The 229,319-nt window shown below is 34.6% G+C and overlaps 14 protein-coding genes and 1 long non-coding RNA gene across 38 annotated transcripts; 1 reads left to right on the top strand and 14 right to left on the bottom strand.

Moving 5' to 3' along the window:
- Window positions 1-4,865: 4,865 nt before the first annotated feature.
- LOC145306971 (uncharacterized) lies at window positions 4,866-56,852 on the bottom strand. Its single transcript, XM_080149312.1, has 20 exons — window positions 56,840-56,852; window positions 48,874-48,948; window positions 48,670-48,785; window positions 48,022-48,084; window positions 33,263-33,525; window positions 31,293-31,625; window positions 27,874-28,064; window positions 27,494-27,536; window positions 26,424-26,458; window positions 25,984-26,125; window positions 23,091-23,141; window positions 21,041-21,123; window positions 18,840-18,932; window positions 17,548-17,640; window positions 17,400-17,426; window positions 17,012-17,104; window positions 9,642-9,740; window positions 9,383-9,481; window positions 8,782-8,880; window positions 4,866-4,960 (listed from the first exon to the last, which is right to left on the bottom strand). The coding sequence occupies exons 1-20, from the start codon at window positions 56,850-56,852 to the stop codon at window positions 4,866-4,868; spliced, it is 2,106 nt and encodes a 701-aa protein (XP_080005438.1).
- LOC145307512 (uncharacterized) lies at window positions 9,765-14,431 on the bottom strand. Its single transcript, XM_080149968.1, has 3 exons — window positions 14,379-14,431; window positions 12,970-14,340; window positions 9,765-9,773 (listed from the first exon to the last, which is right to left on the bottom strand). The coding sequence occupies exons 2-3, from the start codon at window positions 13,834-13,836 to the stop codon at window positions 9,765-9,767; spliced, it is 876 nt and encodes a 291-aa protein (XP_080006094.1). The 5' UTR covers window positions 13,837-14,340; window positions 14,379-14,431.
- Window positions 56,853-56,986: 134 nt separating the features above from the next.
- Window positions 56,987-63,882, bottom strand: LOC145306970 (uncharacterized). The gene is made up of 8 exons (XM_080149311.1): window positions 63,799-63,882; window positions 63,055-63,144; window positions 61,785-61,862; window positions 59,622-59,696; window positions 58,916-58,975; window positions 58,619-58,653; window positions 57,592-57,727; window positions 56,987-57,058 (listed from the first exon to the last, which is right to left on the bottom strand). The coding sequence occupies exons 1-8, from the start codon at window positions 63,880-63,882 to the stop codon at window positions 56,987-56,989; spliced, it is 630 nt and encodes a 209-aa protein (XP_080005437.1).
- A 6,684-nt stretch (window positions 63,883-70,566) lies between these two features.
- Window positions 70,567-82,171, bottom strand: LOC145307415 (uncharacterized). Of its 5 annotated transcripts, none has more exons than XR_013875452.1 (11): window positions 82,081-82,171; window positions 80,668-80,752; window positions 80,038-80,227; window positions 79,698-79,801; window positions 78,461-78,509; window positions 77,589-77,669; window positions 76,549-76,610; window positions 76,061-76,105; window positions 74,363-74,458; window positions 71,171-73,556; window positions 70,567-70,682 (listed from the first exon to the last, which is right to left on the bottom strand). XR_013875452.1 is itself a non-coding variant. In XM_080149846.1 (10 exons), exons 3-10 carry the CDS (start codon window positions 80,178-80,180, stop codon window positions 73,480-73,482), a joined length of 657 nt encoding a protein of 218 aa, XP_080005972.1. In that variant the 5' UTR covers window positions 80,181-80,227; window positions 80,668-80,752; window positions 82,081-82,171; the 3' UTR covers window positions 70,567-73,479. The 5 variants fall into 5 exon arrangements, 3 of the variants coding, with proteins under 3 accessions (XP_080005972.1, XP_080005974.1, XP_080005973.1); XR_013875451.1 differs by having other exon boundaries at window positions 70,567-71,308; window positions 71,563-73,556; XM_080149846.1 differs by having other exon boundaries at window positions 70,567-73,556.
- Window positions 82,163-94,918, bottom strand: LOC145307414 (uncharacterized). 2 transcript variants are annotated; one of them, XM_080149845.1, is made up of 17 exons: window positions 94,890-94,918; window positions 94,032-94,468; window positions 93,602-93,703; window positions 92,931-93,007; window positions 92,435-92,514; window positions 92,039-92,162; window positions 91,116-91,205; window positions 90,110-90,179; window positions 89,647-89,772; window positions 89,350-89,416; window positions 88,332-88,444; window positions 87,573-87,663; window positions 86,673-87,243; window positions 85,631-85,696; window positions 85,284-85,382; window positions 84,469-84,555; window positions 82,163-83,187 (listed from the first exon to the last, which is right to left on the bottom strand). In XM_080149845.1, the coding sequence occupies exons 2-17, from the start codon at window positions 94,405-94,407 to the stop codon at window positions 83,119-83,121; spliced, it is 2,208 nt and encodes a 735-aa protein (XP_080005971.1). In that variant the 5' UTR covers window positions 94,408-94,468; window positions 94,890-94,918; the 3' UTR covers window positions 82,163-83,118. The 2 variants fall into 2 exon arrangements, with proteins under 2 accessions (XP_080005971.1, XP_080005970.1); XM_080149844.1 differs by lacking the exon at window positions 94,890-94,918 and having other exon boundaries at window positions 94,032-94,473.
- Window positions 94,919-94,931: 13 nt separating this feature from the next.
- Window positions 94,932-97,774, bottom strand: LOC145307417 (uncharacterized). The gene is made up of 2 exons (XM_080149849.1): window positions 97,645-97,774; window positions 94,932-96,050 (listed from the first exon to the last, which is right to left on the bottom strand). Exons 1-2 carry the CDS (start codon window positions 97,673-97,675, stop codon window positions 95,635-95,637), a joined length of 447 nt encoding a protein of 148 aa, XP_080005975.1. The 5' UTR covers window positions 97,676-97,774; the 3' UTR covers window positions 94,932-95,634.
- A 1,396-nt stretch (window positions 97,775-99,170) lies between these two features.
- On the bottom strand, window positions 99,171-104,965 carry LOC145307412 (uncharacterized). Its single transcript, XM_080149842.1, has 7 exons — window positions 104,864-104,965; window positions 103,559-103,644; window positions 102,826-102,870; window positions 101,987-102,064; window positions 100,438-100,506; window positions 99,643-99,781; window positions 99,171-99,299 (listed from the first exon to the last, which is right to left on the bottom strand). Exons 1-7 carry the CDS (start codon window positions 104,963-104,965, stop codon window positions 99,186-99,188), a joined length of 633 nt encoding a protein of 210 aa, XP_080005968.1. The 3' UTR covers window positions 99,171-99,185.
- Window positions 104,935-122,909, bottom strand: LOC145307411 (glyoxylate reductase/hydroxypyruvate reductase-like). Of its 5 annotated transcripts, none has more exons than XR_013875448.1 (15): window positions 122,772-122,909; window positions 117,763-117,819; window positions 117,208-117,288; window positions 116,184-116,228; window positions 114,416-114,467; window positions 113,884-113,898; window positions 113,427-113,455; window positions 109,965-109,996; window positions 109,509-109,600; window positions 108,557-108,629; window positions 107,901-108,029; window positions 107,385-107,472; window positions 106,795-106,913; window positions 105,627-106,137; window positions 104,935-105,396 (listed from the first exon to the last, which is right to left on the bottom strand). XR_013875448.1 is itself a non-coding variant. In XM_080149839.1 (14 exons), the coding sequence occupies exons 1-14, from the start codon at window positions 122,856-122,858 to the stop codon at window positions 106,056-106,058; spliced, it is 981 nt and encodes a 326-aa protein (XP_080005965.1). In that variant the 5' UTR covers window positions 122,859-122,909; the 3' UTR covers window positions 104,935-106,055. The 5 variants fall into 5 exon arrangements, 2 of the variants coding, with proteins under 2 accessions (XP_080005965.1, XP_080005967.1); XR_013875449.1 differs by having other exon boundaries at window positions 105,919-106,137; XR_013875450.1 differs by having other exon boundaries at window positions 104,935-105,358; window positions 105,919-106,137.
- Window positions 122,910-123,551: 642 nt separating this feature from the next.
- Window positions 123,552-127,289, bottom strand: LOC145307413 (uncharacterized). Its single transcript, XM_080149843.1, has 4 exons — window positions 127,147-127,289; window positions 126,613-126,729; window positions 124,923-125,022; window positions 123,552-124,340 (listed from the first exon to the last, which is right to left on the bottom strand). Exons 1-4 carry the CDS (start codon window positions 127,258-127,260, stop codon window positions 124,321-124,323), a joined length of 351 nt encoding a protein of 116 aa, XP_080005969.1. The 5' UTR covers window positions 127,261-127,289; the 3' UTR covers window positions 123,552-124,320.
- Window positions 127,290-128,290: 1,001 nt separating this feature from the next.
- LOC145306968 (uncharacterized) lies at window positions 128,291-141,023 on the bottom strand. Its single transcript, XM_080149310.1, has 15 exons — window positions 140,958-141,023; window positions 140,445-140,501; window positions 139,499-139,566; window positions 138,776-138,964; window positions 136,989-137,123; window positions 136,225-136,318; window positions 134,171-134,275; window positions 133,269-133,419; window positions 132,144-132,303; window positions 131,486-131,567; window positions 130,938-130,978; window positions 130,409-130,471; window positions 129,949-130,054; window positions 129,285-129,376; window positions 128,291-128,396 (listed from the first exon to the last, which is right to left on the bottom strand). Exons 2-15 carry the CDS (start codon window positions 140,490-140,492, stop codon window positions 128,291-128,293), a joined length of 1,440 nt encoding a protein of 479 aa, XP_080005436.1. The 5' UTR covers window positions 140,493-140,501; window positions 140,958-141,023.
- Window positions 141,024-142,599: 1,576 nt separating this feature from the next.
- On the bottom strand, window positions 142,600-156,464 carry LOC145307409 (uncharacterized). Of its 3 annotated transcripts, XM_080149836.1 has the most exons (16): window positions 156,391-156,464; window positions 155,530-155,664; window positions 154,827-155,012; window positions 154,173-154,264; window positions 152,752-152,797; window positions 152,114-152,232; window positions 151,157-151,241; window positions 150,592-150,689; window positions 150,033-150,111; window positions 148,948-149,005; window positions 148,568-148,652; window positions 146,511-146,590; window positions 145,430-145,500; window positions 144,916-144,952; window positions 143,389-143,480; window positions 142,600-142,817 (listed from the first exon to the last, which is right to left on the bottom strand). In XM_080149836.1, exons 2-16 carry the CDS (start codon window positions 155,538-155,540, stop codon window positions 142,727-142,729), a joined length of 1,230 nt encoding a protein of 409 aa, XP_080005962.1. In that variant the 5' UTR covers window positions 155,541-155,664; window positions 156,391-156,464; the 3' UTR covers window positions 142,600-142,726. The 3 variants fall into 3 exon arrangements, with proteins under 3 accessions (XP_080005962.1, XP_080005964.1, XP_080005963.1); XM_080149838.1 differs by lacking the exons at window positions 142,600-142,817; window positions 143,389-143,480 and adding an exon at window positions 143,641-143,736; XM_080149837.1 differs by lacking the exons at window positions 142,600-142,817; window positions 143,389-143,480 and adding an exon at window positions 143,824-143,919.
- Window positions 156,465-157,812: 1,348 nt separating this feature from the next.
- LOC145307270 (uncharacterized) lies at window positions 157,813-161,060 on the bottom strand. The gene is made up of 3 exons (XR_013875375.1): window positions 160,935-161,060; window positions 160,279-160,333; window positions 157,813-158,036 (listed from the first exon to the last, which is right to left on the bottom strand). It is a non-coding gene; the product is annotated as an uncharacterized LOC145307270 (long non-coding RNA).
- Window positions 161,061-161,698: 638 nt separating this feature from the next.
- Window positions 161,699-166,330, bottom strand: LOC145306967 (uncharacterized). Its single transcript, XM_080149309.1, has 6 exons — window positions 166,319-166,330; window positions 165,799-165,855; window positions 165,061-165,143; window positions 163,153-163,407; window positions 162,641-162,717; window positions 161,699-162,193 (listed from the first exon to the last, which is right to left on the bottom strand). Exons 1-6 carry the CDS (start codon window positions 166,328-166,330, stop codon window positions 162,093-162,095), a joined length of 585 nt encoding a protein of 194 aa, XP_080005435.1. The 3' UTR covers window positions 161,699-162,092.
- LOC145307274 (uncharacterized) lies at window positions 166,270-206,651 on the bottom strand. Its single transcript, XM_080149639.1, has 14 exons — window positions 206,562-206,651; window positions 206,011-206,092; window positions 200,419-200,523; window positions 199,437-199,497; window positions 175,216-175,266; window positions 174,244-174,296; window positions 173,541-173,619; window positions 172,849-172,905; window positions 171,001-171,029; window positions 169,710-169,765; window positions 168,516-168,562; window positions 168,134-168,171; window positions 167,439-167,511; window positions 166,270-166,402 (listed from the first exon to the last, which is right to left on the bottom strand). Exons 1-14 carry the CDS (start codon window positions 206,636-206,638, stop codon window positions 166,335-166,337), a joined length of 876 nt encoding a protein of 291 aa, XP_080005765.1. The 5' UTR covers window positions 206,639-206,651; the 3' UTR covers window positions 166,270-166,334.
- A 3,461-nt stretch (window positions 206,652-210,112) lies between these two features.
- LOC145307698 (cyclic AMP-responsive element-binding protein 1-like) lies at window positions 210,113-225,438 on the top strand. Of its 13 annotated transcripts, none has more exons than XM_080150202.1 (14): window positions 210,113-210,158; window positions 213,076-213,222; window positions 214,124-214,222; window positions 215,229-215,312; window positions 216,317-216,415; window positions 217,584-217,625; window positions 219,033-219,091; window positions 219,371-219,435; window positions 219,780-219,853; window positions 220,224-220,343; window positions 221,017-221,139; window positions 221,910-222,954; window positions 223,417-223,509; window positions 223,876-225,438. In XM_080150202.1, exons 2-11 carry the CDS (start codon window positions 213,181-213,183, stop codon window positions 221,110-221,112), a joined length of 780 nt encoding a protein of 259 aa, XP_080006328.1. In that variant the 5' UTR covers window positions 210,113-210,158; window positions 213,076-213,180; the 3' UTR covers window positions 221,113-221,139; window positions 221,910-222,954; window positions 223,417-223,509; window positions 223,876-225,438. The 13 variants fall into 13 exon arrangements, with proteins under 13 accessions (XP_080006328.1, XP_080006329.1, XP_080006335.1 ...); XM_080150203.1 differs by having other exon boundaries at window positions 223,417-223,525; window positions 225,040-225,438; XM_080150209.1 differs by having other exon boundaries at window positions 221,017-221,125; window positions 223,417-225,438.
- The last annotated feature ends 3,881 nt before the right edge of the window (window positions 225,439-229,319 follow it).

The raw sequence follows: 229,319 nt of genomic DNA, 5'->3' as shown, positions 1-229,319 counted from the left end.
GATAGATAGATAGATAGATAGATAGATAGATATATATATAGATAGATAGATAGATAGATATATAGATAGATAGATAGATAGATAGATAGATAGATAGATAGATAGATAGATAGATAGATAGATAGATAGATAGATAGATAGATAGATAGATAGATAGATAGATAGATAGATAGATAAATAGATAGATAGATAGATAGATAGATAGATAGATAGATAGATAGATAAATAGATAGATAGATAGATAGATAAATAGATAGATAGATAGATAGATAGATAGATAGATAGATAGATAGATAGATAGATAGATAGATAGATAGATAGATAGATAGATAGATAAATAGATAGATAGATAGATAGATAGATAGATAGATAGATAGATAGATAAATAGATAGATAGATAGATAGATAGATAGATAGATAGATAGATAAATAGATAGATAGATAGATAGATAAATAGATAGATAGATAAATAGATAGATAGATAGATAGATAGATAGATAGATAGATAAATAGATAGATAGATAGATAGATAGATAGATAGATAGATAGATAGATAGATAGATAGATAGATAGATATATAGATAGATAGATAGATAGATAGATAGATAGATAGATAGATAGATAGATAGATAGATAGATAGATAGATAGATAGATAGATAGATAGATAGATAGATAGATAGATATATAGATAGATAGATAGATAGATAGATAGATAGATAGATAGATAGATAGATAGATAGATAGATAGATAGATAGATAGATAGATAGATAGATAGATAGATAGATAGATAGATAGATAGATAGATAGATAGATAGATAGATAGATATATAGATAGATAGATAGATAGATAGATAGATAGATAGATAGATATATAGATAGATAGATAGATAGATATATATATAGATAGATAGATAGATAGATAGATAGATAGATAGATAGATAGATAGATAGATAGATAGATAGATAGATAGATAGATAGATAGATAGATAGATAGATAGATAGATAGATAAATAGATAGATAGATAGATAGATAGATAGATAGATAGATAGATAGATAAATAGATAGATAGATAGATAGATAAATAGATAGATAGATAGATAGATAGATAGATAGATAGATAGATAGATAGATAGATAGATAGATAGATAGATAGATAGATAGATAGATAAATAGATAGATAGATAGATAGATAGATAGATAGATAGATAGATAGATAGATAAATAGATAGATAGATAGATAGATAGATAGATAGATAGATAGATAGATAAATAGATAGATAGATAGATAGATAAATAGATAGATAGATAAATAGATAGATAGATAGATAGATAGATAGATAGATAGATAAATAGATAGATAGATAGATAGATAGATAGATAGATAGATAGATAGATAGATAGATAGATAGATAGATATATAGATAGATAGATAGATAGATAGATAGATAGATAGATAGATAGATAGATAGATAGATAGATAGATAGATAGATAGATAGATAGATAGATAGATAGATAGATAGATAGATATATAGATAGATAGATAGATAGATAGATAGATAGATAGATAGATAGATAGATAGATAGATAGATAGATAGATAGATAGATAGATAGATAGATAGATAGATAGATATATGTATAATATGTACTCACAAAACTAAATGTTATCATGATCACGTATGAGAAAGAACTGAACTACTAGTGGTGGTGGTGCTGCTAGTCACCTTCAGATTTCTCTTTTTTTTAGGCCAACAAGTTTTCTTTTTAAATTGTAATTCACAAGTCAACTTTTCAGTGTATGTGTGTGTGTAGTGATCTACAGGGATAAATCAATGGCCGATAAATTGATGTACATCCCCAATGATGATACACAAGATTACCCTGTCTGTAGATTAAAATTAGTGGTGTAAATGTTTGAACACTAAACTTTATGAATAAACCAATCAAAAAAAGTCCCCAAAGTTATTAAGCCAAGGAATAAGAAAACATTTTTACAGTGTACTATCCCCTCCCTTCCTGCACATACCAACACACACAAACCAAAACGTCCCCACACACAAAGAGAAAGGGGACAATGGACGGGGTTTATTGTAGCGTTTTCTTATTTTGTAGCTTAACAAGTTTGGAGACTTTTAATTAATTTTAATTGGTTTTTGGTTGGTCCATTAAGTTGAGTGTACAAATGATTCAACTAGGGGGGATAATTTTGTTTATCAACATTGTCCTTCCCTAACAGTTAGTTTTTTAGTTAATTTAGGCATGTAAAAATTATCCTATCCATTTCAAACTTTGAATGATGATAGCTATAACAGTTATGTATGATTTAGAAAGTGTAGTAACTCCATTATTAGTAATAGACTGTCCTTACGTCCATTTAACTTGTAAGTTAATATTTGCCTATTTATCTGATTTTTAGAATACTGATTCCTTTGGAATGGTACAATGTTATAAGCGAAGCATCTTTGTAATCAAGTCCTAAATAGAATATATATTTAAGTGGTTTTTCAACAAAATTAGTTACAATTTTGTTGAGACTTATGGATTGTATTCTGCTAATTCAGTTCTCTCTACACTCTACAAATGTTAATGTTCGTTAGTCCTTCCATCGATTCGTCGTATTTTCGAAATGGCTTTTGATTTAGGTTGATTTTGGTATATATTAGGTTAGTTGATTGCCATGCAGGGTTAAGTAATTTGCCCCGCAGGGTTAGAGCCCCCTTAGATGTAGTGGAAAAACTATTGTGAAAATACGAATAAATGCCATTAAGGGGCGTTGCCACGAAAGGGACTATACCCAAAGATTTGAATGTTATACCTATTCGTAAATGAAAGAAAGAAAGAAATCGCTTTTCCTATATTTTATTAAAATCTTTATTAAAAAGTAAAACTCGAAAAAAATTGTTGAGCATGATCATTATTACATTTTCTAACTATAACCTTTATGGCATGCTGTATATAAATCAATATTTCATAGGTTTATACAAGCTTAAAAATCACTTTGCCCCAAAGCTGTAATTTTTTAAGTTTAATTTTGACAAACTTCCTAAGATCCTAATAACGCGGCCACATGCCTTACCCTACACAATTCTAGCGGATACCTTAATCTTAATTAAAAACAATTTGGGGGGGGGGGCTTTTTTAATAAGAATTACAGTAGTTACAAAGGTTACATTGTAAAGGAGAACCATATTGGTTCTGGGGTTAGCAAGATCCTTCCATACAGACAGTAATCCTGTTACTAAAAAAGATATAATTTAGGGTTGAGGAAGAAGAAGTTGAGGACAACCATGTATTATATCCGCTGGAATGGAACCGGTTCTCAGCCATACTATCCGCATAGTGTCCGCGGAAAGCTGTCTTTATTACGATGATACAAATTATTTTATAAAACTCAGGGATCTAAAAGGATAAGACAATGACCCCTATAAATTAATGTACACCCCAAATATTAAGAAACAAAATTACCCCTTGTGTAGATTAAGATTGTAAAGTTCGAACTCTCTACCTAATGAACCAACCTAGCAAAAAAAATAACAGTCCCCAAAAATGTTAAGCCAACGAATAGGAGCACATTATTATAAAACTTTATGGACTAGTGTAATAAATAGCCCATTGTCCCTTTTCTCTCTTTATGGGTAAATTCACATACAGTTGGGGAGGGGACATTGGATTATAAATGAAATCCATACCCAAAGTTTTTTTAACTACATTATCTTATTTGATGGCTAAAACTTTTCAGTAATTTTATTTTCATTAAAACTAGATTAATGTTACATCTATAGACTCCAATAGGAAGATGGGGTGAACCGATCGGGTTCTCCTTAACAGGGTAGATTCTCATATATCCTGGGAAGGTTTTTAACTATTTTGAGGGAGGGTACTACCACCCTCCCAAGAAATCACAAAAATCGAAATTTTTCTTACGTTCTCGATTTTAGAAAGAGAGTTCAACTTAAACATAATCGTCAAACGCAACATAGACATATTTTAAATATAAAAAAAATTAAAGTGCCACTAGAGGCCTTTAGGGGCATAGCCGCTATTTATGTTAATACAATGAGTAGTTTTACCAAAAGATTTAGTTGACGGTTAGACTGGCCCAAAAATCTAAATTCTGACCAAAAAGTTTCCCGGATTGTTCTTATAAATTCGGATATTGTTCGGATATAAATGGATAGGACAATGGCAGGATGTACATCCTCAATGATGATACAAATATTTCCTTTACTGTAGATTAAAATTATTGATTAAAACGTTTTGACACTCATTTAAATGAATAGACCAACCAAAATTCATTAAAAGTCCCAAAAGTTGTTAAGCAACTGAATAAGAAAACTTATAAGAAACATTATTGAAAACTTTGTGGACTATTGTAATAAACATCCAATTGTCCCCTTCCTTCCTAGTTCCTCAACTGTTTTTCTATTGGCTGATATTTAGTTATTATGTACCTAGAATATATCTATTAGGATAAAAATCACGAAACCTTTACATTATTTTTAGCAAAGCTTAGTAGTAATGATTTCTTATAGTTCTGCACCCCACCCCTCCCAAATATTAATTTAGATTTATTTAGCTTTATTAGTCGGAGTGTCCAATACTAGTCCCCAAAGTTTTAAATTAAACTCTTATTATTCATTAGCTTTACAACTTTGGGGACTTTTATTGAATTTTGATTGGTTGTTTCATTAAGTATAATGTCCAAACGTTTCAACCACTAATTGTGTAATTGTAAAGAAGGGGTGATTTTGTGCATCATCATTGGGAATGTATATAGATTTATCTGGCATTGTCTTATCCCTTTAGATTCCTGTTCCATTGTACCGCCCTCCCCCCTTCCCTTGCTGTTACCGTCATTCTTATTATTTCTGACGCACCCGACAGTCCAACAGTTCGCGGCTGAACCCTAATCTGGCCACCAGCGGCGGCAGCAGCAGCGCGGCTAAACTATTATTTACTATTAGAACATTGAAATTATTAAATTTATTTTCAAAATAAGAGGAGAGTGGTTCTGTCAAGGTTCTAAAGGTATAAGCCAATGTCCAATAAATTGATGTAGATTACAATTAGTGGTTGAAACGTTTTGACACTCAACTGAATGAACAAACGTCATTAAAAGTCCTCAAGATTGTTAAGCCAACGAATGAGAATAATAATAAACAGCCCAATGGCCCCACACACACAAACACACACACATACACACACATGCACCTACTTGTATAACAGTTCAAACCATAGTTTTAAAACAAACAAGGATGGCAACATCCATAAACGATTGGACAAACGAACATTAACTAAATAACTAGATAATCAGAATATAAATGCATTAAAGTCGAAACAAAATTTCAAGTACATTTGTTGAAAAACTGTATAAATACATGATAATATTAAAAGACATACTTACAATTTTAGGACTTGATTATATAGAGCCTTTGCTAATCACATTGTATTTCGTTGTCTAGGAATCAGTATTCCAAAAATCAGATCAATCGGATAATTATATCACATTAAAATTTGTAGATAAAAAATTAAAAATCAAAATCTTTAAAATGGACATACGGACACAGAGTTGCTACGCTTTCTGAATCGTACTAACTACTACAAAAATCACCATGCAAAGTTTAAATATCAATAACAATTCTAATATTCTGATTATTCAGTTCTGACACTCTACAAGTGTTAATGTTCATTTGTCCTACCATTTCAGAGCTTCGCTTTTATGATTGTTGTCATCCTTGTTTTACCTCAACATTAAATTTGATGAAGATATTTCAAGTATTAAACATGTAAAAAAAAATCCGTCAAATGAAAATTGAAAAATCCGTGAACTTTAAAAATTAAATTTTAGTTTTTATTGGCATATGAAGAATGAAAATGTAATAAGCATCAACTAAGGTAAAATATTTAATAAACAAGGATGACAACATCCATAAATGGAAAAGCTCAACAAATTGTCGGGCAAATGAACTGCAAGCAATTGTAAAGTGACAGCCAGGGAGGGAGGGGACATTGGACTGTAAATTACACTGGTCCCAAAATTTTTTGACATTTTTGTTTGATTAAACAACTTTTTGGGACTCAATTTGTTTTTCAAAAACTAGCAAAAACTTTTCAACCATTAATTTAAACCCACAGAATTGATATTTTGTTAATTTGCAATTATATTATATCTTATTTATCACCAATTTTCTTATAATATCCAAATGGACAGCGCTTACAATTAAAACCAACCAAACAGGGATGTAAAGGGATAAGACAATGGCCGATAAATTATTGTACAACGCCATTGATTATATACAAATTACTCCTTCTTTAGATTACAATTTGTGGTTAAAATGTTTGGATACTCAACTTTATGAACAAACCAATCAAAATATAATAAAAGTCCCCAAAGTTGTTGAGCCAATGAATAAGAAATTGTTATGTAAAGCTTTGGGGACTATCATGATAAACATCCCATTGTCCCCACCCTCCCCACCAATCAACAGTGTCTAAACTTCTCTACAAATAGTTTTAATCTAGAAATGTGTAATTTTGTTTTAAGTAACATCCTATTTGCCTTAAATCTTGCTTCTACAATTCGTTATCATCTCAAAAGTCTTTTAAAAATCTTAATGAAATAGTTGTGTTATTTTTTAAATTTTTGTAATGGCTAATTTAAGGGTTATTCTAGTGTGAGAGACGGACGTTACTTAGTTTAGATTGTAGAGAAGCTTCTGGTCATGTAAAGGAAATAAAGTTGCAGGTTTTGTCGTATTTTCACAGTAGCTTTTGAAAGGTTATTTTAGGTTAAGTTAGGTTAGGTGACTGTCCCGCCGGGTTAGGCAATTAGCCCCGCAGTGTTAGAGCCCCCCCTTAGGGGCTAGAAATAGGAGAAAAGCTACTTTAAAAATAAATATCCCCCTTAAGTTGCGTTGCCAGAAGAGGAAGAGGAAGGTGGCAGAAAATAGCCTAAAACCATTTTGATGTTTAAATATCAAAATATCCTTAAGGTATATTATCCAGAACTCATATTAAGTTTCTATAAAATGGAGTAATCCACACATGAGTTCAGTTGTTGAGATCCTAATAGATACACAAAAAACTTTTTTAAAGGTTAAGTTTTTTCTAAAATTAGGGTTAATCTATAACCGTTTAATCACAACAAACAGTTAGTCCTTTTCAACTTAAAACTTAACAGGATATAACAGTATCAGTTAGGTAAGATTTGTAAAGGATAGCAACTCTATAATCATTACCAGAAAGTCCAATGAAACCATGCAGATTTTTAAACCTTTTTGACAACTTTTTTTGTATGATATCTTTATCCTATTCATCCTTTAACAACAAGATATAATATTTAAAGCAAGGCATCTCCATAATCAAGTCCTAAAAATGTCGCTAAACAGTATATGAATCTGTATTTAATATTTTTTATCTCATTTAATACAATTTTTTAGGCATAAAAATTGATATTCTGCTAGCTTCTTAAGTACTGACCCTCTAGAAAAGTTTATGTCCATGTACATGAAATAACCTCTGTCTTTAAAGCTTTGCTTTTATGGGTATTGACATCCTAGTTATAATAGGATAGAAATGGCAATTCAGCATTAGAGTACCAACACTTAAATATAATAACCAATATCTTTCAAAACATATTAAGAGTCAAGGATTGATTATATCCATAAAACCTTTTAGAACATATAAAGCATCTTTCTAAGACTTAATTTAAAACCTCTTTAAGACTTTAACTGACAGACAAAGTAACTTAAAAGTAGCTAAGCTAGTAAACAAAATTAAAATTATAAATAAAAAAACTTTAAAATCTAAAAATTCTTATTTTGAAAATCATGAATCATACAATAATCAATTTTTATAAAAAAGGCACAATATTTTGAAAAAATAAAGCATTGTAGGTAATCATTCTGTTCACCCAAAGCTGTTCAGTTCTGTAATAATTGTTATATTAACTAATCAAAATTATATTGGAATTAATAACAGATATAAGATTTAAACAGATAAACTGGAAATATTAATAGATGGACGAATGAAGCTAAAAATTAAACGAAAGTTTTTTTTGTCTGTTTATAGAGATTTTTAGATTAGATATTTTAGATAGGCAGATAAGCAAATATATATATATATAAAGATATGTTTAGATAAATAAAATTATATATGTAGATAGAAAGATAAACATCTCCTGCCATATTTAAATAGATATAGATTTAGAATTAAGAATTATAATAGGGATACATTTATGATATAATTAGATAATAAGCAAAGTAAACAAATAGCAGTTACTAGATGTATATACAGAGAAGTAAATTAATAAATACTCCTTATCTTTTATTACCCTTTTAGGAGGGGTCTGTGCTCCCTAGGCACTTTGAGGGAATGCACGGATAAATATAACTTTTTTGTTCTTCATTCTTATTATCACAATGATTTATTTAATTGTTTTACCTTGTTATAAGTTAATTAGACTAACACATACGGTTACACTTTCCTTCTGAAAAAATTAATTTTAAAACCATTTCAATTTTTCATTGGATTGCCAGTACTATGCATAAAATGTAATTGTTATTTAATGGGAGGAAACATAAAAATAGCCTGAAACAATCCAAGAATCAAAAAATTTTAAGTTTTCCTAAATTTTAAACTCAGGTTGATCAGTGGGGAAAGGGATCTTAATTTTTTAAGTTATATATACTTAGTTATTTATCTGACCTAATGAAAAAATACATTAAAAACCGAATGAAAGGTTAGCATGAACATACTTATATTATTAACCAAGCTTACCATGTTCTCTAAGTATTTCTACTATTTCTCTCTTTCCTTTTATTATTTCTTCAGTGTCCCAAGGATATTCATTAAGAGCCTCATCCAGAGCTGTGTTCCCTATGATATTTATTGGTTATTTAATAATATACATATATTAACCCTGTCAAAATTTTGCCATGTTAAATGATAATAGTCAGGTAGTCATAATATGATTACAATATTATTAATATTGTTAATATGTCAGCAATATGACTTTTATTTAGTTTATAAAGTTGGCATAAACTATATTTGAATTGTACACATAAACATAATGTTTACAAGGTAAATGGACAAGCAACATAGCAAAGTATTACTGAGTAGAGAGATAGATAGATATAGAAATAGAGAAAGAGAGGGATAGAGAGAGAGAGAGAGAAAGAAAAATTTACGTATTCGTGCATAAGATTGATAAATAGATAGATAGTTAGATAGAGAGATATATAGATAGATAAATAGATATATATTTATATATATATATATGTATATAGATACATATATATAGATAGATAGAACAAACTGTAACTAAAGATATACAAGAGATACACTATATAGTATAGTATAATAATAATATGTAACTAACCATCATTATCTGTATGGTTGACATCAGCTCCATTATCAAGGAGTAGTCTGACTGTTTCTGTCTTTCCATACTCTGCTGCAACCATAAGACTTGTGTCACCTAGATATAAATATATTAGTTATATTATATATTCTTTAGTTCAGAGTAGAGTTATAGATATACAGAGAATGGTGTACAGAGATCAATATTCAGACTATAGATAGATAGATAGAATATACTAAATATACACTATATAGTAAAATAATATTATGTAACTAACCATATATATCTTTATGGTTGACATCAGCTCCATATTTTAAAAGCAGTCTGACTGTTTCTGTCTTTCCATGCCATGCTGCCCACATAAGACTTGTCATTTCTAGATATAAATATATTAGTTACATTATATATTCTTTAGTTCAGAGTACAGTTATATATATACACTAAGATATATGTGGAGAGATAGTTATAGATAGATCGAAAGTTAAATAAAAAGATAGTAAGATAGATAGAGAGATAGTGTGGTATCCGCCTAGGGTAAATGGCAGACACCAGAGTTCGAATAAAGACTACGGCAGTGTGAACAGACGTGGACACCTTACTATAGAGAAGCTACGCTTCTCTAGCATTCACTAGACAAGAATCAACATCTATTTCAGTTGTCACTTTATTGGAGGTTTAAAGGATACTAAAGCTATATACAACAAACATTAACTACAATGGATAGGAATAAATAATCATAACATAAAAGCATTGTAATACATATACAATAGTCAGTTTGGGCAATCATGGTCCCCCATCCCTGGAAAGGGTGGGGGGAATTAAGAATACAGTTAACCATAATATGAATACATATGGATTAGGAATAAAGATAGTTAAAGATAAATCATACAGTAAAACATAGATAATTGCAATGGTTAGGTAGATGGCTATCCCTGTCTGGGGCAGGCAGGATAGCCCATGGAGCAGCACAATAGGTAGATAAGCATAGAGGGGTTGAGTGGTAGGTCTGGGTACTAAAGAGGGAAGGTTTGATGATTACTTGTGACAACAACAGTCTGTGTGGGGGTGATTATATTAGGTGAGGGCAGGTTTAGATCCTTTATCCTCAGGGTTGAGGTGGTGCTGATAACTTGGTGGTTGAAGGGGAAGGTTCCGGTGCTTAAGATGGGAGAGGGAGGGGTAACACCCCTCCCTCCATTTGCAGGACAACTGAGAGATAAAATCAGTACCGTTATCTGACATCTTTTCAGGTGGCTTCATAACTGTAGAATAACAGGATTTAACTAGGTGCGTAGCATCACTATAATGTCTTGGTTTCTGCATGGTCCAGAGCTGCCGCATACCACAACTCTCCCCTCGGAAGGCTGGAGGGGTTGTCTGCACCGCCAGACTTCCGACAGTGGTTGCGGCCTTCAGTTTGTTGTCCTTGTGGAATGGGTCCGCCAGGATACCAGTTGCTGGACGGTGGTGGACTCCAGCCCTCCCCAGGTCTAACGGAATCGGCTATATCTGCTGGAGTAGCTGGTCCTGTTGGATCTTCTGGCCGTTGGATGTGTACCTCTGAGGCCACCCTGGCAACCTCCAGGGGTGGCACAGCACATGAGGGGGCTTGGACCAACAGCCGCCTGGTATACACCTCTGCAGGTTTCTCCACTGGGCTGGTGGTCTCCATCGTGTTGGTCACCTTGCTGCTGGCAGGCTGGCTACTGGATGCAGGCGCAGTTTCTTCGCCCTCGGGGCTGGTCAGGTTCATTCGGCTTCCAGGGTCTCTGTCAACGCGGGCAGGTGGTGGTTGCCATACTGTAGGAGCGTTGCCTCCTTCAGGCTCATTCTGGACATTGGCAGGGTGGTGCATGGCAGTCCGACCTGCGGGGTAGGGAAAGGTAACAGTCCACCCTTTATGCCGGAGGCTGTCTTGGATCTGCAAGGGTGGCTCCGCTCTAGTTGGCTGGGAGACAGGCCCATCCACGGACACTGCTGCTAGTGGACTGGAGGCACAAGGCTCCGGATTTCCTCCCCTAGCCTGAAGGGGTCCAGGCACATTGTCTCCATCTTGGGTAGACATAATTGTTGGGGATCCTCTACTTCTATGGTTAGGCTCGGCACTTGGCGCATCTAGTTGTGTTACTCCCCAGGCAGCGGTCAAAGCTTCTTCAGTTTGGCTGGTAATGGCTGATATCCTGGCTCCTGGGGCAGATGCAGGGGGCGCAGGCAAGTTTGGCCCAGCCCAAACTTCCTGGTACACCAGTGCAATGCAATTACCCTGGCTTGGTTGAGGGAGGTAGACAGCTGGATGCAGTTGAGGGTGAGGGACAGCTGGACTCTCCCTGCTGGCTGGGGGCTCTGGCTGGCTGGGGGTGACGGGTGTCACCCCTTCCTCTGGGGCTGCGGGCTCATTCCGGGGTCCAGGTATCTCGGTGGCGGCGACGGTTGTCGCCCCAGGCACCAGTGTGGGGGCGCTGGATAGCACCCCCCAGTCTTCACAGGGGTCCAGGTCTCTCGGTGGCGGCGACGGTTGTCGCCCCAGGCACCAGCGTGGGGCGCTGGATAGCACCCCCCAGTCTTCACAGGTGGCGGCGACGGTTGTCGCCCCAGACATCAGCTTGGTGGTGCAGGGAAGCACCTCTCGTTCCTTCCAGGTGGCGACGCCGGTTGGCGTCCCATACATCGACTCAGACTCGCTGGGTAGCGCCCCTCGGCTCTTGCTGGGGGTGACAGGGGTTACGGACACCGGTCCCCTGTGATTGAGGCTGAGGTCCAGGCCAACCCGGTTGGGTTCAGCCGCTCCTCCCAGCACGTTGATCCTGGCCACTATGGTCCCAATCTGAGACACAGACTCCTGGGTAGCCGCGGCCCCAGCGGCGGCAGCTAGTTGGGGTGACGGCTGGGCATCTCCCTCCAGGTGGACCTGGGTGGCAGACTGGTTGCATGCAGGTTGTTGGGCGGCCTGGTGTTTCTTCATTGCTTGGTCCCAACCGGTTCTACACTTGGCGGCTGTGTGGCCGTTGAAGCGGCAGCGCCCCTTCGTCCAGCTGGGTCCCATCAGGCCGGCTTCCCCAGGGTGTATCAACCTGCCAGGTCTCTCCTCCTCCAGTTGGGGCACCAGCTGACAAACAGGGTCTCCCCTACTAGGGGTCAGGCGGTGCTGGGCTGCTTGTGGTGGCTCCTTGGTTACATTCAGCCTCCTCCCCATACACACAGGTTCCTTCCATCCAACAGCGGCTCTCCTCCCCTGGGTGGCGAGGCCAGCCTCGGCCTTAGCTTCTGCAGGTGCTTCTCCACATGAGGGATCCTGCCTCTGGGTATGCCAGGTAGTTGGTAGCAAAGGCCGTTGATGGTGCCAGTCGGAAAGGGGGCTATGATCTCTGGGGGGTACCTGTGGCCAGTGTGTGGACAGGTACCCACAGGTGGACCAGCAAGGCCCAGAAGATGCCATACTGATGGTAGCCTGAACTGTATTCCGGACTGTCAGCAGATTGTTGGTAGCCACCTGAGTTGGGCCAGAGTTGCCAGCTGGTATTGCGTCCCTGCCAGGCTCCGTCAGCTGCTGGTGGGGAGCCCCTGCGGTGGTTCTGGTTTTGGCAGGGGGTGGCCTTCTTATTGACTTCCCTAGTTTGAGCTCTGCATCCTGGTGGGCCTCCATCTTCAGCAGCATGGGGGAACTTGGCTGGGACAACAAAGTAGCGGCATCTGGTCTTGGAGTGTGGGGGGACAGCCTCACTGCTGCTGGTCAACCCTGCTCCCTCCGTGCTGGGTAAAGTCTTCCACTGCAGCAGGTCACCAGTCCCCATCCTTAGGCCGGTCCCCAGTCGTTCCATGCCTGGGGGCTCCCAGGGAGGCTTGGATGGCGGCTCCCCCACCGCCAGGTATGCGTCGGGCATCTGGGTGAAGGGCCTATTCCCCTGGGACAGCTCCCCATCCTCCAGATTGGTGAGGCCAGTGCCAGGGAGGACCTTTCCACCCCAGAAACAGGTGGTACTGGCCCTAGGGCTGGGCCCCTTTGGAGTCTCAGTTCTGGTAGTAGTGTCCATCTTGGGGCTGGCCACTAAGTCTCTGAAGCTTGTCACCTTCTCATTAGGCTCAGTTGCATCGTTCAACACCCCCAGGAGGACACCTACAGGTTCAGCAATCTCCAGTCCAGTATTGCTATTTCTCGTACGTTGAGCACCAACTGAACAGGAGCTGTGCAGCGGACATTCAGTCACCCTTCCAGACAAGGGCATCTCAGGGACCAGGGGTCTGTGACCTGGCATGTGTTTGATGTTCACTGTACTCAACACAGTAGGCCAAAGTAATAACAGAAGCAGTATCTTGTAGATATAGGAGCAGAGTAGAGTAGCCGCACCGCAAGGAGGTTCGAGCCGGCTCACCCCTAGTATAAATACTATAGCTGTGTAATTAGGGTGGTAGTCCACGTAGCCGTAGGCTCGGTCCTCCTGGCTCAAGAGTTTCTGTGGCTGGCGCGCCCCCATGATAAGTAGCAGGGGGTTGGTCTGTGGGTGCCAGCGTCTTGTTTAACTGTTGAGCCTGAGTTGTTCTCCTTTCCAGTATAGCTCTTGATTTCTGTGGTAACCAGCGGATCTTAGCTTAAAGGTAACAGGGAATATGTTAGGAATCCACAGATGTCTCTAGGAGCGTATCCGCTAGTAGATATATGGATAGGTAGGCTATCTATATATATACATGGCTACACGCCCATATATATATATATACGTGTATAGGAATATCCCCAGAGCTAGCTAGCTTTTCCTCCTTGCTCCAAAAAAAATCACGCTTCCTCTGTATATAGTTCACAACTATGAAGGTCGATGGTCCAGGTACACACCACCACTGCCCAGTGTGGGGCAGCAAGTCAGGCTATGTCCACAGGGTGGGCGTACTTTCGTTCAGTTACCATATCAGTTTCCAGTGTTGTTTGGTGAGGTTAGTATTCACTTACTTGTACCCATGATACAAAAAAACAACCTTATTTATCACTTGGGTATTTATATATACATATATTTGTTTCACTAACCATTCAGCTTTGAAGTAGGGTTGGCAGGCTAGGAAGATGTTGAGGGTCTGAGTGGGTTTAAGGAACTGGTTTAGTTTTCCTTATCACACTGTAGACAGGGAGGGAGGAGCTGGCAAGTTTTTCTCCAAAAAAAATATCTCTGTTGTATGCTATAGAGTGGCCCCTCTCCTGTGTGGGTGTGTGTGTGGGTGTGTGAAATCTCCTGTCCTTGCAACGCGCGTCCGCACCGTCAAATCCGCGCACATGGGGAAAACGCGCTCTCACCCCTCAACTCGCTCTCTCATTGGTCCGCTTCGTCCGTTGGATTTATGATATTTTCCGCACTCTGTTGCGCTACCCGTGAATGGCGCTCTGTGTGTCCGATCGCTAGCCCCACACTACAGACGGACTTAGTCTAGTGTGGGTAGGAAGGGGGAAGCGCGTGAGGGGACGGGGGTAACTCCGTCCGTTTCCCCTGTGAGGGAGGGAGGTAACTGTGTGCTGGTGTAATAGTGCCTTTTCTTCTTAATCCTAGGCTTATCTATTATATCACCCTGATTGTATTTGCCTTCAATGGAGAGGGGCTCCTCCCTTTCCCTTGGAATAAGGGGTGTATTGTTGTTGTGCTATAGGCTTGAGGTGATTTGATTGTATATCAGGGTCTTTATTATATTACATCTAGCTTCTATTTTTGTCCTTATCACAATTGCATAACAGATTTGTTTACCAACTCTGTTCTATTTTTAGCTGTTATCACAATACACAATAAATCCAAGCCTGTTCTATTCTTAGATTTATCACAACACAACAATTTGTTTGCCAAGCTTTGCTCATAAATCTATTGTTTAGCCATCACATCAGGGTGGTAATCCCTGCAATGTAACATAATATCTGTTTTTCTAGATGGGTGGCTGCGTTGTAGCCTCTCAGGATACTTGGAGTTGACGTAGTTTTTCTCTGTTCTGGTGCACTACACTCGTATGTTGGCTCGCAGCTTGCAGCTATGTGGCGTGTTTCAGCCTATCGGCGGCAGGGAATGTCCCGTCCTGCTAGCGCCGCTTGCAGCTATGTGGCGTGTTTCAGCCTATCGGCGGCAGGGAATGTCCCGTCCTGCTAGCGCCGCTTATCCAAATTCAGCTGATGGCGGCAGGGAATGTCCCGTCCTGCTAGCGCCACTGGTTCGGATCCTGCTATCTCTTGCAGTAAAATTGGCCTATTTTCAGCCGTTTACACTTATTTGGCTTGTTTCAGCCGGTCCGCAGGCCTGTTTCAGCCTTTTGAGCGCTCAATTCTCCGTTAGATGTCGGCGCTTCTCGCGGTTCTTCGTCCAGTTTCACTTCCACAACTGCCGGATGCAGAGTTAGACTTGCTGTCCAGGGTGGGTAATTCAGGTTGCTTGTGTCAGTTTTGCCAGTTTCACTGCTGGGAGTACCTTAGCCTCAGCTGCGCGTCTGCTCTACACTTGTGGTTCGCCGTAATCTCACACAGCTGTCACCAAAAGTTGTGGTATCCGCCTAGGGTAAATGGCAGACACCAGAGTTCGAATAAAGACTACGGCAGTGTGAACAGACGTGGACACCTTACTATAGAGAAGCTACGCTTCTCTAGCATTCACTAGACAAGAATCAACATCTATTTCAGTTGTCACTTTATTGGAGGTTTAAAGGATACTAAAGCTATATACAACAAACATTAACTACAATGGATAGGAATAAATAATCATAACATAAAAGCATTGTAATACATATACAATAGTCAGTTTGGGCAATCATGGTCCCCCATCCCTGGAAAGGGTGGGGGGAATTAAGAATACAGTTAACCATAATATAAATACATATGGATTAGGAATAAAGATAGTTAAAGATAAATCATACAGTAAAACATAGATAATTGCAATGGTTAGGTAGATGGCTATCCCTGTCTGGGGCAGGCAGGATAGCCCATGGAGCAGCACAATAGGTAGATAAGCATAGAGGGGTTGAGTGGTAGGTCTGGGTACTAAAGAGGGAAGGTTTGATGATTACTTGTGACAACAACAGTCTGTGTGGGGGTGATTATATTAGGTGAGGGCAGGTTTAGATCCTTTATCCTCAGGGTTGAGGTGGTGCTGATAACTTGGTGGTTGAAGGGGAAGGTTCCGGTGCTTAAGATGGGAGAGGGAGGGGTAACACCCCTCCCTCCATTTGCAGGACAACTGAGAGATAAAATCAGTACCGTTATCTGACATCTTTTCAGGTGGCTTCATAACTGTAGAATAACAGGATTTAACTAGGTGTGTAGCATCACTATAATGTCTTGGTTTCTGCATGGTCCAGAGCTGCCGCATACCACAATAGTAAGATAGATAGAGAGATAGTTAAATAGATAGATAGATAGATAGATAGGTAATAAATAGATAAGTAATTTTGAGAAAATGATATTTTTTAAATTATAGGATATTTTTTGATTCAATGTTTTGAGTACAGATACAATTATTTCTACCCAAAGCAAATCAAATATTTCTCATTTTACAATTATTAACTCTTTGAAAAATTTTAGTAAATTTTTAAAATTGTCACATTATCTAATAAATAATGTATATGATTTTAACTAATCTTAATGTAACAGCTTCTGTGACTGAAATTTCTTTAATCTTTCTATATAATAAATATTACCTTCATCGTCAGTTTGATTAACAGAGAAATTACCAGTTTTCAATATATTCTTTACTTCAATAATATATCCAAGTTTTGATGCTGTAATCAAAGCTGTAAGAGAATTAATTGTATTAATAGCCAATCTAAAATATGGAATGCTTTATTTAAAGTTACATCAGTCTTTAGTACATTACAATCTTTATGAAATGAAGGAGGAAAACATGAATTGGAACAGATTTCTAAATATTGTTGAATGTTAATTTATACATTATTACTTTAAATATGTCAATGTTCATTTGTTGCATCCTGGTTTATTTTTATTTTCCGTCCATATTTATTAAGAAAAATTTATCAAATTTATCAAGAAAAAGGTTTATTTATCAAAGTTTTATTATTGAATGTTTACCTCCTGTCTTGTAGTTTACTTCAGATGCTAAGAAATAAATAATTAATTATTTCATTTTGCTTCAAAATCTAATAAGACTGCTTTTTCTTATATGTGTGTGCTTTAAAATTAATTCAAATAAAATATTTTTTTATAAAAATAGTCATACCTCCACATTGACTTTGTCCAAAATCACCACCATCCTGTTTAATTTTCAACACAAAATGAGAATCACCACCAGCCTTTACAAGAGGTGTTCTTCCTGATTATAAACATTTTATTTTAATAATGAATCTTGTGATTTTTACCAAATTTAAAATGTATATAAAATCATTTCTCGTATTCATTCGAATCCAGTGGATAGAAACCGGTTCTCATCAATACGAAAAAACTATGTCTAGCATTGTATCATATCCAGTTTTCTACGAATATAGAAATGTACAATCATAAGATTAAAACCAGTTTTTTTAGCCAGGTTAAATTAAGCAATACTTTTAGCTCATTAAAAAAAAACACCCTGTAGTTTTAATCTTATGATTGTACATTTCTATATTCGTAGAAAACTGGATATAATACGATGCTAGACATAGTTTTTTCGTATTCTTGAGAACCGGTTCCTGTCCACCGGATTTGAATGAATACGAGAATAGTTATTTCTCGTATCGTATTATAAACGGATTTCCGCGGATATAGAATGTACAATTATAAGATAAAAACTACAGGGTGTTTTTTTTTAATGAGCTAAAAGTATTGCTTAATTTAACCCACTTGCCATTGACAGAAATTAATAATCTATATCTTAATTTCTTCATTGATGTGGGACATTTTGTATGAGAAAAAAATATTTAGTGATTTTCAACAAATTCTGCCTTAAAAACCGGTTTTTCTGAAGTACCTATATTTGGATCATGACAAATTTTAAGAGTATGCAAAAATCTTCCAAATATAGGTACTTTAGAAAAACCGGTTTTTAAGGCAGAATTTGTTGAAAATCGCTAAATATTTTTTTCTCATACAAATTGTCCCACATCTATGAAGAAATTAAGATATAGATTATTAATTTCTGTCAATGGCAAGTGGGTTAAATTAAGCATAACTTTTAGCTCATTAAAAAAAAACACCCTGTAGTTTTAATCTTATAATTGTACATTCTATATCCGCGGAAAGCCGTTTATAATACGATACGAGAAATAACTATTCTCGTATTCATTCAAATCCGGTGGACAGGAACCGGTTCTCATGAATACGAAAAAACTATGTCTAGCATCGTATTATATCCAGTTTTCTACGAATATAGAAATGTACAATCATAAGATTAAAACCAGTTTTTTTAGCCAGTGCCTCCGGCACCTTGGAACTAAAAAACTAGTTTTAATCTTATAATTGTACATTCTATATCCGTGGAAATTCTGTTTATAATACGATACGAGAAATAACTATTATTGTATTAATAAATTTCACCTTCTTCATCTTGTATGTTTATATCTTCTTTGTAAACCATTACCACAGTATCAAATAAGTTGATACATTGGGAAAGATACTTTCTACAATCATCTGAAATATATTATAGAAAATTTTATAGTTTTTTCATTTTAACCCTTACAGATCGGGGAGGGGGGGGGGTTAATATTGACCCCCCTCCCCCTCTAGTTTTTTCAATGTCATTTTTTTTTGTAGTTAAGATAGAGAGTTGTGACTTCATGACTTTTTAAGTTTAGTAATTATACGTTGGCAAGAGTTGATTTTATTAAGATATCTGGTCTCTGTTGGTCGTGGTGTCCAGTCAAAGTCAGTTGGGTAGCACCAAAATTTAAAAAAAATTCTAAATAAATCTTAATTTATACATTATGACTTTTGTGAATAAGGTAGAAACCTAAATTTTTTTTTGGTGAATACTGAGATATCAATGATCTAATGAGAAAAGTGGTGTTATGACCGTTTGACCGCACCCTGACCAACTTTATGACTGATTTTTGTCCGGCTTTTCCTACAGACATATAGCATGAATATCGTGGCTTCTATTACAGCTAGAGACCTATAATTTTTTTTGGTAAATCCTTGAGCAACAATAAACAGATAAAATATTAATTGGCGCCGCCAACCGACGTTTTACTGCCGTAACCGCCGAAAATAGCGGTTTCTATTATTTGCCGTTTTTTGGCGATGATCAGAAAAAGTAATTTTTTTGTTATGAAAAATTAAACTTTGTCCTAAAATTTGGTCATCCTAGCTACAAAATTGGCCGCTTTACAGCTGTTCTAAAATTTAGCGGCTGGCAGCTAAAAAGCGGCTAAGGAGCGACCTGACTGTTATGACTAGAAAAAGTAATTTTCTCTAAAAATACACATGAACCACCAGAAAAAAACAGAAGCCGAGATAGAGGGGGGGTCAAAATGCCCCCCCCCCCCCCCCCCGATCTATTAAGGTGGAAATTGGGGCCCGATCTGTAAGGGTTAAGCATGCTTAAATGTTGTAATCTGCATCATTTGGTTGGACAACCAACCTATATTTATTAGTGCATATTTCCAGGTAGTAAGGGAGGCTACAATGGATCAAATAAAAGGGGCCAGTTGAAAATAATCATGAAAGATTTAGCAAGATTTTGGAGACTTTGGCTACTTTTGCATTTAATACTGAAATTGTTATGATCCTAGCAGACAAAAATCTATAAAAATAATAAACACAATTTCTAGCAGACAAAATTATTTATGTCTAATAGAATTATTATGGCTGGTTCAAAAAATATTTTTTCCAAGAAAATATCATCTCATGTATTGAAACTCTACTGTGATATTTATGTAATAAACAATCTAAGGACCCTAATGTGTTAACTTGAATCTAGGTGGCAGATAATACTATAGGGGAAGGGATGACAAAGTTCTAAGGGCGATTTTTCTATTCATTAATTAAAGAAAGTTTTCTCCATTGTGATGCACTGGTAACCTAATTTTATCCTGGATGAGTAAAAGGGGTTATAAAGATACATGAAAATGGTAAATACCGCTGATTTGTCAACTGAATGACATGAATAATTAGTTGAGGGTTTATTGTCTAATGAATGTTACTTAAAGTGAGCCTGCAAGAAATACACCGCTCTTACTTCTGTTAGAATTCAGTTAACCAAAAGGCTATATCTGCTCAAAAACCAATCACAGTTGTGATGGTTTTAGAGTTAATTCATGGGAAAGTTTTAAGCTATTTCCTTCATAGAATCTAAAAGAGCATCTAATATTCTATAATACATAATAAAACAATATCTGTTCATCAGAAGCTTGGTATCTTGGTAACCACTGAGCTGAGTGGGTTCTACTCTACAGGGAATATACTTACTGGTCCTGTAGTGATTTTAAGCTATTTTCTTGTATACAAGAACAATTAATTACATCACTATGGGGCGAATTTGAGAAATTTTTAGATAAATTTTTAGATAAAATCTCAAATACCTATTTCACAAAAGACTTTGGTGATTTTTAGAAGCTTGAGGTCAACCAATTTTATAAATGTACTTGTTATTGTACATGTTTAGGTTGACATGTGGAAAAAAAGGTAGAACTGGGCTTTAAGATCGATTCTATATTTATAGGAGTTGGACTTCCCATTAACTATGAGGAAAGCATCTAGGTAACAAATCCACAATGTAGCAAATTTAATTTGACTATTACCTTGTTCAAATTCATTACAACCTCTAATTGATCTGCATACATCAATTGTTGTATGAAAAGCTGTCAAAATTTTCATATCATTCCTAAATAATTTTATAATGGTTCAACGTTTTTTATTGGCATTTTTCTAATTTAAAATTTATTTTCTATGCAATAACTGCTTGCCTTATTTTATTATGTATAATTAGCTGTGTAAATCATATTTTCCCTGTAAAATGACTGTCATAGCTTAACTGACAAACAAATGGACTAAATAATGTTTAAATTAGATGTTTATTTTCAAAGTGATAGATTGGGTAGTTTTGCTAATAAAAAATATAAACTTGCCCTGTTTTTGTCCACATTTTGTGTTTTGGTCTGCATCTTGAAATAATTTTCTCTGCCCATTCAAGTTTGTTATCTGGTTTCCCAAAATCAGGGCTGGCACTGTTGATAATTTCATGGAGAGTAGATACAACTAATAATATGAGTATTTTTGTAGACATTAAATGGAAAAGCTTTTTTGTAATGAAATTTTACATTTCCAAGCTTTATATTTGGCTAATGTTAGTTTACAAAGTCAAGATAGATTTATATTTTAGGATATCATACAGAGCAGCTAGTCAAATATATAACAGTTAGGGAGTTGAATCCATTTTTATAGAAGCAGAAATATAATCTATGATTATGGTTTGGACCCTCTAAAACTGTAATCTACCTTTCCACTTTCCCTTCTCTTGGTGAAGATATCTTCAACGCCGATACGATTTTTGAAATGTAAGATTCTACTTTCCCCTCTCTTGGGGAAGATATCTTCGACGCCGATACGATTTTTGAAATTTAAGATTCCACTTTTGCCTCTCTTGGTGAAGATATCTTCAACAAGAGAGACAAAAGTGGAATCTTATATTTCAAAAATCGTATCGGCGTTGAAGATATCTTCACCAAGAGAGGGGAAAGTGGAAGGGTAGATTACAGTTTTAGAGGGTCCAAACCATAATCATAGATTATACTTCTGCTTCTATAAAAATGGATTCAACTCCCTAACTGTATAAATCTTGGAATTCCCCTGTTTGCACACATAAATTTTAAATCGATACAAGGTGTTTTCCCTCAAATCTACAAGGTGTTTCAATAAACTGCGTTTTCCAGATTTTGAAATGAACCAGAAGGAGCATGAAAAAAATAATTATAGCTCCATATTCTCTGTAAAAATGTACATACCATTTACCTGAGTTTTTTTTTAGATATCTCTAAAAATGCGGCCGTAGTGAAAGGTAAATGTATGGTTAAAATGATGATCTTAAATCTGTGGCTTGGTTGTAGTACTCCGGCAAAGTAAAGCGTGACAGATTTAGAGATGTCAAAAACGTCAAAAATCATAAAAAATCATGAAAATTTCTTGTTTCTCGACGTTAGAGACCCATATGGAACTTAAAAACTCATTTTAGACTATAGACTATGGACTAAAAATCCAGGCTGAATCTTCATGCCATTTCTAAAAAGGTATAAAACATCGTTTTAGCCCAACTGTAGTCCAAATAAAGGCCTCCGTGTCAAAGGGTAGCTTGAAAGTTGTGTGAATTTTGATCCTGCGGTTACTCATGTTTCTAAGGAAATGGGGCCTCCCGGCAGCCGATCTTCATTCAATGGACTTTTGGGCCTGGGGCTACTTTGAAGCGGTGATTGATGCTGGCAACGATTTTATTCAATGATCTAATAGTCATATACATAATTTGCTTCCCAGTTTTTAAAATTTAATAAAATCTTTAAAATTGACGATTTTATGTTCATTTGTTTGCAATTTAGAAAAAGTCTCTTACTGGTTGTTTCCCAAAACCGGAAAGTGCAGGGTTTTTTTTAAAACACCTTGTAGTTTTCACCATAAATATAATATAAATTACAATAAACTATAAATGATATGGCAAAAAATCCATTTAATAATTTTTAATTTGCCTCATAAAATCTTTTAAAGGATGCAAACATTTTGTGTGGTATATTTCTATTTTAATTTACATCATGGAATAATTTCCAAATGAAACATTCTAATGAAACATGTAAATAAGAATACTTTCCTAGAGACTCTGGTTTGTTTTCCAAAAGATTACATACACTGTCATTTCTAAATAATAAATTTTTTAATGTAGTAAGTTATATGTTATATAAGTTTTACTGACGTTAACCTAAACTTTTAAAAGTTAAAGGAAGCCTACAAGAAATACACCAATTTAAATAATAATTGACTGCCACATGTAGACCCAATACCCCAAATTTGAAGCCTTTAGCTTCAAAATTAAAAAAAAAGTTTTAGACATTTATAAATGACATTTTTAGCTACATGAAAATTTAGTAAGATTTCCATTAATTATGATGTAAATTTCAAAATTTAATTTCATTGCCTAGAAATATAATTATAATCTTATTTTTGTCAGAAAGTTAGGTTACCTGTAACTGCTTAAATTTTTGCAATAAAAATTATTTTTTTAAATCACTTTAACTTGCATTGTACAGAAAGTAATGTAGTATTTCCAGCCAATCAGAAGGCTGAATTAGCCTAACAACTAATCACAGTTTAGCTTAAATTAGTTTAATTTGTTTTTGCTATGATTTTAACACTTACAAACCAAATTTTTTTATAGAGATTTTTACTATAAAATGTGATGAGTTCTATTAAAATTTCTGTTATTAGCAATGGAAATCTTTCATAATTTTCATGTAAATAAAAATATCATTTTGAAATGCTCATATTTTTTTTATTGAAGCTGAAGGCTTCAAAGTTTGTGAATTGGTTCTACTTGTGGGAGTCTTTCAGCAGTTAAGGCGTGGTATTTCTTGCAGGCTTCCTTTAAGATATGTTCAAAGAAAAACATCTGAAACCCAAAACTTGGTTATTTTCTGTGAAAAAAATGGGGGATTGTAGATCTCTCAATAGCTCTTGGTGTGGGGCGCATATGTGTTTATGATGGTTAAATTTAATAATAGATTATATAAGATAAAAGATGTTTAACTATAGTTTATCTTGGGAATATAAATGAGGGACAAATATATTTTTTTATAATCAAAAATTGAGCAGTGGCGTGCGAACCGAAGGGGGCATCTAAGGCAATCGCCCCCCCCCCCTAGTGACCAAAACGCCACCCCCCCCTGCCCCCCCCTAGCAACCGCCCCCCCTGCCCTCCCCCTAAATGTTAAAAAATGCCCCATTTTGCCCCCCCCTGGTCAACAAAAATGCCCCTTTTTGCCCCCTTCCCTACAAAAAGCAAAACTATCCCAGTTTCCAAAAAAAGATCAAGAAATACTCCAAAAAATAAATTTTGGCGCTTCGCGCCAAACAGACAGATACTATTCATTTAACCTTAAGTTTTTAAATTAGTGTAGAAATTAGGTTATAATCTTTTTTCACTGAACATAACAAACCAGGTTATAGGAAGAATTTTATTTTGTATACCAAAGAAATTTTGTACATCCCCAATGATGATACACAAAATTACCCCTTATATAGATTACAATTAGTGGATGAAATGTATGGAAACTCGACTTAATTAACCAACCAATCAAAATTCCATTAAAGTCCCCAAAGTTGTTGAGCCAACCATAGACGTCCAAGGGGGGGGGGGGTAATGGGGCAATTACCCCCCCATTTAAAATTTACTTCTACCCTGGGGGTGCTGTAGGCACCCCAAACCATTTAGAAGGGGGTACTTACACCCCCCCCCCCAAAATAAAAAAATCTCTAATAAAAAAATTTTTTGCGGGCTTCGCCCCAGGGTAAATTTTTTTTGGGGGGGGGGGCAATAAACTTAATTTACCCCTGCCAACAGATTTCAGGGGGGGTAATTACCCCTCCCCCCAAGCAAATTTTACCCCCAGGGTAAAAATTTTGGGGAGAGTAAAAAAAATTTTACCCCCCCCCCAAAAAAACGAATTACCCCCCCTTAAAAATTTTATACCCCCCCCCAAAAAAAAGCTTGGACGCCCCTGGAGCCAACGAACAAGAAAATTTTATATGAAATATTGGGGACTAGTGTAATAAATAGGTTAATTTATCTTCTGTACTATTTTTTCGACGATGCTTTCTAGCTCCCTTCCATTCGGTCATTGCAGGGTGGGGCACTTTGATTTAGGGGGGGGCAAAATTTTACAAAATCTTCAAAATGCCCCCCCCTAGACAAAGTGCTTCGAACGCCACTGAAATTGATTTAATTCAAGCAATTTAAAGTATGACAAATATGCAAAATAAAACATTTTTTTGATATATTGCACTATATACACCTTAATTTTACATTAAAAATGGAGCCTTCTTAATATTATAAAAATAAGATTTGCCTATATTTTTATACTTTACTATACACACCCCACCCAAAGGCTTGTTAGATTAGAAAAAAAATGTGGAAATGGTTTACACATGCAGGATGTACTGGGACCTTATGGTGAGTTCAGAACATGCTTTCCCTAAATTGAATTAGTACCTTCCCATAGTAGAAAATTTTTAAATTACTATTGGTGATCAAATTTTACTTTTATTTCTAGAGTACTTTCACCTAACCACCTTTATTGTGTTATTTTGTCTTTCATGTTCTTCATGCAAATTCGTTCACATTACAGTTGAATTGACATATATTGGAGCTTTCTAACAAGGTCTCTAACATTTTTCTCGCTCTAATACTTTTTGAGATCTCTTATTTCAAAGTATTGCTGTAAAATCATCTTTTACACAGCAAAAAGGTGAAACATAAAATTAAATATTTTAGAGAAAGCTATGATTATAAGAATTTTAAAATCAGACATCAAATATAAATGAAATGGACAAATAATAAACACAAAATATATTTTAAACAGAAATTATACAGAAAATTTTTTGGCAGCCCTAGTAATATAAGTTTTTTGTTGACAATTTCTCAAATATTGTGAATAATGCAGAAAATAATATAATAGTAATATAAGTTTTATGTTGAAATAATTACCTGGCAATTGATGCTTCAATGTTTTGAATTAATTTGGTAATTTCTGTTGTATTCATGTTTCCTTGGACAAATCCAGTTTCTTTGTTCACTGCTATTAGAGACAGGATAAACACAGTCATGATGAAACCAAGAAGAAGAAGACCTAAAGATAAATTTTGTTGAATACCAAAAAAAGTAAAACGGCAATATTCCAGAAATGTGCTATTCTTAAGCATGCTAAAATTATAGGCTGGAAAGCTAGTACAATATCTAGTGCCATATTACATCCAGTTTCCTCTCATAAACATAACTAGAGTTGAATATCAACTTAACTCTTTATCAAAAGCTGCCACTATAATCAATAATATTACTATTGATTGCCGGCACAAATTTATAATGAAATACTATTTCCATTATCCCCAGGGCATTTTTCTCTATGTTGTTAACAATTTCAATATTACCTGCAACAATGTCTTTTCTTCTTTTCACAAGAATTCTAAAATTAAGAATTTTATAAAGTTTAGACATAATATTTAAAGGAACCCTGCAAGAAATACCGAGCTTTAACTGCTTAAAGCCTGCCACGAGTAGACCCAATACCCAAAATTTGAAGCCTCCAGCTACAATAACAAAAAAGTTACAGATATTTCAAAATGATTCTTTCAGTACAATGGAAATTTTGAAAGATTTTCAATGTACTAAAAGAAAATTTCAATATTAAATTACGCCGTCTGGAAGCAAAATTAAAAGCTTATCTTTGCCAGAATTTTAGACTGGCAGTAACTGATAACATTATTGCAATAAAACGCCCCTTTTTATAGTCAAAATGCCTTTTAAAAATTCGGTTTAAATTGCGTTTGAAAGCGTAAAATCATAGCGGGAAAAAATTAAACTAATGTAAGTAATACAGATGCTCAGCAGTGATTGGTTGTTCAGCAGACTTAGCGTATACTCAGGCTTCTGATTGGCTGGAAATCCTAGAGGCTGGCATACTCTCAATACAATGCAATATAAACTGAATTTTTTTGAATGATTTTGACTATAAAGAAGAGTGTTTTTATTGGATAAACGTTATCAGTTACTGGTATCCTAAGTTTCTGCCAAAAATAATCTTATAATTTGCTTTCTAGGCGACGTATTTTAATAATGAAAATTCTATTATTAGCAATCAAAAACTTTCAAAATTACCATAGTACTAAAAATGTGATTAGAAATGTCTATAACTTTTTTGTTTTTGAAGCTGGAGGCTTCAAATTTTGGATATTGGGTCTACTCTTGGCAGTCTTTCAGCAGTTGAAGCGGTATATTTCTTGCATGGTTTCTTTAGTAATAAAAACATATGTCAGCAAATATCTTCAACTTAGTTAAAATCGTATCATAATCTGTGTCAAACTGCTTGAATTGTTACATTTTCTTAAATAAAACTTCTAAAAACAGAATGCTTTTTTGTATGCTCTGGATGTAGTTGTGAAACAAAATAATCACTTGCTGTGATTAAAAGTGTTAATGTGTATTGAAAAAAAATATTTACACTTTCAGATTTTCTGATCTTGTAGTGTCACCAACATTTTCATCTAAACAAAGCAATGAATATTATATGAATGTTTAAATTTGAACATCTATGTAAACAGAAATTAGTAAAATAAGATAAGTTTTTGGAAGTCCCCATTTTTTCTTGGTTTACTTTCAAAAAAGAAAAAAGTAAAAAGGGGTAAAAAGTATAAACAGCCTTTATGTAAGTATGGCTATATACTATAGTAGCAATGAAATGTTAGGACCATGTTTTCCCAGACCTTTAACCCATCATCCCCACCAATGAATAAATTGTCTTCAGAAAAAAATCTGGAATTTGTTTCTGTGGCCAACTATGCAGATGATTTTAATTAAAAGCAGCTTATTATCCTGACTTACCTGAAGTGTTTTCAACTGGTTCTTGTGGAGTGTTCTCATTTCTTTCAAGAAACAAGAAATCAATCCAACAGGTCTTGAACATCAAGTATTGAATAAATTCAATACTTGATATCACAAGACATGTGGCAACTGTCATCAATACAATCTTCTGAAGGCACAGTAACTTTCTGGCTCTCTCTGCACAGTTCCACCTAACAACAAAAACAATTAATGCTAAATTGAGAACAACACACTTAATAAAAGGGTCTAAAAACAAAAGTATATTTTAATATTTGTAGCAGTTATACTTTTAATAAAGGATAAAGTATAAATAAAGTAAAAGTATGTTTGTTTATTTGTCTGTTTGTTTGTCTATTTGTCACAGTGGTCCTCAAGGCAAAAAAAGTTTGACAAAACCCACCAGAAAAACAGACTATATGGCCATCATATATACCCATTGGGGGGCCAGGAACTGATTTTCTTAAAATCATAGCTGTTCCTTCTTGGGATTTATTCCATTTTAAAGATAATAGACCGAATTCCTTAAAAAAATAAGGTTGTTTGTCACTATTTTTGTTGCTATGGTTTCATAATAGAAAAAATCCTTATAAACCCTGAAAATCTGGCTCGGGTAGATCACAAAAAGTCATGACCTACCATTTTCCCCCCATTGGCGGAAAAGTTAGAGCACCTCAAAGTTTTTTTAACCATGCCCTGGTGTATTGGCCCCAGAGGGCCTCCCAGAGGAGCTAGCAGAAATCTAAAGGTACCAATAGAACCACAATGGCTGGCTCTAACTATGATTTAAAGTTGCCGGAGACGCTGGCCGGCCTCCTTCCTGCCTTTAAGTGGCGGCAAAATTAGCGCATCCCAAAAATGACCATTTTTTTGCATGTTTTTTGAGCATAGCGCGGCGTGTGTGCAGGGCGCAGCCACGTGTATTCCAACTTTTTTGTAGGCCATCCCAAGCCGGTTCAGCAGATGTGCGGCCGGAGGCGGTCGGCCCAGCCGTTTGGCCGACAGCGGCCGTAAAAGGTTGCAAAAATTGTTAAAAATCAACGTTTTTGCGGATTTTTGGTGGGCCAGTGCGGCCAAAACTATCTAACCGTCTAAACACACTGTTTTTGGCGGATATGTGTCCTGAACTGGTCGGCCAAATGGCCTGGCTGCACCGGCCCACCAAAGATCTGCAAAAACGTCAATTTTTGACAATTTTTGCAACCTTTGACGGCCGCTGTCGGCCAAACGGCTGGGCCGACCGCCTCCGGCCGCACATCTGCTGAACCGGCTTGGGAAGGCCTACAAAAAAGTTGGAATACACGTGGCTGCGCCCTGCACACACGCTGCCCTACACCCAAAAAACACATCAAAAAATGGTCATTTTTGGGATGCGCTAATTTTGCCGCCACTTAAAGGCAGGAAGGAGGCCGGCCAGCGTCTCCGGCAACTTTAAATCATAGTTAGAGCCAGCCATTGTGGTTCTATAGGTACCTTTAGATTTCTGCTAGCTCCTCTGGGAGGCCCTCTGGGGCCAATACACCAGGGCATGGTTAAAAAAACTTTGAGGTGCTCTAACTTTTCCGCCAATGGGGGGAAAATGGTAGGTCATGACTTTTTGTGATCTACCCGAGCCAGATTTTTAGGGATTATAAGGATTTTTTCTATTATGAAACCATAGCAACAAAAATAGTGACAAACAACCTTATTTTTTAAAGGAATTTGGTCTATTATCTTTAAAATGGAATAAATTTCAAAAAGGAACAGCTATGATTTTAAGAAAATCAGTTCCTGGCCCCCCAATGGGTATATATGATGGCCATATAGTCCGTTTTTCTGGTAGGTTTTGTCAAACTTTTTTTGCCTTGAGGACCACTGTGTTGTTTGTCTGTTTGTACCAAAGGATCCCACTAACTGCTGAAACGATCAAGTTCTCCTTAACAGGGTAGCTTTTCATAGGTTCCATGAAGGTTTATAACTATTCTAGGGGAGGGTACCAAGTACAACTTCCCTAGAGAAAAAAATTACCCCCCTATATATAGGAGCTACGTGGTTAAATGTTACAACTTACTAAAAACTTTTTCTCACATTTTTCAACGTGGCTCTTAAACTACAAATGGTACAAAAATGATGTTTATATTTCCAAAAATTAGATTGCATGTATTCTGAAAATGTGCAATTTTTTTGCACAAACTTTAAATTCATAAATCTTCCAAAATATGGATGTTGAAAGAAACTGTTTTTCATTTGTTTAATTTGTTAAAATAATCAGTTTTAATTATTCAAAACATAAATGCCCTAGAACAGGTTTTCCAAATATATAAAGTATTTTGTACAATTTTTCTTTTCTCTGCATAATAAATTTTTTTTTACAAAGACATTTCTCTTGAAACACCCTGTTTTAGCCACTCAAACTTTGAAAATTGGACTAAAAGACACCAAAGACATAAGGAAATATTTTCAAAATTGAAAAAAAAATATTTCTAAGAGGATAATGCCAAATTTTGAAAATAGGACCAAAAAAAGCAAAAATATGTGAAAAATATTAAAATAGCCGGCATTGTCCTCTTTGAAATATTTTTTTTAATTTTAAAATTTTTATACCCCCCCCCCCTGATAACAACATTATTTTTTACAATTAGATTAGGTTAGGTTTTAGGCTAGGGGGCTAGGAAATACATCTTTCCTCCACTTTGTGTCTACAGAAGAAAGCTGTAAGAAATGTCTTAAATGCTAAGTACAATGTGCATGCCGAGCCCTTGATGGGAAAACAAGATATTCTTAACATTTTTGACATGCAAATGTAGTTGAATTTGTCTCTAAATATTTAGAAAACAAACTTTCCAAATGTATTCCTAATTTTCTGACACCATTGCAAAATACTAGATCAAAATGAGTAGAGAAGCCAAATTATAAAATCTATGAAACTTCCCCTTCAGTAAAAAACCCGAAAATTTGGAATAGTTGCCAGGTGAGCTGAGATCATTAAATTCATCCAAAGCTGTTAAAAAATATGTAAAAAATAAGTGTATATCAAAGTACAAAACATTTCAATACAGGGAGAGAAAGTGTTATCCCTGTGGAAAACATAAATATAATTCAAATATCGAAACCAACAAGCTACTTTAATGCCATACCCTGTAAATAACTAGTATTATTTTATATCATTTGTAAAACTTGTAAATATATAAAAAAAATTTGCTAAATATTGGGCTGAAGGACAGTCAAGATTGACTTTAAAGGCCCTGTAGTACAGTTACCCTAATTATGTCAATGTAAATAAATATATCTATAGAAATTGACATAATTTAAAATGTATTAAATTATCTGTAAAATTAATCTGTAATTTACTGCTAATATATCATATCAGACAGACATTTGGAATTTTAAAGCAGCTTTTACACTAATAATGAGACCATTCAGTAAAAAAGTTACAATCTTACCACATGTCTGGTGGAATAAATTGAATGACTTCTTTTGTAATCAAAAATTGCAGTGACAACATCAATACAATCAGAATGGACACAATTCCTTTGTTTTTCATTCTGGACTTCTGGATTTTCTCATCAGCATCGTTTGGTTGAAATGATGGTACAGGTATGAACAGAATTGAATGGTCATCAAGAGAAGTTTTGTGACTACAGAATTCTATACCATTGTACATTGTGGCCAGTGTAGGAATGATGAACACAATCAAGCACATTGAAGAAGTTACAATTAAAACACCATATTTCCAGCTAAGGCTGAAAACTATGATGCTTATCATTGTAAATATCCTAAATTAACAAAAAATATAAATAATCTTCAAATTGCCAGTGTTTTCAACTTTACACCTAGAATTTGTTATTTCTTAAACAATTATTTATCATTAATATCAAACATAACACAGTGGTCCTCAAGGCAAAAGAAGTTTGACAAAACCTACCATAAAAACGGACTATATGGCCATCAAATATACACATTGGAGGGCCAGGAACTGATTTTCTTAAAATCATAGCTGTTCCTTCTTGGGGTTTATTCCATTTTAAAGTTAACAGACCAAATTCCCTAAAAATCAAGGTTGTTTGTCGCGATTTTGTTGCTTTGGATTCAAACCTTTATAACTTTGGCAGTATGAAAGACTCATGAAAGCCAAACCTACCATTGGAAAGCCTATTGAATGACAATTTCAGACATAGCTTTAAATTTTTTGTAGCTTTCTTACTTTTTGCCCTACAAGGAAAATTGTAACCAAAGGGAGAAAATTTATTGATAAATCTATTCTCAGAAAGGCTTTCACTAAGGTATTTTGATGTAAATTTTTCAGGATTTTTCTTATGTTCAGTGATTCTTTTGATGACAAATGCAAAAAATACACTTTCATACATTTAATTTGGTATATTTGCATTTTTTCTACCTTGTGCCAAAATTTTTTTATAAAAATTTTAAGTTGGTGTATATTTTTTTGTCCAAAATTGTACATAAATTTCAGGAATAAATATTAAGAACCATCAATTGCTACATTTTACATGTGTAGTTTTAAATTTCCTATATTTATGGTTGTGTAGGAGTCTCAAAAATGCTAAACCTACCATTGTAAAGCTTGTTGAACACTAGATCCAAATAAATCTATGACTTTAAAAAAAAAATTGACTTAAAAGGCTTGCACAGGATTTATGTTAGGTGTAATAAATTTCACCAAAAATGTTTTCTTTCCTACAAAATTTGGAGTAGAAGGGAGGTTACAAAGCAGTAATAGTTATCACATGTCCTGTTTCAACACCAATCTATGGAGGGGGTGTGCCCCCCCCCCCCAATAAATTTTCTCCCTTTGGTTACAATTTTCCTTGTAGGGCAAAAAGTAAGAAAGCTACAAAAAATTTAAAGCTATGTCTGAAATTGTCATTCAATAGGCTTTCCAATGGTAGGTTTGGCTTTCATGAGTCTTTCATACTGCCAAAGTTATAAAGGTTTGAATCCAAAGCAACAAAATCGCGACAAACAACCTTGATTTTTTAGGGAATTTGGTCTGTTAACTTTAAAATGGAATAAACCCCAAGAAGGAACAGCTATGATTTTAAGAAAATCAGTTCCTGGCCCTCCAATGTGTATATTTGATGGCCATATAGTCCGTTTTTATGGTAGGTTTTGTCAAACTTCTTTTGCCTTGAGGACCACTGTGATAAAGAATTGTAATCATAGTTGATTTTATTGAAATTTCTTCTCTTTATCAATTGTCAAAATAAATTTTTCTTATTTTACCCATTTATTTGAAGGCCTTTAAAAAGAAGGACTAAAGGTTTAAGATGTTTGTCATCTCTGCAAGTGTCATTTTATCTCACTTTCTGACTGATATATATATGAATTAAACACACTTTTATGGGATAGATGTAAATAAGTTATAAATAAGGAGTTTATGATAAAATGATCATACCTTCCAATGATATCCACTGAGCTCCTAACCATTAGTACAAACTTGTCATAATTACTTTGCTCTTTCTGAGTCACATTTATCTTGAAGCTGCTGAGGCCCCAGAGTAGTGATGATATGGATGTGGTGATGCTGATGATATCGAGGATATAACTGCTGTCATCCTGGAATTCATAAGTGCCAGGAGTTGTTAGGAAAACATTGAACAATACTATTCCAGTTTGAAGAAAGAGTTGCATTGTTGATTCAATGCATACTTCATACATCTAAAATAAAAAGATTTAATTGATAACAGTTCAATAGCAAATTTAAATAAAAAGACAATTTATTTTGTTAACCCTAATGATTGAGATATGTTTGCCTCTATCAGAATTTTATTTTGGTAAAAGAGGAGGTTAAAATTGTATCTCCTATTTTAGCTCAAATTAGAGCTAAAAGTATAATATTTTCTGTTTATGACAGTGATAAAAAAACAACCTCTAACTCTCTTATCATTAGGTCTATAATTAAAGGGCGAATATAGTTTCAATATGATATGAGCTTATATGAAAGGTGCCATTACATACTTTTAAAATATCTATGTTAAATTTAAAAAATCCTTAAGTAGATTTTGCAATTTTTGCTTTTACTTCAACATATGATAAATGAGAAAGTCAACAAAATCGTTTATTTTAGCCCTTTACAAGACTTGCCACGCATCTTAATTGATAATTAAAGTGTTTATTTTTTTTATATTATATACTATTTTATTGATTTTTTAAAAAGCGTAAAAATAATTTGCGTCAGTTTGCATCCGGAGTAATTACTAGGGTAAATAATACGTTTTAAAGTTTTTTTTTCTGTATAAAGATCAATGATTAATTCTTGATGATGTAATTACCCTAGTACGCATTTTTCAACACACACACACAAACGCAACGATCGCCAGATTTTCTCCAGAAAAAAATATAAGAAAAAAAAACATTATTCACCTATTATTTTTGTCCTCTTTAAATTAATTATAACAATTACCATATAATTTTCATACTTATGTGATGTATAGTCCCTTTCTTCCTGACTTAAGAGCAATGCATGTATTTTGTATTTTAGCTTTTAGTTCTTGTGTCAACCGTTTCGGAGCAAGACATTGCTCTGCAACACGACACGAACATAAAAGTGAATAGTTGCCATAATATTTAATATTATTATTGTATGTTTATCTTGTCTTGAATTAATACACTTTATAAGAATATTTAGCTGTTTGTTCTTGCTATTACTACACGTCATTTTGGCGCAGTAGTGTAGTACGAATCTATAGCTCAGATTTTCTTTTGATTGTATTTTTTCTTCACTTTGTTTTTATTCAGGGATTTCTGTGAGCGATGAAGTTGGACATTGCTCATTTCAGGAAGCTGTCTCCGGAGGAGAGGCTGGAGTACATCTTCGAGTCGTTAGCCTCGTTGCAGGGTGATATCCAATCCAATGGGGATAAGCTGGATAATTTGACTGGGCGGATGACGCCGCTGGAGACGAAGGTTCAGGAGTTGACGGATAATGTTGATACTAATAGTGCTGCGGTTACTGGACTGGCTACTCGGATGGACGATTTGGAAGATCGTCTTAATAAGGTGGTGGAGCCTAGTGTTGATAATGATATCAAGACTGAGAATGTGACTGTTGTGGATGAGTTTATGACTGGCCAGCAGCGAATTCTTGAAAAGATTGCCCAGCAGAATAGTTTGAATGACCAGCAGAATGGTTCGAATACCCAGCAGAATGGGTCGAATAACCAGCAGAATGGTTTAAATAACTCTATGCCGTGGCAGAGGACGGCTGGTGGATCTGGAGGGTTTGGAGGATCAGAGGAGAAGCCTAAATTGTTTGCTAGTGGTTCTCGGCCTATTTTTGGTGGTATGCAGGGAAATGAAGATAAGATCATAAAACTTTGGGAATTGTCTAAGGTTGATGCTGTGGATAATATCTACAATGGAGTTCTCATGTGGTGGCCAGCCCTTTCTGAGGTTAATGCGGAGGATTTTAATACGCTCAATTTTTTTGAAGCTGGACTGAGTGAATCGCAGGTTAGTTGGTGTAAATCTCTTGTTTATGTACCAGATAGATCTCTGTATGTTTCGCAGGGGGAGGAGAATGTTCATAGGTACAATGAAACGTGTGCTAAACTTGATGATCAGTTCAGAAAAAATGCGCCTGAATTTGCGGTTGACGATGATGTGATTTTCTTTGATGATTATTTGGAGAGATTTTGGATGACTACTAGACGTTATCATATGACTAATCATCAAGTGTGTAAGGAAATTTTGTTTGATAAATGTGTGGGTGTAAGAACCGCTTGTGGTTATACACTAAAACCTGCTGATATGGAGAATAGACAATTAACATTAAAGGGATACTTGTGTAAGATGCGAGAGACATTTTTACCACCCGACATGAAAAATGTATGTAAAGATGCGTATTTGAGTGTTAAGCAACATGAGAATGATAAGATTGATGCATTTTTTGATAAGATACTATCTTTCTGGAAACGTGCGTATCCGAAACCAACTGATGATATGTTTATGGATTTCTATTCTCAAGTGTGTAATGTGGTCTTATCTCCACTTTTGGCTAATCAGATGCGTCAATTTGCGTTGGATTTGGAGCGTGACGGACAAGTGCGAATGATAACGAAGTTTCGGACAGAGTTAATAGTTAAAGCACAATTGATTGTTAAAGGGCTACAATTTAACCAAATTTCAGGGTCAATGGCTAGAGGATGTACAACAAACCAGATGGCTTTGGCTAAAACGATGGTTGGTGGCGTTGGTTCCAAGTCAAATCCTGTAACTATTGATCAGGTTAGTGATGAAGATAATTTGTCATATGAAATAAATCAATGTGAAATTGATTTAGCTGATGAATTTGGTGGACCAGCTGAACTTATTCCTTTAATTGGCGCAATTCAAGGTGGTTTTATTTGTTATTATTGCAACAGAAAAGGTCACATGATGAGGGATTGTTTTGATATTAGAGATAAAAAGTTGCCTAATCCTAAAGGAAAATACTTTTTGCGGTGGGGAAACAAGCCTTTTGTTCCTTATAAGACGGGGCAAAAGAGTTTTAAAAAGAATGAAAATAGTATTGATAAAAAGAAATTGGTTGGTGAAATTGAAGGAGAGGTGAAAGAAGGGGAGGATACGAAGGAAGTGGCGCATGTCGATGGTTTAGGGGCAAGTGATTATGAAGACGATCTTGTAGCGGAAGTCGAGGCATGGAATAATGCTATTATAGATGACATTTTATGGTATTAATGTTTTGTATGTATTATAATCATTAAAACCTTATTCCATTTTCTACTTGTTACGCGGCATTGTTTTGATTTATGCGCATTGTAAATAAACAACAACAAAACAAAATTAATGATAAAGAGTGAACGAAGCAACTCTAATTTTGTGATAATTTATTTTGATGGTTTATTTTGAATTATGAAAAGATAACATATTGTTTATAAGCGTATATGAAATTATGAGATTATGTTATAATGGAAATCAAAATAATTAATTTAGTTTTTGATTATGTTTTGTTGAAATTAGGAAAATTCATTTTGTTTCAGACTGTTGTGGAGTCTAACAGAGATAAGAATAATAAAAAGTGAAAATGAAAAACGAATTAGGAATACAATTTTGTAAAATTGCTATTGAAAAATATTAAATTGAATTTTAAATTGAATCAAATTTGATAAAAATGTGAAATTAGATATTTGAAAAGTATTAAATTTTGATGAAATGTGGAAAATTGTTTTAAAAGTTGAGTCAGTTATTGTGATTTAAAGTATTCGATTTTAAAACAATTATATTGCGATTTAGTAATGTTGATTCAGCAAAATTTTTTATGAAGTTTAGAATTTCATGAAGCAAAATTGTTATAATGCATTAGATATAATTGTGGAGTAGTCTCTCTCTATGAAGGAAGGGAGGGGTTGTCTCTCGGAGTTGGTATGCGCAAATATGGTGGAGCTGTCTCTTTTGTTGGAGGAGAAAGGGGGAGTGAACATATTTGCAAAGAAGTTTGCACTATCTCTCAGAGTTGGTATGCGCAGATATGGTGGAGCTGTCTCTTTTGTTTGAGAAAAAGGGGGAGTGAACATATTTGCAAAGAAATTTGCACTATCTCTCAGAGCTGGTATGCGCAAAATGGGGTGGTGTAGAGAGGTAGCTGCAATGATTATCAGGCGTGGGGCGCGCCATGCGCAGAAAGTTGTGCTGCGCAGAGAAGCAGAGCTGCGCAAGAAGGTGCTCTCAGGTATTGAGATATATAGTTAGTTGAATTTCGACTTTTAAACCTTTTATACATCTCAGTTTTAATCTGACAATAATAGTTTTGTTAGGTAATATTTTATTGAATCACAAAAGAATTGAACTTATGGTATTTGGAAAGATTAATTTGATTGGTGATTGATAATATTTGATCATGTCATATTTCTTAATACAATTTCTTTTATTGTGTTGCAAGTTTATTTGTTCAGTGAAAACATTTAAATATGGCATCTAAAATAATTGTATTTTATTTTAGATTGGCTGAGAAGAGTATTTGTGGTGATTGAGAGATACTGTCATCATTATTTATTTGATGGTGAGTTGTTAAGATTTTGTTTTATGTTGTTAATATTTGATTACCATTATATATATATATTGCTGTTCGAAAAGTAGTCTTGCAAAAATTTGTTATATATATATTAATATCGATATTAATTCTTATTTACAGTGATTTATCCATCAATTGGCATCTAAAAGTTTGTAATATTTTAGATTGGCCGGAGAGAAGTTTTACTGATTGTGGATTAAGAGATATTTTGGGATGTTTCTGTTGGCCGGAGAGAAGTTTTGTTGATTGTGGATTAAGAGATATTTTGGACGTTTCTGTTGGTGGATGAAATATTGTCGGTGAGTGATTTGTTTTATTCCGTTATTTTGTTATTTGTTGTAGACAGATAGATAGTTATTTGATAGACAATTGGATAGTTACAACCTCATAACTGCTGGTGTTGGTTAGATAGCTGTTTATAAGTTTCATGAAGATTCTGAGATGGCGGCTGGAGCGGCTGAAGTCTACGTTCCAACGAAGATTGGTGGCATGGAAATCCTGACCTTAATTGATAGCGGCAATGCACGAGGCTGCCTGATATCTCAAGTGTTGGCTAGAAAGCTTGATTGTATGATTGAAGAAACGGATTCGAAAGTAACAGGCGTGCAGGGTTCCAGCATCAAGATTGATGGTGTTGTTCGGAATGTTGAATTTCAGATTGGAGGTCACAGTTTTCAAGAAGATTGCTTTGTTATTTCTGGCATGACTGTACCTATGAATCTAGGCAGTCATTGGCTGAACAAAAATAACGTGAAGACGATATTTGCCAAAGACGGCAACAGGATTGAGATGCATGGAATCAGTGTGAATTTAGTAGCTAAACGAAAAATTGTAGTGAAGAATTTGGTTCATACGGTTTTGGAGAAAATGGAGAAAGCAAGAACTAAGAAACCTGAGATTAATGTAGCTGAGTTACAAGACCAAAAATGGATTTGTTCATTGAAAAATCGAATAGAAATTCCAGCATTAAGTACAGTGGTGGTAGAAGTTTCAACTAAGGGAAATATGCCTGAAGGACAGTTGTGTTATATAGCTCCTAGACAAGGTTACTGTAGCCGAAACAACTTGTTGATAAATGAAGGAATTACTGAGGTGGGAAAGAACGGTAAAATTATGACTAAAATCACGAATTTTAAAACTGTTAAGAAATCTGTTCCTGCTGGTACTTTGGTTGGAAATTTGTTTTTGGCGGAGAAGATAGCGATGTTGCAAGAGAACAGAGTTAAAGAAGATGTGTCAACAACATTAAAGATAAATTGAAGTTGGATAAAGTTCCGTTTTTAAAAGATAATGTTTCTTTGAAAGGAAGAATAGTTGGTTTGTTTTTAAAGAATTTCAAGGCGTTATCGATTGACCCTACGGATATTGGATCTTGTACTTTGGAGGAGTATGATATTCAGTTGGTTCCTGGAGCTCAACCTTTCAAAAATAGGATGATTAGACTCAATCCTCATCATGCAGAGAAACTAAAAGAACAGATTGATTTATGGTTGGAAACAGATGTGATAGAAGAATGTAATTCACCGTTTAATTCTGGAATTTTTGCTGTTAAGAAGAAGGTTGGAAATACTAACGAGGTGAAAGTCAGGTTTGTCCTGGACTACCGCTCGTTAAATGAGATAACTGAGAAGATCTGTTACCCTTTGCCTAATATTGGTGAGCTATTTGACAAACTTGGAGGAAAGAAGATTTTTACGTCTATTGACCTTACTTCAGCGTATAATTCAATGCACTTGAAGGAATCTGTCAGGAAATATACAGCATTTTGTTCTAATGGACGGCAATATTGCTTCAAGAGGCTTCCGTTCGGATTGACCAATGCTCCAAGTGCATTTGTAAAGTTGATGGATAGAGTAATGGATTTGAGTCCTGAATTAAGGGCATTTTGCCTAGTTTATTTGGACGATGTTCTTGTATATAGTATGAATGTGGAGGAACATCTGGAGCATTTGAATACTCTACTACGAACATTCTGTGAAGCAGGCCTCAAGATTAATCTTGGAAAATGTACATTGTTTGCAGAGGAAGTGAAATTTCTGGGCCATATTATAAATGCAGAAGGCATATTTATGGACCAAGCATATATTGAAAAGATTAAGAATTGGCCAGTACCTGAAACAGGTAAAGATATTCAAAGATTTACTGGTTTCATAAATTATTATGGTTCATATTTCAAGAATTTTTCTGATATTACGGCACCATTGAACAAATTCAGAAACAGTAGTAAAATAGAATGGGATGAAAAAAGTATGGAAGCCTTTACAAAGACTAGAGAATTGTTCTGTGAAGAAATAAGTAAATCGTTCCCGGATTGGAGGATGGAGGCTGAACCATTTGTGTTGGATACAGATTGGTCATCTACAGCTATGTCTGCGGTGTTAAGTCAAAAACAAAATGGTCAAGAAAAGATGATATCGTGTTGGTCACGTGTTTGTTCAACTCATGAAGCCAATTATGCAGCGCATAAAGGAGAATTATGTGCATTAGTAAATGCTGTTGAAAGATTTGAATGTTATTTGAGACACAAGAAGTTTATTGTGAGAACTGATTCAGCTGCACTGAAACATCTATCTACTTGGAGGCAGAACGGATATTTTGTTGGTCTCACCATAAGGTGGATAAACTTTTTATCCACCTTCAGTTATGAGGTTGTACATAGGCAGGGCAAGATGCATACTAATGTTGATATATTGTCACGTACTGCATTAAAGGATAGTAAAGATAGGATATCTAAATTATCGACGGACGAACAAGGAGAGTTAATATTGGATACTGTATATCAATTGGAAGATCCTAAATTGTGTCTTATTGCAGGAATTGGAGCAGAGACGGCCAGTCAAATAGCATCCAGATTGAAGGCGAGAGAATTCAGTCGTAGCCTGGAGAAGGATCCTGTTTTAGTTGAGGTGAGGAAATTTATTGTAAATAATGTCAAACCTACGTCCAGAGAATTGTCTCAAATGCCTTATCGTGGTAAACAAATATTAAGATTTTTTGAACATTTGAGTTATAAAGATGGTTTAATTATCTTGACTTCACCTATGCGGCTCCAGAAAGAATTTCAATTTATTGAACGGGTAGTGGTACCTATTGGAATGTACAATAAAGTTTTCTTGTTAGCTCATGCAGATGTTACAGCGGGGCATAGGGGTTATTTGGAAACTTTGAGCAGGATTAATTGTCACTTCATTTTTCCCTATGTGTCTAAATATGTAGCGGCGGCAGTTGCAAATTGTGTCATTTGTTTGAATAGACGTAAAAAACCAAAACATAATCATAATATAGAATTTTCTCCTTTGGCTGGGGAAGCTATGGCAGAGTTGGCCATAGATGCTTTAGGTCCTTTGAATGAGTGTGAATATAATGGAGTCATTTGTAAGCATATTTTAATAGTAGTTGACAGTTGTACTAGATATGTGTGGTTGTTTGCTATTGAGGATGTTAAAGCTGAAACAATTATTGAATGTTTGAAGTTTAATTTATTTTCTGTTTGGGGATTATGCGAGAGAATCAGGACTGACAATGCACAAAGTTTCAAATCAAAAAATTTTAGGGAAGTTTGTTTAAGGTTGGGAATTGAACAAAATTTTATCCCTCCAAGATCAGCAAATTCGAATTATAGTGAAAGATACAACCAATCGGTGTATTCGTTTCTTAAGACTGATTTACGTTTTCAAGATGGAGATTGGGCTCATAAACTTAAAGCTACACAATTTTGTATGAACACTTCTTTCAATCGGAGGTTAGGATGTTCCCTGTATTTCAAGATGTTTCTACGAAACCCTAAGCTTCCGCTTGACTCATTTGATCCTTTAACTCGCTCGAAAATTAAACATATGAATTTTTCAGAGTTATTGGAGTGCCTTGACAGAAATTGGAGAACTGGACAAGAGAGAACTGAGAAGTATTTACAGGTAGAAAATACAGAAAGGATAGGTCGGCCGATAGCTATAAATTCCTATTGTTATATTTATTATGACGTCACAACGATTGGTGTAGCTCGTAAACTCTGCTCGCTATGGGTGGGTCCGTGTCTAGTGACAAAAGTAATTTCTGACAGTTTGTTCGAGGTTCAACCCCTAGAAAAGTGTAGATTGAAAGACAAAGGGGTAAGAATTGTACCAAGGGATAAAATATATGTTATTGAGAGTACTTTAGACTTGACTCCAGATGAAAAGATTGACTTAGTGATTACAGATGAGTTTTTCTCTGTGGATAATACCTTGAAAGTAAACTATGACTTTCCCAATACTTTAAGAAATTTAACTTGTTCAGGCGTTTCTGAAGAGGAGAATAGTTGTGGCGCTAGTCCAGAGGTGGTTGGAAGGCGGAAGGATGGACAGGTAACACCAGATTTTTTGGAGAAATCTTTTTTGGGTGTTGGGTTGTCACAGCAAAGGTCAAATGTATCTCAGGATAATGAAAATTTAGATGATTTAGTGGAGGATCTTAGTGATACTTTGGAAAGTACTCATATTTCTGACAGTGTAGATACGAATGATACGACTGACAAAACTTAGTTAGACTCTACATATTCTACTATTAGTAAGGATAGTGTTTTTCATGGAGATTATGCCTCTGATAATAGTTTAGTAGACAACAGTTTGGGTGTAGAGGATGTTAACATGGAATCTGCTAGAGAGTTAGAGTCTCGGATGAGTATTTTAGAGGACACTTTTCCAAAACTGCAAAGTAAAATTGTAAACTTGGAACAACGAAGGGGAAGTGTTAAACGAGGTAGGGATGTTGAGGAGGATGAATTAGATAGATCGTTAGATAATGCAAAACTGCAAAAAATGTCTGAGACTATTCCTGTTAAAGGTCGTCCTAAAGGTTCTACAAATGAAGTACAATTACAAAAATTGGAAGAGGATAGACAAAACAGAGATAAAGACAGATTAGAACTTTATTCAGTAGCAGATGTAGTAACTAGGAACCTCGCAAAATTGATTAAAAAATAATATTTGTAATAATTTGTATAATATTTGCAGGAGAAGAGATTACCACGAAAACCGTCGGGAGCGTGATGACAAGAGGGGAAGCGGCGGTGGTGATAGACATGACCGGAATAGACGAGATGGAGATCGTGGTATGCGAAAGAGGTCGCCTGACGCTTGTAGTTCAAAGAGTGGACGTGCTGGACCAGTACCTGTGAAGAAATCCAAGGATGATAGAGGAGTCAGGTACTTGGATATTTTGTTATTTGTTGTTGTGATGCAGACTTATTGTTTGATTATTGTTGGTGGTATGTATACGTCACAGGATCCACGGTTAGCAGCTTATGATTGTTCTCAAATAAGTGATGTTGCACTTAGATCAGCTGCCTGTTTGCATGATAGGATGGAACCGGTCAGATCTGTGGAATTATTGGGGTTAGCAGAAACCGATTTTATACTGTCGGAAGCCATTAGTTGTGAGGTTAGACTAAAATTGGAGCGCTGGTTTTGCAGCACCGCGAGTCATGTGCACGTATTAGACGTGCCACATGAAAAACAGGTAGAGTTGAGTATGGATGAATGTAGAAGGATTTTTCATTCTGGCAAGTATCAGCATGATGGTATTAGTTTTAAAGTAAACATAGACTTGCCAACTGTTCACAGTTTCACGGTTAATGGAACATTGTCACCTTTCTGGGATGTTGGTGGTGAAAATATTCAATGCAAGACACTGGGAATATACGCGCACAATATGTGGTTCAATTTAGGTTTTGCTATTGGGACTTTGCATATTTTAGTAAAAAATACACCCGTTTTGATCAAGGGAAATGTTGTTATGGATTATGATAAAAAGACGATTGTGGCGAATTTTGAAGAAAATCATTTGTGGGCAACATCAACTTCTCCATATTTTCCGTATGTAGTACGAAAACCGGCCAGTAATTTTAAGGTAGTTTTTCAAGATACATTTAATTTAACTACGTGGAATGAACAACTTTTTGTTTCTAACTTGGAAAGGAATATTTTAGTTAAAATTATGGGAACAGAGAAACTTACTTTGCAGCATCTGGATTTCAACATTTTTGTAACAGAATTGGAGGGTATCAAGTTTTTAGAGGAACCGAAGGCGGCTGTTAGAAGTTATTTTGGGGATTTGTTAAAACAGGAAGCTAGATTTGATTTGAATGCTATGTTTTTGGCTAGTAGAGAAAGGAATGAGAGGATGATGGAACTTTTTAGTATTTCTAGATGTGCTCAAACAGAAGTTAGATCAAATGTACAGATGCATCATGGGTTCAGAATTATATACCTGGGAGAAATTGCTAAGTATGAAAAGTGTACAGCGGTTGAAATTTCAGTAAAGTTAGGTGTAGATTATGGATGTGCAGTAGGACATTTGCTGGTGGAATATAAAGGTGAGACAGTTGGAATACAAGAATATAGTAGAATGATTGTTGCAGTAGAGGACATAAAATTGTTAAATTGCTCGCAAAGTCCGGTATTTTTGAAGTTGACAGCCAATTTGTTCCTTGGGAATCAGGGGCAGGGACTCGAACTTCTGCACATTGCCAATGAAAAATCTGAACATGTGGGACAAAAGATTTTTCTGAACGATGAAAAGGTGTTTATTGCTGATTTTAATAAGACTATTAAATATCAGGGGTTAGAGGATTTTGAGGATTTTAATGGACAAGCTTCTAAGTTGGATTTTGTTGATCATAAGTTGTCATTTTTCGAACAGGTTACAGGTCCTTGGTTTGGTTTAGAACATTTGTTCAAAGATATACTACCATTGTTTGCTAAGTTTGTTTTGATTGTGTTAATGTTGTTGTTAGGTATAATTCCTATGTTGGCATTGTTGTATTGTTGTTGTTCATGGTGTTATAAAAAAAGATTTACTGAGGAAGAATTTAATGCTAGATTTTAAATTCTGATGCTGAAATTTAATTATATTGTATTTTTGCAGGTTGGTTACGGCGGCAACAATGAATCAAAAGTTATTGAGCAACGATGAAGATGGCCGCCACAAACAATCTGTCAATGAAGGAAATCAAGTCAAACCTGGTCTACCGGTGTCTGCATTGGTCAGCAACTCTGCATCTCGGCTGGTGTTGGTAATGTCGCGCGTTGAGCTGCCCACGTTGAGTGTGGGCAGGGCGACGAGGAACATATTTTTGAGCAGTGAGGACATGCCACTGGCAGATTTAGCTCGTCTTATTGATAATGAACCAAGGTTTAAGTTGAATTTAGTAAACATGTTTTCGGTGCAGTTAGAGATGGGGAGATGCATCAACTCCATAGACTGGCCTGTGGACAGGATTCCTATCTTTACCAGCCAGAATTCAAGACACCTCAACCTGATGGCGGCTGGTGAGCATTCTAAAGCTATAAACAGAAAGTTGTCATGGAATGAGACAACTAGTTTGAATAAGTTGAGTGCAACCATATTTCTCTCTAAGCTTGTTTGCGAAATTTTACCAAGTTTGGTGTTGCTTGCTAAGATTGAATACCTGGATGGAGATGAGAGAAAAAGCTGTCAAACGTTGGGCGAATTGTTACCCATAATCAAACATATGGGGGAACTTGAGGATTGGCATCAACTTTCAAAAATTGACGTCATACCTGCAGATGGTAAAATGAGCCTTCAGACGGTGTTGAGAACGGTGGGTAATAGCGTTGATCTGAGGTTGAAGACGCAGGTTGTGTCAGCTATCCGGCTCCTGGCACATTGGAAAGACGTCGTGAATAAAGTATCCTTTATTCTGAAGCAGATGCCATCTACAACTTTGTTCGAGTTACAGAAAGATTGGCTTGATGGAAAGTCTGAACAGGATTTGAGTGCTAAAGTGTTTATTGACTCTATTCAGGTGAATGAATACATGAACTTATCGGTCTACATTCCACGCATTGTAAATGTGAATTCGGTGAGTTTAATCACCAGTGGAGAGATGCCAGCTGAGATACGTTATGTTAGATTGGATGGACAAAGAGAAATAATTGATAACCTGGTGAGTGCCACATACGCAGGTAGTCTGGTGAATGATAAAGTAGACGCAAGAGTTTTGACCTGGGAAATGCAGATGCGCTGCAAGCGTCTCCGTCCGACTCTAGCCAAGCAGATATTGTTATGTGATCCAGATACTACTTTAGAGAACTTAGATTGGAGTTGGATGGAAAAGTTTATACAAGTTTGTTGACAACCAATATTGAGTGGAAGTTTAATCCTGAACACAAAGTAAATGAGTGGTTCGAGGGTGATTTCAAATTGGTTACTCGGTTTGGGGATCCTGTTTGTGTTCAGATGGATCAGCCCTTAAATCCGAACATTCCTGTTTGTCTGGACCTTGAATTGTCAGGTCAGCAATGGCGTGTTGATGAACAAGCGAGGGAGGAAATGAGGATGGAACACACGCCTGGAATATTGATGATGCTTGATAAATTTGGGGAGGAGGTTAGTCGTAAGCATCAAAAGATTTTGGATAATCAGGAGGAGGTTGATAACGTTGCAACCTCGATTTCGGTTGCGGTTACTAGTGGATTTGAAAGATGTTTTCATATGCTTGGTGATACTGAGGCAAGGATGTCTCAAGACGGCTTGTGTGATGAGACCGCAAAACTTGGAGTGAATGATGATGAAGCTATCATGCCTATGGATATTGAAGAATCTGGCAAGAAGAGCAGAACATCTGGAAAAAGAAAGTAATAATTATAGTTTATGTGTATTAATTCATATTTTATTTTATTTTATGTATTTAATATTTGTTGAGGCAGTAGTAGTCTCGAAAAGGTTTAAAATTAATGTTTCATATTAATGCTCTATAATACCATGCTTAAATCTGATGGTTATATGTTAACCAGTGTTATTTTTATATCATGCATTTATGATAACTATGTAATTAATGCATTATGTGTTAATCAATGCATTATGTGTTAATCAATGCATTTTTCAATGATTATATGTTAATCAATGTTTTTTCTTAAAAAAAATATATTAAAAAGAAAAAAAAAAAAAAACACATAAAGAGAAAAGGAATATATAAAAAAAAAAACACAAAAGAGTTCTAAGGAACCAAAATAATAAAAAAATGTATACGAAGTGTTTAAAGATCTGAAAATAAAATATATAAAAAAAAAAAAAAAATATGGCAGGTGTCATACCAGATCAATTATTATCTATTTAATAAGCGTTCAACGCTACTCATAATATATATATATGATAATTAACATGTAAAAACCTATTGTTATATTTAATCTGAAATATTACAGTTTGAAATCCAGGTTCATGTTAAAGCCAGGGAGAAATGTGATGTATAGTCCCTTTCTTCCTGACTTAAGAGCAATGCATGTATTTTGTATTTTAGCTTTTAGTTCTTGTGTCAACCGTTTCGGAGCAAGACATTGCTCTGCAACACGACACGAACATAAAAGTGAATAGTTGCCATAATATTTAATATTATTATTGTATGTTTATCTTGTCTTGAATTAATACACTTTATAAGAATATTTAGCTGTTTGTTCTTGCTATTACTACACGTCACTTACATGAAATAAAATTTCTCCTGTAAAGGTTTTTTTTTTTTAAATAAAATTCATATACTTTACAGTTTGTTGGGGAATATTGTCAAGGAAGAAACAATCCACAATACAAAAAAATAGATTGATAACTGGTTTCCACTTTTATTACGACTATCATTTAACGAAAGCTTTTTAATTCAACCTTAAACCGAAGCCTTGTGTGATGCTAGGATGTTTGGAGTTCTTAGGGAACCACACTTATTACATAAATTTATCCTGAGAATGTTCAGGTTTTAAGCTATAACAGACTTATACAATTGGATATGTCAATATCTTAAAGTTACTTATAATCTATGGAATTGCACGGTTTTTTTGAGCCCATATTATATTCAACCTATATTCGCCCTTTAATACTTTTCAATACATAATATTTTAACAGTAGTTATGTTTTTTATAAGACTAATTTTTGTATTTGAAGATTCAGAGCATGACAACTAAGAATCAAGATATTTGTATGCATTCTTCATTATCATTATTTTATCTGTTTGGCCTTTCTTCATTTTTTATCTAAAAGCTTCATTGCATACATAAATATTAAAAATCTAAGCATTTTTTAAATTTATCATTTATTAAGATATTCATTTTACTGATCAGTTATCATATATAAATAAATATCATTTTTAGAGTTACCTTTTCTGATAGATATTTTTTCTTTTGTTCAACATCTTGTGGATTCAAAAAACACAGAAATCCCTAGATAATTTTTTAAAAATATTACACCAATTGTTAGACCTTACTATTGTTTACCATAAAAATACAGAATATGGAGTAATATCTAGATGTATATTTTTTGCATCCTGCATTTTTTATTTGCCTCACTGTATAATGCAAAAAAAGGAAAAGAACATATTTCTAGTTTTAATAAGATAATCCTTCAATTTTATGCATAATATACAAAACCTTTTGTCATTATGTTTTTTCCAATATAATATTGAAAGACATTTATTTTTTAAAAACTTCAAACATACAATTTTTTCACTATAATTTAGTGTTAACAGCTAACTATTCTTAGCAATAAAATTTGGAATAAAAAAATTTATTTGTATTTATAAAGGAAAAAGGAAAAGCTTTTTTTCACTAATACTATTAGTCATGTAAGAAAAACAAAAAATAATTCTCAAAGCAATAAACTTGCAAATTTGGATTTAAAAGTAAATGTTACACATAGTATTCTTAAAAATGCATTAAGTTTAGTTATGCAAAATAGTAATTTAATAACCTTTAATTTGCAAGTTTAATATTGACATAATAAATTTTAAGTTTCTCATCCATATATACCTTGTACAACATCACAAGCTGATAACCAAATGCCAATAAAAAGCCTTTGAAACTCCAATTTTTCTTCAACACAAGATCAAACATTAGTACAATGCTGGGCAGGACAAGTATGAAAACTAAAAAAAGAATTCATAATGATAATTTCAAAATTTAATATAATCAAATTAACTCTGTAGAAAGCAATGACAAAAAAATAATAAGAACCTGATATAATGAACCCAACTGAATTCATCTGCTCTTTTCCAAACTTTGTATATTTGTATGTGTAGTTGGCAACTTCTGTTTGTCAAGTAAACAATTTATATAGTTTTTTTTTATTCCCTCTGGCAATATCAGATATCAGGAAAATTTATTATATTGAGTCTTATTCTGACAGTCTCTCAGCAGTTAGAGTAGTGTATTTCCTGCAGCCTTCCTTTAAGAATTGGTCTTAAAGTGATCCCGAAGCAAGTTTTAAAAATTTGATAATTATTTGGAATTACTTAGTTATTTAGAATTATGATAAAAATTTTGCTAAATTTGATATATAATGTAACCTAAAACTTAAATTTTTAAATTTGCTACAGTACCCAAAAAATTCATTTACACAAAGATGACAACATCAATAAAAGCGAAGCACTGAAACGGTAGGACATAAGGACATTAACACTTGAATAGCGTCAGGACTGAATAATCAGAATATAAATTTATTTGTTGAAATTTGATAAAAAACAGGATAATGTTAATGGACAGACATACTTACATTTTTAGGACTTGATTATAGAGTTGCTTTGCTTGTGATATTGTACTTTGTTGTCCCAGGAATCAGTACACCAAAAATCAGATCAATCGGATAATTAGATCACATAAAATTTTGTTGTTAAAAAAGTTAAAAAATCAACTTGTTTAAAATGGACGTACAGATATTCTGGTAATGATTATAGAGTTGCTATGCTTTCTAAATCGGACTGACCCTAATTATAGAAAAGCTTCATTTTTAATAATTATGTGCTAAACAAACTTTTCTATTTGTTGGTATTTCTCATAACACAGATGAAGTTAATAAAATGGAACTTGTAAAATAAGAAATAAATTTCTGCCTTTTATACTGTTGTTATCAATTTTGCTTAATGACAACTGAAAAAGTTGCAAGCAAGATTAAAAAATGTTGTCACTAACATAACAGGCAATCAGAACAGGGGTAAAATAATGTATTGTGGAAAACCAACTAAAATGGCCCTCAAATGGTTTTAGAGAGATGTAGTTTTAGTAATGCACAGTTAAACTCAGTATAATTTTTGTTATCAATGTTGAGTCAAAGTGTATTAATAAAATGATCCTTTGAACAGGAAGAAAATGATAATAGATAAAAATATAGATATCCAATTTAAAATCTTTGATTGTAGAATTGTAAAACAAACAAAATATCTATAGTTTAAATATTTTTAAAAGTTCTTAAAGGGACTGTGAATGAAAAAATTTCTCATCTGATTATCAAACCTTGACATCATCTCATTCATATAATCTGAAATGGGCTCTTGTTTTCTTAAAAAACAGCTTTTTTTGGAGAATTTTACTATGCAAGATTTGGAAAAAAAATTCAGCAGTATATAAATGTGCAGTTAATTGTCTTTTTTTCCTTGGGCGTTATCCTCTTAGGATTTTTTTTCTTCAATTTTTTTCAATTTTATACCCTCCCCCCTCCCCCCCCCCCAAACTAAATGACTGGGTTAGGTAAGGCTAGGTTAGGTTATATAACTAGGGGGCCAAGCGCCCGCGGCTAGGCAGGCTAGGGGGCCGAGCGCCCGCGGCTAGTCAGGCAAGGGGGCGGTTTTTCTGTGGGGGGGGGGGTATAAAAATTGTCAAATTTGGAGAAAAATTTCCTAAGAGGATAATACCTTTCCTTCTATAGCTAAAACTAAACGTTTTTACATAGTTCTCTATTTTTATTAAAATTAAAGCTGACTTTTAACATAATCCTTGTGTTAAACCAATGTACTTATAAAGTGATAAAATAAGCAATTTTTATTAATATCATATGCAAAAACAAAACAAAAAAAAGGTTTTCTTATAAGTATCCAAGTAACTTCAGTTGGCTCATCTCTTGTCCACTTTTAATTACAAATTTGAAAATAATAAAGGTTCAACGTTTTACACCGGATGTACTGGGACCTTATAGTGAGTTCAGAACATGCTTTCCCTAAATTGAGTTAGTACCTTCCCATAGTACTTCTGCTGGTTTTTTTCTTCTAACCTAACACACCTTCGGGTGGGGTGTGAATAAAAAAGGATATTATCCCTTCAAATAACCTCTGAGATTCATCCCTTTGTAGACGGTTAGACCTAATTACTACATTATTGAAACATGAATTGGCTATTTTATGTCATAAACTAAATCCTTAACCCATTAGTGCCGAGCGCCACTTTTATGGACCGATCGAGCTGAAAATCTCAGGGAAGCTTTATAATGGTAAAAACAGAATTCCAATTTTTTTGTTTTGCTCTGGTGGCGTGCACAGGAAAGTTGCAGGAAAACCCGGTTCGGCGCGAGTAAAGAAACCCGTTTGGCTTTAATAACCGTTTTTGGCGTTTTTTGGTGCTTTCCCCCGGCATTCAAGCCCGGTTTTGTCCTAAATACCCGGTTATTTGGCCCAAAAAATTTAAAATGTAATTTTTGAACGTCCAAAGTGAGATGAACACTTTTTAAAACTACGATACGATCCATAATTGAAAACTACATAACCTCATGTAATTGATAGAGCTACAACTAACATACAAAACAATTTATATCACATATATTTTGGCTATAGGTACCGCCCTTTTTGGTTAAAAAAGCCCGTTTCCTAAAAGTTTCAAAAATTTTGATATTATATGAGGACGGGTATCTTTACTCGTGCCAAGCAGGGCAATAAAACTAGCAGGTATCTTTACTCGTGCCGAACCGGAGTTATATAGAACATAATTAAATGATAAAAAAATCATATAAAAAATAATAATTTGAATAAAATGATTTCACAAATGAATGTAGTTGCCAATAAACTTTAAATTTCACGAAAAAAATCACTAACTTTACTTCATAAACAAAAAAGTTAGGAGGGGTATTTTAAAATCACCTCGTTTTTCTTGGTTTTCAAATTTTGTTGAGCTATACCTGCAAACAGAAGTAAGCAAAACTGCCTGCTCCAGGGGGAAATGAAAACCAGGGTAGTAGAGGGGGGATTCATACTAAGAATGATGCAATCCTGAAACTGAGAACCAGTTTTTTTTGGCATTTTCTGGAACCGGGCGTTAAAAGCCAGTTCATCATTAATGGGTTAAGATGGCTCTTTTTGGTTAAACAAGCCCGTTTCCTAGAAGTTTCAAAAATTTTGATATTATATGAGGACGGGTATCTTTACTCGTGCCAAGCAGGGCAATAAAACTAGCAGGTATCTTTACTCGTCTTCAAATTTGGTTTTCAAATTTTGTTGAGCTATACCTGCAAACGGAAGTATCCAAAACTGCCTGCTCCAGGGGGAAATGAAAACCAGGGTAGTAGAGGGGGGATTCATACTAAGAATGATGCAATCCTGAAACTGTGAACTAGTTTTTTTTGGCATTTTCTGGAACCGAGTGTTAAAAGCCGGTTCGTCACTAATGGGTTAACAGTAAATAAATTGTTTAAACTATGACAAGTTAAATATCCAAAGAAACAATTTGAAAAAATTAAAAACGTTCAGATTTTCATTGTCTTTCCAGTTTTCCCTCCCAAAATACCATAAAATCAAGTCATAAATCTTCATATTTTTGTTAATAGGACGTTTTTGGTTGATCAGTATAGTAAAAGGTGCCTAGAAAATGTTAAGATTTAATACTATGATGAGAAATTTTTACATTCACAGTCCCTTTAAATTTCCCAAGGATTGATCATGCTTCTATATATTTACCACTAAAAGGGAGTTCAATATTTACATTACAAAATTTGATGAGGTATATTTTGTACAGCCTTCCCTTATTCAAAGGCGCCTTCAAATCATCATAGACTAGAAAAATAGGGCCCAGTATGTAATGAAATAACCATTGAAAAAATAATGAATTTGTAAAATAGGACATTTTTACAGAAAATAATTATAGTTAGAAAATATACTTATTACAATGCCACATAAATGCACCCTCTGTAAATCTAATGCCTTTCCTGTATCAATGTTCTATTTAACATAATTATTATTATGACAATAAAAATTTGTTGAGTTCTACAAAATTTACTCTCTGATGAGGTAAATTTTGTACTGCCTTCCCTTATTTTAAGGCACCACCAAATCTTCATACATATATCCCTAGTAGTTTTTACCCCTTTTCGGTCAGATTAGAAATCCACAGTCACTAGATTTCAGATTTAAATCTGTCTCAATATGACTCTTTGTTACCAAAGTTCAGATATGACAAAATTTGACCAAAGTTCAGATTTCAATCTGAAATTTAGTGACATTATTTTAGGTTATTTTCTCATTTTTGGCAATGGAAACAAATCTGACACAATATTACCAAAAGTCATATATGACATTTAGTGATATAGAGTCAGAGTTGGGGAAATTACCTAATCTGACCCATTGTTGCCAAAAGTCATATATGACATTTAGTGAAATAGAATCAGAGTTGAGAAAATTACCTAATCTGACACAATATCACCAAAAGTCATGTATGATATTTAGTGACATAGAGTCAGAGTTGAGGAAATTACCTAATCTGACACATTGTTGCCAAAAGTCAGATAAGACATTTAGTGACAGAGAGTCAGAGTTGAGGAAATCGCCTAATCTGACACATTGTTACCAGAATTCATATATGACATTTCATAGAGTCAGAGTTGGGGAAATTACCCAATCTGACACAATATCACTAAAAGTCATATATGACATTTAGTGACATAGAGTCAGAGTTGGGGAAATCGCCTAATCTGCCATATTGTTACCAGAATTCATATATGACATTTAGTGACATAGAGTCAGAGTTGGGGCAATTACCATATTTGACACATTGTTACCAAAAGTCATATATGACATTTAGTGAAATAGAGTCAGAGTTGAGGAAATTACCTAATCTGACACATTGTTGCCAAAAGTCAGATATGACATTTAGTGACAGAGAGTCAGAGTTGAGGAAATCGCCTAATCTGACACATTGTTACCAGAATTCATATATGACATTTCATAGAGTCAGAGTTGGGGAAATTACCTAATCTGACACAATATCACTAAAAGTCATATATGACATTTAGTGACATAGAGTCAGAGTTGGGGAAATTACCTAATCTGACACATTGTTACCAGAATTCATATATCATTTAGTGACATAGAGTCAGAGTTGGGGTAATTACCTATTCTGACACAATGTTACCAGAATTCATACTAAAGTTGTAAAATTAGCACCTACTGCTGCTCTTTCAGGCGTTAGAGATTGGAGTAAGAGTAGGGGGGAAGCCTTAGTCCTAAATCACGTAAGCATGGGTGGTCCTTGTTATGATGCACAAGGTCATAGGTTGATTGAAAAGTCATTCTGGACTAGCATTGTGTAGTAGCTCAATAGTGTATTAGTGGCGTTTGTTAGTTCAATGACTAGGAGTCATGTTAAATCCTAGGTTGCATTGAAAAGTCCCTAGGATTTGATGTGGCTTCAGTCATTGCTGATACAGCATCATGTTCATGCTTTGGTTGCATTAAATGTTGCAATAACACCATGACCAAAAAATCACGAAACCTTAACTCTCCACCTTTAAGTTTGACGTGTAAATGACCCACAGGTTCTAATTAAAGTGTCAAGGAAATTGTTGGGAAGGATGCAACTCGAATCCACGTCATACCAAAGACATTAATAATGGTACCTACCTGCATTGTTTGTCACAGGACATAAAAAAATGCAGAGTAGGGGGAATGCCTTGGCCCAAAACAGACACAAGTCATTGCCATGCACAGTTAGGATCTCCAGACAAAGATCGTGCAATCAAAGGGTTGGTTGTCTGTAATGTACTGTACTACGGGTATGAGGTGAAGGACCAAGAGTCTGGCCTTGAGTTGACAAGTTGACTGTTCAGTCCAGGTGCAACTCACCCACACAACATTAACCCTTACAGATTGGGGGGGGGGTCATATTGACCCCCACCTCTAGTTTTTTCAATGTCAGTTTTTTGTAGGTAAGATAGAGATTTTGTTGGTTGTGACTTTATGACTTTTTAAGTTTAGTAATTATACGTCGGCAAGAGTTGATCTTATAAGGATATCTGGTCTGTGTCAGTCGTGGCGTCCTGTCAAAGTCGGTTAGATGGCACCAAATTTAGAAAAAAATCTAAATAAATCTTTATTTCTACATTATGACTTTTGTGTATAAGGTAGAAACCTAAAATTTTTTTGGTGAATACTTAGATATCAATGATCTTCTGAGAAAAGTGGTGTTATGACCATTTGACTGCTCCCTGACCGACTTTATGACCGATTTTTGTCTGGCTTTTACTACAGACATATATCATGATTATCGTGGCTTCTATTACAGCTAGAGACCTATTAATTTTTTTTGGTACATCCTTGAGCAACAATAAACAGATAAAAATAATAATTGGCGCTGCCAACCGCCGTTTTACTGCAGTAACCGCCGAAAATGGTGGTTTCCGTTATTTGCCGTTTTTCGGGGATGATCAGGAAAAGTAATTTTTTTTTATGAAAAATAAATGTTCGTCCTAAAATTTCAATGTCAGATTAGAGTATCACTGTTTGTCATCAAATGTCAGATTATAGTATGACTGTTTGTCATCAAATGTCAGATTAGAGTATGACTGTTTGTCTTCAAATGTCAGATTAGAGTATGACTGTTTGTCATCAAATTTCAGATTAGAGTATGATTGTTTGTCATCAAATGTCAGATTAGAGTTTGACTGCTTGTCTTCAAATGTCAAATTAGAGTATGACTGTTTGTCATCAAATGTCAGATTAGAGTATGACTGTTTGTCATCAAATGTCAGATTAGAGTATGACTGTTTGTCACTAAAAGTCAGTTAGCAGTATGACTATTTGTCATCAAATGTCAGATCAGAGTAAGACTGTTTGTCATCAAACGTCAGATTAGAGCATGACTGTTTGTCATCAAATTTCAGATTAGAGTATGACTGTTTGTCATCAAATGTCAGGTTAGAGTATGACTGTTTGTCATTAAATGTCAGATAAAGGATTAACTGGGCAAATTTTGAGAGTCCAATTAATCACAGATTATGATCTTAATCACCTGAACTTTGCTCACATTGAGTCAGATTCGTCAGATTATAATCTGAAATCCCCACTGACAGATTAAAAATTTGGGGGCAAATCCTGAGTAATCTGAGTTTTACTGAGGTTTTGTGCAAAAACACAGGTTTCGTCAGATTACAATCTGACGAAATGTAATCAAATGTCAGAGTTTGTTGATGAGGGGCGGGCAGATTAAAACCTGAGGAAAACCTGACAAAACTCAGAATAGACAAGGTTTTGTCAGTACTTGTCAGATTTAATAACCACTAGGGTATAAATAATATGGGGAAATATTTCATTCACCCTGCCCTTTTGTATACACTAATACTTCTTGACACTGACCAAATACCAAATAGTGTTTAGATTTCCAATACACCATAAAATGATAATTAAATGGAATCTAACAAGAAGGCAATTTTGCCTCTAAAAGCAATAGATGGCATGGAGATTAAAATAGGGCACTTCATTCACATATTTTGTTTCCTCTGATTTTAGGGTACCTCATGCTATTTTTCCAAACTAAAGACTTTAAACAACAGTAAAAAAAGCAGAAATTTATCTCTTATTTTACAAATTCCATTTTATTAACTACATCTGTGTTATGAGAAATGCCAACAAATCTAAAAGTTTGTTTAGCACATAATTGTGTAGATAGATTTTTTGGGTACTGTAGCAAATTTAAAAATAGAAGTTTTAAGTCACAATATATAACAAATTTAGCAAAATTTTTATCATAATTCTAAATAACTAAGTAATTCCAAATATATATCAAATTTTTAAAACTTTAATCCTTAATGGTTGGTTTTCTATCTCATTTTCTGTGTGCAAAAATTAGAGTGCTTTAACTGAGTGACTTTTTAAACATGGGTATGACACATAACTGAGAGTTAGAATTTTTTGATTATCTCCATCCTTGCGGGCACAGAATGCCAGCAAACCTGACAGGGTCATTCAGGTAAAGAGCAAAAATATTTTTTTGTTTTAAACAAAGCATTTTATCTTACCAAAATACTAAAATATCTACAAAAAACTGATTTTAGTGAGGCAAATTTTTTTTAAGAATTAACCTCTGAACTTGACTCCTATTAAAGGCTGAAATATGAAGAAAATATAATTTGATTGTTTCCTTTCTGCTGAGTATAATCCACAAATTCATTCTAAAACAATCAAAAAAAGGTATTGAATATTGCAATTTGATATAAATATATACTAATAGAGGCCTCTAGGGGCACTTTAGAAGTGGTTTAACTAAATTAACCCCTCCCCAAAAAAAATTGTTATAAACCTTCCTGGGACCTACCTAAAGCTACCCTGTTAAGGAGAAATATATTGGTCCAGCAGATAGCAAGATCCTTTGGTACACACAAAAATCCTATTACTTTATCATATGGACTAGCCATTATGCCCCAAGAGGCCTCTAGGGGAACTTGAGGAGGCGTGATTTCTCTTTGGAGGGTGGTGGTACCCTCCCCCAAAATAGTTATAAACCTTCCAATGACCCTTGAGAAGCACCTTGTGAAGGAGAATCATATTGGTTCAGCAGTTAGTGAGATCCTTTGGAACAAACAAATAGACAGACATCCTCTTAATTTATTATAAGGATATAAGTACATTTAGATTTAGCAGGGATACATCTTTAAAGTTATTTTATTAAATCATGTTATAATTTTATTTATCAAAAGATTTTTACCCAATCAAAACTAGCATTCATCCAGTACTTGGTGGTAACTATGATGTCACTTGTGAAATCCCAGGCAGGCAAACATACATCAAGAACCAAGAACACCAAATTTGCCCCAGTCAACAAATGCCATGGCTTCAGAAAACTAAAATTATTTACAAAGATTTCTTTTCCTGTAGTATAATAAGTTAAGCCCACTAACAAATTAATAAAACTTCTTGACAATAATAAATTAAATTGTTGTTAACCTATCTTTCATATTTAACCCTTTACCGCCAATTTTTATTTGTTTTAAATGGTTAATAAACCATATACATGTTTATGTTAATTCATTGATATATTGTTAAGAATTAATTTTTTTATGAATTTTGATAAATGAAATCAAAAGACTTAATTTTACTCTATACTAGAATATAATATTTATGAGTCAAAGAATTCTACCCCAAAATACATAAAAACTTCTGGTCTGTAAAAACTTTCTCAGTCCATAGTAAAAAATAAACTTTAAAATTCCCCAAAATTGTGATTTTGGTTCCTATTTGTATTTTTAGCTCTTCAGTATGATTATACTGGTGTCATAGTATATTTTTGATATACCCTTAAAAGAAGGCTAAAAACAGTTTCAGTAACAATAGAATAAAATAATTTCTTAGCAGCTGTTTAAAATTACAAGCTAAACATTCAGAGAAAATTTTATAAAGATTTTAATAAGAAGGAGATATAAATATTTAAAAAGAAAAAGAAAGCAAAATTAAAGATTAGGTTTGACAACAATGTTTTAATGAAAGAACTCATTTTGTGAAATACTTATCATAATATCATTGAATAAATTTGAATGTTTTTTCTGCATAGCATTGAAAAACTTAAGAAAAATTAAATAACCATAAAAAATATTCATGTTTATAACAAAGTTGGGAAAATAAAATTAAATTTAGTCCCTCTATCTAAACCCATAAATAGTAAATACATTAATGAAGTACAGACAGAAAAAAAAAACCAAATTCATGAATTCTTTTTTGTTTTTAAAGATACTTACCATGGACATCTTTTTGTGAGGAATCCTTCCTTAGCCTAAAATGAATATAAACAATCAAGGAAATTAATTGTTATTAAGATTTATAGTTTTTTTTTGATTGCATGCATGCAATCCTTCTCTTTTGGAATAGATTGCAGTCATTTTGAGAAATTTTAAAGAAAAAATGTGATTTTTTTGTATCAAGCAAATCAAATTATATTAGATTTAAGGTTGCTAAATAATCTAAAAGCATTTTTACATGGAGTATAAAAAGTATTAATTTTTAAGATATGTTAGGGAACAAAAAAATATATTTACCATATCAACATCAATACCATCTTCACTTTCACAATCAGAGCTGCTAGATTTTTCATCTTTCTAAAACATTATAACTATTATAAGCTAAAAATCAAGTTTTCTCAAGATTTACACTTTACACTTTACACAGATCTAACTGCTTAAAGACTGCCACAAGTAGACACAGTGCCATAAATTTGAAGTCTTTAGCTTAAATAACAAAAAAAGTTATAGGCATTTCAAGATGAAATTTTAAGTGTACGTAAATCTTGAAAGTTTTCCATTGCTCTTTGTCGAAATTTCAATGTTAAATTACGCTGCCTCGAATCAAAATAAAAAGCTTGTTTTCAACAGAAAGTTAGGTTGCCTGTAACTGAATACATATTTCAATGAAATACCCATTTTCATAGTAAATTTGAAATTTCTATCATGAGCAATGGGAAACTTTAAAACTTTTCACATAACTAAAATAGTCATTTTGATCATGCCTCTAACTTTTTAGTTATTGAATCTGAAGGCTTGACATTTTGGATATTGGGTCTACTTGTGACAATCTTTCAGCAGTTAGAGAGGTGTATTTCTTACAGGCTTCCTTTAAGCATATTTTTGTATGAAACACAAATCAGTTTTTCATTAAAAAACATGGTTGATGTACAAATGTTAAATAAAAATATTTTTAAGTTTCAATAAATGAAATTAGATCTTTATCTATTATAGATAATAATACCTTCAAAAATGTAACTTGCTCCTCTGCAGTACTGAATGCTGCAGAAACATTGTTTATTTCACCATGGTTTTCCAACTAATAACAGATCAAGTTAAATTAAATATGAAATATAGAAGCACCAACTCACCATGTAAGGGCGGGATTCTCATTATATTTCTAAGTGAAAATCTAGAGAATCTAGATCATCAACCTCATATAATGGGATGTGTTACTAGATATTAGGTTAAGGAACTTCCAATAGGCAATAACCCTTTGATTGCACTACCTTTGTCTGAGAATTTTCTAACTGTGCAAGTTAATGAGCTTCGAATGTTTATGGCCAAAGGCATTTCCCCTACTCAAAATATTTACTAGCGTCTTTCCAATTGTTTTTATGCATGTTATAATCAGCGTAGTATATAATAACTATTTTACAACAACTGTAAATTTTACTTAATACCTGTATGTGCCACAACTTTTACCACAAATACCAATTTTTAAAATTACAAAATGCCTCAATAATTTTAGGGTTAATTTTTTTTGCCTAATGATGTGATGAAAGTGTCTCTTTTCTTTTACAAAACAAAATAATTTTGATTGAAGATTTTTTTGTTTGGGGGGGGGGAAGGGGGTTGAGGATGTCCCACCACCTAAGAAATTAGATTAAAACCATCACAAGACCAATAACTATATTATCAGAAAAGTAAAGTCAAATTGGTTATGCAATTACTATTGGCTTACAAAAAAATGGAGAAAAAAAATTTTTTTGGGGGGTGTATTTTTTCTTTTAAGTGGGTTTGGGGTTTTCCACCTTCCAAGAAACACATCAAACTCTTAAATAAAGTAAAAGGATTTTTTTTCTGTTTTCTCTTTAAATCTAAAATAAAAAAAATTAGTTATCAAATTTTACTCCCCCCTCCGCAAGTGCCCCTAGAGGCCTCTAGTGTATATTTACAAAGAAAAAACGTGAACTGGCTGATGGCAGAAGCCCAAAGGGGATCAATGGTATACAGAACCAAAGTCCATAGACCCTTTTCCAATCCAAACTGTAGATCCATAGTTATTGTTCGAATTAGAACATGCCATTTTTTTAGATTCTGTAAACTTTTACTTCAAGATTTTTTGATTTACCAACTAAACTCTAAAGCACACAAAAAGGCTTTTTAAACCTAACCTAACTATAAAGGGAAGTAAATAAAAATGTTTTTTTTTACAAAGTTGAACCTTTACCCTCCTTTCTTTATATGTTAGTAACATAAATATATTATTTTTGTCATTTTTTTAAACTTAACCCTTAACGGTCGGGGGGGGGCGTTGAACGCCCCCCCATCCGGTTTTTTCTATCTCATTTTCTGTGTGTGAAAGATAAAGAGCCCAAACTGCTTGACTTTTTAAGTATGGGTATGACACATAACTGAGAGTTGGAATTTTTTGAATATCTCCATCCTGGCGGGCACAGGATGCCAGCAAACCTGGCAGGGTCATCCAGGTAAAGAGCAAAAATATTTTTTTGACTAAAACAAAGCATTTTATCATACCAAAATACTAAAAAATCCTCTAGTAGTACATCCTTATATGAAATACAGGTGTTCAAGTCACTTTCAGGTTCCAGGTATGATCCTGCAGGTCCTGATCCTCCAGGTCTCCAGAAATCTTAGAAAGGCTCCTGTGGCCGCAATTTTTGACTTAGAGACTTCAAATTTTAAACTTAAGCTTTTCTGACATGTCTACATAACGTATTAAAATTTCATGAAGATCCGCCGCCGTTTTCCCGCCGACCGCCGACTGCGGCGGCTGGCAGCTGCAAAGTACAGCTGCGGCCGCTGAAATTAATATTTTGATATTTCTAATGTAACATTTACATAAAGATAAACATTTTCTGGAAAAAAAATTTTCTTCTAGCTTCAAAAATAAGAAAATTACAGCCCTTTGAAATTTTTAAGTAAAAAAAGACCTAAAAACAAAGGTTGTTAAATAAAAGGGTGAAGGAAACGAAAATTGACTTAGACTTATAAAAGGTCGGAAACTCATTATCAAGCAGGGGACTTGCACAAAAAAATTTAGCCCTCTAGCTCTAATAGGAACTGAGATAATAAGGGGGGGCGTTGAACGCCCCCCCCCCCCCCGACCGATTAAGGTGCGGCTAGGGGCCCGACTGTAAAGGGTTAAAAAAGCAGAACTTACATCTTCCACATAAACAGAGTTTCTTTCAACAGTTTCAATTTCACGTCCAATATCTTCTGTGTTTGATTCTTTTCTTTCCTATAAAATGAAAAATATAAAAAATTCTATAAAATGATTTAGAAATGTTTTAGACACCTGTAAAAAGTATGTAAAAAAATATGTACATTCTTAAAATTCAAATTGCGCAGCTTGTTATAATAGTAGAACAACGTTATGCATACCATTAGAACCGCTATGAAGTCTATTTTGTGGAAATATAAGAACCATTACTGTGCTACTTATAGTTTAGGAGCTACGTAGAAGAATGTCCCAACTGACTTAAAACTTGACTTGAGAGTAAATCATCAAAGATAAAAAAAGTGTGTGAAAAAATTTTTAAAATTCATCGGCTTGTGTGAATAGTAGAAAAATGCTATGTATATTGTTAGAACCGTCATAAGCTCTATTTTTTGGAAATATATTACGATGTTTGTGCTATTTTTTAGTTTAGGAGCTGTATTGATAAATGTGAGAAAAGTGGAAAAATTTAATCTTTAATGATTTACTCGCAAGTCAAGTTTTAATTCAGTGGGGACATTCTACCACATGGCTCATAAATTATACGTAGCACAGGAATCGTTTTTATATTTCCAAAAAATAGACTTCATAGCGGTTCTAATGGTATGCCTAAAGTTTTTCTACTATTAACACTAGCTGAGGAATTAGAATTTTAAAAATGTACGTATTTTCATTTGCATACCCATTAATTTAATCTTTAATGATTTACTCGCAAGTCACGTTTTAAGCCAGTTGGGACATTTTACCACATAGCTCATAAACTATACGTAGCATACGAATCGTTTTTATATTTCCAAAAAATAGACTTCATAACGGTTCTAATGGTATGCATAACGTTTTTCTACTATTAACACAAGCCGCGCAATCTAAATTTGAAAAATGTCTGCATATTTTTTGCACACCCTTTAAGAGGCTAAATTGTAACGAGGGTATTAACATTAGACCTTTTGTAGGGTTATGCCTTTTGTAGGGTTAGATCTAATGTAGGGTTATGCCTTTTGCAGGGTTAGATCATTTTATAAATTAAATCTTTTGTAGGGTTAGATCTTTAGGTTAGGGTTAGGAGCAAAAAGAAAAGAGTCATTTTAGGGATTTGGTTTTCAATCTTACCAAGTGTTGCCCCCAACGACAGCTAAAAATCAATTATAGATTTTGGGAATTTTTTAAAATTAATTTCATTGTTTGCATAAGCTGATAAAAATGTATTGTATACCTGTACACAATCAACTTGCTCATCTGCTGGTTTTAATACCAACTCATTAGATGATTCATCTATCACATCTGCCTCCTTTGACAACAATTTCTGAAGAAAAAAAACATTTATGTTGATATACAACCTACAAGAAAAATTTTAATTTTGGTCAAGAATAAGGAGACATAGCCCACATTGTGTTAAAATTGTGTCAAAAATGATCCCTGTGACGCAATAAAAATGAGGGATTATCCATAATTTTTTTAGGGGTTTTCTTTCCCACTTCTCCTCTCATCTCCCCCATTTTATTATGTCACATGGATCATTTTTGACACAATTTTAACACAATTTGGGCTTTGTCAAATAAGGATATTTCTAAACTTTTCCATCATGGCTATAAAACCGATCCAGTGGATTAGAACTGGTTCTCAGCCATACTGAAAAATTATGTATAGCATCGATCTGGGGGACAAAATCTCTTGGGGGACATCTCTTTAGCAAAACTCTCTAGGGTTTTTATCTTTCTATTAGTACAGTTGTCGGTGTACCTTTTGAAATAGCAAGAATGGGGTGGAATTTATCTGATTTTTGGAATAATGATTCCTATAACAACAAGGTACACTATAATAAGCAAGGTATCTCAATAATTAAGTCCTATAAATTTATATTCTGCTTACTAAGTTCAGACACTGTTTCTGTTTGTCCTACAGTCTGATTTCAGAGCTTAGCTTCTATGACTATTGTCATCCTTGTTTGATAGTTTACCTGTCCAGATTTCCCATCTAATCTTTCTTTTAGCTCCAGTACCACTGGCATCATCTGAGTGGATCCACCAGGATCCTTCTCCATCTGCAAATATTAATATTCATCATACAAAATAGTAGGATGTCCGTCCTATTCAGGCTGTTTAATCCCAATTTTTAACATTGAGGCCTTTAACCCCTTACAGTCGGGCCCCTTGCCGCACCTTAATCAGTCGGGGGGGTGGGGGGGGGGGGGGGGGGGGTTCAACGCCCCATCCTATTATCTCAGTTCCTATTAGAGCTAGAGGGCTTAAATTTTTTGTGCAAGTCCCCTGTGTTATGATGAATTTCCGACCTTAAGTAAGTCAAGGTCATTTTTCGCTTCCTTCACCCTTTTATTTAACAACCTTTGTTTTTAGGTCCTTTTTTACTTATAAATTTCAAACGGCTGTAATTTTTTTATTTTTGAAGCTAGAATAAAATTTTTTTTGCAGAAAATGTTTATCTTTACCCTTGCCAATGTCTACTAATGTGAAATTCCAAAATCGACCCACCCAAGTCTGCAAATGTATAAATATTTATGTTAACTATCAAACAGATAATTTTTAAAAGCGAAGCTTTTCTATAATTAGGGTCGGTCCGTACGTCATTCCGTCTGTCTGTATGTCCGTCCATCCAAGACAGATAGCTTTTTTGTTAATTTAGGCAAGGTATAATTGGTCTATCGATTTCAAACTTTGCTTGGTGATTCCTTTAGTAGTTTAAAAAGCGTAGCAACTCTATAATCATTACCAGAATGGACGTACGTTCATTTTAAACATGTTGATTTTTCTACTTTTTTAACAACAAATTTTTATATGATCTAATTATCCGATTAATCTGATTTTTGGAATACTGATTCTTATTATAAGCAAAGCATCTCATAAATCAGGCCCTAAAATTTTAGTTTGTCCTTAAACAGTATTCTGTATTTAAGAAGTTTTACAACAAATTTACGCATAATTTTGTCAGTTTTGACACTCTACAAGTGTTAATGTCCGTTTGTCCTACCGTTTCAGTGCTTCGATTTTGTTGATGTTGTCTACAAGAGTTAATGTTCGTATGTCATACCGTTTCCGAGCTTCGCTTTTATGGATGTTGTCATCCTTGTTATTTTGTATATTCAGTTTTGACACTCTACAAGAGTTAATGTTCGTATGTCATACCGTTTCCAAGCTTCACTTTATTGATGTTGTCATCCTTGTTATTTTGTATATTCAGTTTTGTCACTCTACAGGATTAATGTTCGTATGTCATACCGTTTCTGAGCTTCGCTTTTATGGATGTTGTCATCCTTGTTATATTGTATATTCAGTTTTGACACTCTACAAGAGTTAATGTCCGTTTGTCCTACCGTTTCAGTGCTTCGCTTTTGTGGATGTTGTCATCCTTGTTATTTTGTATATTCAGTTTTGACACTCTACAAGAGTTAATGTTCGTATGTCATACCGTTTCCGAGCTTCGCTTTTATTGATGTTGTCATCCTTGTTATTTTGTATATTCAGTTTTGACACTCTACAGGATTAATATTCGTCAGTAATACTCTTTCTATGCTTTGCTTTTTTGAATGTTGTCATCCTTGTTAAATAGAACTTATATTTATGCTTATTAATTATAATTATATTCACTGTTTTATGATAATAAAATATACTTTTCACAACAACAAAAAACTTAAACTGCTACAGTGATAAGAATTAAACTATTTATTTTTGTAAAAATTTCTTATCTTTTTCCTTAAAATAAGCGTTGATATACACACATAACAAGGAAGAAAACATTCATAAAACATTCACAAAATTCCATCTCTTTTTTAGGGGTTTCCTTTCCCACCTCCCCTCTCATATCCTTCGATTTTTGTTATGTCACAAAGATAAAAAGTTAGACACTATTACTATATTACCCCCAACCATTTAGGAGGGGGTATTTAACCCCCCTCCCCAAACAATTTTGGGGGGTAAATACCCCCAAAAAATAAAAAATCTCTAATAAAAAAAAATTTTTGCGCATTTTTAATTTTATTTTATATTTAATAAAATTTAAATTACCCCCCCAAAAAAATTTACCCCGGGGGTAAATATGGGGGGGGGGGGTAAACTAAATTTACTCCTGCCAACAGATTTCAGGGGGGGGTAATTACCCCCCCCCCCCCAAGCAAAAATCAGATTAATTTGGATGATTTTATCACATAAAAATTGTTGTTAAAAAAGTTATAAAAAAAACATATTTAAAATAGACGTACGGACATTCTGGTTACGATTATAGAGTTGCTACGCTTTCTAAATCGTACCTAACTACTATAGAAATCGTTATGCAAAGTTTGAAATCAAGGGGACAATTCAAACATGCCTAAATTAACAAAAAAAAGCTGTCCGCATTTTATTATCCATTGTCTTATCCCTAAAGATCCCTGAGTGTCTGAGAAGTGGTTTATCTAAAGTTTAACACTATAGTTTCACAACAAGATAAGAACTAGTATTGTTAGTGTATACACTGTGATGCGACACTTGTCTTAGAAACAGCTTTATTCAATTTGTTTATTTTAAAAGATAAAGAAACTTAATAGTTATTTCTCGTATTCATTTGAATCCGGTGGATAGGAACCGGTTCTCATCCATATGAAAAAACTATGTCTAGCATCGTATTATATTCAGCTTTCTACGAATATAAAAATGTACTATCATTATTATTCTATAACCGCGGAAAGCTGTTTATAATACGATGCGAGTAATAACTATTATCGCATCGTAACATAGACAGCTTTCCGCGGATATTAGAATGAAAAATTATTAGATTAAAACTTATTTTGCTAGCCCATGGGTACTTAAGCCCCGGTCTAACAAAACTGGTATAAATTTTATGATTTTTATTCTATTGTTCATGGAAAATTGTCTGTAATACGATATTGTACATTATTTTTAAGAATGGCTGAGAACTGGTTCTAATCCAGCTGATATTAATCGGTTTTGAAGCCATAATGGAAATTCAATGAAATTGCAGTGGCCAACACACAAAGATTGTTCTATAAATCTTAGGATCCCTTACAGTATGTCTGTTATGCATTACATGTAACTCTTATAACATACGTAAATGGTTTATTGATGGTATATTTTTTTCACAGTTTAGTCGCAGAGGTCTTGCTTTTATAGCGGCTGAGTAAATCTCATTTACTCCATAGTGTTACGGATAGACTGACGGACATACATTGTAAATTATAGAGTAGCTTCGCTGCCAAAAAAAGCAATCGGTCCAGTTGATTGCGAGATCTTGGGCTTCAGACAGACAGACAGACAAACAGACATCGTTCTACTTTGTATTAAAACACACCTCTGCTTCTTATTTTATATTTTTCTCACAATAACGTTTTCACAATAATATTAATTAATATATTCCAGTATAGCTTTGAAACCGATTAATATCCGGTGGATAGGAACCGGTTCTCAGCCATACTGATAAATTATGCATAGCATCGTATTATATCCAGCTTTCTGCGGATGTAAAAATTTATAATCATAAAATTAAAACCATTTTTTAGCTTGGCATCTCGGGGCTGACTGGTTTTAATAATTGTGATTTCTTAATATCCGCGGAAAGCTGTCTACAATACGATGCGATAATTAACTATTAAAAGTTGATAACAAAATGTATTAAACTAATTTATACAAATTTTTTATAAATCCTTATCAAGCTGTTAAAAAGTATCCTTAAAAGCGAAGCTTTTCTATAATTAACGTCGGTCCGTCCGTAACGGTTAGCTCTTTTTGTTAATTTTAAAAGGTTAGAATAGTCCGATAGATTTCAAACGTTGCATGATGATTCATATTACAGTTAGGTAAGACTTAGAAAAAATTTTATATCTTTATTTAATACTATTTATCTTATTTTTAAAAAAAACTGATTCCCATTACAACAAGATACAATGTTATTATAGAAGCAATACTTATATTTTTAGGACATTGTACCTTGTTGTAATACGAATCAGAATTCAAAAAAAGATTTAAAATCAACATATTTGAAATGGACGTAAGGACATTCTGGTAACGATTTTAGAGTAGCTACGCTTTATAAATCGTATCTAACCACCAAAGGAATCACCATGCAAAATTTGAAATCGATAGGACAATTCTAACAGACCTAAATTAACGAAAAAAGCTATCCGTGACAGACGGACTGACGTACGGACCTACCCTAATTATAGAAAAGCTTCGCTTTTAAAAAGTTACTATGGAAACAGGAATAAGGTATAACCAACAAGCGAAATAAATCTAAAATAATATTTGGGGGCAAATGGTGTTATTGGTGTAAGCTGCTATGGAGATACTTTACATATCAGATTGTAATAAAAATTTTACCCCAGGGGTAAAAATTTTGTGGGAGGGTAACAAAAATTTGCGGCATGCTTCGCGCGCCATTTTACCCCACCCAAATTAAAAAAAGCTTGGCCCCCCTGCTACGGGCGCAGCCGGTATTAAAGAAAATGAAACGAAAAATTCAGTGAAGGTTGTTCATTTTTGTCGCGTCCTTTACAAGTTTGGAATTTAATGGTTTTCTTTCTGGTGCTAACCATAGTGTATTTTTTTAGGGTTATTTCTATTGGAAGTGTGGTGGTACCAACCCCCCCAAAAAAAAGTTTTGCACATTTTCAGGACCTATCAGAATATCCCCCGTCAGTCACACTGACGGAGAATAATTATGTAAAGCATCGTATTTCAGACAAATTTCCATGAATATTAAAAAGGAAATAATAAAATTAATACCAGATCCTTTGGTACAGACAGGCAGACAGACAGGCATCCTATTACATTAATAATTAATAATAAACCATCCAATTACTTAAAATTCGAAATTCATGAGGGGACGAAAATGAAGCTTACCTAAGATAGAAAATCCAATCAGTTTAGTAGTTGTAGAGATCTTAAGCGTCAGACAAAAAAAACTATATATAATAGTTTATCATTACCTCTACGCCAGTCCGTCCATTTTAATTATTCTTTTCATTTAGTGCTGTCACCCTTTTATGAAAGTTGTCATCCTTGTTTTTTAAAAGTTTGAAAAATTATTTTTGCAAACAATTTTCTTTTTATTTTGCATCGTGACTTGACCACACCAACTCATACTCGAGATGTTAAAATATAATCTTTGTCTGTCATGTGAGATTAATTGGGAAAGCGTTGGCCCATAAAAAGGCATAAGTCATTACAAAGAACACTAATGACAGATTAGAGTAAAACACTAGAGGGAGATAAATAACTGTATCTCCCCAACGCAACCGCCTTGTGCAACCTTTCTATTGGGTCATTGAAAATTAACCAATGGTGTCGCTTATATTAACACAGCTAAGTAGCAGAAAATAATTTAGAAGCAGACGAAGAAGGTCTTTGAAAAAATAAGGGAGGTAGTTGTCTGTATATACATCTATACTATAGATCTGTTAATGACAGTTAGGGTTCATTGTCTGTTGGATGTTACAAAACCTAATTATATCCAAAGTGGACGTTTGGGTATTGCAACCTATAACAAGCAGATTGGGTTCTATAGATGATCACTTGAAATTAAAGGAGAAAATTTGTCCAATCAAGATATATAAAAGCAACAGAAAGTCTATGTGTCTGTCTGTTTGTACCAAAGGTTATTGCAAAACCGATATGGTTCTCCTTTAAAGCTTATGATATGTCCTGGGAAGGTTTTAGGCTATTTCAAGGGAGTTTATTGCCACCCTCTCAACAGAAATCGTATATATAAAAGCAACAGAAAGTCTATGTGTCTGTCTGTTTGTACCAAAGGTTATTGCAAAACCGATATGGTTCTCCTTTAAAGCTTCTGATATGTCCTGGGAAGGTTTTAGGCTATTTCAAGGGAGTGTATTGCAACCCTCTCAAAAGAAATTGTTCTCAGAAAAAATTCCCCCTCCCTGTTTAAAAAAAATTTTCTTTAAATAATACCCCCTTTTTTTATGAGCATTTGTAATAATGCAGTTTTTATATTTATCAAAAGTTTGAATGTTTCAAGTTCAATTTCAATTCTTATCAACAAAATCAAATATTTCCGGTAATTTCACACAAATTTCTGGTTGAGCACTGATAACCCCCTCAACATATAAGGAGGGAGGGGAGATTTAAGATTCGCTACAGACAAAAAAGCTTACTACTTTATACAACAGGAATTAAAACTTCACGTAATTAATGAGTCTTTAATAAATATACGATCACCCCTTACTTAAATAAAACTAAACAAAGCAAGGATGACAACATCCATAAAAGCGAAGCTCTGAAACAGTAGGACAAACGAACAATAACAATTAACAAAATATAAATGTATAAAAGTGGAAACAGATTTAATTTTAAGTAAACTTGTTATGGTTGTAAATGGTTATATACAGGATAATGGTTAAGGGCATACTTACATTTTTTGGACCTCGTTATAAAGATGCTTCGCTTATAACATTGTGCCTTATTGTCCTCTGAATCAAGTTTTAAAAATTAGATATTTCGGATTATTCTACCACAGAAAAATTTGTTGTTTAAAAAGTTAAAAAATCAATATGTTTAATATGGACGTACGGACTTTCTGATAACGATTAGAATGTTGCTACGCTTTCGAAATCGTACCTAACTAATATAGGTATCACAATGCAAAGTTTGAAATCTATAGAACAATTCTAACATGTCTAAATTAACGTAAAGAGCTAACCGTTACGTACGGACCAATTCTAATTATAGAAAAGCTTCGCTTTAAATTCACATATAATCTATAATTAAGTATTAATGATATATTATATACATATTTTATATACATAATTTAAATAAATTGAGCATTTTAAAACAATGACAATCAAGTCTATAAGTAGCACAACAAAAATAACTTTTTATACTATTTTAAACGTTAATGTATTATATAATAACTAGCGGTTTCGCCCCTAGCCTCTAGAGGCTTTGCCTTAAGAGGTTTGATCAACCAGATTTTTCGTATTTTAGATTTAAAAAGAAAAAGTGGGTTGGAATTTTTTTTTTTTTTTTGGGGGGGGGGGGTAGTAGACCCCCCTTTTTTAATTTTAGTTTTATTTTATTGGGAGGACTTTTCATCCAAGAAAATAGCTTAAAACCATCCACAGGTATATACCCTGAAGAGTAGAATCTTAAGGGACGGACGGACAAACAGACATCGTTCTACTTTGTATTATAGATAGAATGATCAATATTACGATTAAATATAATGAATAACTATTAATAAATAAATTCAATTATAGTAAAAGATATTTTTCATTTAATCTCTGTAATAAACCAAACTTAAGAAGAAGATACGAACGTTCTTCTTTTAGTTGTAGAGCAGCTATGCTACAAATATATTATAATACAAACATTCTAACTAGTTCTAAATACATTTTTATACATATAATCTGGAATAGCCTAGTCTAAGGTAATAGCGCAGCTTAGGTAAATGCGCGAAAAAAAATAATTAAAGCTTAAAAGTGTTATGTAATTATTGTTAGATCTTGGCTATATCAGAGATAGATTCTTAAAAAAACTTTTTGGCTCACTGCCTCACTAAAATTTTTTGTGGAAAATCCTCCAAAATCGCATAAAAAATCTACAAAAATTAAATAAAATCATAAAAGGGTTATTAACATAAGATTTTGTTTAATTTTTGTAGATTTTTAATGCGATTTTGTTGGATTTTTCACAATTTTTTTTTTAGCAAGCCACACTAATTTTAGTGTGGCAGTGAGCCATAATGTTTTTTAAGAATCCACCTCAGATTATTTCTTAACATTTATTAAATATGTTCAAAATGGTTTTATAGACAGTTGTCCTCAGATACGTAGATATTAATCAGGGTTCTAAAGGGATAAGATAATGGCCGTTATATTGATGCACACCCCCAATTATGATATGACATAGGTACCGCTTTTCTGTAGATTTATATTATTGAAAGAAAAGTTTTAATACTGCTAGTTTATACAAATAAAATTAGATTTAGTTTATATAAGTCCCCAAAGTTATTAGGCCAACAAATGATATAATGTCAGGAATCTAAAGGGATAAGACAATGGCCGATAATTTAATGTACATCCCCAATGATAATACATAACATTACCCTTATTAAAAATTAAAATTAATGGTTGCAACGGTCGGACACTCAACTTACTAAACCAACCAATGTACATTTAAGAAAAGTACGAAAGTTGTTAAGCCAACGAATAATAAAAGGTTCTTATAAAACTTTGGGGACTAATTTTTGAATTTAAAATCTACTAAGAATGGGTTGAAATAAAACTTTATTAAATAATTTATTTTTGAAAAAAAATGTTCTAAATTTTTATTAAAAAAATCTTCAAATTGCATCGTATGTATAAAATCAAAGCTTTTCTATCAGTACGTAATTTGTTAGAATTGTCCTATGAATTTCCTCCTTGGGGACGTCATTTAATTTATCGGTCATTGTCTTATCCCTTTAGATCCCTATTAATATCTATTTTATTTTAAATATTTACATATATGTATTAGACAATGCATAATTATTATTTACAAAATATAAATATAATTCCAGTATGGCTTCGAAACTGATTAATATCCGGTGGATTAGAACTGGTTCTCAGCCATACTAAATTATCATGTATAGCAATGTATTTTAGACAATTTTCCACGAATGTTAATAATAAAATAAATAGGTACCAGTTTTGTTGAACTGGGCTTATAACCCATTGGGGAGATTTTAATAAATATTTTTTATTTTAATATCCGGGGAAAGCTGTCTATAATACAATGAGATAAATAACTATCCTTGGGCAAAGTCAGTTTTAACAATGGTTACTACTTAAATTATATAGTTTTTTTTATACACTTGTAACTCAAAAACCGTCTGAGATGCATTTAACAAGTTTGATTACAAGCATAACTTACAAGAATACCATCAAACATACATAATTTTGTATTACAATAAATAGCTTTCAAATAGGTGCCACTGAAATAGTCATCATGCTGTTTTTGTGAAAACAGGACAGCTATTTATGTTGCATATCTTGATATCTTTAAAACTACCTGATAAGATTTAAATTCTTTGAAATATAAACTATTGAACAGAAAAAAAATCTACAGTTCATTAAACTCATGTTTAAATGCACTTCGTGCAACTATCTCTTAAATATTGCTAACCCATTATTATCATATTCTTTAAAAATTGAAAGTTTACCAAGTACCTTAACTCGTTACTTAATTCGTTACAAGCAAATACATCCCTGTGTTTCATTCACAATCAAACAATAATTACAAAAATATAAATTTTTTTCCTTAAAGTGCACATAGGGGCAATGTCAGTATTAAACAATGGTTTTGTAAGTTGAGTCACAATTTTGTTTTAACTTCTGAACATGTAAAAAAAGGTGTTTCTTGGCCCAAAAATTGTTCTTATGTATGTATTTGCCCCACAGTGTATCTATGTATCTATCTGTGCTGCATATGTATTGGTTGTAGATGATGAAGTTGAGTCCCTGTGCTATGCTGAACAGTATCCCTTGTAATATTATGTATTTGCCCCATAGTGCAGTGTATATGTATGTATTTGCCTCACAGTGCAGTGTTTATGTATTATGTGTATGTATTTGCCCCACAGTGCAGTGTATAATGTATATGTATTATGTATGTATTTGCCCCACAGTGTATCTATGTATCTATCTGTGCTGCATATGTATTGGTTGTAGATGATGTAGTTGAGTTCCTGTGCTGTGCTGAACAGTAACTCCTTGTCCTTGGTAAAATAAAAATATTATTAATTAGAATATTAGGGTAGGTATAGTCCCTTTTGTGGCAACGCCTCTTAAGGGGTATTTTCACTGTAGCTTTTCCCCTATTTCTAGCCCATGCAGGGAGCTCTAACCCTGTGGAGCAATCACTTAACCCAACTTAACCTAACCTAACCTATCAAAACCTAATGTTAAAATAAGACGTTGCCACGAAAGGGACTATACCCGAATGTTATTTCCGGTTTGGCTTCAAAACTGATCCAATATCCCCTGGATTAGAACCGGTTCTCAGCCATACTTAAAATCATGTATAGCATCGTATTACAGACAATTGTATACGAATATTAAAAAAAAAAATGAAATCCAGTTTTATCAGCACAGGCCTTCGGCCCCACGGATCTATCATAACTGGTTTTAATCATATAATTTTTAATTCTAATAGCTGCGATAAATAATTAAATGACTCAGCCACTCTAGTTTGTGTATATCCTTCCATATGTCCGTTGTTTACTATAAAATCATCCAAATTTATGCATTATTTTCTCAAGGAGAGAGGGGACATCATCGTCTATCAATTAGACGAAGCCCAATCTGTATTTTTTTTGAGTCACTTTTGTTCCTGTGACGTCTTATAGATTTCGGGAAAGAAAAAAGGAAGGGGGGAAGAAAATCTCTTCAAAGGATATGGGAAGATATGACGTCACAGGAACAAATGACTCAAAAGTAATACAGATTGGGCTTCGTCAACAATTATATTAGTACTCAAAGTAGAGAACTTCTACTTTGGGTACTTTTATTTTATTTTTATTACCTGGATTTTGTTGCTGTTGTGAAGTTATAGGATTATTACTGCTGGGAGGAGGCAAAGATTTCACTGCAGGTATTATCTTATATCCAATACAGGGTCCTAAATATACCATTTACTATTATTAAGTTGTAAAGGGTGAGCAAAAAAAAATGCGTACCTTTTTAAATTTCAAATTGCGCGGCTTGTGTTAATATAAGAAAAATGTTACGCATACCGTTAGAACCGCTAAGATGTCTATTTTTTGTAAATATAAAAACGATTCCTGTGCTACGCATAGTTTAGGAGCTACATGTTAAAATGTCCCAACTGATGTAAAACTTGACTTGCGAGTAAATTTTAAAATATAACTAAAAATTAGAGAAGATATTTTGCAAAAAGAGATGCCTACATTTTTTAATTTCAAATTGCGCGGCTTGTGGTAATAGTAGAAAAATGTTATGCATACCGCTAAAACCGCTATGAACTGTATTTTTTAGAAATATAAGAACGGTTCCTGTGCTACAAATAATCTAGGAGCCAGATGGTAAAATGTCCCAAAATTTACTCGCAAGTAAAGTTTTAAGTCAGTTGGAACATTTTAACACGTAGCTCCTAAACTATGCGTAGCACAGGAATCGTTTTTATATTTCCTAAAAATAGACTTCTTAGCGGTTCTAACGATATGCGTAGTATTTTTCTACTATTAACACAAGCCGCGCAATTTCAATTTTAAAAAGGTACGCATTTTTTTTGCTCACCCTTTACCTGTCCTCTAGAGGTTATCCAGGTTTAGGTACACTAAAATAAGATCTTGTGGTGTACCTGTACTCTAGAGGTTATCCAGGTTTAGGTATACTAAAATAAGATCTTGTGGTGTACCTGTACTCTAGAGGTTATCTCCAGGGTTAGGTATACTAAAATAAGATCTTGTGGTGTACCTGTCCTCTAGAGGTTATCCAGGTTCAGGTACACTAAAATAGGACCTTGTGGTGTACCTGTCCTCTAGAGGTTATCCAGGTTCAGGTACACAAAAATTAGACCTTGTGGTGTACCTGTCCTCTAGAGGTTATCTCCAGGTTCAGGTACACTAAAATAAGAACTTGTGGTTTTTCCTGTCCTCTAGAGGTTATAAAACCTTGTGGTGTACCTGTCCTCTAGAGGTTATCAAGGTTCAGGTACACCAAACTAAAACCTTGTGGTGTACCTGTCCTCTAGAGGTTATCAAGGTTTAGGTACACTAAAATAAGACCTTGTGGTATACCTGTCCTCTAGAGGTCATCCAGGTTCAGGTACACCAAACTAAAACCTTGTGGTGTAATTGTCCTCATAAATATTTTTGTTTAATAAAAGATCTTTTCTGTACCTGTCCTCTAGAGGTACACCAAAATTAAACCTGGTGGTGTACCTCTAAAAATAGGGGGGGGGGGGAGTTTTGCCACTTTTGCGTAATCCGTGATTATTGGGCTAGGTATCAATGTGAGACTATAGGCTATTTGGGATTAAAGTTTAGTAATTCGCGTATATTTAATCATTTTTGTAATAGGTCTCCAAGTTTAGGTGCTGCAGGCTGGAAGGTTGTTTCTGGACAGGTAAAAAGTTTTGTTTGAAGAGTTAGAGATCAACATATATAACAGAATATGAATATGTTTGGATTACACCGATTACGCGAAAGTAGCAAAACTTCCCCCCCCCCCGCAGCTACTCTATTCTTACTAAAGTTACCTTTATTTGTGATTGGTTGAATTGTGTGGATACCATCCTTAGTCTACAGAATATACAACATTATTATTTTAAAATTAAGTCAGGCACATGACAGTGATGACATATCTTTTTCAGGAACCTTTTCCTATTCATTTTTTTGGGGTAATTATACCTTCTCCAAAATCTTTGGGGGCGGGGGGTGTAAGATATAATTTTCAAAGTTAAAAGGCCCAAATTTTGTTGAGTGTTAATTCATCAAAACCCATCCAGGGTTTATATTTATTATATTTTGTTAGGGAAGAAACTACATCCCTCCCCCCCTCCTTCCCTTTGAGTTGTCTATAATTTTTATAAAATGTTTGTAAATCCTCTAGGCAGGTTTAAAGCTATTTTAAAAAGAGTACATAAATCCATTCCCGCCCCTTTTGGTCTTTTTTTGTCTTTATCAATTAATAAATTATATTTAGGCACAGGTTTTAAGCTACTATAATAACAATAACATTGTTCCTTGATAGTTTGAATTTGTTGCTCTTTAGCATGGGTCTTCAGGTGTCTTGTTAGACTGTCAGATCTATACAATAATTTAGTTTAATATTTTCTCACAAGGTGTCTCTAGTCTCTATTTTAAAAAGAACCATTCCTGTACTACATATAGTATAGGAGCTATGTGGTAGAATGTTCCAACTTAAAACTTTTCAACATATTTCTTATATTTTTCAACGTATCTCCTAACCTGCAAATAGCACAAAAAAATGTACTTCTCTTTCCAAAAACTAGAGTTTATGATGATTCTAACGGAATGCATAACACTTTTCTACTATTAACACAAGCCTCACAGTTTTGATTTTGAAAATGTACGCATTTTTGCACAACATTTAAATTGGTCATAATCCATTAATTTTTAAAAATAAAGCCTTTGGTAAAACTGGTTTTTAAGGCATAATTTGTTGAAAAAATATTTTCAAAATTTTTGAAACTTAAATTTACCATAACAGGTTTTCTAATTATTTAAATAATTTTATATTACTGTTTTTTCTACCTATGCATTATTAAGTTGTAAAAAAATATTTCTCTTAAAACACCCTGTAGGGTATTACTGACTAACTAAGTACCTAACCTGGTAAAAGAGAATACTAGGGTATTACTGACTAACTAAGTACCTAACCTGGTAAAAGAGAATACTAGAGTATTACTGACTAACTAAGTACCTAACCTGGTAAAAGAGAATACTAGAGTATTACTGACTAACTAAGTACCTAACCTGGTAAAAGATAATACTATAGTATTACTGACTAACTAAGTACCTAACCTGGTAAAAGAGAATACTAGAGTATTACTGACTAACTAAGTACCTAACCTGGTAAAAGAGAATACTAGAGTATTACTGACTAACTAAGTACCTAACCTGGTAAAAGATAATACTATAGTATTACTGACTAACTAAGTACCTAACCTGGTAAAAGAGAATACTACAGTATTACTGACTAACTAAGTACCTAACCTGGTAAAAGAGAATACTAGAGTATTACTGACTAACTAAGTACCTAACCTGGTAAAAGATTTGTCACATACTCCACAATGAAATGGTTTCTCTCCTGTGTGAATACGAGCATGAGATTTTAAATGTCCTTGACAATTATTTCATCAAGTTATACCAACCAATCCTCAATCCTTTCCCCCCCTCCTAATATTGAGGTAAAGAATAATATATCAATTGACAACAGAATAATAGATAGAAAGACGAATAGACAGACAGTTGGAAAGAAAAAAAGACAGACATCAAAGAGACACAGATAGGCAGATATGACAGACACATATATAGAATAGACAGACAAACAGAAAGACAAACGGTGAGACATATAGACTGATATACAGATGTACAAACAGACTATTATTCAAACAGACTGACAAGGCATAAATTTGGCCAGATAGAATAACAGACATAAAGACAGTCAGAAAGACAAAGGACGGACAAATAGACAAACAGACAAATAGACATACTATAAATATACAAACACAGAAAAATACAGACAAACGGACAATCAGACAGATGAACAGACAAGGCAGACAGATAGACAAGGCAGACGTTCAGACAGACAAACGTTCGGACAGACAATTAATTTCGACATACAAAATGACAGGCAGCCAAAAAGACAGACAAACAGAAAGACTGTCGTGCAAGCAAACAGACAGACTGATAAACAGACAGACTGATAAACAGACAGACACACATATAAAGACAGACAAAGATAGACAAAAGGACAGACGAACAGACAAACAAGACAGACAACTAATTTCGAAAAAAAAACAAGACGACAGGCAGCCAACAAGACAGAAAAACAGAAAGACTGACGTACTAACGAACAGACAAACAAACCATTAATGTATAAAAATTAGTTAAAAGTTGATGAAAAGTTTCCTGCTTCTATAAATCCTTTGTTACAGTAATTACATATAAATGGTTTCTCTCCTAGGAAAAATCAATCATTTTCTTCAAGTAATGTGTGTGTGTATTTTTTTTATGTGTGTGTGTGTTTGTATACAGGGAGGGAGAGAACATTGAACTGTTTATTACACATAGGAAAAAAGGAATGTGATTCTGACAAACAATTATAAGTAAAAAGTTTCCCATGACCCCCTTCTTACCCACTTCCCTTCAGTTACCAACTCTACGCCAACAAAATATTAATTTTCAGCAATTTAAAATGGAGTTAATTGGCTAAATAGCAGCCCCTGATTACACTAGTCCCCAAAGTTTTATAATAACGTTTTCTCATTGGTTGGCACAACAACTTTGGAGACTTTTTTTTTGAATTTTGATTGGTTGGTTTAGTAACTTGAGTGTCCAAAAGTTTTAACCACTACAGAAGGGGTAATTTTGAATGTCATAATTGGGGATTTATATCGATTAATCGGTCATTGTCTTATCCCTTTTAGATAAAAAGCTTATATTTTCCCCCCTAAAAATGGAAAAATGTACCAACATTTGGCAGATTGATGTCATATTCCATTCTAATATGACGTCAATCGGGATACTTCGGCCAAGCTATGGTAGCCAAACAACAAGAATTATTTTTGTAAAAAAAATCTTCCAAAATAATTTTAAAAAAATCTTTCAAAATATTGGATACAACTCTATGTTAATAACCATTCTATGATTTTAGAACGATTCCTTACAGTGCAGTGTTGCGGAGCTGGAGCCGGGAGCCGTGATGCCAGAGCCGTAAGTTTTGTTAAAAAACATCTCCGGCTCCGGACTAGATAAATAGAGAGATTTTTTTTATAAATTATAATTTGGTAACTCTGTTTTGTCATGTGCAAATGCCCTTTTTAAGTTCCTTAAATAGAGAGGATTAGGTTGCGCTAAAATTCCGTAAAGGTGTGAGTTTTAAGGCTTAAAAACAGTAGTAGAACGATAATATTAACTATGTATGTGTAATGTGTATTCCTTATTGAAAAGTACTATAGACAAAAATTTATTTTATAAGTTTACATAAATTTTATCGTTCTACTACTGTTTTTAAGCCTTAAAACTCACACCTCTACGGAATTTTAGCACAACCTACCTCCCCCTTTGTATAAAATAAAAAGGGATAGTTGCATGAAGTGCATTTAACGAGTTTGGGGGGTACTTGGAGTAAGGAATATGATTGTTTGCCTGTGTGGATCTTTCTGTGTCTGGCCAGGACCCATTTAGAGTTGAATAGTTTGAGGCAGACTTCACAAGAGTATTGACATTTTCCACTTGAACTGCTACTACTGCTAAAAATAACAAATATTTTCATTGGTCTATCACAAAATTTTTCTGTCTATCTGTCTGTCTATCTGTCTGTTTATCTGTCTGTATATCTGTCTATATCTATCTGTCTGTCTATCTGTCTGTCTATCTGTCTGTCAATCTGACTGTCTGTCTATCTTTATGTCCGTTTATCTAACCTTTACTCGTGCTACTCTGGTCGTAATTAGTAGAATATTATCTATCTATCAATCTAACTAACCTTTTACTCGTGCTACTTTGGTCTAAATTAGCCGAATATTCAGTTTTCAGAGCTAATGGTTGTTGTTGTTGTTGATGGTGTTGCTGAAGGTGGTGCTGTTGGTGTTGAGATACTATAATAGTTGGAGCATGACCCGACATCATGTGACCACCGACCTTCTTCACCTCAGCCGGCGGCAGCGGCTGTAAACCTGAACATAATTATTGGTTGAAACGTTTGGACGCTCTAATTAATTTTAGTTCTTAATGTTATCACTATGTGTACTCGTGGAGCTAGTAGTAGTAAACCTGAAACTAATTCACCTTTTCTGACCGTCTGTCCGTCCGTAAAATTATGGAGGAAGTTTTTGATGATAGATTCATGGATAAGACAATGGCCTATACAGTATTCATGGATGTACATCACTAAATATGATTTACAAAATTGCCTATACTGTAGATTACAATTAGTAGTCGAAACGTTTGAGCGCTCTGATTAATGAACCAACCAATCAAAATGTAGCGCATGTTTTACAACAAGACATTCCCCCTTACTATGAAGGGGTAATTTTGTGTAACATCATTGGGGACGTCATATCATAACATCAATTTACCGGCCATTGTCTTATCCCTTTAGATCCCTGATATTTACCTAAGAAGAGCGCCAGCTTAACTCCTTATGTGTCACAGTGTGGCATACAAATAGTTAGTTCTCAAACTTGTCGACCACTCAACCCCTATAATTAAATAGATAGATAGATAGATAGATAGATATAGATAGATAGACAGACAGACAGACAGACAGCCTAACTAATTTTGTGTGACAGTGTGGCATACAAATATTTAGTTCTCAAACTTGTCAACCACTCAACCCTTGAAATTAAATAGATAGATAGATAGATAGACAGATAGATAGACAGACAGACAGACAGATAGATAGAGAGATAGATATATAGATAGATAGATAGAGATAGATAGGTGGATAGACAGACAGACAGTTCGACATACAGACAGATCGACAGACAGACAAACAGACAAATAATTAGTTCTGAAAATTGCCAACACTGAAATTAAACCCACAAATACTAGTTTTTAGTTTTTATCAACAAGGATGACAACATCCTTATGTAGCGAAGCTAATCTTTATATAAAAGTAACAGGATCTCTGTCTATGTGTGTCTACGAAGGATCTTGCTAACCACTGAACAGCTATGGGTTCTCAATTTAGAGTAAGCTTCACATAGGTTCTTAATGATTTAACGTTCTTTCATTAGATATTTAAATCTTGGGATGGTTTTAATTTATTTTCTTACCCCTTTAAATACAGAGCCACTAAATGCTATGGGCGTAGCCGCTAGTATATATCAAATTAGCAAAAGCCAAGCAAATAGAAAGAAAAGGGACCTTAACAAACAATAATGTAATAAGTTTTTATATGAAATTTCAACCTAATTTGTCAGAAGTCCATCATTTTTAATTGATAATTATTTGATTTCTTTAATGTGCAGTACCGATTGACCTACAGACAAAGTGATTTATAGAATAGATGTGCAATGGTCAACATGTCCTCTAGAGCATTGCCGACAAACTGACGGACAACAGAGTAAATTATATACTGAGGTGGATTCTTAAAAATCTTTTTGGCTAACTAAAATTTTTTGTGAAAAATCCTCCAACATCGGCATAAAAAATCTACAAAAATTAAACACAATCTTTTGTTAATAACCATTTTATGATTTTATTTCATTTTTGTAGGTTTTTTATGCAATTATAGAGGAATTTTCACAAAAAAATTTTGTGAGCCAGTGAACCAAAAAGTTTTTTAAGAATCCACCTTCGTATTAGAGGGAATAAAAGCTATCAATGTTAAATAGAAGCTGAGAACATCCACATTTGGAAATAATTTGAAAAACAGCTTTCCACGATTAAAAAAAAGTCATAAAATTAATGACAGTTTTGTTAGACTAGGCCATCGGCTCATTGGGGGCTAACAAAACTGGTTTTAATCTCATATTTTTCATTTTACTATCCGCGGACACCTGTCTTTTATAAATAAAAATCTTACCCAGATAGTTGAAATAATCTTTGTTCAAATTTTATGTTCAATTTTCTTTCATTTATTATTTGGATTTTATAATATTTTATAATTTTTATCTGAAATTTGTAACATGAATTATTTTTATATACCTAATAGAGGGAAGGAGGGAGGGGACAATATTGGACCCTTTTTTAACTTTCAATTTATAGTTACAGAAGAATTTATATGTTTTTTTTTTTGGGGGGGGGGTTCTAATTAAAATAAGTATAAAATAACTTCTGATTTTGTATCACATCATTAAATCAGCAGGGGGGGGGGGGGGCGCAATTGGATGTGAACTTAAATAGTGAGCAAAATGGTCGAAATATTGAGCTAGATTCTTAAAACTTGGTACATATATAAGCCTAGTCCTATAGGTACTACATCTAAATGAAAAAAAATCGAAATTTTTTCAAGTTTTAGGATAGGTAAGAAAACCCAGCGCAACTGGGATTTTAGGCAGGTATATTTTGGTCTATCGTTTTTATTAAGGTGTTTTTAAGGCCTAAACCTCCCATTTACGCAGGGTTTATTATTACCTAACCTAAATATAATTTTTTTTTGTCATTTTGCCATGTAGTTCCCACAGGTCTAGGCTTATGTACCAAGTTTCAAGAATCTAGCTCAATATTTAGACAATTTTGCTCACTATTTTAGTTCATATGTCATTGCACCCTCAACCCCCCCCCCCTTATTAAATCATTTGCTTCTAACTAGAAGCTAGCAGTAAGGGGTTATTAAAACAAATTATAAACATTATATAAAAACTAGCAGCTACTTCCCTGGAGGCCTCTAAGGGCATGTTGTAAAATCCCTAGATCAGCTGTTTACCCAAAAATATTTTTTCGCCGCCATATGAGGTTGTTTGTTTTTGTGGTACTCTCCCCAAAATAGTTACAAACTTCCCCAGGACCTATGATTAGCTACCCTGTAAAGGAGAACTCTATCGATTCAGCAGTTAGTGAGATCCATCGGAACAGACAAATAGACATCCTGTTACTTTATTATAAGCATTGGTAGGTTAAATTAATGAACAGCCATATTGAGTTTAATCTCGTCCATAATAAGTACAGCTATCTCAGGGTCATGAACAACCTAAATAATATATAACTATACAGTAACTATGCTCTCTGTCTGTTTGTCTGTCTGTCTATCTGTCTGTGTGTGTGTCTATCTGCCTGTCTGTCCATAATAAGTACAGCTATCTCTGGGTCATGAACAACCTAAATATGAATTAATTCTAGAGTTACTATGCTCTCTGTCTGTCTGTCTGTGTGTCTATCTGTCTGTCTTTCTGTCCATAATAAGTACAGCTATCTCTGGGTCAACCTAAATAATTAATAATTATACAGTAAATATGATCTGTGTGTCTCTGTCTGTCTGTCAGTGTGTCTGTCTGTCTGTCTATCTGTCAGTGTGTGTGTGTGTGTGTGTGTGTGTATATCTATCTATCTATCTATCTATCTATCTATCTATCTATCTATCTATCTATCTATCTATCTATCTATCTATCTATCTATCTATCTATCTATCTATCTATCTATCTATCTATCTATCTATCTATCTATCTATCTATCTATCTATCTATCTATCTATCTATCTATCTATCTATCTATCTATCTATCTATCTATCTATCTATCTATCTATCTATCTATCTATCTATCTATCTATCTATCTATCTATCTATCTATCTATCTATCTATCTATCTATCTATCTATCTATCTATCTATCTATCTATCTATCTATCTATCTATCTATCTATCTATCTATCTATCTATCTATCTATCTATCTATCTATCTATCTATCTATCTATCTATCTATCTATCTATCTATCTATCTATCTATCTATCTATCTATCTATCTATCTATCTATCTATCTATCTATCTATCTATCTATCTATCTATCTATCTATCTATCTATCTATCTATCTATCTATCTATCTATCTATCTATCTATCTATCTATCTATCTATCTATCTATCTATCTATCTATCTATCTATCTATCTATCTATCTATCTATCTATCTATCTATCTATCTATCTATCTATCTATCTATCTATCTATCTATCTATCTATCTATCTATCTATCTATCTATCTATCTATCTATCTATCTATCTATCTATCTATCTATCTATCTATCTATCTATCTATCTATCTATCTATCTATCTATCTATCTATCTATCTATCTATCTATCTATCTATCTATCTATCTATCTATCTATCTATCTATCTATCTATCTATCTATCTATCTATCTATCTATCTATCTATCTATCTATCTATCTATCTATCTATCTATCTATCTATCTATCTATCTATCTATCTATCTATCTATCTATCTATCTATCTATCTATCTATCTATTTTATAACCTTAACATGATTAAGTAGCTCTGCCTCGAAGCTTGTAGCAAATGGACAGCGCAAGCATCTGAACTTATGTCCCTCTGAACCGTGGACCTGAAATATAAATAATAAATTGTAGAACATACATCTGCATCAATGGATATTTTGACAGTAGAAAAAATGTCGGCAATTTAGGTTGCAATTTCCCCTCGCATATATTGGTCGGGCCATATATCCAGAAAAAGGGAGAGGATGGGGTAGGGAGATCGTTATTTAAGTCTATTTTTTACATTTGAAGGTTTTAAAAGTTAAATTATTGCGAAAACTTTAAACACTTGACTTGGACTTGAAAATTATAAAATGTAAACATTAGAAAGACAAGCAGCTAATGTTCGGGGCTTGAGACTGGAGCTGGATTTAATGACAGGGTACCCGGACTTGAGGAAGGTGAAAAAAAAATTGAAAAGGTGTCCGAAACCTGGTCAAAAAGTTGCTAATCAAGGTATTTTTAAAATTTAGCTACCCCCGGAGCCAGAGACGCTCTGAAAATAACGGCTCCGGCAAAATATGGCGGCACCTGCTCAATAACGCTGCATATAGGCATAACATACAAATATGTTATAAACACACACCCAGACACACTCACACACAATATTATAATTGTTACCTTCTTCATGTGCTTATTAAGATCCCCCTTCCTACCCATACATTAACACACACACTCACACACACACGCACCCATACACACACACACACAGACACACAACACCCCACACATACTCACACACACACAAACATAAATACCCACACACACACACACCCACACCTATTTTAACTCTCACCTTCTTCATGTGCTTATTAAGATCTCCCTTCCTGCCGGAGGTAAACTCACACTCTGAACACTTGTGGCGGATTCCTTTGTGCACTGCATCAATATGAACCTAAATATATTTACAATAGGCATTCCTAGGACGATAAAACATGATCTTATAAGCCAAGCTTCACTATAATTAAGTCTTAAAGATGTAAATAATTTTGTTTAAACTTCTGATTAATAAAATTCAAAATTAAAAACTCTTCTTTTGTTAAGTACAACTTTGCTTTTATGGATATTATCATCATTTGGTTTATTCAATACAGGGGGTCTTTCCGTCTGTCTGTCAGTCTGTCCGTCCTAAACAAAAATTACCTTTAGATCACTCATATAAGGACCCACAAAGCTACAGCCTTCAAATTCACATTTAAATGCTTTTCCCTAGTCAGTCAATCAATCAATACAAAGAGTATAAATATTATTATAAATCATACAAAGAGTACCTATAGGGTTTTTTCTTAAAAAGGGGGGTACCTCAGAAAATGTCAATTTCTGAGAAAACCAAACAATCTTTTTGTATGATTTCAACGGGAATGGAAAGTCCATTGAAGTCCCCTGAAGACGTCTAGACTCTAACTCTTACCAGTTTTTGTACAACCCAATCTTTTCCCGACCTTCCAAAAAATCAAAAAAGTTTTTTTTTGTCCGACTTTGAGTATCCAATAAGTATCCTAAAAATAAATCTAAAAACATTTTGCTTTTACACTTTTTTGTAGACAATTTAATAATTTAACAACTTTGGTTTTATGTTTTTTTTTCCTGTCAGTTGATTAGAACATGGAGATAAATGTCATTTAATGAATAAAAACGACTTCACCCCGCCTTACTCTAAACATTATTATACTATTATATATAGTAAGCGTTTTTTTCGCTAACCACTGAACCGATATTGTTCTCCTTTACAGTAAAGCTTAACCCCCCCCAAAAAAATATTTTTTTACTTTTTTGGAACTCAAATTTAAAATGGGATGAGGTCGAATTTTCCCCCTCCTGCCTTAAGTGCCCTTAGAGTTCTATAGGGGCATAGCCGCTAGTAAAATATAGAATACTAGCGGCTACGCCCCTAGAGGCCTCTATGGGCACTTGAAGAGGAGAGAGTCGAATTTAATAACCCAATTTCTTATTTTAGATTTTAAAAGAAAAAGTAAAAAAAAAAATTTTTTTGGGGGGGGGGATTTTTCATTTTTGGGGGGTTGGGGGTGTCCCACTCCCAAGAAAAACCTTCCTGGGACCTAAGAGAAGCCTAGGAGAACCCGATCGGTTCAGCGATTAGCGAGATCCTTCGGTACAGACACACAAACAAACATCCTGTTACTTTAGTATAAGAATGAATATGCTTTACAAATTGATTGATTGCCTCGTGTTTTCTGGCGTGTTTCTTCAGGTACTCAGGCCTAATGGCGGTGAACTCACATTTATCACATTTAAAGACGGTGCCCTCATGCTTAGATTGATAGTGTCTCCTGAACTGAAATCCAAGACTGGAAGTAAAATCACATTGATCACACCTGTATTTATGCTCCTCATGTCTGGCTTTAATGTGTGTATTCAGGGCTGACTTACTCCACGTAGTGTAGGTGCAGTAATCACATTGTAATAATTCCCCGGTATGTTTCTTCATGTGAACATGTTTCAGATTATTGAGATGGTTGGTAACATAGTCACAGTGGTCACATTTATACATTCTAACACCGTTCTCATCTGTGGTGTGGATAATACCGCTCATTACGGCATCCTTAATTTTGCCCGCCTCCCCGGGTGGGTGAGCTTTCCCCTTGTGGGTGTTGAGTGACACAAGAGTGGGTGCTGCATAGGTACATTCGTCACAGAAATATGAATCCACCAGGTGTTTCAGCTTCATGTGTTTCTTCAGCAATTCCGGATGGCGTGTTTTGAATGGACATTCTTTACATGTATGCTCTATCCGTCTATACACACACACAAAATAAAATTAAACTATATGTAGAACAAGAAAGGTTAAAACCATTTTGAAAACTAGAACAAGTAAGCTTTAAAAAGTTTGTCCACTATTTTCAAATATACAAACATAGGCTTAATAATTGTAGTTTTGAAAATAATGAAGATTACTTTGTTGTGTTATTCAAAAGATAAAGGCAAGATTTCATTAACTCACCCCCTCCCTCTTTATCATTATTTTAGCCCGCTACAGCATTCACTTCATTAGAGAACATAAAAATCTGGACTAAGATCCAAGTAATAATAATAAATCCATTTGTAATATTATTATTATGTTTGCCTGTGAATGACATCAACATGTTTCTTGAGATTTCTTTTCTGTGAGGACACATGTGGACATCCCTCCCAGTAACAAGGGAAGGTCACTCCTTGCATAATAAATTCATTTCAGATCTTCTTATTGACCAGAGGTGGATTCTTAAAAAAAAATTACCCCAATCCTCCAAAATCACATAAAAAATCTGCAAAAAATTAATACTCTTCTATGATTTTGTTAAATTTTTGTAGATTTTTTAATGTGATTTTGGTGGATTATTCACAAAAACAATTTTGCCCCACTAAGCGATTAGTGGGGCAATTTTTTTTAAGAATCCACCTCAGATGTTCTATAATTCACTTTGTCTGTCTGTCTGTTTGTCATGTAATTTTCTCAACTGTTGTTCAAGATAAACAGGTAAAGTTTTTGTGAAGATTCCTAATATAGATGATGATGTAGATAGATAGAGAATAGATAGATAGAGAGTAGATAGATAGAAAATAGATAGATATAAGAGTAGATATATAGAGTTGTTAGATAAAGACATAGAATAGATATATAGAGAGTTGATAGATAGTGACATATATAGATAGAGAGTAGATAGATAGAAAATATATAGATATGAGAGTAGATAGAGAGTTATTAGATATAGATAGATAAAGAGCAGATAGATAGATATAGAATAGATAGATATAGAGTTGATAGATAGAGAGTAGATAGATTGAGTCATAGATAGATAATGGCGTAGATAGATTTAATAGATAAATAATGAATATATTCCTTCATGTTTAGCTAGAATGTGTTCTTTAAGATGAGAATAATCTCTGGCCACATAATCACATTTCTCACATTTATGTACAACATTAGAGAGATGGTGCTTCTTCACATGTTTTCTAAATATCAATAGGATTATATTTTTATATTATATTCATTTATGCAACTTCCCCTTGGTTGTTTAAGAAGGATGATAATTGGGTAGTTTGGATACTCAATAGTCAAATACATAATATAAGTACAACCCTTACCCAAGCTCCTTTGTGGAGAGTGTCATTCATTATGGTGACCTAATTTAGGACACCTGCAATACTCAGCAAGGGTGAGGTAATAAAGAGTAAGTCCCTTTCAACAACAGTTCATGTACTTGTACTTGAGCGTAGACCTTGAGCTGGCCCTGGTGCTAGCATACAAAACTGTCTCGTCCTACTCGATAACTACTTAGGTCCAAACACTAAGAAACTATGGCTACACACACACAAACATTATATAGGTATTATCTTTGTATTAAGAGTTATACTACTATATGCCTCTAGGGAGGGATGTTTTCTAAATATTAAAATTCGTATTTAGAGCTATACCCTAGATATCTCTAGGGAGGGGGGGGGGGGGGGTTGTTAATCATCCCCAAATTTTAATTCCCTAATGTGCTTCTAGGGGCTTCTCGGGGCACAGGGAATTGAAAAGAATCTGGGAAATTCATATTTTTTGGCGGGCTGGGGTTAAATTTTTCTAAGAGCTTATTCTTTCTCCCATAATAGTTAAAAACCTTCCCTGAACCTCAAAATGGCTTTTTGTTGAGGAAACCCATATCTGTTTAGCTAGAAACAAAGACAGGGAAAGTTCCTTACACATAAAAGGATTAACAAGTAAGATTTCATCTATGGATTATAAAATTTTATAAGCTTAACATAAGGGTATGATAGCAGATGATCAAAACACAATATGGATGTACAGATATATCCTAATTACCAAATAGCTTTGCTTCTACTAAAAAACAAATATGAAACTAAAATATAATTTCCTGGTAGCGTGGCTGTCTTTGTGTTTATAATCACACAATTCACATTGATACATTCCATCCAACAATTCCTGAGATATTAAGGAATAAAAAGTGAAACAAGTTTTTTCAATATTTTTCAATATTTTTCAACATTTTTCAAGATTATTCAAGATTTTTCAAGATTTTCAAGATTTTTCAAGATTTTTCAAGATTTTTCAAGATTTTTCAAGATTTTTCAAGATTTTCAAGATTTTTCAAGATATCTCAAGATTTTTCATATAAACTATAATAAAATATTGTTTCACTAGATAATTATTTCCTTGATATATTTGAAGTAAAGACCAGAGGTAGCCCTAGATGATGGCTGTCCAGAGTTAGCTCTAGAGGATGGTTGACAAACTTTACAGGAATGCACCTCTCCTCCACCCTCACTAGCATGTACTTCCTACACACACATTCACAATTGTCCATAGATATTAAGGGATAATACAATGGCTGAATTTGATGAAAAGTTTGGACCCTTTTGCTACTTTCCACTTCAGTTAAACCACATTTGAGTTGGAGGGGGGGAATTATGTTTACATTAAATATCTAATGTCCAAGCGTACAACCTTGGGGGAAACCACAAAATGTTTATTACAATTCTCTCCTATGCCAGTTATAAATGGTGTTGTCATTAGTAATAATAATCTAAAAGCTTATTACTACTCTATAATTACTGCATGTCCTTCTGTCTGTCTGTCTGTTTGTAAGTCCTGAGTGAATTAAGATTGTGAAGCTTCCTTGATGTGATGTTGTAGATTATCTTTATTTGCAAATATTTTCTCACACTGACAACACCGTATCAATTTGACCTAAACCATTTTTAAAAAGTTATTTTTAAGGGTTATTTCCTGTGATAATAGTAACAGAATGTTTGTCTATGTATCTGTGAGTCTGTAGCTTAAGATCTTGGTAACCGCTAAACTGATTGGACTCTGCTCAGAGAATAAATTACAGGTTATATGTTAATTTGTTGAATCTTCTCTCATGGAGAAACTAGTAGCAAATACACTAGTCATATACATAATGTAGTTATATTTGTTTTGTCTGAAGCTTAAGGTCTCGGAAAATACTGGTCCTAATACTGGAAGCTTTAAAATGTCTGTACCTAAGTGTTTAAGAATAATTTAAGGGTTTTTTTTTTTAATGCAACCATCTCGTAATCAGTGAGCAAATGGAACTTAGAATTCGAATTTCCATCTGAAATTGTGCATGAGTAATCTTGGTAGGTCTATTTTCCCTAAATCGAACAAAAAGTTGGAAAAGTAACGGCTTACGGCTGGCGGCTCAGCAGTTTTGCCATTTTTTGGATATCTATAGTACAAATTATTCACGAAACCTATCTCCACCTTATTCTCGTTGCCACTCCAAAACGCTATCAAACGGTTCTAGATGGTAGTTGTTGGTACTAGAAGTTTCAAAAATGGTTATTGCTATTATTTAACATGAATTAAACCAAAAATATGTTTTAAATAGTTGATTCCTACGTAGTTGATGATGAATTTACCCTGAAAATAGGCAAAAAACGGCTGAACGGCTGAGCCGCCAGCCGTTACTTTTCCAACTTTTTGTTCGATTAGACCTACCAAGAATTACTCATGCAAAAGTTTAGATTGAAATTCGAATTCTAAGTGCCATTTGCTCACTGATTACAAGATGGTTGCATTAACCCCCCCCCCCCCCTTATTTTTTGTCTGATTTTGAAGCTTCGCTGTCAACCTTGTTATTTAGCCTTAAAAATAATGCACCTTGTGTTTAAGAAGCGCATGTTTCTTATATGTTCTCTCTGTGTCACAGGTAAAGGTACAATTCTCACATTGGTAGTTAGACTCAGTATTCTTAGTTTTATGTTTAAACCCGCAGATATGGCTCAGTGGTTTAACGTCCGCCTATCTGTTGGGGAGGTGTCGGGTTCGAGTCCCCAGACCGCATCAATACTAAAGATGTAAAATTAGTACCTACTGCTGCTCTTTCAGGCGTTAGAGATTGGAGTAAGAGTAGGGGGGAAGCCTTAGCCCTAAATCAGGTATGCATGGGTGGTCCTTGGCATGGTGCACTAGTGATCGAAAAACGTTGTAAGGTCATAGGTTGATTGAAAAGTCCTTGTGGACTAGCATTGTGTAGTAGCTCACTAGTGTATTAGTGGCGTTTGTTAGTTCAACGACTAGGAGTCATGTTAGATCCTAGGTTGCATTGAAAAGTCCCTAGGATTTGATGTGGCTTCAGTCATTGCTGATACAGCGTCATGTTCATGCTTTGGTTGCATTAATTGTCGCAATAACACCGTGACCAAAAAATCACGAAACCTTAACTCTCCACCCTTAAGTTTGACGTGTAAATGACCCACAGGTTCTAATTAAAGTGTCAAGGAAACTGGTGGGAAGGATGCAACTCGAATCCGCGTCATACCAAAGACGTTAATAATGGTACCTACCTGCATTGTTCGGCACAGGACATAAAAAAATGCAGAGTAGGGGGAATGCCTTGGCCCCAAACAGGCGCAACTCATTACCATGCACAGTTAGGATCTCCAGACAAAGATCGTGCAATCAAAGGGTTGGTTGTCTGTAATGTACTGTACTTCGGGTATGAGGTGAAGGACCAAGAGTCTGGCCTTGAGTTGACAAGTTGACTGTTCAGTCCAGGTGCAACTCACCCACACGACATTAACATTAGTTTTATGTTTGGTGTTGATATGCTTGGTTAAAATTATTTTCTTTGCTGCAACAAAGTCACAATTCTCACATCTATAAATCTTGCCAGGAGTTTTCCTTACAGGTTCTACCAATTCATCTAAGTTGGAATAATCATTATTTAAACAAAATGTAGAACTCATTGAAACAAGGATGACAATATCATCAGTAGAATATAAACAAATCAGACAATCTAGCAAAGAACAAAAAAAATGGATTGGACAAACAGACAAAATGAGTCATAGAGCAGATGTTTAGTTGTCATAACAAAGAAAATTAAGATAGAGAATTTGCTGAAAAAGTCTTCTTTAAATTAATCCTCCTGTATGTCTGTCCTACATGTACAGGCTGTTCTACAATTTGTTTAATTTCCTGAGTAATCCTCATCCATATAATTATCTTCTTTATTTTCATCAAAATAGTTCTCTTCCTCTGATTTTACTTTTACTTGCTGCCACAAAAAAAATATTCAACACAATTATTTTTAACTGTGGGGCTGTCTTTTTTCCTCTCTTTTTTCTATCTTTCCTTATCTATTTTTTATCGCGCCTTTTCTCTTTTTATAGTGTTCAACTTAAGAAAAGTACAAAAAAGTAAACTTTTTTTTGTCACCATCAATAGGTATTACTGAATTGAACAACTAAAACAATATTAGGAATGTTATCTAACATACACTCTATTATACTTTTATAGCTTTGACTCTTTGGTAACTCTTTTAGCATATGTTCTAACAGAGGTATACAACAATCCTGTTGAAAGGAGTAAGTCAGTCACTGATGGAAGCTTTAAGAAACAAAACAGCAAGACTACTCTATAGACCCAAGTCTGTAAGTATGTAGTAATAAAGTATGTGTCCATATTATTTTCCTGATGTTTTTGTTGATAATTTTGTTCACTGCTGGTTGAAATATCTTGTCTGTGTAGTTCCTGCCAAACTGAACATGCTCCTAGTCACAATGCAGGGTAAGTAATAAGTAATTATACAAAGTTATTCCTAAATATGATTATATAATCATGCAAAGAGTATTCCTATATATGATTTTATAATCATACAAAGAGTATTCCTATATCTGATTTTATAATCAAACAAAAAGTATGCCTGAATGTAATTAGGGTATGTCTGTACGTCCAAACTCTGCCCATCTTTACCCTCCCCAAAAATAGTTTTAAATCTTCCCAATTCAAGCTAAAAGAAACATATCAGTTCAGCAGTTCACAAGTTACAGACAGACATATACATCCTGTTATGAAAATAAAAGGATTATCAGTATCACCTATGACCTAGTACAATACTATACTAATGATAAGGGTTGGGCCAGATACCCAGCTTTGCCAGATATTAAAACTATCCGGATATCGGATATGCAGCTGATGCCGAATATCCGGTAATTTGCCGGATATTGAACATTGGCCAGATATCCGGCCGGAACTGGATATCCGGCATTAGAAATCAGCCGGATATCCGGTATCCAGCAAAAAAAAGTATCTGGCCCAACCCTACTAATGATGCATCTCATCACTATAAACTTATCCCCTCCTGCCTTGAACAGCATTGGCAGCATCTTTACAGCATTGCTGTGCTATCACAAGTGGATCAGCTATCCCCTCAATCATTATAAAATCATTCACAAGATTCTTTATCTGTACAACAAGAAAATCCCTTAATTGTATTCTTTAATTTATAAAGGCAGCTATGACCCTTGAGCCGCTTGGGGCACTTTAGGGTAGGGGGTTGATATGGTCAAACCTCCATTTTACATTTTACTTTTAAAAAGCAAAAGTAAAGTTATTAGAGGGGGATTTCTTTGGAGAAAGAGCTATGAACCTTCCCTTAATCTGAAAAGGAAAACCATAATGGTTCAGCAATTAGCAAGATCTTTTCCTACAAACAAGCATCCAGTTACTTTTATATGGGATCTTTATAACTTTGTTTTGTTCCAAAATTAACAAAAAATCTAAGGTATTTTTCCTTAATGACTGCTTCTTGAGCTTGCTCTAGTGCTTGTGTAGCAGAGTCAATAGCATAAGTTGCCTCATCAAACAGATGAATATTTTCAGTCTTGATATCATGGGACTCATCAATACTCTCATCACCAAAATTGTCCTTACTTTCCTCAACTTCTAGAAATTCTTGGACAACAACTATATTCACCTTTTCATAGCCTATTTTTTCTTCATCTATTATCATCCCCTCATCAATTCTGATTGGTGGATTTTCCAGATGATTCACATTTCTCATTGGTGGATTTTCTTCCATTGTAATTGGAGAGTTTTCTTGAATTGTGATTTGAGGATTTTCACCAATTATGATTGGAGGATCCAGCATTATTTGTGGATTTTCTTCCATTTCCAATTGTTAATTAAAAAGAAAAGGTATTTGTTATCTACACATGGATTGGTCTCATCTTCTGAAATTTAATCATTTCTTATAACTGTTAAGAATGGAAAATAATACTTTAGACATTATTACAACTCAATTACTGATATCCAAATGTTTTTGGGTAATAACTATTTGTTTAACAATTGGACAAGCAGTTTTAAAATCTTACAGGCATACTAAAACGTTTAAGATATAAAATAATTAGTTGTTTAAAACACAAAAGCAGAGGGAATCTAAGCTATGATTTAAAGATGATACACAAAATTATCCCTTCTGTGGCATAAAATTAGTAGTTGAAACGTTTTAACACTTAACTTCTTGAAACAACCAATCAAAATTCACTTTTTCCCCAAAGTTGTTAAGCAGACGAATAAGAAAACGTTATCATAAAACTTTGGGTAGTCCCCTCTCCCTCTGATATAAACATAAACTCAGATAATATTACCCACCTAAAATTAAACTTGAATAAAAACCAGCCTTCTACATTTTTTTTCTGAAAAAAACACATTTTAGTTGGAGTTTTAAAAACTGAACAAAACATGATCATAAAAAAATTATTTTTTAAAAATCCAACATTTCAACATCAACATTTAAAATTATTTTTTTTTGTTTTATATTTTTTGTATGAAAACTCTTTGTTAATTTTAATTTTAATCTGAATTAGAAATAATTGGGAAGAATTATAAGGAAGAAAGATGTAGAGATAGGTCATTAGGAAATATAATCATTACTTTTATTCAAGATTAGTGGCTAATATGCCCCTGAAAAGAGAAGGTTTATATTGAGAGAAGATAAATTAATATTCCATTGATCTATCTCTAAGTGGAAGATGAATAAAGAGAAAGAAGATAATAAATATTAACAAGGAAGATTATGCCTAATTATCAGCGGAATCACACAGCAATCTGAATTAATCTATTAATTTTCATTTGTATATTTTCTGTAACTGAAATTGTCCGAATAATCTAAAAACCTAGATAAAAGAAGCATCAAGATTAAATTTTTAAAAATCAAGGAAGGGAGGGGACATTGGACTGTAAGTTATACTGGTACCCAAAGATTTATCACCGAAGTTGGCTCATAGCCAATGGGTTCTTTTATTGAATTGTGAATGGTTAATTCCAAATTAATAAGTAGTATCTAAACTTTTTTAAAAATAATTATGTTTAACATCATTGGGGGTTGTGCATCAATTTATAGTCCAATGTTCCTTATCCCTAAAGATTCTTGAAAAAAAAAATATGGTTTGTCCCCCAAAAAAATAACATACCACACTCCAAGACCATTAAGTATAATTTTCTCCAAATCTCGATTAAATTCTCCAAATATTATCTCCTTTTTCTCCCCGCTATCTCCAATTACTCGCCGCGCTCTCGAATTGCTCCCCATGTTCTCTCGCAAAACTCGCCCGCACTCTCGATATTCTCGCCGCTTCACTCCCGAAATGCACCATGCAAACTGGAAAGTGTCGCCGCGCTCAACATATGCACAGCGCTCTCCATGTGTGCACCCTCCCGCGCTAAAGATATGCACAGCGCTCTCCATGAGTGCACCCCAAGTTCTCGAAAATCTCGAGGACTGCTTTTTCCCGCCAGTTCTCGTAAGTGAGACTAAAATTAAATTTACATAATTTTTTGGTTAAATATTATCTTTTTTTAAACTTAAGGTATTTAAAAAAAAACATTTTTATGACAACTTTAAATAATAGAAAAGTAAATAAAGGAAGATTTCATTATTCAAGATTACGTGATTTTTATTATGAAAAAATGTGATACAACAAACTTAATGGCAACCACTGTTTTAGGGGTCCCAAAGGGCCATACAAATGACGGGAAAGCATTATCAATTTTAGGATTGGTAAAAGTAAAAACTACAAAAAAAGTCATTTTAAATTTGATAGTAAAGAAAAGAAGAACATAAAATTGGACCCACAAAATTATTGAGATATAAATCATTATTATAGTTAGGTTTATTATGATTAGGTTAAGTTAGGCCAATGGATAGGCTCCGCAGGGTGAAGAATCCCTTGTGGGTGTAATTACAATGAAACACAAAAAGTAAAGAATAGATAAAAATCCTATAATTCAAAAATCTTGGCCTTTTTAGCATTGGTTGTGTTAGGCTGAAAGCTGCGGCTGGCAGCTGCCAAGTACTGCTGCCGCCGCAGAAATTTTAAATATCAGAAAAATAATAAAAAAATTACAGCCGTTTAAAAACGTTTATGCAAAAAAAACAAATGTTGTTAAATGATGATGGAAAAGAAATTTGACATTGAACAGTTTGTAGTCGAAAATTCATTATCAAACAGGGGACTTGCCCTCTATCTATAATAGGAGCTGAGATAAAGGGGGACGGTGAAATAGGGCCAAGAAAATATTCTAAAACCAGCCCAAGACATTTATAAAGCTTTCCTAAATAGTACAAGCAATTAAGACCAGTATTTTCCGAGATCTTAAACTCCAGGTGAAAAATATGCTAGTAATATGCTTGGACTACAAGATCTCTAGAATTGCCATTTGGATAACTTATAAATGAAGAAATTAATACACAAACATTTAGAGATAAACTAATCTTTCACCCAATCATAATTAACAAAATAAGTTTCTCTTAGGATAGATATAATTTGGGGGTAAGTTATTTCCCCCAAACAAGCTATCAATGGCAGAAACTTGTCTTGGGGGGAAGATTCAATTATAGTCAAATTTCTAATATAAAATTAACAAGAGAATAATGCCATGGAAAAAAATTACAAGAATTGACAAAAATAAAATTATTTTTAGATTTTATAAATCAGAAAAATTAATAGGTATAATATGACAATGGTAAAATATGGTAAATTGGGAATAAAAGTGGCAACACTCCTTAAGGGGCGATTCATCGTATTTTTAAAATGGCTTTTAATAGGTATTTTAGGTTAGGTTAGGTTATATCGGGTTAGGTGATTACCCCTTTAGGGTTAGGCAATAGGCCCAGCAGGGTTAGAGCCCCCCGCAGAGGCTAGAAATAGGAGAAAGGCTGCTCTGAAAAATACGAAGAATCGCCCCATAAGGAGCGTTGCCCTGAAAGGGACTATACCCGGTAAATTTAATGGAAATTAGACAAAATATTATCAAAAATCATATTGTATGTAAATGGATTATTTGGACAAAATTAATAAGAAATGATTATTTTTTTGGTGAATATACATTTATTATAATATCATACCGAGATTCAAAGTGTACAGGGTGTACGCCATTGTGTACAGTACACTTGAAAAAATCAGCTGTTTAGAAAATCCGCCATTTTGTATTAATCTTCGGAATTTTCACTTCTGCTTCTAAAAGGATTAATTTGGTTTAAAACTTTAGTAAAATGCAGGGATATAATTTACAAAGGGATAAGACAATGGCCCATAAATTAATGTACATCCTGAAATATAATACACAAAAAAACCCTTTCTGTAGATTACAAGTAGTGGTTGAAAAGATCAAACACTTAACTTAATTAACCAACCAATTAAAATTTACTAAAGTCTCCAAGTTGTTAAGCCAGCGAATTAGAAAACGCTATTAATAAGCTTTTGGGACTAGTGTAATAAACAGACCATTGTCATCCCCAAAGATGATACACAAAATTACCTCTTCTTTAGATTAAAATCAGTGGTTGAAAAGTTTGAACACTTAACTTAATTAACCAACCAATCAAAATTTACTAAAGTCTCCAAGTTGTTAAGCCTAAGAATAAGAAAACATTATTATGAAATTTTAGATACTAGTGTAATAACAGCCCATTGTCCCCTCTCTCTCTCTGGCTAAAATTAATGAAGTAATTCAACACAAGGATGACAACATCCATAAGTAGCAAAGCACAGAAAATAGGCCCACAAAGGATGCAAATACCAACAAACAGATTTAAAGAGCAGATGTTAAGTTGTTATAATTCAATAATGAATCTATTACAAAATTCTCAAAATCTTTCATATATGTTTTCTTTTTTTATTTTTTTATGACTGACAGACAGACGGATTAAGTACATTTTAACTGGATGGACAGAAAACAGACAGACATAGGATCATATAGTAGCTGTTTATCAGAGCTGGATCTTTAAATCATTTCAATGGTGCGCCAAATCGGGGTGCGCCGAATTTCAGCCAATCACAGCGCGGCATTTCGTAAAATGCTGTGCTCTCATTGGTGGAAAGTTGGCTCAGCCCGATTTGGCGCACCATTGAAATGATTTAAAGATCCAGCTCAGAACAAAATATTTTAAAGTTGTTAACTTTTTAAATAGTACCTAACTGTTACAGGAATCATCATACCAAGTTTAAAATGAATAACATAATTATAACATTGGTGTATAAAACAACCTTAAGGACGGACCGACTCTAATTGTAGAAAAGGTTTGCTTCGAAAAATGACAAACATATTATTTATAGAGAAGCTTTGCTAGTAAAAACATGTACAGTTGTATAATGAGTAGCTGTGAACAGGGAGGGAGGGGACAATGGGCCGTTTATTACACTAGTCCCCAAAGTTTTATAGTAAAGTTTTCTTATTGGTTGGCCTAACAACTTTGGGGACTTTTATTGATTTTGATTAGTTGGCTTATTAAGTTGAGTACACAAACGTTTCAACCACTAAATGTAATGTAAAGAAGAGGTAATATTATCAATGTAGATGTAAATCAATTTATCGGCCATTGTCTTATCCCTTTAGATCACTGAGCTGGGATTCTTTAGTAGCTGCGCAAAATACTGCAAAAATAAATCAAATAATCCGCTTCCTGGAGCGTTTGTCTTTACTGGCGGACCGTTTGGCGCTGCGGTCAGAGTCTGCGGATTTCTTGCGGCTGCGGCGACGATCATCCGCGGATTGAGATCTATGCGGTTTAGTTGTTAATTATAGAGAATTTTAAGAATATAAATATATATTTATATAGAATTAGCGGCTTTGCCCCCTGGGGAAGGAGAACCATAGCAGTTCAGTGGTTAGCGAGATGGACAGTCAGACACCCTGTTACTTGTATATAAAGATTACTTTTGACCTTCCTATTCTATTGACGTCATTGTAGAGGAAAAGAGAAAGAGGGAAAGAAACCCACTAGAAATGAAATGGGGTATTTCCTCACGTCAATATAATAGGTAGGCCAAAAGCAGTGACATCAATCCCCATTTTGCAAGGGCACATTTTCAAATTTTTCCAAATTAACAACGGATAAATTCCTGGATCTGGACTTCTGGTCACGTCTGCTGCTGCGGTCATCTCTGGACTTTGACCGGGACCGGCGTGAGCGGCGCGGGCTGCGGGAGGACCGCCTTCTCCCACCAGAACGGGAGCGGGAACGTCTTCTGCGGTCACGTGATCTAGATATAGCAGGGTTATAGATAGACAGACAGACAGAGAGACATGATAGACAGACAGATATATTGATAGATAGATAGATAGATAGATAGATAGATAGATAGATAGATAGATAGATAGATAGATAGATAGATAGATAGATAGATAGATAGATAGATAGATAGATAGATAGATAGATAGATAGATAGATAGATAGATAGACAGACAGATATATTGATAGATAGATAGATAGATAGATAGATAGATAGATAGATAGATAGATAGATAGATAGATAGATAGAAGATGGAAAGATTATAGAATTAATATGTTTAAACATTTTGGTTTGTCTGTCTGATACCAGGGAGGAAGGGGACCTTGGGCTGTTTATTACACTAGTCTCCAAAGTTACATAATAAGGTTTTCTTATTTTTTAGTGTAATAACGTTGGGGACTGTTAATGAATTTTGATTGGTTGGTCATTATGTTGAGAGTCATAAAGTTTTGAACATTAATTGTAATCTACACAAGGAATATTGTAGAACATTAATTGGGATGTACATCAATTTATCGGCCATTGTCTTATCCATTTATCATATGTTTATGTTTCCATCAGTATTTGTCAATCTAATTGTTTGTCTGTCTGTATACAAGGACCAGAGGACTACTATTACTAAATACCTGGATCTCCTATCAGACCTGCCACCTCTATGATAATCCCTGTCAGGACGGTCATACCTCGCATACTGACATCACAGCTATTCTTAATCAAGGATTTAAAGGGATAAGACTATCGCCAAAAAATTGATGTACATCTCCAATGATGATGCATAGAATTACCCCTTCTGTTGATTACAATTAATAGTTGAAACGTTTGGACACTCAAGTTAATGAACCTATCAATAAAAATTTATTTAGGTCCAGAAAGTTGTTAAGCCAACAAATAAGAATTCGTTACTGTAAAACTTTGGGGACTAGTGTAGTTTTGTAGTTGTCTCAATTGGGTCATTGAATATCAACCACTGGTGTCGGTTATATTAACACAGTCAAGTAGCAGAAAACAATTTGCTAGCAGACAAAAAAGGTTATTGAAAAAGGAAGGGATGGAGGAATACACTGAATATACGTCTATACTATAGATCTGTTGTCTGGCCTTAAAGGTGGAGGTAGGTTGTGTAAAAATTCCGTAAAAGTATGAGTTTTAAGGCTTAAAAAGAGTAGAACGATAAAATTTATGTTAACTTTAGTAAAAAAAAATTTGTCCATAGTTCTATTCAATAAGGGATACACATATTTAGTGAATATTATCCTTCTACTACCTACTGTTATTAAATCTTAAAACTCACACCTTTGCGGAATTTTAGCTCAACCCCCTTTGTCCTTGTCTACTGAGCTTGATCTTTAAATGCAGCGCTGAAATTGGCTTAAATTTTGAAATGCAGCGCTGTGATTGGCTTAAATTTTGGCGCGCCCCGATCTAAACCACCACTAAAATGATTTAAAGATCAAGCTCTTGTAATTAGAAAACCAGAGAGGGAAATTGCATTCTCACATAAACGACCCCTTAAATAGTGGATGTAAATATTCTTTTTTTTCTCCCTGAGGAAGTCATTTTTTCCCCGGTATCATTCTTATGCTTAAATAACCCATTTCTCTAAAATATGTTTTAGTATAAAGAAATGTTCTATCGGTTTCAAACCTTTTCCATTCGATAGATCTTCCCGACTTTGGAAAAACTGTCAGACCGATTTTTGAAATTCAATCTGTGGAAAAAGATATTTAAGTTTTAATTTTTTGTTTTGAAAATATTATTTTACATGTATTGACGCCATCTTGGATTATGATAATTTTTTGTTGTTAGAAGATTTTTTTCTAATTTTTTTTTTAAATTAAATTTTTACAATGAAAAAAAAATCTTTGAACTTAAATTGACCTATAATTCAAAGATTTTTCTATTTAATTTGGAAGATTTTTAAAAATTTTTAATATCAAAATTAAACAAAAACACAACAATGAAATAACTGAAATTAAATCAAAAAACGTTTCACTATTTTATCAAACAAATTATTTGCTAACATCACCTTTTTGTTGCAATTGTTTAAATGAAAATGATATTCCTATACAGTTTTTTGTTTAGGAATTAATATTTTTAATATTCATTCCTAAACAAAAGATGGATAGGAATACCCCATTAAAAAAGAATAAAATGATGATTAAGAATAATTCCTGAACACTGAGTTCTTTTCCATCAAATCTTCTTCCGTCCAGAGCATCTATAGCGTCTTCAGCATCATGCTTATTAAAATACCTACACATAATTAGGGTTAGGCCGAATATCCGGATACTTTTTTGGCCGGATACCGGATATCCGGCTGATTTCTAATGCCGAATATCCGGTCGGATATCCGGCCGGATACCGGACATTGAAACTATCCGAACACCGGATATCCGGCTGATTTATTATGTCAGATATCCGGTTATCCGGCAAGATATCCGCCCCAATATGCTTTTTAAAATACCTACATATAGTAAGTATTTCCCGTATCGCTTCGAATCCAATTAATATCCAATGGATTAAAACCGGTTCTCAGCTATACTGAAAAACCATGTCTATCATCGTATTATATCCAGTTTTCTGCGAATAAAATAACAATTATAGAACTAATATCTACAAAGATTAAAATTATTGAGAGAAAAGTCGAAAAGTTTTGGGCCAACGAATAAGATATTATAGTTATAAAACTTTGGGTACCAGTGTAATTTACTATCCGATATCCCCTCCCTCCCTGATAAATATATCCTTATACTAAAGTAACAGGATGTGTGTCTGTGAGTTTGTACCGAAGGATCTCGCTAACCGCTGGACCGATCGGATTCTCCTTAACAGGGTAGCTTCTCATAGGTCCCGGGAAGGTTTATAACTATTTTATGGGAGGGTACCACCACCCTCCCAAGAGAAATCACAATATATCGAATTTTTTTTCTCTCGAATAGAGACTCCTAAGTAACATTTTTTTAAAAAACCAAACATTTAAAGTGCCTGTAGCCGCTAGTATATAAATACCAAACCTGACAAATCCAAAACCACGATTCTCTCTAGTCTTGTGGTCCTTTACAATTTCAGAATTTTTAACCGGTTCTCAGCCCTACTAACCGCATAATAACCGCGAAAAGCTGTCTAAATACGTTGTGATAAATTACTATTCTAGTATGGCTTTTAAACTGATTAATATCCGCTGGATTAGAACAGGTTCTCAGTCCTACTATCCGCATAATGTCCGCGGAAAGCTGTCTATAATACGATGCTATAATAATTATTTCTCTTATCGTATTATAGACTGCTTTCCGCGGATATAAGATGTACAATTATAAAGCGAAAAAAAGAATTTTTGGATCTTGGAAAGAAAACAAATTTGAGGGTTTCGTCGTATTTTCACAGTAGCTTTTATCCTATTTCTAGCATCTTAAAGTTAGTATGTTTTCAACCTATTTTTGAAAAAAATACACTATTCTAAGAAAAGAAGATATATTTCGTTTTTAGCAATCATTTTCAAGTAAATCAAGCAATATTAGCATGGTCAATCTAGCTCCTGCAGGGCCTATTTCCTAACCCTGCAGGACAATCATTAACATTAACCTAACCTAAAATAACCTATCAAAAGCTACTGTGAAAATACGACGAAACCCATTACTAAACTGCTGAATAACTGCTTTTTAGCCTTTTCAATATATTTTTTACTTCTCTCCTACTCTGTTTTAATAAAATGTTTAATAATAATAATGAAAATTCTGTAATTCCTTTGGAACATAAAGATCTCCGACACGGCCATACTTGCCAAACAGATGTTCCAGATCTTCAAGGGATGTACGGTGGGACAGACCATCAATCTAAACAATGAAGAAAACATCCATAAGAAGCGAAGTTCAAAAATTAGGGTTGGCAATCCGAATCCGTATCCGGGATCCGCCCAATTTTCAGCTAATTTTAGAATCCGAATCCGGAATCCGTTTTTTAATTGCAGATTCGGATTCTTAATTGGTAGGCTAAAATTAGCGTCTTGAGTTTTTCTTTCAACTCCCCCTTTTTGAAGGCAAAGATTATCATCATTATATTTACCTAATATCTTTTAAAATCGGGTTCGATTCTCGGTAGTGAATTATAGAGAACACCAAAAACATTAATTTTTAGGACATATGTAGCACTTAAATTTTTTAATTTTTAGGAAAAGCCTTTTAGAATCCGCCAAAAATAAGAATCCGGAATCCGCGGGAATCTGTTTTTTTTTTGGACGGATTCTTGTAAGAATCCGAATCCAAATCCGGTCCAAAAATTTGACGGATTGCAATCCCTATCAAAAATGATGAATGGATATTGGGAAAAATATTACTATAGAGCAGTGTCATACAATAAACATGTAACATGATAAATAGGTAAAACAGGAAACCTTCAAAATCACGAAAACTTAAAAATCTAGAAATGGATCTATCACACAGATAAATAGACAAATCCTAATTAAACTTGTTGGAAATATGTAGAATATGAGCATATTCTATAGCTGATAATTTCAGCTGTCAATCCTGAACGGGAATAGAGAAAATCAAGAAAACCTATAAATATAGAAATCGATCTAGCACCCCAATCAATCTACAAATCGTATCAAAACTCTGTGAAAATAAGTAGAATCTAAAATTGATTAATCCCAGAAAATTTCAGCCCTCTATCTTGAAAAGGTATTGAGAAAATCACGAAGACTTGAAAATCTAGGAATCGATCTAGCATCCCAAATAACAGACAAAACAATGCAATGTATAGATGTGATGTGCTCGCTAGGCATCAATATTTCACAGGGATCTAAAGGGATAAGACAATGGCTTATAAATTGATTCTCATCCCTAATGATGACGTACAAAATTGCCTTTTCTTGAGATCAAAATCAATGGTTGAAACGTTTGAACACTCAACATCATGAACCAACATAATAAAAAATCACTGAAGTCCCCAAAGTTATTAAGCCACAAATAATAAAACTAGTTATTATACATCTTTGGGGACTGGTGTACTAAACCGCCCATTGTCCCCCCCCCCCTCTCGCTCTGAATATATTACCTTGAGACTGACCATCCTAGAAATATTTGGAGGGGGGCCACGTCGCGCCATTTTCAAATATTCTGAAAACAAATAGAGTTTTTTTTTATAAAACATCAACATTGTTACATTAATCAAAGCAAAGGCTCCTAAATTTCAGGGATCTAAAGGGATAAGACAATGACCGATAAAGTGATGACCCACAAAATTACCCTATCTGTAGAATAAAATTAGTGGTTGGAACGTTTGGACAATCAACCTTATAAACCAACCAAAGTCCTCAAAGTTGTTAAACCAGCGAATAAGAAAACATTATTATAAAACTTTGGGTACTAGTGTAATAAAGAGCCCATTGTCCCCTCTCTCTCAGCTAAAATTTACAAGTAGGTTTTAAATAGGTCTGGGCAGGTTTTAAGCTATTTTGAAGGAATGGTTACAAAAATGGTTTCCAGACTAGAAAAAGCTGTCCTGAAAAGCTAGGATGAAAATATCACATTTAAGACTAGAAAATGACAACTAACATGAAATCACAAGTAAAGCTACTACTCAGGGATCTAAAGGGATAAGACAATGGCCGATAAATTGATCCCCAATGATGATAATCAAATTTCCCCCTTTTGTATATTACAATTTGTGGTTGAAACGTTGGAAACTCCACTAAATGAGCCATCTTATCAAAGTTCAATAAAAGTCCCCAAGGTTGTAATGCCAACGAATAAGAAAAAGTTATTATAAAACTTTGGGGACTAGTGTAATTAACAGGCCATTGGCCCATCTCTTGTACTGGAAGCTGCTCCATAAATAAAACAGAGTAACAATTTAGTAGAAATAAATCAAGGATCTTAAGGATAAGACAATGGGCGATTGATCTTTACACATCCCCAATTATTATAAACAAAATTAATTCCTCTATAGATTAGGTTTAAAGTTTGGAAAATACTAGTTTTGAATCCACCAATCAAAATTTTATACCAAAATATTTTAGGCCAATAACCAAAATAATGTGTTTGTATAAGTTTGGGTATTGGTAATTTACAGTCCAATGTCCCCTCCTATACAAGAGTAGCTCCACTAACACAAACATTTAAATAAGCACAATAATCAGATCATAAGCTGTCCCGCCATTGTAAATCTGTCCCTAACTGGCGGAAAATGAATGGCTGAAACTTTTCTTCTTATAGCGGGAAAATATCGGCCGCCATGTTGGATATGATTACTTGAGTTCTGCCGGCATTGGCTTGTCGCCTGACAGGGCAGCAAGAATATTTTCCACAGTCATGTTGGCCATCAAACCTCTGAAAAATTAAATTATTGAGGATCAGCTACTCAACAACTGTGAAAATAAAGACTCCTGCAGCAGAAATAAAGACCAAACTTGTAATAAATATAAAAATGATTATTTGTATGTTTACTCTTTGTAATAATAATTGTCTGTATGTGTACTCTTTTTAATAACATTTGTCTGAATGTGTACTCTTTGTAACAATATATGTCTGTATGCATACTCTTTGTAATAATAATTGTCTGTATGCATACTCTTTGTTACAATAATTGTCTGTATGTATACTCTTTGTAATAATAATTGTCTGTATGTGTACTCTTTGTAATAATAATTGTCTGTATGTGTACTCTTTGTAACAATAATTGTCTGTATGTGTAATCCTTGTAATAATAATTGTCTGTATGTGTACTCCTTGTAATAATAATTGTCTGTATGTATACTCTTTGTAACAATAATTGTCTGTATGTGTAATCCTTGTAATAATAATTGTCTGTATGTGTACTCCTTGTAATAATAATTGTCTGTATGTGTACTCTTTGTAACAATAATTGTCTGTATATGTACTCTTTGTTATAATAATTGTTTGTATGTTTACTCTTTGTAATAATAATTGTCTGTAAGTGTACTCTTTGTAACAAAACAAAATTGTATTAACAAGAACAAAACCAACCTTGTTTGTAATTCAGCAGAGCCAAGGTGAGGAATAAGAAGACAATTATCCAGCTTGGTGAGAGGATGATCTACAGGCAGAGGTTCTGGCTCCATCACATCCAGTCCTGCTCCAAATATCTAGATACACAGATTTATAATTATTTGGAAAATAAAATCATTACAAGTCAAAGACTATATTATACTTGAAAGTCATCCATCACTATATATTAGATCTTAACAACTAATAGACAGACCAACGTATGACAGACTAACAGACAGACCAACACACAGACCAACAAACCGAAACATAGAACACAGATTTATAATCATTTGGAAAATAGGATCATTATAACTTACAGACTATATTATACTTGTATGTCATCCATCACAATATATTAGATCTTAACAATTAACAGACCAACTAGCAGACCAACAGAGCAAATGACAGACTAACATACATTTGAACAGACAGATACACAGACAGACCAACAGACAGACTTACTGACAGACAGACCAACTGACAGACTAACTAACAGCCCAACAGACATACTAACAAACAAGGAGACACACTTTCACTCAACAGACAGATAAACAACATATTCTACTTACTTGATTGTCCTTAAGAGCATTGTATAGATCCTCTTGGTTAATAATTCCACCTCTGCTAATATTTATTAACACAGCACTTGTCTTCATTCTAAATATTTATAAAAGGATAGTTGCATGAAGTGCATTTCAGAAAACTGATTTCTAGCTTAAATAACAAACAATTAGACATCACTAAATTAGTCGTCATGCTGTTTTTGTGAAAATAAGCCAGCTATATATTTTGCATATATCACAAGAAAATGGTTTTCAAGTCTAGATATTTTAAAAACTACCTACATGGGAAAAAGTTGAAAATCTTTCGAATATTTGCCCTATAAATGTAGTTTAAACCATTGAACAGGAAAAAATATACAGTTCCCTAAATTCAAGTTTAAATGCATTTTGTGCAACTACCCCTTTTGATAATTTTTTTTTATCATTGGAAATTTGCATCAATTTAAGATCAACATAAACACAGGGAAAGAAAAATACTCAAAGTATTATTACTACTATTTAAACAAATCAATCAATCACCACCTGTCAAAAACAGATTTATTGAAGAGACCTCTCATTTGTTCTGTGTATGCCGTGCTGATGACCAGAAAATCAGCTGATTCCACAAGTGAGTCAAAACTCACAAATTTGGCGCCATTTTCCACGTGGTCTGATCAGGGATAAATATTCAATAAAGTTTCATGATAAATTTCAGCTGTCTATCTTTAATGGCAATGGATTAAAACAAATATTTAATTAAAGACAGGCTGACAAATTAAATAAGATATAGAATAGATTCTCATTTGTCAGCGGAATTCTCACAAAAAAAATCAGCATTCTAACTTTGATACCAGCTGAGCAAAACACATTTTTACTATAGGACAGACAAACAAAGTTGGTTGGAGTGGCTTTTAAAATAACATTTTCTTAATTGTTGGCTTAAAAACTTTTGGGACCTGTACTTAATTTTGATTGGTTGGTTTATTCCGTTGAGTATTCAATTGTTTCTACCACTTACTGTTATCCACAGAAGGAGTAATTTTGTGTATCACCATTGAAGATGTACAAGGTACATCAATTTATTATGTATTGTCTTATCTCTTTAGATCCCTAGGCTTTAGTACTAAAATATATAGCAATACAACCAGGGAAAATTAGAGATGTTAAAAATGAGAAATTTAATTTGAATATTTATTCCTTGTTTTTTACTCCTGCCAGAGTATATAAACTGGGCCACTCCAAAAGGCTTGAGCCTATTCATAATTGCCATACCTAAATATATAATAATTATGGTCTTGACTAGAGCAGTAATATGTTCAAACTAAAATATTCTAATGATTAATTTTTCCATTAGAACCAAATTTCCACATTTTCCCATATACCTCTACAAATATTTTCCCATGTATGGAAATATTTTCCCATGTATGCAAATATTTTCCAATATATGCAAATATTTTCCTATGTATACAAATATTTTCCCATACATACAAATATTTTCCCATGTATGCAAATATTTTCCAATATATGCAAATATTTTCCTATGTATACAAATATTTTCCCATACATACAAATATTTTCCCATGTATGCAAATATTTTCCAATGTATGCAAATATTTTCCCATATATGCAAATATTTTCCTATGTATACAAATATTTTCCCATATATACAAATATTTTCCCATGTATGCAAATATTTTCCAATGTATGCAAATATTTTCCCATATATGCAAATATTTTCCCATATATGCAAATATTTTCCAATATATGCAAATATTTTTTCCATATATGCAAATATTTTCCCATGTATGCAAATATTTTCACATATATGCAAATATTTTCCCATATACTTAAATATTTTTACACAAAATGAAAGTATTTCCCATATATACAAATATTTTCCGATGTATGCAAATATTTTCACATATGCAAATATTTTCCCATGTATGCAAATATTTTCCCATGTTTGGAAATATTTTCCAATGTATGCAAATATTTTTCCACATATTAAAATTTTTTCACATTTATGCAAATATTTCCACATGTATGAAATATTTTCCCATGTATGCAAATATAGATAGATGGATAGAAAGATGGATAGATAGATAGATGGATAGATAGATAGATGGATAGATAGATAAATAGGAACTATACCTATTCTCCCAAGGCCCAGGATACCAACAGTAGCTCCATTTAGACCTGGACCACACATCCAGAGAGGATTCCAGCTGCTCCAGCCACCTGTCCTGAAGTTGAAAGTTAGTGGTTAAAACTTTAAAACACTCAACTAAAGGAACGAACCAATCAAAATTAATTGATGTCCCCAAACGTGATTATAAATCTTTGGGGACCAGTGTAATAAACATCCACCTGTCCTGACACAAGCAACAAAATAACAGGGAAATAAAGGGATAAGACAATGGCCGATAAAATTCATGTACATCCCCTTAAGAAGCGATTTCACGAAACCAAAAATACCCAAAAATTCTAGTTAGATGTAGAGCAATAGTCCATATAATGTGAATCTTTAACAGCAGCCGAGAAAATCACGTTTAACATATTTACGGACAGAAGGATAGATTGTAGAGTAGCTTGGCCAAAAGAATTTACCTCAAAGCTTGGTTTCCCTCCATAAGTCGTCTGAATATAAATATTTAAATTATAATATTTTGGGTACCAAACTATAATATTTTGGGTAATCGTAAAGAATCGTAATCAGGGATCTAAAGGGATAAGACAATGGCCGATAAATTGATGTACATCTCCAATGATGACACAAAAAATTTACCCTTCAATTCTAGTGATTAAAGTTACCTAGTGGTTGAAACGTTTGAACACTCAACTTAATGAAACAACCTATCAAAATTTACTTAAGTCCCAAAAGTTGTTATGTCAACGAATAAGAAAACGTTATTATAAAACCAGTGTAATAAACAGCCAATTGTCCCTTCTATCTCTATGGTAAAAAATAGTATCTACTGCTGCTATGTCGGGCTCAAGAGTTGGCACTACGGTCTATTTAAGGGGTTTAGTGGAAATTTGGTATAGCTTTAATCAAATTTAAATATTTACACTTCTACCAGTCCGAATTCATTAAAATAAAAAGATATGAGTAATATATTACATTAGGCAACTTTTTAAAGTTGTTCATGTATAGGTGCGTGCACAGGAATGTGATTGGGGGGTAAACAAAAAGGGGTGATTTTTAAAATATAATTTTTGTTACTACTCTGTTATTTTTAAAGATAATTGAACCAAGTTTCTTCCCTGATTCAATTACTACCCTAGGTAAACGATTATTTATAAATAATAGGGATTTCCCGCCGAAACCGCCGTCTACCGCCGAATTCCGCCGTGTTATTTTTTACCTCATTTGGCTGTTTGGAGTCAATAGAAAAGAGTGATCTATTTGAATAAAAGTATTATAATACACCTTTTTCTATCCACTTACAACTGCTTTTTAATATTTATAATTTATTTAAGAGGGGTTAGGTCTTTTTAAACTTAAAGAAAATGAATATTGAGACTGGATAATCGAGCTTCCTATTAAAGATATTGATTACCTAATTTTTTTTTGTAAAGTATCTTATGTGTTTTTTTCTACCTGTATACTGTATAGTCTACCATTATAAGTACCTATTTAAATTTAGTACTGTCCTTCAATGGCCTACAGGGGCCAACACCGCCACCCCCCCCCCCTCTTTCTACTACCAAACCAGAAGTTAAAATTTTACTTTTGTTTTTAAAAGTATCAGACTGAGTTTTAAAGGAAAAAAGAATTCTCATAACTGAACTAAATATTTTTTTGTATCTATGCCCCCTCCCCCCCTATTTAACCAAAAATAATATAACCATCATAAAATTGATATCAAACAAACTTTAATTCATTTTAGAACAGTAAAGAAAAACCGGTAGACCAAGTAATAGGCTAAAACAGTATTTGTTAGCTAAATCATAACATAAAAATGCTTTGTATCTTACAAAAAAAGACAGAAGAAACGAACACATTTACTCTTTGAAATCTTAATGTTCTTAGAGTTTTACAGACAGAGTGAGGGAACCAAGTGAACTAAAGAGTAGATGCTTGTTGGTGAGCTTAATCATCACAAAAAAAATCAGCTTTCTTACAAAATAAAACTGTGTAGTAGATCAAATTTTCCCTATAGATATCTAATGTCTGTAAGAGAATTAACAACAGACCGACGAACCAAATAAATTTTACACTAGATGGTTGTTTGTACAGATAATGTTCATAAAAAAATTTTCTTTCAACCATCTTGAGTCGTAGCAAAGAAATTCACGATGTTTACATATCGATTCATACAGACTGACGGACTTAGCGAATTTGAAAATAGCTACGCTACTACAAAATTTATTTTTGCACTTTCCTTCTAAGGACTAGAGTTGCAAACACCTTCCCTAAACACTAAAATCAAAAAATTAGTTTTTTAAAATTTACGAGCGGCGGCTTTTTTTGCGGGAACTGCGGGTAAGTCGCGGTTTTCCTTTAAAATTATTGTTCCTCAAGTAATTACTGATTAATTTTAAAAAGTTTTACTCAATTATCTTTAATAGTAATGGAATAACAGAGAAATTAAGATTGCTGTTATGATTTGTAATTCCCCCCCCCCCCCTCATATTTAGGTTTTACAGGCAATTTTGAGATTAAAATTTTTTAAAGTTTCGCTACCGACCCCACTCTGGAAACTAAACTAAAAGTTGTATTATATTCTCAAAATTTAGAATCATATATGGTTTGGTATGGGGTCGGTAGCGCAACTAGGAGTAAAATGACGAAAACTATTTTTTTTTGCTAAATTTTTCAGTAAAAAAATGACGAAAATTATTTCATAAATTTACTTTCAAAGTATAAAATTAACACTTATTCGGTAAAATATAAAATAAAAATGTTTTTATTTGTTGATTTGGTGTATATATTTGTAAAGAATATGAACGAAATTAGTTTTTAATAGATATTTATGCAAAAAAAATTATTTTTCATATCTAGGTAGAAAATAAAAAGTAGATTTTTGACCTTCAAAAAATATTGATTTGACCCAACTTTGAAGTAAAAATAAACTTAGTTCCAAACGTTATTTTTTCTTTTCCTTGTCCATTATGCATGCGCTGGGGTATGTAAATCAATAATATCAAGTTAAAATAAGAAAACTTGACCATGACTTTTTTGCCAAATTTCCACCCTTAGACCGTAGTGGTTGGGGGAATGTCTTGGCCTATAAACAGCCACAATTCAATATAATGGACAGACATAACTTTAAGATAAAGGTCGTTCATTCAAAGAATTGGTTGTCAATTGGGTGTTACATTACTCTACGCTAAGGGTGTATTAAACATTTTTAGAAAGAAAAATTCCTTATCAATCTATTCCAAATATATCCAAAAATGGACATACTTACATATTAAGACTTAATTATAAAGAGGCTTTGCTTATAACTTTATGCCAAATGATCCTAAGAATCAATAAACCTAAAATCAAGTTAATAAGATGATGTACTTTCTGGTAATGATTATAGAATTGCTACACTTTTTAAATCTAGCCCAACTGCTATATGCCAAGTTTGAAACGAATAAGCCAATTCTACCACTAACTAAGATAGCCCCCAAAATATAATAATTAAAATTCCTTGATGTGGCGAGGAGTAATGCAACTGCTATATGCCAAGTTTGAAACGAATAGGACAATTCTACCACTAACTAAGATATCCCCCACAATATAATAATTAAAATTCCTTGATGTGGCGAGGAGTAATGCAACTGCTATATGCCAAGTTTGAAACGAATAGGACAATTCTACCACTAACTAAGATAGCCCCCACAATATAATAATTAAAATTCCTTGATGTAGCTAGGAGTAATGCAACTGCTATATGCCAAGTTTGAAAACAATAGGACAATTCTAACACTAACTAAGATAGCCCCCACAATATAATAATTAAAATTCCTTGATGTAGCTAGGAGTAATGCAACTGCTATATGCCAAGTTTGAAACGAATAGGACAATTCTAACGCTAAGAAAGATAGCCCCCAGAATATAATATAATTAAAATTCCTTGATGTGGCGAGGAGTAATGCAACTGCTATATGCCAAGTTTGAAACAAATAGGACAATTCTAACACTAACAAAGTTATCCCCCACAATATAATAATTAAAATTCCTTGATATAGCGAGGAGAAATGCAACTGCTATATGCCAAGTTTGACACGAATAGGACAATTCTAACACTAACTAAGATAGCCCCCACAATATAATATAATTAAAATACCTTGATGTAGCTAGGAGTAATGCAACTGTTATATTTGCCAAGTTTGAAACGAATAGGACAATTTTAACACAAAGAAAGATTTACCCAATAATATAATAATTAAAATTCCTTGGTGTGGCGAGGAGTATTGCAACTGCTATATGCCAAGTTTGAAACAAATAGGACAATTCTAACACTAACAAACATAGCGCCAACAATATAATAATTAAAATTCCTTGATGTAGCTAGGAGTATTGCAACTGCTAGATCTGCTGTAGCATCTGGAACAATTATAAACATTCAATAATCCTTATTATAAAGTAACAGGGTGTGTGTTTGTCTGTCTGTCTGTACCGAACGATCTCGCTAACCGCTGAACCGATCGAGTTCTCCTTAACTGGGTAGCTTCTCATAGGTCCCGGGAAGGTTTATAACTAGTTTGGGGGAGGGTACCACCACCCTCGATCATAAGAGAAATCACAAAAAATCTAAATTTTTTTTACGTTTCTCGATTTTACGTAACAACGCAACATAAATAAATATAAAAAATAAACATTTAGGTGCCACTAGAGGCCTCTAGGGGCGTAGCCGCTGGTAATGGATATATATTATTAATTGGATCTTACACCAGATTTTTATGTTCTATAATAAAGTGAACTCTGTAGCGGGCTAAAATAAAGATCTTTCCCAATAACCCTCCTTTACCCCCATCCCCTCCCCTCCTAATGGATAATAAATAAAACTTAGGAAACTTCAAAGTGAAATTGAAGTGCCCAAAGATTTTAGTGAATGTGTTGCCTGTCAAAACATCTGGAGTATATCCTATTCTTATACTTCGTGATTTTAGTTCCTAGGAATAATAAGTCTTATATCTATCCTTATACTAAAGTAACAGGATGTTTGTCTGTCTGTTTGTCTGTACCGAAGGATCTCGCTAACCGCTTAACCGATCGGGTTCTCCTTAACAGGGTAGCTTCTCATAAGTCCCGGGAAGGTTTATAACTATTTTGGGGGAGGGTACCACCACCCTCCCAAGAGAAATGACAAAAAAATCAAAAAAATTTAAAATTTAGGGGAGACTTCAACGTCAAATAAGGTGGTATCGTACATAAAAAATTAACTTTAACAAACAACAACATTAAAATGCCACTAGAGGCCTCTAGGGGCGTAGCCGCTAGTCTTATAATAAAGTAACAGGATGTCTGTTTGTTTTGTTGTCTTTCTGTTTGTCTGTACCGAATAATCTCGCTAAATGATGAACCGTTATGGTTCTCCTTTACAAGGTAGCTTCTTATAGGTCCCGGGAAGGTGTATTACTATTATGGAGGGAGGGTACTACCACCCTCCCGAGTGAGAAAAAATAACCCCCCATAAAAAATTTATTTCTTAAAACTAATGTTGAAAATAGGTGGGTACTTTACTTTTTTTTGTAAAAGGGGGGGGGCGAAAGTGACACTTTTTGAAACCAAAACTAAAAGTCAAAGGAACTCAACTAAAAAAAGAGTTACAGGTCTGACATTTTGCATGGCAGTTGCTTTATAGGTGTACAATATGGAACTGTGAAGAAACGGCGTCGCAACCGCCGAAAACCGCCGAGAAAAGGCAAAAACAATTTCGGCGGGAAACAGCGGTTGCGCCGCCGTTTCTTAACAGTTCCATATTTTACCCCTATTAAGCAACTGCCATGCAAAATATCAGACCTGTAACTCTTTTTTTAGTTGAGTTCCTTTGTTGACTTTTAGTTTTGGTTTCAAAAAGTGTCACTTTCGCCCCCCCCCCCCCCCTTTTAAAGTTGGTTAGGTATCTAATTTAACTCCCTCTTCCTCAAGTGCCCCCAAGAGGCCTCTAGTTGCGTAGCCGATAATGTGTTATAGTGACTTATTCATGCCTCAATGTTTAAATGTTTAGTTTATAAGGATTTTATTGTTTGCAACGGGGGAGGGCGGGTGTGAAACTTTTTGTAACCATAACTAAAATTCAAAGGAACTCAACTAAAAAAAAAGAGTTACAGCACTGAAACTTGGCATGGCGATAAATATAAAAAGGTACAATGTGGAACTGTATGGAAAAAGCAACTGCCATGCCAATTTTCAGTGCTGTAAATCTTTTTGTAGTTGAGTTCTTTTGACTTTTAGTTTTGGTTTCAATAAGTGTCACATCCGCCCTCCCCCTTTTAAACAAGTTATAGGAGGGGGGTGGGGGGGGGGGGGGGGGCATAAAGACATCTAAACTTAAACAGTGAGCAAAATGATCTAAATATTGAGCTAGATTCTTTAAACTTGGTACATAAGCCTAGTCCTATAGGTACTACATATAAATGAAAAAAAATTCCAAATTCCAAAAAGAAAACCCTGCGGAAACGGGATTTTTAGGCCTTTTTTGGTCTAACCTTTAAAAAAAAATTTGAATAATTATTCATTTAGATGTAGTACCTATAGGACTATGCTTATGTACCAAGTTTCAAGAATCTAGCTCAATATTTAGACTATTTTGCTGACTGTTTAATTTTAGATGTCATTACACCCCCTCCCCCTTATGTACTTATAAGTTAAAGACTTATTTGTGCCTGAATATCTAAATGATCTGTTCCAACCGACATTGTTCCAACAACCTTAAAAAAAGAAACAAGAATGACAACATCAATTAAAACAAAGCCTAACAAATCATTAATAACAAAAGGTGGCAATCAAAATATAAGTATATTTTAAAAGAGCCTAGAAAATACTAAATCACATTCTTTATACCTTTTTTGCTTCAAACACAAAGTAACATTGATCATATGCTTACTAAAGCCTTTTTTGACCTTATTATTGTCTTAGGAATCTTCATAATACAAATTAATAAAGTAAAAAGGTTAAATTTTATTATTTTTAAAACATGTCTGAAATTCACGTACAGAATGTATGATAATAGAGCTGATTTTAACTTTTCTTAATTGTTATAGGAATCATAATGGAAAGTTTGAAATATATAAGACAATTCTAACATGTCTAACTTAACGATTTGAGTTAAGGGGACTGATAAAACTAAACTACAACATATTTTAATTTAACTAAAATTATAACAGGATTTATTATTACTTGAAAGTTGCATCAGAATTTCATGTATTCGCAGCTGGCTAAAATAACCACCTTTATCCAACTAGCGGCTACGCCCCCCGAGGCTTCTAGATTCAAAAAGGAAAAGTAAAAACAAATTAGGTGGATGGGAATTTTTTCTTGATAGGGTGTGGTGGTATCCTCCTCCAAAATAGTTATAAACCTTCCCGGGACCTGTGAAATGCTACCCTGTAAAGGAGAACCCGATCGGTTCAGTGGTTACCAAGATCCTTCGGTACAAACAAATAGACAAACACACATCCTGTTACTTTATTATAGAGACTAGAGGCACTTGAGGAGGGGAATGTCGAATTTGATAACCCGACTTATTATTTTAGATTTTGAAAAAAGTTTTAAAAAATTGGGGGGAGGCGCTGTAGCGAGATCCTTCGGTACAAACATACACACAGACAAACAGACATCCTGTTACTTTATTATAAGCATATCCATTAAAATTACATTTAAAGAGTATATCATAAATTACTTGCTTACCTTTAAAGTTTGACTAGCAGCCTCTAGGACCTGTGAATCTATTTTATCCGTTAACAAACAAAGAAGACCATCTTTCTCCTTTCAAGTTTCAACATTTCTCGTATTTATTTTTCAAAACCGATTAATATCCGGTGGAAACCGGTTCTCAGCCATACTGAAAAACTATGTAAAGCATAGTATTATATCCAGTTTTCTACGAATATAAAATGTACAGTACTATCATAAGATTAAAACCAGTTTTTAGCATATCCGCGAAAAGCTGTTTATAATACGATGCGAGAAATAACTTTTACATACTTACATTTATATGACTATTATAGAGACGTTTTGCTTAAAATATTGCCCTAGGAATCATAATAATTGTTGTCAAAAAAAGTTAAAACTCAGAACGTATTAAATGGATGCACGGACTTTCTGGCTAGAATTATAGAGTTGCTATGTGTTCTGTTTGATATCGTTATGTACGGATGTACAGACGTATGGACGGACAGACGTAACCGAGGGACCGACCCTAACTTAAGAAAAGCATGGCATTCAAAAATGTTAAAATTCCTTAATTTGTTGAAGAAGAGTTTCTTTAGGGACAGGTTTGTCTTCAGTATGATAGGTAACCTTAAATACGACAATAAAGTAACAGGATGTTTGTCTGTTTGTTTATTAGTTTACACCGAAGAATCTCACTAAATATTGAACCAATGGTGTTCTCCTTTACAGGGTAGCTTTTCATGGGTCCTAACTTTTTTTTACTTTTTTAAACAATCTAAAATAAAAAATTGGGTTATCGAATTCAACTCCCCCATCAAGTGCCCCTAGAGGCTACTAGGGGCGTAGCCACTATTTGTAGATAAATTAACCTTTCCCCAAATTTTTATAAAGATATTTGTTTGGGGGAAGGTTTATATTTTCTAATTATATACTTATCTAATTGAAAAAATTAGTAGGTTTTTTTTGTCTATCCGTTAAGATTTAAAAAATTTTTTTCGCCGTTTTCCTCCAAAATATAAAAGAAATTGAAAATATGGAAGGTGGGGTAGTTTTTCGGTTTATTTTCTTTAGATCACGTTAGGTTATTGTAACAGACGGATTCTGTTGTCACTTTACGAGATTTTAATATGCACCAATAAACTGATACTTTTAAAGATGCGAGTATTTTCAGTAAGAACTACAGTGAAGTATTTTTTAGATAATTTATTAATAACTAAACACTGGTTCACAAATACATTTCATCTTAAGCTGTTCAAAATTTATTGCATTTCTTATCTAAAATTAAAAGAAATACTTGAAGTAATTAATAAAGAGAATTATGAACAACCTATAACAATACTTTAATAAACTATTATCACAAAAAAAATACATCCATTCACTTCAAGAATCAAGTACCAAATGACGTGTACGTGGATTTATATGTACAATGTACATACAAGTTTGATCTAGATAAACTAGTTTGGTGTACTATGAAAAAGGTACATTATTAGAAATGGTAACAGAATAAAGGGGGAAAGGGGATATATCATTTTGAAGATTAGTCTTTACAAATGGACAACATATAACATAAAATCACCCCGCAACACTGGCCCAGGGCAAGAAAGTCCATTTGTAACACTAAATCCCTTAGATATTTAGATTAACATATCATCTGCTATTGTTAGCTCTGTGGTGAAGTGCTCTACAATGAACAGGATATATTTTGATCAGTAGGAAAACGTCTGTAATTAGACATCAAACACAAAGTTGACTCTAATAGATTTGTATTATTATTATTGCCAGAAGAAAAGTCTTCCTAAATGAGGCAACATGATTATAACTACACTTTAACTATAGAAATAGACAATTGCCAGGAAACAAGTTTCCTTAATAGGCAATCATTAAAATGAGTTTTATTTTGATTAATGCTCAATTATAGGTATTAAAGTAATCACTTAAGAACATTATTGATCAATGTAACTCTTCAAAGCATCATAAATCACAGAGTCTGATGGCTTGTGGTGAGATTTAGTTACACAAAACAGAACAGAGTAACAGGGTCTGGAATTATCAGAAGCATGCAGGGCTTCACAATCTCTACATCTAAGGACTGAAGGTACTAATCTAAAGTTTGAGCACTTTGCACCTCTACAAAGACTTGAAGACTTCAAACAAACAGCACAGTGGGTAAAGCTTGAGACCTTTCTTGCTTTAACTCTATTGTGGGTAGATGTCTTGAAGAATTCTTTACATCCAATAATACTGTGATTATGGCCAGGCAGCACACATGGGTACTCAATGTCACTGACACCTTTGAACTTCTTATTATCGGATCCTTCATTGGATAAGTTGCTCACATTGATGGAAGGATTGTTCTTGCTAAAGGAGCTCACTGACTTAGTCTTCTGATCAGGTAGAGTTTTGTAAGATCTTTGACATAACTGTAAGCAAGACAATATCTCAAAATGCTTATGGATTGTCTTCAATAATAATTCATAGGACATTTTCCCTTTGATGTTCAATGTATCTATTCCATCTTGAATGATCTTGTCAAAGAAGTCAAACTTTGTTTCTTTCGGCACAAGGTTTAGTAGATTATGCAGAAAGTCCTTGGAGAAGAGGAATAACTCAAAATCCTTTGAATAAGGGAATTGGGGTCTCAGAAAAGAATTAATTTTGTCCATGCTGGAACTGAGCTTTCTGAGATAGAAATGGGAGTGTTCAATGTTTGATTGATCTAATGGAAGAGGTATGGTTGACAAAGGCTTGAGTAAAGCTAGAACAATATCTTTAGGATCGCCATATTTGTGAATTAGAAACTGCTTAGTAGCTTCATAATCTCCCTTGTGGGTTTCAACTTCTTCTTGGAGAACTGTTGATAAGTACTTTCCATATAGCAACTCAGCTTTCTCCTCAACATAATCAAAATCAAAGGTGAGACCTTCAAATCTTCTGAAGAACTCATAGACATCCATTGTAGAATTAGGAGAAAACTTTTCTAAATCAGAATACAAAGTGTATCCTTGAGATTTTTTGAAAATTCCTCTAGATAAAAATAACCCTCTTAACTTGGAGGTCCAACTGGTAGCATCTTCAACAAGTTTTGTAGCAGAAAGAGCCTTTTCAATGTCATAACATGTAATACTAATATACTCTCTGATAGATTCTTGTAGAAATTGAACTTTTTGGTCTACTGGATTCAGATAATTGTTGAACAAGAACAGCAAGGTTGGTCTATCTAAATCTTTGTCAGAAAAAGGAATGAGAAGGTTCCTCAAATCATTAATTTGATTTGTTAACAACTTGCCATATATCTTTAGGGCATTATTCACTGGATCATTTACAGATGCTTCATGATAAATAGGAACATTTTTCCCTGTTTCATCTTTAGAAGCTGTTGTAGATTTAGGGGATTCTGGATTCATTTTATAATCAATACACTCAGAATTGGGCTTGGAGCCTTTTGGCATAAAAGTGGATGAAAAGAAGTTCACTGAGTTCAGCTTATCTATCTTGGAATGAAGTAATTTAATTTCTGCTGACATAGTTGAAATTGAAAGAGCATCAGAATTATTTTCAAAATTTTGAGCATCATTGGAGGTATTCAAGCTATTCCTTGACTCAGAATATTGTTCACTGACATGAGCAGAAGTAGTCAGAAAAGAGTCTGGCTTGTTGTTACAATCTAAACATTCAAGATTTTTTGACACAGACTCTAACTGAAACTCTGTTGTAGTAATAGATGGATTACTCTCAACTCTTCTAGGCTCAGAAGCAAATGGAAAGAAATTTTCTGATTTTAGTTGATCAAGCTTAGAATGCAGTATTTTAATTTCTGATGCCAGTGTTGAAATAGCCGAGTCTTCAGAGAAGACTTCAGGATCTTGGATGCAGTTAGAAACACTCAACCTTTCACTTCTATTGATTGACTCATTGACTGAAGAAGAACTGCCATATCCAGATTCCATTCGCAATTTAGAACTAGAGACTTGAGTGATTTGTTCAGCTTGAAAAGACTTCATAATAAATTCTTTTAAAACCTTAGTAAACCAATTTAAACTATATAGTTGTTACCTTGCTTAGTTCTCGAAAGAACCCTAGCTAAAGCAACTTTAATACTTAAGTTTAAAGGTGAATTGAAATTGTTGAAGGTGGACCAGAATTGTTAAAGGCAGACCAGAATTGTTGAAGGCAGACCAGAATTGTTGAAGGCGGACAGGAATTGTTGAAGGCAGACCAGAATTGTTGAAGGCGGACCAGAATTATTGAAGGCAGACCAGAATTATTGAAGGCAGATCAGAATTATTGAAGGCGGACCAGAATCATTGAAGGTGGACCAGAATTATTAAAGGCAGACCAGAATCATTGAAGGCAGACCAGAATTATTGAAGGCGGACCAGAATTATTGAAGGCAGACCAGAATTGTTAAAGGCGGACCAGAATTGTTGAAGGCGGACCGGAATTGTTGAAGGCGGACCAGAATTGTTGAAGGCGGACCAGAATTGTTGAAGGCGGACCAGAATTATTGAAGGCGGACCAGAATTTTAGAAGGTGGACCAGAATTGTTGAAAGCGGACCGGAATTGTTGAAGGCGGATCGGAATTGTTAAAGGCGGACCAGAATTGTTGAAGGCAGACCGGAATTGTTGAAGGCGGACCAGAATTGTTGAAGGCGGACCAGAATTGTTGAAGGCGGACCAAAACTGTTGATGGCAGACCGGAATTGTTAAAGGCAGACCAGAATTATTTAAACAGAATTGTTGAAGGTAGACCAGAATTGGTAAGGCGATCCACAAGTTTTTTTTTTGTTTTTTTTTACAATGGTCCGAATTTTGGCAAGTAGGCCAAGTGGAAAATGTCAAAGTTCTAATATAGCAAAAGCTGAGCAATAAACAATTTTAGTGCTTTTAATGAAATTTAAATTTTGAACTGTAACAGACGGATTCTGTTGTCACTTTACGAGATTTTAATATGCACCAATAAACTGATACTTTTAAAGATGCGAGTATTTTCAGTAAGAACTACAGTGAAGTATTTTTTAGATAATTTATTAATAACTAAACACTGGTTCACAAATACATTTCATCTTAAGCTGTTCAAAATTTATTGCATTTCTTATCTAAAATTAAAAGAAATACTTGAAGTAATTAATAAAGAGAATTATGAACAACCTATAACAATACTTTAATAAACTATTATCACAAAAAAAATACATCCATTCACTTCAAGAATCAAGTACCAAATGACGTGTACGTGGATTTATATGTACAATGTACATACAAGTTTGATCTAGATAAACTAGTTTGGTGTACTATGAAAAAGGTACATTATTAGAAATGGTAACAGAATAAAGGGGGAAAGGGGATATATCATTTTGAAGATTAGTCTTTACAAATGGACAACATATAACATAAAATCACCCCGCAACAGTTATATTGGATATTAGGTAGCCCTGCAGGGTTTGCCATAACGAATAAAAAAATAACCCCCCCCCCTTTACCTTTTTTTTAAATTAATTTCATAAATAAAGGGTGAGGGGTTATGAAGCTTCAAAGGCTTTTTTATAGAAATGCACAAACTTTTCAACCAATGAGAATTTACCTGACAGAATTGTTCTAGCTTATCCATAGCCTCCGTAGGAAATGCTTGTCTGCATCGCGTCACAAAAATTTTCCACCCTCCCGACATTTTTTTTTTAATTTCGTGGATTTTTATAAAATAAGGTTTGGCGATTTTTTTCTGTGTTCTGAAAAATAGAAATTTTGTATTTCTGTTTTGATTTTAAAGTATATATATAATAATGTATAGGCCATTTTTAATTAGGTTGAATACAGGTACTTCATTTAGTTTAGGTTAAAATCAATTAATGAGATAAAGGCGAGGGAGGGAAGGGGACTTTAGACTGTAAATTACACTAGTACCCAAAGTTTTGATAATAATTTGTTAGCTCTATAACTCTCATTATTGAATTTTGATTGGTTAGTTCCAAACATTCCAACAAATAATTTTAATCTAAAGAAGGGAAAATTTTATATCATCATTGGGGATGCACATCAATTGTTTGTATACCGTCTTATCCCTTAAGATCCCACAAAACAGAGATCTAAAGGAATAAGACAGTGGCCGATAAATTTATGTACATTCCCAATGATGAAACAAAAAATAACCCCTTCTGTAGATTACAATTGGAGGTTAAAGCGTTTGAATACTCAACTTTATAAACCAGCCAATAAAAATTCAATACAAAGACCCCAAAGTTATTAAGCTAACAAATAAGAAAACGGTCTTTAAAAAACTTTGGGGACTAGTGTAACAAACAGCCCAATGTCCCCTTCCTCCCTGTACAAAAATACTTCATGATGCAATGAAATAGCTAACATCTCCCAAAGCTATTTATGTAAATTTTGAAATAAATAAATCACATAATACACAGACTATTTTATCCATAAGTACTAAGTAGTAGGGTTGGCAATCCGTATCCGAATCGGGGATCCGGAATCCGCCCATTTTTGGAATCCGAATCCGGAATACGTTTTTTAATAGTGGATTCGGATTCTTAATTGGTAGGCTAAAATTAGCGTCCTGAGATTTTTCTTTTAACTCCCCCTTTTGAAGGCAAAGATTATCATCATTATATAAAATATCTTTTAAAATCTGGTTCGATTCTCGGAAGTGAATTATAGAGAACACCAAGAACATTAATTTTTAGGACATATGTAGCACTTAAATTTTTAAATTCTTTTAAAAGCCTTTCAAAATATGGCTAGAATCCGGAATCCGAATCCGCCAAAAATAAGAATCCGAATCCGGAATCCGCAAGAATCTGCCATTTTTTTGACGGATTCTTGTATGAATCTTAATCCGGTCAAAAAATTTGACGGATTGCAATCCCTACTAAGTAGGGCAACAATGTAGGGAGGAGGGGACATTGGGCTGTTTATTACACTATATTCTTATTCGTTGGCATAACAACCTTGGGGACTTTTATTGAATTTTGATTGGTTGGGTCATTTAGTTCAGTGTCCAAACGTTTCAACCACTTTTCTTAATCTACAGAAGAGATAATTATTGGGGATGTGCATTAATTTATCGGCCATTGTCTTATCCCTTTAGATCCCTGGCATGAATGTAATTGTGACTGTAGTGTTGTTCAACTTGGCGTAGATTCTGCAAAATAAAAAACAGAAAATAAATTTTAAATAAATGCAACATAATACCTAATTATTTCTCGCATCGTATTATAAACAGCTTTCCGCGGATATAAAATGTACAATAATAAGATAAAAACCATTTTTTAACCCCGAAATGCCGAAGGCACCGGCTAAAAAAACTGGTTTTAATCTTATGATTGTACATTTTTATATTCATAGAAAACTGGATATAATACGATGCGAGACATAATTTTTTTCGTATGGATGAGAACCAGTTATAATCCACCGGATATTAATCTGTTTCGAATGAATATGACAAAAAAATACTGAACATCCAAAAAAATTTAGTAAAAATTAAATTTTTTACTTTACTTATCCAGGAGAGAATTTTTGGAGATCTCCCCTTCCCTCCTAAAAACTGAAAAAATGTGATTTTCTCAGCCACTATTCAAGATAGATGACTGAAATTAATGGATAACTTTTACATAACAAAAATCTATCTACTTTGTCCATCTGTTTGGCTGTTCCTGATATTTTAAAATTAAAAGCTTTGTTCTATTCTTTGTTCTATCCTTGTTTTAATTTTCTGTTTTTGTTCCTGAAGTTTGTGGGTGGACTTTCTTGATGTGCCTCCGGAGGTAAACTTGTGCTGTAGCAACAAAACTGCAGGACGGACAACCAACACTTGACTTCTCATGCACCTTAACATTACACAGACAATTAGGTAGAATTATAACAGAGACTTAGGTTCTTACCTAACTGTGTATTTACAGACAGAAGGACAGACAGACAGACAGACATAAGGACAGACAGACAGTCAGAAGGACAGACAGACAGAGAGACTGTGCAGACAGAAGGACAGACAGACAGACAACAACTATACAGACAGAAGGACAGACAAACAGACAGAGAACAACTATACAGACAGAAGGACAGACATACAGACAGAGAACAACTATACAGACAGAGAACAACTATACAGACAGAAGGACAGACAGACAGAGAACAACTATACAGACAGACAGATAACAACTATACAGACAGAAGGACAGACAGACAGAGAACAACTATACAGACAGACAGATAACAACTATACAGACAGAAGGACAGACAGACAGAGAACAACTATACAGACAGATGGACAGAGAGACAGAGAACAACTATACAGACAGAAGGACAGACAAAGAACTACTATACAGACAGAAGGACAAACAGACAGAGAACAATTATACAGACAGAAGGACAGATAGACAGAGAACAACTATACAGACAGAAGGACAGACAGACAGAGAACAACTATACAGACAAACAGACAGAGAACAACTATACAGAAAGGACAGACAGACAGAGAACAACTATACAGACAGAAGGACAGACAGACAGACAGACAGAGAACAACTATACAGACAGAAGGACAGACAGACAGAGAAGAACTATACAGACAGAAGGACAGACAGACAGAGAACAACTATACAGACAGAAGGACAGACTGATGGACAGACAGAAGGACAGACAGAAGGACAGACAGAGAACAAATATACAGACCGAAGGACGGACAGAGAGAGAACAACTAAAGAGACAGAAAGACAGACAAAGAACATCTATACAGACAGAAGAACAGAAAGACAGACAGAGCACAAACATACAGACAGAAGGACAGACAGACAGAGAACAACTATAATACAGACACAAGGACAGACAGAGAACAACTATACAGACAGAAAGACAGAGAACAGCTATACAGACAGAAGGACAGACAGACAGAGAACAATTATACAGACAAAAGGACAGACAGAGAACAACTATACAGACAGATGGACAGACAGACAGAGAACAACTATACAGACAGACAGAGAATAACTATACAGAAAGAAAGACAGACAGACAGAGAACAACTATACTGACAGATAAACAGACAGACAGACAGACAGACAGAAGGACAGACAGACAGAGAACAACTATACAGACAGAGAACAACTATAGAGACATACAGACAGAAGGCAAATATACAGACAGACAGACAGAGAACAACTATACAGACATAAGGACAGACAGACAATCAGAAGGACAGACAGACAATCAGAAGGACAGACAGACAGACAATGCAGACAGAAAGACAGACAGAAGGAAAGACAGAAGGATAGATAACAACTATACAGACAGAAAGACAGAGAACGACTATACAGACAGAAGGACAAACAGACAGAGAACAACTATACAGACAAATGGACTTACAGACAGACAGAGAACAACTGTACAGACAGAAAGGCAGACAGAGAACAACTATTTACCTTTTTAACATGTTGACCCAGGTTAAATTTACTATGAGACTCAAACTGACAACTTGTGCACTTGAATGTGACTCCTGTGTGCTTGTTCTGGTGAACTTTAAACAGCTCTTTCACCTGGCAATAAGAATTACAAGGACAATGTGGTATAATCAGATTACAGGGACAATGAGGTAAACTTCCAGAGAGAGAGAGTAGACAAAAGGCTGTTTATTACACTAGTCCTCAAAGTTCTATAATAACCTTTTCTTTTTCATTGATTTAACAACTTAACCCCTTTTGAAATTTACATTTTATTAGTGGGTGTAACTTTGGACTCTCAACTTAATGAACCAACACATCAAAAATTCAATATAAAAATCCCTAAAGTTGTTAAGCTTAAGTTTGGAACTTTTGTTAAATTTTGATTGTTTTACAACCAATAATTTCATTCTAAAGAAATCTATATATTGATTTATCATCCATTGTCTTATCCCTAAAGATCCCTGGAATGATTCCCAAAATAAAAAAAAAGAATTATGTATGTCCTGGTTCCTGTGTTGAATAATCACATTGATCACAGTACAATACTTGGGCTCTGTGCTTCTTTATATGTCTGTGCAGGTAAAACTCAGATTTGGTTGAATATTTACATTCTGTACAGTTGAACATGGCGGTGCCGTGCTTTACCTAGACATCACCATCTCTTAGTTTAAAATCTTTATAGAAAAGTAACAGGATGTCTGCCTGTGTGTTTATCTGTTTAGAAAATTCTTAATAACCAGTATACTGATATATGGTTATTCTTTACAGCAAAGCTTTTAAATTTTTGGGAGAGGGTACATCAACCCTCCAAAGAGAAATCAGAATATAAATGAATAAGTCGAAGCAAAACTGTATATAAATTTGTTGCAGAAATGCCTAAATACAGGATAATATTTAAGAACATACTTACCTTTTATAGATATGCTTTGCTAATAAAATTGTGCTTTATTGACCTAAAAATCAGTATTCCATACCTCAGATTATAATTATATTGCATAAAAATTGTTCGATAAAAACAATTTAAAAATCTACATGTTTAAAAGGGACGTACGAACATTCTGGTAACGATTTTAGAGTTGCTACGCTTTCTAAATCGTACCCAACTACTACAGGAATCACCATGTCAAGTTTAAAATTGAAGGGGCAATTCTAACATGTCTAAATTAACGAAAAGAGCTAACTGTTACGGATGAACGGACTGACTGATCCTAATTATAGAATAGCTTGGCATTTAAAACTAAGAGAAGCCCTGTCTGACAAAATATAATTTTCTTTCTCGTATTCATTCGAATCCGGTGGATAGGAACCGGTTCTCATCCATACGAAAAAACTATGTCTAGCACCGTATTATATCCAGCTTTCTACAAATATAAAAATGTACAATCATAAGATTAAAACCAGTTTTTTTAGCCGGTGCCTTCGGCTAAAAAAACTAGTTTTAATCTCGTAATTGTACATTCTATATCCGCGGAAAGCCGTTTATAATACGATGCGAGAAATAACTATTCTAATATTTTTATCCTTTTTTCTTATTGGTCGTCATTTCATGTCCAATGAGAGACTAGTGTTTAAATATTGTAAGGCTTATTCCTGCATCCATTTTGAATGAGATAATAGCAACATTCTCTCATTAAATACAATAAAAAAGCTTTGCATTTTAAAAACTAAGAGAAGTCCTGACACTTGCCTCTATATGAATATCAAGAAGTTTCTGAGAACTAAAGCTGGCTGAACACTGGTCACAGAAGAATGTCACTTTCTTCCTGATATTGGATTTATAAATATGTGGATATTGTTACTAGGATTCAGCCGGATAATGTTTTGGCCGGAAACCGAATATCCGGCTATTTCTAATTCCGGATATCCGGCTAGATATCTGGCCAACGCCGGATGTCCGGCTAATTACCGAATATCCGACATAAGGAATAAGCCGGATATCCGGTATCCGGATAGTTTCAATATCCAGTATCCGGCCAAACCGGATATCCGGCCAAATCCTTATTGTTACGGATAATAGCATACCCTCATTAAATGATTCTCCCAGCAGCTGGCTATTATGATTTTACCCCCATCCTCTACCCATAAAAGTAGAACACTAGAGGGAGAAAGGGTTAAATAACTGTATCTCCCCATCGCAACCGCCTTGTGCAACCTTTCTATTGGGTCATTGAAAATCAACCAATGGTGTCGCTTATATTAACACAGCCGAGTAGCAGAAAATACTTTAGAAGCAGACAAAAGAGGTCTTTGAAAAAGGAAGGGAGGAAGTTTTCTGTATATACATCTATACTATAGATCTGTTCTCTAACCCGACCATGGAGAAACGTATTGACCAAAATATTTAAGGACTATATTAGCAACCTAAATCCTAAAAGATTCACAATATCCCATAGAGAGAGGGGACAATGGGCTGTTTATTACACTAGTCCCCAAAGTTTTATAATAACGTTTTCTTATTCGTTGGCTCACCAACTTTGGGGACTTTGGTAAATATTGATACATTAGTTGAGTGTTCAAACATATCAACCACTAATATTAATCTACAGAAGTGGTAATTTTGTGTATCATTATTGTGGAAATATAACACTTTATCGGCCATTGTCTTATCCCTTTAGATCCCTGCAATATTTACATATTTTATATCCATTTACCTAACAAATACTTTCCCCTTGTGCACAGTATTGACATGATATTGTAACCTTGTCTTGCTCTGAGCAATGTACTCGCAAGACTCGCAGCTAAACTCTCCTGAAGGATCAAACAAGTTGGATTTAATTATTATTATTAAGTAACAGGATGTCTGTGTGTGTGTGTGTATAGCTAAGGACCAATATCATATGGTTCTCCTTCACAGTTCAGGGAATGTTTTATAATTATTTAGAGGGAGGGTAATTCATCACTCCCGAGAAAAATCAGCCCTAAAACAACACTCCCCCCCCCCCCCCCCCAACATTTTAAATAATTCTCCCCACTTTACCCGTTTTGGTTGAGAGTGCCTGCACCCTCCCAAGAGAAATCACCCCTACAACCCCCCTCCTCCCACCAAAGGCAAACACTCTTCAAACTTAGGGGAAGGTACCTCCACCCTCCTAAGAGAAATCACCACTATAAAACTCCCCCCAACCCAGGCCAACACTCTTCTAACCGTTTTGGGGGAGGGTGCCTCCACCCTTCTAAGAGAAATCACCCCCCACCCCCTCCAGGCCAACAATCTTCCAACCGTTTTGGGTATAGGGTTCCTCCACCCTCCTAAGAGAAATCACCCATATAACCCCCCCTTTAAGGGGGCCAACACTGTTCCATAATTGTTTAAACCTTTCCTGTTTCATGTGAAGCAGATATGTGCACCTTCAGATTCTTGTCGGAGCCAGTTTGATACGAGCATAATTCACATTTAAACACAATTCCTTTGTGGACCCTGCAGTCATAGAGACAAGTGGGGTGCTTATTCACCTCCGTATTATATAGACAGACAGACATACAGACAGAAGAAAGAAAGACAGACAGACAGACAGACATAAAGACAGAAGAAAGAAAGACAGACATACAGACAGAAGAAAGAAAGACAGACAGACAGACATATATATAGATAGATAGACAGACAGACAGACAGGTGGACAGACAAACAGACAGGCAGATAGACTGATAGATAGATAAACAGATATATAGATAGACAGACAAACATAGAATAGACAGACAGACAACACTAGACTGACAGAAAGACAGACAGATAGATAGATAAATATTGGTGGAATAGAATGAGCACACTCCCCTGTTGACATGTTCCTTGAGGTTAGAATGATATTTACAGGTATAATCACATTGAGAACAGGTCAGCCTACCAACATACAAGATAAAGTATAGAATAGAATCCAGGTACAAGATTCTGCCTGGCTAGCATCAAATAAAATTGGAACTTTTCAAAGACCCTAAAGTTAAATTCTGGCTTGTAGTAAAATCACATGATTACAGAAATTATCCAGATTTATTAAAATAAACGCCTTTAATATTTTACTAAAAGCCAGAACGACTGGCATTCAGCCAATTCACAATGGATTAAAACTTAGTAAATGCATATAGTATATGCAAAGCCATGTACAAAATTGAATTTAAACATGGATATAGTAATAAAATGACTAAAAGATATTTGTTCAAAAATAATGATAATGGCTTTTTTGATATATTTTCTTTAAAGAAGTATTATTTCAGTTTTGTTAAAATTGGACAATTGTACAATTCAAGTTGATAAGTTTTTCAAGAAAGAAATATTTGAGATTTTGAATTCTATAATTTATCTTGTTTACCTAGCACCCTCGTGGATAACAGATATGTGATGCAACAACCTACACATACCATCATCAATTGTATTACATGTGAACCACCTTTACGGGGCTTTCCCCTCAAAGTAACTTCGAGCATTAAACCCAAGGGTTGGCAAAAATCCAGGTTTTTCTAGAAAAGTCAGGTTAAATCGTGGAAAAAACAAAAATTTCATAAGGACATAGAACACACAGTATAAAAACATTAGAATTTACAAACAAAAAAAGACTTATTTTTAGAATGCAACCATTCTTATTTGAAAAAAAAGAAAGAAATTAAAATGTACATAAAAAACAGTAGAATTTACAACAACAAAAAACTTATTTTTATAGCTATTCTGTTTTTTCCATGATTTAACCAGTTTAAACCAGACTTTAAATTGTCCGCGGACTTTTCTAGAAAAAACCGGATTTTGCCAACCCTGGCTGAGTAGGTGGAGGTGGTATCTCCGTTCCTGGCCCAATTATTAGGTTAAAGAGAAGGGGGGGGGGGGGGGCATTGGTCCACATGTGTATTCAAGGGATGTTTCCCTCGAGTTTCTGTTGAATGAAAGGTTGCACTGATCACAGAAATGTCTTTTCTCTGCCATTACTGTATGCTTGTGTTTGTGGACCCTTATACAAGTAGACCATTTCAACAAACTATTTTTTTACAGGCAGAAAGGGACATTGAGTTCCCAAAGATTTATAATTACGTTTTGTTCTCAAAAACTTTTGGGACTTTTTAATTTTAATTGGTGGTTTCATTGAGTGTTTAAACCTTTCAACCTCTAAATTGTTTTCTACAGAAGGGATAATTTTGTGTATCATAATTGGTTATGAACTCCATTTTATCAGCCATTGTCTTATCCCTTTAGATCCCTGACTTTTACTAAATTTTAGATGGTTGATTAATGTTAAAAAGAGATGATTTTATTTATCATCATAGAAGATGTACATTATTTTATCATCCATTGTCTTATCCCTTGATATATCCTAGTTTATATGGAACTAGCAGCTTCGCCCCTAGCATCTAGGAGCTTTGTATTCATAGATTTAGAAAAAGGGTTGAAAAATAGCCTAAAACCATTCCAAGACCCATTTGAAGACACCCTAAAATGGAAAGCCTAATCGGTTGAGTAATTATCGAAATCCTAAGCTAAAGACAAAAAAAAACCTTACTACTTTATTTATATGTAATGGTCTCTCTACCTAAGATAAGCCAGAGTGGTAGTTGTAAACTCACAGTCCACACAACTGTACATATTATGCATATGCTTCGCCTCAATATGAGTTTTTAAATTTGAACATTTCTTAGCTGTGTATGGACATTCAGAACATTTGAGCTTAGCTGATCTCGTCTTCTTGAGTCCTAGAATAGATGGATAGATAAATAGACTTAGATAGATAGATAGTTATATAGATAGATAGATAGACTTAGATAGATAGATAGTTATATAGATAGATAGATAGATAGATAGTTAGATAGATAGAGAGATAGATATAATTATTAGCTGTGTATGGGCATTCAGAACATTTGTATTTAGCTGATCTCTTCTTCTTTAGACCTAGATAGATAGATAGATAGATAGATAGATAGATAGATAGATAGTTAGTTAGATAGATAGATATAATTATTAGCTGTGTATGTCATTCATTGAGTCCTAGAATAGATAGATAGTCAACCAAGTGCAAAGTCTATGTGGGGACTTGAACTCGGTTTCTCACAACCACAGCTCAGTGAGCTAACCAATACACTAGACGCCTTAGATAGATAGATAGATAGTTAGATGTTTAAATAGATATATAGATAAATAGACAGATAGATAGATAGATATATATAGACAGATAGATCGATCTGATATAGACAGATAGATAGATCTGATATAGACAGATAGATAGATAGAAGATTTAGATAGGTAGATCTGATATAGACAGATAGATAGATAGATTTGTTAGCTGTGTATGGACATTCAGAATATTTGTGCTTGGCTGTTCTCTTTAGATAGATATATTGATACTTAGATAGATAGATATAGATAGATATATAGATAGATAGACAGATAGACAGATAGATAGATAGATAGATAGATAGATTATAGATATAATTATTAGCTGTGTATGGACATTTAGAACATTTGTGTTTAGCTATAATCTTCTTCTTTATACCTAGATAACCATAACATTACAAAAATAGCCAAAAATCTGGTAAACAACCATCCATCCGTCATAGATGTTTTACAGTTGATTGTGCTACTGAATGATGAGAACATGTTAGACAGACGGACGGACATTCGAAGTAATAGAGTAGCTTCGCTACTAAAAATGGATAAAAACCTTCAGTTTTTTCTTCATGATCAATTTTTAATTCTTGTTTATGATTCCAAATTTGTGGGTTGTCATCTAGGTTATCTTCTAGGGTATCCTGGGGGTCATCTAGGGCATCTTGATGGTTAGGATCATCAAGATCATCTTCTACTGTCTCTACCTAAAATAAATAACAAGGGTGTATATCTATATTGTATATTATCAGAGATCTAAAGGGATAAGACAATCCTTATAATAAAGTAACAGGATGTGTGTTTGTCTGTCTGTCTGTACCTAAGGATCTCGCTAACCGCTGAACCGATCGGGTTCTACTTAACAGGGTAGCTTCTCATAGGTTCTGGGAAGGTTTATAACTATTTTGGGGAGGGTACAACCACCCTCACAAGAGAAATCAGCTAGAGTATCTTGATGATGATCAAGATTATCACCATCATCAAGATCACCTTCTACTGTCTCTACCTAAAATTAATAACAGGGATGATGTATCTGTATATCAAAGGGATAAGACAATGGCTGATAAATTGATGTACAACATTCCCAACGATCATACCACCACAAAATACATTTTTACTCTTGATTATAGAGATGCTTTGCTTATAATATTGTACTTTGTTGTCATAGGAATCAGTATCTAAAAAATCAGATCAATTGAATAATTTTATCACATAAAAATTTGTTGTCAAAAATTTTAAAATTAAAATGTTTAAAATGGACGTACGGACATTCTGGTTAACGATAATAAAGTTGCTACGCTTTCTAAATTGTACCTAATTACTACAGGAATCACATTGCAAAGTTTAAAATCAATAGGACAATTCTAACATGCCTAAATTAACTAAAGAAGCTATCCGTTCCGGACGGACATACGGACACACCCTAATTATAGAAAAGCATCGCTTTTAAAAACAAACCTTCATATCATATTTCTTAAAGTCCGTCTGGAATGGAGTGACATTGTTGTCGATAAGTATTGATGATGCAGTATTGGAAGTCAACCTCTCATTTCCATGTGCTACCTGCGGCAACAGCATTAATTTAGAATTCAATTATAATAAAGTACTAACCAAAGTTTTTATATTGGTTTCATAAAAGAACCCAAAGTTTTTTAATTGGTCTGATAAAAGAACCCAAAGTTTTTTAATTGGCTTGATAAAAGTACCCAAAGTTTTAAATTGGTTTGATAAAAGTACCCAAAGTTTTTAAATTGGTTTGAGTACATACTATCAGACACAAAACTTTTACATCAATCAATATTAATGTAACAAGATGTTTGTTTGTTTGTCTATCTGTCTGTACCGAAGGATCTCGCTTACCGCTGACCCGATATGGTTCTCCTTCACCTTTTTTAGCTCTTCAAAGGTCCTGTGAAGGTTTATAGCTATTTTGGGAGAGGGTACCACAACCTTCCCAAAAAAAATCGCAAACATAAAACATAACTAACCCCATCTAGCGGCGAAAAAATATGGTTCTTTTTTACAGAATAGCTTGTCTTAGGTCCAGGGAAGGTTTGTAACTATTTTTGGGATAGGGTACCTCCACACTCCCTAGTGAAATCGCCCCTTGAAAAAGAAACTAAAGGCATTTGAACGTAATTTAGTGAACCGCATATTTTTAGTAGCGAAGCTACTCTATAATTCACTTTGTCCGTCCGTCCGTCCGTCCGTCAGTCAATCAGTCAGTCAGTCCGTCCGTAACGCTATGGGGGAAATGGGATTTACTCAGCTCCTATAAAAGATAGAATGCTGAAATTTTTTGGCAACATTCCCATTATTAAGGAGCACAATTGACTATAAAACATCATTTGCGGTCGGACCGATTTTTAGCAGGTTTTAGGCTATTTTTATATTTTTCACATTTTTCTCCACATCTTCAGTGTTTATGGTCCGATTTTCAAAATTTTTTCAGTTACAGATATCAAAATTAAATTTCCTGTCGTTTAAAGAAACAATCATGAAGGCCAGACTGCCTTTTTAGCAGGTTTTAAGCTATTTTTATATTTTTCACATTTTTCTCCATATCTTCAGTGTATGGTCCGATTTTCAAAATTTTTTCAGTTATAGATATCAAAATTAAATTTCCCGTCTTTTAAAAAAGACAACCATGACGGCCAGACTGCCTTTTCAGCAGGTTTTAGGCTGTTTTTTTTATATTTTTAACATTTTTCTCCATATCTTCAGTGTTTATAGTCCGATTTTCAAAATTTTTTCAGTTGTAGATATCAAAATTAAATTTCCCGTCTTTAAAGGAAATAACCATGACGGCCAGACTGCCTTTTATCAGGTTTTTGGCTATTTTTATACGTTTTACATATTTCCCAAGATCTTTGTTTATTTTGATCCAATTTTCAAACTTTTATGGGATATCAGTATCAAAATAATTTTTCCCATTGTTATGAGCATCTTTAATATAATTTACTTTGACCATCGTCATCATACAAAATAAAACAAGGTTTCATATTTATTTTATCCAATAAATCTATTCTTGATTTTAGTAAAAACCTTTTAAATCTACCTGTACGTATTCCCATCTACGATTTTTTGTGCTTCGCTACTTATGGATGTTGTCATCCTTGTTTGCTAGTTAATGGGTTTAACTATATTTATATGGCATATATTTGAAAGAATTTCAATTTTTTATCACTACTTTTGAAAATACCAAGACTTGAAAATCGTCTTTTTGTGATCTTATCTTTTTGTTATCTTTCAAATATATGCCATATAAATGTAGTTTAACCAATTAACCAGGAAAAAATATGCGGTTCACTAAATTAAGTTCAAATGCCTTTCGTGAAACCTACCTCTTTTAAGATAGTGGGCCTACTTCACCCCCCCCCCTTCCCCCACTTCCCTCAACTGAACCCATTTGGTTCTCCATTTCAGGAAAGCTTTATAAAGGATCTATGCAGGTTTTTATCTATTTTATAATCTTGGGATGGTTTTAAGCTATTTTTAAAATTAATCTTTACCTCCAATAGTAAGATTTTGTTCTCCTCTTCTGCTTTCATAAAGTTGTTAATGTCAAATTTAACTTCTTCTATTTCACCATACTCAGTGGAGTTACTAAATACATACATAGATAGATAGATTGATGGATAGATGGATAGATAGATAGATATATAGATTGATGGATAGATGGATAGATGGATAGATAGATTGATAGATAATTAGACATATGTCAAATTGAACTACCTCTATTTCACCATACTAAAGTAAAGTTACTAAATACATAGATAGATAGATGGATGGAATGATTTATGGATAGATAGATAGATGAATTAGTCAGATGTATAGATAGATAAATACACAGATGGATAGACAGATGGATTGATTGATTGGCGGAAAAAAAGATGAATGATAACTGGATGGATAGATGGATAGTCAGATGTATAGATAGATAAATACACAGAATAGTCAGATGGATAAATAGATGAATATATAGATAGATAAATAGACAGATGGATAAATAGATGAAAAGATAGATAGATAGATAGATTAATAGACAGATAAATATACAGATGGACAGATAGATGGATAAACAATAGATAAATTAACAGATAGGTAGATAGTTGGCTTACCATGGATAGATAGATAGTTGTGTATACCTGTTGATATAGTTCTCTAAGAGTGTGGATGCCTCTGCTAAGTTGTGAGCAGCTGTCCGTAGGGCCGTACACAGCTTACCATAGATAGATAGATATATAGCGAGCTAGCTAGATAGATAATTGTATACCTGTTGATATAGTTCTCTAGGAGTGTGGATGCCTCTGTTAAGTTGTGAGCAGCTGTCCGTAGGGCCGTACACAGCTTACCATAGAGTAGCTCCACTTCAGATTTTAACATCAGATCTTCGCACGTCCTTACCACTCTGAAACATGGACCACGTCATAATTAAAGACATTGCACCTCAGGGATCTAAAGGGATAAGACAATGGCCGATAAATTAAAGTACATCCACAATGATGAGACACAAAATTTGCACTTTTGTAAATTAAAATTAGTGGTTGAAACGTTTGAACACTCCACTTAATTAACCAACCAATCAAAATTGACTAGAGTCTCCAAAGTTTTTAAACCAACGAATAAGAATACGATATTATAAAACTTTGGGGACTAGTGTAATAAATAGCCCATTGTCCCCTCACCACCCTAAAACATGGACCACGTCATAATTGAAGACATTCTACTTCAGGGATCTAAAGGGATAAGATAAATGGCCGATAAATTTAAGTACATCCCCAATGATGATACACAAAATTTCCCCTTTTTAGATTAAAATTAGTGGTTAAAATGTTTGAACACTTTACTTAATTAACCAATCAAAATTCACTTAAGTTCCTAAAGTTTTAAAAACAACTAATAAGAATATGTTAATATAAAACTTTAGGGACTAGTGTAATAAATAGCCCATTGTCCCCTCACCACCATGAAACATGGACCACGTCATAATTGAAGACATTCTACTTAAGGGATCTAAAGGGATAAGACAATGACCGATTAATTTAAGTACATCCCCAATGATGATACACAAAATTACCCCTTTTGTAGATTAAAATTAGTGGTTGAAACGTTTGAACATTCAACTTAATTAACCAACCAATCAAAATTGACTAGAGTCCCCAAAGTTATTAAACCAACCAACGAATAAGAATACGTTATAATAAAACTTTGGGAACTAGTGTCCTCTCACCACCCTGAAACATGGACCACGTCATAATTAAAGACTTTACACCTCAGGGATCTAAAGGGATAAGACAATGGCCGATAAATTAAAGTACATCCACAGTGATGAGACACAAAATTATCCCTGTAGTAGATTTAAATTACTACGTTTGAACACTCCACTTTATTAACCAATTGACCAACGAAAAAAAAACTTTACTATAAAACTATGCGGACTAGTGTAATAAACAGCCCATTGTCCCCTCTCCGCTGCTATGGCTATAAGAAGCTTCACTGGAAAGGAGAGCTCATATAAGTACAGTACAGCAGTTAGTGAAATCTTTGGATAGAGACATGCAGACAGACAAGCTTAAGATTAATTGTATAATAGGATCTCGAAAACGATTTAACCAATGTGTTTGCATTTTTTAGCATCGAAGCTACTCTATAATTCACTTTGTCTGTCCGTCTCAGTCAGTCAGTCCGTCAGTCACTAAGTCCGTAACGCTAAGAGGTAAACGTCATTTTCTCCGCTCCTATTAAAGATAGACAGCTGAAATTTTTAGTAAAGATATCTATGACATAGGCTCATCTATTCTATACATTGTTTTGTCCATCTGTCTGTTCTGTTAATTGGGGTGCTAGATCAATTCCTAGATTTTTGAGTTTTCGTGATTAAAAGGTTGCGTGATTTTAAAGGCTTTGTGATTTCCCTATTTTACCAAGTTTGGTGATTATGGTATTATGATACTGATCTAACGTAAATTTTTTTCCGATATCCATTAATAATTTTGAGCTTCGCTACTTATGGATGTTGTCATCCTTGTTTTTAACATCTTTAGTATGTTGCATATCTACCTGAGCGCAAAGGAGAGAGAAACCGCGGCCTCCTCAAAATTGGTGATGTTACACTCACAACTGGCGCCATTTTCAAATCTCATTCTCTCGCCAAGAATTTTGCTTCCATTTTGTTTGTCAATTTTCCCGCCTTTTTTGTCGCCATCTTGAAGACTTGAGTCCGGACTTTCTTCGGATTTTATTAAATCTAATGTTCGAAGAGGAACATTCTTTATCTGCAGAGAGAGGGGGGGAAGCCGGGGGGACAATGGCCTGAACACTAGAACTCCAAAAGTTTTTATTATAACATTTTCATATTCTTTGGCGTAGAATTTTGAGGACATTAGTGAATTTTGATGGGTTGAATCATTTATTTAGTTGAGTGTTCAAACGTTGCAACCATTAATTCTAATCATTATTGGGGTGGAGATATACATTAATTTATCAGCCATTGTCTTATCCCTTCTTTCCTTCACATGACCCGACCATTTTTTTAGAGTCTAATCAGGGTTCTAAAGGGATAAGACAATGGTCAAGAAATTGATGTACATCCCCAAAAATGATAGATAAAATTACCCCTTCAGCAAATCAAAATTAGTTGCTTAAACACTACTCAATGATCCAGTCAATCAAAATTTTATCAAGTTCCCAAAGTTTGAAGCTAATGAATAAGAAAATAATAAAACTTTGGGGACTAGTTTCCTTGTCCCCTCTCTCTCTATCTCTGAAAAAGAATGCTTCCCTGAAATTTGTGCGACATCTTGATGTTTATTCATATCATCACCATTCATTGCAGAACAGTTTTCAACATACTATAAATAAACAATCCATGTATAAAAGTAACAGGATGTCTTTCTGTAGCCTAGAATCTCGCTAACCGCTAAACCGATATGGTTCTCCTTTACAGGGTAGCTTCTCATAGGCCCTGGGCAGGTTTATTACTATTTTGGGGGAGGGTATCACAGCCCCTACCAAGAGAGTTAGCCCTTTAAAATCTAAAATAAAAATTGGGTTATCGAACTCAACCCTCCCGCCTCCTCAAGTGCACCTAGAGGCCTATAGGTTGTTCTGGTTCGAATCCAGCGAATATTAATCAGTTTCGAAGCAATACTAAAATACTTAGTTATTTCTCGCATCGTATTATAAACAGCTTTCCCCGGATATGAAATGTACAATTAAAAGATTAAAACCAGTTTTTATATTCGTAGAAAACATTATATAATATGATGCTTAACATATTTTTTTCGTATGGCTTAGACCAGGTTCGAATCCAGCGGATATTAATCAGATATTATATCAGCTTTCCGCGGATATGAAATGTACAATTATAAGATTAAAATCAGTTTTTTATATTCGTAGAAAACTTTATATAATATTATGCTAAACATAATTTTTTCGTATGGCTTAGAACAGTTCAAATCCATCGGGTTTTAAACGGTATTTCTTTCATCGTATTATAGACGGCTTTCAACGGATATAGAAAGTACAATTATAAGATTAAAACCAGTTTTTTTTAACCCCGAGATGCCGAAGGCACGGGCTAAAAAAATGGTTTTAATCTTATGATTGTCATTTCTATATTCGTAGAAAGCTGGATATAATACGATGCTAGACATAGTTTTTTCGTATGGATGAGAACCGGTTCCTATCCGCCGGATTCGAATGAATACGAGAAAGTATATTATATTACCTCGTTGGTAGAACTATTTGTGGTGATTAGAACAGATCCTTCAGACATCTTTGTAACCTTAAAACATTCATACAATTCAGGGATCTTAAGGGATAAGACAATGGGCGATAAATTGATTAACATTTCCAATGATAATACAAAAAATGACCCCTTCTGTAGGTTACAATTAGTGGTTGAAAAGTTTGGACATTCACCTTAATGAACGAATCAAATTCAATAAAAGTCCCCAGAGTACTTTAGCCAAAAATAAAAAAAAATCAGAACCAACAGAAAGATTCTCTGAAAATTAAACACATTATGGTATTAGACGTATTATAGACAGCTTTCCGCGGTATTAAAATGAAGAATCAAGATAAAACAAGTTGTATGAATTCTAAGATTTTAATTTCAATATTCATGGAAAATTAGTTTACAGTACGATCCTTTTGTTGATTTTTCAGTATGGATGAGAACCGGTTCTAATCCAGTGGATTTTAATCAGTTTGAAAGCCATAATGAAAAAATAATACATACCTTTATAAAAACAAATATTCTTTCATTAATTAATCAATAACATTTTTAATCATTTTAAGCATTTCTGAAACAATAGAAAGTCGGACAAATGATTAAAATAACTGGTTGAAAAGTTTGGACACTACTAGTTGGGAAGCAACCAATTAAAATTCAATAAAAGTACCCAGAGCTTTACAAGCCAATGTATAAGGTTATGTGTTTTTAAAGGGAGAGGTAGGTTGTGCTAAAATTCCGTAAGGGTGTACGTTTCAAGGCTAGAAAACAGTAGTTGAACGATAATATTTACTAAATAAAATATGTGTATTCCTTATTGAATAGAACAATAGACAAAATTTGTATATTTTTTAGTAAATAATATCGTTCTACTACTAATTTTAAGCCTTAAAACTTAAACCTAAACGGAATTTTAGCACAACCTACCTCCCCCTTCAGGCACTTTACAGTCCAATGTCCTATCCCTCTCTGACAACATTTGATTTGCAACATTTGATTTGCATGTGATTGTGGCAAATCATCTATAGAATCAAAAATAATGTAATGGGATCTTGGAGAGGAGTTTACCTCGCCCCCAAGAGGTATTTTACAGGTATCTTGGAGAGGAGACGAAGTTACGGGTTTCGTCGTATTTTCATAGTAGGTTTTCTCCTAGTTCTAACCCTGCGGGGAAATCATAAGCATTTTCTTAACCTAACCTAACATAAAATTTAAATAACCCATCAAAAGCTACTGTAAATACGACGAAACCCACAACTTCGTTTTTTTCCATATTCCATGTAATGTAATGTCAAAACACAAATAAATAGAACTTCTGGTAATCAGCGTTTCGGAGCCGTATAATTTTGATGCGGCTCCAGCTCCTACCTTAAAGTTAATATATCAATTTTTGTTCATTATTGAATTTGATAAAATAAAATAAATAATATAAAATATTTTACTTTTATTTGATTAAAGCTATATAAAAGTAGAAGGATGTGTGTCTATTTGTTAAGTAACAATAGTTTTTCAGTTTATTATATAGAAATAGACCGTTTCCAAATTATAATATTACTTTAAAAAATCATTTTTAACTAATCTGGAGCCGGAGCCGTTTTTAACGAAAAATACGGCTCCGGCTCCTCCAAAAATGTTGCTGCTCCCGGCTCCGAAACGCTGCTGGTAATGATTGTATAATATGTGTTATCCAGGGGTGTATATTAAGCTTGGGATCCCCTGCTTAGGTGAGGGGGGGGGGGGGAGTTAAAAATATATGGGGTGGTGGAAAAAAAAAGAAAAAAAAGAGTAAATTCAGTCATATTTGAAATATACTTAATAAAATAAGGTAAAAAACTTTAATTAACTGAATCTAGAGGAGGAGAGGTCTACTACATTTACTACTAGCGTATTCGCCCCTAGCCTCTAGGGGCTTTGCCCAAAGAGGTATAATTACATACCAAGTGGGAAAAAATGCGAATCTACCCAGCGGCGGAAAAAAATGAATAGCAAATTTTCGCGAATAAATGGCGAATTGGGAGGATATTTACCCCCAAAGAAATTAGCCTAAATCCACTACAGGACCAGTAGGTATATTCCCTGAAGAGTAGAATCCGATCGGTTCAGTGGTTACCGAGATCTTAAGGGACGGTCGGACAGACATCAAGCTACTTTGTATTATAGATTTCATTTTGGGAAAAAACTAGAGGAAAATAAAATATTTTTTAGCAGTGGAATAAAAATGAATCTTGTGCAATCTGGTGCTATCCTATCTAAATATAGCCTTGTTATCACAGGAATCAGCCTTCAGTGACTGGGTGGGCAGTTTTCTTGTGTCTGTTCAGATCACCTTTATATGGAGCAGAAAAGTCGCATAAATCACAAACAAACCTAAACAAAAAATAGGTAAAACCCAAGAAAAAGGTAGGTATAACCAACAAGCGAATTAAATCTAAAATAATATTTTGGGGGCAAATGGAGAGGTGGTCAATTTTGCGACAGCTGAAAAACACGTATAGGTTTCGTGATTTATTCCCGAATACATTTTGTTATTGGTATATGCTGGGTAAAACCGATTAATATCCGCTGGATTAGAACCAGTTCTCAGCCATACTCAACTGTCCGCAAAATGTCCGCGGAAAGCTGTCTATAATACAATGTTATAAATGATTATTCAAATATCTGGGATCTCAAGGGATAAGACAATGGACAATAAGTTGATTTATATCCTCAATGATGATAAACAAAATTAACCCTTCTATAGTTTAAAATTATTGAAAAAAAAGTTTGGTCCCCAATAGTGTGGAACTAAATAAAATGCAATATAAGTAATATTAAGTACCCAAAGTTTTTGAGCTTTTGAGTTATGATACACAGACAAATTTTAAAAGACCACTGTTTTAGAGGTTCCTAGGGACAACAAATAACGAGATATCATCAAAGAAAAAATTATAATAATTACCTAATTTTGTTATGTATGGCATCAATGTGAGACTTGAGGTCACTAGGATACACAGAAGTATAATTGCATTTATCACAAGAGTATTTCTTCTCCTAGGTAGATAGATAGATAGATAGATAGATACACAGAAGTATAATTGCATTTATCACAAGAATATTTCTTCTCCTAGATAGATAGATAGATACATAGAAGTATAATTGCATTTATCACAAGAATATTTCTTCTCCTAGATAGATAGATAGATACATAGAAGTATAATTGCATTTATCACAAGAATATTTCTTCTCCTAGATAGATAGATAGATACACAGAAGTATAATTGCATCTATCACAAGAGTATTTCTTCTCCTAGATAGATAGATAGATACATAGAAGTATAATTGCATCTATCACAAGAATATTTCTTCTCCTAGATAGATAGATAGATACATAGAAGTATAATTGCATCTATCACAAGAGTATTTCTTCTCCTAGATAGATAGATAGATACATAGAAGTATAATTGCATCTATCACAAGAATATTTCTTCTCCTAGATAGATAGATAGATACATAGAAGTATAATTGCATCTATCACAAGAGTATTTCTTCTCCTAAGGTACAAAGTTTTTAGAGGTAAAACAAAGATGACACCATCTAAACAAGGATGACAACATCCATAAAAGCGAATCCCTGAAACGGTAGGACAAACAAACATTACCACTTGTAGAGTGTCAGAACTGAATAATCAAAATATTGTATACAAATCGAAACAAAATTGGAAGTGAATTTGTTGAAAAACTGCTTAAATACATACTTACATTTTTACGACTTTATTATAGAGATGCTTCGCTTATAGTTTTATACTTTGTTGTCCTAGGAATCAGTATTCCAAAAAACAGATCAATCGGATAGTTTTATAATATAAAAATTTGTTGTTAAAAAGTTAAAAATTAACATGTTTAAAATACCTAGACATACGGACATTCTGGTAACAATTTTAGAGTTGTACGCTTTCTAAATCGTACCTAACTTCTACAGGAATCACCATGCAAAATTTGAGATACATAGGACAATTCTAACATGCCTAAATTAACGAAAAGAGCTATCCGTTATAGACGGACGGACCGACCCTAATTATAGAAAAGATTTGCTTTCAAAAAGCAAAGCTCTAAAATCAGATGGTAGGAACAACAAAGTTGTAAAGAGTCAGAACTTATTATGTTTAAACAAAATTGTAAGTAAATTTGTTGCAAATTTGATAAATACAGAATACTTAGGTAAATTTTCAGGACTTGATTATAAAATTGTACCTTGTTGCCCTAGGAATCATTATTCCAATATTAACCCTTTTGTAGATAACAATTAGTGGTTGAAACGTTTGAACACTTAAACTTAATGAATCAACCAATAGAAATTCGCTAAAAGTTGTTAAGCCAACGAATAAGAAAACGTTATTATAACTTTTGGGACTAGTGTAATAAAGAGCCCAATGTCCCCTTACTCCCTGGAAAACTATGCTGTTCTATAGATCTTATATGACAAATACCTGGTGTTGTTTCTTTATATGATTACTCAGATAATGCCTGCAAATAAAAGTATGTTGAAATCATTGTTTTAAAAGGTCCTTTAGGACCATACAAATGACATCAATAAAAAAAGGGGGACATTTTTAACGCGCGGATTTTCCGTAAAGGTACATGTGTGATCTAGGACTTAAAAAAATGAATAGAACTTTAAATGTAAGAAAACGTTGTTATAAAACTTTGGGCACTAGTGTAAGATACAGCCCAATGTCCCCTCCCTTCATGGCCACTTGTACTTAATTTGTACCTGGATGTACTTATTGGACATTGGGGACTGTAAATTACTGTGGTACCAAAAGTATTATAACTACATCTTATTAGACATTGGAGACTGTAAATTACTGTGGTACCCAAAGTATTATAACTACATCTTATTAGACATTGGAGACTGTAAATTACTGTGGTACCAAAGTATTATAACAACTTCTTATTGGACATTGGGGACTGTAAATTACTGTGGTACCCAAAGTATTATACCTGGATGTACTAATGAATGTACACTGGTCACAGCTCAATTGTTGCACAGAATGTTTAACATCTACGTGTCTCTAAAATAGATCAGGGATCTTAAGGGATAAGACAATGGCCGATAAATTGATGTACATCCCCAATAATTATTCTCAACATTACCCCTTCTGTAGATTACAATTAGTTGTTAAAATGTTTGGACACTCAATCAAATTTCCATAAATGTCCCCAAAGTAGTTAAGCCAACAATTAAGAAAACGTTATCATAAAACTTTGGGGACTAGTGTTGAACAGAATGTTTAACATCTACGTGTCTCTGAAATAGATCAGGGATCAAAAGGGATAAGACAATGGCCGATAAATTGATGTATCTCCAATGATGATACACAAATAACAATTACCTAGTGGCTGAAACGTTCGGACACTCGACTTAATGAACCAACCAAATCTCAATAAAAGACCCCAAAGTAGTTAGACCAACAAATAAGAAAACATTATTATAAAACTTTGGGGACTAGTATTGGCCCCTTACTCCCTGGAAATAGACAGTTTCATGTCAAGGAGGGACAGGACATAACTATGGCTTTTGATTAAAAATTTCAAATTGGTGGACGGAAACTTTTAATCAGTAATTTAGGCATGTTAGAATTGTCTTACCGATTTCAAACTTTGCATGGTGATTCCTGTAGTAGTTAGGTACGATTTAGAAATCGTAGCAACTCTATAATCATTACCAGAATGTCCGTACGTTCATTTTAAACGTGTTGATTTTTTTACTTTTTTCAAAAACAAATTTTTATGTGATCTAATTATCCGATTAATCTGATTTTTGGTTTACTGATTCCTGGGACAACAAAGTATAATATTATAAGCGATGCAACTCTATAATCAAGTCCTTAAAAATGTAAGTATATCCATAAGCATTATTCTGTATCAAGCAGTTTTTCAACCAATTTACTTATAATTTTGCTTCGACTCTTATACATTTATATTCAGTTCTGACACTATACAAGTGTTAATGTCCGTTTGTCCTACCGTTTCAGTGCTTCGCTTTTATGGATGTTGTCATCCTTGTTAGTTAAATTCTTACCTTAAGATTAATTCTAGTATGAGTTTGGTAATCACAATTCTGGCATTTAAATATCTCTCCAAGGTGTTGCTTTTGATGCACTAAATAGATAGATAGATAGATAGATATTGATAGATAGATGGATAGATCATAGATAGTTATATACATTGATAGATAGATAGATAGATAGATAGATAGATAGTGAGATAGATAGATAGATAGATAGATATTGATAGATAGATAGATAGATATATATTTACATTGATAGATAGATGGATAGATCATAGATAGTTATATAAACTGATAGATACATAGATAGATAGATAGTTAGATAGATAGATAGATAGATAGATAGATAGATAGTTATTTACATTGATAGATAGATAGATAGTTAGATAGATAGATAGATAAATAGATAGATAGATAGATAGATAGTTATTTACATTGATAGATAGATAGATAGATAGATAGATAGATAGATAGATAGATAGATAGATAGATAGATAGATAGATAGATAGATAGATAGATAGATAGATAGATAGATAGATAGATAGATAGATAGATAGATAGATAGATAGATAGATAGATAGATAGATAGATAGATAGATAGATAGATAGATAGATAGATAGATAGATAGATAGATAGATAGATAGATAGATAGATAGATAGATAGATAGATAGATAGATAGATAGATAGATAGATAGATAGATAGATAGATAGATAGATAGATAGATAGATAGATAGATAGATAGATAGATAGATAGATAGATAGATAGATAGATAGATAGATAGATAGATAGATAGATAGATAGATAGATAGATAGATAGATAGATAGATAGATAGATAGATAGATAGATAGATAGATAGATAGATAGATAGATAGATAGATAGATAGATAGATAGATAGATAGATAGATAGATAGATAGATAGATAGATAGATAGATAGATAGATAGATAGATAGATAGATAGATAGATAGATAGATAGATAGATAGATAGATAGATAGATAGATAGATAGATAGATAGATAGATAGATAGATAGATAGATAGATAGATAGATAGATAGATAGATAGATAGATAGATAGATAGATATATAGATATATAGATAGATAGATAGATAGATAGATAGATAGATAGATAGATAGATAGATAGATAGATAGATAGATAGATAGATAGATAGATAGATAGATAGATAGATAGATAGATAGATAGATAGATAGATAGATAGATAGATAGATAGATAGATAGATAGATAGATAGATAGATAGATAGATAGATAGATAGATAGATAGATAGATAGATAGATAGATAGATAGATAGATAGAAATTGATAGATAGATGGTTAGATAGTTATATACTTTGATAGATAGATGAATAGAGAGTTAGATATAAATATATAGTTTGATAGATGGATGGATAGATAGATATCCTTATTAAAAAGTAACAGGATGTCTGTTTGTTTGTCTGTCTGTAACGAAGGATCTCGCTAACCGCTGAACCGTTCGGGTTCTCCTTAACAGGATAGCTTCTCATAAGTCCCAGAAAGGTTTTTAACTATTTTTGGGGAGGGTACCACCACTCTCCCAAGAGAAATCACCACTTAAAATAAATACCCCCTCACCCTCTCTAGGGGCGTATCCACTAGTAAAATATATATCAACTAGCGGCTACGCCCCTAGAGGCCTCTAGGGGCACTTTAAATGTTTGGTGTTTTAAAAAAGTAATACGATACCTTGCAATGTTGCAAAGGAGTCTGTATCACATTGCTACGATACTTTGCAATGTTACGTACCTAGGAGTCTCTATTCGAGGAAAAAAAATTTCGATTTATTGTGATTTCTCTTGGGTGGGTGGTGGTACCCTCCCCCAAAATAGTTATAAACCTTCCCGGGACCTATGAGACTCTACCCTGTTAAGGAGAACCCGATCGGTTCAGCGGTTAGCGAGATACAAACACACAGACACACAAACAGACATCCTGTTACTTAATATAGTATGAGGATATAGATAATGGATATATCCATGAAAAATAATCTATTTTGCCTCAAACTTTTCCACCAATGAAACTAACCTTTAAAAGAGTATTTATTATGAGTTGTGTACTGACATTGATCACAAAATATCTTGGTGGCGGCTCCGTGTTTAGCTGCATGCATCTTATAATCAGGGTTGCCAAAAATCCGGGTTTTTCTAGAAAAGTCCAGTTTTAACCGGTTAAATCATGGAAAAAAAAACAGTAAATTCTAATGTTTTTATACTGTGTGTACAGGCGTTTTAAGAAAAAAAAGAAGTTTCTTAAGAAAAAAAAAGTAATTTAGTATACCTTATTGAAGGCGAAAACAGCATTTATTTCAAGGTGGACTTTTGCTATGGATTTTTTTGATGGTTAAAACCGGAAAAAAAACATGTGGTTTTTAACTACCCTGGACTTTTATTGGCAACCCTGTGCACCTTGAAGCTTGAACTACTGGTTGTTGAATATTTACATATATCACAGGAGTAACTTTCTGCATTTTAGATTCAAACTTTACAATTATGGTAATAATCAAGGATGACAACATCCATAAGAGCAAAGCTCAGAAATGGAAGGACAAACGAACATTAACAGTTGTAGTGTCAGAACTGAATAAACTTAAAACATTGTACCTTGTTGTAATAGGAATCAGTATCAAAAAATCAGATAAAAGGATAAATTTACATACAAAAATTTGATGTCAAAAAATTAAAATAATCTGCTTGTTTTAAATGGACGTACGGACTTTCTTTCAAAGATTATAGAGTTGCTACGCTCTCTAAGTCGTACCTAACTGTTATAGGAATCCGCTGGTAAAGTTTGAAATCGATATGACAATTCTAACCTGTTTAAATTAACAAAAAGAGCTAACCGTTAGGACGGACCGACCATAATTATAGAAAAGCTTTGCTTTTGACAATAAAAGACCTTAAGGACAAAAGCCATAATGAACATAATATCCACTAGATTAAAGATCTAATGGACTAAAGGCCTAACGAACAAAAGTCCTAATGGACAAAAACCACCTTATGAACATAACTTATGGACAAAAGACCTAATGGGATAAAATACTTAATTGTCATAGGACAAAAGATCTAATTGGATTATATTTACACTAGCGGCTTCGCCCCTAGCCTCTAGGGGCTTTGCCCCAAGAGGTGATAAAAAAAATTAAGGTGAAATTCGTAAAAAAAAAGGACCAAGGAAATCTCCTGCAAAAAAAGGACCAATAAAATCTCCTGCAAAAAAAAGAACCAACGATATCTCCTACAAAAAAAAAATGGGGGGGGGGGATTTTTTTGTTTTTTGGGGGGTTGGGGGTGTCCAAAATAGCTTAAAACCACCACAGGATCTATAGGTATATACCCTGAAGAGTAGAATCCAATCGGTTCAGTGGTTACCGAGATCTTTAGGGACAGACAGACGGACGGACGGACAGACATCGTTCTACTTTGTATTATAGAAGATATCATAGTTATTAAATTAAGCCTGTTTTTTTGTTAATATAATGTTAAAGTTTCCTTGATTTTTGGGTTTTTGTGTTTTATTTGCGCCTCCAAATTTTTTAAGAAGATGGACATCTTTCACATGACGATTAAGTCCTAAATAAAACAAAATTAGTTTTCGTTTGATTAGAGGTGGATTCTTTTAAAACTTTCTGGCTCACTAAAATTGGTGAGGATCGCTAAAGAAATTTCTGAAAAATCCTCTAAAATCGCATTAAAAATCTACAAAATTTTTAGCGAGCCTCAGTAATTTTAGTGAGGCAGTGAGCCAAAAAGTTTTTTTTAAGAATCCACCTCAGGGATCTAAAGGGATAAGACAATGGCCGATAAATTGATCCACATCCCCAATCATGATACACAATATTCCCCCTTCTCTAGATTAAAAATAGTGGTTGAAACGTTTAAACACCCAACTTAATAAACCAAACAATCAAAAGTCACTAGTCCCCAAAGTTGTTTAGCCAACGATTAAGAAAACGTTATTATAAATCTAGGGAACTAGTGTAATATAAACAGCCAAGTGTCCCCTCTAACTCGCTGGGTATTAATCCATGTAAAAAATAACCAGAAACTGACCTTTTATGGTTGAAAAACTTTGAGGGCATTCAGAGCAGAAATTTTTGTTCTTTTTATCTCCGCTAGATGGGGATATTGTGTTGGTATCTTCTGCCGTTCTTTCAATATTATACAAGTCATGGAAATAACATGGATAATGTGAGAAAGAGAGAAGGAAAAAGAAAGAGAAAGATGCAGGGAGAGAAAGAAAAAGAGGGAGAAAAAGAGATAGGGAGAGAGAGAAGGGAGAAAAAGAAATAGGGAGAGAGGAGGAGGGAGAGAGAAAAAGAGAGAAATAGAGAAAGAGAGGGAAGAGATAGAGAGGAAAGTAAAGAGAGAGAGAGAGAGAGAGAGAGAGAGAGAGAGAGAGAGAGAGAGAGAGAGAGAGAGAGAGAGAGAGAGAGAGAGAGAGAGAGAGAGAGAGAGAGAGAGAGAGAGAGAGAGAGAGAGAGAGAGAGAAAGAGAGAGAGAGAAAATTAAAAGTAGAGAGAGAGGGAGAGTGAAATCTACCATAAAGCTCTTGAAAATATATAAAAAGATATTTATTAAATTAAAACTATTTTCCATATTCCATGACTATTTATACCTTGAGTGGACATTTTCTTTGTGCTTTTTCAGGTTACGCTTTTGTTTCACAGTGAACCCACATATCTCACAAGAATATGTTATTCCTTAAACATTTCATACATTTCAGTGTGCATTAAAATAAAATACGTAGCGCATACGTAGGTGATAGGTTCAAATCTCGGCTTAACACTGCGTAATAACTAAAGACATTAAAAATAGTTTCTAATGAAGCCACGTGAGGTGCGCGACATTAATATTTGGAGTAGGGGGAAACGGGGAATGCCTTGGCCCAAAACAGGCGCAACCATTAACATGCAGAGTTAGGACTTCCAGAAAAAGGTCGTTCAATCAAAGAGTTGGTTGTCTAATAACCTAAATATGACAATCAATCTTTTTAAATTTTTTTTCGAAGCATCTGAGCCCTGCAATAGTTTTAAATCGATAGGATGCGTCTAACAAAATTACTTAAGTTAACTACTAAAGCTATCCATTACGGACCGTAAATGTAAACTCCGAACAAACATAATGTGCAAATCTGAATTTTTAAAATAGTAGCCTTATTATTCATTTAGGATGATTTTACAAATGCTGTTTTTGAGATCTTGTTCTCTATTGGTGCTGATTAATAAAAAAATAACAGTGGAATTTTGTGATCAAAGGAGGCATCTACATTTCATGTTTATTGTAAAATCATCCTAAATTAATAATAAGGCTGCTATTTTGAAAATTCAGATTTGCATATTATGTTTGTTCGGGGTTTAGAAAAGCTTCGCTCTGGGGGCAAGTTGATTATATTAGGTCATGTGAAGGAAACGAAGTTGCGGGTTTCGTCATACTTTCACAGTAGCTTTTCTCCTATTTCTGACGGGGCAATCACCTAACCTAACCTTTCAAAAGCAACTGTAAAATACGACGAAACCCGCAACTTCGTTTCCTTTACATGACCCCATTATATTTGGTTTGTATGAAGTGAAACCTAAATGTTTGGATGCTTTGTGCTCCTTCAGGTTATTAATATATTTAGCAGAATACTCGCATAAATCACAAGAATATCTCAACCCTTCATGGTGCACAGCTATATGATGTGATAACTCTACAAATTATATTAAACTCATTTGATTTTATTTGCTGTTAGTGTTATTGCTTTTATCCCCCCTCCCCCTTAAATGATATCCTATCTATAATACAAAGTAGAATGGTGTCTGTCCGTCCGTCTGTCTGTCTGTCCGTCCCTTAAGATCTCGGTAACCACTGAACCGATCGGATTCTACTCTTCAGGGAATATACCTAATGGTCCTGTGGTGGTTTTAGGCTATTTTCTTGGGGGGTGGGACAACCCCAACCCCCCCAAAAATGAAAAAAATCCCCCCTCAATTTTTTTTTATTTAAAATTTGTGGGGGCATCATTTTTATAAACTAGCAGCTGCGCCTCTAACAAGGGACTTTGTATTAAAATGGGATAGGGAAAACCAAGGAAATAGCCTAAAACTTTCCCTGGACCTATATGAAGCTTCCTCAAACTTAAGAACTCAATCTGATCATTAGTTATTGAAATCTTAAGCTACAGACAAAAAAAATACTAAGAATATAAATATTTTTAAAATAGTTTTTCCTTTGTTATTTTTACAGAAATACTCACACAAAGAACACTCAAACTTGTCTAAACAAAGTCATTTTTATACCCAGAATTATAATGAACAAAATTACCAACCACATCATTAGATTACAATATCATGAATATTTAGAATAAACAGTTTGATTGGTTGGTACAAATTGGCGGAGTCCAACCTTTTCCACCAATAATTTTAATCTAAAAAAGGGGTAATTTTGTTTCCTTTAAGGACTTGCAGACAAAGGTTGTTGGTTGCAGAGATCTAAAGGGATAAGACAATGGCCGATGATTGGATGTACATTGTATATCCCAAATAATGACACACAAAATTACCCCTTCTGTAAATTAGAAATAGAGGTTGAAACGGTTGAACACTCAACTTAATTAACCAACCAATAAAAATTCATAAAAGTCCCCAAAGTTGTTAAGCAAACGAATAAGAAAACGTTATTATAAAACTTTGGGGACTAATGTAACTAATAAAAAGTACATTATCCCCTCTCTACCTCTGTGTTAGGTATGATATAGCTTTGGGTTCAAGACCTCTCAAAGCTTTGAAAAATACTCTGCTTATGATTGTAGTGTAAAGCGTCCATTCGCCCATCAGACAACCAACCCTTTGATTGCACGACCTTTATCTGAGAAGTCTTAACTGTGCATGGTAATGAGTTGCGCCTTTTTTAGGCCAATGCATTCCCCATTCACCAATAATTTTAATCTAAAACACGGGGTAATTTTGTGTCCTTTAAGAAGCCTGACAGTAAGGACTTGCAGACAAAGGTTGTTGGTTGCAGGGAGGGAGGGGACAGTGGGACTGTTTATTCCACTAGTCCCCAAAGTTTTATAATTTTCGTTGGCATAATAACTTTGGAGACTTTTATTGAGTGTGTTGATTGGTTGGTTCATTTAGTTTTGTGTCCAAACGTTTTAACCACTAATTGTAATCTACAGAAGGGGTAATTTTGTGTACCATTATTTGGGGATGTAAATCAACATTTATCAGCCATTGTCTGAACCCCTTTAGACCCCTGCGTTGGTTGTCTGTTAGGTGTTATAACCAGCGTTGCGGCTCCGGTTCCGGTTCCGCGGAGCCGTCTGTGATGATGGCGGCTCCGGCTCCGACCTCAAATCAAGAAAAACTCGACATATTTTTTTCCCCACGTCTATTTTTAACTTTTGAAGGTTCTAAAAGTTCAATTTTTGATAAAAATGGACTTGAAAAACTTAAAAGGGGCATTTGCACATGACAAAACAGAGTTACCAAATTATAATTTATAAAAATTTATTTATCTAGTCCGGAGCCGGAGTCGTTTTTTAACGAAAATTACGGATCCAGCTCCAGCAAAATATGGCGGCTCCACGGCTCCCAGCTCCGGCTCCGCAACACTGGTTATAAACATGGCGGGGGGGGATTAAAAATGACCCTGTGGCTGATGTTGATTGTTGACATGAAGTTGGAAATATTTTCTGTTGCTTGAGGAATATTCACAATCGGGACAATACAACACTTCATCACTAAAATTAGATTTGTTCAAATTTTTTTTCGTGACAACGCCTCTTAAGGGGCGTTTCGTCACATTTTCACTGTGGTTCTTTTCCTATTTCTAGCCCCTGTGGTAGGCTCTAACCCTGCGGGGCCAATTGCCTAACCATGCGGGGCAATCACCTAACCTGACCTAAAATAACCGAAGCTACTTTGAAAAAACGATGAAACGCCCCTTAAGAGGCGTTGTCACGAAAGGGACTATACCCGTTTTTTTTGTTTTTATTTTTAGAATAGTTATTTATCGCATCGTATTATAGACAGCTTTCCCCAAACATTAAAATGAAAAATTAAAATGATTGTTAGTTTTAGTTTGCGTGGAAAATTGTCTGTAATACGATGCTATACATAACATTTCAGAATGGCTTAGAACCGATTCTATATTCTAAAATTTTATAAATATATTTTTAAATGACAGTTTTCTATTTCTAAAGAACTTAATAAGACCAGCAGTTACCGAGATCTTTAGTGCAAACAGAGGGACAACCTTCATATTAAATAACCAATGAAGGAAAAATAGATAATATGACCAACCTTTGAAAAGAATGATTTTGTTTGACATGTCTTGTTAGTGCAACTTTTGTCTTCACTGATGTATCACATAAATCACATGAATAACTTTTATTTGCCTTGCCGCTGAGTTCAACTTGTTCAGGTGGAGATAATTGTTCTAGCTCTGTTTTTAATATAATTTCTGGGTAGGATAGGCTCTCCAGGGATCTAAAGGTATAAGACAATGGTTGAAAAATTTATGTTCATCCCAAATGATGATACATACAATTAACCTTTCTGTAGATTTAATTAGTTAAGACACTCAACTTATTGAAAAAACCAATAAAAATTCAATGTGAGTACCCAAAGTTGTTAAGACAACGAATAAGAAAACATTTCTATAAAGAACAGGATAATGTTTAAGGACATACTTACACTTTTGGACTTGATTATAGAGATGCTTTGCTTATGACATATTGTTAAGTTAAAAATAAACAAGTTAAAAATTGACGTATGGACATTCTGGCAACGATTATAGAGTTGCTACGCTTTCTTAATAATTCCCAACTACTACAGGAATAAAAATCACCATACAAAGCTTAAAATTCATAGGACAATTCTAACATGTCTAAACTAACTAAAAGATCTAACCGTTCCACGAAAAAGGCAAACTGTAACAACGGACGGACCGACCCTAATTATGGAAAAGCTTTGGTTTTAAAATATGAAACTTTTACTTACTCACCCGACAGACATAGTAGCTGCTGAATTCTTTTCATTTTCTAAATTTGGTTTCAAGTCTGTTACTTCATTACCACATTTTTCATTTAAATTTTCTTCTGTTAAGTATGGTTCTTCTTTTTGCAGCAGTAAATAATTTCTAAAATCATACAATTAATTCCGTAAAATAATCCTTATGTAAAAGTAATAGAATCTGTGTGTGTGTGTGTAGCCATAGTTTCTCAGTGTTTGGATCTAAGTAGTCATGGAGTAGGACGACCTCTGTCTGTCTGAACCAAAGAATATTGCTAACCACTGAACCGATATGGTTCGCCTTAACAATGTAGCTTCTCATATGTCCTGGAAGGGTTTATAACTATTATGGGGGAGGGTACCACCACCATTCCAGGGCCGGCGCCATTGTCGTAGAAAAGTGTATAAACATGAATAAGAAACATCTTACTATAGTAAATAAATTATTTTTCAAATTAGATATTAAAAAAAATATTTTGAGTGTCACTAGAGGCCTCTATGGGCGTATACCTACCATTAGAGTAAAACACTAGAAGGAGAACCACCTTGTGCAACCTTTCTGTTGGGTCATTGAAAATCAACCAATGTTTATATTAACACAGCCAAGTAGCAGAAAATAATTTAGAAGTAGACGAAAAAGGTCTTTGAAAAATGATGGGAGGTAGTTATCTGTATATACATCTATACTCTAGATCTGAGCTGGATCTTAAATCGTTTCAGTGGTGAGCCAGATCGGGGTGCGCCGAATTTCAGCCAGCGGCATTTCATAAAATGCTGTGCTCTCATTGGTGGAAAGTTGGCTAAAATGATTTAAAGACTAAAATGATTTAAAGATCCAGCTCTGTTCACCTACCTAAATTCTGTGTTAGCCTGATTGAGACAGTCCAAAGCAGTTTCAAGACACTTGGATAACTATAACAAAAATAAACTTTCTTCTTTTTTTGTAAAATAATTATAACAAGGTAGGTACTTTGTTAAAAATGGACATACGGACATTCTGGTAACGATTATAGAGTTGCTACGCTTTTAAAATCCTACCTAACTACCGCAGGAATTACCATGCAAAGTTTGAAATCGATAGGACAATTCTAAAAAAAAAGTAAAAAAATCAACATGTTTAAAATGGACGTACGGACATTTCGGTAATGATTATAGAGTTGCTACGCTTTTTAAGTCGTACCTAACTGTTATTGGAATCAGCATGCAAAGTTTGAAATCGATAGGACAATTCTAACCTGCCTAAATTAACGAAAAAAGCTATCCGTTACGGACGGACGGACGTACGGACGGACCGACCCTAATTATAGAAAAGCTTCGCTTTTAAAAAGCAAAACATTTAAACTTAAAGGGAGTGGATATTGAGCTGGTTTTTACACTAATCCCCAAAGTTTTATACATAATAACATTTCTTCTTCGTTGGTCTAACAACATTGGGACCTTTCAGTGAATTTTGATTAGTTGATTTACTAAGTTGAGTGTTCAAACCACTAACTAAAAGTTTAAAAGCACAACATTTAAACTCATAGTAGACAGGGGGCTGTTTATTACACAAGTCCCCAAAGTTTTATAATAAGATTTTTTTTTCGTTGAGGACTTTTATTAAATTTTGATTAGATGGTTCACAAAGTTGAGTGTCAAAATAATCTAGATAAGGGGTAATTTTGTGTTCATCACAGGGGATGTACATTAAATTATCAGCCATTGTCTTATCCCTTTAGATCCCTGTTTAGTAGAGGGAAATGCCTTTGTTCAAAAAGTTGTCCCAATTGAACAAATGTAAGGAAAAGGTAGTGAACGAGCAGATGACAAAAAAAAGTATTTGCGGAATCTTCACGAAAACAAGGATGACAACATCTATAAAAGCAAAGCACTGAGACGGTAGGACAAATGGACATTAACACTTGTATAGTGTCAGAACTGAATAATCAGAATAACAATGTATAAGAGTCAAAGCAAAATTGTAAGTAAATTTATTGAAAAACTGCTTGATACAGGACAATGTTTATGGACATACTAACATTTTTAGGACGGATTATAGAGTTGCTTCGCTAATTACATTATACTTTGTTCTCCCAGGAATCAATATACCAAAAATCAGATCAATCGGATGATTAGATCACTTAAAAATTTGTTGTTAAAAAAGTAAAAAAAAATCAACATGTTTAGAACGGACGTACTGACATTTTGGTAATGATTATAGAGTTGCTACGCTTTATAGATCGTACCTAACTATTAAAGGAATCACCATGCAAAATTTGAAATCGATGGGACAATTCTAATATGCCTAAATTAACAAAAAAGCTATCCGTTACGGACGTACGTACCGACCCTAATTTTAGAAAAGCTTGGCTTTTAAAAAGTATTTGAGGAATATTCACGAAAAAAACGAAATCTAAAAGAAGTTTAGTTTTCCTTGAGAGAAATTAATTGATTGGAGAAATGGATTTGTTTTAGTACAGATTCAAATCTTTCTACAGCTTTCAAAGTTTCTTCAGTGACCTAAACATGTGCAAAGTATTAGGATATCTGTCTGTCTGTCTGTTGGTCTATCTGTCAGTGTCTGTCTGTTTAGTAGTTTGTTTGCCTAAATGTCTGTCTGTCTGTTTAAGTGTATGTTTGTGTGTGTCTGTATGTTGAAATGTCTGTCTGTCTGTATTGGTATGTTTGTCTATCTGTATATTATATTGACTATATATCTGTCTGTCTGTTTGTTTGAGAATATGTTTGTCTGTCTGCATATTATATTGTACATATGTCTATCTAATTGAGTATTTGTTTGTTTATCTGTATATTATATTACCTATATGTCTCTGTCTGTTTGTTTGAGCATATGTTTGTCTGTCTGTATATTATATTGTACATATGTCTATCTATTTGAGTATATGTTTGTCTATCTGTATATAATATTGTCTTTCTATCTGTCTATCTGTCTGTTTGAGTGTATATTTGTCTATGAAATCTCTTTATATATGTTGGTGTACTTTATTTAGCTGTCGGTATGTTTGTATGTATGTCTGTATATTAGAATGGTTGTCTGTATATTTGAGTATATGTTTGTCTATCTTATATATTATTTTCTATATATCTGTCTGTCTGTTTGAGTGTATGTTTGTCTATATGTCTGTCTGTATGTTAGTATATTTTCTAAGTAAATTTTATGTGTTGATGTTTGTTTATTTATCGACATGTTTGTCTTCTGTATGTTGGTATGGTTGTTTGTCTGTCCGTCTGTCTGTCTGTATGTTTGTTATTACCTTTATGTATATTACCTTTATGTCTGTCTGTTTGAGTATTTGTTTGTCTATCTGTATATAATATTGACAATATATCTGTCTTTCTGTCTGTCTGTTTGAGTGTACAGTATGACCCACGAAAAAGTATTTTTTAGCATCTGCAGCCCATATTTATCAACGAATTTAAAAAAAATGTATTTGTCCTTGTTCTCTATAGATTTCCACATAAGTAGATATAAAAATATTTTTTTACATCAATTAACAGCTGAGATTTTTAGAGCTAAAGTTTGAAAAAGTAACTGAGCAAAAAGTAACTTTTAACATGAAACGGCTTTTTTAGCAAATTTAAGGTAAAAATCCTTTTATTTTTGTTACTAGCAGAAACTTTATACAAAAATGAAATAAAAAATTTAGGTTTTAAGTTAAAAGCATTTTTTACACATATTTTTTGAGTCTTTTTAGTTTAATGATATTTTGAAAAACTTAGGTACTTATTAGGCAAAATTGTTTTAGATTTAAAAACCAAATAAATCTTTATGAATATAGCAGGAAAATTGTTTTTGTTTCATGTAATCCTAACTTTAATAACAAAAAAGTTATAAAGAAAACAAAATTACAACATAATGATTTTTTAGTCTAAAAAGCTTAATTAGCCCCCTATTAAATGATTGAGATGTCAGAAAAGGGGGCGGAGCAACTGTCATAATTAATCCTTTTCTTAAACAAGGGTAAATAAATAACCTGAAATTTGCAAATTGTCAATTCATTCAGTAGTACTTTTTGCCATTAAAAATTGATATTTTTTGATGGAATAAAAAAGAAATAATTAGTTAACTTGTTTTTCTTTGTATATCATTATTCAGTTACCAGAAAAACATAATATAACCATCCAAAAATTATGAGAAACAAAAAATAATTCTTTTTCTCAGTCACTTTTTTAAAACTTTAGCTCTAAAAAACTCCGGTGTTAATGGTGGTAAAAAATATATTATTATATCTTATTATCTACTTATGTGGAAATCTATAGAGAACAAGAACATGTACATTTTTTAATGATTCGTTGAGAAATATGGGTTGCTAATGCTAAAAAATACTTTTTCGTGGGTCATACTGTATATTTGTCTATGAAATCTCTTTATATATGTTGGTGTTTATTTATCTATCTGTAAGTTTGTCTTCTGTATGTTGGTATGTTTGTCTGTATGTATGATTGTCTGTCTGTATATTAAATAATAGTCTTCATAGAGTGAAAAACAAAAGATCATTTGTAAAAGTTACAATTTATCTTTTAATACAGACAATAACAATAGCATTTACAGATTTTTTCAATAAAATTTAGAGGATTTTTTAAAAATAAATAAATTTACAAATAAACATAATTTTTAAAAAATTATTTCTTGAATTTTAAATCAGAAGAAACTTATTATTTATGTTTGTTTGTATATCTATCCATCTGTATGTGAGAATGTTTGTCTGTCTGTATGTCTATCTATAAATAAATAGTTTACCTTTAAGGCCATTTCAAAAAGATCACCATCCTTTTTTTCTTCCTCGCAAAAATTACTGAAGGGGTGGTGATTATTGTACTGTTCTCGTAAATGAAGGTATGAAAGACACTTGGAAAAATTGAGGTAATGTTTTTACTACCCAAGGGTTTAAAATTTTTAATTGAATGTTTTTAAAAGTGAAGCTTTTCTATAATTAAGGTCGGTCCGTCCGTCCGTTAGCTCTTTTCATTAATTTAAACAGGTTAGAATTGTCATCTCGATTTCAAACTTTGCATGCTGATTCCAATAACAGTTAGGTACGACTTAGAAAGCGTAGCAATTCTATAATTGTTACCAGAAAGTCAGTGCGTCCATTTAAAACAAGCAGATGTTTACTTTATTGCCAAATTTTTTTTGAATGTTTAAATTTTCATTTTCATCTTATTTTTTAATACTGATTCCTATTACAACAAGGTACAATCTTATAAGCGAATCAACTCTATAATCAAGTCCTAAAATGTGTATTTCATAAGTTTTACAACAAATCTACAGAAGGGGAATAGTATTGTGTATCATCATTGGGGGGTGTGTACATCAATTTATCGGCCATTGTCTTATCCCTTTAGATCCTTGAGTTGAATTCTATGAGATCTCGACAATAATGACCCGGCCCCGACCTTTTATCCAAAGCCATCTTAGAATCACTGATTAAATTAATCTCTTATGGCATATGCAAACTTAAATACATTTCAGTAAAGTCTGAAAAATTATAAATTTTTAACAACAAATTAATATTTTGTGTAAAAAAATATAACATAACATTTAAGGGGGGGGGGGGGGGGGTTTAATGCAACCATCTCGTAATCAGTGAGCAAATGGCACTTAGAATTCGAATTTCCATCTATAATTTTGCATGAGTAATCCTTGGTAGGTCTATTTTCCCTAAATCGAACAAAAAGTTGGAAAAGTAACGGCTAACGGCTGGCGGCTCAGCTATTTTGCCATTTTTTTATATTTATACTGCAAATTAGTAACGAAACCTCTTTCAACATAATACTCTTTTCTACTTCAAAACGCTATCAAACGGTTCTAGACGGTAGCTGTTGGTACTAGAAGTTTTAAAATTGGTTATTGCTATCATTTAACATGAATTAAACCAAAAATATGTTTTAAAAAGTCGATTCCCACGTAATTGATGATTGATTTACCCTGAAAATAGGCAAAAAACGGCTGAACGGATGAGCCGCTAGCCGTTACTTTTCCAACTTTTTGTTCGATTTAGGGAAAATAGACCTACCAAGGATTACTCATGCAAAAGTTCAGATCAAAATTCGAATTCTAAGTGTCATTTGCTCACTGATTACGAGATGGTTGCATTAAAAAAAAAACCCTTGGTATATAATACATATAAGCTCTTTTTAAAAAAAAACACCTTTTTGCAATTTTAACACAATAAAAATATGAACTATTTGTGATTGGAAATGTTACAATCTAGTTTCTTTTTGCATAGGTTACAAGAATATAATGTAACTTCAGTACCTCAGTATAAATTATGAATTTCTTAACCTAATACCCACCAGTGGGCTTTAGAGTATTGCATTCCATTACAAGCGGATGATGCCATAGGGTTTTCTAGATGATCTTTTAGAATCAATGGAGAATCCTGCCCCAATTAGGTAATAGTTAAATAAAAAAAACTAATGTACTATTTTAACCCTCTTGTTAGGTGTGTTCTGATATTTTGTTAGTGAAAGGAAAGAAAAAGCTATGTTTTGCAAGATTTTGCAATATTTTGCTAGATTTTGTGAGATGTTGCTAGATTTTGCAAGATTTTATCACTGAAACGATATGAATGTCTGTGTAGGACAAACTGTATTTGCTTCTAATTCCAAAACAAATGTCGTCGTTTCCATCTCCTCCATAGACACAGATTCTTCTGAAATTAGATTTAAAACTGCCTTAGGTAATGGATGTAGGATATATGTGGATATATTGACAGGGGGTGAGATTGTTGTCAATTTAGCTTGCTAATGTGGACCTTATTTATTGGTCAGTTATTTCAGCCGTAGGAGGATAGGGGTTGGGGAAAAGGGGGTGGATAGGTGTATTGTTATTGAATATAATCCAGCCTGGATCTAGTGTTGGGGACCTTTATCGTCTGCTTGCAAATTGCTTTCTGCTCTTTTGTATCAGCTTGGCTGTGCTTTCTAATATTTTCAATGCTATTGGCTGATATTCAAAGACCAAATTAAAAGTCGGCACAGGGTCCACGGGGTAGGAACTTAAATATTTAACCCCTTCCCCCTCTATTGTTTTACTTTAATATTTATACCTATTTTTAGAGGGGAGAATTAATCAATATAAACACAGTTTTAAATCTCACCCTGAGAAATATCTTTAATTTTGTTGTTCAGCTCTTCTCCTCTGGAAACATCATGGATGTTATCATCCTTGTTACAACTAAAAATGCGTCACCCAAATTGTCATATTCATTTGCAGCAAAGCTACTCTGTAACTTACTTTGTCTGTCCGTACGTAAAGATATAGTGACAGCATAATTTTCTCGGGTTTAATCTAAGATAAGTTTTTTGTGGGATGTTTCCTTCAAAGAGCCTAGTCGAGCCCCCCCCAACACCCCCCCCCTCCCCCCCCCCCCAACACCACCACAGCTTATTTTGATATAAAAAATAAGGCTAAGATATGTTAGCTTAGGATTGCTTCCTCTTTCTCTCTTTTTCTCTATCTCTCTCATACTATCCCCCCCCCCCTCTCTCTGACTCCTCCATCTTATTTCTCTCTCTCTACCCTCTTTCTCTTTCTTTCCTTCTCTTTTCTCCCCCTTTATCTGTCAATAATTATATCTCTCTTTCTGTGAAAAAAATTTAGGTGACATACCTTGTATTATGTGCAGGTAAATTATTTTCTTTAATTTCATTTATATTTCTAACTTTAATAATAGGAGTAGGAGGAAATTTCTCTATATTATCTACAGGAGACTTCTCTCGGTTATCTGTAAAACTTTTTAGTTTAGGGGGCCGTCCACGCCCCCTAGTACTGCCAGGGGGGCGTCCTCTGCCCCTTGTTGCCCCCCTGCTCCCGACCTTCCCACAGGGTCGCCCCCGTTTGGGCTTTTCATCAAACTCTGAAGTTCTAGTCGAAAAAAAAGATCATAGTTGATTGAAAAATTAGGCATCTAATATTAAGAATTTTGATTGGTTGGTTTTAACTTGAGTGTCCAAACGAACCACTAATTGTAATCTACATAAGGGGTAATTTTGTGTATCATAAATTGGGATGTACATCAATTTATCAGCCATTGTCTTCCTCTTATCCCTACAGATTCCTGGGTTAATAAGCTTTTGTTAATCAAATATCCTATAAATATGATCATTTACCCCAAAATCCGTTTTTAACTCTAATATTTTGTGTATCATCAATGGGGATGTACATCAATTTATCCGCCATTGTCTTTCCCCTATAGATTCCTGGGTTGGATTCTTTTTTAAAAATTAGGGTCGCTACTCTCTGGTGAGGCAAAATAATTTTTGTGAAAAATTCTCCCAAAAAATCTCATAAAAAATCTACAAAAATAAAATAAACAAGGATGACAACATCCATAAAAGCGAAGCACTGAAACGGTAGGACAAACGGACATTAACACTTGTATAGTATCTGAACTGAATAATCAGAATTTAAAAGTATAACAGTCGAAGCAAAATTGTAGGTAAATATGTTGAAAAACTGCTTAAAGCAGGATAATGTTTATGGACATACTTACATTTTTGGACTTGATTATAGAGTTGCTTCGCTTATAATATTGTTCTTTGTTGTCCCAGGAATCAATATACTAAAAATCAGATCAAACGGATAATTAGAACACTTGAAAATTTGTTGTTAAAAAAGTAGAAAAATCAAAATGTTTAAAATGGACTTACGGACATTCTGGTAATGATTATAGAGTTGCTACGCTTTCTAAATCGTATGCAACTACTACAGGAATCATCATACAAAGTTTGAAATCGATAGGACAATTCTAACATGCCTAAATTAACGAATAAAAGCTATCTATCTCGGACGGACGGACGTACGGACCGACCCTAATTATAGAAAAGCTTCGCTTTTAAAAACATAAAAAGGTTATTAATATAGGATTTTGTATATTTTTTATGTGATTTTGAAGGATTTTTACAAAACAATTTTGTCTCACCAGCGAGCAGCGATTCTAGGTTTTAAAAGCGAAGCTTTTCTATAATTAGGGTCGATACGACCGTCCGTCCGTCCGAGACAGATAGTTTTTTTCGTTAATTTAGGCATGTTAGAATTGTCCTATCGATTTCAAACTTTGCATGGTGATTCCTGTAGTAGTTAGGTACGATTTAGAAAGCATAGCAACTCTATAATCATTACCAAAATGTCCGTGCGTCCATTTTAAACATGTTGATTATCTACTTTTTTAACAACAAATTTATATGTGATCTAATTTTCCGAATGATCTGATTTTTAGTATAGGTATTAATTCCTGGGACAACAAAGTATAATGTTATAAGAGAAGCAACTCTATAATCAATTCATAAAAAATGTAAGTATGTCCATAAACATTATCCTGTATCAAGCAGTTTTTTAACAAATTTACTTACAATTTTGCTTCGACTCTTTTACATTATATTCTGATTATTCAGTTCTGACACTATACAAGTGTTAGTATCCGATTTTCCTACCGTTTCAGTGCTTTGCTTTTATGGATGTTGTAATCCTTGTTTTAAAAGAATCCACATCTGAGTTAAACCTATAAGATCTTTTTACCCAAAATCTACGAGCTTTGCATTATCTGTTTCTTGTTTGGATTCTTCTGAACTCAGTTCATGCCTTTTCACCAAGTGATTCCTATGACAATTTAACAACTATTCAAAGAGATTTCTAAAAGAACGTGTTCTAACTTTTGAGATTTTTTTTTAAATAGCTAGTCGGTGTTTTTAGTGAGTAGTAGATGTAAAAGGATACATAGAATTAATAAAGTAATTTTTTTTACCTATAAAAAAATCAGTTGGTTTTAAGTTACTGAAACGCAACAAAAAAAAATTGCCATTATGAACAAAAATAAGATCTTTAAATTGACACCTTATTTTTTTAATGTTGTTGAGTAATTATTGAAAAAAACCTATTTTGTTGAAGCCCGGTGAATTAAAACTTTAAACTTTGTTTGCTCGTCACGAATGGGTTAAACAAAAATTACAAAAGTTAGGACACGTTCTTTAGGGAGGGAGAGGACATTGGACTGTAAATTATACTAGTACCCAAAGTTTTATAATCCCAATTTCTTATTCTATGACTTAAATACTTTGGCTGTACTCTTTTCAAATTTGGTTTGGTTGGTTCATTAAGTTGAACGTCCTAACATTTTAACCAATAATTCTTATCTACATAAAGATCAATTTATCGTCCATTGTCTGACCCTAACGGGGGAAATTCACAAAATTGTTTGTGTAAATAAATCACAGAATATGACAAAATTGGCTGGGTAGAAATCTCTATTAAATTCCTGAGATTAAATTTATGTGGAGTGGTGAAGTTACAATACTGACACGGGTATCTCACTCCCTAGACCAGTGTACCCACAATTTTATAAGGAGAAAAACAAAAATGTTGCTGGAATCGATTATTTAGTTAAAAATGTTGCTGGAATCGATTAATACAAAAATTAGATATACCGCTGGAATGGATTATTCATAAAACAATGTTGCTGGAATCGATTATCCCCCCCCCCCAAAAAAAAAACTAAAATTGTTGCTGGAATCGATTGTTCAAAATTTTAAAAATGTTGCTGGAATCGATTATTACAATAGTTACAAATGTTGCTGGAATCGATAAAAAAAAAACTATAAATGTTGCTGGAATCGATTATTTTTTAAAAATTTTTCCAGTGCGATTTCTAATAGTAGGATGGTGGTACCTTCCCACAAAATAATTATAAACCTTTCCCGGACTTATAAGATAATTCACTGTAAAAGAGAACCATATTGGTTCAGCGGTAAAAGAGATCCTTCAGTAATACACACTACACACAGACAAACATCCTGTTACTTATATTTATATATATTATGGTTACACGCCTGATGTGAAGATCTTATATGAGTGGCCAAATCACCTAGGAGAAAGAGAAATAACAAGCATACAAATCATAGCAGCGCAGCTACAACAACAATACAATAAAACCTGTTTGTAAATATAAACTTATTATAAATTTCTAATTAAGTTTTACATTACAGGAATAGACACATGGATCTAAAGGAATAAGACAATGGCCAATAAATTGATAAACATCCCCATAGGTGATACACAAAATAACGTTTGGAAACTCAACTTAATAAACCAACCAATCAAAATTCATTGAAACCAAAGTTATTAAGTCAACAAATAAGAAAACGTTATAATAAAACTTTGGGGACTAGCATAATAAAGAGCCCATCATTTTATTGGCAATTGTCTTATCCCCGTAGATCCCTGGTAATGAAAAGTATACTTGAGTAAACCTATGAACGGATAGGAAAGACTACATTGCCCATTCTTGAATTCTATACACTAGTATAGTTTGTCCTTCTGTCTGTACGTCCGTAACGCTACAGGGAAAATTTGAAGATAGACAGCTGAAATTGTAAGTGAAGATTCCTAATATGTAGGTGCATCTACTTTATACATTATTTTACCCGTCTGTCTGTCTGTCCGTAACGCTACCATTATGAAATGTATGCTTGTGTAAACCTTTGAATGGATAAGAAAGACAACTTCTCGGCTGCTATTGAATATAGACAGCTGAAATTCTTAGTGAAGATTCCTAATAAATATGTGCATCTACTTTTAACATTATTTTGTCCGTCTGTCTGTCTGTCCATAACGCTACGGGGAAAATGTGTTTCTCGGCTGCTATTGAAGATGGACAGCTGAAATTTCTAGTGAACTAATATATATGTGCATCTACTTTTAACATTATTTTGTCCGTCTGTCTGTCCGTCCGTAACGCTATGAGGGAAATGTGTTTCTCGGCTACTATTGAAGATGGACAGCTGAAATTTCTAGTGAACATTCCTAATATATATGTGCATCTACACATTAATTTGTATGTCCGTCTGTCTGTCAGTCTGTCCGTCTGTCGCTACGGTTATAAAATGTATGCTTGTGCAAACCTTTGAATGGATAAGATTGATCACACTGTCCACACTTGAACCTGACACCCTCGTGCTTAGAGCTAACGTGCACCTCGAGTAATCCAAGTTTTAATTATATATATTTTAAGGAAAGGTAATTATGAACATATTTCTTCTAATTTTCATGGGTAAGTAGTATTTTCTCCACTCTCAACACCCAAATAAATAATAGTGGTAGAAGCACAACAAAATGTTTAATAAGGTATTTTTAGGTTCTTATCAGTCCAAAAAAGAAGCTGCTGAACATTGACTATCAGAAATTGACCAAAACAGGGATCAAGAAAAAAATGCGCCAAGAAATAATGAAAAAATCTATCAATGGCCAAATTCCACATAAAATTTCCAAAAATGGCATGTTATAAATATACACCCTTACCTCTTTAATACCTATACATTTAAAAATGAAAAAAATTACCCCCCATCCTATTAACTTATAAAAAAATAGTGGCTTCGCCCCTAGTATCTAGGGTTTTTTTGTCTGCAAAGGGGCAAGAATAATGCAGAAAATAGCCTCAAATCTAAGATTAAACCACCTAAAACCATCAAGGTAACTATGAGGAGCTACCCTGTTAAGGAGAACCCGATCGGTTCAGCGGTTAGCGAGATCCTTCGGTACAAACAGACAGACAGACAGACATCGTTCTACTTTGTATTATAGATAAAAACTTGAAAACCTTGAGATCGCTTGGATATACACAAGTAAATTTACACTAAAAAAAATATTTGTTTTCTTTCAATCAACAAGGATGACAACATCATTAAAAGCAAAGCTTAACATTTCAGATGGTTTGTTTAGAAATCAATTATTGGTTGAAACACAACTGAATTAACCAACTAATCAAAATTCAATAAAAATCCCCAAAGTTGTTAAGTCAAAGAATAAGTAAACGTTGTTATAAAACTTTGGGAACCAGTGTAATAAACAGCCTATTGTCCCCCCTCTCTCACTGAGTTTCTTCAGCTAACATAGTTTTAAATATCCGGTATCCGGCCGGATATTGAAAATGACCGGATATCCGGCCCAATCCTACTACCAATGATAACAAATATTTTCCTGATCACATTTGTAAGGATTAGGCTCGTGCATTCTCTTGTAATGATGCCTGAAAAACAATTCCAGTATCAGGCTTCAAACCCGGTTAATATCCGCTGGATTAGAACCAGTTCTCAGCCATACTGAAAATTCATGTAGAGCATCGTATTACAGAAAATTTTCCATGATTATTAAGAAAAAAAAACATAAAATTAATACCAGTTTTTTTAGCCCTGGCATTCGGCCCCTTATAGCTAACAAAACTGGGTTTAATCTTATAATTTTTCATTTCAATATCGGCAGGAAGCTGTCTATAATACGCTGCGATAAACAACTATGATAGCAAAATATCTATAAGTAGCGAAGCTCTAAAAAAAATCAGAGAATGGGTAGGACAAACAAACATTTACACTTTTAGAGTGTCAGAACTTAATATAATATTAAAAGAATATAGCAAGCTGGGTAGAGAGATAGATGGTAAGAATGAGAGAAAGGTAGCAAAATGGAAAAACAAGGATGACAACATCCATAAATGCAAAGATCTGAAGCGTCAGAAGAAAACGAACATTAATACTCTTAGAGTCTCAGAACTGAATAAGTCTAAACAGAATTGTAAATTTTGTTAGAAAACTCCTCAAATATTGGATACTTATTAAAGAACATACTTACATTTTAGAACTTGATTATAGAGATGCTTCGCTTATGCAGATTAATGGGATTATTATATCACATAAAAAATTGTTGTCAAAAAATTATAAAAATCAACATGCTTTAAATAGACATACGGACAATCTGATAACAATTAAAGAGTTGCTACGTTTTTTTAATTGTACCTAACTACTACGTAAATCACCATGCCAAGTTTGAAATCGATAAGACAATTCTAGCATGCCTAAAATAACGATAAGAGCCATCCGTTATGGACTGTCCCTAATTATAGAGCAGCTTTGCTTTCAAAAAGAAAACAGTCTTTCAAGAAAACTCAACTGATGCCTTTTTTAACTAAATTAATTACAAGGTTTGGGTCTTTTAAGCATGACAGATGGACAAAATAATGTATAGAGTAGATGCACATATATAATAGGAATCTTCACTAAAAATTTCAGCTGTCTATCTTCAATAGCAGCCTAGTAACACATTTCCCCCATAGCGTTACGGACGGACTGTCAATGTGAATTATAGAGAAGCGTCGCTACTAAAACTTGAATATTACGTACCTAAGATATTTCGGATGTCCAGCTTTATAGTCACATTTATCACATTGGATTTTCTCCTACACAGGTTTAATCATAATTTTTTTTCCAGTATGGCTTCCAAACAGATTAATATATCCTCTGGTTCATAACCGGTTCTCAGTCATACTTTAAAATCATGTATAGCACCGTATTACATACAATTTTTCACGGATATAAAAATAAAAATCATAAAATTTATATTACCTAGTTTTTATTATATAATTTTTCATTTTAATATTAGCGGAAAGCGGTCTATGATACAATGCGTTAAAGAACTAGTTTAATTTCTTAGATGCATGACAAGTCCGTTTGTCCGTCCGTCTGTAAATTATCGCATTATTAGTCAACTAACTACGTCCATAGAGGCATCAACTGAAAAAGGGGAAGGGTCAACCCTCCACCTTCAAATTAAGTTTGAAATGAAGGTACAAAAATTCATATTTTTTTTAGAGCGAAGCATTCTTAGATGACCTCTCCACGCAACCTTGAACATACTCTGTGTTTCAATTGTAGTATAACACGCTCAATCGCCGAGGGTATTTGGTAAGGTAACACCTATTGAGAAACAAACAAATCTTTGATTGCACAACCTTTGTCTAGAAGCCCTACTGTGCATGGTAAAGAGTTCCGTCTGTTTATTGGCATTTCTCCTAATGTAACTAATAATGTCGCGCCCCTGACATTGCAGCAGTAGGAACCATTTTCAACGTCTTTAGTTTTGACATGATGTTGAGCCGAGACTCGATCCCATCACCTCCCAGACGAGGTAGATTATAGCATTATTAGTAGGGTTGGCAACCCATATAGGAATCCGGAATCCGCACAATTTTTGGAATCCGAATCCGGAATCCGTTTTTTAAAAACGGATTCCGGATTCTTAATTGGTATGCTAAAATTAGCGTCTTGAGTTTTTTTTTCAACTCCCCCTTTTTGAAAGCAAAGATTATCATCATTCTATATATTTTTTTAAAATCTGGTTCGATTCTCGGAACTGAATTAAAGAGAACACCAAGAACATTAATTTTTAAGACATATTTAATTTTTAAAAAAGCCTTTTATTATATTGCTAGAATCCGGAATCCAAATCCGAAATCCGCCAAAAAATAAGAATCCCAAATCCGCGGGATTTTCTTTTAAGAATCCGAAACCGGTCCAAAAAATTGACGGACTGCCATCTAATTATTAGTCAACTGGCTACGTCTCTAGAACATTATAGTCGAGTTCGACACAACAAAATGTTGCTACGCTTCATAATTATGATAAATTTCCTTGCCTTCTTATGTTTAGTGTCTTCATGTATCTAATTTAAAATATTTCTCATTTTCTATAAAAAAAAAACATTCATAGCATATTTTTCATGAAAACTAAAGCCTTTTTAAAATAAATAATAAGGTTTTTCTAAGCATAACCGACAGTTAGACAGACAAAATAAGTATAGAGCAGATGCGCAAAATTAATAGGAATCTTGATTAAAAATTGCAGCTGTCTAACTAAATTAGCAGTTTAGAAAATCACATTTCTCCGACAATATGGTTTTGTCTATTTAAGCATGACCGACAAACAGACGGGCAAAATAATGTAAAAAGTAGATGCACCATTGCACATATATATAAATTAGGAATCTTCACTAAAAATTTCAGCTATCTAACTAAAATAGCAGTTGAGAAAATCCCATATCTCCAACAATATGGTTTTTGTCTTTTTAAGCATGACCGGCAGACAGACGGACAAAATAATGTATAGAGCAGATGCACATATATAATAGGAATCTTCATTAAAAATTTCAGCTGTCTATATTCAATAGCAGTTGAGAAAATCACATTTCTCCAACAATGGGTTTTTGTCTTTTTTAAGCATGACCGACAGACAGACGGGCAAAATAATGTAAAAAGTAGATGCACCATTGCACATATATATTAGGAATCTTCAATAAAAACTTCAGCTGTCTAACTAAAATAGCAGTTGAGAAAATCACATTTCTTTAACAATGGGTTTTTGTCTTTTTAAGCATGACCGACACACAGACGAACAAAATAATGTATAGAGTAGATGCACATATATAATAGGAATCTTAATTAAAAATTTCAGCTGTCTATATTCAATAGCAGCTTAGCAACACATTTCCCCCACATATCTATAATACAAAGTAAAATAATGTCTGTCCGTCCGTCCGTCCTTTACGATCTCGGTAACCACTGAACCGATCGGCTTCTACTCTTCAGGGTATATACCTATTGGTCCTGTGGTGATTTAAAGCTATTTTCTTGGGGGGTGGTACACCCTCAACCCCCCCCCCAAAAAAAATTCTTGGGAAACTACTTCACATAAATTGGCAGCACCAGAATTTTTTTTTTATAAATACCTCATAGGCAAAGCCCCTAGAGGCTAGGGGCGAAGCCGCTAGTATAAAGTGTACAAAAACATCAACTGATAATATTATCTAGGAATTTTTTAAAAATTGAACCAAAAATCAGCAAACGCTTCTTGTTCTCTCATCTACAGACAAAAAAAAATGATGGGAATTAATTTTTTTCAAAAACTTTGTAAGAAAAAACTTCGAACTAAAAATCAATGAGAAAACAAGGATGACAACATCCATAAAAGTGAAGCCCTAAAATGGAAGGACAAACGAACATTAACAATAAACTTAATATTAAGTCTATACAAGATTGTAACTAAATTTGTTGCAAAACTGATTAAATACATAATACTGTTTAATTAGGGACATACTGACGTTTTTAGATTATAAAGATTCTTCGCTTATAAAATCGTACCTTGTTGTAATAGGAATCATATAAAAAAATCTGAAATAACATAAAAAAAAATTTTTTGTCAAAAAAGTAAAAAAAATCTGCTTGTTTTAAATGGACGTACGGGCTTTCTGGTAACAATAATAAAGTTGCTACGCTTTCTAAACCGTACGTTTCTACTACAGGAACCATCATGCAAAGTTTAAATAGATAGGAAAATTCTAACATGCCTAAATTAACGAAAAATCCGGACGGACCTACCCTAATTATAGAAAAGCTTCGCTTTTATAAATCCTCCAATAAACATCCAATAATGATATTATCGATAACAATAATCCAGTTATTAATCAATAAATGAGAAATATTTTCCTGTAGCAAGGGCTTGTAACTCGTTGAGTAATCACATTTAGAACACAGGAACTTCTCCTCTAAACAAGGATGACAACATTCATAAAAGCGAAGATTAACAAATTAGACGGACAAACGAACATTACCAAGTATTGAATGACAGTTTTGGTATGACTCAGGGATCTAAAGGGATAAGACAATGGCCGATAAATTGATGTACATCTCCAGTGAGGATACACAAAATTACCCCTTTTGTAGATTAAAAATAATGGTTGAAACGTTTGAACACTCAACTCAATGGAACAACTAATCAAAATTCACAAAAATCCCCAAAGTTGTTCAACAAACAAATAAGAAAACGGTATTAAAAAACTTTGGGGACTAGTGTAATAAACAGTCCAATGTCCCCTCCCTACCTCTTTAAGAACCCCACCCCCAACAAGATAATTAACTCTGTATCTTTATGTTTAAGAATATATGTAACGTATAGCTTCGTAACCGATTAATATCAGGTTGATTAGAACCGGTCCTCGGTCATACTGAAAAATCATGTATAGCATCGGATTTCAGAAGATTTTCCACGAATATTAAAACCATAAAATAAATAGGTACCAGTTTTGTTAGTCTGGGCCTATAGCCCTTTTGGAGGTGTTAATACTATAATTTTTATTTTAATATCCGCGGAAAGCTGTCTATAATACGACTAGATAATTACCTTTATGTTTAAGAATATGATAGCGTAGGTAGGCTTTCTTTTCTGTACGGTATGGACAACTTGTACATAAATATTCACCCTGAAACAAATTATTATTAGGGATCTAAAGGGAAAAGACAACGGCCGATAAATTGATATAAATTCCCAATGTAGATACACAAAATTACCCCTTCTGTAGATTAAAATTAGTGGTTGACACGTTTGAACACTTGACTTAACCATGGTAAAACCCAACTTTTTAGTTGATAAACCAAATATTAAGCATAAACCTAGTATATTCACTAAAAAAATACTATGGATCAATGCTGGAAGGTGCTTAGAATCACTTGCTCTAGTACGTGGATAGTTCCCTTTAGTAAAAGTCCCCAAAGTTGTTAAGCTAACGATTAAAAAAACGTTATTATAAAACTTTGGGTACTAGTGTAATAAACAGCTCAATATCCCCCCTCTCTCTCTGATAAGTAGCGCAGTATAAAAACATTAATTATTTTTTTTAAATATCAGAGATCTTTATGGATAAGGCAATTCATGCTAAATTCATTTACATACCAAAATGATAAAACAAAATTACGCCTTTTGTGGTTTAAGATTATTGGTTGAAAAGTTTGGACACTTCTTGTTTGGAAGGAACCAATCAAAATTGAATAAAAGTAGCAAAGTCAAGGAACAAGAAAAATTTTAAATGAAAAAAATAGGTAGGTACCTTTTCTTCTTCACATTTCTTAGTAAACTGTTTCACTTTTTTTTCTTTGGTTTCTAAAACATAACAAGGATGACAACATACGAGAAAAATTAAACTATAAACCAGTGTCATGAAAAATAAGAATTAGACTTGACAAAATAAATCATGAAATATCTTAAAATGGTATTGTGAAGGAATCGATCTGGCACCCCAACCAAAAAGCAAATCATAACAAAACTTGGTGAAAATATATAGAATGTAAACTTATTCAATCCCTGAAAATTTTAGCCATCTATCTTGAATAGGAGCCGAGAAAATCATGAAAACTTAACAATCTAGGAATCGATCAAGCACCCAAATTAATAGTTTTATATCAGAGCTCTAAAATTACTAAGTTACGGACAAACGGACATACACATACTAAATGTAGAAAAGCTAAACTTTTTAGAGAAAACAAGGATGACAACATCCATAACAGCGAAGCTCTGAAACGGTACGACAAACGAACATTAACACCTGTAGAGTGTCAGAACTGAAAAATCAGAACATAAATGTATGCATGTCGAATCAAAATTTTAAGTAAATTTGTTGAAAAACTACTTAAAAACAGGATAATGTTTAAGGACATACTTACGTTTTTAGGACTTGATTATAGAGATGCTTCGCTTATAACATTGTACTTTATTTCCTAGGAATCAGTATTCAAAAAATCAGATCAATCGGATAATTTCATCTGATAAAAATTTGTTGCTAAAAAAGTTAAATATCAACATGTTTAAAATGGACGTACGGACATTCTGATAACGCTGATAGAGTTGCTAAGTTTTCTAAATCGTACCTAACCACTACAGGAATCACTATGCAAAGTTTGAAATCGATAGAACAATTCTAACATGCCCAAATTGACTATAAAAAAAAGCTATCCGTTCCAGACATACGGACGGACCGACCCTAATTATAGAAAAACTTGGCTTTTAAAAAAAGGATAGGTACCTTGTATACTAGTTTCATTACTGATGCAAATCTGAGACAAGGGATCAAAATCTAAAAAAACAAAACAAGATCAATTTTTAGCGTATTTCCTAAAGAGAGAGGGGACAATGGGATGTTTATTACACTAGTCCTCAAATTTTTATAGCGACATTTTCTTATTTGCTGGCTTAACTACTTTGGTGACTTATTGGTAAATTTTGATTGGTTCGTTCATTAAGTGTTCAAACGTTTCAACCACTAATTTTAATCTACAGAAAGGGTAAATTTGTTTATCATCATTGGGGTTGTACATAATTTTATCGGCCATTGTCTTATCTCTAAGATACCTGGTTCTCAAGTGCCTTAATTTTAAAAATAAGGAAGGTAGATAGCCTGGTAGGTGTAGTAGAATGCTACTGACCACAATACCAAGACTGTAAAGAAGCTATGCTCTAATGACTCTACACACACACATACCTACATTGGCCCTGAGTTTGACTCGACTCAAAATATCAGATATATCAGATAAAAACTAATGATTTAAGACACAATATGGTGTGAAACCATTCTAACATATTTTTTGTGAAGATTTCTTTCTGTGAGAAATATCTATGCAGACCAAGGAGAAGCATTAATTGAAAAGAGTATTCCTGTGGAACTGAAGACATTATTTGGAGAATTCTTATGTAGAATCTACAGACGCTAAATGGAGATTTTCCTTTGTGGAGATGTATACATATAATTGGAGATTTCTTGGGTAGAGATATTATTGTTTTATTTTAAGAAAATTTCTTTTGTGGAAATTTGCTATATATATATTTGGTGGTAAAGTGGCCACGCCATGGAGACAAAACTTTGAAGTAATCTACCTTCCCTTTTTCTGTTACAAACTCCCAACATCAACATATGACCATATTAGATATGATTCAAAGCTTGTTCCATTTAAGATGACACAAGATGAACACATATTCAAGATTACATATATGCATAAATGGAACTTCAACATTGGGCTTGCCTGTGGTCACCTTCCCTTTTGTTGTAAGCCTCCCAACCTTACACATGCAATCCAGAAGTTATGGTGTGACCATACGATGAAAACATGAATTCATATTTGGACTACCTTTCCCTTTTTGTACAAGCCCCCCCACATCACACCACACAGTCTCAGTTATGGGAGTCTATTGTGATGAACAGAGAATACACCACCATGTACCAGTACCAGTTATAAATCCTGCTGTAATGTTCAACTTTACAATCAACATGGAAACTGGCAATGATATACATCTATACACCAGATATTGCCTGTTCAAATGGACACCAAGTCATCAACACAACATGTCCTTATGGTGTGATCACAGTGACCTTTTTATGTAATATGTATCTTTATATGGCGCCATGTTTGTACTGTTTATAAATTCTCTTTTTGTATTCTATAATACTCATTTGATTTGACTATAAATACTCATTCAATCATTGTAATATTCAGTCATGTTTAAAATGTAGAACCAACAAGATCAATAAAGACTTAACAAGAAAGAAGACTCTTTTATTCGGACGAACAACTTTGACAAGAAGACCGGACTACAGGTTCCATCGTGGAGATCTGTAAAGTATCAACGAAGTGGACTTTACCACAAATGGTGTCAGCTGTGAGATACTTCTAGGACTTAAAGATTTTTTTTGACTTACAAATAAAATTATAAAAAATAAAAAAAAATCTTCAAGAAAGTTAGGACTTGTGACCTAGACCAACTTCATCATGGAAGGTATTGGAGATGTGTTTGAACAAGATGGAGCAGCAAATGGCCAACAACAACAATTACCACCAAATTGGAACTATCAATATGAAGCTGCTGTGGGAAGACAGAGAGCTGATTTCAAGAAGTTAGCGCCAAGCTACATCCGCACCAACATGAGTTGGGATCAATACATGGATTTGTTCACAACAGAGAAGTCTGACTACAGTCTACTTACTGATGAAGATTTTAAGAAGATATTATACTCCAAGCTCACTGGTGAAGCATTTCAGATGGCTTCCCCGGAATATCACCCCCTCAAGCCGGATCTTAAACCCTTGACATTCCAACACTATGCAAAGAAACTTGGTAACCTATTTGAACCAGAAAGCGAGAGTGGACAAGCAAAACTTATCTTTGAACAAAGGATCCAGTTGCAAGGTGAACATCCAGCTGACTACTTCCAGAATAAACTTGGATTGTTCCATCGAGCTTACAAGAGGTCCCATAGAGATTACCAATTCTTCTACAACAAAGTAATTGTAGGTCTGGTAAACCAAGAGATGCGTAACTTTTTACGCCTCCAGATACCTAAACCAGTGGAGAACTTCAAACTGTTCCGAGAAAGTATGATGGAGATTGCAACTGTTGTCCGACGCAAATATCTGGATGGAGAGATAGGAGAAGCAGAAGCTATGGGTGCTGAGTCATATGCTATAGTTCAATCAGTCAAGACCAACCAGGCAAGGAATGAAGCTATAAATGCACTGACTGGACAGAAACCAAAAGGACATTGTTATTTCTGCCGAAGCAAAGAACATTACATTGCCCAATGTCCAAGAAAGGCGGCAGGACTTCCAGCCGTGGTGTCCTCTTTTGGTGACAAGAAAGAAGTTCCTACAGTGGTCAACAAGAACAAGTATCAAGGAGTAAAGAATACTATGGGTACATCATTCCCTTCCAGCAAGCCAAGGAATAATTACCAACATATACGCAAACAGAAAGGACGTACTGGAAGGATCATGTTTGTCTATGAAGATATTGAAGGTGAACTCCAATGTGAACCAGTTGAGGAAGAAGAAGGAACAAGTGACTACACTCTAGAAGAGAAAGAAGACAAAACAGATGATGCTGTCAACATGATAGAAGATGCTGAGGATCACTCTGAGGGTGATTACATCCCTGGTTCTTTTTTAGGCCAGAATTAGTAATTTCCTCTATCCAAGAAGAACTTATCAATAGTGTAAATAGTACCAAACTTATCAAACAGAACTCTCTCCCAAGCTCCCCTGGTAGAGCAGTTGGTTATCTCCGTACAAAAATTTTCAATAGAAGCATCCTCAACAAAACCCTGATTGACAGTGGAAATCTCTTTGGTGACTTGATCTCTGAAGAATTTGCCAAACTACTACACCTACCCATCACTGGTCATCCCAAAACAGTCGGTACTGCTTCAACTAATGGAAGTGTGACTATCCTTGGAAAGACTAAGCCTTTTAAGCTTTTCTTAGAAGGTATTAGTGAAACAGTAACAGTTCATCCCTATGTTGTGAAGAGCCTTTCACACCCACTGAACCTTGGACAGAGCTTTTTAAGAGCCAACAATGCTGATATGAGTTTCAGAGAAAAAGGAGTTCAGTTAAGAATCAAAGGCAGCTCAACTATGCTAGACACTTGTGATTCAAGCCTGACCAAGTCAACCATAGATGTGAGAATCAAACAAATTTTGGACAAATTCAAAGAAGATGGATCCAACCCTTGGTCTGAACAAGCAGAAGTACTTGATCTCCGGATCAATCACATAGATGAAGTTGACAATCAAACCCCAATTCCTGGTATTTTCTACAAAGACAGAAAGAAGGCTATCACATTTAGTGAAACCAAGCTGCAAGTTCTCAACACCCAGAAGACATACCTAAAAGCAGGGCATACAACCATAGTAAGCCTTCAAGTGGGTAAGGGATCCACCTTTCCAGCTGTGAAGAAGTCCAATGATGTTTTTCTTTTTCCTAGGAAGACTAACAAGTGGCTTAACAACAAACAAGTTTTTGTTCACCCTGGAACTTATCATCGAGAAAATAATCAAGTTAAGGTTCACATTACAAACTTTAGCGACCAAGATCAATACCTACCCAAAAGTATGCATCTAGGAACAATTGCAGAAGCTATTCACCATTCCAACTCAATCAACACTCTGGATCATCGTCCTATACAACAGTTATCTCAAGATGAGTTAATGGAAAGAAGAGCCTATATTATCAAGCAGCTCCAGTTAGAAGACAATAGAATCCTAAAACAGAATCCTGAAGCAAAGGAAGAAGTAATTCAGATATTTTTAGATGGATGGGATGCAATATCTATCCACGAAGCTGACTATGGACTAACAAATATGATGAAATTCCACATTGAAGTACCCAAAGGAACCCTTCCCGTCAGAGATAGGGTACGACCCCTTAACCCTATGCAGGAAAAGGACCTTCAAAGACAGATTGATGCATGGTTAGAAGCCAAAGTAATTGAACCATCAAACAGTCCCTGGGCCAGTGCTCTTGTACCATGCAAGAAGAAAGGAACCGAGAACTACCGATGGGCTATTGACTACAGAAAATTAAATTCTGTCACAATCAAGGATGCATTCCCTTTATCCAATATAGAGAACAATTTACAGAAGTTAGCCGGTACCTCTGTGTTTAGTACACTTGACAGTGCAGGAGCTTTCCACACAATCCCAGTGCATGAAGAACACAGGGATTATACCAGCTTCAATACCCCAATGGGCCAGTACAGATTCTGCCGGTTGCCATTTGGTTTGGCAAATGCACCAAGTGCCTACAGTAGATTAGTTCAGATGGCATTGGATAGGCTTCCACCTGGTTTTGCAATGGGATACATTGATGATATAATAGCACATTCCCAAACAGTAAATGAACACATTGAACACTTGCGCCAGATTGTGAGGCTACATGTAGATGTCGGAATGAAACTTAACCTCCAGAAGTGCAACATCTTCCAGACCGAAGTTCAGTATCTGGGACATTTAGTGTCCGCTCAAGGCATACGGATGATTCCCAGCTATGTTCAGAGAATCCTTGATTGGCCCATGCCTAGGACAGGGAAAGAGCTGAGATCCTTCCTTGGATTTACCGGTTATTACAGAAGTTTCATCAAAGACTATGCTCATCTTACTTGCAACATGAACAAAATGAAGAATGGAAAACTGCTTGAATGGAATGAAGACACAAAGCAGAAGTTCAAACAACTTAAGGAATGTTTCAAGAAAGAACCAGTGCGTGGGTATCCTCAATACAATAACCCTGAGCCTTTTATTCTGGACACTGACTTTAGCTCCACCAACATGGCTGCAGTACTTAGTCAGAAGCAGAATGGTAAAGAAGTATTTCTAGGATGTGTTGCCAAGAAATGCAACAAGGCACAAGCATCTTATGCCCCGCACAAAGGAGAAATGGCTGCTGTTATACTTGGATTGAAGAAATTTGAGCACATCCTAAGAGCCAAGCCCTTCATCATTCGCACAGATAGCCGTTGTGTCCAGTTCTTACACACTATGAAGGAATATCGCGGCATATTTGCGAGGTGGCTGTGTTACATGAATAGTTTTAAGTTCTCCTTAGAACATAGGTCAGGAACAAAACAAACCAATGCTGATGCTTTAAGCAGAATGCCAGGAATACCAGAAGAGAATGATGATGAAGGAAATGACCCCAACGAGTACTTACATGATGTAGATGATATCTACGCCATCTCTTCCAATCCAAAAGCACAGGTTACAAAAGAAGTGTTGAGACAAGAAAATGATCAAGACCCCATCATATCTAAGATCATCAAGTTTGTAGAATCTAACAAAAAACCTGATAAAGAAGAAAGAAAAACACTTGGTTCTGTTGGACTGAGCTATGTGAACATGTTTGAATGTTTGTCCTGCCAAGAAGGAATTCTGTATTTCCAAGCCCCAAAATTGAATGGTATACTTAGTCCAAAACGCATCTGCCTTCCAACTAAGTTATATAGACTTGCTTTTGACATGTGTCATTCTGATCCTACTGGAGGACATTATGGAATGAACAACACATTCAACAAGATGAAGGAAAGATTCTACTTTCCTCATATGTATGCTTTGATCAGTGCTCTTATCAACAATTGCATTCCTTGTATCACCAAGCGATCCTCATTTCAGACAGAACACAAACTGCATAGAGAGCAATTAAGTTATTTCAACCAACGAGTATACTGCGACGTGGTTGGACCTCTTACTGGCAGTCCTTACCATGGACGAACCTGTCATTATATTCTAACAATCCAAGATGGGTTTACAAGATATCTAGTTGCTGTTCCTATTCCCAATCAACAAACTACAACAATTGTAGAAGCTTTTATCAATAATTGGATCTATGTGTTTGGATGTATGGAGACATTACATACTGACAGAGGAAGTTCCTACACATCCAACTTATTCAAGGAAGTTATGAAAGCTTTGGGTATAGTCAAGACTGTAACACCTGCCTACTCACCCGAAGGAGACAGAGTTGAACGGGCACACCGCGTACTTGGTGATCTGCTTAGATCAGACAGACGTTATGCTGCTCAAAGATGGACGGATAAACTTAGTGCTGCCCTCCTTGCCTACAATGCTTCCGTGAATCGGATAACAGGCATTTCACCTTTTGAAGCAGTATTTCACAGACCTGTCTCCCTGCCTGTTGATCTCATCTTTCCTTTTACAAAACCTGAAGGTAAATCATGGTCTACACACATTGAAGATCTTAAGCTCAAACTCAGTCAATTGAGTGAAATGATATGTAGACGACAACATACAGGTTTGATGAGAGAAAATGCAAGATATCAGAAGAGATCCACACCAGCCTTTAAAGAAGGGGACCTATGCTACTACTTTTTGGCCCGAGTCAAGAAAGGATTAACAAAGAAGTTAAACTCCCATTGGATAGGACCATTGAAAGTATTAAAAGTAGTTTCTGAATCTCTGGTGGTATTATATCCAGTTGGTAATTGGTGTAAATCACCCAGAGAAATCCCTGCAATTGTGAACAGACTGAAGCCTGTGCAACCAGATGTAGCAACCACTTACCTCCAGTCTGAAGACAAAATTGATCTAGATATTCTGGCTGATGAATTAGATGAAGGAGCTGAGTACCTTACCTTCCAAGATGAATTTGAAAGTAATTTACCTGATCCTCTGAAACAAATGGCAGATTTGCCCAACTGTCCAAATGTAGTTACCAACGAGACTGAAGATAAAATCACCAACCCTACCCAATCCCTGGAATTCTCAAACCAAGTTGAACAACCTGCCAATGAGATTGAAATTGGTCTACCTTCACAAGAATTTCAAGAATTTGAATTACCACAAGAAGAAGCCTTGGAAGCAAATCCCCTAGGGGATGTGGAACAAGAAGTTAATAGAAGAGCCACCCGGAATGCCGCTGCTATAGCCAGATTGAAGATTCAAGACCAGAGCTTCTCCTATAGAAGAAGAAAGACATAACTATATATACAAAAATTCACAAAACCTTTCATATATTCACAAAATGGAAAGGTTTAGTGATTTTATATATATATAAATTTTTGGTGTGAATGGACCAACACTATTTCAAATCAGATAAGAAGTAATTGAAAAATTATCAACATTCCATCTCTTAATGATTCTTAACTGACCATAGAAATTTGAAATCAGATAAGAATTAATTGAAAAATTATCAGCATTCCATCTCTTAATTATTCCAAACTGACTTTATCAAGCAGACAATCTCTTACTCATTAACAAACTCAAAATTTCAAAACAAAGATAGTCATCAAGCATCATTAGTGGTCAACAAACCTTGGGAACCAAGCCAGATCTTATCTTCACTAATTATTATACAAATTCTAGAAAGGGGGAGAAGAGATGTTATCAACAGAAAATTGGGTATTTAAACAGCAAGAATCTTATGGTTTTCATCAGTTGACTTTGAGTTCTCCACACATCAACACCTCCTAACAAAATGGCTGATAGAAGTCCTACCCTCTCTATTTCATCCAGCAGTGACGAAGGAAGCGATGGAAGTAGGTCTCCAACACCTGAAAGATCAAATACTTCCACTCCCATTGTACCAGATGAACCTTCTGAACAGGACCAGAAACAAAAGAAAGAAACCCAGCTAACTGAAGTACTGGACCTAATCACTGGGTTGTATGAAATATATATAATATTCATACAACCCCTACCCAACAACTGGCCTATGCCTGCTGTTGTTAGAATGAAAGAAAAAGAATGTAACCTGGCAGCCTCCATATTCCTCTCCCTGGAGTACGCGTTAAACATCTTCACGGAGAGTGGAGTTTTAGAGGGCGGGATGGCCATCCGTCCCAAAGAGATTCCTACTGGGACCCTTACTACACTAGTGGATTCCCTGGCAAACCTCATGGAGATGGTGACCAAACCCAATTGGACCCCCGCTGAGCTCCGTGATGTTGGATTCCACTGGACCCAGATTTGCAGTCCAAAACTGAAGAAAAAAAATAGCTACAAGAAGAGGTTGGAGAACATAAACAGAATCATCAGCCATCATGCTTCTGGTGCCAAGAGGGAGGAAGCCCTCAATAACATCAAGGATGCCTTGAAGTGTGACCTGAAGAAAATCCAAGATATGATCAATGATCCTCCCCATCCTCTCAGGCAGCCCTTCCTGGACCTTAGCTCCCTTGACGACAAGAACCAATCCCTCAAGATGGAAGTGCAAGAATTGAAGAAAACAATAGAAAAGGAGGAAGAGAAGTATACCCTGAAAGTTAAGGAACTAGAAGACACTATTAATCAACTACAGGAGGTTAACAAGGAGATGAGACAGAAGACCATGACTAAGGAGGAAATCAAGAAACTTCTGCGTGATAACAAGCGAGAGACAACTGAGGCCATTGAGAAACTGATCAGAAATGGTAACCGATCTGATAGATATAATACCAGCAGCCACTATTCAAGATCCAAACCTGGAACCAGTCACCATCAAGATGCCCGTTCATCACATAGGCAGCATTCCCCAACCAGACATGCTGACATCACCCTGGAGCCAAGAAACAAGAAGTCCAAGAATTAAATAAGAAAATAAAATGTAGTAGTCTAGCTTAGTTGAATTGTTCAAAATTTATTTGTGTTTGAACCAATAAACATTTATTCAACATAATGAAATTAAGTGTAAATCCTTATTTTAGAACAATAATGGTAATAATCCTTCTGTGGATATTCGCTACTGCTTGCTGTGCCGATAGCAAGGACAAATACACTCTTGATGCGTTGGATTGCCGGTATCCCACTCATATCACTTCTGGGTTGACTAATGAAATCTGTAACAACTGGAAAGTTAAAAAAACCCTAAATACCACTAAAGTGGCCATTCTCCAATACAGTGATACAAGAACCATCGCCGGATTTCGCTGTACACTCCGATATTCCTCGTTTTTCGAGGTCTGCGGATTTTTGTCTCATACCAAGCTCTTCAGACCACCTACTATCCAGCAATCATATATAATCAGCCCGGAACAATGCGAGCGTATGAGACAACAGAACATATACCAACAGGAGGACGGCACGTTGGTCAGCATAACTCATAACCATATCTACAACTACCAATTTGTCCGACATGGCAAACTGCAATACTCTTCGGACAATGTTGCATGTGAAGGGGCAAAGGTTCTAATACACAGAGAGGAAGTATCAAGTCTGGTTGAATTAGTTTCCGCTGAAGTTCTAATCAAGGAAGTTGAATTGGAAGTAGGCCCAGACTATGTAATAGACCTGGATTCCCACACCAAGCTACCGAAGATATGCAGCCACATTTCATCTTGTCAAGCAGGAACTGAGGCTTATGTGCTAGAGTACCCAGAATCAGCCTGCCCCCTTAGTGTAATTCGAAAAGCTGATATGGAATTGGTATTGGTAGAGACAGATGAAGGCTCTCAAGAAGTTTTGGTTGATCCTAAGAACAAAGTCTTTCTTACTTTAAAATCTCAAGAGAATGCTCCATCCTCCTGTAAGCCAGTATTCACTGTTTATGCTACTGAGTACTCAAACATTAAGGTCTTGAGTGCAGACTTAGCAATGTTTGACCTGATCAATGTTGACCATCATTTGGATCCATCGAACTTAGACATTGACTTGGAAATAAGAACTTCCGAATCCTACCTCATGTACTATTTTCAGACAGTCCTGAAGGACAAGATTGGAGATATAACCAACAAACTTTGTTCACTCAACAAGGACTCTCTAGGAATGCATGAATTATCTCCCTTCCACCCAAATAGCCTTCTGCGAATAAGAGGAGATGTCATACAAGAACTTCAGTGTAAGAAAGTAGTTGCTATAGCTAGGATAGGAGATAAACGAGGAGATCAGTGTTCAAGCGACAGCCTTCCTGTTTGGATTGAGAACCAACCATTGCGACTACAAGCCCGCACACACTTAGTAATTGATGAAGACCCCTTGGAAAGAATACCTTGCAATGCAGCATTTGTTCCTGTCTTTTTGTCATCTGATGGAGAAACGATGTTAATTGCAATGCCTGAAGTACAAACCACCAAAATTACCTTGGGACATTTATCATCAGACTATCTTCATCTAGACAGCACAAGTGAGTTCAACCATCCTTCCTTTGGAGAAGATTTACTCTACACTGCTGAAGAAATCAGTCAATTCAACAATTTAATTCACTTTCAAAGAACAAAACAACGAGTTCTTAACTCTATGGTATCCAGTTACTGTGAGGGCAATACACAATGTGGAGAATACCAACCTGCTAAAGGAACTTCAGCAGTATTTAATTTACAGCACCTAGAACAAGAAATTACTGGACCCTTCCAGTTCCTATTTGACTGGTCCAAGAAGATAGCACAAATAGGAAATGTTTGTTCTATTCTGATAGTGTTCATTGTTGTATTATCCACCTTTTACAAGCTATACAGAGTCCTCCTGCTAACCTGCCGTCATAAGATGGGATTTAGACAAGCAATCAAAATGGGATGGTTTGTAGATGCAACTATGCTACAGTTTATTGTTGACAAGAAAACTAGCAGATCTCAACCATCCAACCCCTTAAGGACCAATCAATATGGAGATGCTCTAGAACCTAATCAAGTGATACCTGCTGCTGAATCTGAAACTATACCACTTGCTGTTGTGTCTACCTCACCCCGGCGACCTACCTCTATTTGTAACCCATCAACATCTTCTCATCAAGGCAACCTGACTGACATACCTGACTCTTTACCTGTTGCTGTTCCAAGAACAACTGTTGAACCCTGGTACTAACTGACTCAAGACAACACACCCATGTTCCCCCCGGAGAGACCAAGATGTTTAAAAATTAAGACATATTGTCTGAATTTTTAAAGTCTGCTGGGGGTATAAAATGTAGTAGAATGCTACTGACCACAATACCAAGACTGTAAAGAAGCTATGCTCTAATGACTCTACACACACACATACCTACATTGGCCCTGAGTTTGACTCGACTCAAAATATCAGATATATCAGATAAAAACTAATGATTTAAGACACAATATGGTGTGAAACCATTCTAACATATTTTTTGTGAAGATTTCTTTCTGTGAGAAATATCTATGCAGACCAAGGAGAAGCATTAATTGAAAAGAGTATTCCTGTGGAACTGAAGACATTATTTGGAGAATTCTTATGTAGAATCTACAGACGCTAAATGGAGATTTTCCTTTGTGGAGATGTATACATATAATTGGAGATTTCTTGGGTAGAGATATTATTGTTTTATTTTAAGAAAATTTCTTTTGTGGAAATTTGCTATATATATATTTGGTGGTAAAGTGGCCACGCCATGGAGACAAAACTTTGAAGTAATCTACCTTCCCTTTTTCTGTTACAAACTCCCAACATCAACATATGACCATATTAGATATGATTCAAAGCTTGTTCCATTTAAGATGACACAAGATGAACACATATTCAAGATTACATATATGCATAAATGGAACTTCAACATTGGGCTTGCCTGTGGTCACCTTCCCTTTTGTTGTAAGCCTCCCAACCTTACACATGCAATCCAGAAGTTATGGTGTGACCATACGATGAAAACATGAATTCATATTTGGACTACCTTTCCCTTTTTGTACAAGCCCCCCCACATCACACCACACAGTCTCAGTTATGGGAGTCTATTGTGATGAACAGAGAATACACCACCATGTACCAGTACCAGTTATAAATCCTGCTGTAATGTTCAACTTTACAATCAACATGGAAACGGGCAATGATATACATCTATACACCAGATATTGCCTGTTCAAATGGACACCAAGTCATCAACACAACATGTCCTTATGGTGTGATCACAGTGACCTTTTTATGTAATATGTATCTTTATATGGCGCCATGTTTGTACTGTTTATAAATTCTCTTTTTGTATTCTATAATACTCATTTGATTTGACTATAAATACTCATTCAATCATTGTAATATTCAGTCATGTTTAAAATGTAGAACCAACAAGATCAATAAAGACTTAACAAGAAAGAAGACTCTTTTATTCGGACGAACAACTTTGACAAGAAGACCGGACTACAGGTTCCATCGTGGAGATCTGTAAAGTATCAACGAAGTGGACTTTACCACATAGGGCAGTTTTTTGTTTATTTCATTATCACCTAACCTAACCTTCATTTTAATTATTTTCATTATATTTCATTATATATCATTTTATATGCTTCATATAGATTGGGCCACCCGTAGGAAAAAAAAATACCCCAATTATTTCCACCTAGCGGCTGCGCCCCTAGAGGCCCCGAGGAGGGGCACTTGAGGAGGGGGGAGTCAAATTTGACAACCCAATTTCTTATTTTAGATTTTAAAAGGAAAAGTAAAAAAAATTGGGTAGGGGGGATTTTTTTTTTGGGGGGGGGGTATTTTTCATTTTTGGGGGGGTTGGAGGTGTCCCACCCTCCAAGAAAATAGTTATAAACCTTCCCGGGACCTATGAGAAGCTACCCTGTTAAGGAGAACCGGATCGGTTCAACGGTTAGCGAGATCCTTCGGTACAAACAGACACACAAACACACAGACAAACAGACATCCTGTTACTTTAGTATAAAGGATATATTTTAAAAACAGGGAGAGGTGAGAGTTTCAGTGCTTGACAGGCATTAAGAGGTAAAGCACATAAATTTGCCAACAAAAGGCAAAAATCTACAATACAAACGCCTATCTAGTGTTTGTTTGTGTGTCTTTGAGTGTATTTTTAAATCCTAATAAAACTACAACCGTTGAACCCCCACCCCCCATTCCAATACACCACACAAAAAAAAACATGATAACTAAAAGCTACAAAGAGAGGGGTAGGTTTCTGGTAGAATCCGTAAAGATGTGTGTTTTAAGGCTTAAAAATAGTAGTAGAACGATAATATTCACTAAATATGTGTATTTCTTATTGAAAAGAACTATAGACAAAAATTTTTTTAAAAAGTTTACATAAATTTTTATCATTATACTAGGCACTGTTTTTAACTTATAACACATAACATTTACGGATTCTACCAGAAACCTACCCCTTTCTTTCTATAAAAATAATATTTATTTGTTGCATTTTTATATCTTGATAAGTAGACATATCATTTCCGAAATTGATAACATTAGTTTTCATTCAACAAGGATGACAACACCCATAAGTTGCGAAGCACTAAAGAAAACAGGGATTGACAAACAGACAAACTAAGTTGACCAGTAGATTTTTAGTTAGATACATTAAGAATTTATTCCTTAAAACGGTTCCATCACAAACGCAGGAGTCCCAAACGTAGGAGTCGACAAACGCAGGAGTGTTAAAATATTAATTTAAGGGGGGGGTTTTTAATGCAACCATCTCGTAATCAGTGAGCAAATGGCACTTAGAATTCGAATTTCGATCTGAAATTTTGCATGAGTAATCCTTGGTAGGTCTATTTTCCCTAAATCGAACAAAAAGTTGGAAAAGTAACGGCTGGCGGCTAGCAGCTCAGCCGTTTAGCCGTTTTTTGCCTATTTTTAGGGCAAATTCATCATTAATTACGTAGGAATCAACTTTTTAAAACATATTTCTGGTTTAATTCATGTTAAATGATAACAATAACCATTTTTCAAAATTTTTAGTACCGGCTTCTAAACGGCTATAACCGGCTGAAAACGGCTGGGAGCCGCCAAGAGTATAAAGGGTAGATAGGGCTTGGGACATGTCTAGGGGTAGGTTTCTATGGGTGCTGAGCTCAAAAATGCTACTAAAAATAGTGACTGCCAATCCATATTGCAGCTAGGTAACAGCTGCAGCTGAGCTGCGAGCGGCCAAGAGTAGAATGAGTAGATAGGGCTTGTGACGTGTCTAGGGGTAGGTTTTTATAGGTGCTGAGCTCAAAAATGCTAACAAAAATAGTGGCGGCCCATCCACATGGCAGCTGGGTAATGGACGCAGCTCAGCTGGGTAACAACCGCAGCTCAGACGAGATAGGCCAAGAATAGAATGAGTACATGAGGCATGTGATGTGTCCAGGATTAGGTTTTTATGGGTGCTGAACTCATAAATGCTTCTAAAAATAGTTTTGGCCAATCCCTATGGCAGTTAAGTAATAGCTGCTGCTCAGCTGCGAGCGGCTAAGAGTAGAATGATTAGATAGGGCTTGTGACGTGTCTAGACGTAGGTTTTTATGGGTGCTGAGCTCAAAAATGGTACTAAAAATAGTGGCAACCCATCCATATGGCAGCTGGGTGACGGCCGAAGCTCAGCTGGTAGAGGCCAAGAGTAGAATGAGTACAGAGGGCATGTGACATGTCTAGGGGTAGGTTTTCATGGGTGCTGAGCTCAAAAATGCTACCAAAAATAGTGGCGACCCATCCATATGGCAGCTGAGTAACAGCTGCAGCTCAGCTGCAAGTGGCCAAGAGTAGAATGAGTAGATAAGGCTTGTGATGTGTCTAGGATAGGCTTTCATGGGTGCTGAGCTCAAAAATGGTACCAAAAATAGTGGCAGCCCATCCACATTGCAGCTGGGTATCAGCTGCAGCTCAGCTGCGCGCCACCAAGAGTATAATGAGTAGATAGAGCTTGTGACGTGTCTCAGGGTAGGTTTTTATGGGTGTTGAGCTCAAATATGCTACTAAAAATAGTGGCGACCAATCCACATATGGCAGCTGAGTAACAGCTACAGCTCAGCTAGGAGCGGCCAAGAGTAGAATGAGTAGATAGGGCTTGTGATGTGTCTTAGGGTAGGTTTTTATGAGTGCTGAGCTCAAAATGCTACCAAAAATAGTGGTGACCCATCCATGTGGCAGCTGGGTAACGGCGGCAGCTCATCTGGGAGCAGCCGAAAGTAAAATGAGTACATAGGGCTTGTGACGTGTCCAGGGGTAGGTATTTATGAGTGCTGAGCTCAAAATACTACCAATAATAGTGGCGGCTCATCCATATGGCAGCTGGGTAACAGCTACAGCCCACAAGCCCTATCTACTCATTCTACTCTAAGCCTCCCCCAGCTGAGCTGCAGCCGTTACCCAGCTGCCATCAGGGCGACCACTCCAAAACAAAAAAAATATAGTATTTTTATAGTATATTTTTTTAATCCATATAGTATATATAGTATATTTTTTTAAAGTCATATAGTATGATATAGTATCGGACTTTAGAATTATTTAGTAATACATAGTATATACTATAATACTATATACATCATCAATAATAACTCAAAGTATAGCTGTTATTAAAGCAATTTCACATATAAGGGGCATACACTGTGATTATTAGGCACGGTATCAATGTTAGACTATAGGTTATTTAGGATAAAAGTTTACTTTTGGTTAGTATTTCACATATATTTAATCATTTTTTGGATAGGTCTCAGGTTCAAATTCTACAGGCTAGTAAAAAAATTAAAATTTCTGTTTGAAGAGTTGGAGATCAACTTATAAAACAAAATGTGCATCTTTTTGGATGTTATTAACATAAAAGAAGAAAAAAATTAAAATAGGCCTCCAAGTTCTGGTCTTGCAGGCCTCCAGGTCCACTCTGGATAGGTTATAAATATTTTTTTATTTGAAGAGTTAGAGGCCAACTAATAAAACAGAATATGCATCTTTTTAAAGCTATCAACATATCTGAAGAAAAAATTTAAATCGGCCTCCAAGTTCTGGTCCTGTAGACCTCCATGTCCACTCTGGACAGGTAAAATTCAAATTTCTTGTTTGAAGAATTAGAGGTCAACTTATAAAAAAGAATTTTTTTGGATGTTATTAACATAACTGAAGAAAAAATTTAAATCGACCTCCAAGTTCTTGTCCTGCAGACTCTGGACAGGTAAAAATCAAACTTCCCTTAATTAAACAGTTAATGGTATATTTGTTAAACAAAATGAGCTTATATTTGGATGCTATTTATATGTTTAAAGAAAAATGACAATCGACCTCCAAGTTTTGATGCTGCAGGCGTCCAGGTGGACTCTACACAGGTAAAAATAAAAATTTCTTATTTATGTAGTTAGAGGTTAGTTTATAAAACACCGTAAGCATCTTTTTAGATGTTATTTACATATCTGAAGAAAAAATACAATTGAACTCCAGGTCCAGGTGCTGCAGGATTCCATGTAGACTCTGTCCGGAGAAAACCTGGAGGCCTGAACTTAAACTCTTCAAATAAGAAATTTGAGTCTTTTACCTGTCCTGAATGAACCTGAACTTGGATCCCGATATGTTAATATTATCCAAATAAATGCATATTCTGTTATATAAAAAGACTCTTCATTTACTAAGTATATTTAGGATTACTTTTATTTAATGAAATCTTCCAATTTTTAACATTTCCAAAACAGCCTGCTTTGTTGCATCAAGATCCATTACAGATCTATATAGGAAATAAACGTCTATAAATGAGCTCGAGTCTTCCAATGGTAAAGTGTTTAAAACTCATAGTGCTCCAATAATACTCATTAAACTCTCATTGACCAAAGCGATAAGACCTTTATCCTATTTGTTTATGGAATGAATTAAGTTTTTCACTTCATGTACATATTTGAATTACATTGAAGTATTTAATCCTTATTTCATAAATAAAAAATATACTTTCATAATAGAGTAAATCTAAAAAAACTGTATTTTAAAAAAATTCGATTGTGACGACACTTCCTTTGTGTTGAAATATTAAAACTAAAATTTTAATCATATTAACCCTTTGGTGATGGTAATGTGAAAAAAATATAATTGAAATAATCTTTTTAAAATCATTTAAATTAATAAATATTTACTTCTTTCTTTTAGATAGTAATGGCTGGGGAGGAAAATTGATTTATTGAGAAATAGATAAATAGATATCAAGGCGGGTTGGTTTTCAACTTTTTTGGAATTTCACATTTTTTCACATTGGCAAGGGTTACTGGGCCTATATAAAACCCTGTGAAACTTGAAACAGGTTTTTTAATCCAAAAACAACAGGCGCGCGGGGGGTAATAAAAAGTGCCCACCCCCTTATAAAACCAAAAATTGAAATTCCTTCAAACACAGGCATGTTGCATATCAAAATGACCGCATTGAAATGCTGATTATGAATCTGAAAACCGTTTTGAAAAATATTGCTCCTAGTTCGAATAAGAGCTCATTAAGTACCTAAAAAGGCTGATTTAGTCAAATTGTTCATTTAGGTAGGTTATTTAAAAATTATTTCAGACTGAATCAATATTTTTCAAAACGGTTTTCAGATCTGTAATCAGCATTTCAATGCGGTCATTTTGATATGCAACATGCCTGTGTTTGAAGGAATTTCCATTTTTGATTTTATAAGGGGGGCGGGCACATTTTATAACCCCCGCGAGCCCGTTGTTTTTGGATTAAAAAACCTTTTTCAAATTTCACAGGGTTTTATATTGGCCCAGTAACCCTTGCCAATGTGAAAAAATGTAAAATTCCAAAAAAGTTGGAAATCAACCCGCCTTAATAGATATGTACTTATAGAAAACTAGCCAAATTTGATAGTTTACCTGTTCAGAGTGGACCTAAAGGCCTGCAGGACCTGAACTTGGAGGCTGATTTATATATTTTCTACAGATATGTTAATAAGATCAAAAAATACATATTCTGTTTTATAAGTTGACATCTAACTCTTAATATAAGAAATTTGATTTTTTACCTGTCCAGAGTGGACCTAGAGGCCTTATGGCTTGACCCTGGGGGCTAATTTTCAATTTTTTTTCTCAGATATGTTAACAACATCCAAAAAAATGCATATTCTGTTTTATATGTTGACCTCTAACTCTTCAAACAAAAAAATTGAATTTTTACCAGTCCAGAGTTGACCTGGTGGCCTGCAGGACCAGAACTTGGAGGCCAATTTAAATTTTTTTTCTTCGGATATGTTAATAACATCTTGAAAGATGCATATTTTGCCTTTTAGCCTGCAGCACCTGAACCTGGAAACTTATCAAAAAAATCATTAAATATAAGTGAAATACTACCCAAAAGTATATTTTTATCCCAAATACCCTATAGTCTCACATTAATACCTAGCCTAATAATCACGGAGTAAGCGAAAGTGGTAAAACTTCCCTTTCACCCTTAAGTTATTTCTGTGAAAAATAACTGATATTTAAATCATAATCACAAACAAAAATATATTTTAAAGGATTTTCTTCATCACTTTTTTACTGTAGAGCTTTATGCATTTTTGTCGTATCACAGTATCTTTTGAGCCCCCCGCAGGGGCTAGAAATAGGAGAAACCTACTGTGAAAATCAGACAAAACGCTCCTTAAGAGGCGTTGTCACAAAACTGACAATATTCGTTTTTTGTTATATAAATGTAATATTATATAGTATATATAGTAAATTTTGGTCTAGTAAAGGTAATAATATATAGTATATATAGTAAATTTTGGTCATATAGTATGATATAGTATCCAAATTCATCCTATATAGTATAAATAGTATATATAGTATGCAGTGGTCGCCCTGCATATTGATGGATCGCCACTATTTTTGGGAGCATTTTTGAGCTCAGTACCAAAAAAACTTACCCCAAGACACATCACAAGCCCTATGTACTCATTTTATTCTTGGCTGCTCCCATCTGAGCTGCAGCTGTTGCTCAGATGCCATATAGATTGGCCGCCACTATTTTTGGTACCATTTTTGAGCTCCGCACCCATTAAAACCTACCCCTAGACACGTCATAAGCCCTATCTACTCATTCTACTCTTGGCCTCTCACAGCTGAGCTTCGGCTGTTACCCAGCTGCCATATGGATGGACAGCTACTATTTTTGGTAGCATTTTTGAGCTCAGCACCCATAAAAACCTACACCTAGACACGTCATAAGCCCCATCTACTCATTCTACTCTTGACCGCTCGCAGCCGAGCTTCGGCCATTAGCCAGCTGCCATATAGATGGGCTGCCACTATTTTTGGTACCATTTTTGTGCGCAGCACCCATAAAAACCTACCTCTAGACACGTCACAAGCCCTATCTAATCATTCAACTCTTAGCCGCTCGCAGCTGAGCAGCAGCTATTACTTAACTGCCATATGGATTGGCCGAAACTATTTTTAAAGCATTTTTGAGTTCAGCACCCATAATAACCTAACCCTGGACATGTCACATGCCCTATGTACTCATTCTACTCTTGGCCTCTCCCAGCTGAGCTGCCGCCGTTACCCAGCTGCCACATGGATGGGCCGCCACAATTTTTGGTAGCATTTTTGAGCTCAGCACCCATAAAAACCTATCCGTAGACACGTCACAAGCCCTATCTACTCATTCTACTCTTGGCCGCTCGCAGCTGGGCTGCCGCTGTTACCCAGCTGCCATTTGGATTGGCCGTCACTATTTTTAGTAGTATTTTTGAGCTCAGCACCCATAAAAACCTACCCCTAGACATGTCACAAGCCCTATCTACTCTTCATACTCTTGGCCGCTCCCAGCCGTTTTCAGCCGGTTCTAGCCGTTTAGCAGCTGGTACTAGAAATTTAAAAAGTGGTTATTGCTATCATTTAATATGAATTAAACCAAAACTATGTTTTAAAAAGATGATTCCTACGTAAATAATGATGAATTTACCCTAAAAATAGGCCAAAAACGGCTAAACGGCTGAGCTGCAGCCGCCAGCCGTTACTTTTCCAACTTTTTGTTAGATTTAGGGAAAAAAGACCTACCAAGGATTGCCCATGCAAAATTTCAGCTCGAAATTCGAATTCTAAGTGCCATTTGCTCACTGATTACGAGATGGTTGCATTAAAAACCCCCCCCTTGGCACTTCGAATTCGAATTTCGATCTGAAATTTTGCATGAGTAATCCTTGGTAGGTCTATTTTCCCTAAATCGAACAAAAAGTTGGAAAAGTAACGGCTGGCAGCTGGCGGCTCAGCCGTTTAGCCGTTTTTTTGCCTATTTTCAGGGCAAATTCATCATTAATTACGTAGGAATCAACTTTTAAAAACATATTTTTGGTTTAATTCATGTTAAATGATAGCAATAACCATTTTTTAAATTTCTAGTACCAGCTGCTAAACGGCTAGAACCGGCTGAAAACGGCTGGGAGCCGCCAAGATTATGAAGAGTAGATAGGGCATGTGACATGTCAAGGGGTAGGTTTTTATGGTTGCTGAGCTCAAAAAAGCTACCAAAAATAGTGGCGGCCCATCCATATGGCAGCTGGGTAACAGCTGCAGCTCAGCTGGGAGCGGCCAAGAGTAGAATCAGTAGATAGGGCTTGTGACGTGTCTAGGGGTAGGTTTTTATAAGTGCTGAGCTCAATTCTACTACAAAAAATAGAAGTAGCCTATCTATATGGCAGCTGGGTTATGTCCGCAGCTCAGCTGGGAGTGGCCAATAGTAGAATGAGAAGGTTTAGCTTGTGACATGTCTAGGGGTAGGTTTTTAGGGGTGCTGAGCTCAAATATACTGCCAAAAATAGTGGCCGCCAATCCATATGGCAGCTGTGTAACGGCCGCAGCTCACCTTTAAGCGGCCAAGAGTAGAATGAGTAGATAGGGCTTGTGACGTGTCTAGGGGTAGGTTTTTATGGGTGCTGAGCTCAATACTACTACCAAAAATAGAAGCAGCCCATCCATATGGCAGCTGGGTAACGGCCGCAGCTTACCTTAGAGCGGCCAAGAGTATAAAGAGTAGATAGGGCTTGTGACATGTTTAGGGGTAGGCTTGTGACATGTCTATTGCCTAGGGGTAGGTTTTTATGGGTGCTGAGCTCAAAAATGCTACCAAAATTAGTGGTGGCCCATCCATATGGCAGCTGGGTAAGAGCTGCAGCTCAGCTGGGAACTGCCAAGAGTAAATTGAGTAGATAGGGCTTGTGATATGTCTAGGGGTAGGTTTTAATGGGTGCTGAGCTTAATACTACTACCAAAAATAGAAGCTGCCCATCCATATAGCAGCTGGGTAACGGCCGCAGCTCACCTAAGAGCGGCCAGGAGTATGAAGAGTAGATAGGGCTTGTGACATGTTTAGGGGTAGGTTTTTATGGTTGCTGAGCTCAAAAATGCTACCAAAAATAGTGGCAGCCCATCCTTATGGCAGCTGGGTAATAGCTGCAGCTCAGCTGGGAGCGGCCAAGAGTAGAATCAGTAGATAGGGCTTATGCTGTATCTAGGGGTAGGTTTTTATGTGTGCTGAGCTCAATACTTCTACAAAAATTAGTGGCAGCCCATCCATATGGCAGCTGGGTAACGGCTGCAGCTCAGCTGAGAGCGGCCAAGAGTAGAATGAGTAGATAGGGCTTGTGACATGTCTAGGGGTAGGTTTTTATGGGTGCTGAGCTCAAAAATACTACCAAAAATAGGGGCGGCCCATCCCTATGGCAGCTGGGTAACAGCAGCAGCTCAGCTGGGAGCGGCCAAGAGTAGAATCAGTAGATAGGGCTTGTACCGTGTCTAGGGGTAGGTTTTTATGTTTGCTGAGCTCAATACTACTACAAAAATAGTGGCGACCAATCCACATGGCAGCTGGGTAACAGCTGCAGCTCAGCTGAGAGCGGCCAAGAGTAGAATGAGTAGATAGGGCTTGTGACGTGTCTAGGGGTAGGTTTTTAGGGGTGCTGAGCTCAAAAATACTAACAAAAGTAGGGGCTGCCCATCCACATGGCAGCTGGGTAACAGCTACAGCTCAGCAAGACACGTCACAAGCCCTATGTACTCATTATATTCTTGGCCGCTCCCAGCTGAGATGCAGCTGTTACCCACTATTTTTTGTAGTATTATTGAGCTCAGCACCCATAAAAACCTACCCCAAGACACGCCACAAGCCCCATCTACTTATTCTACTCTTGGCCGCTACCAGCTGAGCTGCAGCTGTTACCCAGCTGCCATATGGATGGGCTGCCACTATTTTTGGTAGCATTTTTGAGCTCAGCAACCATAAAAACTTACCCCTAGACATGTCACATGCCCTATCTACTCATCATACTTTTGGCGGCTCCCAGCCGTTTTCAGCCGGTTCTAGCCGTTTAGCAGCTGGTACTAGAAATTTAAAAAATGGTTATTGCTATCATTTAACATGAATTAAACCAAAAATATGTTTTTAAAAGTTGATTCCTACGTAATTAATGATGAATTTGCCCTGAAAATAGGCAAAAAACGGCTAAACGGCTGAGCCGCCAGCTGCCAGCCGTTACTTTTCCAAATTTTTGTTCGATTTAGGGAAAATAGACCTACCAAGGATTACTCATGCAAAATTTCAGATCAAAATTCGAATTCTAAGTGCCATTTATACATTGATTACGAGATGGTTGCATTAAAAACCCCCCCCTTAAGTATTTTTATACAGATTAGGTTAGGTTAAGATATGAATGTACAAATAAGCCCCCCGCAGGGGTTTGCCATTTAAAAATCTATAATTGGTCTTAAAAAGGTTAGGTTAGGTTAAGTGTCCACTCCGACGTTTAGAACTACTGCGTTTGTCCTATGACCCTTAAAAAACACGAAACTTTCCATATTTTATTCTTTCATATTAAGACCGACACACCAACTGAATGTTCATTGGTATGGAGAATCTACACACAAAAAAACTTAGACGTCTATCTTGAATAACAGCCGAAAAAATCACATATCCCCAAAAAGCGATACTGACTGACGGACAGACAGATATGCAAAGTTAAACATAGAGTTATAGAATATAAAAATATTGGAAGATAAAGAAATATAGAAAAAGTAGAAAAGAGAAATATTATAAATTATTAAGTTGTAAGGTTTTAAACAGGGTGGGGAAAAACCCAGGATTTTTTTAAAAAGCCCAGCCCAACCCAACCCAAAAACCCAACCCAAAAACCCTTAAAAACCCAGGGTTTTAAGGGTTTTTATGGGGGTTTTATTGGTTTTTTTTTATAAAAAAAACCCTGGGTGGGTTTTTTGTATGCCCACCCTGGTTTTAAAGGTTCGCCTCTTTTAAGATCCTAGCTAAAACAAGGAAGCCTCGGGAATCGTCCCTTTCATGATATCGCCTCTTAAAGGACGTTTCATCGTATTTTCACAGTAGCGTTCTTCCTATTTCTAGCCCCTGAGGTGGGCTCTAACCCTGTAGGTCAGTCACCTAACCTAACCTAAAATAACCTATCAAAATACGACGAAACGCCCCTTAAGAGGCGATGTCACGAAAGGGAAGCTTCTCATATATCCCGCGATGGGTTACCTATGGTTTTTTTTTAACATGACACTTTTTCATACTATTTTTGGATCTTGGACAAAGTAGCCTCCGGACAAAGTAGCCTCCTAAGGAAAGTAGCTTCCACTGTTAATAAAGGTCATGGACGCAGCGCTCGGCCCCCTGGCCTGCCTAGCCGCGGGCGCTCGGCCCCCTTGCTTATAACCTAACCTAACCCAACCTAAAAATTTCAAGTTATTATTCAATGTAAAACAATTATTCATATTATATTCTTATTTCAAGAGATTCCTGGTACGAGGCCTCAATTTATCATTCATTATGTGTATCTATGTGTTGTCCACGTATATGAAAATATAAAGATAATATTTTATGTTGTTTATAGTTTTAGTTTGTTGTTTTAGTTATAGCTTTGTGTTTATTATCAATATTTCCCATTTCAAATAGCTGGCAAAATTAGATTTGTAGAACAGCTGCCACATCCACGTATGTTGATTAACAGAGTGCCTATCAATTATTGATTATCACGTACATAATATCAGTATTACCCTTTTCCCATGCTCCTCTGCGGAGAGCGTCATTCATTACGGTGACACACACACACACACACACTTAATTTAGGACACCTGCCATACTCGGCGAGGGTGAGGTAATAATGAGTAGCTCTCATGAGACAGCGGGTCAAGTCATAATGTGCTTGATAGCCCTAGTGGCTATACAAAAGTGTCTCAGCCTACTCCATGACTACTAAGGTCCAAACCCTAAGAAACTATGGCTAATCAATCAAACATAATGCATTAGGTACGGATTTACAAAAGTTACCGTTTTATTGGCCCCGGGCCTATTTTATCACTTTATACCTGATGTTCTAGAGTCATCACCATCTGGATCATCAATATCACTTAATTCATCTGCTTCATCCTGGTTAAAAAGAAGGATCATGGAAACGAAGTTGCAGGTTTCATCGTATTTTCACATTAGCTTTTGAAAGGTTATTTTAGGTTAGGTTAAGTTAAGTAAATGTTAATGATTGCCCCGCAGTGTTAGAAAAACTGCCTCGCAAGGGCTAGAAATATGAGAAAAGCTACTGTGAAAATACGACGAAACCCGCAACTTCGTTTTCTTTACATGATCAAAAAAACTTTATTATGTTCATCAGGTGTCGTTGAATATCCTGCGTTATCCTCTCAGCAATTTATTTTCGAATCATGGAAAGAAAACGAAGTTGCGGGTTTCGTAGTATTTTCACATTAGCTTTTCTCCTATTTCTAGCCCCTGAGGGGCAATCATTAACATTTACTTAAACTAACCTAACCTAAAATAACCTTTAAAAAGCTACTGTGAAAATACGACGAAACCCGCAACTTCGTTTTCTTTTCATTCCCCTTTTTTTCTTCTAATTTGGAAATTTTTATATAATAACAATGGTCCCTATTGATAACTCAATGATGATGAATAAAAGTTCCCCTTAAAATGAAAGGTTGAAAAGATTGGGCCCTACTAGTTTGGAACCAACCAATCACAATTCAATAAAAGTATACAAAAAGGAGCAGCTGCTAAATTAAAGTAGTAAGCTTTTTTGTCTGCTGAACCGATTTGGTTCTACTTTACATATTGTAGCTTCTCTTAGAGCCTGGGAAGGTTTATAACAATTTTGGGGGAGGGTACCATCATCCTCCCAAGAGGAGAAATCGCCCGTTGAAAAAAAAATTACCCCTCACCCACAAACAATAAAAAATTGGGTTATCAAATTCAACTCCCCCCCCCCCTTCAGGTGCCCCTAGAGGCCTCTAGGGGAGGGGGTGTAGCCGCTAGTAAACTATAAACTGGTGTGTACTTTACCTTTATATCCAGCTCACTTTCTAGTTCACTCTCTGTTGTGGTGTCGAGTTTGATGCGGTCACTCTTCATTTCATCCAGCAATAATTTCAGGGAGCTGGAAGCATTCTAATAATTTTTAAAAGTCAGAGCGAGAGAGGGGACAATGGGCTGCTTATTACACTAGTCTCCAAAGTTTTATAATAGCGTTTTCTTATTCGTTGGCTCAACAACTTTGGGAACCTTTTTTCAGTTGAGTGTTCAAACGTTTAAACCATTAATTGTAATCTACAGAAGGTTAAATTTTGTGTATAATGATTGAGGATATACCACGGTTGGACCCTCAGATGTCAAAACTTTATTTTAGGGTTTGGCCAAAATGACTTAGCAATTGTATCTGTAAGTACGTCTAATAACACCCTTTGCTATTTTTAAAATCCTAGAAAATTTTTTTTGCAAGAAAATTGCATAAATTCGCAACCTTTTTTAGAACCACTACATAACTCGAGTTTTAAAACTTTTTATATAAAATCCTTTTTACAAAAAATATCAATAATTACTTAAAATTAAACCTGAAAGAAAAAAAATCTCATTACACGTGTTAATTTGCATGTTTTAGGTCTTTATTTGAGGAAAGTATAACTTCCACATTTTTGACAATAATATATTTTTTTAACATTTCAAAGTAAAATATAATAAAACCTGAACGATTTTTCTTGAATTATCAGTTGAAAATTTCATCAAACATGCAATTTAAGTGATGAAAATTTAATAAAATCATTTTTTGAATGTTTAGAATTACCAATTTTCTACATTTAAAACAAAATGTTAACAAAATTTAAAAACATTCTAATATATAACTTTAAAAATCAATAACATTTTATAAAATGATGTTTTAAAAAATAAATCATTAAAAGGTATTAAAATGCATTTTAAGTTGCTTAAAATTAAAACGAGAATATCTTTTTACACTTTATTCTTTGTAATAGAGATTAATCGTCATTTGCTGAAAATGAAACATTTAATTACCTAATTGAATCTTTTTGTGACCATGTTTAAACTTTTTAATTTTTACACTAAGGTGTTTTTTAATGAAAATCTTTGTTGAATTCTCTTTTGCGACAAAAAAAGAAAGGGAATTTTTTACTATTTCTAGATTATCTTATGTAATTTAAACTATATAATATGAAATAATTTTTAATTGTCTTTCTTTTGAGCCACAAAACACTGTAAAATGTAACATATATGCAAAAATAACAATTTTTTTAATGAATATTATAATATCCTTATATGACATTGCGTCAGAGCTTATTCTTTAGATCATATGTTCATGAAAAGTAGTCATAAACTTGGAGGGTTGCGCTATTTATTAGAATATTAAATAAACTTGAATGGTAAAAATATTAGCATAGCCTTTGTCAATTCAAATGCTTTAGGTATATTATTCGGAAAGTTAGTTAAAAAAGAGAGAATTTGCTGTGTATACTGTTGAAAGACTTTCAAAAATGTAAATTACAAAGCAATCCTAAAAGATCGGGTCGTAGGCGAGTCTTAGTCGGGGGTTTTCTGATAGCAAATATTGCGTTATTGGTATACAATGTAAAAAAAAACATTTTAAAGAAATTCTTTAACCCATTAGTGACGAACCAGCTTTTAACGCCCGGTTCCAGAAAATGCCGAAAAAAACCGGTTCTCAGTTTTAGGATTGCATCATTCTCAGTATGAATCCCCCCTCTACTACCCTGGTTTTCATTTCCCCCTGGAGCAGGCAGATTTGCTTACTTCCGTTTGCCGGTATAGCTCAACAAAATTTGAAAACCAAGAAAAACAAGGTGATTTTAAAATACCCCTCCTAACTTTTTTGTTTATGAAGTAAAGTTAGTGATTTTTTTCGTGAAATTTAAAGTTTATTGGCAACTACATTCATTTGTGAATTCGTTTTATTCAAATTATTATTTTTTATATGATTTTTTTATCGTTTTTTTACGTTCTATATAGGCCCGGCTCGGCATATGGGGGGAAAGTCTAAAATTTTTATTACCCGGTTTTACTAATAGATCTTTTTTACAACAACAACAAAAACCGGGTTTATTAACCAAAAAGGGGTGGTACCTATAGTCAAAATCTTAAATGTGATATAAATTGTTTTGTATGTTAGTTGTAGCTCTATCAATTACATGAGGTTATGTAGTTTTCAATTACGGATCGTATCATAGTTTTAAAAAGTGTTCATCTCACTTTGGGCGTTCAAAAATTACATTTTTAATTTTTTGGGCCAAATAACCGGGTATTTAGGTCGAAAACGGGCTTTAATGCCGGGGGAAAGCACAAAAAAACGCCAAAAACGGTTATTAATGCCGAACGGTTTCTTTACTCGCGCCGAACCGGGTTTTCCTGCAACTTTCCTGTGCACGCCACTAGAGCAAAACAAAAAAATTGGAATTCCGTTTTTACCATTATAAAGCTTCCCTGAGATTTTCAGCTCGATCGGTCCATAAAAGTGGCGCTCGGCACTAATGGGTTAAATAAAACCCAACGTGTATTGGCAGTACAAACATCTTAATGCTAGCAGACATATGTTTATCAACATTTGCAGAAAACTATATCCACAAGAAAAATTATTCAGGTTTCTACTTCACAATTTTAAATATTTCTTTCTGATAAAATGTTTGACATATATCGTATAATCATTTACCAAAAAAAATATTTTGATAATTTAGATTTCAGAGAAGATTAATCCTTTCAAAAAACTAAGACGACATTTTGCATCTTCTGTCATGACATTTTAGAAAAAATATAAAAAAAAAAAATTTAGTATGAAAACTATTTTCATCGATTTTTCTGAAGGTATTATCGTATTCTGTGGCTTTGTTGTTATCATTTACTTATATCGAAAGTGCCAAACATTGTACCCTAACTTATTCATTTAATAAAAAACCAACCGTGATACGTATATTTTCGGCCATTGTTCTATCCATTTAGATCCCAGATAAAAAGTAATCTGAGACATAAATGTGTGAAAATATCAGGTTCAAGATTCCAAACTTACAATATTAAAAACAAGGGATCTAAAGGGATAAGAATATGGCTGATAAATTGATGTTCATCCGCAATGACACACAAAATTAACCCTTCTGTAGATTACAATTAGTGGTTATAACGTTGGAACACTCAATTTTGAAATTTACAGTATGTGTCCCCTCTCTCACTTAGTTCTATGACATGAACTAAAATGGTTTGTCTCAACCATGACACTTTGGTTGAGTTTGACTTCCGAATTAGCGGGAAGTTCACGAGATCAGTTGGCGAACATACAAACCCCCAATACCAGGAACCATCAAGTTTCAACAGCAGGTTTGAATATAGATTTATTGATGAAATTATTTCAAAGTCCTGAAATTACAAAATCAATTAGTTCATAATTCCAGTTATTTATAACCACGTAATCTTAATTGCTTTTTAAAAATCATTTTTCTCTACGATTAAGAATCTTTGGAAACTTTGGCTTTAAAGGAAAATTATTTGATTTAATAAATCATTGTTAAATGCAAAAATAAAGGCACATAAAAATTACTAAAACATATATTAATCATAATTAAGTTCATGCTTAGCTGGCTAAAGCCTTTTTAAAACTACATATAATCGTCCTATACACCATTCTTCCTAATAAAATTAACAAATTCTACCTGAAGTTCTTATGGTTTCAAATCCCTGGTATACTAGGGTCGTTCACGCACTATGAGACCAATGATAGGCCCAATTTTGTTCTCCGAAATCTTCACACACTCATATCTCATTCAAAAGTGAAAAACGTGGGCGCATATAAACAATCCATGCCGCGTCTATTACTGAAGGAAAGTCAAACAAGACGACATTTGCGCTTAGTTTAGGATAATGATAAGGAATTAATTTCGACCTTGATAAACACAAAGCTTCCTCGAAAAGAGGTTAAGACATGGTTCATCCTGTTGCTATGTCAGATACGCGACATTAATAGTGAAGAGTTGAGGGGAATGCCTGCGGCCAAAACAGGAGCAACTCATATAGCCATGCACAGTAAGTGCAGTCAATATTTTTTTTTGGGTGGAAAATGGTTGCAGCTACTTTAAAAATGGTAGTTAAATAATAATTAGTTTATGAAAAAGTAATTTTATGGTAAAAGGTCCATCTAAATCACATTTGTTACTTGTTTGTAGTTCAAAAATTTTCTTAGAGTGACATTTTCATTTCGAAGACGACATTATTATATTTATAATATACGCAGCATTTATAACAACTTTAAAATCATCGTTACGTGACAACCAGTGGACGGATTTTAGATTGGTCAACGGATTTGAATTTATTACGACCAGGACTATTTTTTTGCCACCTTGGCCGACTAAATCGGCCAAGGAATAACCGGCTACGGTATTTTTAAATTTTACTTCAATTCTATGCAATTATTATCATGTCTACAACTTTAAAAACATCGTTACGCGACAACCAGTGGACGGATTTTAGATTGGTCAACGGATTTGAATTAATTACGACCAGGACTATTTTTTTGCCACCTTAGACGACTAAATCGGCTGAGGAATAGCCGAATACGATATTTTTAAACTTAACATGAAGAAAATTTGGGCCGATTATGTTCATCGGCCGAATCCGGCCAAAGTCGGCCGATTTCCGGCCGGCCGATAACGAAAACAGCTTGCTAATACTGTTCCAATTTGGTTACACTTTTAAGGGAAGGTTTATAAATGTCTTAGGGTTGGTTTTAGGCTTTGTTCCTGACCTCCATCAGACTCCCCAATAGGATAAGGATCAAACAACTAATATTCTAATATTATAGCTTCTAAAATCCTTATTTCTGAACCAATTTTTAAAAAATAAAGGTCTAGCAGCACAGTTATGGGACCTGGAAAACGATTAAAGCAATCGTTATATGCGTGGATTGAATCATAACAAAGATATTAAAAACCGCATGAAGGTTTAGGGTTAGCAGAGTTATAAAATTAAAAAAAAAATTTAGCTCAAAGATATAAACTTTTCAGATAATTGGCAATTAAAATCCTTATTTGTATCATAAAAGGTAATAGCTGCACAATCATTCCAAATGTTATAGCCATTTTAGAGAATATTGACTGCACTTAATGCACAGTTAGGACTTCCAGACAAAGGTCGTGTAATCAGGATTGGTTTATTGTGTTTTTTTTTTTTTTTTTTGGGGGGGGGTATTGTTTTTTTGAAGATTATTTGGGATTTTTAAAATTATCAATAAATCGTTATAATCGTGTATACTCGCTAACCGCTGAACCGATATGGTTGACTTGGGTTATTTTATGCCAACCCTGCGTGTAATCAAATAGTTGGTTGTCTGTTGGGAATTACCTTACTAACTTAGTACCCTGGGCGAAAAAGCGCGTTACACCGCAAAGTATATTCAATGTGGCGTGTAGAGGAGGCGTCACCTAGCCCCCAAAGGGTCACCATTAATGGATAAGACAGTGGTCGATAAATTAAAGTAGATCCCCATGATTAAAATACATTATCTCTGGAGTATTTAAAATTACACTGATACCCAAAGTTTTATCATTGTTCATCTACAAAGTTTGGGTACTCTATTATATAACAAACCTGTAAAGAATTTGAAGCTTGATGCAAAGACTGGCAAATAGTTTCAATTCTTGTCGGTTCTCTAAACACTTTCCCGGCATTTCTAAATAAAAATAAGGATGACAACATCCATAAAAGCGAAGCTCTGAAACGGTAGGACAAACGAATATTAACACTTGTAGAAACTCAGAACTTAATAAAAGTAAAGCAAAAAAAAATTATTTGTAAGTCTAAATCGTCATAGTAATTATTATAACAAAAATTAGAAGAATAGAATATTTACCCAAATCATACAAAATTTGTTGTCAAAAAGTAAAAATCAACATGTTTTAAATGAACATACGAATAAAGAATTGGTAAACTTCCTAAATCGTACCTAGTTGTTATAAGAATCATCATGCAAAGTTTGAAATCGATAGGGCAATTCTAACATGCCTAAATTAACGAAAAGATCTAACCTTGTCAAAATCATCCCTCTCCGTCTTTAAGTGCCTCTAGAGGCCTCTAGGGGCGCAGCCGCTAGTACAATAAAAAAACAATAACTAGTGCTAAAAAAATGCCAAATAACAAACCTAATAGAGTCCGTTGCTTCTTCGAGAAGATAAGCCGCGTTGATGATGCTGCTGGCCGCTTTTTCTAGTTCTCGCATTTTTATCTGGAAGACAAATATTTGATAATCAACACGTAGCGCATCCACTCGTCGTCGGGAATGTGATAGGTTCGAATCTCGGTCCGACACCGCGTCATAACTAAAGACGTTAATAGTGGTTCGTACTGCTGCTGAGTCAGGTGCGTGACGTAGATAGTTAGATTAGGGGGAATGCCTTGGCCCAAAAACAGGCGCAACTCACTACCATGCACAGTGAGGACTTCTCAGTCAAAGGTCGTGTAATCAAAAGGTTGGTTGTCTGATAGGCAAATGGACGCTTTACACCACAATCATAGGGCTTAGTCAGCGGCCTATGGAGAGAAAACGACTTGTTACTGTTACTGTTAATTATTTGATGTTGTGATTGTAGGAAAGAATATATATACAACAAACTAAAAAATTGGTAAAAATCATTTGGGGGATTTTTCCTTAGTTTTTTCTAAGATTTTTTTTCCAAAAAAAATTTAGAGTCGAGGATTTTTCCAAATTTTTCTAAGATTTTTTTTAAAAATATTATGAATACAATTTTCTTATATACTAAAGGGAGTGAGGGAGGTGACATTGAGCTGTTTATTACACTAGTCCCCAAAGTTCTTAATACCTTTATTCGTTGGCCAAATAACCTTAAGGACTTTTATTGATTTTTGATTAGTTTGTTCAATAAGGTTTACGACAAATCATAATCTACAAAAGAGGGAATTTTATATGTCATCATTTAGGATGTACGTCAATTTATTGACTATTGTCTTATCCTATTAGGTCCCCGTGGAATAAAGAATTTAAATTTACATACATTTCTAAAGATTAATAATACTCATAATAATTATAATAATGCTATATAATTTAAAGGCACGAAAGAACGGGCTATATAATTAAAATTTTAACTATTTGAACATGTATTTTTATGACATGATATAATCGCTCTATTAAATTGAAACTTGCTTAAAATACGGACAGATCCAAAATTTGGGAAAGATTTGATTTTAAAAATATATGCATTTTTGAACTAATTAAAACTTTTAAATCCCTTTCAACATTGACAACATTCCTGTACAGCCGTTTTGAATATTTTAAGCAACATATGAAACAATTTAAGTTCATAAAATAGAAATTAATGTTATTATATTATAATAGATGAAAATATTTTGGCGGAGATTTAATATATTTTATTTTTGTTTACAGCTTACATAATTAGCCGCGGCATTCTAGAAAATTTTCCCGGATTTTTTTGTGGAATTATAAGTTTTAAATTTAGCTTTAGCTTTGATTTATTTTTCTAGAGGACTCTTGGGACATTTAAGAGGATAAGAAGGGGTGTGGGAGGGCTAAGACCCTCCCCTTCATAATTTTTAATTTAAGGAGGGAAGTACACAAACAAAGAGGATTCCCATTACATTTAGCTATATGAATTTATGGCTCTTTTTCACAGAAATCTTTAAATCTTTTTACCAACCCTTTAATTTATGATTCTTATCCAGAACATATTATATTAATTCTTTTTGGTGTCTTTAGTATGACGAACTTTATATATTTTCGATAGCTAGCTTTTTACATGACTTTCAAAAAAAAGAAAAAACTCCAACTTAAAGACGACGACATTTTAGTTTCTAAATAACAAGCGGCATTTCTTTATTTTGCCTTCCCCTTTTTCGATTTATATTTGTGATTCCCCTTTTCTTTATTGTTCAAAGTTCAATACTTTAAAATATAATTTTTAGGTTCTTTTAATTTAAATCAAATCCAGCCGTTTTTGAGGTAATACTGAATCCATACAAAAAAATTTTATGTTTTCTTTTATACCCTCCATCAAAATTGTTAAAATCCTTCCCTAGACCTAATCCCAGCCAGAAAGTAGCGTCACTATCGCGCTACTATAGCACATGATATCGTGTAGCAATCGAGCACGAGTTCTTACGATATCGCTAAATAGTCGTCCAATGCACATCGACGATATGTTACGATAAATGGTCGAAAAGGTACTTAGAGCTGCGCGATACACCCACGAAATCGTAAGCGATATCGCAAGGGTCGTAAGCGATATCGTGCCAAAATCATGAATAAAAAGTACATTTAACATCATGTAGTTTTGTTTGTAAATATTGTATGTAAGTTAGAGGTTGCATAAAGAATCCATTTCATACTGTGCATGCAGACAGAGAAAGAGAGAGTGATAGATAGAGAGAGACATGGTGTAAAGAGAAACCATTCTCTGTGCCCTCCTACTTAATGTATACTCTCAAAAGTTTTCAATGAATTGATAGAGTATTTTTACGTTTATCATACTGAATGGCAATGATTTAATGAATATTAAGACACACATTTAAAAATGTTGCCATTTAGAAAAAAAACTTTTTAAAAATACTTTTATTTGTAATATTAAACATAAACACATTATGACAATTTTAGTTATCAGTTTTATATTTATTTTGTTTGACAACAGAAAAAATGCAATATATTTTTAAAAACAATGTGAACTTCTAGCGGCCAATTTATAAACTATATTTCTCACAGAATGATGTTGATTATATGTTGGTTGTGTGTCTGTTTGTAAGTGTGTGTTGACACACAAAAAATGCTATTGTTTACGATATCTTAGGGAAATCGTGGTTGCCGCGATTTTTACTACAAAATCGAATTAATCCCTAGCGATTTTTTTCTATTTTTGCTATAAAATCTTAAATAAGATTTTGGCGATAATATACTACATATAGGATGCGAGTTTCCCTACGACGTTTCTAGCTGGGATATAAGAAACTTCACTGTAAAGGAGAACCATATCGGTTCAGCGGTTATTGAGATCCTTTGCTTCAGACAAAAAAGCTTACTACTTTATGAAATAGGATAAACAGCTCTCGGTTTTAGTTTAAGGTCTGACGTAAAAAAAAAACCTAGATTATCCTGAGACTAAACTTTAAATAGCCTAAAACCATCTCAATCCAATGTAAGGCTAACAAACTGGTATTATTTTTATTAATTTATTTTAAAAATTCGTGGAAAACTGTTTGTAATACGATGCTATACATAAATTTTCAGTATGGCCAAGAACCGATTCTAATCCATCTGATATTAATTGGTTTCGAAGCAATACTGAAAAAAATTTAAGTATCCAACCCTTATCAGGCCCCCACGTTATAAAAATGGGTAGACGTTGTGTGTGTGTGTGTGTGTATGTGGGCGTGTGTGTATATGTGTGTGTGTGTGTGTGAGTGTGTGGGGGAGGTAGTTTTATGTTGTTATGATTCAATAATGGTGTATGTGATCTTTTTTGTTATTAAAATTAAAACCTAAAAAGTTAATTTAAATACACAAATGTTTTTTTGGTAACATGAACGATAGAGTAACGTTTAAATTATGTTGTATGCTGTTTTTTTTACACTAGTCCTCAAAGTTTTATATTAACGTTTTCTTGATATTCGTTAGCTTCACAACTTTGGGGACCTTTAAAAAATAATTATTTTATGCTTTTAGATATTTGAAGAAATGTGCAATAAGAAAAAATTAAAGACTAATTAAAATAAAGGTAAAAAATAGTCATTTATCGCATCGTATTGTAGACAGCTTTTCGCGAATATTAACATGAATAATAATATGATAAAAAAACAGTGAACTTTGCTAGCCCCGGGGTGCCGAAGGCCCGTGCTAACAAAACTGTTATTGATTTTGTAATATTCGTGAAAAATTGTCTGTAATACGATGCTATACATGATTTTTTTTAGTAATGGCTCAGATAACCGTTTGATCTATTGGTTTCGAAGCCATAATGGAAATTATAAATATACAAGGATGACAACATCCATAAGTAGCAAAGCAAATAAATTAAGGATTGACAAACGAACAAAGTTATTTTTTTTAGCATCACCGTAAATTATACACTTGATATATGCTTATTGATTCAGACAAACTATCAGCTAGCTGTTTCAACTAGCGGCTACACCTCTAGGGGTACATGAAGGGGGAGGGGAGGTTGTTTTCAACAACCCATTTTTTATGTAATATTTAAAAAAAAGTAAAAAAATGGGGGGGGGGTGGGGTATTTTTCTTATGGCGATTACTCTTGGGAGGGTGGTGATACCCTCCTCCAGAAGAGTTATAAATCTTCCTTGCACCTATGAGAAGCTACCCTGTAATGGAGAATCATATCGGTTTAGCGGTTAGCGAGATCCTTCGATACAAACAGACAGACAGACATCGTTAATTCTACTTTTTATTACAGATATTAGCTACGAAATACACGTTTTCAATTCCTTCTCCTACAAACAGACTGACATACTGCGGACAGACATTTCGTATTATAGAGTAACCCGTTGGGGCTATTTATCATCCATAGTATCTATCAATTAATATATGCGTTTATTTTTGGCTTATACAAAACTAGCGGCTACGCCCCCTAGAGGCCTCTAGGGGCACTTGAGGAGGGGGGAGACGAATTTGATAACCAAATTTCTTATTTTAGATTTTAAAAGAAAAATTTTTAAAAAAATATTGGGGGGGGATTTTTCATTTTTGGGGGGGGTTTGGGGTGTCCCACTCCCCAAGAAAATAGTTATAAACCTTCCTGGGACCTATGAGAAGCTGCCCTATTAAGGAGAACCCGATCGGTTTAGCGGTTAGCAGCGAGATCCTTCGGTACACACAGACACACAAACAGACTAACATCCTGTTACTTTAGTATAAGGATACATTCACATTTAGGGTTATAGGTTTGAATCTTGGCCAAAAAATCGTAGCTATGTCACTTGCTCATCTAATGGGGTAAAGCAGGGGTAATGTAAAATGCTAGCCTAAAACAGTCTCTATTCATTAACATGCACAGTTTGTGCATTCTGGCAAAAGTCTTGCAACTATGGGGATGATTGTTGCCTGACGCTTAAAAAAGTAGTGTAAATTATTATGATAATAATCCAATTATTTAAAATAGTAATATGTTTTATTAATTGTAGATTTTTATAACAACAAAACCATTTGAGTTCCTCATTTTATGTAATTTCACATAGGCTATAGCCTATATGATGGTTTAAGGCTAATTTTTTAATTTGGATCATTTTAGACTATTATTTTGCTTTCCCTACAACTTCAAATACAGAGCTCCTAGATGCTAGGGGCGCAGCAGCCGCTATTGGTTGATTAATAGAGGTATATGAAGTAATCCAAATCAACCTAACCTAACTATTTACATCAATCTTACGTGGTTGCTATTTCATGCCCCCTCCTCATATGAAAATAAAAAAATATTCATAGAATATTAGCCATTAATCATCCTAAGAATGGGATCTAAAAATAAATCAGCCTAAAACTACCCAAAAGATTAAATCTAAGAATAAAACAGCCTGAAACCATCCCGAGATCAAAGTGAAGCATTCTTAAATCTTAAAGGAGAAGTCAATCAGTTCAGTAGTTATTGAGATCTTAAGCTGCATACACATAAAACATAAAAAAAGACTCAATAGGATTTAATGCTGTCACTTTATTTACATAATTTTTCCAGTATGGCTTTGAAACTGATTAATATCCGCTGGATTAGATCCGGTTCTCAGCCATACTGAAAAATCATGTATATAGCATCGTATTAGAGACAATTTTCCACAAATATTAAAATTAATACCTGTTTTGTTAGTCCTGGCCTTTGGCCCCAATTGTGGTTTTAAAAACTTATAATTTTTCATTTTAATATCCGCGGAAAGCTGTCCTTAAAACTATGTGATATATAAATATTCTAATATTTTTAGGTACCTACTATCACTCTGGACAAGTAGATGTACTTTTAACTTTATGTATAAGAAATGATCATCATATAGATACAGAAAATATTGGACTCTTTGATATGAAAGGAACGCACTATTAACATTTTAACTATTATACAGTTGCTACGCTTCCTAAATCGCATCTAATTGTTTTTATAGGAATCATCATTCAAAGTTTGAAATATTTAAAATTAATTATGATAATTTATTGCGGATGCTCTAACCCTGTGGGGCCAATTGCCTTACCCTTCGGGACAATAACCTAACCTACCTTAACGTAACCTAACCTAAAATAAACTTTCAAAAGCTAATGTGAAAGAACGACGAAACCCGCAACTTCGTTTAGGGTCAGTTCTTTTATTCGTAACGGATAGCTTAGATCGTTCTTTCGACATGCTTATTTTTCAAGTCTTGTCTGATTAGGTATCCAGTTAAAGGGAGCGGATATTAAACTGTAAATTATACTGGTACCCAAACTTTATAAACTCGTATAAAACGTTGGGTACTTTTGTTAAATCTTGATTGCTAAATCCTTAGGTTCATTAAGAATTACCATTTTTAACCTATAGAAGGGATGATTTTGTGTATCATCATTGGGGATGTTCATCAATTTATCGCCCATTGTCTTATCCCTTAAGATTCATCTGGTGTTAAAAAACATGTTATTATTGTTATTATTGCGCCATTTTTGCTCAGAGTGTTGGTGAATCAGAAAGTTGGAACCTGCTGAGAGAAAAATAAATTATCTTGTCAGTGTTGCGGCCACTTCACATTTTGGGGGGAGGACTCGTGACGTGACACATGGCCACAACAACAACCAATACAACACCTTCCACTATTGAGGTAACATTTTTTCCCACGCTCGGTAACTTTTTCCCACTCTCGGTAACTTTTTCCCCCGCTCGGTGCCTTATTCCCGCGGTCAATGGCCTTATGACACGCTCAAGCGTTGCAACTCTAAGGGGGGGGGGAAGTTTTGACACATTTGCGTAAACAGGGAGTATAGGCTTTATCTTTGGACTGAGAGGATAGGTTATTAGGGATAAAATCATTCTTATATGATGAATTTTCCCAAGTTTTAAGATTTTTTGGATAGGCCTCCAGGTTCCGGAGCTCCAGGCCTCCAGGTCCTCTTTGTACAGGTAAAAATTAAAAAAATAAATTTTTTTTGAAGAGTTAGAAGTCAACCTATGAAACAAAATATGCATATTTTTGATTGTTATTCACATATTTGAAGAAAAAAATGCATATTTTGTTTCATAAATTGACTTCTAACTCTTCAAAAAAAAATTTTTTTTTTCATATTTACCTGTACAGAGACCGCCTGGAGGCCTGGAGCTCCGGAACCTGGAGGCCTATCCAAAAAATCTTAAAACTTGGGAAAATTCATCATATAAGAATGATTTTATCCCTAATAACCTATCCTCTCAGTCCAAAGATAAAGCCTATACTCCCTGTTTACGTAAATGTGTCAAAACTTCCCCCCCCCCCTTGTTTACAAAGAGTCCATACGTCCAAATTATAAGCCAGGCATCTAATAATAAGTCCTAATAATGAAAGCATATCCTTTTACTGTAACCTATATTTACACAATTTTGTCAAAAATCTTTGTACAATTAATCGTTTAAACTTAGACATTAATGTTCTGCTTATTAAGTACCAACACTCTACAAGAGTTATTGTTCATTTGTCCTTCCTTCAGATTTTAGAGCTTCGCTTTTATAGATGATGTTATCCTTTTTAGATTTGTAGTTCTAGTTCAGGAGGGGGTGGGAGCTCCTCTACAACAACAACTAAAGTTGTCCAGCTTAGTATTGGTCTTCCAGCAGCGCATGCTCTCTTGGTAAGCCTTTCTTTCCCACGCTATCCTCCTTTTTCCCACGCCAAGTCTATTTTCCCATGCCAAGTAAGTTTTCCCCGCGCCGAGTCTATTTTTCCCCCGCTGTGATACTTTTCCCACGAGTATAGTTTTTCCTTCACATAGTCCCTTTTTTCCCACACCAAGTAATATTTTTCCACGTCAAGTAACTTTTTCCCATGCCAAGTAACTTTTTCCCACATCAAGTACCTAATTTTTTCCCATAGCAAGTAGGTAACTTTTTCCATGATAAGTAACTTTTTCTATGACAAGTAACTTTTTCATGTCAAGTATCTTCGTTCCCACGTCAAATAACTTTTCCCCATGTCAAGTAACTTTTTCCCCACGCCTAGTCCCTTTTCTTCCCACGCCTAGTCCCTTCTTCTCATTGCCAATTAGCTTTTTCCCACGTGTGTGTGTGGACATTGTTTCTTAGTGTTTGGACCTAAGTAGTCATGGAGTAGTACGAGACACTAGGGCCATCAAGCTCCATGTTCAAGTACATTGTGACTTGACACGCTGTCTCATGGGAGCTACTTTTCCCCATGTCAAGTATCTATTCCCCATTATATAACTTTTTTAGTGGTGCCTAATTGTGTAATATTTATTGTAAGTTGCATATGCTTGACAGTATTCTTGTAAATTATGCTTGAAACTTTTATCCCAAATAATCTATAGTCTCACTTTAATACCTAGCCCACTGCACACTGATTACTTGAAAGTGTCAAAAGTTATCCCCCGCCCTTATTTTTCTGAAATGCACTTCATGCAACTATCCCTTTTATGTGTTATTCAGTTGATTTGCTACTTATGAATGTTGTAATCCTTATGAGTGTTGGGCCGGATATCCGGCTGATTTATAATGCCAGATATCCACTTATCCGGCCGCATATCCGGTTATCTGACCAGATATCCGGTAATCGTAATTTCTCGAATATCCGGCGTTGGCCAGATATTCGGCCCAACCCTAATCCTTGTATTATTTATTTAGGAGAGCAGTGGAATATCCGCGGTGAAGCGTCACGAGCTCTTGGCAAGACAACCCAGCTATTGTAAAATATTAAATGATCTCAAGGTAAACCTGACATTTTGGTGCTAGTTTTTCCCACGCCAAGCATCTTTTTCCCACGCCAAGTAACTTTTACCCACGCCAAGTAACTTTTTCCCACGTCAAGTAACTCTTTTCCTATGACAAGTAACTTTTTCCCATGTGTGTGTGTGTGTTTGTGTAAGTAGTAGTGTTGGCAATCCGCCGAATTTTTGTGTCGGATTCGGATTCTTACAAAAATCTGCCAACAAATGAAGCGGATTTATCTGTGGAGTGCGGATTCTTTTTTTTTTGCGAATTGCGGATTCTGGATTGCGGATTCTAGCAATATTTTGAAAGGTCTGTTTATAAATAAAAAAATTAATATATAAATAAAAATAATACCTATACAAAAAAAAACTTGGGATGCTATCCACAATTTTACTTTTAAGTTAAGAAATAATAAAATACTTTTTTGGTTTGGCGTTCTCCTCTTTTGAAAATTTGAGTTCGGATTCGGAATGCCAACCCTAGTAAGTAGCTATTGTTTCTTAATGATTCATTAGTGTAAGTAGAACACCTGCTATTATTTTTAGAAGTGCACATTCATTTTGTTAAGAAACCTGTCATTAGTTTAAGTAGGACATCTGCTAATCACTAGTTTAAGTAGGAAACCTGATATTATTAGTGTTATTAAGACACCTGTTATTCCATATTTGGTGTATATATGACACCTGCCATTTATTAGTGTGAGTAGAACACCTGACATCATTATTGAAATTCGGGTTCATGACAATTCATACTTTCACGGTAGCTTTTCTCCTATTTCTAGTCCCTGCGGGGGGCTCTAACCATGCTAGGCCTATTTTCTAACCCTGCGGGGAAATCATTAACACTTATCTAACCTAACCTAAAATAACCTTTCAAAAGCTACTGTGAAAATACGACGAAACCCGCAACTTCGTTTTCTTTCCATGACCCAAATTATTTCATCTGTTTATACATAGTAGTAAACCCCCCCCATAAAAACTTATTTTATCTGTTTATATCAGGAGGTAGACCCTGTGGATGAGGACCCACCCCCTGAGTCTCCCCCCTCCCCCCAACCTCACCTGCTCAAGAAGTCTCCGCCCCCCGAGGTAACAATGAAGGTGAGTGATAATACACTAGTCTCCGCCCCCCGAGGTAACAATGAAGGTAAGTGATAATACACTAGTCTCCGCCCACTGAGGTAACAATGAAGGTAAGTGATAATACACTAGTCTCCGCCCCCCGAGGTAACGTAACAATGAAGGTAAGTGATAATACACTAGTCTCCGCCCACTGAGGTAACAATGAAGGTAAGTTATAATACACTAGTCTCCGCCCCCCGAGGTAACAATGAAGGTAAGTGATAATACACTAGTCAAAGTATTATAATAAGGTTTTCTTATTCGTTGGCTTAACCACTTTGGGGACTTTTATTCAATTTTGATTGGTTTGTTATTAAAGAAGAGTGTCTAAACGTTTCAATCACTAATTGTAATGTTTCGGACTTTTCGGGAAAGCTTTATGAATGTTTTTTTGGGGTGGTTTAGGCAAATTTTTCTGACCTACCCTACCATCCCCGAGAGGCTAGGGGCGAAGCAACTAAGATCTCAATAACTGCTGAACCGATATGGTTCTCCTTATTAATAAAGCTTCTTTTAGGTCCAGGGAAGGTTTATTACTATTTTGGGAAGGGTATAACCTAAGAGAAATGACCCCTAAAAAAATGACCCCCCCCCCCCACAAATTTTTTTTTAACCTTTTCTTTTTAAATCTAAAATCTAAAATAAAATTGGGTTATCGATATCAACCCCTTCTCAAGATAATCTATATTGTAAAGTCTGTCTGTGTCTGAAGCTTAAGATCTTAGTAACCACTCAACCGATTGGGCTCTACTCTTCAGGGAATATACCTACTGGTCCTATAATGATTTTAAGCTATTTTCTTAGGGGGTAGGATACCCTTAACCCCCCAAAAAATAAAAAATCCCCCATCCATTTTTTTTGGTTTGTAGGTAGGTAACTATTTTTTTTGGTAGGTAGGTAACTAACTTTTTTTTGCATTACCTCTTGGGGCAGAGCCCCTAGAGGCTAGGAGCGAAGCCCCTAGTAAGTAATAATAATAGGCAGATAGAGAGAAGACAATTGGCTGTTTATTACACTAGTGCCCAAAGTTTTATAATCAAATTTTCTTATTCGTTGGCCTAACAACTTTGGGAATTTTGATTGGTTGTTTTATTAAGTTGAGTGTCCAAACGTTTCAGCCACTAATTTTACGCTACACTTTGTTTAGGATGAAGTTATAGAGCTGCCAGAGGCTGGAGAGGTCAGACAGGTAATTCATTTCCAAACCGATTAATATCCGCTGGATTACAATCGGTTCTCAGCCTTACTATCCGCGGAAAGCTGTCTATAATACGAGATGCGATAAATGACTTTTCCAGTATGGCTTCTAAACCGATCGATATCAGCTGGATTGGAACCGGTTGTAAGCCATACTGAAAAACCATGTATCATATCGTATTATATCCTGTTTTCTACGAATATAAAAATGTACAATCATAATATTTAAACCAGTTTTGTCAGCCTGTGCCGGGCCTTTTATGGTATTTGATATTTAACAAAAAAATTAATTTTTAGTAGCGAAGCTACTCTGTTATTTCTTTTGTCTATCGTCTTTAAGTCAGCCCGTAACATTATGGGGGTAAAATTAATTTTCTCGGTTGCTATGAAAAGTAGACATCTGAAATTTTTAGTGAAGATTCTTATACTATCTAACCGTCTCTCTATCTATCTAACCATCTATCTCTCTTATCTATCTATCTCTATATCTATCTAACCATCACCCTCTCTATCTATCTATCTAACCATTTCTCTATTAATATATCTATCTATCTAACCATCACCCTCTCTATCTATCTATCTTTCTAACAATCTCTCCATCCATCTCTCTATCTATCTATCTAACCATCTCTCTATTTATCTAACCATCTCTCTATCTATCTAACCATCTCTCTATCTATCTAACCATCTCTATCTTTCTAACCATCTCTATCTATCTAACCATCTCTCTATCTATCTAACCATCTCTCTATTTATCTAACCATCTCTCTATCTATCTAACCATCTCTCTATCTATCTAACCATCTCTCTATCTATCTATCTAACCATATCTCTATCTATCTAACCATCTCTATCTTTCTAACCATCTCTCTATCTATCTAACCATCTCTCTATCTATCTAACCATCTCTCTATTTATCTAACCATCTCTCTATCTATCTAACCATCTCTCTATCTATCTATCTAACCATCTCTCTATCTTTCTAACCATATCTCTATCTATCTAACCATCTCTCTATCTATCTAACCATCTCTCTATCTATCTAACCATCTCTCTATCTATCTATCTAACCATCTCTCTATCTTTCTAACCATATCTCTATCTATCTAACCATCTCTCTATCTATCTAACCATCTCTCTATCTAACCATCTCTCTATCTATCTAACCATCTCTCTATTTAATTAACCATCTCTCTATTTATCTAACCATCTCTCTATCTATCTATCTAACCATCTCTCTATCTATCTAACCATCTCTCTATCTTTCTAACCATCTCTCTATCTATCTATCTATCTAACCATCACCCTCTATCTATCTATCTAACCATCACCCTCTATCTATCTATCTAACCATTTCTCTATTAATCTATCTATCTATCTAATTAATTGAATTATTTAGACCCAAACCCTTGTGATCAACGGCCAGTCTTATCAAATTGTGACCCCCAACCTTGCAGGAAAAACATGCATGAAAACATACAAACATACACTACCTAATTATAGAATAGCTGTGTAACACCAGAGAGAGAGGGGACAATGGACTGTTTATTACACTAGTCCCAAAAGTCCTATAATAACGTTTCCCTATTAATCGGCCTAACAATTTTGAGGATTTCAGTATATTTTGACGGGAAAATATATTAAACCGTAGTAAAATATTTCCAACGAAGGGAAAATATATCAAACCGTGGGAAAATTCTTGGAACCGTGGGAAAATTATGCATGTTTGTTGGTAGGTCAAGCAGCTTCAGTGACATCTAATGCTGACACAATTGAAAATGTTCTTAGTATTTCCAACTCAGGTAAGGAGGGAGGGGAGGGGATATATTGCGCTTGTTTTATTATACTAGTCCCCAAAGTTAAATAATAATAAAGTTTTCTTATTCGTTAGCTTAATAACTTTGGAGACTTTAATGAATTTTAATTGGTTGGTTCATAATGTTACGTGTCCAAATGTTTCAACCTCTAAATGTAATCTACAGAAGGGGTAATTTGGTGAAATGGTGATTTATCGGGGTCATTGTCTTATCCTTTAGATCCCTGAGTTTTATATATTTATTTACAGCATAGTATTATAGACAGCTTTCCGCGGACATTTTGCGGATAGCATGGCTGAGAACCGGTTTTAATCCATTGGATTATTTAGGTTCAAGTGGCGGTCAGTTTACAAATACTTCTGTGTTCCTGCCTGCCTCTGGTAGCACAACAGTCAATCATCAGGTTTATATCCATATTCTTTTATATTAAAAGTGAAGCTTTTCTATAATTAAGGTCGGTTTGTCCGGAACAGATCATGCAACGGACATAACAGTAGAATAGACAGATATTTGATCTTTCTAAAAAGGTCTCTAACATTTTTCTAGCTCTAATACTTTTTAAGATATCTTATTTAAAGTATTGCTGTAAAATCATCTTTTACACAGCATAAACGTGAAACATAAATTTAGATATATTAGAAAAATTGCAAGTATCTTCATATAAATCTCTCTAATATTGCTCCAAATTGGACAGTTAAGGTGCCTAAAACTATCTACATTGAATAGACAATCCAAATACATACTTTTTAATCTGACCCTTAGATGTTATTTAGATGTGTAATGACGAGGTACCTTTTAAGGCTGAAGAACAAGCTAGGAAAAGAGAAATAAGACTGTTAAAGAACCGGGAAGCGGCCAGAGAGTGTAGAAATAAAAAGAAAGAATATATAAAGGTACATCAATTTATCGGCCATTGTCTTATCCCTTTAGATCCTTGGGCCCACTGGTTAGTTACAGACATAGTTACATAGTTTAGAGAGAGGGGGGACAATGGGCTGTTTATTACACTAGTCCCCAAAGTTGTATAATACTTTTCTTATTCGTTGGCTTAACAACTTTTGGGACTGTAGTGAATTTTGATTCATTAAGTTGAGTGTTCAAACGTTTCAGCCACTATCTAAAGAAGGGTAATTTTGTCTGTCATTATTGGAGATCAATTTATCGGCCATTGTCTTATCCCTGTAGATCCCTTTACTAAGATATTTACAGACATTGTTAGGTAAATAGTTTCATATAGGCTAGGAAATAATAAAGTAACAGGATGTATGTCTGTTTTTTTTACCGAAGGATCTAGTTAACCGCTAAACTGATCGGGTTCTCCTTAACAGGGTAACTTCTCATAGGTCCCGGGAAGGTTTATAACTATTTTGGGGGAGGGTACCGTACCACCAACCTCCCAAGAGAAATCACAAAAAATCGTAGAGAACGCAACATAGACATGAAATAAAAAACAGACATTTACAGTGCCACTAGAGGCCTCTAGGGGGCGCAACCACAAGTATCCACTTATAATCTACATCAACAATTGTTGGTAGTGGCCAAACTTTTGAACCAATATTATTTCAGTGTCTGGAGAACCGAGTAGCCGTGTTGGAGAACCAGAACAAAGCTCTCATAGAGGAGCTTAAAAACTTGAAAGAAATGTACAAGTCAAATAATTAGAAATATACCTATTGTATTTTAAATAGGGTTGGGCCGGATATCCGGCCATTTTCAATATCCGGCCGGATACCGGATATTGAAACTATCCGGATACCGGATATCCGGCTGATTTCATATTCCGGCTATCCGATAAGGGTGGTTTTTTAATGCAACCATCTCGTAATCAGTGAGCAAATGACACTTAGAATTTGAATTTCGATCTGAACTTTTGCATGAGTAATCCTTGGTAGGTCTATTTTCCCTAAATCGAACAAAAAGTCGGAAAAATAACGACTAGCGGCTCAGCCGTTCATCCGTTTTTAGCCTATTTTCAGGGTAAATCCATCATCAATTACGTAGGAATCAACTTTTTAAAACATATTTTTGGTTTAATTCTTGTTAAATGATAGCAATAACCATTTTTTAAAACTTCTAGCACCAACAGCTACCGTGTAGAACCGTTTGATAGCGTTTTGGAGTAGAAAAGAGTATTATGTTGAGAGAGGTTTCGTGACTAATTTGCAATATAGATATCAAAAAAATGACAAAACAGCTGAGCCGTTAGCCGTTACTTTTCCAACTTTTTGTTCGATTTAGGGAAAATAGACCTACCAAGGATTACTCATGCAAAATTTCAGATGGAAATTTGAATTCTAAGTGCCATTTGCTCACTGATTACGAGATGGTTGCATTAAAAAAAAACCCCTTTGCCGGATATTCGGCGTTCGCCATATATCCGAACGGATACATGATATCCGGCATTAGAAATCAGCCAGATATCCGGCCAAAAAAGTATCCGTCCCAACCCTAATAATTAGAAATATATTGTATTTTAAAACTAAAATTATCGCAAATTAAAGAAATCTGTTATTTATCGTATCGTATTATAGACAGCTTTTCGCGGATATTATTTTACCATCCCCGGAAACTGTTAATAATACAATTTGATAGCTAACTTTAATATCCAAAAAATTGTTTATTGACTAAACTATCAGGGAGGAGGGAGGGGACATTTGGACTTTAAATTACACTGGTACCCAAAGTTTTATAACCACTTTCTTTTAATCGTTAGCACATAAACATTAGAGTAATACACTAGAGGGGGAAGGGGTTAAATAACTGTATCTCCCCATCGCAGTGTCCTTGTGCCGACCCTCAATTGGGTCATTTAAAATCAACCAATGGTGTCGCTTATATTAATAATACAGCCAAGAAGCATAAAATAATTTGATAGCAGACGAAGAGGTCATTGAAAAAGGAAGGGCTTTAGTTATTTGTATATACATATATACTATAGAACATTGGGAATGTATGTGATTTATCTTCCATTGTCTTATCCCTTAAGATCCCTGACTTAACTACACACGCTTCCTCTAACTCTCTATATAGAATTATAATATCCCATAATATTGTCCAGAGCATTAAAGCAAAGTATCCTTTAGGGCACCCCCCCCCCCCACCCTTTCATTTTAAATAAATTGAAAATAAGGTTGCAGGGGGGGGGCCGTATTTTTTGTATGTTTGTTTATTTACTAAGGTTATATCTGTTATTGGGTAATCCCCCCCCCCCCCATTCAAAGGGGTGAGACATAGGAGAAAAAACCCGCCAATTTTAATACTACTTAATTAGATTAAAGAAGTGGTGATATTAGTGCTTAAAAGGCATTTTGCGTGAAAGCACCAATGCTAAAAATTCAAAAGGTTAATTATTTACTATGGAGAACCAATTTAATTTACAGTCTAATGTCCCCTCCCTCCCTGGGTATAGTAAATATTCAACGCATCCTTATTTTAATTATATCTTTATATGAGAGTAAAAAATGTTGTATTTATAAAAAACGCCAAAATTAAAGTGTTTGTTGAGTACTTATAACTACCCCCCCCCCCCCCACATACACCCTTTTATATGAAATGAAGTTTAAATAAGCAGAGATAGAGAGGGGACAAAAGGCTGCTTAATCTTATTACACTAGTCCCCAAAGTTTTATAATAATGTTTTCTTATTCGTTGACTTAACAATTTTGGGGATTTTGGTGAATTTTGATTGGTTAGTGTATTAAGTTGAGTGTTCAAACGTTTCAACTACAATTTTAATCTGCAGAAGGGGTAATTTGTGTATCATTTTTTGGGATGGACATCAATTTGGTGGCCATTGTCTTATCCCTTTAGATCCCTGGTAAATAAGGGGGTAGGATAGTTTTTTCCCTATGACTAATCCCTGCGGGAATCCCCAGTACCCAAAATAGCTTAAAACCAACCGCGTTCTCATTATTTTCAATATAATCAGTAAATTAGAGGGGGGGGGGGATTTCAGCGCTCAACAAGGTACTTTACGTGAAAGTTTAAAAAATAATTTTGTATTTACAAATGCGCCAAAATCTACGAATTCTATATTATGCACATTTCTGTAATTTTTATGTATATCTTTATTGGGGTATAGTCCCTTTTTTGGCAACGCCTCTTAAGGGGCGCTTCGTCGTAGTTTCACAGTAACTTTTCCTCTATTCCTAGCCCTTGCGGCTGGCTCTAACCCTAATACGACAAAACGCCCCTGAAGAGGCGTTCCCACTAAAGGGACTATACTCATTTATTGTTTTTGAAAGCGAAGCTTTTTCTATTATTAGGGTCTGTACGTTCGCCCGTCCGTACGTCACGTTAATTTGTGCATGTCAGAATTGTCCTATTGATTTTAAACTATTTGTTTAGACTTATAAATTAATGTTCTTATCAAGTTTTGACATTTTTCAAGTGTCAATGATCGTTTGTTTTACCGTTTGATTTCAGAGCTTCGCTTTTATGGATGTTTTCATTCTTGTATTTCATTTTAACACCATTTGTACAATTAATACTTTGCGCCTTTTTAAGAGCCAATGCATTATCCCTTTCTTTAATACGATAATAGCCTATAATAATGCACCCGATATAGCAGCAGTATCTTATTTTTTCAACAACTAATCTTTTAGTCTTTCATCTATTATGTTGCCTCGCTTTCCATGGATTTTTTATCGAGTTTTTTTAATTTAGAAGATTTTTAAAAAATGTTTTGGAAGATTTTTTTAAAATAAAAAATAATAAGACAACGCTGATTTTTTATCGATATAATACCTGAACTCCTTCTGTTTAAACACACACACAGACAGACATCCTGTTACTTTAAAGTGTTATATCTCCCCCCCCCCTTTTTAATCATTTTAAGTTAGGTCTGATTTTCTAACAACAATTGATCTGTATGTAACTTTTTTTAATCTCTTTCTGTGTTTATTTAGTAGCGTAGCCACTCTTCAAATCACTGTCTGTTAGCTTAAACTTGCGTGTCACACGTAAATGCGCGGACAAGGCAATTTTACGTGTCTGCTATTGCAGATTATTGTATTGGATGTCTATATGTCTGTCAATTAAAACCTCTTAAACAAATTTTAGAATACCACCCAAGAGAACTTTTAGGGAGGGGACATTTGGCTGTTGATTACACTAGTCCCCAAAGTTTTATAATAATCCTATTCGTTGGCTTTTAAGATTTGGGGACTTTTATTTAATTTTGATTGTTTGGTTTAATAAGTTAAATATCCATACGTTTCAATCACTAAATGTAATCTACAAAGGGGGTAAATTTGTATATCATCATTAGGTATGTACAATTGTACATTAATCTATCGGTCATTGTCTTATTCCTTTAGATCCCTGTCTAAATTTAAGTTGGTAGATCACCCCCCCAAAAAGTACCCAAGGGTGTATCCTCTAAAAAAAACGAGTATAGTCCCTTTCGTGGTAACGCCTCTTAAGGGGCGTTTCTTCGTATTTTCGCAATAGCTTTTCTCCTATTTATAGCCTCTTAGGGGGTCTCTAACCCTGCGGGGAAATCACCTTTTAAAAACCATTGCGAAAATACGACTAAACGCCCCTTAAGAGGCGTTGCCACGAAAGGGACTATACCCCAAAAACCTACAGATGCAAAGCTAACGTTTCTGATGCAAAATAGAATAAATAATAGTTATTTGTCGCATCGTATTATAGACAGCTTTCCGCGGATATTAAAATAAAACTTGTAAGATTAAAACCAGTTTTGTTAAAGGGGCCGAAGGTCCTGGCTAACAAAACTGGTTTTAATTTTATGATTTTTATTTCAACTTTCGAGTAAAATTGTTTATAATACGATGCTATACATGAATTCAGTATGGCTGACCAAACCGGTTCTAATCCAGCGGATATTATTCGGTTTCTACGCCATGCTGAAAAATATATTTTTTTCTTTGTTGATAACAATGTAAATATGCTTAAAAAATATCTTGTTAAAATTTACTCTGTAATTACTATTATAGAATTTAATTAAATATATTCTAATATCAATTTTGTCTTACTTTAAAAAGCTTTTCCGTTATGACTTCAAAACCGATTAAAATCCGCGGGATTAGGTTGAAATAGGACTTATAATATATGTGGATATTATGACTGGGGAAGAATAGTTTGTTCATCCAGTAAGAGGGAATGGGGAAATCGATACTTTAGCCAGTTGCGTATTTAACTATATTAAAGAATATTAAAATATTGTGTAAGTTCCAATTAGTAATATATCAGAGAGAGAGGAGACAATGGGCTGTTTATTACACTGGTCCCCAAAGTTTTAAAATAACGTTTTCTTAACCGTTGGCTTAACAACTTTAGGGACTTGAATTTTGATTTAATAAGTTGAGTGTTCAAACGTTTCAACCACTAATTGTTATCTACATAAGGGATAATTTTGTGTATCATCATATGGGATGAACATTAATTTATCGGCCATTGTCTTATCCCTTTAGATCCCTGGTAATATATCTATTTACTGAATGCTAAAGGGGAATTTTCTAGTCGTCTATCTTGAATAGTGGCTAAAATAATTCCCCGACGTACGGACATTTCGATTCATAGAGTATCTTCGCTACTGAACAAGGATGACAACATCCATAAAAGCTAAGCTCTGAAACGGTAAGTCAAACGAACATTAACATTTGTAGAGTGTCAGATCTAAATAATCAGAACATAAATTTATAAAAGTCCAAACAAAAATGGATTTAATTTGTTGATAACTTAAGGACATACTTACATTTTTAGGAATTGAATATAGAGATTATTCGATTTTAACATTGTACTATGTTGTTCTAGGAATCAGTATATAAAAAATCCGACCAATCGGATAATTATTTTATATAAAAATTTGTTGTTAAAAAATGTTTAAAATTGACGTAAGGAAATTCTGGTAATGATTATAGACTTGCTATGCTTTCAAAATCGTACCTAACTACTACAGGAATCACCATGCAAAGTTTGAAATCGATAGGGCAATTATAACATGCCTAAATTAACAAAAAAAAAAAGGTATCCGTTACGGACGGACGGACCGACCCTAATTATAGAAAAGCTTCGCTACTAAACAAGGATGACAACATCCATAAAAGCGAAGCACTGAAACGGTAGGACAAACGGACATTAACACTTGTATAGTGTCAGAACTGAGTAATCATAACACTGCTTGATTCGGGATAATGCTTATGGACATACATACATTTTTAGGACTTGATTAGAGAGTTGCTTCGCTTATTACATTATACTTTGTTGTTCCAGGAATCAATATACCAAAAATCAGATCAATCAGATGATTAGTTCGCATAAAAATTTGTTGTTAAAAAAGTAAAAAATCAACATGTTTAAAATGGACGTACGGACATTCTGTTAATGATTATAGACTTGCTACGCTTTCAAAATCGTACCTAACCACTACAGGAATCACCATGCAAAGTTTGAAATCGATAGGACAATTCTAACATGCCTAAATTAACGAAAAAGCCATCCATTACGGACGGACCGACCCTAATTATAAAAAGCTTTGCTTTTAAAAAGAGAGATATGAAGATAAAAAATAGGATAAAGATAAAGAAAGAGAGATGTAATGAAAGAAAAAAAGATAGGGAGAGAGAGAGAGAGTTATAATTATTTATTGCATCGTATTATAGTCAGCTTTCCACGGATATTAAAATGAAGGCCCGGGCTAAGAAAACTGGTTTTAGTTTTATGATTTTTATTTTAATATTTATGGGAAATTGTTACACTTGATCTTTCAGTATAGCTGAGAACTGGTTCTAATCCAGCGGATATTAAGAGATAGAGAATGAGAAAGAGAGTGAGAGAGAGAGAGAGAATGCGAAAGAAAGTGAGAGAGAGAGAGAATGAGAAAGAGAGTGAGAGAGAAGGAATAAAACTAGAAAGAGAGGGAGTGGGGGGAGAGAAATTGTTTCTATTGATTGAAGTCATATGATGGGAGACTACCTCACAGATTCGTGCACAGAAATTTGACAGGGGGGGGCAAAGGGGAGGGGGGGGCTCTGGTAAGAGCACTATATCCTCTAAGGCGGGGGGGGGGGGGGCGTGTTCTAGATGAATATTACTCCGTACAATTACACCATAATATAAGTCAATTTTAGCCTTCTATAGTATTGTTATTTGGGGGCACATCCCCTCATCCTATTCCCCCAATTTCTATAGTCCCCCCCCCCAAAGGGTATAATTATAAAGGGTAAAAACAAGGATAGGACAATGGCAAATATTTTAATACCCCCCCCCCCCCTACATTTCTCAAGTGTAAATTTCAGCTTTAGGTAAACTTTGGGGAAATAGATTTTTACCGCCATTGTCCCATACCTTCTCCCTGCAAAAATTATACTACTTCTGCCCCCCCCCCCCTGCTAACATTTTGTAAATTTTCAGGGAGGACACCCTCACTCTTTCACGCCTCTAGCTATGATTTTATCCCCTTGCCCCCCCCCCCCCTCTTAAACATAAACTTGAAATCCACATGACTATAAGATTCTTAGTCATTTTTTTCAGACAAAATTACATCTAAGTTGAAACCAGTATTCAAAAACTTGTATTGTTTAATCATGATTTTAATAGCCTAAAAACTCACCAAAAATTTATTATATACTTTTGAAAATAATAGTAAAATTTTCGAGTTAGATTTTAATTTGAAATGTATTTTGATTATTAAGTATTTTATAAGTTTTTTTTTAAAAAAGGTAATATAAGGTAACACAAACGTCAAGGGGGGGGGGGTAAGGGGGTTATTTTTGGAGGTTAGAGGCTGCCCCCCCCCCATCCCTTCCCTTTCTCTATTCAAATGTCCTCAAACCATTTTCATGTGGGTACTACTTGTGTGTTTGTGTGTGTGTGTATGTGTGTGTGTGTGTGTGTAATAAACAGTACATTGTACGTTTCCCTCTTCTTATTTCCTTAAACCTCTCTTGTATGTGTGTGTTTTTTTTGTGTGTGTGTGTGTGTGTGCGAGAAAGACCAACATTCTAAACACAAAAAATCGACCACTTAAAATTTTAGAAAAGTAAATTTTCAAGTATTTTTCCAAAAACAATAAACCTTCCCCCCCCCCCCTTGTTAATTTTTTTTTCAAGATATATATCCTTGTCCCCCAAGTCTCTGGATGGTTGAAAACCTCGGAGGGTACTATCCTACCCCCCCCCCCTCCCTCCCTCCCTCTCTCTCCCATCGGACCTTGTGACTCACAAGAGTTGTCCCTTCAACTTACCAATAAATTTTGTCCATGTTAGCAATGCAGCAATGCAAATTGATGAGAATTTTCCCCTGTCATAACATCCACGTATATTTTACATCCATTATTAGAATAGTAATATTTTGATAATATGTCAGCTAAAGCTATTTAGTTGACATAAACCTTTAAAGGAAGCCTGCAGCAAATACACCGCTCTAACTGCTGAAAGACTGCCACAACTCCCTAAAATGTCATTTTAAGATGCCTTTACCTTTTTTTGTTATTAGAGCCAGAGGCTTCAAATTTGGGGTTTTGGGTCAACTTGTGGTTAGAGCGGTGTATTTTCTACAGGCTTCCTTTGAGTCAAGAGAAAGCTGTTTCATAGTTTCGACCAGGGATCTAAAGGGATAAGACAATGGCCAATAAATTCATGTACATTCCCAATGAGGAATTCAAAATAACCCCTTCTGTAGATTAAAATAAATGTTTGAACACTCAACTTAATTACCAAAGTTGTTGATCCAACGAAAAAGAAAACATTATTATAATACTTTGGGGACTAGTGTAATAAACAGCCCATTATCCCACCCTCTCTCTCTATTTGAGTTTTGACAGTCAAAGTTAAAATTAGCCTGTTTATGAAAACATCATCCACTCACAAGTTGGCTAGAAAGGCCTAGAATAAAAGAAAGGG

This window comes from Acartia tonsa, chromosome 15 (assembly GCF_053477335.1).
Source record: "Acartia tonsa isolate MP-2025a chromosome 15, ASM5347733v1, whole genome shotgun sequence".
NCBI classification, from domain to species: Eukaryota; Metazoa; Arthropoda; class Copepoda; order Calanoida; family Acartiidae; genus Acartia; species Acartia tonsa.
This window is presented reverse-complemented; position numbering and strand designations above follow the sequence as displayed.

Bases quoted from the DNA above. Each gene is read 5' to 3' on its own strand.
- LOC145307274 (XM_080149639.1), bottom strand. From the start codon at position 206,638: ATGCGAGAACTAGAAAAAGCGGCCAGCAGCATCATCAACGCGGCTTAT. The intron at 173,620-174,243 runs GTACCTACCTAT...AATTTGTTTCAG, and splicing joins AGAAATGTGAAGAAGAAAAG to GGTGAATATTTATGTACAAG. The intron at 171,030-172,848 runs AGGAAAATATTT...ATATTTTAAATT, and splicing joins GAGTTACAAGCCCTTGCTAC to AGATACATGAAGACACTAAA.
- LOC145307411 (XM_080149839.1), bottom strand. From the start codon at position 122,858: ATGTCGGGAGGGTGGAAAATTTTTGTGACGCGATGCAGACAAGCATTT. The intron at 117,289-117,762 runs AAGGAATTTTAA...GTTGAAACTTGA, and splicing joins AAACTCTTCTTCAACAAATT to AAGGAGAAAGATGGTCTTCT. The intron at 108,030-108,556 runs AGGAATAAATAT...TTATCCCTGATC, and splicing joins TCTGGCAGGAGTAAAAAACA to AGACCACGTGGAAAATGGCG.
- LOC145306970 (XM_080149311.1), bottom strand. From the start codon at position 63,882: ATGGAGAAGGATCCTGGTGGATCCACTCAGATGATGCCAGTGGTACTG. The intron at 58,976-59,621 runs GTATTATTATCT...ATAATGTTTTAG, and splicing joins AGCAAGTTACATTTTTGAAG to AAAGATGAAAAATCTAGCAG. The intron at 58,654-58,915 runs GTAAATATATTT...TATTCATTTTAG, and splicing joins ATGGTATTGATGTTGATATG to GCTAAGGAAGGATTCCTCAC.
- LOC145307698 (XM_080150209.1), top strand. From the start codon at position 213,181: ATGGCCACAACAACAACCAATACAACACCTTCCACTATTGAG. The intron at 215,313-216,316 runs GTAAACCTGACA...TGTTTATATCAG, and splicing joins AAATATTAAATGATCTCAAG to GAGGTAGACCCTGTGGATGA. The intron at 219,436-219,779 runs GTAAGGAGGGAG...TGGATTATTTAG, and splicing joins TCTTAGTATTTCCAACTCAG to GTTCAAGTGGCGGTCAGTTT.
- LOC145307414 (XM_080149845.1), bottom strand. From the start codon at position 94,407: ATGGAAGAAAATCCACAAATAATGCTGGATCCTCCAATCATAATTGGT. The intron at 89,773-90,109 runs AGGAAGCTTCAC...GAATGTGTGTGT, and splicing joins TAATCTACAACATCACATCA to AGGAAGTACATGCTAGTGAG. The intron at 89,417-89,646 runs AGGAAATAATTA...CCTTAATATCTC, and splicing joins TCTTTACTTCAAATATATCA to AGGAATTGTTGGATGGAATG.
- LOC145306967 (XM_080149309.1), bottom strand. The intron at 165,144-165,798 runs AGGAATTTAATA...TTAAATTGTCAT, and splicing joins CTCCACATAAATTTAATCTC to AGGAATCACTTGGTGAAAAG. The intron at 162,718-163,152 runs GTATGTCACCTA...ACGCATTTTTAG, and splicing joins TTACCTGCACATAATACAAG to TTGTAACAAGGATGATAACA.
- LOC145307415 (XM_080149846.1), bottom strand. From the start codon at position 80,180: ATGATGTCGGGTCATGCTCCAACTATTATAGTATCTCAACACCAACAG. The intron at 78,510-79,697 runs GCAAACAATCAT...GATTTTTCCTAG, and splicing joins ACACAGAAAGATCCACACAG to GAGAGAAACCATTTATATGT. The intron at 76,106-76,548 runs AGGAACAATGTT...TGTATATTCTGT, and splicing joins GCAACAAATTCAAACTATCA to AGACTAAGGATGGTATCCAC.
- LOC145307409 (XM_080149836.1), bottom strand. The intron at 152,798-154,172 runs GTCATTTTTAAT...GACTTTGTTTAG, and splicing joins CAATCAACATCAGCCACAGG to ACAAGTTTGAGTGTTCTTTG. The intron at 143,481-144,915 runs GTATTTGTCATA...CTATCTACCTAG, and splicing joins ATATAAAGAAACAACACCAG to GAGAAGAAATACTCTTGTGA.
- LOC145306971 (XM_080149312.1), bottom strand. The intron at 33,526-48,021 runs GTAACTCTAAAA...TTTTTATTTTAG, and splicing joins AAAAATATCTATCAGAAAAG to ATGTATGAAGTATGCATTGA. The intron at 9,741-17,011 runs GTAATATTTATT...ATTTATATCTAG, and splicing joins TAATCAAACTGACGATGAAG to AAATGACAAGTCTTATGTGG.
- LOC145307512 (XM_080149968.1), bottom strand. From the start codon at position 13,836: ATGGGGGCGCGCCAGCCACAGAAACTCTTGAGCCAGGAGGACCGAGCC.
- LOC145307417 (XM_080149849.1), bottom strand. From the start codon at position 97,675: ATGGCGTACACCCTGTACACTTTGAATCTCG. The intron at 96,051-97,644 runs GTATGATATTAT...ATTTAATTTTAG, and splicing joins CCTGTACACTTTGAATCTCG to TCTCACTTACGAGAACTGGC.
- LOC145307412 (XM_080149842.1), bottom strand. From the start codon at position 104,965: ATGTTGATGTTTTATAAAAAAAAACTCTATTTGTTTTCAGAATATTTG. The intron at 99,782-100,437 runs GTATTTAGTAAT...TGCTATATCTAG, and splicing joins AGGTCTGATAGGAGATCCAG to ATCACGTGACCGCAGAAGAC. The intron at 99,300-99,642 runs AGGAATTTATCC...ACTAAACCGCAT, and splicing joins GTGACCAGAAGTCCAGATCC to AGATCTCAATCCGCGGATGA.
- LOC145306968 (XM_080149310.1), bottom strand. From the start codon at position 140,492: ATGTCTGAAGGATCTGTTCTAATCACCACAAATAGTTCTACCAACGAG. The intron at 131,568-132,143 runs GTAGAGAGACCA...TACTTGTATAAG, and splicing joins ACCACTCTGGCTTATCTTAG to GGTCCACAAACACAAGCATA. The intron at 130,055-130,408 runs CAGGGGAGTGTG...TCTCTATGACTG, and splicing joins AACCTCAAGGAACATGTCAA to CAGGGTCCACAAAGGAATTG.
- LOC145307413 (XM_080149843.1), bottom strand. From the start codon at position 127,260: ATGTTCAACTGTACAGAATGTAAATATTCAACCAAATCTGAGTTTTAC. The intron at 125,023-126,612 runs GTAAATAGTTGT...TGTAATGTTAAG, and splicing joins TGGGTCAACATGTTAAAAAG to GTGCATGAGAAGTCAAGTGT. The intron at 124,341-124,922 runs CAGGAACAAAAA...TTTTTTATTTTG, and splicing joins GAAAGTCCACCCACAAACTT to CAGAATCTACGCCAAGTTGA.